This window comes from Lepisosteus oculatus, chromosome 7, assembly GCF_040954835.1.
Source record: "Lepisosteus oculatus isolate fLepOcu1 chromosome 7, fLepOcu1.hap2, whole genome shotgun sequence".
NCBI lineage: Eukaryota > Metazoa > Chordata > Actinopteri > Semionotiformes > Lepisosteidae > Lepisosteus > Lepisosteus oculatus.
Genome location: NC_090702.1, coordinates 28,451,483 through 28,733,792, shown reverse-complemented (window position 1 = coordinate 28,733,792; position 282,310 = coordinate 28,451,483). Strand labels below are relative to the sequence as shown.

The 282,310-nt window shown below is 37.7% G+C and overlaps 3 protein-coding genes, 1 long non-coding RNA gene and 70 other non-coding genes across 76 annotated transcripts; 72 read left to right on the top strand and 2 right to left on the bottom strand.

Moving 5' to 3' along the window:
• Positions 1-43,603: 43,603 nt before the first annotated feature.
• On the bottom strand, positions 43,604-58,283 carry LOC102685053 (amphoterin-induced protein 2). 2 transcript variants are annotated; one of them, XR_001479031.2, is made up of 3 exons: positions 57,789-58,283; positions 54,180-57,173; positions 43,604-43,747 (listed from the first exon to the last, which is right to left on the bottom strand). XR_001479031.2 is itself a non-coding variant. In XM_015352931.2 (2 exons), exon 2 carries the CDS (start codon positions 57,033-57,035, stop codon positions 55,479-55,481), a length of 1,557 nt encoding a protein of 518 aa, XP_015208417.1. In that variant the 5' UTR covers positions 57,036-57,173; positions 57,789-58,283; the 3' UTR covers positions 53,378-55,478. The 2 variants fall into 2 exon arrangements, 1 of the variants encoding a protein (XP_015208417.1); XM_015352931.2 differs by lacking the exon at positions 43,604-43,747 and having other exon boundaries at positions 53,378-57,173.
• Positions 58,284-109,458: 51,175 nt separating this feature from the next.
• On the top strand, positions 109,459-126,680 carry LOC107078056 (uncharacterized). Its single transcript, XR_001479032.2, has 3 exons — positions 109,459-109,544; positions 121,246-121,329; positions 125,991-126,680. It is a non-coding gene; the product is annotated as an uncharacterized lncRNA (long non-coding RNA).
• A 33,747-nt stretch (positions 126,681-160,427) lies between these two features.
• On the top strand, positions 160,428-160,499 carry trnac-gca (transfer RNA cysteine (anticodon GCA)). Its single transcript has one exon. It is a non-coding gene; the product is annotated as a tRNA-Cys (tRNA).
• Positions 160,500-161,508: 1,009 nt separating this feature from the next.
• trnac-gca (transfer RNA cysteine (anticodon GCA)) lies at positions 161,509-161,580 on the top strand. Its single transcript has one exon. It is a non-coding gene; the product is annotated as a tRNA-Cys (tRNA).
• Positions 161,581-162,589: 1,009 nt separating this feature from the next.
• trnac-gca (transfer RNA cysteine (anticodon GCA)) lies at positions 162,590-162,661 on the top strand. Its single transcript has one exon. It is a non-coding gene; the product is annotated as a tRNA-Cys (tRNA).
• Positions 162,662-163,671: 1,010 nt separating this feature from the next.
• trnac-gca (transfer RNA cysteine (anticodon GCA)) lies at positions 163,672-163,743 on the top strand. Its single transcript has one exon. It is a non-coding gene; the product is annotated as a tRNA-Cys (tRNA).
• A 1,010-nt stretch (positions 163,744-164,753) lies between these two features.
• trnac-gca (transfer RNA cysteine (anticodon GCA)) lies at positions 164,754-164,825 on the top strand. The gene has a single exon. It is a non-coding gene; the product is annotated as a tRNA-Cys (tRNA).
• A 998-nt stretch (positions 164,826-165,823) lies between these two features.
• Positions 165,824-165,895, top strand: trnac-gca (transfer RNA cysteine (anticodon GCA)). Its single transcript has one exon. It is a non-coding gene; the product is annotated as a tRNA-Cys (tRNA).
• Positions 165,896-166,893: 998 nt separating this feature from the next.
• trnac-gca (transfer RNA cysteine (anticodon GCA)) lies at positions 166,894-166,965 on the top strand. Its single transcript has one exon. It is a non-coding gene; the product is annotated as a tRNA-Cys (tRNA).
• Positions 166,966-167,963: 998 nt separating this feature from the next.
• Positions 167,964-168,035, top strand: trnac-gca (transfer RNA cysteine (anticodon GCA)). Its single transcript has one exon. It is a non-coding gene; the product is annotated as a tRNA-Cys (tRNA).
• A 998-nt stretch (positions 168,036-169,033) lies between these two features.
• Positions 169,034-169,105, top strand: trnac-gca (transfer RNA cysteine (anticodon GCA)). The gene has a single exon. It is a non-coding gene; the product is annotated as a tRNA-Cys (tRNA).
• Positions 169,106-170,103: 998 nt separating this feature from the next.
• On the top strand, positions 170,104-170,175 carry trnac-gca (transfer RNA cysteine (anticodon GCA)). The gene has a single exon. It is a non-coding gene; the product is annotated as a tRNA-Cys (tRNA).
• Positions 170,176-171,173: 998 nt separating this feature from the next.
• On the top strand, positions 171,174-171,245 carry trnac-gca (transfer RNA cysteine (anticodon GCA)). Its single transcript has one exon. It is a non-coding gene; the product is annotated as a tRNA-Cys (tRNA).
• A 527-nt stretch (positions 171,246-171,772) lies between these two features.
• trnac-gca (transfer RNA cysteine (anticodon GCA)) lies at positions 171,773-171,844 on the top strand. Its single transcript has one exon. It is a non-coding gene; the product is annotated as a tRNA-Cys (tRNA).
• Positions 171,845-172,842: 998 nt separating this feature from the next.
• On the top strand, positions 172,843-172,914 carry trnac-gca (transfer RNA cysteine (anticodon GCA)). The gene has a single exon. It is a non-coding gene; the product is annotated as a tRNA-Cys (tRNA).
• Positions 172,915-173,912: 998 nt separating this feature from the next.
• Positions 173,913-173,984, top strand: trnac-gca (transfer RNA cysteine (anticodon GCA)). Its single transcript has one exon. It is a non-coding gene; the product is annotated as a tRNA-Cys (tRNA).
• A 527-nt stretch (positions 173,985-174,511) lies between these two features.
• trnac-gca (transfer RNA cysteine (anticodon GCA)) lies at positions 174,512-174,583 on the top strand. Its single transcript has one exon. It is a non-coding gene; the product is annotated as a tRNA-Cys (tRNA).
• Positions 174,584-175,593: 1,010 nt separating this feature from the next.
• Positions 175,594-175,665, top strand: trnac-gca (transfer RNA cysteine (anticodon GCA)). Its single transcript has one exon. It is a non-coding gene; the product is annotated as a tRNA-Cys (tRNA).
• A 539-nt stretch (positions 175,666-176,204) lies between these two features.
• trnac-gca (transfer RNA cysteine (anticodon GCA)) lies at positions 176,205-176,276 on the top strand. The gene has a single exon. It is a non-coding gene; the product is annotated as a tRNA-Cys (tRNA).
• Positions 176,277-177,286: 1,010 nt separating this feature from the next.
• On the top strand, positions 177,287-177,358 carry trnac-gca (transfer RNA cysteine (anticodon GCA)). The gene has a single exon. It is a non-coding gene; the product is annotated as a tRNA-Cys (tRNA).
• A 539-nt stretch (positions 177,359-177,897) lies between these two features.
• Positions 177,898-177,969, top strand: trnac-gca (transfer RNA cysteine (anticodon GCA)). Its single transcript has one exon. It is a non-coding gene; the product is annotated as a tRNA-Cys (tRNA).
• Positions 177,970-178,967: 998 nt separating this feature from the next.
• trnac-gca (transfer RNA cysteine (anticodon GCA)) lies at positions 178,968-179,039 on the top strand. The gene has a single exon. It is a non-coding gene; the product is annotated as a tRNA-Cys (tRNA).
• A 1,621-nt stretch (positions 179,040-180,660) lies between these two features.
• Positions 180,661-180,732, top strand: trnac-gca (transfer RNA cysteine (anticodon GCA)). The gene has a single exon. It is a non-coding gene; the product is annotated as a tRNA-Cys (tRNA).
• Positions 180,733-181,730: 998 nt separating this feature from the next.
• trnac-gca (transfer RNA cysteine (anticodon GCA)) lies at positions 181,731-181,802 on the top strand. The gene has a single exon. It is a non-coding gene; the product is annotated as a tRNA-Cys (tRNA).
• A 527-nt stretch (positions 181,803-182,329) lies between these two features.
• Positions 182,330-182,401, top strand: trnac-gca (transfer RNA cysteine (anticodon GCA)). Its single transcript has one exon. It is a non-coding gene; the product is annotated as a tRNA-Cys (tRNA).
• A 1,009-nt stretch (positions 182,402-183,410) lies between these two features.
• On the top strand, positions 183,411-183,482 carry trnac-gca (transfer RNA cysteine (anticodon GCA)). Its single transcript has one exon. It is a non-coding gene; the product is annotated as a tRNA-Cys (tRNA).
• A 998-nt stretch (positions 183,483-184,480) lies between these two features.
• On the top strand, positions 184,481-184,552 carry trnac-gca (transfer RNA cysteine (anticodon GCA)). The gene has a single exon. It is a non-coding gene; the product is annotated as a tRNA-Cys (tRNA).
• A 1,009-nt stretch (positions 184,553-185,561) lies between these two features.
• On the top strand, positions 185,562-185,633 carry trnac-gca (transfer RNA cysteine (anticodon GCA)). Its single transcript has one exon. It is a non-coding gene; the product is annotated as a tRNA-Cys (tRNA).
• A 1,010-nt stretch (positions 185,634-186,643) lies between these two features.
• trnac-gca (transfer RNA cysteine (anticodon GCA)) lies at positions 186,644-186,715 on the top strand. The gene has a single exon. It is a non-coding gene; the product is annotated as a tRNA-Cys (tRNA).
• Positions 186,716-187,724: 1,009 nt separating this feature from the next.
• Positions 187,725-187,796, top strand: trnac-gca (transfer RNA cysteine (anticodon GCA)). Its single transcript has one exon. It is a non-coding gene; the product is annotated as a tRNA-Cys (tRNA).
• A 1,010-nt stretch (positions 187,797-188,806) lies between these two features.
• Positions 188,807-188,878, top strand: trnac-gca (transfer RNA cysteine (anticodon GCA)). The gene has a single exon. It is a non-coding gene; the product is annotated as a tRNA-Cys (tRNA).
• A 1,009-nt stretch (positions 188,879-189,887) lies between these two features.
• On the top strand, positions 189,888-189,959 carry trnac-gca (transfer RNA cysteine (anticodon GCA)). The gene has a single exon. It is a non-coding gene; the product is annotated as a tRNA-Cys (tRNA).
• A 1,010-nt stretch (positions 189,960-190,969) lies between these two features.
• On the top strand, positions 190,970-191,041 carry trnac-gca (transfer RNA cysteine (anticodon GCA)). The gene has a single exon. It is a non-coding gene; the product is annotated as a tRNA-Cys (tRNA).
• A 1,010-nt stretch (positions 191,042-192,051) lies between these two features.
• On the top strand, positions 192,052-192,123 carry trnac-gca (transfer RNA cysteine (anticodon GCA)). The gene has a single exon. It is a non-coding gene; the product is annotated as a tRNA-Cys (tRNA).
• A 1,010-nt stretch (positions 192,124-193,133) lies between these two features.
• Positions 193,134-193,205, top strand: trnac-gca (transfer RNA cysteine (anticodon GCA)). The gene has a single exon. It is a non-coding gene; the product is annotated as a tRNA-Cys (tRNA).
• Positions 193,206-194,215: 1,010 nt separating this feature from the next.
• On the top strand, positions 194,216-194,287 carry trnac-gca (transfer RNA cysteine (anticodon GCA)). Its single transcript has one exon. It is a non-coding gene; the product is annotated as a tRNA-Cys (tRNA).
• Positions 194,288-195,296: 1,009 nt separating this feature from the next.
• trnac-gca (transfer RNA cysteine (anticodon GCA)) lies at positions 195,297-195,368 on the top strand. The gene has a single exon. It is a non-coding gene; the product is annotated as a tRNA-Cys (tRNA).
• A 1,010-nt stretch (positions 195,369-196,378) lies between these two features.
• On the top strand, positions 196,379-196,450 carry trnac-gca (transfer RNA cysteine (anticodon GCA)). Its single transcript has one exon. It is a non-coding gene; the product is annotated as a tRNA-Cys (tRNA).
• Positions 196,451-197,459: 1,009 nt separating this feature from the next.
• Positions 197,460-197,531, top strand: trnac-gca (transfer RNA cysteine (anticodon GCA)). The gene has a single exon. It is a non-coding gene; the product is annotated as a tRNA-Cys (tRNA).
• Positions 197,532-198,541: 1,010 nt separating this feature from the next.
• trnac-gca (transfer RNA cysteine (anticodon GCA)) lies at positions 198,542-198,613 on the top strand. The gene has a single exon. It is a non-coding gene; the product is annotated as a tRNA-Cys (tRNA).
• Positions 198,614-199,623: 1,010 nt separating this feature from the next.
• On the top strand, positions 199,624-199,695 carry trnac-gca (transfer RNA cysteine (anticodon GCA)). The gene has a single exon. It is a non-coding gene; the product is annotated as a tRNA-Cys (tRNA).
• A 1,010-nt stretch (positions 199,696-200,705) lies between these two features.
• trnac-gca (transfer RNA cysteine (anticodon GCA)) lies at positions 200,706-200,777 on the top strand. Its single transcript has one exon. It is a non-coding gene; the product is annotated as a tRNA-Cys (tRNA).
• A 1,009-nt stretch (positions 200,778-201,786) lies between these two features.
• trnac-gca (transfer RNA cysteine (anticodon GCA)) lies at positions 201,787-201,858 on the top strand. Its single transcript has one exon. It is a non-coding gene; the product is annotated as a tRNA-Cys (tRNA).
• A 1,010-nt stretch (positions 201,859-202,868) lies between these two features.
• On the top strand, positions 202,869-202,940 carry trnac-gca (transfer RNA cysteine (anticodon GCA)). Its single transcript has one exon. It is a non-coding gene; the product is annotated as a tRNA-Cys (tRNA).
• Positions 202,941-203,948: 1,008 nt separating this feature from the next.
• Positions 203,949-204,021, top strand: trnac-gca (transfer RNA cysteine (anticodon GCA)). Its single transcript has one exon. It is a non-coding gene; the product is annotated as a tRNA-Cys (tRNA).
• A 1,010-nt stretch (positions 204,022-205,031) lies between these two features.
• trnac-gca (transfer RNA cysteine (anticodon GCA)) lies at positions 205,032-205,103 on the top strand. The gene has a single exon. It is a non-coding gene; the product is annotated as a tRNA-Cys (tRNA).
• A 1,009-nt stretch (positions 205,104-206,112) lies between these two features.
• trnac-gca (transfer RNA cysteine (anticodon GCA)) lies at positions 206,113-206,184 on the top strand. Its single transcript has one exon. It is a non-coding gene; the product is annotated as a tRNA-Cys (tRNA).
• A 1,010-nt stretch (positions 206,185-207,194) lies between these two features.
• On the top strand, positions 207,195-207,266 carry trnac-gca (transfer RNA cysteine (anticodon GCA)). Its single transcript has one exon. It is a non-coding gene; the product is annotated as a tRNA-Cys (tRNA).
• Positions 207,267-208,276: 1,010 nt separating this feature from the next.
• Positions 208,277-208,348, top strand: trnac-gca (transfer RNA cysteine (anticodon GCA)). The gene has a single exon. It is a non-coding gene; the product is annotated as a tRNA-Cys (tRNA).
• A 1,010-nt stretch (positions 208,349-209,358) lies between these two features.
• Positions 209,359-209,430, top strand: trnac-gca (transfer RNA cysteine (anticodon GCA)). Its single transcript has one exon. It is a non-coding gene; the product is annotated as a tRNA-Cys (tRNA).
• Positions 209,431-210,440: 1,010 nt separating this feature from the next.
• trnac-gca (transfer RNA cysteine (anticodon GCA)) lies at positions 210,441-210,512 on the top strand. Its single transcript has one exon. It is a non-coding gene; the product is annotated as a tRNA-Cys (tRNA).
• Positions 210,513-211,522: 1,010 nt separating this feature from the next.
• On the top strand, positions 211,523-211,594 carry trnac-gca (transfer RNA cysteine (anticodon GCA)). The gene has a single exon. It is a non-coding gene; the product is annotated as a tRNA-Cys (tRNA).
• Positions 211,595-212,604: 1,010 nt separating this feature from the next.
• Positions 212,605-212,676, top strand: trnac-gca (transfer RNA cysteine (anticodon GCA)). The gene has a single exon. It is a non-coding gene; the product is annotated as a tRNA-Cys (tRNA).
• A 1,009-nt stretch (positions 212,677-213,685) lies between these two features.
• On the top strand, positions 213,686-213,757 carry trnac-gca (transfer RNA cysteine (anticodon GCA)). The gene has a single exon. It is a non-coding gene; the product is annotated as a tRNA-Cys (tRNA).
• A 1,010-nt stretch (positions 213,758-214,767) lies between these two features.
• Positions 214,768-214,839, top strand: trnac-gca (transfer RNA cysteine (anticodon GCA)). The gene has a single exon. It is a non-coding gene; the product is annotated as a tRNA-Cys (tRNA).
• A 1,009-nt stretch (positions 214,840-215,848) lies between these two features.
• Positions 215,849-215,920, top strand: trnac-gca (transfer RNA cysteine (anticodon GCA)). The gene has a single exon. It is a non-coding gene; the product is annotated as a tRNA-Cys (tRNA).
• A 1,010-nt stretch (positions 215,921-216,930) lies between these two features.
• trnac-gca (transfer RNA cysteine (anticodon GCA)) lies at positions 216,931-217,002 on the top strand. Its single transcript has one exon. It is a non-coding gene; the product is annotated as a tRNA-Cys (tRNA).
• Positions 217,003-218,012: 1,010 nt separating this feature from the next.
• Positions 218,013-218,084, top strand: trnac-gca (transfer RNA cysteine (anticodon GCA)). Its single transcript has one exon. It is a non-coding gene; the product is annotated as a tRNA-Cys (tRNA).
• A 1,009-nt stretch (positions 218,085-219,093) lies between these two features.
• On the top strand, positions 219,094-219,165 carry trnac-gca (transfer RNA cysteine (anticodon GCA)). The gene has a single exon. It is a non-coding gene; the product is annotated as a tRNA-Cys (tRNA).
• A 1,011-nt stretch (positions 219,166-220,176) lies between these two features.
• On the top strand, positions 220,177-220,248 carry trnac-gca (transfer RNA cysteine (anticodon GCA)). Its single transcript has one exon. It is a non-coding gene; the product is annotated as a tRNA-Cys (tRNA).
• Positions 220,249-221,257: 1,009 nt separating this feature from the next.
• trnac-gca (transfer RNA cysteine (anticodon GCA)) lies at positions 221,258-221,329 on the top strand. The gene has a single exon. It is a non-coding gene; the product is annotated as a tRNA-Cys (tRNA).
• A 1,011-nt stretch (positions 221,330-222,340) lies between these two features.
• On the top strand, positions 222,341-222,412 carry trnac-gca (transfer RNA cysteine (anticodon GCA)). The gene has a single exon. It is a non-coding gene; the product is annotated as a tRNA-Cys (tRNA).
• Positions 222,413-223,422: 1,010 nt separating this feature from the next.
• trnac-gca (transfer RNA cysteine (anticodon GCA)) lies at positions 223,423-223,494 on the top strand. Its single transcript has one exon. It is a non-coding gene; the product is annotated as a tRNA-Cys (tRNA).
• Positions 223,495-224,501: 1,007 nt separating this feature from the next.
• On the top strand, positions 224,502-224,573 carry trnac-gca (transfer RNA cysteine (anticodon GCA)). Its single transcript has one exon. It is a non-coding gene; the product is annotated as a tRNA-Cys (tRNA).
• A 1,011-nt stretch (positions 224,574-225,584) lies between these two features.
• Positions 225,585-225,656, top strand: trnac-gca (transfer RNA cysteine (anticodon GCA)). Its single transcript has one exon. It is a non-coding gene; the product is annotated as a tRNA-Cys (tRNA).
• Positions 225,657-226,666: 1,010 nt separating this feature from the next.
• trnac-gca (transfer RNA cysteine (anticodon GCA)) lies at positions 226,667-226,738 on the top strand. Its single transcript has one exon. It is a non-coding gene; the product is annotated as a tRNA-Cys (tRNA).
• A 1,007-nt stretch (positions 226,739-227,745) lies between these two features.
• Positions 227,746-227,817, top strand: trnac-gca (transfer RNA cysteine (anticodon GCA)). The gene has a single exon. It is a non-coding gene; the product is annotated as a tRNA-Cys (tRNA).
• A 1,010-nt stretch (positions 227,818-228,827) lies between these two features.
• On the top strand, positions 228,828-228,899 carry trnac-gca (transfer RNA cysteine (anticodon GCA)). Its single transcript has one exon. It is a non-coding gene; the product is annotated as a tRNA-Cys (tRNA).
• A 1,010-nt stretch (positions 228,900-229,909) lies between these two features.
• On the top strand, positions 229,910-229,981 carry trnac-gca (transfer RNA cysteine (anticodon GCA)). The gene has a single exon. It is a non-coding gene; the product is annotated as a tRNA-Cys (tRNA).
• A 1,010-nt stretch (positions 229,982-230,991) lies between these two features.
• trnac-gca (transfer RNA cysteine (anticodon GCA)) lies at positions 230,992-231,063 on the top strand. The gene has a single exon. It is a non-coding gene; the product is annotated as a tRNA-Cys (tRNA).
• Positions 231,064-232,073: 1,010 nt separating this feature from the next.
• On the top strand, positions 232,074-232,145 carry trnac-gca (transfer RNA cysteine (anticodon GCA)). Its single transcript has one exon. It is a non-coding gene; the product is annotated as a tRNA-Cys (tRNA).
• A 1,011-nt stretch (positions 232,146-233,156) lies between these two features.
• On the top strand, positions 233,157-233,228 carry trnac-gca (transfer RNA cysteine (anticodon GCA)). The gene has a single exon. It is a non-coding gene; the product is annotated as a tRNA-Cys (tRNA).
• A 3,978-nt stretch (positions 233,229-237,206) lies between these two features.
• Positions 237,207-255,313, bottom strand: rpap3 (RNA polymerase II associated protein 3). Of its 2 annotated transcripts, XM_006633662.3 has the most exons (18): positions 255,004-255,313; positions 254,540-254,696; positions 253,572-253,761; positions 252,785-252,931; positions 251,937-252,053; positions 251,056-251,183; positions 250,209-250,330; positions 249,558-249,628; positions 249,337-249,471; positions 248,287-248,414; positions 247,264-247,385; positions 246,586-246,656; positions 246,334-246,450; positions 242,478-242,692; positions 241,463-241,658; positions 241,186-241,283; positions 239,657-239,757; positions 237,207-239,330 (listed from the first exon to the last, which is right to left on the bottom strand). In XM_006633662.3, exons 3-18 carry the CDS (start codon positions 253,725-253,727, stop codon positions 239,245-239,247), a joined length of 2,010 nt encoding a protein of 669 aa, XP_006633725.1. In that variant the 5' UTR covers positions 253,728-253,761; positions 254,540-254,696; positions 255,004-255,313; the 3' UTR covers positions 237,207-239,244. The 2 variants fall into 2 exon arrangements, with proteins under 2 accessions (XP_006633725.1, XP_015208488.1); XM_015353002.2 differs by lacking the exon at positions 246,334-246,450.
• Positions 255,314-255,548: 235 nt separating this feature from the next.
• Positions 255,549-258,304, top strand: atp23 (ATP23 metallopeptidase and ATP synthase assembly factor homolog). The gene is made up of 6 exons (XM_006633661.3): positions 255,549-255,858; positions 256,068-256,113; positions 256,283-256,364; positions 256,455-256,592; positions 256,929-257,012; positions 257,697-258,304. The coding sequence occupies exons 1-6, from the start codon at positions 255,708-255,710 to the stop codon at positions 257,898-257,900; spliced, it is 705 nt and encodes a 234-aa protein (XP_006633724.1). The 5' UTR covers positions 255,549-255,707; the 3' UTR covers positions 257,901-258,304.
• Positions 258,305-282,310: the final 24,006 nt, after the last annotated feature.

Genomic DNA, 282,310 nt, shown 5'->3' with positions numbered 1-282,310 from the left:
CGAAGTAGACAGTTTCACAACACACACGGACTGATTTCTAAACAGAAACGCAAAATAAACAATTTGAGCATATTTCTAATGCTTAAAGATGAAACGGGACACAGCGTTCACCGTAATCGCACAATTATTTAACACAAATTTTAATAGATCCCTTTTTTAATTTTAGCGTACACCTTGGAGTTAACGAGCTCCATTCGCTTGATTTCTGCAGAAAACTGAAAATGAGAATGGTCATACTGTAGCAGAATTATATTTCGTTTTGTTAAAAACATAAAATACCTCTGAACCGTTTCCTTTAACAAACCAAATAAAATAGAGCAGATTTGAATATTTTTGAAAGTGTTATTATAACATTTAAAGAATCATACTTCTAAAAAAATAACCCACAGTCAGGACACCAAATTGCAAAAAAACAATAACAAATGAAAACGAATTTTTCAATGTGAAATTACTACATTTAAAAATATACTAAATTATTTTATCAGTACATACCTTTGAAAGACTGGAATTTGAAACTGTGGAGTTTGAAAGGTTCTGCGTTCTTGAAGTTTTAAAACTTCCAAGTTCCCAAAGACTCCCCAGATCTCAAGTATTATTTTGGTTTTTAAATATCTGCTTTAAAATGGTGTAATGGAGTAGTAATTTTATTCAAAAACCTAAGAAAAGTATTAAAAAAGAGTTTTTGTATAAAAGAACATGGGTAAATAGCAAACCTAGGTAGAAAATACCAGATAAGCATGATAAAATTATAGACTTAAATGAGGAAAAATGCACAAAAATTCCTAAAACAAAAATTCTCTTCCTCTGTCTGAACCACTTTCCCATCCTTTTCTTATGTGCATTTATCCTAGGTAGTTTGATGTTAGATTGAAAATCAGACAATGGCATGCCTGTCATTTTCAGGATGATCGAGAGCTTAATCAACGGGATTGTTAGGTCAGTGCAGCTTGCTTATCTCTTTGCACCTAACTGATCCAGTATGTAAGATGTTTCAGTGTGTTTCCCGAAATATCTTACTAACGTAGAGTTTAAACCATCCATTCGTGAATCCATCCATTTTCTAACCACTTCACCCAATTCAGGATCGCAGAGGAACTGGAGATTAACCCAGTGGCCGGGTAGGCAGGGTACTTCCTGGACGGGTCACCATTCCACTGCAGGAAACACACAGACACAGGACCAATTTTCCCAGAAGCCAAGTAACGTGCCAATACAGTATGTTTTTCAGCTGTGGGAGAAAACCAGAGCACCCAGAGGAAACCCACACAAGCACAAGGAGAACATACAAACTCCAAACAGATGTAATGCAGCAATGGCAAAGCAGCAATGCTAACCACTGCACTGCACCACCGTGCCACCTAAGTTTACACCGTTTTTGATACACTCATATTTTTGATACACACATTTAAATACACTCTTTTTACTAAACAGACTATCATTTTATTTAAAGATATTTCTGCATGCAGCAGCAGTACCAAGTGCACTCTCAAAAAAATTTCAGAAGGTAAGTCTCTGATTTCTACCTTCAAAATATTCCGACTTAATAGCAAATAACTTTTAATGAATAATTTTCTAAACAACTGTCTTTTGATGCTGTAAACTCAGAAGAGAAATGCATTCATCCTTTTAGATCTGTCATCAATCTGACTGTTTATTTTTCACGTTGTGAAAAGCTTTGGAACATTGGAAGAGGTTCAGTTTACATGTCAGTGGAAGATAAGAAAGAGTTTCTAAAGAAAGTACTCTGGACATTAGCAGAACCTTGAGACATCCACAATTCCTTACTAGCACAATGGCATAGCTCGGGTACAAGCTAGAAATCAACAGGTATTTGGATAGAGCCTTTGAGAGGACATACTACTCAAGTGACCCTGTTATATACTGTATAAAATCATTTTTATTTTGTCCTGTCAAGTCAAATCAATTAATTTTATTGAAACATTACAGATCAGATGTTACCGATTAAAGATTACAGATGTTTTTACAAAGGTTATTGCTATGATAATTGCAGCAAAAACAGTTTTCAGTAAGACAGCAATAAATTTTATATGTACATTTGTGCAAAGATACTCAAACCTCAAGCCTTAATTGACCTTTAAGAACGAGACCAAATTGCAAGGTACCTATAACTATAAGATAGTGTTTACTTAAATTCAAAAGCTTTTGTTATCATTTCAAAATACAATTCCTCAGGACTCTGAGGAGTGCTGTGAAATGTTTTCTGTGTAGTGTTTTTTTTTTACCATACATTAGAGGAGCAATCTTATATATACATCCAGAGGAGCAATGATCAGTGTAAGCAACTGTATGTATAATACAATAATTACTTAAAAACAAAAGCTTTTTAAAAAAGGAACTGTATCAAAACCATTACCACAATTGTATATTAAATTAATAAAATCATGTGCATGATGTTACTGTTGTCTAAAATTAAGTTAAAAAATAAAACATAAAACAGATCAGCGATCATTGCAAGAAGGAGGAAGCATGAGAGAGCTTTTACTTTTATTGCAGATACAATACAGACTTTTCTTTCATTTTGTTTCTTCTCTACCTAACTCAACTCAACTTTCTTCTTACATAGACTAACTTGGATGTGACCACCACTAAACTGGTAACAAAAAGGTTTTAAATCATTCTTCGCTGACTGATGAATTACCCTCTTTAAAAAAACGGAAGGAGAACTCCAATTAAAAGTGTTCAAAGATTAAGAAAGATGAAAATAAAGCATTATTTTTTAATTTCAAACAAGAGTCCTATATATTGTACATCCACACAGTTTAAAGACAAACACTATCTCTTCTCCCTGTCCAGTAGCCTGTGCAAAACCTCATCACAAAAACACAAAACTGGTGGCAATAAACTAAACTATTTTAGTCTCTTACCCAGGTATGTCATTTCTTGTCCCTGGAGATGGGAAAGTGTTTAACTTCCCTGTATAATTATCTTGTGATACATTAGATAGCAAGCATGAAATAAAGCTCAAGGCCTAACTCTGATGCAACCAGTTACATACATGTTTAGCAGCCCTCACCTCAGAATACTGCTTGGTAATGGGAACTGCTTTTTTATTTTTATCTCCACCGCTTCAGCCTGGAGACTTGTTTTCTGCAAGGTCAAGATGTAGTGTATTCTTTGAGACCCCTGTCACTCCACCCAACATCACTACATCATACTTTCCCATTTGTGCTGTCCTCCAGGTCCCACAACTGACATAGGTTACCAGAACAGGATTTTGGGACAACACAAGCCCATGTTGTCACTTCAACCACTTTCCTTAAAGGAGTCAGCTAATGACCAGCTATGCCTTTGGCGTGTCTGTGTCTCCAGGTGCTTGTTGAAAAGCCTGTAAGGCCCAAGGTCCAATAATAGAGACTCCCAAGCTACATTTCCACTGCTGCAAGCATACCTGTATTTTGTTCTTGTATTTAATGTGCTCTTAATAAATGTTGTACAGTATGTATGAGAGTCAGCATATTGTTTCATCCAGGTATCAAATAAAGGGGAAGTTAATTACAAAAAAGGTTCTTAATTAGTATGTATTGTATACTAAATGAACCATTAAGGAAGAGTTTGACAAAAGAAAAGGAATTTGGACCAAACAAAACAGATTGTTTTTCTTATACTGTACCTGGGGTTCAAGCTGTAGAGTTAATCTTTAATATGTTCTACATTAGCAAGTGAAATTGATAATCAGATTTCCAGTTAAAACCATGCATGGCTACATAACATTTTTTCACAGATTAATTTTCTTTTATCGGTGAACCTTTACAGTATCTGTGCACTACAATGGCTTGCCCAGTTGAAATTTAGACACAATTCTAAATGTTAGTTTATTATTTATTTTTATACCATAATCTTGCAAAATACGTTCTGCATGTAATGTCTGCCTCCATAATCTATAATTGATTTAATTTTAAGGTTAGATGTTTACTTCATGTCTAGAAAAGAGAAAGATAGTGTGGTAATCTTTCTTTTTTTAGGTGATTTTATCAGAACATTCATGAAGTGTTTGACAAGGAATCTACAGTAGATCCCAAATAGAGCCATAGTGGCATTAGTCCTAAAGCTGCACACATTATGAGGGGATTTGTACTGATCCCTTCATAAAACTTTTCATCTGTCTGACTTGAATTACTTTAGATAGAAATACCTATTTCTGGATATATTGCTATAACTAGTACAACATATTTCTACAACTAAAATATATTTCACATAGGGAAACATGAAAATGATGATTCTCAATTATTCTTGACAGAGTAGTGTTTAATTTAAGATTTGCCATTTTCAAGGGAAAGTTAAATAAAAGAAAACAAAGAAAATGGAAGTAAGCTGGTTTGCTGATGTCAATTAATTCAAATATGTGATCAACAATTCTGACTGCCTTTAATCCAAAGGAACATAGTTGACAATTGGTAATTCAAAATTGTGTTTTTTAACTTTAATTTTAAAGAAAGGGTGCACGAAAAAAAATGTTTCGTTCCTCTAATTGTAATCTTCAAAAAAATCTAAATTACATATCTAATTGTTTACCAAATTAAATAAGATATTGAAGATATAATGTCTTCCACCAATCCAGAAGAACATACAGTACCATTTACTTTATTTGTTCATATACCATAAAAGTCAAATTATATATCATTGACTAATTGTGGCTTTACGTTGGTTAAAAAATACAATTATAACAAGAAGAAAATTGCAGTTAAGTGATGGATTAGTTATCAATAAATGTTTGACTTGATTTGCTCATTAGAAAAACTATGGCACTAACATTTTCAGGGATGGTGGTGTGGATTAAATTTGCATGAATACAAACTCTAAAACCTAAAACTGACAAAGATTAAACCAAATAATTTAAAACTTCATGTGTTAAATTTTACTTCATGTTAAAAGGTTTTAAATGCAGTCATATGCTTCCTACTCATAAAAGTTTTTCTTTTTGTCCATTCAATAATTATTTTAAGTTTCTAAGAACATTTCAAGAAAAGTGCAATAATAAAACTTTTGCTAGCATTTTTTTCCTGAGTATTGGAGAAGTCTAAGTAAATTGATACAGTTTTTTTTAATAACATCTGTATTTTTATAATATCCGAAACACTGATGGGGGACATAGGAGCTGGTGACCTACTTAGCTTATATAAATATAGTGTCAGTAGAAGCCAGAAGAGACAGAACAGTAAGTCATGGTCATTGTAAGGGTCAGTAGGCACAGTTCATTGCTGACGCACTCCACATGTGTTACATAAATGGGTTTGTCTGAATGTACTTATCTTAGCATAACATCCTCAGAATATAGCTGATAGCACAGAAGGTGGCTTGGACATTTTGCTGATTATTTGTTTGTTACATGGATACCATAAGAACATATAAAGTTCAGAATTTAGAGGAGGCCGGGTGGCTTGGTGCAAACGTGAAATTATTAGTATAGCGCCTGTGGACCAAGGATGAACCATGCATTTCATATAAAAATGGCTAATGAACTTAAAATGTTTATACAATTTACATTATTTTTACCGTTTACATTACCTGAAAAGGTATTATAATGTTACATGATTAATTGTTTAATTATTTATGTCCCCTCATTTGTGTTTTTAATAGTCTTGAAAGTCTGAAAATTCAATAGTAGATTATCAGCAGTATTCTCAGAATGTAAGATAGTCTTGTATTAACCTTGACTAATGGGCAGAAAGTTGCATTACAAAATCCTGGGGCTGATAAACTTTCAACACTGACTGTAGGTAGTATTTTAGTTTATGTAATAACAGTGTGTATCCATTTGATCCATTGTGCTATTGTGCTCAGTTAAGTGTTGGTCTTGATTTCTTCTTACAGTAGAGACCCTTTTCAACTTCCTGTCCCCAATCCAAAACGTCCCCAATCAGAGCATTCCCTTTTAGAGCAGATCAAATATCTTGATGGAATCAATGCCTTTCCCTTGACCCCAGCAGCTCCCTGTCATACTAAGAAGGTGTTTAGTTTCACTGGAATGAAAGTGACCCTCAGTCTTGTCCTACAGTCAGCATGGTGTATTCTGAAATGTTGAATATGCAAAAATGGAAGTCGAGAACAGACGATAAAACATCTAAATTAGATTTTCACCAGGGAATTTAAAAGTTTACTTTTAAAAAGGTAATGCAAATGAGTCTCAACTAAAATATAATGTAGAAACAAATGTGTAATTTACAATATCTAATAAGAAAATTAAAAATATTTTCAGTCCTGAATGGGTCTCAAATTCATTTATGCACATGACTGCCAGCTCCTCACTTCCATGTTGACTACGAACCCCAAATCATGTTGATTTCATTACTTATTCTTGGGATTTTGAATACTTCAATCAAATCAAACCCTACCCCCACATCAGTCTCTGCTGTTTAGTTTTAAAGCTACTCAATTATTCTGAGCAGCCTGAGTTTGAAACATGTTTAAATTATTCTTGTCACTTGTATTTGAACTTTTTACAAGGCAGCAATTCTATATATAAACATGGCGATCAAAATTAAAGTGCTCTAAATGAGCTTTTACGAATGGATTTATAATATAGATGTTAATAATGGAATTTAACTGAATTTGAAATAAATTAGTATTATAACTGAAATAATACCTTTATCACTTTGTACCTTGTGTATGTTCTTCTTATATTATACCACATAGTTACTATTTTATTGAATTAGACTGGCAATACACCAGTTTTCTCCCATGGGGAAATTGTGTTCTGCCTTTCAGAGAATACTGCAGTGTAAGCGGTGTCAGCATTGTACATCCATTAAAAAAATTAAAGTACTGTATGAATTATAATATTTTGTCCACAAAAATACAATGTTCTTTTGGGGAATTTCAACATTGAACATTGGATGTTCAGTGCATTTATAAAATAAAAACAACTTTAAAATTTAAGACTGAGAATGGGGAACTGGTTCATGCTGAATAAGACACATATTTGACCATCAAGAAACATAAGTACATTTCTTCTTACTTCTGATATTTTTTCAATATCTTTTCTAAAAACATAATACGTTTCCCAATTGCTTATAAAAACAATCATAATTTTATTTGAAAGCTGTTCATTAGAATGATGGACAATGGAAGAAAATGTAGAAATAAAAAAATGTATTTGATATTTTCATTTGAAAATACATCACACAGATAATCTGACCTTAAACTATGGCCAATGTTTGTATCAATCAACAATTGCACATATACATAGTTTCATTTATCCTATTGCGGATGAATAATATAGCTACATGACTTTTGAACAAAGTCTTTCTTCAAATCATTGTAGGAGACTAGAAAAACATTCCAAGATGGTGTAGACACAATTCATGAGAAGGAATTAATTTGGATTTTTTTTCATATTGTAAATCAAGTTTGAGGTTATACTCAATATGGAACGTAAAGAGTTCATTGTGTGTGTCAAACACTGTTAATGTGATTTCAATTATGACAAACACAATAAACACAAAAAGAAATTCATTATAATATACAATCACTATATCGTGTTTGCTCTGCCATATACTTTAGCTTTAAATACCAGTAAAATATTAAGCATACATAATACTGTATGTATAGTATATACACTATAAATGTACATTTACAGTCTATGTAAATCTAAAGTTTATACTACAACCACTTTGGTTCATGAGACCAGAGCCGCTCCTGGTTTCATAGAGTATGTGACTTCCCCACGATAAGACAATAGACGATGCAAGAAATACCCCCCAGGTCCCCACATATATAGCAGAGTGGACTGGGGTAACTGACATAGAGTACAAGGCACCTCACTCAAGGTCTGAAGTGGGAACAGTCTTAACAGCCAGTTATGAGCCACCTCATATGCATTGTATATAAAATAGTCATTTAGAAAGTCTGAATGAATAGGACCTAGTAATAGGATATTACATATATGAAAATCTAAAGAAAACGAAGAGAAATTACAAAACTCTGTGTATCCAATTATTTATATATATATGTATCCAAGACAGAATAAAATAAATGTGTATATTTAATCATTCTTTAATAGACAGAAATTTACAAGATCCTGTATTGGAATTAAAATGCTTTTTTTTCAGATTCAGTACAATATAGCTGTGCATTTTGTGCTTTTTTTAAAAAAAAGGATGAGTTGTAGTCAGTAGTGACATCTGCTGCTCAATATGAAAACATATGTCGTAGGTTCAACTCCTATGGGGAATACAGACAGTAAAATCTTTTTTGATTGAGAAATATAATGATAAAAATCTCTTTTGGGAAACTTTAATTAAACAACACAGTCAGATCTCTTACTGTTTATTTTATATTGTCAGATGCTGAATGATGATTAAAAATAATCATGTTTATGTTTTAACTGCATGCCATTCAAATTAATAGGATCATCTAATATAAGAAGATGACATAGCAGCATTAGAAGACAAGATCAAAATTGACTGACTCAAAATTTGAAGAAGATGACTATGTTCCTATATTGAATTTTTTTATTTGTGTGGTATCCACCAGTCAAGAGAAAACTTTTGTGGGATTTTGTTGCTGTATTTGGCATAGGAAGAAAGGTTCACTCCTGTCTAACAGCAGCATAAAGAACAGTTTTGTCAAGGATATGGATGTTTAGTTTATAGTATTTTACCTTATTTTACCTTTCTATTACTGAAAATATATCTCAATTAAATTGTGTCAATCACTGAGAAACTCTGGTGGCTGAATTTTTGTTCTGTAGGGAGGGTGGGTACAGATACTCACCCTCATTGCAAAATATGTAGGAATAATATGCTATGTGTTTTGTATTTTGTCCATTGTTGTTTTAAAGAGAGATATTTTTGTTTTGTTTTTTGGTCATGTGCTGTGAAAACACTGATATCAGCTCTGGACCTGGGGTGTTATTTTCGTGGAGTTTTCATGGAGATTATATGTCCTCTCCATGTTCTTTGGCTTTCTTTTAGGTGCTCCAGTTTCCTCCCACAGCTCAAAAGAACACTGGTAGGTTAATTGGCTTTTGGCAAAATTGGCCCAGTATGAATGTGTCTGTGTGTGACCTGAGTTCTGTCCAGTGTGTACCCTGTGTTGTGCTTCTTGCTTTCTGGGATAGGCTCCAGCTCCCGAGCAACCCTGAACTGGAAGGAGTGATTAGATAATTAATGGTTAGATACTGTATATTGTTACAGCTAGATAGGAGTGGACAACATCTAGCTAGGGTCAACACTTCCAGTTCTCAGGAGGTTCAAAGCAAGAAATCAACTAAGGTGCTTTCTGAGTTGTTTTGGGTCTGAGAATCACTGATCAAAGGAATCGTCTGGTTTACCTTAATTACGTTCTTGGTAAATCATAAGGAGTTATCAACAGTCCAGGAACTGAAGAGAAAAAGAGAGGGGAGAAAAAGAGGAAGACAAGCTCAGTACAGGCTCAGTGACCACAGCCTGGCTATAGAAACTAGGCAACACAGACAGACCTGGCTGCCCAGAGAGGACAGGCTGTGCTCCCACTACCAGCGGGCATAAACAGAGACAGAGATCCTACTGCACTGTGACAAATTTTCCAGGATTAGACAAACATTCTTCCCCAAACTAACAAATTGTATCCCAGAATTCCCACACCAGCCAGAATCAGAACATCTCTCAATCCTACTGGGAGAGGGGGGAGGAAACTCCTGTCACAGCCTGACTCTCAATAATGCTCCATAAGTTTGTATGTAAATGTATTATGATGTATCTGTATTGTAAATGTCTATACATATCTGTAGATGTTGTGTTAATTGTATTTGCAACACTGAAATTCATTGGTCATGCCAATAAAGCTTCTTGAATTAATTTGACAGAGAACAGACGGTCAGAAAAACACAAGGAGAGAGAAGAGACAATGCCAGACAGGAGGCTATTGTTCTGGTCATCCTTTAAGACCAGATTTCAAGTTCAGTATTTGAACCATGTTAAGAGAGCTTGCCATTCTCTTGTTTTTATGACACTCTGATTTCCTGTATAGAGAATCCTTAGGTTAAAAATGGCCTCTCCTTGTAAGTGGATGCATTTTTAAAATAGGGAGATATAAGTATAAGTATAAGTGAGGGTCATATTCTGTTTGGTTTAGAAAGCCGGTTTAGCTCTCTTAAGATGTCTTGTTCGTAAAAAAGACAAACTTGTGCGTTGTGTGTTTATGCTGTGTGTCGTTTAGTGTGTGTCATTGTCAATGTTAATAAGTGTTTAACCCAATGAGCAAAATATTACACTTTTTGCCAAAGCTGTCCCAGAGAACAAAGATCTCAAGTGATTATAATTACACAAAACTGATCCAAACATTCTTGTACACGTCTTTACAGTTCAATTCCTGGCAAATCTTGACAATTCCATTCTTGGCATACCTTTACAATTTGGGGGTTATAATTATTTGTTTTAGTTATTGATTATTCCGCCTAGTATTTTTGTTATTCTATAGCTCCATAACCTCCTGGTTGCAACAATATATCAAACACCTCCTATTTAGTTCTCTTGGCATTAGAAGTTGACTTTCCTGAACATAACATTCAGAACAAAATATTTGTTTTATTGCTTTATAATCAATCTTTTAAAAATAAAACATATTCAGAATTTCCTTTGTATTTGTACAGTATAAGAAAAGTATGATATCAAATAATGTTTGTATTCCTTTTAAATTTTAAAGAATCTAGCATGTTTTATAGGATATATAAAAGGCCATTGTTGATAGTCAGGGGTCAGGTGAAATCTTTGTGAAAGTCCTTGAGTAGTTGCTGTTGGATATCTGCCTGGTTTTGACAAAATATTTCCAAGGGAAAGAGAAATAAATCATAAACTGCTTCAGAGTTCATAGTTTGTTCATAATTTTAACTTGCTTCTTGCAATCTCCTGGTAATCGCATTCAAAAGAACCAATCTGTATTATATGAAGTGTGAGCTCACATAGACAGGAATCTAATATTCATTGAAGTACAATGTAGATGGTACTTTAAACACAAGAAAGAAATAAGATTGCACCTCTAGCATAAATCTTCAATTCAATAAATCAGCATGTTTTAACATCACAAACCTCTAGCAAGTTTGCATCGTCTCAATTAAAGGTCTGGAAATTCCAATCTGGCAGTCACTCAGTGACTATATGTCAGAGGAGACATTATTGTATTATTTTGATATAATATAATAATATTATTATATATGGTTATATAATTATATATTATATATATAATTATATTATTTTATAGGCACGGGATATAAAAACAAACACCATTCAAATTGTATCTTTATCCAATGGATTATTATATGACTTTTTATGGACTATTAGCTATAGTAACACACAAAGACAAATAATAAATGAATAAAAAATGTACTCTTTTATTCTGCTGAAATAATATTATTATGCCTGTACCACAAGTTACTTTTTTATGACAGCGATAACACATATCATTAGTAAAATGTTCTGTTTCTCAAAACACATTCTGTGTAGAGAAATCAAAAAAGGGCAGTAAAAAAAGATTTCAGGTGTTATAATAAATGTCAGGTGTTACAATATAATAAGTTATTTTTCACTGCTAATACAATGGCTCTCTGAACTAGCTATTACCTTCGATATGACATGGTCATCTCCATCAAGGTCCCCTTTTCTACCATCCACTTGATGCTGTAATCACTGTAACTACTGCATTATGACCTTATTCTTTTTTGTTCAGTTGACTTCAATAGAAAATGTTTCGCTAAAACAAATTTGTTAGTTTTGAAGTTATCTTTAGTATTTACAGTACAACAGAACAGTAAAATAATGCATTCCACGGCAGTTTACATTCAAAAGGAACAAAACTTCAAGGAGATCAGCCAATTCAGGAGTATTGCATCTCCTTTTCCAAAGGTGGAGAGAGCATCCTCCTGATTACAGAGCAACCCATCTGGAGTCTTGACATATATTATACAGCAGAGATGTCAGACAGAAAGATGGCTACCGAAGATGCGTGAAATCACTTCAATAACAGTCAAAAAGATGGACTAAACGCCAACACTTACATTGGAAACTGCCTAGACCGCCCACAATGTCTCTCAGAGACAGGACTCTTCAAGAAGAACACTTTCCAGCTTCCTATAAAATCCATAACCCTATAGCCCTAGGCTATGAGCAGGAGCAAAGCAAATTGTAATTGTGGCTAATTGTATAACTGAGAGAGTCCAGCGACCAGACAATCAGAGGTGCTAATACTCAGGAACTGGAAGAAGTTAGAGGGCACAGGATGAAGTGTGATGAAGAGACTGCAACACCTGGAGGTGAGTGGCTCAATCCAAACACGTCAAATAGGACTAGGATGGGGACAGGCACTTTGCCTGTGGTCCAAAGCCAACAAGAAGGAATGGAACAAGATGGTGGTCATTGAGGTGACAAAGATAGAAGAGCACAGATGAAGGGTGAAAGCAGTGTCACAAGGACAACAGGGAAGCTGGACTAAGTGGGAGAGTGTGGTAAACAGGAAAATCAGCTGGAGGGACATATGGAAAATGGAGGGATGGTGGAGGCCTGCTGTCTTTGCGGCACCTTCAATACAAGCCTCCAGCAGATATTGACAGGCTGCAAGATGGCTCTCTCACAGGACTGATATAGTTGGTGACACAACCAGGTCCTCAGGATGTTAACAGAAGTGCCAGAGACCAAGGTGAAGGGAAATAGTCTTCCATCAACTGCACAGAAGGTTGTGTTTGTCAGGCAAGGTCAGGAGGTGGGAGAATGCATACGGAGGGTAACATCCAAGATCCTCACACCAGGAGTGGAGTGGAAGATAGAAATGTACATTGGCAGGCAGCAAAACATCGATGAATGGTGGTCCCCTGGCTGAAGACCCTGTAGCTGGTCTCCTGGCACTGTAGGAGGTGCAGCAGGTGAAAGGCATGCATGTTAAAATCCATCTGTATATATGATGTGTCACATTGAGACTGATACCATATTAAGTTTTACTTAGTTGACTTCAACCAAATTAATTTTATTAAAACAAATTAAAATTAAATTTAATTATTAGACTTTAATATTTACAGTACAGATACAAAATAACTCACTCATAATGTAAATTGGGTAAACATATTGAATAAAGTTAACAAAAGATACAAAATGGACAAATTCCTCTAGAAATGCAAAGAAACCCAAAATGAACAGCAAAATCACAACGTAACTTTGCAGTTGTATTCATTCCTGTAGGTAAAGTCTTACTTATGCCTCTTCTTGGGGCAATACCCTGCCATACTTTGCCTCCAAAATACTATGAGGCTGAGGGCAATAACACTGTTCTCAAAGATGTCATTGTGATGTTTCCCTCACATTGATCCAGCACATTGGCAGTGGCTCTGTCCTTTCACTCCCTTGTGCACCATTTCTCACCAACAGCAAATCACTGGGCACCACCTTTATGTCTAATTTAGGACTGATTGCTGATCAATCTAGTAATCTTATCATTATTTACTGTTTTGTGTGGTATAAATTAACACTTTCTTCATGCTGAAAATGTAGCAAATTGTATTCATTTCCTTCCAAAAATGTGATTTTTTTGTATTTATGTTTGAAAACACACATAAATGATTAAATGACAGAGTTTGATGCATTGATTTAAGTCTTTCCAGAATGTAAAAAATGCTTCAAGAAATGCATTCAATCAATTGAAAAAACTATAATTCATTATTTCTCAAGAAAAAAAATAACATTTTAAAATGTCCATTCAGTTCAACCCTCTTGGTTAATTTAAACAAAAATGACATTATTGAAGCTCTTTAATTTGGAGGAACAAAACGATTGGATTGGTTGACTGACAACTGTCTTTGATGGTCAGGCACAGTATACAGCATGTTTGATGTAAACACTTGTCTCATTGCCTCCTTCAGTGAGAGTATCACTGCTCAAGAGGCACAGAAACAAAAAATCAATCTAATGATGGCAAACAGCTCATTTCCTAAACTCCAGGTGCAATGTACAGTATATATGTAATGAACCAGATCTTATAAAAATGTTTTGACAATAAAGAAAACAAAGAAAAATATAAACATGACCATAAACTAGATATAACACAACTTTCTATGTTGTAGCTTCCCCAACTCTCCTTCAGCACAATGTTCTCTATTACTATCCAGCTCCTCTCAGTCCTCTACATTAAAGAACCCTCCTAACATGGTTCTAGATTCTCTCAAACCATTCAGGTGGGTGTGTATGCTAATCAGTATATGCTAATCTAACAGTTATTGTGTATGTTTTATAAAATTGGCCATATTATACTAATGCACTGTAACATTCAGTTATCCCTTGGGCTCTTGGACTGTGCCATTCCCCTCAAACCGTCTCTTCAGCAGTTCCTTCTCCCCCACTGCACCCTAGAAAAGGGGGGCACTAATAGCTCTCTTCCTCTTTACATAGAATATACAACACATTATTACATATACATATTATTGTGGTCACTAAGCCTGTAAGTCTGTTTCTCTTTGCTGTTTCTTATGCTGGTCAAATATTTAGTTAGTGTGCATTGTTCATTTAGGGTCCTGTAACATTCCAGTTCTGTCACAATTGTAAGTCCCTCCTCTTAAGGGTTCTCTGGCTTTTTCTGTTTTAGTTGATTTTGTGCATCTGCCTCCTATCCAGCCCCTCCCTATATAAGCCAGACACTCCTACCATTCTGGGCTCAGCTTTGGAAGATGGACACCCGGAAGCCCGCCTACCTGCGGGTCCAGGAGAGACCCAACGGCATAGGTTTCACCATGGCATCCTTACCATCTGGGTCCGGGGAATAAACCCACTTTTATTCCCCGTCCCTGCATAGGATCCCGCTCTGGTTTTTAAACCTAGTCTTGTCTGTCCTGGATGGATCACCCGGCTCTGGACTCTTACCCTTCAAACTCCTTTGGACTTCTTTGTATGCCTGGACCACCCCCCGAGCACCAGTGCACAATCATCATGCCCCCCTGTTCATCAACCTGCCCAGTTCCTAGTCGTCTCCTCCCCATGTCTGTTTCACTCCCTTCCTGATTCTGCCATCTGCATAGGGTCCTGATCTACACTTCGTGACAAGTTCATGTTGTGTTTGGATGGGTGTATGTCCCAGTGTGTGGGATATTGTTGTTTGATCTGTGCTGTGATTATGTTGACTCTGATTTGGGGTGCTTTAGCAGTACTGTCCTGAGGCTAGCTGGTGTCGGTGTGGCTTGGGGCAGTGAGCATCAGGGCCTGCTGGCTCAGGGGCCTCATCTTTGGGCTCAGCTCTTGAATTAGCAGAGCCTTGTAGTGGTAGGAGTCTGGGTCACTGCTCTTTAGATGTAGCCAATACTTTATTGCTCTTTTCAGTATGTTGATTAGCAGTGGAAATCAGTTTAATTATGCCCTACACATGTTGTTCCAGTCTCTCTCTCTCCCTTTGTTCTCCCTGGTGAATAGCACACTTTTGTAATAAACAAGGCAAAGAGTATTCTGTTAAAAAAAACAGCTGGGAAAAAAAGAAAAATACAGAACCACAAAATCAGAACCATAGCACAATGGACATACAAAAATCAACAACTTTGAATGGAGTATACAGAAGGAAAAAACAAACAGGTATAATTATCAATCTGCCAAGAAAAACAACTGCTGTTGATGATAGAAATAGACTTATCAGAGCTGTCAAGGGAAACTCCAAAACAACTGTCAGTGAAATCACTGACAACTCCCCAAGTGCAAATGGAAAGATATCAAAATCTACAGTTCATGGAAGACTGAGAGAGCAAAACTAGAAAGGCTACACAGCAAGAAGTTGTCAGGAAACCAATTGGTAGAATAGGAGGATCCCGTGAATCCTGCAGAATGCACAAAAGAACAGGCACAATCAAAAAGACTAAATCCAGGGGCTTGGTCAATAGGGAGGCAATGAGTCCGGTAACCAAGGAAATCCAAAAGACAATCCAAAGACAAAATCCAAAAGACATGGTCAAAAGGCAGGAGCAAAGTACCAGGAGATAAATCAAAAGGCTTAGAAACACACACAAGAGACTTCTACAGGAGGCTTCTCATTCTGTCACGAACACTGACTAAGATCTGTGTCAGGTCTTGCAGTGGACCCTATGAGATGCGGTAAGAGCTGGAGAAAACAGGAGGCGTGGTAAAAAGGAACACACAGGGGTTTAATAGTGCACAAAATAATAGTGACAGTCCGTGAGACAGTGAATGGGGGGAGACAAAAAACGGCATCCAAATCCAAACGGGTCCAAAGGCAGGTCAGGGCACAGTCCGAGAGTCCATCAGCGAGTAATCCATCCTGGGACGCAACAAGGTTAAAATCCCCGGAAGGGGAGAAATAAAGAACAGACAAAATATGGAGGTCCACGGGTGACGGGGCAAGATCCTCCAGACCCCGGGCTCAGGAAGTAGGAGGTGTCGGGGATGAGGCCTATGCCCTCAGGAGACGGACGAAGGGTTTCCTGGTGCCAGGCGGGCCTCGCAACATCCTTACCCTAACGATGAGCCCTGGGGACTGGAGGAGCTAGTCTTTAAATAATACATCTAAGAATAATACAGTAATAGGTGTTAAACACAAGAACAATAACAGGAGTAGTGGAGCGCCCTCTAGGGAGGAATCTCAGGCGTGACAGAAGTAAACTTCTCTTCAGAAGAATTTAAAAGCCAAATGAGAATTTTCACAGTAGTACATGTCTTGTCAGGGTAAACTGAAGCTCATATCCCTTGGTTTCCTAGGAAACAAAGCACATTCCCGTGAGGAGCTGCATTCTGCCTGGGGCAACTCAGGCTCTCCCTGGTCAGATTACCTGTCCCCTTTCACCCACTTAACCACACTATTTAAACCCTGTTATCCCACTGGTATGGTGCTCTGTCACTGCGCTTAATAGTACTGAAGTTTTTCTCTGTCTGAATCCACCTGAGGAATTCCAAGTCTGTCCTGATCCTGATCCTCCTGACAATTCCAATCTCCTGCCAAGCACTGGAACAGTTCCTTCCAGTTCTCCACCAGTTCCCCACACATCAGCACAGCCTCTCCGTCTGTTCGTGCTCCAGAGGCTGCATTCACTTTCAGACTAAACACAGTCAAGCTGAGGAGCAATCACACCCACCATATCCCTTTCTCAACCTCCGTCCCGTCTTCACCATCACTGGTCGCATTTAAACTCCACCACTTCAGGTCTCTCCACCAGTCTCCAGAAATCACCAAGCTCTAGCAGCCTGTCAGCATGGCTAGCCACGTCATAACAGTACAAAAGATGTGTTAGGATCGTTTTGGAACAAAATTGTCTGGACAGATAAGACCAACATAAACCTTAATGTAGAAAGGCATACTTAATACTTATTGGGATGAAGTGCACCATCCCAATAAACACCTCCTAAATAGACAATAACTAAATGTTGCTGCAGCACAGGTTTTGCAAAATATCTCATGTAATTATACAAAGAGTTTGGTTAGTGTTGGAATTCAGACTTCATGCACTTATTATCTCGAAAGGATTTGCAACCAAACAGACTTGTACACTAAAATTTAATTGTACATAACACTTATAATAATTTGAAATCACTTGGTTGAACACAAAGTGTGTTTTTGTTCTAATATGATCGAATGTATTCATGGAATTATCCACAAATAAAACATCTATTATACTTATCGTTCAAATTAGTATTATGAGTCCAAATACAAATTGCTTGACTTGAAGTTAGTGTGCAACAATTATTATTATAAAACATATTGCATATTTCACTTAACTCATGCAAGATGGTGGATAAGGTTATTTGTTCTTCTGAACAGGAAATACATTGTGTTTCTTTCAAGCTGGTGGGTAAGAGGATTTTTTAAATGATGTTTGAAAAAATTACAATGCCAGAATCACTATTCTCTTACAGCAGGGCTTATAGCAGGTATGAAGATCACTTTGTACATTCAATTGAAATGTTACTCAAGAATATAAAAGGATGTCTTTCTACCCACTGCCCAAATAACACATTCAGCAAAAAGTTTATTTCTAGTGAAAGAGCATACAAAGAGTGGTACACATAGGCAACAATATTTGAATAGACAGGGGACTGTTAATGACTCCTAAAAGCAGACTGTTAACAATGAGACTGGAATTCAGATTACAGTTTTTGGGGCTACTTGAGTGTCCAGGGGTCGGACTGATACCTAATAGAACATGAATTGTGAACTATTGTGTGACCCTAAACAAATGGTATTTCTTTGATTACAGTTAAAACAGAACAGATGGTCACACCCTGAAAACAACAGCTAATAAATGAACATAATAAATGAAAAGAGCTTTAAATGGACAATGGTCATGTACTCTATTTTTCTATTCTATTCTGTGTTCTTTGCTGTCATTATAATCTCATAAAAAATGTATAATATAATAAAAAACTAGAGTGATTGCATTTTCTCTTTATACTAAGGACTAAGTACACTACTTCCAATGTTGCATTTTCCAATTAAAATATAGTATTTAATGTTTAAAATAAGTTTAAAAGTTTCTGGTTTAACACAGCAGATAAGGTTGTCAGGCAACCAATTACATTATACTCTGTCAGCTAAACACTACACTAGGCAAAATGCACTTTTTATACAGAAATATTTTCTGTCATGCGTACTTTGCATTATACTGTATACCCAATTTGACTCTATTTCAATCAGTTTTAACAATATTCATCACTTCTTTCTGCAAGCCTTGTGCGTGGTTAAGATCTGTTACATAAATATCTGTATTTACTAAAAGGAAATGGGTTCTCTTTTAAAACACAGATGTGAGGTGGAAATTTCCTGTGGAATAATGGTTTTTATTAAACAGGAAACTTTTAAATATGGGACAATGTTTTAGGTAATTAAACAAAAGTTTTTTAAAATAATGTTTTTAGAGCACATTGGCAACATTTTTATTTTGAGAATTTTCCTGCAGTTTCCATCTTTAAAAGCATTATGTTTGAGCATTCAACTTTTTATAAACAATATTCAAATAAAAAATGTTTACATCATTTGTCATTAAAAAATGGAACATCACTGGAAGGAGGTGAATACTTTTGTGAGCAGTCACTATCAGCACTGATGAAATGGGTACCTGCATGCTTACTGCTGCCTTGCTAGTAGAGCACTTTCAGATTATAAAACATATAGTCCTAATTTCCCTTGGAAAAGGTTTGTATCTTGTGTCATTATAAAAAAGTGACTTAATATGCAACCTGATACTGTGTGTACAGTAAGAAATTCCTGTGCTGTTTTTAACAGTCTTTATTTGTTTTTTAGTTACACATAATTATAAACAGTAAAGAAAAAATGTTAGAGGTTAGTGCAAACCTGAAAAGTTAGAGTAAGTATACTTTTCAGCATGGAATGGACAGCTACAGTATTACATATACATGTTGTCCTAAAGTAAAAAAAAAAAGCAAATGAAGCTTAATAGGACAGAACAAATTGTGTGAACTACCATTTGTCTACTTAGCATTATGAGAAAAAAACTCAATGAATTAAAGAATAGTTACAATGCAAATACAATTTAAATTATTAGTAAAAGTATGCTTTTTTGTCTTTTGTGTGCTGGCGGAGTACAGATAAAACATCCTTGAGTAATGAAGATATAGATTAAAATGTAAAAGAATAGATTTTTATATAATTTTATTCACAGCTACAAATGTAACTCACTAGAATAAGGGAAATGTATCTGTTTTACATTGTATTCATGTAATATATTGAGTGTTTGTACTCCATTTTTTAGATAACTTATATGAATTGTATGTTTGAAAGTTGTATTACATGGAAATAATACACATTTTTAAACTCTTTGCTATTTAACCAGCAGCAATGTGGCTTTAAAATGATCAAAACAGGTTAAAGGACACCAAAAGCAAATATTTTTACGAATTTAATAAATCAGACTTGACTATTGTCAGAGATCCCATGACATTTTAATCATTAACTGTTATCAGTAATACCACCAGTTTTCTGCTTTTCTCAGTGGACATTTGGTCCTTTAAAAACTGTCCTTGAAAATCAAACTACTGTATATATTTGCTCTAATTTGTACAACTGGGTTTTGCCTTGAGGCTTTTTCAATACAGAATCCTTATGCACCAAGTAGAATTTCAATATTGATCCTGAAAGTGTTAACAGGAAGAGAGCACAGCAGAAAATCTTAAACAAGCGCACAGTCAACTAATGAGGCATTCAAATGTTTTCATTTTTTGTTACATAATTCTGTAAAAATAGTCTTCTGCAATTCATTTGCTGATTTACTAGACTAACCCGTTGTTTCTGTACTTTAATTGATTTGAAAGTATTCAGAGTTTTTCACAATCTTAACCATTATCATGGATAATTTAACAACCAAAAAGATTATCCATTTAAATGTGCATCCAATTCATTTGAAAATCACAAGACGCATAAAGAATCATTGGTATGTAAATAACAGTGGAAAAAAACATTATTCATCACGTCATACAGTACCTATTAGTGAATGCTACATAAGGAAAAAACTCAATGCACACTTGCAGTCATGTGAGATAAAGCTATTTTAGTAAAACTTTACTATAAATATATAAAGTAGAGAACATGTCTTTTTATGAAGAGACATACAGTATAGTAACAAAGAATAATGCACAGGGATCCTTGCATGTACTGTACACATGGAGGTGCACATTAAGACAGAATTATTTCTCCATGCAACCTGTTCAATGAAAAGTTTTGCAAGTCATGTTCTTACATTACCTGTACAATAAATAATGTCAAAGTTTGCTGGCTTTTGGGCCACTAACCTTCAAAAAACAAAACAGATTTCACTAGCCATGGAATCATAAACATACATAACTATCAGACTTAGGGTGAAGGAACATCCATGTAAGCTTCATGCCATACCACGGGACTAGTCTGTTTTCACAGAATTTAAGACAATGGTTTAAGAAAATGTAAAGACCATGTTGTCAATAGACATGGACTGTTGATGAAGAACAATATCATAAGATTCTGGTAGAAGCAGAGAGCCTCTAACTGAAGCAACATACCATCATTGATGATACTGTCTCCATGCAGTACACTTCTGCAGTACACGACTGTACTCCTACACCACCACACAAAAATGTAAGCCGGAATTGTACTGTCCCCTCGATAGGCCAGTAAAACTGTAACAGGCATAATAATATTTAATATTTATTAATTAACCATATTATTTTTAACCATACTATTTTTGCACTGTTCCAAGAATTACCTTGCACTGTTTTTGTCCTGTTATATTTTCTCTGTTTGCGGTTTTGATTACTTGATTACATGTTATTTATGTTATGTTATTACATGTTACTAGTTATTGCTATTGTGTAACTGTCTATTGTCTTATCTTCTGCCCTATTTATATACTGCACCTGAGTGACTAATGAGAAACACTTTTCATTATACTATGCACCTGTGTAAGTTTAATGACAATAAAATTGAATTGAATTGAATTGAATTCTGTAAAGAATGCTGGTGATCAGTACTTTATGTGACTCAGGGCTCTTTACTTGCAGTCTCTTTTCCTCTCTCTTGAGGACAAAGATACCCGGTTATAATAGCCCATAGGATCAGGTATTTTCCAGCTGCATGAAATCAGAACTGTTTGATGTTCTGAGATGCCATTCATTGTGTTGATTTCATTGGCAGTCTGGAGTGGCAAAGGATATCTTGAATGGGGAGTATGGTGTCTCAGTATCATAACTGGACAGGTACAAATTGGACAGTTATGAAGGAAGAAACCACTTAGTGTTGAATGTTTTGCCACTACTATTCACGTTCCCAAACATCCATCTGTAAATCCCTTAACAGGGTGATTGCAAGAATACTTAACCATCCTGTGTGTTCTACATTTGCTCTTTATTAAGTATAAATATAATTCAGAAAACATGGTTCTTGCAGGAAGCCCTGGAATGAAGTATGACAATGTATGTCAATTTTTGTAAACATTTATAATTACAGATAGAGAACAAACAAAAGGACTGCTAGCAAATAACAAACCTTGTTGGGGGTATCACCCTATAGAAACAGCATTAATTATCTCAATAATATAAATTGACTACAAAAATAAGATCATATTTATCTCTCAAAAATATGGTCAGAAAAGAAAGAAAATATAGGCTTAGTAGTGTGCCTTTTTTATTTTAAGATATTTGAAGATATGCAGATCACAAAGAGTTCTTTTAGCAGTGAGTGTCTGGTTTACATAACAGACCAAAGTAGGACGAAACCTTCATGATGTTTCCTAATTTATTTAGTCTGTAATTAAGTAATTGGACACACAAGGGGCTGCACTGTGATGAGGAGCACTGTGAGACACAGAAAAGCACCTAGTTCTGCTTCTATTCAATAATGAAACTTAAAATGTATAAGAATTTCATTTATAATCTATAATGTTATTGCATTCAAAGAGTATAAACAAAATTCGTATACAGGTGGGTAGCTGCATCAGCATGCATAGTTTACAAAGCAACAAGTAATACAGTAGGCTTATTCCATGCTGAAAAGAGAAGAGAGAAAAACACAACGTTTCGTCTGTGAGGCCTTCTTCAGGTGTGAAGAAGGCTTCCCAAAATCCATGTTTTCTGAATTATATTTATTCTTAACAAAGAACAAATGTAGAACACACAGGATGGTTAAGTATTCTTGCAATCACCCTGTTCTTTACACCTGAAGAAGGCTTCACAGATGAAACTCTGGAGAAATGATTCGAGTACCACATTATTTATCTTTATTTATGTACATATTAATCAGTGCAAATTTTCATGATGCAAATCCATATAGCTATGGAAAATGTGACTGATGACAACTAGATCAATTTATGTCATAATTGGTTTGCTCATCCTTCATATACTGTACAAACAATAGATGTTATTTTAAGATGCAGAAATGTAAGGGTAACTTTTTCCTTATTTGGCCATGTTGTATAAAGCTTTTTAAAATATATTTTACATGTCTATTGATGAGGATATGAGATTGAATATCAGCTGCATCTCCTTTAGCTTGTGTCCCTGAGTACTGCATACTTTTGTTTAGTACAGTATATTGCTTCATTGTTTTAAAACTGTTATAGAACTGAAATTAAATTAGTTTCAAATGGGCTTTCCTTACAAACTATTTAAAACTAAGCACTTAATAGGTTTACAAACAACTTGTGATGCAAACGTTTCATAACAGCGAAGTTACGATGCATTAAACTGTTAGTACACTACCAGGTTATGTGAATTTAGACACAGAGTTTTCTGAAGACATAAAATCACATTTCTTTTAAAGCTAATGAAGAGGGACTATAAACAATTTTCCTCACTCAAAAACATCTACAGCATTCCTTAAATTTCAATGGACATACAGTACATGAACTCATTACTACATTCAGAACATTTCTCAGAAATTAATGGGTAATGATGACCTACTGTACAGCAAATCTTCTGGCTACCTGCCAGGTGTTTACCCAGCTGGGCCATTGTGACCCAAGTTCCCCTTATTTATTTCTTTTAAAAGCCTAATTTCTAAAAAAAAATGCTGTGAATCAGTTATGCAATTGTTGCTGAGAAAACTATGAGATACATATTGCATAAAAACACCATAGACTGTAGTTCCATGAGATCTTTTGTTCTAAAAAAACCCAGTGCACAGTAGAATTCCAATGTAGATACAATTATGTAGTCAAGGCATTGCAGTCACCACTCAACACAGGACACAGGATTACAGCCAGACCTATCTTTGGCAGTCACCCTGTGCCTGTAGAAATGTTACATAAGAACTTGGTACTTTTGTGAACAGAATAAAAAAGAGAATGATCAAATGGTCACTCTTGGCTACTTTTACTTATCAAAAATAATGTTGCACGATAGAAGTAGACCTAACACAAAAATACATTTTGCTATTTAAAAAAAGTAATTGTAACATTATATAGACTAAAATATGTTCTTTTGTATTTGTATTTTCAGTATTTGTAATTTACTTGATTCATTTAAATGGTTATTCTAGAATCTTACAGTCATTTAGATTTTAGAACAGATATATTTTGAAGAGACACAAGAAGAGATTTCCTTCCATAATGAACAGTAGAGAGAAGAAAAACAATATATGAGCTGTGGAAGGCAGAGAGCAGGAATAAATGATATACAGTAATGGGGTTGGTAAGAAGGACAAATGAAAGAGGAAGTGAGAATAGGTATGAGAGGTGAGAAGGGGTGTCCAAAGAAATGAAAATCTGGGAGATAAATGTACTCCAGCCACAAGTTTAGTTTGACTCCTGACACTTGATTCTCTGTGAATGCTTTGCATGGTTCTGTACTTTTTCTGAGTAGGTAGGTAGGCACAAACAGTTGCAAAGGTAACAGTAGAAATACAACTAGATAGAATTTAAGGTAGTGCTTGAGTATAGATTAAGGAGGGAATAGTAGAAGAGTGAAAAATAATAAACATCAACAAAGAAAGGTACCACTTAATTTCCCATAAAAAAGTATGTGATATAACAAGCAATAACTAGCAGGTTATTGCATTAACCTAAGGAGCCAAAATTTGCAAGAACACATTCTCTATGTTCCATGGAAAGTACTATCCCTGGATTAGATCTCACCAGGCCTAAACATAAAGCCAATTGGAGCAAATTACTGAAAGAAACAGGTTGCAATTAAACACTGGGAAGCTGGTATTTGTTGATAAAAGCCTAATGTGGCTATTAAGACTGAATTCTTCCTGTGGGGACTTGGCATATGTATAGAAAATGTATTTGATTTATTTGAAATGAATAATAGGAATTTATTTGAATAAAAAATATTATTGGAACATTGCACTCCCTTGCACCCCTTTACAGCTTCAGAACAGTTGCATAAGCACTGCCCTAAACATCTGGTTGACAAGGGAAGAAAAATATGAACATATATGAAGAGTAAATAAAACAGTGTGCAGCTGGAAGAAACATTCGTTTGTTTATTGTGCTGTGGTGAAAAGAAGGAGAGCGGCTTCCCAGATAAACACCACATTTGGACCTATACTGGAAAGGTTTTTTTGGGCTGTGTTTTATTCTCAGCAAGAGGGTTAAAATTATATCAAAGTGCAAAAGTGAAACCCTGCGTGCACTCTTACAAAAATAGCACACATTTAACTCTTGCACCCTAGAAATACTGGGAAACATAGATGACAGCGAAAGCTGGATCAGTGTTTCTGATCCAATCTAATCTGAACCAGCTTCAGTTCTTGGTTATTATTTTGCAATTTTAGATACTTAGCCAAAAGATTTTTAAAGGTACTGGAAAGCATTAGCAATTGAGGTAGTATGTGATCTCTTAACAATATACTGGGCTTGCTTTCATCTACTCATTAGACATCCATCCAGCTTCTAATCCCTTCTTCCAATTCAGGGTCGAGGGGAAGGGAGGGCCTAACCCAGCAAGTAACGGGCACAAGGCAATATTCACCAGTATATAGGACAAACACTCACACCACAGCCAATTTACCAGAAGCCAATTAACCTACCAGTATGTCTTTGGACCCTGCAAGGAAACCAAAGCATCCTGAAGAAACCCACATGAACACAGGGAGAACGTTGGTTTTTAGGAAACGAATTTCCCGTGTAAAGAATTCCTTGGTTAAAACAGACTCTCTTGATTAGTGGATACATTTTTAGGGAGATGGATTCCCATTCATTTAGTGGCATCTGGGTTTACAGAGATTTACCCACAGGTTGTATTCTATTTAGTTAAGAAGGCAGCTTATCTTATATTTTGGTTTTTATAGGCATTATATGTTTGAAAAAATGATAACATTGGGCGTTTTCTGGGTGGTAACAATGTTAAGATGTCTGTGATGCCTTTTTAGAAAGTTTGTACCAAGTGTTACTTGTGTGTTGTATGTTTATGTTGTGTGTTGTTTAGCGTATATACTGTATTGTCAAGGAACAAGCTCATACCCGAAGAAGGCTCCACGGCTGAAACGTTGTGTTTTCTCTCTTCTCTTTTCAGCATGGAATAAACCTACGCATGCTGATGCAGCTACCCACCTGAGCTACTGCATCGTCACTGTTAATAAATATTTGCTTAACCCAGTGGGCCTGAATTATTACTCTTTTCACCAAAGTTGTGCCAGAGAATGAAGATCTCAGGTGCTTTCCAATTACATTATTCCAACTGCTTGGGAATATTCTTGGAGAATTCTTTACAAGTTGGGTTATAATTATTTAACCCTGCAGACATATCACCCTGCAACTCACAACTGGCAACCCACTGAAGCTAAGCAGGTGTGAGCCTGGTCAGTATCTGGATGGGAGACCTCCTGGAAAAAACTAAGGTTGCTGCTGGAAGAGGTGTTAGTGGGGCCAGCAGGGGGAGCTCACCCTGCGGCCTATGTGGGTCCTAATGCCCCAGTATAACGACGGGGACACTATACTGTAAACAGGCGCCGTCCTTCGGATGAGACGTAAAACCGAGGTCCTGACTCTCTGTGGTCATTAAAAATCCCAGGGCGCTCCTCGAAGAGTAGGGGTGTAACCCCGGCGTCCTGGTCAAATTTCCCATTGGCCCTTACCAATCATGGCCTCCTAATAATCCCCTTCTATGAATTGGCTACATTACTCTGCTCTCCTCCCCACTGATAACTGATGTGTGGTGAGCGTTCTGGCGCACTATGGCTGCCATCGCATTATCCAGGTGAATGCTGCACATTGGTGGTGGTGGTGGAGGGGAGCCCCCATTACCTGTAAAGCGCCTTGAGTGGAGTGTCCAGAAAAGCGCTGTATAAGCAATTATTATTATTATTATAAATGTATGTATTGATTCATCTGCTCATTTTTTCTGGTATTTCCTTTTTTCATAACCCCCTATTTGTGTCGATATTTGATTCAAAACATGAATGTTCAAACTGAAGAGTTTTAAGGCTAACACAATTTGCAGTCATTGTCAGCAAAAAACTAAATATGTTAATTGAATATTTAGACTCAATATTTGGTGGAAGCATCTTTGGCAGGGGTTACAGCTGCTAGTCTTTCTGAGTGAGTTGCTACCAGTTTTGCCCATTTTTCTTGGCATATTTGCTCAACCTCTGTTTGCTTGGGGATTGCTTATGAATAGCAATTATCAAAATTTTCATTAGGTTCTCAATAGAATTCAAATCAGAACTTTCACTGGGCCACTCAAGGACACTCACTGTCTTGTTATTAAGCCACTCAGTGTAGTTTTGGCTTTATACTTTAGTTGGAGCCACCACTGTGTGTGACAGTAGGGACGATTTTGACAGTGTGTTGCAGCAGAAATAACACTTTGCAATACTTCGCATTTAGACCAAAAGGTTCCAGTTTTGGCTGACTGACTGATTCTGTTTAAAATGAGGTATGTGTTAAAATACGCAAGTACTGTATGTATGTTAATATTATGAGAATTATGAAAAATAAATTACTAAGACCTTTTGGAATACTATGTATTGATTTGTGCCACATTTATTAAGAAAAATATTGCTGTGCTGGGAATCTATAGACTTGAATTGGAATAAGATCTCAGAAAAGCAGTCATGTACTGTACATTCCTCTGATTAAAGGAGTGTCTAACTGATATAATAAAAATTATAATCTTGAACAAAGACCACAAAGGGACATGATTCAAATATTTGAAATCTAAAAGCATTGATAAAGTCAGTCTATAACTCTTAGGCATACATTCCTGTACTGTCTTTGTTATGACAAATTCTCTGACCTCCAGTACTGTATGTGATTTCTTCACCTTTAGAATTGTTTAAGTAAAGTAATGATGATTATTATTATTAGGTGGAGATGATAATGTGGAGAATGTGAGAAAGTGATCCCTAAAAATACAGAATGGAGACTGACATCTGCACATTTCTAAATCATAAACTGAGCTTCAGAGTGTAGAAAAGAATATGAACACATAAAGTGTAAAATGAGACAGCTGTTATATCAGTGGTGATGTTTGAAAGTTTGAGGTATAAGCCCCTTCATAATGATGAGTGGAGTACACACAAATTAAATCATGATGTTTTCTATTTTATATTAAACAAAATTCTAAATACATTTTTAGGTATTACAGCATTTGTATATTTATGTTTGTTCCATTATCTGCCGTTTCAATGTGTAGCAGAGTTCATTGGCATAATGCCCAATTACATGTTTGGTACTGTAGATCATTTGCTATTTCCTTCTAATTGTTAAATGTTATGTAAAAGGTTATGTCATTTATTTTTGCTTGGCTATTTTTTGTCTCCTGTTTGAGTGCTCTTCTAAACACTTGCACTTTATTAGGGCTGAGTGGCAAAGGTCACATCCTTTGTTGATGTTCACATGCACATGAAAAGGCTCCTTTCTACCTCCTGCTGGTGTGTTAGGCAACATTGTTTTTATGATTATTCCATAGTGGTTTGTAAAATGTCAGAAGAAACCAACTTTGGAAATAGAAGAAAACAACTTTGGAAAACATTTGGCAAAAAATTGGAAATCATTAAATTAAGAGTAGATCACTTTATTGTAAGTTTATTGTACAATTCCTTGTATTAGGAATCTGTCTTTTTTCACATACCCCAGCTTGCTCTCCACAAGACACACAGACAGGGAGAGAAGCTTGGTGTTCTCTCTTGGGGGGTCAGAGCACAGTGTCAGCCATTTATACGGTGCCCCTGGAGCAGTTGGGGTTAAGGGCCTCGCTCAGGGGCCCAACAGAGTATGATTTCTCTGCCGGCCACAGGATACGAACCAGCAGCCTTGCAGCCACAGAGCCACTGCACCGCACCATATATATAGTATTAACTTATTAGTATGTTCACATTTTGTACAATGTTATGTACAATTAATGCAAATAATGAACAATAAAACATTGAAAAAAACGATAAAACTACACAATTAGAGAATATAAGACATATAAGGAATGAATCTGCAACTTCAACTTTACAATAAAATGAAGTTAAACATTTGCATTTAAATTGAAATTCATTTTAATTTCAATAACATCTGGGCTATTGTTAATATTCTTTTTCAGAGTTAGAAGAAATACAAATGAGCACTGTATTAAGATAGTGCTTTAGGTGATGCTGTTCCTTGAATCATCTTTTATTCTGGAGTCTCTGGTGGGTTTGATTAAAATATTCCTGTAGTAATACCCAGCACTAAGGGTAAGGTGCAGGGTTAAGAGTTATGATTAGAGTGGGTTATGAGGTTAAGATTAGTGTAAATTAAGTGTTTTTAGGATTAGGGTTAGTGTTACTTTAGGGTTATGCTTGTCGGTTAGTTTATTTATTTTATTATATTATTATTGATTTATTTTAAGGTTTAAGGCTAGAGTTAGGGTTATGATCACTGACAGATTGTTGGGGCCTTCTTTAAGGATAGGATTAATTTCAGGGTGAGTGATGTTTTTATGGTTAGGGTTGTTTTAGGACAACAGTGAGAGATAGATTTCTTTTTAAGGCTATGATTGTTTTGGATTAATTTATTAGGGTTATGGTTGTTTTGATGCTAGAAGTTTGTTTTGGGTTAGAGGCAAGATTAGAATTGGGAACAAGTAATAGGTTTATTCCATGCTGAAAAGAGAGGAAAGAAAACACAATATTTTGGCCGTGGAGCCTTATTTGGGTGTCAGATTAGGATTAGTGTTGTTTTTAGTGTTAGGAATACAATTCACCTCTAGAAAGCCCTAAAGTTAAAGTTTTAGAGTTCGGGTCATGGTTAGGTTTATTGTTAGGATTGGAATTGTTTTTAGGGATAGATTTACAAATAAAATGTTTTTAAAGTTTAGATTTAGGGTAGGGATTGGTCAGGGTTTTTTAGTGTTAGATTTATGGTAAGGGATGTTTTATAGTTATTGATAGATTTTTTTAGGGTTACATTTTCAGTTCAAATAGGGTTTATGTTAGTTTGAGGGTTAGGTTAGGGGAATAAAGCCCTTTTTCATATTTTTTCCCCAAAATTCACTTTTCCTCAAAAGTGGAGTATTTGAGACGAGGAAGTTTGCACTCTCCTTCTAATGACTGAGGCTCCCATAAGTGTTTTTTTGCACAGACCTTGTGGAATGGCAGTATCAAGTCTTTTCATCCACTCCTGTCCCTTTTATTTCTGCCCTGTCCAGCTGGGGTAGCTCTCCAGTCCTGTGGCCTCCAGAGCTTCCACACCATGGTGTAGGAAGTGTTCCACTTAGGTGTGTGTTCCTTTCCCAATGGTTATTGATGTTCTATTTGTGCTGTGCCAGTTGAGTGTGGAAGGAGTTAACTGTCTCCATCACATAAGTCACTCCACACCTTCTAAATGGATGCTGTAGACTAAGTTGCTATTCTCTGAGAGTCCTCTTTGTAATAGGAAGATTTATTTGTTTTTGTGGTTTTGGATAGTTGTTTGCTATTTAAATTGTTCTGGATGTATGCTTTCTGTTTCTTACTGTCCTTAGTTTGGACTCTTGAAGGTTTTTGTTCTTTCTGTATTTTCTATTCTCTTTGAGATGTCTGTGTTTTGTAATGTGGCTGTTATGGGCCCACCATTTCCCCACCAGAGAGCACCCCAGTCTCTAGTTGCTGCTCCAGGTGCGCAACAGAGGTGCAGACCAAGCAGGTGTCTGACTGCCTAGTTTACCAATCAAAGTTAGTGCTTTGTGGAAGCGATGTAGGAATCATAGAGTATTGGCTGAGAATGGCTGGCTGTCCAATATGAGCTTATTTGGTAGTCAAAATAGATAGGTTAAAAAGGACTGTTTGAGGAGACTGATGTGAAATAATTAATAAGTAGAAGGAGGTGCAATACTTTGGTGATGTGATCAGCCATACATTTGAAAATGTCAATAAAATGTTGATAAGAGAATATCATCTATGACATGAAGGATGAAGGGAATGAAGGGATCCAGCCAGTGGGTTTCCGATATCATCTGAAAAGCTTTGCATGGTGAGGCAGTTGAAAATGATACACACTGTAAAATAATAATCTTGCCAACATGCACTACGAAGTACCTGAAGTTTAGGGTCAACAAGAATAAATGTATAAATATTTATGGTGATGAATTTCGCTAGTTAATCATTTGTCCTGCTACTTTTATTTGGTATAATGTGATGATTGCAAAGCTTAAAGAAAACTAGGCAAGACTAGGGAGTAGACTTGTTAATTCCAGGTGCAGGGAAGCTATGAATCAGAGAGAGACTGATGATGAGGTCCATTTAACCAGAATACATGTGGGTAACTATACTTAGAGGGGTAACCCTGAAGGGAGCAAAATACATAATGAAAAAAGGGGCAGGGAAAGCGGTCAAGAAGGCTCTTGCAGAACAGAGGGAAGAGAAGCAGGCGAGTGACAGCCTGTCCAAAGGTATGGTGGAAGACCTGGAAACAAGTAGTGCACAATGACAATATTCATGCCAGGGGGTGGCAGCCTGAGCTGAAGGTTGGGGGTAAAGGGCTGGAGCTGGAGCTTTTGAAATGAGGTTGGTGTGCAGACAGTGTGCAGGGAAAGTAGATCTGAACCAAGACCATCGGAGCTGTGTGAAGTACTTTGGGGGAGAACATCAGAGACTGACACTGCACCTGATTGGATACCAAATGTGAGTTGGTATAGCGAGAAATGAACCCATTTTCACCACCACTTGTGTAGCAGCAGATTTGTACACGCTGGGGTTGGCGAGTGATGTTGGATTGACTATGATGAGGGGGAGAAGGAGAGGAGATAGGGGCAGAGAGGAGTAGACTGGCAACAGCACTGAGGGCATGGTTATACTGGAGCAATACATGATGAACATCAAGAGAATCATTTTATCAAGAAGCTTTTTACCAGGTTGCAGATGCTCTATTGTCGGATTCTTTTGCATTTCATTTGTAGAGCCTGTGCATGTGCCCATTCATTGTGTTCTAGATGCCACATATTCCCAGCTCATTTCACAAATGTTCAATGAGACTCTAGTCTTAACTGTCACACTGCTCACATCTGCGAGAAACGTAATGTTGCACATCTGGATGAGTCTGGAGGAAGTACAGCAAGTGACATCCCAGGCCCGATCAATGTAATGACATGCTATAAGGTGGGTGTTAATCATTACAGTTTCTGTAGGTAGACTCTACTGCCAAACTTCCATACTTGGACTTCTTTATCAATTGGTCTGTTATATAAAGCATTTTGCTAATTTTTTACATAACGATTAGTAATATGCTGAACATCTTCACCACAGATGCAATAATCCTCATAAAGTTGCTAAATAAGACTTAACTCTGTAGTCGAGTCTTTCTGAGGTGTCATAATCCAGGCTCTGACTAACAATTATTATTATCTTGATAATCGTAACTATTCTTTTCTATTTTTTTCTTTCTAGATTTTTAACCAGTATTGACATTCAACAGAGTAAAATGCCTGATTTAATGCTTATTCAACTGTCAAGTGTATCAGGTCAGTAAATGATTAATCAAAATTACAACAAAAACTTTTGATTAAAACATGTAATTGTTTTTCTTAAAACATTAATGAATAGATATATTTCTATTAATGCTCAGTACATAGTAAGTATTAAATAAAATTTGAAATAACATACCCCAGATAGTCTGTTTTGCTTTTATTCTTGTACAATCACAGTAAATGTACCTTAATGTACTGTGGATTGCCATTTGATTTTTCCATTTTGTCCTGATCACATCCCTTTAATTACTTGCTTCCAGTTGTACTTACAGTATACAGTAGTCTTATTTATTTTACTTTATTGAAAATGTAAAATAATCAGCACAAAAGCTCAAATAAATGTATACTTCTCAACTTAAAATTACGTGTTAATAAATTCTCATGTTAAAGCAGATTATGTTTTAAAAACATTGAATCAAAGCCTTTGAAGCCTTTCAATTTCAACCTCTAAATGTCTAGATTAGATAAATTTTTTTTAATCTAGGCAGAACCACTAGAATGTCTTCATTTCAAAATAAAATGATTTGTTTAGTATTTTGGTAAGCATTTCAAGACAATTTCTCTCATTTACTTCTTACGACATTTTATGTCTTACTTCTGTATACAACTCTGATTGATTCTATTTTATATTTCTCCAGTTCTCAAATTCACGTTTATTTGTCATTTGTCATTCCTCCTCTTCCACAGTGCAAATAAAGGCAAGACTGACAGGACACTGACATAGACATTGTAGACAAGATACACATAGTGCAAAGCGCAGATAGTGCAAATTACAAAGTAAATACATAATACAATATACACAACATATTGTGTATGTTGTGTATACTGGGGGGATTTAAACCCTGTTTCTGGAATTGGAGTGGGTGCAAGTAGATTCCATGGTGTTTAGGAGCCTGACAGCCTGCAGGAAGAAGCTGTTACAGAATCTGGTGGAGTTAGCCCGTACACTATGATATCTTTTCCCAGATGGTAGGAGGGCAAAGAGTTTATGGGAGGGGTGGGATGGGTCATCTACTATACTGGAGGCCCTCTGTCTATTTATGATTATATATGTTATTTTATGTTTATTATTTTGCCATTTACCAGGCTAAGTAATTGTTTTAAATACAATATTTTTATAGTTATATATAAATGTATAGTTTTTTTTTAAACTGTGGATAACTAGAATTTATTTTGGTTAAAAATTGTTTGTAAATGTATACAAATATGTACTGCAAAGACTTCCTCAGTATTACTTCCAGCTTTCCTTCAAATGTAAAGATTTAGTATTGCAGTTCCTCTTTGTTTCTGTTGGGATCCAGCTTAGTATTAACCTGTTTCAAAGATGGTCCAATCCTTGCACCTGTGCATTCAGTCTATTTCCAGTGTGTTCACATAATCTTGTTTGTTCATAAGCCCATTCAATTCTTTATCTGTTCTCTTGTTATTCTAGGTGTACTGTACATATTTCCATGGTTGTTTGAGTCACGTATCACTTACAGTATAACTATATGTTAATACAGGCACTATAAATTGTTTGAAAGGATTACTTTTAAAACACAAATACATTTTTCCACTATTTAATGTAACCTTAAAATATCTAGAATCCATTTTATTATTACACACATCTTTTTTTTATTTTAGCGTTACTAAATCTAAATTTTGGCCTCTTCTAACTTGACTCTGGCATTGAATTGATGTGTGTAAAATGAATTCCTTTATTAATTAAACTGTCCAAACCAATTTTGGTGAGCATGAAATCAAATGCTTTCTTACATTACATTTATCTAAAGAATGATGGCAGTTTGACCTACTTGTTCAGCTACTTGTAAATGTTAATGTTAATGAAGGTGGGTGGTAGCAGTTTTTCACTAGCTTATACAGTACTCCTTTTTCCCGCTGTACTGTACTTCTTTACAGATTTTTTAATTGTCTTTGTTTACTTTTCCAATCTATATTTTAGGATTTATGTAATTGCTTTGGCCAGGATTTACAAAAAATGTGACAAAATACTGTTTAGCTGAAAGATAGTTTGAGCACACATGCACGTTTGAAGAGTACCCTTACAATATTGTAATTTCTCACTAGGGGGAGCCCCTGAATACCAAATGCATCACTACAGGATGTCCTTTATTCTTAGTCTTGAGTAAAACATTTTGGATTATATATTTTTTGTTGCCTGACTGCTGCTGTTATACAAAAGGACCTTTAAAATTCCAATGTATCGTAGTAATAACAGCATTCAATGAATATTTTATCAGGTTACATAAGAAACCGTGTTTAAATGTACTCTGCTGTACTGTATGTATAAGTATAGTATGTACAGACTACCCTGGCAGAATAAACTAAATGACTTGCATAATAAATATTTAATGTAAATATGATGGAGAAAGTTACTTTGTTTTAGAATATTACCCGATATTTAGTGTTGTAGTATTGAAATAAAAAAAGCTTTGAACTTCTCATGCTATGCTCAATGTTATTTTCTGATGTTCTTGAATTTGAGATAAAATCAGATTGTGAAACAATGATTTTGTAATTTTGCTTTTTCTTTTGTTTGAAAATAATAAGTTACTTGAGGATTCAGATAAAATTTCCATCAAAACTGTCCTAAACCCAGCAAAGTACATTTAGTACAGTATATTTATTTCTTAGCTTGGTTAAAATTGAGCTTCGTCTTCTCTTTAAATGTAGTCATGTGTAAAATACATGTCTGTAATTAGGCCCAACATCTTTTGATCACAGGTCTAATTGTAGGCAAAAATTATATTTAGATCACAACTGAGATACCCTTAAATGGAACTTAACTGCATTCATTTTCAAAAAATGTTTTTATTGAAAGAAGTTCTGCTTGATTACATTTTGCCCATGCAGAAACTGTGCCACCATCATCAGGCGCAATCTCATCTTTAGAATATGATTTTTTTTTCTCAGTGTCCCCTTTTCTGTTTTTGATGCATTTTCTTTTTAATATTTAATGTTAAAAACGTTCAAAAATGTGGCAAAAAATGTCTTTGGCAATATATTGTCAGATTTCTTCTCCATCTTTCTAAATGTAAACTGAGGCTTTATCCTTACACTGGGTTCAGCTAAACATGTCCTTCTTTCATTACTTATTAATTTAACACTCACTGGGGACAAGACATTTTATTCTCAAGTTGCTGACAGCTGGGTAAAGTAGTCTGTGGCCAGAGTACTGTAAGTGATAAAAATACACAAGCCCCAATATATGTCTTTTAGGGTATTTTCCATGATATCCTATTCAACTCATGAAATTACTAGTTATAGAAAAAGTGATTATGCAAAGTACATGAAACTAAATTTATGAAGAAAAACATTACTATAAAATCATATTTAGGGGTGGCATGGTGGCGTAATGGATAGCCTTACTGTCTTACATAACTGGGGCCCTATGATCAATTCCAGACCATGGGGGACTGTCAGTGTGGAGTCTTTATGTTCTTTCTGTGTTTGCTGTGGTTTCCTCCACAGTCCAAAGACATGCTGGTAAATTAATTGGCTTCTGCATTGCGTGTGCCCTGCGATGGACTGGCGGGATCCTGAATAGGATGTATCCTGCCTTGCACTCATTTCTTGCTCGGGAAGGCTCTGGCATTGAAAAAGGAATGATGGATATCATTGTTCAAAATCCTTGAAAACAGATTTGTCCTTGTTCATTTTTTAAACATTTAATTTGGGAGTTAGAAACTAAATGGAAAAGTATAAAAATAAACATTTACGTACAGTATACAGTATATTAGGACCATCAGTCAATTTAAAAGTAATTAGTAAACCCTTGGTTTTGATCAACTAAGCACTAATTTAGTTTATGTTTATACTGTAGGCAACATAATGCTGCACCTTGAAACCTGCTTTCATGTCAGTACTGTGTGACCCTGTCAGATTGTTAATGAAGTTGTTTACTGAAGGTTAGGTGTTTTTTTTCAAACAGTTGTGTAAACATGCTAGTTACATCCTACTTTCATAAGATTTATTTTATATTTCTAACATCTATAACATGAATCACTGGCAGCAAAAATAAAAAAGCAAAAAACTTTCTCCATGTTTAAAAAAATGTAGTATTTGGGACTTAGTAACAGCTTTGCCTCTTTCTTGATTAGGAAATGGGAATGAGGTATAGTGAATGAGGATATTGGACTCTCCTTTGTGTCGTCCTCCTGGTTAAATGTTCAACTGAAGTCTTGTCTGTGTAATGAAAGCGTTCCCTATGCAGACGACACAATCCGGGGATGAGTGAGGAAAACACGGGGAGAAAAGCATGCAGGAGGCGGGAATGAAAAGAGGGGGTGTGTCCATAGTGTGCAGGTGTTCAGGGGGGTGAGTCTGGGACAAACAATCCAAAACAGAGTCAAAAGAGAAATCCAAGACGAGGCAAAAGTCCAAAGCCGGGAGGTCAATCAGAGACGAAGACAAACAGGATTAAAAACCAGAGCGGGATCCGGGATCCGGGGGGAACAAGGGAGGAACAGGACCAGATGCTACCAGTCCCGGACTCACCTGGTACGGGAACCAATGCAGAGCCGGGAACAGAGTGAGTGTCTGGCTTTTATAGGGAGACAGGAACCGGGAGCAGGTGCACAAAATCAATTCCAAAATGAAAATGAAGGACTACAATCGTGACAGTCTGTATGGACAACACAGATCCCATAGTATGTTCACATTTGTGTTAACCCTGGTATCCGGCAGAACCTAACTACAATTTAGCACAACCTGGCCTACTTAGCACAGGCCATATGTACAGAAAACACATGATAGTAATATAATTTTTATGAAGCATATTACATGCCAAGGCAAATCACAGTACCTTACATAAAATAAAATATTTAAAGAATAACAAAGATTCAATATAATACAGTATTGTATTAACATTAGCATAATAGATGGGTGGAATATCACTTAGTTAATTGTCCAGATGAGGTGGTGAATCAGTTAATGAAAGCACTTGTCATAATTACACACCTAGCATATGTACAATACATAAATATGAACTTTATGTAGATAACATTAAATATATTTACAAACTAATGTATTTTTTTTCTTAGAAGATGTTTCCTGCATAGTTCATGCCCATTTTTTTCTTATATTTCAAGAATTGAGTTATGAAATAATGTATTTTGCTTTAGAAACCATCCTGGGTATGCAAGATTTTCTTCAAAAAGGTGCTTTTTGTAGATCACAAAGCAGATATTTGCCAGGAAAAGTACTATAAACAAAATACATTTTCATATCAGTCTTTTGACTTGGGGATCATGCCTTGACACAAAACTAGCACAACAGGCACATCAATCTCTGAAGCACTGAGATTCATAGCAAACAGCTGCTGACCTGAGAAGCAATGCATATTTATCATTAAGGATATCAGATCTGCTATATTAGGCAGCTATTTCAACTATGCTGGCTGTCACAGTGACTTGTTTTTTACAAGAACAAAGGATCATAGAAAGTTTACTCATAGTATCCATTTACCCCATAATACCTTGACCTGAAAACAGCTTTATTCATGAAGAAGTTCCATGTAAATAGACATTTACATTGTACATTTTTTGTAAACTCGCTGCTGGCTTTAGATACTGCTCAGTGACGGTACACACATAGCAACCTAGTGTTTCCTTCGCTGGCAACATACCTGAGGCAGGAAAGCCATTGGCCTGGAATTCCTCCCAGTTTGGAAAGGAGGGGACAGAGGCAGAATGATTTACATGGTGAGCTTGTTGCAGGCACCTTAAAATACGTTTTTATTGAGCAAGTTTTGTTCCTTCCAGGGCAGTCCTGTTGGATGTGTTAACTGAATGTATTTCTATTTTCTGTGCTGTATGTAAGGTGCCTGAACCATCGCTTTGCTTGTCAGGGTTTGGTGGCTCCCTGTGTACAGTGGTTGATGAATGTTCAGTGAGTGATCATGTATACTACATGTTTTAAATATCCAAGGAATGCTTTATGTAGACTCACCTCAGATCAAAAGAAATATATGTTTCCATGCACATTTAACTACCATCATGGTGTGAACTGTATCTGACCTGTATACATTTTTGTAAAATGTTTTTCACCCTTGTAAGCTATCTTAACTCTCTGACCACTTTTGTGCGTCAAGTACCTAGACTTACTCCTTGAGGTAAAGCTGCATTTTGGGATTGTTCCTCCTAGACTTAAAACTAATTTAAACATATTACTTATTTAATACATCCAATTGTGACTGAAAATACACAACTTAAAGTCTTAAGGAAGAGTTGGTGTCATAGGAGCCAGTCCTGACTCCTGTGAAGTGCGTATTAAGGACCCTATGCAGAAGGTATAATCCGGAAGTGACTGGAGAAGGGCTACAGGGAAAACACGGTGAGGAATTGAAGGGATGGCGAACAGGGGGCGGTGCCAACAGTGAATCCAGGTTAAGGGGGGGGCGCAGGCAAATAAGTCCAAAACAGTCCAAGGGGAAAAGCTGGGTGCAGTCCAAAATCCAAAACCGGGTGACTGTCCAAGACGAGAAAAGAGGAAAAACAAAAACAGGATCTGGGACTAGGAAGTTAAAAACGGAATGATGAGGCCAGGCGCTGTGAGCATCTTAGGATGCCTATCGGAAGCCTATGCCTTCAAGCCGTGGACATAGGGCGACCTGATGCTAGGCGGGCCTCCGGGCGTCCGTCTTCCAATGCATAGTCCTGAGCCTCAGGAGGACTGGGTTTAAATAATAAATGGAACAAGGTGGCAGGTGAACGTGATAATGAAACTAAAATACAAAAGGGGCGAAGCGCCCTCTAGAGGAAAGATGACGATCGTGACAGTTGGACTAGACTGTGATATTACGACACATATTGTATTAAGGACACTTTTAGACTAAAAAGATTTAATGGGTTACTTGTTTGGTTTTAGATTTTTTCTGACCTGGAAAACCACATTTAGTTTCATGCATTGATCATTGATATTTAATTCATTCTAGGACTGTGGTTTGCTTGTTAGTCTATCAATGGAAATCAGCTGCTGCTCTTGTGCTGCTCTTGTGCTGTTTTCTCCTTGTCAAATAATGCTCATTTGCTTGGCAAGTTTGTATTTAATAAACTCCAGTTTAAGTAAAAGCATATAAATCTGGTAGAAGGACTTATGGTTACCAATGTTTATATATATTGTAGATTTTACAAGTAGGTTAATATAACCATTGTAGGTTATATTTTTAAAAAGGAGTTAGACATACAAACTAAATAATAATAAGGGAATTTAAAAATGTGTTTTTATGTATCATAAAGCAATAATTACTAGCAAATATATTCCTCTGAGGCTTTATTTGTTTACATTCTGCTTTATGATATAGTATCGAGAGCTACTGTACCTTTCAAACTGCAGATTCCTTTTTTTTTTAAGAGTTTTGTTACACTGGCTGCAGTACAGTAGGTTTCCTGACAGGTTAAACAGTGATGAAATGTTTCAGCCAATGCTGTACATTTCATATCTCGGCACTGTAGGGAGGTGCCCCCTTCCAAAACTAAGATTGCCTGTGCAACAGTGGCGATTCCTGTACCAAGCAAATTGCAGCTCCTGATGCGACACTGATCTTCTCTCACTGCAGGGAGAGGTACTGGAGGTCTGTTAATTGGCTTGGAAGTACACAGCTTGCAGGAAAGCAGGATGTAAAAATAACTGCCAAAATGACAACTGGCTTTTCACCAGTGCACTGAGGTTTATGTAGGACAGAATTTTAATCTCATGGGGAAATGTCATGTTACTGTGTCTGCTGGCTCTAGTCCTCCCTAGTAATTGGGACCTGTCATTACCCCAGGGACCTATGCCAGTTGGTTGTTATAACCACCAAAGAGAACAACAGCGTGGAGAAATGAAAGAGTTCTGTAAAAAAACACAACAATTTGTATTGTATATTGTTTTGGTTTTTAAATCTGCTTGCCTACTAATTGTTTCCCCATACCAAATATTTAGCACTATTTTGTGAAATAGAAATATATTATTTGATAATATCTTTTTGGCATTTAAAACTGTACTGCTAAGAGACTTGGAGAAAGGGTTTTCATGCTTTGAAAAAAAATAGTGGTACAAATTTTATTGTCAGTAAAAACATGAGGTAAAACAAATAAAACTATACTCTTCCAATTTGTAGTTACAAGTCAAAACAAAAACTAAAAATATGTCTTGCAGGTGGTAAATCTGAATAACACATACTGTACAGTAAGTGATTCATGAACAAGAATGTTACCAAATGTCAAGGAGGAAGGTTTCTACTTTATGTGTACCTACTAAAAACCATTTTATACAAATGTATCCTAATAAGGCTTATGTTGCAATAATCTTATGAGAAAGATTCATTATTATTTCAGTTCATTTAAAACAAAAACATCAGTCAATCAGTATTTAATGGCAGATGTGAATCACATAGTTGTAAAAACAATTTATTTTATATCTAATAAAATCATTAGCCTTTTTCTTATCACTATCTGACATATAAGTGACACTTCTGGGTTTTCTGTTATTGTATAGAAGATAAACTTCATTCATCCTATCTTTTGAAATGAAGCATTCACAGGACTCTCTTCACATTGTAATGGAAGAGGTTATTATTGTATCTGCTAATAAGGAGTAAGAGTGAATATATCTGAGCTACAGTAGCATAGGAAAGTGTGTAAAAACATTAGAATGTTTTATTTATTGAAGAGTTAATGCTGATAAGAAGTATACAAATCTTTTTTTCCCATTATCTGTTGCATGTCATTAAGAAGAAGCCAGTTATCATAAGTACATTATGAGTGTTTTTTTCTATATTATGAGTACAGATGGCGTGAGTGTGTGACAGTGAAAACAAAATGCACATTATGCTTTAAGTTTTAAAAATGCTACTACATCAGGACTAGTTTCATTGAAAAAATGCGGGTTTATCTATTGTCAGTTATTATGGCATTTGAGTTGCCTCTTTTTATGGTTTGTCACAAAAAGTTATCCCTTGAAATCCAGCTATGAAGGCTACATTCATACATGCAACTTTAAAAAGTAGTTTTCAATACGTTGTATCCTTAACATGCGTGTTTGAGATTTTCAGTTGTCATATTTAGATTTATGGTTGCCTCCTAATCCACTTTTCAGAATTCATTGTGGCCTTGCTTTCTATTCCTAGCAGGGCTGCCACTGTACTAGGAGCATTAAATTATTCTAAAATGGACATTATAGTAAAATAGCATACTGTATATTCAGCTTTTGGTGGATTGTTTTATAGCCATCCCTCGATTTGTGGAGCTCAATGACCACTTCTTTCCTGTCCCTGAAGAGCTCTCTGATCTTAACCATGATGATTCATGCTACTACTGCTACTGACTTCCTGCCATATATTATCTCTTTTTAGAATTTAAGAAAACCAAAAACATCTGAAAGCCTTTTTATAGTTACAGAGGTTTCCAATCCACTATCTAAATGATGTTTTTTGTAGATTGTTTTTGTGGCCTTTAATTTAAAGAAATGCTTACAGGTGCGAAAAAATGTGACCCTCATCTACTCAGGATTTCAGTTATGGCAAATATCACATTTGCTCTGTGGAATTCAGATTACAGTATTACAATTTAAATCAGACTCATTCTGCTATATGATATTTTGTCTTCCTATGTCATCATTAGTTTGAATAAATCTGGAGGGCACACTATATGCACAAGCGCCACAGTAGATTGTGATACTGGGTTGCAGGTCCTGGTATCAAATCTGGCTCTGTGTGGAGTTTGTACAGTATGCTCTTCCAGTGTCCGTGTGGGTTCTATCTAGGTACTCTGATTTCCTCCCAAAAACATGCTTTCCAGATTAACAAGCATTTCTATGTTTTTCCCTGTGTGTGTGCCCTGCAAGGATGTAGTCCAGATTAGGCTGTGGCCCACCATTGACCCCCTAAGTACAGTATAAAGCAGTTTCTGTAAAAGGATGTATGGATATAAACTAAGAAGCACAAAAATCATATTGGTCTCATCATGCAGTTTATTTTTTCTCAGCATATATGCACACACTCATATAAGGATTGAAATTGTTGAAAACCTTAAAACATTAAAAATGACCAAATATACTGAAATGAAGCAAGCAAGAAAATTCAGAGCTAGGGAAAAATTATTTTAATTCTAAATTCCAACAACCCAGTTTGCTTCTCCTGTGACTTCAGCAATGGGCTACACTTTCAGTAGTCTTCGAATTAAAGAAATATAAATGAAAAACACCTGAAAGTGATGCTTTTGAATGAACCTAGATTATAACATAACTTCTCTAAATTCTTTTCTCTTTCTTCCTTTTATTCAAGAGCTTTGTGCGCCTCAGAATTAGAACTGACATTACCTTCATCAAGTCTCCATAACGATGATGGATTGTTATATTGTCCACAATTCCAAGATCATTAGTGAATTATCTGTTCCCTGTAGGTATCATATTATCTGACAATAAGACTTTCCACTTTCCCAAGAACAGATGCTATTTGGTTTAATAAGAGATTCATGTAAGACTGGTCTGTATCACAGTTAAGTGTATTGTATATATTTCTTCAACTCATTTTAATGTCTCTGTCATCCAGAGTTAATCACCCAGCATGAAGGAAAAAACTCCCAATGTACATGAAACCTTCTGAAGCATTTATGTGAAGTGTTAGCTGCTTGATATTTTTTATGAGTACTTTTCAAGACATTCAAAAATTGTTCAATAATATACATATAATATGCAGCAGAATCAAAAAGACAACCTCAAGACGGAGTGATTACTGAATTAAAAAACAATTACAGTGTAAGTATGAGTAAATTACAACTATTACTGCAGTAAATATATTGAAAATTCAGAGAGGTTTAAAAACACATCGATCAAATCCTAGTTTTAAATGTAAAAAAAAAATCAGTATAAAAACAAAATGTACACACTCCTCCCATGGAGGGTATGGCACTGGCTTAATTTTGAAAGGGACAAACAGCTCTTGCATGGTGCACCATAGTCAGTCAGGATTTTAACCATCCATTTTCAGCAGCCACTTTACCCTTTGGGGGTTGGATAGAATCAGACCTAAACCCACTAGACACAGGGCAGAAGTTGGGACCACACCCTGCTTTTATACTGAACAATATTTTAAATACAGTAACCATGATTTCATCAACATGCATTTAAAGCCTTTGTGAATTTACAATGCTCTCACAGTAGTAGTGAGAACTCCACTTGAATGAATGAAGATTCTATTTTAAGGAGTCATTCCACAATACCTCTGAATTGATTCTGGAGTCATTCCAGGGGGATTCCTCACTACTGCTTCTAGAAGGGCTTTGTTAAAGGGCCTTATTATTCAAAAGCTGATCAAGCAATTCTCTAAGGACAATTTGTTGCTGCTACCTATGATTATGGATAAAATAGGTTTTTGCCTGTTTTGCAGCACAAGTAGATCTGTAGCACAAGTGGGAGGAATCCAATGTTGTGAAAAGTTGTTGCCCACGTCTTTTAAACCCCATCTGTAACAGTAAGATTTAAATGCAATCAGAAAAACAGACTTCAAAAACCAAGCTGAATCAGACGTGCACATCTCATATAGCAAGAAGGACACCACATTTTTATATTTTAACCTCTTTAATGATGCACAAAAAACAATTAGAAGAAAAGCTTAGTGGTTTTGAATGAATATTTATTTTTTATACTGTACTGTATATAAAGGTGCAAACACAAAATCAGTAGGAATTCATGCTAATACGTATTTGCCTCCTCAGGTCTGCCTTTTGTATGTAATGAAAAAAACAATGTTCTTTCTGCTACACAGTGATCTTGTTCAAATTTAGCACAGAAGATACCACTCACTTAATGCTGATCACAGCGGTGGTAATGAACTAAGGGCCTTTTTAAATAGGTCATTTTTACAGTGGTTCAGAGCTTAAATGTTAAAACATCTGCTCTAATTAATCTTCCACAACTCAGTCTTCAGGAGAGGTTAAGGCATAAAATGACTGTGTAGTCTGGTCCAAAGAACCAGTCATTAAATCCAGACATACTGTATGACTGAAGAACTGCTGAAAAAGAGCAAGTTCGGGGACACATGGAATGTTATCCATGTATAACAATATATGCAGTATTAACAGGTACAAAAACTGATCATGCTTATTCAAATGTGACAGATTCAATAAAGATGTTCATTTAACTGGTTTACAGTTCCTAAAATTAGTAAACCTGGAAAGGCAAAGTAGTGGTAAACTTTATTTAGATAATTTGTAAATTTCCAAATGTCCTACTTTTTTCACTAGTATGTTTTTTAGTGTTTTATAATGGATTGTATATACAGTACAGTTGGTTACACATAGAGCAGATTCTCTAATTTTACACTTCTTAACAGATTTCTCACCTAAGAGCTGGTTACTTCAAGACATGCCCTATGATCAGGACCAGTTTATCTACAACAAATACAGCCGATTAGTTTATATAAAACCGGAGCAGAAATAGACAAATAGTTATGTATAATTTACATTATAAATCATTTGCTCCTAGCAACCCCAATTGCTAGATTTACATTATAAATGTAGCAGAGCCAACTACCCAAGCCTTATTCAGGACATGGCTGTGCAAAGATGACCAGGTGTAACCGCACATTGTCTTTAGACCCCTCTCAATCACAGGCACAGTCAAACAGGCTTAGCAACCACACACGGGAATGGTGTGGTGATTGCCCAACATGTGTGCTAAGAGGGTGTCACGCCCTCTGCCACCAGAGGGCGCTCCTTCTCTGTCCTGTCCCTAGTTTCCGGTCTGCTGTCCTTCCTGTCCCTCTCTTTCCCTTGGGCTATATATTTCCGGGTCTTACTCTCTGTCCTCGCTCAGCATTGATGTTCGGATGTCCTGAGACCCGCCTAGCACCAGGGCGCCCCATGTCCGCTCCCTGAGGACATAGGTTTCTATACGGCATTCCTGAACTCTTTGCACTAATGAGCCCGGGCCTTTTTCCCGTCTCGCCGCTACGCATATGGGTCTTTTTCCGCCCTCCTGCTCCCCACGGTTAGTCGCTTTGGACGTCCGTGACAGAGGGCCTTCGATAAGTGTACACATGAAAGTAAATCAGCAAAAGCCCATCAATGCAACTAACACCCATACACACCTCAAAAGCTGGTGCCCAAACACCCACTCTTTTCACATGTGACATTAACTGGTAAGTTTCAGTGTGTTCTCTTCATACAAACTCATTAAGTGCATATGGTAGTCTATACAGAATAAGAGATACTTCCTCTGGAAAATCATTTCTGAATCTTATGCATGAAGAACAAGTGGATCTCTTCACAACATTTCCTGTGTTTTGTCCTTGTGGTATTGTCATATGATTTTTTGCATGTATCATAAACATTTGTGTTTTCATCTTGCGTTGTGATCAATTACACTTTGCCTTGAGGTCAGCCCTTATTTTTTATTAGATCCATGTGCGCTCAGATGCGACTTCTTTGTCGTCTAAACCATACCTTGAGTTAAGAAATGTTACTTGGGTCATTTATACTTTACAGTACATCAGAGCTCTGTGTACTTTTACATACTTTGAGCCATTATTATTGTTGTGTATTGGAAGAAGTTAGCCTGTTATGTCAGGGAATAAGGGAATACTGTGGATTCATAGCCATGTGGGATACTTTAGTATTGCCCAAAGGGGAATTAGGGGATTTAAGCCCTTATGTTTGGTCCATTTGGAGGATTTAGAATCTTTATCTTAAGAGAGGCGATACTTTGGTACAGTGACTTTGTAATCCCCTTGGCAGATCTGAGCTCAAGGTTAAGCCTAAGGAGCCTTTTCTTGCCCGGTCAGAATTAAAATTGTTTGTTTTCATTCTTTTCCTTGAAAAAAAGATTTAAGCCTGTACTTAAGTGTTTTTTTTTATTAAAGCTTATAGTTCGCAGTGTATTTCTGTATTCAATTTATGATTTGGTGGTATTTTTGTAGCTTTTATTGTATACCATCTGTCAGAGTGGCGAACACTGTTAGTGTACAATGAAAGGATGCTATCTTAAGATTTTTGCATCCTCTCCTGCTCTGTTTTATTGTAGGAAAATCTGCCTCGTGTGGGCCATCTTTGCTGGCAGCAGTCCCTCAACATCACCATTTCTGTGCAATGTCAACAACTTCATAAAATGAAGGACCGATTATATTACATGAGACACACAGGTAAACTCTGTAAAAGTCAAATTAAATATTATACAGTTGCATGGTAATGTTACAGTTATTATACAAATTAATATACAGTTGCATGGTAATGTGATGAAAATGGTTCTTTCACAAGGTATGATTTTCAAAAGTTAAATCAAAATATGCTCACATTTGAACACATATTTAAGATAAGTGTTTGAAATCCATTCATTACTTTCTTGGTTTATTTAATCCCTAAAAAATAACAAATTTTGTACCAACCACGGTACTGTACATTTTGTCACTGGGTAACAATATAACTTGAGTCATATAAGTGCCCATTACTATGATCAAATAACAAAAAGCAAACACACATGTAATGCAAATTACTTCAAAATCTGGAATTGTAATATTTGTTTTCTAACTTTGGCAATATAATAGTTTTTCTTATTTTTTAAAATGACATTTCAAAACACCTCAACATTTTTGTACTTCCAAGCTTCATTAAGATTAAAACAACACCTTATAGTTTGTAAGAAATATGTAGAAATATTTGTAATGCTAGATCAGAAAAAAGTATGCCTGGATATGAAATTATATTCCATTTACTGTACAATGAATTAACTGACTGGACATTTGATGAGATTTTGAAATTTGAATATTCTAGTAAATGCATTCCAATATAATAACTGCATTCCAGAAATGCTTTATTTTTTCTTTCACAAATCATTTAAGAATATATTTTAAACATCTGTATATGCTAACAACACAATACACATGTGGAGAGCAAGTTTTTCTATACAGCTTTTCCCCAACCTTCTACTTCTTGAAGCTGAAAAGTAAATATGTATCAGTCCATCTTAAAGAAGGAGAACAAAAAAGATAAATATGTACTTTAATGTTAATTACGGTTTTTCCCCCAAATTATACATTTTACAGTTTAATTCAGCAAAACAGTGCTTATAACAAAAAAGCCAAGAGCATGATCTACGAATATGATTCAAACCTCACATTACTGAACAAAATGAAATGTCACTGTAAGTGACAAATTCACAAGACCTGTTTCTTTTTTTCACGCAGATCAGTTCAAACTTAATTTACTGTGAAATTACATAATTCCTTATTTAAATGTACTGCAGGGTTTAATAGATTATTAAATGACCTTATAATGGTATTATAAATATACCTGTATTTATATCTAAAAAACAACAAATTGGGTGATTAATGGAATAAAATAACACCATTGGAAAGGATTGGGCTATATGTAAAGATGTAGAAAGCATAAATAACATAAAACAGTTTGCTTTTTAATGATGAATGTATGTATAATAATCATATAATCTGTGCTGTACACATTGTGAAACTTTTTACAGTATTTTATTTTTTCTGAACCTCTTTGCACTGAAGTTAAACTACTTCATTTAAAAAACCAAACACATCCATAATTTTTGGAATACCCTAAAATGTGTTGGCTGTATGGCAATTGAAGTATTATTATGACTATTTTAATTGCATTCTTTGTTTTGTAGGACTTCCATTACTGTAAGGGCAATTTGAAGGTACTGTCCATAAGTAGTATTAATATTTAGATTTTGAACTGGCTTTTCACTAATGGTGAATGATGATGTTTATTTAAAATTTACATTAAAGTACTGTATATAGAATTCAGCAATATAATTTTGCCGATTACTTGTCAATAATAATGTCTTCACTAAATTAATTTGCTGTACTCTTTCTCCTTCTCCTCTCAGTGGTTAAGTATCTGTTGTGTATTGCATTATATGTGCTGTTATACAGTGCAATAATAAATGAAGTTGTATGGCCTAAAAATAATTAAAGGGAGCAAATATCATACTCACAAAGCATAGTAGTTATGAAGAATGTCCATAATAATCTGAGAGTTTTTCTTCATTTAACATCAAAGAAGACCAGGCATGAGTGCTTTAGTCAGAAGAAAGCAATTATGAGGTTATTAAACAGAGCTTGCAGATAAGAATGATGACATGTTAAACCCATATGCTGTAAAAGCCTTGATCTTCTCTATTTATGATTTATGTTGGATTTATGATTTTCTCCTTGTTGAGTTCAGCTGGTCTGTCATTTTATTTTGATTGAACTGCATATCTGCACTGTTGTGGGTGCTTGGGATTTGTGTGCAAGGGTCAAAGAAGGTCTGAAATTTAAACCAAATTTTTGGAAAGTACTACAAGAAAAACATGTTTATCAATTTGAACAACTTTCTAAAGATATTATAAGAACATTAGAAAGATTACAAAAAATGAAAGATGGCTACTTGTCACATCTGGACCATTTGGTAGTCAGTGGCAGTGGTTTTCATCCAGCCATTTCTTTAAAGAACCCAGGATATCAGTTCAACAACATGACAGGAAAGCTCCATGAAGAAGAGGTGAAGATGTGCTTCCTGTTATTGGTTTTAAAGTAGTTCTACATAGTTTCCACTGGTTTGTGTCTTACTCATCACTCACTTTGAAGAATCTGCTGGTCTGAGATTGTCAATACCTTTGTGGATTTTGAATACTTGTAACAGGTACCCTCATTCATAATCATCTCTATTCAAGACTAAAGTTCCTTCAGGTTGTCAATGTAAGATATTACTTTAAGCCCCAAAATGTATCTGGTTTCTCTTCTTTTGACTGATTTAAATTGATTTAAAATTAAGTTTAGCACTTTCTGACTGTTTATGTATTTTCTTTGCTTTTTTAATTGCTTCCCCAGATTGTCTGGATGATGTAAACAATATATCAACATAAACATCCAAGTAGCCTCTGATAACTCAACATTTTCCATTTTGTATTTATTTATTTTTTTACTACTGTACCTGTATGCAAAAATCCTGTATTTGTCCTCATTAAATAAATCACCTTGCCAGTTGTTTGCCCAGTCTTGAAATTTGGCTAAATCTTTTATTAACTTAATTTACTGCTTCTACTTTGTTTGCTAATCCTTCTACTAATCTGCTTAACTAGTTTATTAACTATACTGTAATCTAAAGAATTGATATTTAAGAAGGTACAGATCCCTTTACTACTCCATTGATTACATCACTTCAATTACATGTACCCTTTGTTTTCTATTTAATAACCTATTCATCTGTCCCTACTCTTGTTTCCCAGAATATTTCTGCAGACAACAGGTTTAATAATTAAGAAGAGATTATTCTTTTCAGACCCACAGCCATAATGGTCCCTATAAAAGCTATTAAACTGACAACCGGGTAATTATTTATTAGTTTAATGATTCTTGATTAGGTTTGACTGTTGTGTCTCTTGTCAAATTTGTTTCAATTATGTTAACAACTATGTCAAGACATGGCTTTGTTCAAGAAACATCTGGATGTGATCCTCAGATAAATATAGATAGATACTTTATTGATCCCGTGAGGGAAATTGCAGTGCAACAGCAGCAAAGTAGATACAAGCTAAAGAACTATTTGTAACCTTATGTTCTTATAAAGAACAGAAGGGAGAATCTAATTTAAGGCAAGTTCCCAAATGTCTGCTTTTGAAATTAGAACCCTTCAGAGACAGGAAAGAAAAAAAACATATGTTTGGATTAACTCGTAAACTGTGAACCGGACATCTACTTTCAAATTCTAAATTGTGTGATGATTGTTTTTTTTGTTGTTGAGAAGATGCAAGAATCAACTTACCAAAACACAATCAGTTTGGTATTTTCTGTTTTAAAGTATTAAATCATTCAAAATAGGGTCAAAGTTGTTATTTATGTATCTGTGCCTTTGTTTCAGCTTGGTAAACACCAAGAGTTAAGGGGCAGCTAGTGCTTTACATATAGCAGACCAAAGTTGTCTTATCTGTTATAATTAAGAATACTAGGATGTGGGAACCAGTTTTTTTTTGGTTCAGCTTAGGTTAACTTGAATGGATCAGTAATTTTTATGAAGGGAAAATAAATCTGTCAAAATTGCATGAAGCTGGGGACTTTGCTAAAAGAAACCATATTTTAAAATATTTTGGTTTTGCCCTAAAGCTAGTGTTACATTTTTTATTAAAGTGAACAAAGTGTAACAGTGAAAAACCTGGCATGCATAAAAGTTCAAAAGAAAGATCTGGGGTTCAGCTTGACTTGACCACTACATATATAAGGCTAGCAAGAATAAAAAATGTAGAGCAGAGTACCCACTTTAAAATACAACTCTCTAAAACAGCATAATAATAATAATAATAATAATAATAATAATAATAATAATAATAATTCCTTACACATAGATAGCACTTTTCTGGACACTCCACTCAAAGCGCTTTACAGGCAATGGGGACTCCCCACCACCACGTGTGAAGCACCCACTCAGATGATGCGACAGCAGCCATAATGCACACAGTACGCTCACCACACATCAACTGTCAGTGGGCAGGAGAACAGAGTCATGAAGCCAATTCATAGATGGGGATTATTAGGAGGCCCTGATTGGTAAAGGCCAATGGTAAATATGGCCAGGACACCAGGGTAACACTCTTACTCTTTTTAAGAAGCACCCTGGGATTTTTAATGGCCACAGAGAGTCAGGATCTCGGTTATAATTCTCATCGAAAGAATGGCACCTTTTTACAGCATAGTGTCCCCATCACTATACTGGAGCATTAGGACTCACAAAGACAGCAGGGTGAATGCCCCCTACAGGCCCCTCTAATAACTCTTCCAGCAGCAACCTAAGTTTTCCCTTGGAGTCTTCCATCCAGGTAATGACCAGGCTCACATCTTAGCTTCAGTGGGTTGCCAGTTGTGAGTTGCAGGATAATATGGCTGCATTTCTCAACTTTAGTGCCCCTGTATAGTGGTGTGTCTTCAGACATTAGCAGACTTTGGGAAAAGTCAGATATTAGAAAAGTAAAAAATGAATAAATTAAATATTGGTTATATTATTTATTGTAGAGTTACCAAAGTATCATGTTGCATGTTAGGCATATACACACAAGACACAGGCCACACTTTGGGAACTGCACATGATAGGAGTGTTTCAACTTTGACGAACATAAAGACAGAGGTCATATAAATAATAGCTCTGTGCGTCACTGTCATCAGTTCCTGCACATTGAAGCAAGTTCATAGTAACTGTAGCGAAAATACAAAATGAAAACATTTTGTGCAAAAAAACAGGATTGGATTGCATTCATCTATTAATGCATTCATTGAAGCAGAGTAGTTTCGGCTTGATCTAAGTTTTGGTATTAAATAAGCTTGCATTAAATCCATAAAAAATGTGAATACAATACCTTAATGCTATCTGTAAAATTCAGTCGGTCAATAATAATAGCACGATAGTGTCAGTGGGTGACAATGACAAATAGACATGAAGACATTCTTCCTTGGAGATGAGTGATATAGCCCCTGGGGATAAATCACGAAGTGGCTCTTGGTCTGACCAATGTCTCTTAAAAAACATGTTATTATACTATTAAACATATATTAAACTTTATTATTGTTGTTATTATTATCCCTCCAATTACTTAGTGCTTTTTATCCAAAAAGATCCCAAGATTTAGTATATATATTTCATCTACCACAGAAGTGCAGTCATTCAGCGCCAGAAGCTCCATTATCCATTATGCAGTTAGAGACATGAGAAATTCTTGAGAATTAATTAACCAAATGCATTGAGGAGAGACTTTAAGGAAAACCAGACTGTACAGGGCCAGAGTGGAACTCATACAGGACACAGGGGTGAACACCACAATTCGCAATTCTGTTGGAAAGTGTCATAGGATCTTTAATGAGTAGTCAGGACCTGGGTTTAACATCTCATCTGAAGGCTGGCACCTCCTACAGCACAGCAGGAGTTCCCTGTCACCACACTAGGACATTGGTTTTGAAATTCTAGTCCAGAGAGATGCATGACACCTACTAGCCCTCCACCAGTACATACATTAGCAAATAGATTTAATTTTAAGTGTCCCATTTCAGTATTAACCAAGACTACAAGGTCAGGCTACAAGGTGCTATTATGTATATAGTGCATATACAGTAGTTTCCTTTTCTCCACAATAGCAGAATTCTATAATTCTTAGAACTGAAATCATGATCTACAAGAAACGAATGCACCCCGTGCTGTGGTATTCTGTATGATTTCTTCTTTTTGAAATACAACAGCAAGTAGAGGGGAAAAAACACAATGTCATTAAGACAACGATTTTGTAGAAACATTTTCATTCATCGCTTAATTCATCGATTATCGCTAAAATGTTTTCAAAATGACTGGAACAATAAAGCTACTGCACTTGCCTTTTAAACACCCAGCTTCATAATATGTACATTGTCATTTTGCTTTCTTCAGACATTGCAAAATAAAGATTTTCTGATCATTTTTGTATTTGCATATTTTTACAAAAATGTTTAATTAACTACAGCAGGGAGTACATGCTTCATTTATTAACTAGATTTGGTCGTTTTATTTAGAACATGATTAATAGCTGTAGATTATTTTCTTTTTCCCATTACTTAGTTTCACTTACTAAAAGGTTGCACCTTGTTCCTTTTTTGCCACTGCAATTACTAATTGCTATGCAAATTATTGAAAAAAATCTCAAAGACTGGTTATGTTGCATTTTTTCAGAAACAAACTTAAACCTATTAATTGTATCTGTCTGTGAAGAAACATTTGCACAATGACTGCACTGTTGATATAATTTCTAAATTCTTAATAGTAATTAAACTGGATGTAAGATGAGTTGGGATAAATACCTTTGACGTGAGTAACAACCTAGGGTTTCTGGTAAACATGACAAACACCACAATATAAACATTAACAGATTATTTCTAAAAATACATTTGTAAGACGATGTCACACTATTTCAACAATTACAAAGGAAATATTAAACAGTTTACTGAGAAACTTAAGATTGAAGAAAGACATTTGTAATTGTATCAATTTGCTTTCCATTCAAATATATTATTTCCAAATTTTGTATCTTAAAGATATACTCTTCGAATATTTGTTTTGAAAAATCCATAACAGAAGTTCATTGAATTCTTTATTTTCATTTTGTACATTTATATTTTTGTAGTTTTGAGCCCTGAAAGATGATAATTGTTGTAACTTAAATGGCTCCCTTGCTTAATTTCAAAATCTTTACAGTAGTTTGTAAGAGTAAACGCTTGTGAGCTTTCTGAATACCTGCTTACTAACCCATCTGTAGTTGAGAATAAACTTTAATTTAATTTTAACAGGAATATATACTTTTATTCACACAGGGAAAAAACAATTTCAAGGTGCCCAAGCCACATGATTTGCACTTCACATTTAGCTAGGGGATAAAACAACTCATGTTAGCAAGGGCACTAGATTATAATCCCCTCTCACAGGTTACTGTTGCACAATGTTTTTAATCACAAATTTGTCACAGATTGCATTTATAACAATGACAGTTTCCGTGGTTGCAGACTTCAACCATCTTAATATTTCACTTTCAAATAATCTAATCTTCAAAGGTTTGACATTGAATTAGATTTTGACAATTAAATAAACAAGTATAAACAAGCCTCAAACACGACCTAATTTTAGCTGTTTGGCAGTTACGCTGCACATGAAGTCGCAGTGATATTAGCTGGTTATGTCAAAGTGAAGCTAAAGGCCACGTTACCTGGTAGTTTAGCTTACTTGAACAAATGTACACCAGATGGAATGCATGGCATGAGCTTTCTTACAAGAAGGCTAGGAAAAATACTTTATAGGTCAATGTTAGTTGAACAGTTGGTTCTGGAGTCTTGCACACATAAATCATCAAAATAATCATACGGTGTAAACAAATACTTATTTTTACCTTTTGTAAATCTTTCTTTCTAGGAGTGATCTTTTTTTTTCCTTCAAACATTCTAGGAAACCTGTTCACAAATTAAAAAGAATGTGATACATCTATTACATTTAGTCAGTAGTGACAGCCATTTGAAACATGTAAACATAGTCAACAGTAAGATTAATTTTTTGAAGAACTATGGCTCAATTATATCTGACAACTCAATGTCTTCCATAAAGTAGAGACACACAAAAAATAAAGAAATCAAAACACTTTCACAGAGCACATTCCAGTGTTTTACATCTGATAGATGTTAGCGTTTTAGTAAAATAAGATAAAACTTTAGGAAACAAGTGCAATTCTTCGGTACTAAATGCTCCTATGATAAAATGTGCTAATATCTTTTTAATTTGTCATTTCAACTTAACTGTAAAGCATATTAGCAAGACACCATTACTAGTGTACAAGTTTATTTAATCTCATCTTCTTCAATCACAATACAACATCTGTTTAAATATAACTGTTGTTTTCCAAACACAGTAGCTGTATTAAAACAGAACTTCAACTACCATTTACTATTTTTATGCCTATTTACATCTGTGGCATATTTCTTTATTTAAACAAAACCTTAAATTACCACAGAATATTGATAAGGACTCTAGCTTTGTATAATTTATAATTAAGGTTTGACTGCTAATCTGGATAACATATGATCTGTTTACAATAACACAGAAGAACTGTCATGTACATGGAGGTACTGTATATAACCTGGAATTTGTCTGATTTTGTATGAGCAAACAGCAATCTGTAATGTAACATTAACATTACAAGTGATACTGATGTACAAATAATATATGATGTAATATGTGTAGGTAATACAGAGAATGATATGCATTAAGAATGGTGTACGTTATATGCTTTGGTATCTTTATAATTTGAAATGAAGTACAATGTTAATAGATGAAGCATACTTATTACAACTGTCCTACAACTGGGTACACCGTACAAAAAAAAGTTTAGTTTAGGAAATAATGTTTTTAACACGACCTCACATGATTTAATCTTGTTCAAGCATACCCTAACCTCTCTTAATTTTGAAGGTGTATTAAAAAATACAGAGTTAACTCTCAAGATTACTTGTTAAAAAGAGAATACTTGTAGATCATGACAAGTCATGGATTTGTAAAAGGGCTGAATACTATTTACCCATCTTCTCTTGAGTTATATGGATTTTAGTTTATCAATAAATTAAAACATCTTGTTGTTGCCATGAGCAAGGCAGCTAAGGATAATAACTGCAATTATGAGACAGTTAAATCAGGAAAGCTAAGTAATAAATGGTGCATCTGAAAATAATGAGGTAACAGAATCAGAGTCAGACTTTATTTTGCTGTTTTTTAAGATGCTTTCTGTCATGACCTGGTCTGATGCAAGCAGCTTAACTTTTCCATTTTGTCCTTCTTGAAGTTCTGTTCCTGGTTCCAAGAATACTACTCTTTTAGCAGTGCTGGCTTTTCTCTCTGGTTGGGCATCATTGCTGGGAGTAGTGCTAAGAATGGAGGAGCGGGCACTACCTGGATTTGGTTTTCTTGGTGTCTTCTTTGTTTTACACCAGCAGCGACAAGGGGTCAGGTAGAGATAGATAAGAACCAAAATAATACTGGCCACACAGGCTGCAAGCGTGGTGAAGGCAGTGTTAAAGGTTTCATGAGGCCGTGACCTGTCACTTGTAGAGTTGCTAACTTTAACTGTGACTTCTATGCTTTCATTAAGGTTTCTTCTATGATTGAGTACAATACAGATATAAATTCCAGTGTCCTTGATTTGTGCATTGCTGAACTCCAGGCTTCCATTTGGAAAAACTTTCAGGTTTTCGTTGCTGTCCCCTGTCTTCAATAGTTCTTTACGTGGAGTGATCCAAAAGAAATTTGAATGTGCATGTGTGATTTTGCTGTCACAGTGGACCACAAGACTGTTTCCTATACGAACCTCATAAATCACTCCTGAAGAGTAGAAGGAGCCATTAACAGTGCTGCTGGAGCAGTTCATAAAGTCATCTGTCTGGGAAAACAGATTAATGGGAAAATCCAAATGAGGCGGAAGGAAACATTTATAATCACCTTTGAAATCTGTAACAGGATGGAATTGTCTTTTCAACCAGTAGGTTAGCATGGTGTACAATGTGCAGTCACAAGTAAGAGGGTTTTCATGAAGATATATACCACACTGTTGTCTGGCTGGCAGTGAAATTATCTTCTGAACAGGCACTTCTTGAAGGGAGTTGAAAGAGAGATCTAAAAATTCAAGTTGAGAAAGTCTGAGCTTTCCAATAAAAAGTTCTAGAGGAAATTGAGTGAGCAAGTTTTTGCTTAAGTACAACCTCTGCAATTTTTGGAGGCCAGCAAAGGAACCTGAGTTTATCTGGGTAATTTGATTATTAAAGAGCAGTAAAACTTCCATCTCTTTGAGGTCTTGAAAGACTGATGCACTCAATACACTGAGTGTGTTGGAGGACAAATCTAAGTATTTTACATTAGGTGCCTTACGGAAAGTGCCAGGAGAAATGTGCTTTATAGAATTGTGATTTAGAATCAGTGTGCCAAGTTTATCAAGACGACCGGCTGACCAGTCAGTGCTCAGAATAGTAATCCTGTTATAGCTCAAGTCCAGTCTTGATACAAATTCAAAATAATTACCAGGCACAGCAGAGAGATTCTTGTTACTGCAGGTTACAATGTCGCTGGCACAAATACAGGCAGCTGGACAGCTCCCAGTCACACTGCTGGCAATACTTGCATAAAAAACTAGTAACACAGTGACATTTTTGTATGTAAATGTGAAACCTCTGGGTGCAGAGCAAGTCACATGGCAATATGAAAACATTTCGCCTCTTTTCTAGCCGTCTTCTGGCAGTTTAAAACATGCAGTTGATCTTGTGGTTACCAATGATAAAAGTGGACCAAACAGCATGGGTATAACCATTTCACAACCAGTCCTTATTTTGCTTCCTTTGAGTAAGGGCTAGAAAGAAAGAAAACATTACTAGATTAAAAACAACAACAACAACAACAACATTATTTTGTTCACACTTAGGAAAATGCAAAGTCATAGTCATAAATCAACTAGTAATAAATAAATCTAATAAATGCTTTAATGCAAAGTCCTAAATCAGCTAGCTCCCTTAACCCTGGTCTTTTCATCATTATGTTCACATAATGATCACATAAGGATCAGATAAATCTGTTTTAAGGTCCATAAACAATAAAGATATTTGGAAAACATTTAAAAAGGACTACATCTGTGAATTTCAAAAGCTCTTTATCAAAATCAATCTTTATTTAAAAACAACCGCTGGCGAAAAGCTACTGTAGCTTTGACAGTCCTGTATATTCTTTACCAGTGTAGCACATACTCTACGTACACTGATTGCACATTTTTACTTTTTTTTTATTTTAACAGCAACAAGTACCAGGCTATCGAAACGTTTATGTAATAATTCCAACAGCTATTTTTTCATTTCAAAAGAAAAAAACATGATTAGTCAGTACCTTAATGATCTTTTCTATATGTGAATCGTTTCTAATCTGCGTCCCTATCGTAAAGTAAAGAAATACAAAATAATAGAATAAAACATACCCCACTGTTCCAGGAAATAAATGAAAACTTGACATTCCAGAAAGAAACTGCAGAAGTTATTTTTCGGAGTGGAAATGTCGCTAAAAATACAATTTGACGTTTGTGATTATTTATTTAGTAGTCCTTTGCAGATAAACTTTGGTTGCATTTCATCTAATCAAATACGTTCTTCATTTTAAATGTGTCTGACCAGCAGAGGATAGCAGCTTGTAGCCTTGAAGTCAGAAGTGAGAGCTTCCAGTTTTCGAGATAAACCAAAACCTTTACTGTCGGTGACCTCGTTTGAATCCAATAAACAAAAGGGTGGAGTCTGAAATATGGGGTGGAACCTGATGCGATTGCTCTCCCGAGTACCAGTTGATGGTTGGCTTCTGTTAGCTTACGTTTTTGTTTAAAAAATAAGTCAGCCTTACTTCCTATTGCAGACCATACAAGTCCGGAGCAATAAAGACAGAGATCAGATTCGGCTTTGTTCCGGCTGGAGGGTATGGTATTAGACAGGCGTAATGGGTGTGAATATGGGAGGTCTTTGTATAAATAAATAAAGTTGGGACTAATTAACATGCTACGTGTTGCCTCTAGGTCTCGGCAACCAGCCCCGTTGCTAAGATGCTAAGCTGTCACCGGGAGGAAAGTGTTCAATTTCATTGCACATATCACAGTCACTGGAGACAACAAAAGAGAAGCGCATGTTTGTGGAAGATATGCCTAATAGACTCGCGAAACGCGAAGCTAGATGTTAAAAGGTAAAACACCTTAATATAAATGTATTTACGCAATGATTTAACCTAGAATTTGTTTCCCCCACTGTGCTTTACAAATCCAAAGAGACCTAACAATTTAGCATCCAGGTCACTTTAGGAGAGCAAAGCGCTCACACTGATACACATGTTAATACATATAAAACCAATTCCATTTATTCGGTGGAGTCATTATTTTAATCACTTTCATCTGCCTTTCTCTTAAAGATTTTTCTCTTAATGCGTTTCGCTTTTAAGCTTTTTGTTTTTTTTATTTTAGTGATGAAAAACTGCAGGTTAGGTGAAAAAATAAACTGGATAGTATTATTTTAACAAGGCACGAATCAATGTTGAAAACAGATACAAATGTTTTAGTTTAATCGAGATTGCGCTGTATAAACAGTTGATGTTTAAAAACAAATGAGAACGAAAAAAAACTTTTTTTTCAGCTACAAGTTAATGTTTGAGATACAAATGTGCAAGTCTGTTCAGCAGGATAAAATGTAGCATTTGATTTAAGTGCATTTTAGAATGAAAACATTATTTTTCTCAAAGAGCAACGGGTAGCTGGATCAAACCATTCAGTCCTGGATTAAAAATTAGATCCTCCACAAAAGGACTGGATGAGACTAAAGCATAAGAAAGCAAGTAGCAACCAAGTGAGCTCAATTGGCCAGCGTCAGCGTCAAAGAAAAATTCTATTTTCTTCTCAGCTGTGGATTTTATTCATACAGCATTTGCTTACTGCAGATTAACCGTTTTAGAATCTTAATGGTCAGTGACAATTTAGAACAGCCTAAAAAGAAAATAAACACTTTCAATCCAGAATTTTTATTCTGTTGCTGAGAGTTTGCTGGAGCCTAAAATTTATTGAAATGCAGATGGCCTTAATTCTCAAATTTTATAATTTTAGCGCCCCATTTTTAGGGTCTTCTAAATTCACGAGAGGTTAACACCAGCTTTTGGACTAATCCTAAATCAGTTCCTGTGATTTTCCATTGTTGTTTCTGACAGCTTTAATCTAATCCAGTGTTGGTTTGTAGTTTACAGTCAAGCCGGGCCTTTTGAAAAAGATGATTTTTTAAGTTTAGTTATAATTGACTGCACACGATATTACAAAGTCAAACTTAGAAAAGTTTTAAATGTTCAAATGTGCTTATTAAATGTGTGGTTGAACAATGTGGCATTCAAGTTATTTCCCCAAATGACCTAGGATTGGCAGAATGTCACCAACATGAACTTCATTTCCAATGTAACTTTCGTGTATGCAGTACCTGTAATATTCAGTCCTGGTCCAGGGGTGTCACAGCCCTTTAGATTTTATAAGTAAGTTGTAATCCTCAATAAGAAAAGACCCAGTGGTGACACAGATCAGTTAAGTGAACAATTGATTCAAATAAAATTATTAACAGTCTGAGTGGAACGAAAGAGTTGTGACTATGGTTCCTCATGTTGCAGTAAACAGGTTATCCTCATTTTATTGCACAACAACTACCCAAAAGACCTAAGCCAATTAATCAAATTATTGCTCTCGCAATCATCTGGACAGCAGCTACTTGACCATGTAAGAAATACATTTAAATTGCAATTATTAATTGCTTTGGAAGTGAAAGAATGAAGCATTAACTAAATGACATAAAATTGTCAATAATGAGGAAATTGTCAGTGACCCAATTTCTAAAGAAACTATTAAATAGTTTAGAACCCATGGAAAGTGTGCCAGGAACACAACTTGCCTTGTCTATTTTGAGAATGGTTTAAAACATTTTAACACTTTTCTATACAACTTAGGCAATAACATTCGGGTAGTAGTTTTATAATGCATTCTCTTTCAAGGGCTACCCAGGACAAGGGGCACCACTGCAAAGAAAGCAATGGCTTTGAAATTGTGGAAGAAATCCAAGGCAATACTTACCTCTCTGCCAACACAGATGGCCTTTTGCAGCAGCTCTTTTATTGCACACTTTGCCATAGAAAGTTGACTGGATGTAAGGCTCCATTTAGTTACCGACAACATGAGGGTGTTATGTTCACAGTGATTGAGGGAACCTAAAATCTCTGTGAGAGTGTGGGTTGGGAATCTGTTTAATTATTGCATACCAGTCTGAACACCTCTTTATATCCACATTGAACGGAGTCAATTTCCTTCAGAATTCAGACTGGGGATCTGAACGGATGAAGAATGTCATACATGATTAGAGATCCCCTCTCATGTTTTTCTGCCCCATAGCTATGGGAAGGATCTCAATAAATGTTTTAGTTACCACATTCAAGGTCGCAAGTGAAGTTGTGAGATTCAGAGATTTTGTATAGGATTATTTTAGAGACTTTATGGAAAAAGAACAACAAATCTAATAAATTGATTTTAATTTAAAAAAACGTTTGGAACAAAGCTTGAGTCTTATGATCCATTATTTTTTAATCAAAGACCGTTCTATCCCTGGCTGGGTTTGAAACACCAAGCTTTCAGTAACAGCAGACCACACTGACCAATTCTGCCACATAGACATACACACTACAGTTTTATAATCCAAAAAAATGCAGGTTTGAGTCTGTACTATGTCTTTAGCTGACTGTGACCTGAATTCTACAAATTGAATGTCATCTGGGTTAGCTAGGCTTGAGCCACCTATGGTATCCTTAGCAACTTACTAAAATTAGGATTGTTTGGTCATAGGATTGAAAATGAGTTGATTTACAACTGTCAATTCCATATTTGGGGCAGTACGACAACAAAAATAGTTTTCAAACCCACAAATATGTTTGCATAGCTTTACAATGAATTTAGAACTCAGCATTCTGTTCTCTATTTCACAAAAACAATATGTATTGAAATATAATCTGATTAATATGATGTCTCTGGGAGCTAGTCTTAGAGAACAGTATTGATGCGATAATATTTTGTAGTTTTTATAACTACCCCAAGCACAGCTAACATATCTTTTTTTCCCATGGCTTGAACATACCTTCCCTGGCAAATTTTGGTATGGTCTTGTTTTGAAAGCTTAATGCTGACATATTGTATCATGAGTTATTTTGGGTAAATTTTAAAATGAATAACCTGTTTAGTGCTGTGTTAAAAACATGTTTAGTGCATGTTTTAATGTTTATTAACTTTTCAATGATGGGCATAACAACCTCTTGTTTATCTACTGTACAATTACAAAAAGCTTTATTAGAAAAAACTTAAACCTGAGTAGCAGGCAAACAGCTGTCACTTATACAGTCAAAGCTGATCACAATATGAAAATGGGTATGTGATAGACCCTACCAAGGTAGTTTCGAGGGTCAACACACACACACAAAATTATAATTACAAAAGGAAGTCCTGAAACAGGGAAACAAGGAATTCTTGTGTTACATCTACATAAAATAGCTTATTTGTTCCAGGATAGGCTCAAGGTCTCCTGGGACTGTATTAGATAAAGCATTTAGAAAATGAGTGGATGGATAAGTTATTTCTCAAGACAAGGCTAACATTTTATGCTGCTCTCAATCACCTACAGCTGAAGGTAGTTTTGCACTTCAGGGAAATGGGTAGCATGAAATCATTTTTAAAAATATACCTATATGACATTTGACATTTAAGTGCATAATGTAAATGTAGATCAAATAAAAGCTACATGACAGAATATCAGTAGTACTTACTAGTATTACTTGGAGGTATTTTATAGTTAGAGTAAATGAAATACCAGATTTCTAGAGTAAATGAAGAACTAGGTTTAATGTTACACAACAATATTCTCACAATATATTTGTTGTCTTTTTGACGGTTATTCATTAAATGGATATCATTAGTCTCTAATTATTTAAAATTCTAGGAAAAAAAAGTTAGTTTTATCAAGAGTTCTTTTTTATCGTGCCACATGATTGCCTGACAACCAGTTAGTTACTTGTGGAATTGCATTGTTCTTGCATTTTTGTTAATGTCCTGAATATAATACCAGGAGTGTTAAAGTGCAACATTAGATGAAAAATTTCACTACTTTCACATGATATACAATATCTCTCATGAAGAATGACAGAAAACTATACAAACACGCATTAATCCTCCAAATTTATATATGACATACAGTCATATACTATACAGTCCTCAATATAATAATGGGAATTACAATTTCTTACCATTTTACTCTTGTTTAATCAAAACTGGGTTTTTCTAACTGAGAAAAAGAGGGTTTATATTTACAATTTTATGTATTTTGAAACACGATGATGTACTGTATAGTATAAAGTAAAAAAGAATAATTAAGAACTGTGTGTGAAATATAAAGCGAACCTGGAGTTAGCAGAATAAGAGAGGTAAGTAGAACTCACCTGGTTAAATAATTGGAAAACGTAAACTAGTTTGTACTACACAATGGTCAGAAACTTTGTAAGCTTGGTCTTCACAATACAGGTTTGAGGAATCATATGATGCCACAATCAAAAGAGATTTCAGAGGACCTCTGAAAAAGAGTAGTTTATGCCCATTAAACTGGAGACGCCTTTTCTAAAAATCTAGGGCTACACCCACCCAATGTCAGACAGATAATCTACAAATGGGAAAGAAAATAAATTCTTCATCTTTTATTTAGACTTTCCTAATGAACTATTAACGTTTTAGGTCTAGAATATACAAAAATGGACCAAAATGAGGGTTCACAAACTTTGTCTGCACTATACATGATTTCATTTTTTAACAAGTTATTTATTTTTTAATGTTGCTGTGTGTCACAATTTTAGCTGGATAATGGTAGTAACATTAATGACATTACTGTAATGTACTGTTTTGGTCTGACTAGACTTGGTTTGACTCATTTTATTTTATTTTCATTTTCTAATTACATCTTAAATAAAATCTGTTGAGATATATATTTCAGAAATTATTTTTTTCCTACACCTCATAAATGATTCCTTTATTTTTCAACAGCATTTATACTGGACAGATCAGTAAGCGGCAGTGCTAAAATATTACATACAATATTTAGTATCTGTGTTCAACAATATTTTCAGTAATGTCTTTCTGATATGAAATGTTTTTATATGTGTCCAATATACCCTATAATCAGAGATACACATTTGTGGTATATCACTTCCTTTTCCAGCATGACTCCAACAGCGCACAATAGCAATACACTTCAAATGCAATTCAGACTAATTCTATGTGGTTGGAGGTATAAAGCCTTATTATTTCTAGTGGAGTTCACTGAATTGAACAATTTAAGAGCTAAGTGGAAATAATGCATTAAAATACCATTTTGGATAGTGGGTTAATGCTTTTGTATTTGACTGTAGCCTTGGCATATAATTTTACTGAAATATTAGAATTAATGATGCAATTAAATCAAGACTATTATGTTATGTGTATTTCATATGAAAAAATAAAAGATTGTTAAATTTAACACACAGATCTAGGTACAGACCCAGCGCCATGGGGGGTAAAAGGGGGGCGTCGCCCCCTCAACTGATCAGATCAGTCAGATAACTACGCTAACCCCGAATTCACAGCTACTACATCGGACTGTTTGATGTGCAGGAGGGCTATCCATCCAGGAACAGCACATATTACATAGTTTCTACGTTATTGGGTGTTAACATTATTACGGTCTTGTTTGCTCAGGTTCGACCGATTCCTTGCAGTTTTCTATCTTTATACCTACAATTGTTATATAACTAGGACTGTAGTTATAGCCGTTTGTGCTTTTGTTGGTTTTAATCTCATTACCGTCGATGTAGATGCAAAAATGAACACATATGGTATTTTGTCCCTCAGGGCTTAAGCTTGGATTTTTTGCCCTGTCTCCAGACCGCTGTTCCTACGAGCTTTAGTAGGAGGTCTCACAACATGACTGAGCCTACATTAATCCAGTGAGCTCTGAGGAAGTTCAATAGATTATGCTATGAGCTTCAGGACTCTGGCTATTGAGAGAGACCCAGCAGGATGCACTGTAACTAAACACCTTAACCAGATTGGACAAGGAGACATAGTACTTGCTTTGGCTACTGGTGTCCCTAATAAAACTAAGACTGTAGAATGTTAGGAACTCTCTCATCCAGCACAATACAGAATGGGAAACATAGGAGCTGGAGGAGAACCTCAGGGGGATGAAGCACCACATCGCCAAATGGGGCTTCTCAATGGCAAAGGAGTGCTTGAAGGGATTGTGGGCCCTGTACAGGGACAAAGGAGGAAAACCTGTTCCTTTGAGCTCCTGTGGAGGACTAGATGACTGCAGTTTCCGGGCCAGGATAGGAAAAATGCATGAGTGGTAGGGCTTGGGGGGACTCTTTTATTTTGCAAATCCAGCCCTTTTTTCCAGAACTTTTACAAACTTTTGTAATAGAAAAAGATTGCATGGCTTGTTAGAATGTATACTCATTATGAAATGTATATTGTGAAATGAAGTTTATTTTGTTAGAAAAATGTCTGTGTCTCAGTGTCATTTCCTCTGTGTTCTTTAGTCCTGGAATACCTCTGGATGTAACAACACAACCCACAATTCAACGGGACATTCAGTGGATTGACCACAATATCACAAATGTGTCACAGCCCAGTGCATCTCCTCCTCCCTCCTTCTCACCAACTCCAGGTTTCTGCTTCTCATCTGCCAAGTGTACACTAAGATTGTGCTGATGCGATCAGTTAGGACAAAGCTCGAATCCTGCCACATCACTGACTGTATCATTGCCCTATTGACTTCTTATTGCCAGCAGCCATATCACCCTGCAACTCACAACTGGCAACCCACTGAAGCTAAGCAGGTGTGAGCCTGGTTAGTACCTGGATGAGAGACCTCCTGGGAAAAACTAAGGTTGCTGCTGGAATAGGTGTTAGTGGGGTCAGCAGGGGGTGCTCACCCTGCGGTCCATGTGGGTCCTAATGCCCCAGTATAGTGACGGAGACACTATACTGTAAACAGGTGCCGTCCTTCAGATGAGATGTAAAACCGAGGTCCTGACTCTCTGTGGTCATTAAAAATCCCATTGCGTTTCTCGAAAAGAGTAGGGGTGTAACCCCGGCGTCCTGGCCAAATTTCCCATTGGCCCTTACCAATCATGGCCTCCTACTAATCCCCCTCTATCAATTGGCTACATAACTCTGCTCTCCTCCCCACTGATAGCTGATGTGTGGTGAGCATTCTGGCGCATTATGGCTGCTGTCATAATGCAAATTAACAAATTTATCTAGAGAGTGAGAAGATAAATAGTGAAAGAATATTATTCCTCGTTCCACTATATTCCACTTTAAAAGATCATTATAAAAACAACAGTATCAATTTAAATAACAGGAATATACGGAATTAAAAGCACAGGAAAAAGGAGATATTATAAAAGCGAAGAGGTAATTAGAAAGGAATGTGTGGAGTCTAAAATATATAATATAAAGTTCTTTAAATGCTACAGCAGCCAACAAAATTTTTAAGATGTAGTAAAATATATGCAGGACATTGTCTAGGGAAATCTCTAGACAATGAAAATGTCTGATGTATTAAATGGATGATGTGCAGTACAAGATGAGTATTTCACTCAGGTGTTCACTAAGGAAGAACATTCATCTATTAATTTTGTAACCTCTGTATCCAACACAGAGTCACCGGAGTGTCAGAGGCTATCCCAGTACACAGTGAGTGCACTCTGGATGGAACGTCAATCCATCATCACAAGGTACACACGGACATGCACACACTCACACTGGTGCCAATTTTCCCAGAAGCCAATTAAACTAACATGTCTTTAGACAGTAGGAGGAAACCTGAGCACCAGGGGGGGAAACCCACATAAACATGGGAAGAAAAAAACAAACCCTATGTAGATAGTACTCCAGGAATTGAGCCCAGGGCACAAGCTCAGTGAGGTACAATACTAATGTTAACCACTGTGCCACCATGCCATTCGCGAAGAATATAGGATTATCACTAATATTAGGTCAACAAGAATCATGAAATGATTTCTGGACCCCAAAACAGAGTACAGATCACAGTAAAACACTTTTGTCAAAGCTTTATTCACAATAAATCTCTGCTGCTCCAAATAACAATTAAACTATGTATTTGTTACTGATGAATACAAGGACATATGAACTAATACATATTTGATGGTGCAAGTTGGAAAAATATATTTATTTTAGAAAGGAGTGAATTTTTCTGCCTTCTCAAATACTTGCTGTGCCTCCATGTTTATCGGTGAAATATGCAAAGAATGTGCCCTTTGAAAATAATGGGTGCAGTTCTGTTTCAAGCGTTTAAGTGGGCAGTGGATTGCATTGAGAATTACTCCTAGTCTGACAGCCTGTAGACACATTTGTAATCGCAAGTAGGTATTTGAAGAAAATCCATGGCATAAAAAAACATAAAAATAGACAAAAAAGTTTGTTTTGGTAGAGTTACAAGTTTCCCAGTTACATCTAAGGCTTTTTGATTTTTTGTGTCAATGTCAATACTCTATACACACAGTGAGACCTGTCCTTGGGCTTTTTGTGACAACTTCTGATTTCTACTCATTAAAATATCTGGTGCTGAGACAGATACTTCCTGGACAAAAAGTTGTATTGTCTGCATTACACTCCATAAAAGAGTTACAAAGTTGTACAAAAAATATTTTGGAGCAAAGACCCAATCAAGTTCATCAAGAGACATTGATGTCCTTAATGTCAAGTTGAAAAAAAGCTTGAGGAATTTCTGACTTTATTTATACAAGATAGACAGATTTGACATTTTAGGATTTTGCTGTGGCTAAATAAACTACCCAAAAGGATTATACAACTTTGAACATATGGCTCCAGACTTAGCTCAAAGTACATTTCATCAGCTGTCGGACAGCAAAAGAAATAAGTTTCCAAATAATTTTGTCCTTCTCTCTCTTTCTTTGTCACACCCTTTTCAACATGCCTATCAGTAATCAAGGGTAACTTACATGAGCTATATACAATTAGTGTACAAACAAATTGACAGACTTCATACAGTATGTGACATTTGTATTGTATTTGGATTTTAATAATGTTGTAGTCTATTTCCTGTCACAATAACAAGTTAGCTTTTCAAAGGAAAAGTTCCATACATAACTTTCATTACAGTTCCATGCTAATTTATTTATCTCTACAAGTATTTTGCTTTTTATTATTTAAATGTCTCTGGGATGATGTTGTCTAAAGGCACAGATCATGAGAAGGGTGTTTAAGATTTCAAAATCCCTAAATACAGTATCTCTTTGAGCATGGTGAAATCCATTGTTACAAAGCGAAAAACACCCAAACACTGCCTAGATCAGGCTTTCCCTCCAACCTGAAGCAGCAGGGCAAGGGGAAAACTGGATAGGGATGCTACTGTGAGGCCAATGGCAACATGGAAAAAGTAGCAGAGTTCGGTGGCTAAGGTGGGAGAACTTTACAATATCCAAATGTCAATGTTGTCCCAGTCACTCCAAAAAGGGGGATTGTATGGAACTGAAAGTTGTAGATAAAATAATAAGGTGTTTTGCTTGTTTTTGTTGTGCTGTTTTTTGTTTTTTATAAGTAGAATAATCTGCATATTTAGCTCTAAATCATAACATGGCTAAATAAGACAGGTTCACATTATTTTAGAATAAACACACCTTGAAGCCCAGAGAGCTTTCAAAACTACTCAGGTACAGTATAAAGATGTATATTTGCTTGAGACTTAAAACTAGGACAGAAATTCACATTTCAGACAAAAAATGGTCCAAAACTATACTGGAGTGGCTCAGGATTAAGAAAGAGAATGTCCTTGAGTGGCCTAGTTAAAGTCCTGAATCGAATCCTATTTAATATCTGTGAAAAGACACAGATGAAAACTGCTGTCCACCAGCAATCTCCAATCAACTTTGGCAACTTTAAAAGAGTAAGAAAGTTCAGTGGCTGAGTTGGGAGAAAATGTCCACGGGCCAATAATAGCCCAGTCACTCCAGAAAGGAAGCTTGTATGGAATTCATGTTTAAGATAATATTAAAATAAGCAAAAGATTTATTTATTATTTAAGTCTTCTTAGGATTTTTTTGTTTTGTGTGCAAATAGAATAATATGCATATCATGCCCTAAAGTCAGAGCATAATGTACCCACTGTTCTGTATTGGTCTATTTCTTTTTGATTATTTGCAGGGATTTTGCAGGAAAATATGTCTGGTATCATTAAACATTAAACATCACAGTGTTATATAAAAAGCATGCAATTCTGGCATCATACAATTACTCTTTTAAGAATATGTACTGGGAAGAGATACATCTATTCCAAGTTTTTGTATTGGTATGGTTGACTTTCCCTTTCATAAGTATGCAAGCTTTCCTAATAGTATACAGAATCATGGATTCCTGTAATTCATCATAGTTCAGTTCATCCTTGCCCGACATAACCATGATCATTCTAAGAAGGATTTGAATTACTGTACCATGTTCTGACAGACACTCTGGTTTTATTTTAGCCACTCAGTACGTACAGTTACAGATGCGCATTGCTGCCACCAAGGGAAAAAAAACATTACCAGATAGCAGTGATTGCTTCAGTGTATGTGCAACCTGCTACATTGTGCAGTGAAAGCATTCAGAAGCTACCATGATCTTGGCTGGTACTTTTGGTTTAATGATCGTGTCAATGTCCAGCACTGCAGATTTTGTACAGATTTACTTTCGACTGGGGTTTAGTCATAATGAAATCTTGCAATTTTTAGCAAATGTGAACAGAATCATTCTAAGCATTAGGACCAGTTTTGTGGGATTTAGAGATAAAAGCAATGATGGTTCCATTGTGAATAGTTATACGTGCAATCAGTTCCACTGCTTAAAACTGTAAGTCTGCACATAACAATATAGGTATTATATGACAATTGTGCTATCACATGATCACATAAAGTAAAAAATAATTCACTATCTCGTAATTATGAGATATATCCTTATCTGATAATTACAAGATACTTGTAATTATGAGATAAGGGCGAGGATTTTTTCCCTTGGTGGCAGCAATACGCTTCTGTACAAAGTATATACAAAACATAAATTATTAAATATGAAGGAAATTTTACTTTTACAGCATGGTTAGACATTTTTATTAAACATGCTATCTGTGTGGAGAAATATACAACCCGTGAAGCAGACTGAATTGCATTTCTTTGAACTTAATAAATTACAAATTCTTTGAGCGCAGTATGATAGTGGTATCCCACACTTCCTTATCAATTGTACAATTTAGGACCCTATGTTAGATCTGACGGGGGTACCATTACGAGCACAGCCGGCATCAATTAATCCTCATTATTCAATCTCTTCTTCCTTCACTATTTAAACCCTCTGTTCAGTCCTAGTCCTCGCTTGGTATTAATAATCTATCTGTCTCCTGAGCTTGCATTGTCCTCTACCTCTGACCACTGACACGAAGACCCGTCTGGCCTTGCATCTCTTGACAACCCTTTTGTCTCGCCCCTTTTTGGATTTGTTTGCGTTGCTGATCTCTCAACCTGGATTCGACCTTAGCTATTCTAATGAATATAGTCTAGCAGTCAGTAGCAACAGTCAGTCCCAAGTCGTTTAGGAAGCAATTAGGTACTGAAGCATGGAAGTGTGAGGAGTTTCTGAGCCAGTTTTAACCCGACCAAGGGAGGAAGAGGGAGATCAGGAGAGTGAACAAAGAAGTGATAAGGACCCATAACACCCAAGGTTGGCACTCTCACACCTCTCAAACAACACAAGCTTCCTCCTGGTAAAATACTGGGCAAACTCCTTTCTGACAGGGACAGTGGAAAACCCCCTGAGGGGGATTGGCTATTGGGACAAAATAAAAACATCTGAGCTGGAACAGAATGGGCTCCCGATTCCCACAAGACCCTAGCCGGGACAAACTGAGTGGAATGCAGTACAGCTCCTGGGAGAAGTTCTAGTGTAACCCGTATGGAGACTGGGGAAATTGGACTGGGTGGTACCCCTCTTCTTCAAGTGGCTAAATTTGACTGAACCAGACTTTACAGGTACTAAGAAGAAACGTTTTAGTGACCTCTCTTCAAGTACTCTGGATTCATTATGAGCCTTGGAAGGACATTTTGTTGCTGCAAATGCTGTTTTCATTGTGTCTTTGGGTGATAGTGAATGTTAATGTAGTTAGAAAATAAAAAGGGCACTTATACAATGCAAATGCTTGTTGCTGGTCTGTGCGTGCATTGGTGATTCTGAGAGGTAAACAGAACCTGTGGAGATGTAGAGGGGCCCTAGCACCCCGTTTGTATTGCTAGGTGGTGTAGTCATATATGAAGCAGGAAATAATTCTTGTTTGAGGGGTAATCTCACTGTGACACTTACCATATAAAGACCAAAGTAGAGAGACACCAGAGCTTATTGTGTCATATATAAAGTCCACATGAACATGGGCTGAACTCAATGTACATTAGCCAGTGCCTAAGGCTGGAATTAAACCTAGGACACTAGAGCTGTTAGGCTCATTGCCACCACTGCCTTGCTTCTTTGTGGACACCCTTCTTCCCAGATCAAGTAAGCCTCTTTCATTACAACTTTATAAATCATTAAATTTAATTACCAAATGAGTAAAAACAAAAGTTTTAAATTAATTGATGCAAAATATATTCAGTTGTACTACTTACAAAAACTTAATCAGTTAATCAGATTTCAAATCAGAATTGCTAAATTCACAACATATAATAAGCAGAGTATAAGCCACTTCTCAATTTTTTTCATTAATTTATTTGGCTTTCATCCAAGGCTGTGAATTGAGGAACGGTGTGATTAAATCACCTGGCAGTAAGTACAAAGGTGGTCACTGAAGTCATAAAATTACTGGCTAGACAAAAAGTAATACAGGAAAGTGCCATTTACTTGAAGGAAACTAATTAAAAAAAGACAAAACATTAAAAAAAACAATAAACTGCAATTTCTCCAAGGAATTACCTTCTAGCAGTTTGAATTATCAGGCCTGGAATTAAACCAGGGGTGAGTTAGGATCTGTTGCCTGACACAAAACATTGGAACTAACAGAGACAATAGTGTATATCCAGGACAGATAAGATAAAAACAGAGTCTATACTTAGATTAAATTAACAATGCTTATTTACCATAACCAAATTATAAAGAGATAGAAAAAACAGTGTAATGTGGTATTTTGAGTAATGTGGACATGAAGATCACATCCTGATCAGTAATTTTCTGTGGTAACCCTACCCATGAAATCAACTGCATTCAACTCTGGGACACTCCTGTTCACATAATTTAGGTGTCAAAGCAAGGGGGTGAATAGTTATGCATTCAATTATTTTCTGTTTTTTATTTTTAATTCATTTAGTAAAATGTCTGGATTTTTTTTCACTTCGACATTATAGAGGACTTTGTGTTGAGGAGTGGCAAAAATTCTCAGTTAAATACATCATGGTTCCATGCTGTAACACAATAAAATGTGAAAAATGTGAATACTTTTGCAAGGTACTGTACATAGATCACTAAAATAAAATCCTTTTCTGAATTCTTCCTCTCTAAGGGACCAATGGTATTCATTCCAAAATGTGCAATTGGACATCAAACGTGAACAACTATAAGAGGTACTTTATCTGAACCCCTCATGAGGGGGGGTGTACTGACATGACAGCCTGCAATAGGTTGTCATTCTGTGTCCTGGCAACACAGACACAACACAGACACAATGATAAAAGATGTAATCACATCATTTATAAATGTAAAATACTGGAAGTCTATAAAACACCATGTGGTAAATTCTGCACTGCTCTTACAGCCATTTAATACTACTGATTTAATTCAGTGAAAATCAAAACTATTTATTTTCATTGCCATGGATACAACAAATATTACACTAAGAAAATTGTTAGAAGCCACTACTGACTGCTTTACTAAAATCTGAATGCTGCCAATGTCTTCAAATACCTGTAATGGCTTCCCATTAATTTGCACAGGAAAAATCAGCTCATTGCTATTATCCAATACCGAACAGGAAAAACAAATTTACTTTTCCCCAGGAAACAGCTGCCTCGTGTCCCTTTCTACCAGATGGAAAAATACTCATTTATATGAATCTGTTACTATGCTGTTTGAAGGATTTAAGGTTCTGTGACTAATATAATAAGTGGATATCTGTGATTGGGGCAAAAGATGCATGGCACCCTGTACCCCAGCATGAGCTAACCTTGGCAGGCATCCTTGCAGTCAGCAATGATTGAAGTAAATTATCTTGGGTGAAAGTTGATTTTCTCTCTGCTGTGTCTGGAGAAAAATGTCTGCCCAATGACAGACCTCCATGGGAGTAACTGGTTGATGACCACCAATCCACCTCCTTCATCTCAGCAGTCAGGACTGATAGAAGGTGTTCCACAAGTAGATTCTTGATTATGCACAAACCTTGCTTCCTCCTGACCGGAGCTTTTTAAGGCACCTGAATCTTCCACTGGAGGGGTGAAGTTTTGTGTGGGTGATGATGCATTGTTCCACTGTGTCCTAACCCTAGGCCCCCCACTCAATCACAGGTCCACTCAAATCTGTTTTGCAACCCAGGTTATTTCCTAAATAATGAGGGAATTGCAGAGCATCTGAGCCTTTGATCAGGGCCTGAAACGCTGAGGGCAGTGCATGAAACTGCATCAAAACAGTTACTGGCCCATCAATGCAAATAACATCCATGACACTTGGTGCTGTCCACATCCATTTCAGTTTGGGACACCAGTCTTGCAACCTACTCCAGAAAAAATGCCATCCTCGAAAACTTGTTAAATCTAATGGAAATTCATTTGAGACCACATGTTCATGAAGACTTACAAACATCTTCAGCACTTAACAAGTGTTAACACCCTGTGGCCTGATCTTTTAAGAGCTCAGAGGCTAATCAAAGCTTGGCCTGGCCAGTACTGGGATGGAAGACGTCCAAGGAAAACAGGTTACTCCATTAAGTGAACAGTAGGTAGGACTCTTTCTACTGGACCACAATTTCTAAACCAACTTCATTATGGTAACCAAGTATTTTGTGCTGTAGGAGATACTGTTCTACATATCAGACATTAAACTCAGGCCCTCACAACTCATTAAATCCCATCACAACTCATTAACTTTTTGTTTGTAAAATTATGGGCGTTAACCCCAGTATCCTGGCTAAGTTCTACTTAAATCAGCTGGTGAAGCAATTTCATGCTGCTTGATGTAGTGGGGCTGTTGGCACTTAATGACCTCTCATCCAGGTGTTTCCTCTCCTTTGGAATTAAAAGTTCTAAATGAATGGAAATAAGTATTAGTAGTACAGAATTTAAAATGCTAAATACATTGAGTATTAGTAGCATGCTTCTATGTTGTTTCCTGGAATATAATTTGGCATCATGGCAAAAAGAAATCTACCAAATAACATGAAATACTGTATGACCAGAAATAAGTAAATGTACTGTATGTATAACAGTAGGGAAATACTCGATATAAGCTAGTTATTAAAGTTCTGCATTAGCATTGCATTGAAATGTTAAATTTCATTTTACATTAGCAATTTCAGTAATAGAACAATTTATGAAATCTGCTAATGAAAGCAGCACTTGACTTAACAAAAAATAACATTAATGCTGCTTGTTATACACCTAATTTGTTTTGAACCTGATGATTTCTTTGATCCCTAAAGGCAGCTGTCTAATTAAAATAAGCCTTAATGAACACCAAAGAGAACAAGTCTCAGTTGCATTTTTTGACATTTAAGAATTTCAGAATACAATGGAACAAACCACATTTCATAACTCAGAACATTCTGCCTGCACTTATAAATCTTGTACTTTTATATATTCCTTTGAGCTTTACTTACAAATAGTTAGCCGCTTCATCAGATAAGACTGACAATTATTTGGCTCATGTAAAAAAAGTTTTCCAACCATGACATAAAAGGGGGAAATATGAAATTAAATATTTGCAATGTACATGACACTTTCCACAGAATAAGCTCAATTAATATAAGTCAAAACTGCAAGAAAGTCTTAAGTATTTCTGTGGTGTATAATTGCTGTATGTTCAGTATCTAATTTACGTGGCAGCTTTAGATACAGTATATCAATGATTTTACAGTTTCAGATGTACTGTATAACAGATTTCATTTTCAGATTTTGTAGAAAAAGTCTGCTTTTAGGAAAACTATTTTTATGTTCATTTCAGTGAAGCACTGAACAAAAATGGTAAAGTATGAGAAATGCTGTTACAGTGCCCTGAAAAGCGCCAGAGGCAAGAACATGCAAAGTGAAAAATAGTTTCACCACCAGAGAGATAGCATCGTTGAGAGGTTCCAGATCATCTTTTAGGCCATCCAATACCTGTTCCTAATTTGGCCTTTGTAGAATAGGAAGAGGTTAGTGAGAACATAAAATACCCTTTCTCATCTGGTCCTATTATTCACTTCTTGTTGTTGAAGATCATATCTTTTTTTTAAGCTGTTTCATCAGCCAACTTTGAGGACTGATGTTTTTCCCCACCGATTGTGGCTTTATAGGATTGGCTTATCAAATTTAAAAAAAAAATAGCACTTGAGTTTCACAATCACAGATATCAGTGCATCTCATTTTAATATTTGAGAAACCTTAGATGCATTGCAGTACATTTTTTGCAACATCTTCTAAAAACCACAGCTAAATATTCATCAAATGGTATATGGAAAGGCAAAATAAGCTCAGATTTCTTAAAGCTTTTTAAAGCCAGCAATGAGTATATCTGACCCTCAGTGCTATACCACAAGTTCTGTCTATATTACATGACATTCTAATGGATGCTTAGAGGAAAGATCAGTGACTATTGTGTAAGTCATTCAAAATTGGGATTAACAATTCAGAAACAAATGGATGATATAGAAGTAGTGCCATATCAATTTCATGCGATTAATGAAAATGTATTCCTGAAATTAAAAAAGTTTGGGTGTTACAATTCGTGACATTTAAAAATGTACTAAGAAAAAATAAATATAAATATTGGCAACTTTTATATTTTTCTATTGAAAGCATAACTGCAGTCCTGAAAGTGAAATTAAGTTGTTATTGACTCGTTTACTCTGTTAAATCATTAGCTTTAAATCCATTCTTAAACATTTGCTCCTAGCACCCGCTTAAATTATTTTGGAAAGAACTTTATATTTTAAGGGTCAGTTATACAATTAATGAGGAAATAATGAATATACTGTATATAGACAAAAAAAAGTATAGTTACAGAAACATTAGATATATTTAGAATTTATAGGTCATTCATCCCTTTTGATCCTCTGTAATCATTGTTGGTGTCTGCATTTATTATTTGAATGCCATACAGCTTCAGAGACTCCCAGTTTAATCAGAAATGCTAGCAAGTGGGGGAGAATATCTGTTGGCATGTTTGCACAGCTAAAATAATCACATAACAGCTTCAGCTGAGTGAAGACCAGATGGCTTGACAGCCATTAGAACTGGAAGTTTCCTCAGCTGACCAGACAACTCATGTAGCCATCAATGGGGTTAAAACTGGGAGACCCCCAAGAACAAAAGAGGTGAGGTAAGAAGACAGAAAGAGGAGGAGGAAGAAAAAGTGGAAGTGAGAGGGTTTCTAGCATCACAGACCATTATCAGATTTTAATTCCACATTGACAAACTGGGCTCTATAAGAATTCAGAATAAATTTAGTGAAGAAACCTGTATTGTAAATACATTAAAGCTAGTCATAAATCATAATCATAAATCTATTAATTTCTCTGGTCATTTGTAGGTTTGACTTCACACCTCTCTCAACTTCGCACAATCTGAGTGGCCACTCTGCCTCTCCCCTGCTCCCACCTCCTCCACTGTCCCAGCTTTTGTTCTCCGATGCTATATAATCTTTGCTGTTTGCCCTGTCTTTCTCACACCCAAAGAAGGTTCCACAGTCTAAATGTTGCGTTTCCTTTCTTCTCTTTTCAGCATGGAAGAAACCTGTTACTTGTTGCTTTGCAGCCTACACATGCTGACGCAGTTACCCACCTGAACTATTTCTGTATTTTAAATATTCTTTGATATAATTTTCTTTTTAAATGCACTAGGTAAAGTTAGTCACTTTAGTTTATTTGGATGCATTTTGGCATTGGGCATATTGATGTCTCCTTTTAGAATGAAAGCGCAGGCTCACTGTGAAGTATTATCTATTTTATGTGCTTTATCTTATAAAGATTTGTATGTTTCTGAGTACATCAGAGTTCATCAATGTTAGCAATTCATTGTCTATAGGCTGAATGTGGTGTTATGGGATGTGCAGCTCACTCATACTGCAGATATTAGTAAATACTAGTTTCTGTGTTTTGTGTTATAGTTTTAGCAATAAGTACTAGCCTTTTAAGCTTTTGCCTAATTAGATCCCGCCATATTGTCGATAAAAATGAAAGAGGTCTTATTTTCAAGAAGTGAGACAATTCCGATGTCAGAAATGATGAACTCTATTAACTCTTACCATTTGTTACAAGAGTAACGCATTAAGATATTGAAATAGACGTTCTTATGATGGTGTGCTGGAAGGTAAAACATGGCATGCCCTTGTATTTAATCATTTTGACATTTGTTTTTTTACCTTATCTCTGACTAGACATTCCTCTAGAGGCCTATAAGTTGAGATGTCTTTTCTCCTCTATTTTGCTCTTTCAGCAGGCATACTCTTATTCATCTGTGGTTTCATCTTGATGCTGACAAAGTGTTGCTTGTCATTTTTCATATCCTTCAGTTCTGTCACTGTCAGTTAGGAAACCCTGGGAAAACAAACCAACGTACATTTGTACATGATAGGAAATGAGCAAGGGGGTACTCTTCTCCTTGCCATTCCTAAGGGGTTCACCGGTGGCTCAGATTTGAATTTTGTTCACAATTTAAAACTTTGATTTTACATAAAAATAGGTATCTTGTGTTGTTATCTCCATACTGTACATTTAAATATTCTGGAAATCTCATCCACTGCTGTATGAAATGACAGATTCTGCTGTAAACAGAATTTCCTTCACATATTCCTATGTATAATATTAAAATATCCTCAAAGCTGCTGCACTGTTTTCTGGAAAGACAGCTTTAAAGGAGAGCAAATAGGGGTGATTTCCTTCGGAGTTTCCTATATACCGTATATAAAAAAAATATACGGGAAAGTGATTGCACTGCTATCTGGAAGGAAAGCTTATGTTGAGGACAGAGATTTCCCCTACATCATCTTGTGTATAATATTAAAATACTCCGGAAAGTGCCTGCACTGCTGTCTGGAATGACAGCTTCTGCTGAGTACAAACAGCAATGATGCCTTCTATAAATATTTTAAAAGCTTTTGTATTTGTTGTGGATACTGGCCTGCAAGAATAAAGTGAAGTGTAAACTGAAACAAACTTTGCTTTTTTCCAATGTATACAGAGGAGCATGATGTTACTGATCTTTAGTCATATCTAAATGTGCTGGTGTCTTTATTTAATTTTGTACTGTAGATATTTACATAATGTACTGTGAACATAGCAAACCATCAAACTAACAAAGTGTTAATTATATATTATGTTTTAGCAGAAACAATAAGTTTTATTGATCAGATGGTTAAAGTGTACTATTTAGTGAAATGACGTTTATTTTGTTTTTATTTGTGCTTACATAAATGGCAGTTGATACCGGGAATTCTTTATAATTAAAGACTAAAAGTTTAGTATTCAGGATGTTTGAGAAAAGATTCTTAAACAAGACATAATAAAAATTGATTGAGAGAACACAACCTGTTTGCTATTTTAAAACCTAACAAGGTGTTTGAAAAATGAACAAGGTGGTCTCGTATATCAGTGTCTTTGCACTATTTATGTAATTACCAGGACAGACAGTCATTTTCATTTTTTATTTCACTCTACTTTGCTGGTGAAAGCCAAAGCTTTACATAAATGGATTCTGATTGCATTACTACTTTGACCTTGATTGCAGGTTTACGCAGAATAAAAATAGCACTGTGTCATCAAACAGCATTCTGAGACTGGCTTAGGGAGTATGGCAGGCATATTGTTAATGAACACTGAAAGAAGACAGGCACAGAAGCCAGTCCTGGGAGATTCTGTGAATTAATGGGTTTGGCTTTAAATCGACCTTGACAGATAGAGAGCCATCCCTGGAACATTAAATTCAAAGCCCTTCCTTTAAAAAATTAAAAATAAAGAATGCTATGATCAAATCAAATGCATTGCAAACGTCTATGATGAATCACTTCAAAGAGGAAACTGATTTTCTCCTGGAAAGGCACTTCATGTAAAAACAGAAATGAGCTGAAATTCTCACGAGTTGTTAAAGAATGATCATTCCAGCTACTGTAGGGTGATAGCAGTGACATTGAAATGACATGACAAGACCTTTATCCCAAGTTAAAAACTAGTAACACTGGCTGATACAATATGTGCCCTTTGTGAGTCAATATACAGTATGATAGTATGATTCATTGCAGGTTATACTTTACCTAATAGACTACTTACAATTGAAAATAAAAATGGAAAAATGGGGGGATTATTTGTTTTGAGCTTTAAAGAGAAACTGACTATTTCTCCCTTATTTGTATGGAAAAAACTGACAATGTTTCTTTTTAATTTTAGGTGGAAACAAAACTTAAAAAAATGAATTTCTCATTTTTCAGAAAAAAGTACATTATTCAGTCCTTGAATATATAGTAATGAACACAGAATCAAAAGGTTTAGGACAATTTTGTAAAAAGAAAAAGTAGCATGTGATTCCCATTAAAATCTTCAGAAATTAATAATAGCTAAAAACTACAAGCTTACACAACACATTGTACTTAAATATGTTTATATTACAATTTAGAATAAATTATTTTATTTTATATTCTGGGTATACCAGTTACAGATTTAACCATAATTCAGAGAAGCAAGCATCTGAAAAACAAACAAGAGCAAAAATCTAATTCCAGTTGAATTGCAGAATACAGGATATCAAAATGCATATTTATCCTACACAAAAATGATATGTACAGTAAATATAGAAAAAAGAGGCATATTCCTGGTTGTAAAAAACGGCAAGATAACTAATGTTACAATGTCATATTTAAAAAACACTAGAAAACTAAACGTTCAGGCCAGCAGCTCCTAAAATAAAATGTTCAGAGGTACTAAAGTTCAGGCACCAGCCAAATAACTGACAAATACAAAACAGAGAAGTATTTGTTATTGGATAGTCCATACTCACATCAAGGACCCTAAGGCATAGACATGCCAGTTTCAATTTTTATATTCGAAGACCTTGGAATCAAATTAAATAGTAGGACCAAATCAGTGGTTTTCTCATCCTACCTGTACCTTGTAAACTTTAATCCATCAACACAGCACATGGCTGAGAACATGGTGTGCTAAAGGAGGCTTCAGCTCTCTTGGCCACTGGAAATCATGTTACATAGTAAAGGCTTACAGAACAGCTATGATGGATTACATCCAAATGGGCACCAACAGACTTGGGACAAATATCTACAGAGAAACACAAAACAAGAACAACTAGAATGGAAAGGGGGTGAGTTAAAAAATAAACTGTGAAGATACATACTGTACAAGTATAAACAAAAAGAGAACAGAAGGGAAAAACATAGAACCAGGTAATTAAGTACGTATTATGTACCTTATGCCTATAATATTTAGAATGAAGTACAAGAAACAAAGGTTACTGAATTAGCAGCTCATTATGATGTAAATGGAAAAAACTAACCAAATAGGTTAATTGAGAGAGATTTAATATTGTATTGTATGCCATGTACAATATTAGTAGATACAGTACATACCATTCTGAAGACACAGGGAAGATGGAAGAGGTGAAGGAGTAACAATATACATCAAAAAGAGCTTTTGGGCACACAAAGAATAATATAGATGAATCAAGGTAAAAAGGGATATTAGAAAGACAACAGAGACAAAATATCTAGTTTCATAGATAAATCTGGAAACGTTTAGACAAAGAGTAAACATGGCTAATCTATTAAATGAATATTTCACTCAGATGTTTCTACCCAGGAAGAAGTAAACATGCCTCAAGCTTAGGAAAGTCAGCATTCTATATTGAAAAGTATTTACATTAAGGAGGCAGAAGTGTTACAGGCACTAAAAGCAATTAGGATAAACAAATCTCTAGAGCCTGATGGCATAATATCAATTATACTTGAAACAATAGATATTATTCATTGGCATTGCACTTTAAACAGTCAGTCAAGACAGGGGTAATACCCATTGACTGGAGAAAGTAGCAATCATCTATTAAAAAGGCTATTAGACTGAATTAAGTATATACCAATAAATGTTAGTTATATTGCTACTAAGGTTACACAAATCATAAATGGAAATAAATTTGTATGAGATCCCATCTCATTTTCAGGTGTTGTAAAAATTAAGACTGCTAACATATACATTATAGTGTCCTGCCATATTAGAAAGAGGTATATTAGAAAGATACTTTCTTGATCCCATGAGGGAAATTTCAGTGCAACAGAACAGTACACAAAAAAGTCGTATTGCATAATATAAATATAAATGTATTGCACAAGTCCCTGACATATATTACAACAAACAGTTGTAAATGGGAAAAAGAAAAAGAACAGATGTAGCAGTTTACTATTCAGTCCAGAAACAGGTCACTGTCAATGTTGCCTCTGCCCAGACGCAAGGTGGATGCGTTGTACAGTCTTATGGCAGAAGGCAAGAATGACCTCCTGTAGCACTCTGTCGCACCGTGGATGGATCAGTCTATTGCTGAACGTGCTCTTCATTTCTACAAGCATGTCATAGAGGGAATGGGAGACGTTGTCCATGATGGCCTCTAGTTTGGACACCATTCTCCTCTCAGCCACTACCTCCAGGGGGTCCAGGTCAGACCCAGTGACAGAGCTTGCTCTTCTGATCAGCTTGTTCAGCCTGTTAGAATCCACTGCTATAATCCCAGAGCCTCAGCATACCACCGCGTAGAAAATAGCGCTTGCCAGAACCAATGGATAGAACATGTAGCATCTTAATACATACATTGAAGGATCTAAGACTCCAAGAAGTAAAGTCAGCTCTGACCCTTCTTGTAAATGGCCTCGATGTTCTTAGACCAATCGTCGATGTGCACTCCCAGGTACTTGTATGAGTCCACCATCTCCACGCCACTCCCATGGATGTAGACAGGAGTAGGTTTGACCCTTTTCCTCCTGAAATCTACCACCAGTTCCTTCGTCTTTGTTACATTCAATTGCAGGTGGTTCTCCCCACACCATTCCACAAAGCTGCTGACCAGTCTCCTGTACTCCTCCTCCCGCCTACCCTTGATACATCCCACAATTGCAGAGTCATCTGAGAACTTTGCAGGTGGCACAACTTTGAGTTGTATTTAAAGTCTGAAGTATAGAGGGTGAAGAGGAATGGAGAAAGAACTGTCCCCTGAGGAGCCCCTGTTACCTATTACCTGTTCAGACACAGTTCTGAAGTCTCACAGACTGTGGTCTGCCTGTCAGATAGTCAGTGATACTCCATGAATTCACGGAGGCACCAACTTGCATCTCCTCCAGATTCCTCCTTAGAAGTAAGGGCTGGATAGTATTGAAGGCACCGGAGAAGTTGAAAAACAATCCTTACAGTGTTGCCTGTAGGGTGTCCAGTGATGAACTGACCAGGGATCTCAGGTGGGATAAGACCAGCCTCTCCAGTGTCTTCATGAAGTGAGAGGTCAGCGCAACTGGTTTGCAGTCATTAGATTCATATTTCAAATATAGGGGCACCCACCCTGCGGTCTTGTACCAAGTACCAGGACACTTTAGCAAGAAATCTGGTTTCATCTGCTAGGCGGCTTACTCATTGATTACATCTACTTATTTAATACTTTAGTTCCATCCAGACTAGTCAGGAAGCTTAATGACCTGGCCATCAACACCTCTCTATACAGCTGGTGTCACGATCAGGAACCCTCCTCTTAAGGGCGCTCCGACCCTTTTGTATTTTAGTTGATTATGTGTACCTGCCTTCTGTTTTGTGTCTCATTATTTAAGCCTGGTGCTCTCGCTATTCTTGGCTCAGCATTGGAAGATGGATGCCCAGAAGCTCACCTATCAGCAGGTCCAGGAGAGACCCGACGGCATAGGTTTCATCACGACGTCCTGACCGCCTGAGCCCGGGGCTCGGAGCACCTGACCTCGTTACTTTTTTACATTCTTGTTCCTGTTCCAGATCCCGTTCCGGCTTTTAACCCTGGTCTTGTTTTGGATAGATCACCTGGTTTTTGGACTTTGGACTGCACCCCGGATTTCCCGTTTTGGACTTCCCTGGACTAGTTACCTTCACCACGCCCCACAAGCACCTGCTCACCGTCATCACACCCTCGTCTGTCTATCCATCCTATCCTGCTGTACCTTCCCCTGATGTCCTTCTCCACTTACTGTACGTCCGGATTATACCGTCTGCACAGGATCCTGAACTACACTGGACCAGCTCCCGTTACAGCTGGACTATGAATTTTCTGACTGGCAGACCACAGACCCTGTGAGGGTTGATGAAAGCTTTCTTCCACGCAGACCGTGAAGATAGGTGCCCCTCAGGGCTGTGTGCTTAGCCCCCTGCTGCTTTCCTTGCTTACCCACAATTATGTGGCGAGACACAGTTCCAGTTCCATCTAAAAATATGCAGATGACACTACCATCATTGTCTGAATCACCAGTAATGATGAGACGGTCTACACAGATGTGGTCAGGAACCTGGTGGAGTGGTGCCTTGACAATCTCTTCTTCAGCATCAGCAAAACCAAAGAGCTGGTCGTTGACTTTAGAAAGCAAGGTGGAGACAACACCCCTATCCACATCAGTGGGGTGGCTGTAGAGATGGTTAGCAGCTTCAAGTTCCTTGGTACCTTCATAACTAATGATTTAATGTCGTCACAGCATGTAACAGGAGCTACAAAGAAGTCACAACAGCACCCTTACTTGCTCAGACAGTTGTAAAAAGTTGGTCGATTTTCAACTGTCCTCACCACATTTTACAGGAGGAGTATTGATAGTCTGCTCACATGTTGGAATTACAATGTGGTTTGCCAGCAACCCGTTGTTGGTCCAGAAGGTATTAGAGGAGGTGTTCAGGTTAGCCCACTCCATTACTGGAGTACAGTGACCTTCTATTGTGGACATTTTTCAACTCGTTATCTCAGGAAGGCTGGAAGTATCACTAAGGACACCAGTCATCCTGGTTTCTCATTTTTCTCTCCCTTTCCCTCTGATGAGTGTTATAAGAGCATAAAGGCACAAACATCCAGATTCAGAGACAGATTCCCACAAGCTGTCAGGTTACTGTACTCTATCCCTACCACTGGCTCACACTGATGTTATTTCTCTCCCTCTGCTTGTCTGACTAAGTTGCATGTTTATTTTAACTTCTTGTTGTTGCCTCTGCTGTTCTGTTTGTTTTTGATGACTCCTTTAATGTCTTTGTATTGAAGCATACATGCAAATTAGCATTTCATTGCACTGTGCATATGACAAATAAACTGAACTGAACTTTTAACTGAACACATTTAATTTGAGAAATGTGTAATATAAAATGAAAATAAAATGTGTAACAAAATAGCTCAGTATTTTTTCTTATTTTTTATACAGCTTTTTAGCTTGCTCATCTTCATCAAGGGGTGTCAATTAATTTGGAGGTGACTATGTTACAAATTATAGCTGTTTTGTGATGCATATCCATAGCAGGCTTTGTGTGTCCAGGCCCAAACATTTAGAATAAAGAGGCTCTGGTTTTGGATAAACTGTACAGGTGCTGTGATGGCACGAGGCATGCGTCTCTGCAGAACTAGAGTCTTTGTCATAGATGACAAGTCTCAGATCTAATATTTGTCTGGCAGTAAGCACTTCTCATGTCATCTTTCACCATCTTTGTCCAGAAGAGCTCTGTGTAAACTGGCACCACCATGCAGAGTGATTGTCACCAGCATAGGGCTACCTTCATTACTAGTCGCTGTTCACCTGGTCAAGCGCCTACTGTGCATTAGGTTCTTTATATTCTCACTGAACTGTTTGCTTCATCTAGAGCTAAGTTTTATTACAATATAAGTTGTCAAACGTAAAAAATAAAACAAGGATCACAAATCACAAATTGGATGAACACCACAAGTGCCATGCAAACAAATTAAATAGTAAGAATTAAAGCAGAATAATCATAGTGTGGAGATACTGTAGACAGTGATGTACAATAAAAACACTGTAGGTATACATCATTTGTTAACATTAAGTAGAGCAATTAGTCAGTTATATTACCAGTCTGATCATTAAAAACATGAAGGCAACACAGTGTAAACATAACTGAAGGGTGTACAGTAGTTGAGAGCTGAGTCTAGACAGAGCCTTGAGCCTGGAGATGAATGTTTTAGAAATCTTTATTTTTAAGATGATTTAATAAGTTAAATTACTTGCAGTGTCTTTTGCTTCTTCGTGGAGTAGCCACATCACAATATGAAACTTTAGCAGCCTGTGACTGGTTTTTGATTTGCACTGTAACCACATGTACTGTCACAGTTTGTCCTTCATTTACTGTTAATAATGTAACAGGACATCATAAATGTATAATAGTTTTAAAGATTGTGATTTGCCTTGCTTACAAATGCCATACCTCAAGAATCTCTTGCTGAAAAAAATGGAATGGTTTTTAACTTCTTCACTGGATATCACAGAATCCTGAAATATTTATGGATGAACACACCTGAGAACTGAAAATAAATCACCCTCTAGGAAATACATTACAATATATAAAAAACTGCAATATTTTGGCTGCTATAGGAAATCTCCCTGATTTGAGTTCTTCAATGTGATATTAAAGGACACACTTTGAAGTATTAATTCATTTTGATTACATTTAAATATGCACATCACATTTAAAATGACCTACTATAAGGGATAAGGGACTACTATAAGGTACACCTGAAGAAGGCTCCACGGCCGAAATGTTGTTTTCTTTCTTCTTTTTTTCATTATGGAATAAACCTATAACTTTTTCCTTTGCAGCCTATGCATGCTGACACAGCTACCCACCTGAACTACTACTATAAGGGATGTTCATTTTATTTTGGAATGGTACCTTAATTAACAATAAGGTATAAAAAACAAGCTTTCTACAGTTTTTATCCAGTTTTATCTCCTAGTAATATAAATTTATCCTTGTGTTTGTATGTAATTATGAAACTAAGACCACAATAGAGCTTAAAACATTTTGCATTCTTATATTGTGCCTGTACTAAAGTATGCTTTGAAATGTTACTTTTGCTTTCATTAAAGTTTAAGAAAATTATTGATAATGTTAAAATGCAAGGCTAAAACAATGTCATTATGTAATTTGTACATGTCCCTGCAAAGCATTATGCATGTGATTATAATGTTGTGTGCAGCAATTATGAAAGGATTATGAGCTATTACAAAGCAACATTCAAATAAAGCGCTACCCAATTATGTTGTTGAAACGATTGTGTAGTGAGAGGCTTTATAAATGAAATAGGGCTCTTGGTTACAATACTTAAAGACTGCATTTTAATGCCTCTCAGTGTACAGTATGTGAATGTTCATTGTAGTTGTTGGAAATGACTTTTATAAGCTATTTTGAATTCACAGCAGAAATATCTAATGCATATACAGTTTTTATCAATTTTTTTATTTACTCTGAGGTTTGGCTCTTTCACTTCTCATTTGTTAAGCTGTTCAGCACAAACACCAAGTATGCCAACGAAACCAGAGTCATGGGCCTGATCACTGACAACGATGAGACTGCCTATAGGAGATAAAACAACTAGCAGATTGGTGCAGAATCAACAACCTACATCTCAACAACAGCAAAACCAAAAACCTGATCGTTGTCTTCAAGAGACAAAAAAAAGTCCACTTCCCCATCTGCATCAAAGGGACTGCGGTGGGGATAGTGAACAACTTCAATTTCCTAGGTGCTCACATCACTGAGGACCTCACATGGGAACTCACACAGTCTCATCAAAAATAGTGGCTGTCCTTTCGGAGAAGGCTGAGGAAAATATGCCTGCATCCACAGATCCTCACCAGCTTCTACAGATGTACACTGGAGAGCATACTGACCAGCAGCCTCACAGTCTGGTACAGCAACTGTACCACATCCGACCACAAGGGACTGCAGCAGGTGGTCAAAACTGCCCAACACATCACCGGCAATGCCTTACCATCCATTCAGGAAACTTACAACACCAGGTGTCTGAAAAAAGTGACCAAAATTATGACTGACCGCACTCACCTGTCACAACATGTGTGTCCGCCTGCCATCTGGTAGAAGGTTCCAGAGATTCCCGAAACAACAAGACTCCGAAATAGCTTCTTCCCCAGAGCCGTCAAGCTGGTGACCCCCCACCAAACTATGATCTCTCCTCCCTTTTTCCTTTACCACACAATAACTGTACTCCTACACCACTACAAACCCCATAATCATGAAAATTGAATGTAAGCCGAACTTGAACTTAAAACTGTACTTGATTGTACTATTTGATAATCACCGTATTTTGCACTGTTGGCCATATTTGTTCTGTTTGTGTACTTTTGCACAGTTTTTAACAGATATGGGTACTGTTGCACTGGTACCATACTGTTGTTTACATTGTTATTATTGTATTTACTATCTTTTGTCTTGTCTGCTGTTCTATACTGTATATTTACTGCACCTGAGAGACTAATGAGAAACACTAGTTACTTCAGTTATTTTTGTTCTGTTAGGTTTTTAGAATTCATAAGAACAAAAGAAAGGTTACAAATGTGAGGAGGCCATTTGGTCCATCTAGCTTATTTGGTGATTTAAGTTAATTGATCCAAGGATCTCATCCAGATATTTCTTGATAGAAGCCAGTGTATCAGATCCAACATTAAGCTTCTTAAGTTTCCTGTTGTGCTCCCTGGTTCATGTTTCACTGTTCTTTCTGAATAACTGTTGGGTTGAGTTTGTCAAAGCCCATGAGGATTTTGAATACTTACATCAAGTCCCCCTATAGTTTTCTCTGTTCAAGACTAAAAAGGTTCAGTGTTTTCAACCTGTCAGTATAGGACTTTCCCTTCAACACCAGAATGCATCTGGTTGCTCGTCTCTTCACTAATTCCAGAGCAGCCATATCATTTATATAATGTGACCAAAATCATACACAATATTCTAATTGGGACCTTACTATGTTACTATGGCATTGTATAAGTTAAACATAACTTCCACTTTAAATTACATGCTTTTAACTATATCCTAATATGTTGTTCACTTTTTTAATTGCATCTGCACATTCTCTAATTGACAAATTGTTTTAGCATAGTCAAATTTGTCAAATATTTACCTCAAGATCAGTTTTTCGTATTTTGTAATTATACAGTACCTTATATTGTTACTACCTGCATGTAATGCTGTGCATTTGACTACATTAAACAATCTGCCAGGTGTTTACTCCATTGTTCTGAAGCAATTGTCTTAATCTTTTTGAGTTTCATTTTGCAGCTGTAGAGATGCAAGAAGTCAGCGCAGCTCAGAGAAGATTTGAAAAGTGTTTTAATCTTTTATGGAAAATGCCATTTTCAGAGAACAAACAGGCACTCACAAAAGTGCATTTTCTGTTTCGCTTTGAGCCTAGACATTTACAAGAAGGTTGTATATTTTAGAACACCTGTTTCAGTTACCATAAGTGTCATGTTTAGAGAAGGCTTTTGAGCATGTACTTTATTTCGGACCAACATATATTTAGGATTAACATTTAAATTCAAAATACAGATTACCATACATAATACAAATGATATTTCTCACAAAGCTTATCCTCACCTTCCAGTTTCCTGAAATATCATATACATTTCCTGCAAGCAATCCATACAGCAGGTGTCTGTTATCCAAATGTAAACTACACTCTTTACACACACACAACTCTATAGTTTCCATAGCATTTTCTATTCCTTTTATTTTGAATACACTCTTTACACACACACAAAACCAACTCTGCACAGTTTCCATAGCATTTTCTTATCCTTTTATTTTGGGATTATCTACAAACTTTAAAAAAAATATACTGGAATCTAGATCACTGTTATATATTAGCAGGATTGATGGTCCTATAATAGATCAGTGAGGTGCTCCCCTAATTAAATAACCACAACTTGAGTGTTCACCCCTTAGCTATGCTCTGTTTTCTGTTAATCAATCTTCATCCAAACACACATTCCCCTGAATATCTATGGCCTATAATTTGAGAATCAATCTTTTATGAAAAACATTATCAATAGTCATTTGAAAATCTTAATACATCACAAAGTATGCTCCATGTGTCCATTATTTCTGTAAATTCAAAGAACTTTGACAACTCAGTAAAGAAATGTGAAACCTACTTTTTTTTAAATGCATGTTGAGTTCTCCTAAGATCCTATTTTCATTTATACTGTACACTATTCTCTAGTTGAGATCTAATGATTATTGCAATAACCATACAGGTAGTAGAAGTTAGACTACTTGGTCTAGAAAGGAGCAAGTACTGTAATAGGTTTATTCCATGCTGAAAAAAAGAAAGAACACGTTTTAGCCGTGGAGCCTTCTTCAGGTGTGAGAGAGACAGGGCAGTAGGCAAAGGTAAAGTAGCGGGAGAAGGAGTGAGAGGCGGGAGCAGGGGACAGAAAGAGAGGCCAATCAAGAGGTGTGAAGTCAGAATGGGTGCAGAGAGGTGTGAAATAAAACTTCCAATGAATGGAGAAAATTTAAAAGAACAGTAGTATGTCGTTAAGAAAAGGGAGAATGTGTGATCCTAGCTGCAGATATTTTTGGTTTTGGTGGTCTTTCTGATGTATGAGTTCGGAAAACTGTCTTTGAGAACACAGACATAGATTAGAGTGGTCGTGGCCGTCAGAGGTGAAATGAGAAACAATGGGCTTGGAGAGATCTTTAATCTTCACAGCCCTGACGTGTTCTCTGAAGCAGTCTTCAAGTCTCCTTCCTGTTTCTCCAATGTAGATGGCTGGGCATTTACTGGAAGAGATACAGTAAATAAGGTTGCTGGAGGTATAAGATGCTGTCTGGGTGATCCGGAATTGTTCTGAGGGGCCTTGAATGAGTGTGGTGGTGGATGTGTACTTGCAGGTGATACAGCAAGCTCTGTTGCAAGGGAAAGTGCCTGGTGTGGATGGTTGTTCAGGGCGGTCAAGGGAGCTGTGAACAAGGAGGTTACGCAGATTTGGTGATGGCGATATGATATGATAGGGCGATCAGAAAAGAGGGCCCCAATGGAAGATCATCCTGTAGGATGGAAAAGTTGTGGTTAATGGTCCTGGGGATAGGAAGTGTGTTAGGGTGGTAAGGAAGCACCAAAGGAATGCGGTTGTTACGGCGGGAGTTCCTGATTGGGTTGATTGTCCGGGGGGTGATTTCGGCCCGGGCAAGGGCCCTGTCAATCACACTGCTGGGATATCCTCTGTTGATGAAAAAGGAGTACATTTCGAGGGCTTGGTTCTCGAAGTCGATGTCTTTGCTGCATAATCATCGTAGCCTAAGGAACTGTGAAAAAGGAAGAGTTTTTAGTGTGGTTGGGGTGAAATGAGCTGTACAGGAGGTAGCTGTGTGAATCTGTGGGTTTGTAATAAACTGAAGTGGACAGTCGGGGTAGTTGATGGAGAAGTTGTCTTAAAACGGAAGAGTAGTGGAAGATATGTTAACCATATATTTGAGGGACGGGTAGAAGTTGGTGAAATGGTGCAGGAAGAACTCAAGCTGATCGTTGGAGCATATGGCGGCACCGACGCAGTCATCAATATATCGCTTGTAGAGGTGAGGGACATAGCCAGTGTAGGAAGCGAAGAAGCGTTCTTCTACCCAGCCGACAAAAATATTGGCATAGCTAGGTCCCATTCTGGTCAACTCCACTGACCTTTTGGTAAAAAAGATTGAAAGAGAATGCGTTCAGTGTGAGGACCAATTCTGCAAGGCGTACCAGGGTGTGGGTGGGTGGATCAAGCACTGTGCATTTGTCCAGTGTGTGCTTGAGGGCTGTAAGGCCGTCATTATGGGGTGTACAGAGATGTGATGTTAATGGTAAAAATGTAGTGTTCGGTACCCTGTAATTGGAAATCATTAAAAAGTTGGAGCATGTGGTTAGTGTCTTTGATATATGAGGGAAGATCTTTAGCCAGCGGTCTCATGAGGCTGTCGAGAAAGGCTGAGATGTAAGTAGTTGGACAGTTACATGCTGATACGATGGGGTGTCCAGGGGTGTCCGGTTTGTGGATTTGGGGGAGGAGGTAAAATTGAGATACGTGCGGATGTTCCACGATGAGCCGGTTTGCCTCCTGGGGGAGCTCATTACTGTTGATAAGAAGAGAAATGGTGGATACCACTTCCTTTTGGTAGTCAGTGGTAGGGTCCTGTTGAAGAGGGAGGTAGGCAGAAGTGTCAGTTAGTTGTCTAGAGGCTTCAAAGATAAATAGATCCTTAAGCCACACCACAACAGCGCCTCCTTTGTCCGTTGGTTTTATGACGATATCAATTTACTCTAATTGGCCTAGAGTTATTTGGTTCCGTTTTGTCACCCTTTTACCAACAGACACTACATTAAATTTCTTCCATCCATGGGTACTAGTCTTGTCTTGAGAATTGTCATTATCTTATGGAAAACATCTAGTTTCCTTAATCACATCTGGTAGAATACCAATGGTGTCTGATGTAATCCTAAATGCTTCTAATCCCTAGAAATATGCTAGACATGACTTTGTCCTATTACCTGAAGCATTTTTTTTTCCTTAGCAAAATGAGAAAAATACATTTAGTACATCAACTTTTTGCCAGATATTGTCCTGAAAACATTTTAGTTAACCATTTGTGGTTCTTTTGTTGTTGTACTGAAGGGAACCCTTTTATTTATTTTAAAGTAATTTTTAAAGTGCTTTAGCTTTGCTATATTTCCTGGGTAACAGATTGGTTTCATTTGATGGAACCTTTGCATGTGGGCAAAGGTTTCATGTCCTTCTCTTACTATGGTGTGGGCAGTCTGTCTACATCTTGCCCACAGGGAAAATACAGGACTGTATAGGACAGATTTCTCCCAGATATCATACTGAATAATATTTACATACAGAGTGATGTGAAATCTCTTTTGCTCCCCACTAAACATTTGAATAGTAAGCTAAAGTGCCCCCCAAAACCCTTGCACAGTAGTCACATTTTGTGGTTTGCATTTGCAGTTTTGACACTTTTGCAGTTATGACACTTCTAAGCAGCAATTCATATCTGTTATATAGACAACCCATTACAAACATTCAAGAAAAAGTAATTAATATGAAAGAAAAATGGAAAAGTCACAACTGTGTAAGTGTTCAAAGCCTTTGCTTTGGCAAACCTACAGTATATTAATTTAAATATATATAATTATATATAATATTTATATTAATAAGTGCACAAAATTATCTTAGTACCATCTCTGTGTGCATTAATAGCTGTTCAAATTATTCCCAAACATATACACCTATATCCATGAGGTTTCTCAGTCAAGTAGAGAATTTCAAGTAAAGATTTAACTATGAAGACCAAAAAGCTTACAAAAGACTCTGGGATGATGTTATCTAAAGGCACAGATCAGGGTATACAGTATAACATTTAAAAAAAAATCTTAATGTCTTTGAGCAAAAAAAACACCCAGACACTGCCTAGATCAGGCTGTCCCTCCAACCTGAAACAGCAGGGCAAGGGGAAACTGGATATGGATGCTACTGTGAGGCCAGTGGCAACATGGAAAAAGTAACAGTTTGGTGGCTAAAGTGGGAGAAGTTTATGCAAACCTAGTTTTACAATATCCAAGGGTCAATGATATCCCAGTCACTCCAAAAAGGATTGTATGGAACTAAAAGTTGTAGATAAAATAAAGTGTTTTGCTTGTTTTTGTATAAGTAGAATAATCTGCATATTTAGCTCTAAATTATAACATGGCTAAATAAGACAGGTTCACATTATTTTAGAATAAACACACCTTGAAGCCCAGGGAGCTTTCAAAACTACTCAGAGATAAAGTTGTATGAAGGCATAGATCAGGAGAACAGTAAAACTATTTCCATTAGTAGGACCTGGGAAGCCTGTCAAAATCAGAACATAGAAGGATTAAAGTACTACTGTAGCAAATGTTAGAGGAAGGATTTGCTTGAGACTTAAAACTAGGATGGAAATTCACCTTTCAGAAGACAAATGGTCCAAAGTATACTGGAATGGCTCAGGATTAAGAATATGTCCTTGAGTGGCCTAGTTAAAGTCCTGAATCAAATCCTATTAAATATCTGTAAAAAGACTTGAAAACTGCTGTCCACCAGTGATCTCCAATCAACTTCAGAGTTTTAGCAAATCTGCCAAGAATAGCTGCCAAAACTGCACCAAGCCACTGTGAAAGGTTGGTAAATGTTAATGCCATTAACATATCTAGGTTTTTCATTTGATTTTTTTTCTGACATTTACTGTAATTTATTTTACCCTTAGATATTCCATTTCAGCTTTAAGGCTTTAAAAATATGTAGGTATAATTTTATACTTTCAGAACATGGGACATCAGAAGAGTCTTAATTTTGCAAGGCACTGTAAGTGCAGTTCAAACACATTGTCGGTTATTGAAGCAGATATCCAAGATGTTTATTGCACATTTGGTAGCAGAAATAATACATGAGCTCACTTTTTGAAGCTAAAGAGAAGTGTTTGTCTCATTTTAAGCTTCAAGTGGAAAATAAAGTGACATACCTCAGCTATAGTTGATGTTGTCCTCTTAATGCAACAAGAGCAACCATATGAATCGGTCTGAAAGTCAACCATTTTTTGTATTATACAACTTTAGTAAATGGCAGATAACTTACAGTGATTTCACTGAAAATGGTACTGTTAAAAAGGGGTCATATATAAAATAATGCTTTTGAGATATTCAGTACTTTTCTTATTTTCAATGAAAAATAGAAAGTAACACTGACATATATACCTGTCAGCACATTTAACAAAGCGAGTTATCTTTGTTGTTCTGATTAAGCCTCCATTCTTTTAAAACTGAGTGTCAGGATTTCCATACAGTTGACAGCAAAAGAATAATTCCAAAAATAGAGATTACCTTTTCAACATTTACAGGTATTTTGTTCTACCTCTTTTACATACTGTAGTGATCAATTAAACCTGTCAGTGGAATCAATGTCCCAGCTAAAACACAAGATACTGCCTCCAACCTCAACTTGTGGAAATGGCAAAACTCTAAATCTCTTAGTAGACTTTAGTTTCCTCTGCCCTAATCATTTCCAGAAAATTATTTTGTGTTGCATTCCTTTGCTTCGGTGCTTTGTTCTTGTGTCTTTCACAAAGCACAAAACACAACAAAATTAATTTGGTATTATCAGAGGTTTTCTTTTAGAAAAAAAATTTCCTCTAAGATGATTTTCAAACTACATTATGTTTACTTTCTCTATACTAATAATGAGAAGAGTTCCATGTGATGAGTGCAAAATATAAGATACATCCTAATGTATATAATTCTTAGGCAGAGGAGTTATGAACAGGTGAGAATCTGATTAACCTTATTTCAAATGCAGATATCTCATCAAAGCAGCAAGCCGAATTTTGTTGTGAATGGAAAATGGATTGTGAGAAAAACCATTGTAATAAAAGATTACAGCAATCCAGACTGGAAAAGATAGTGTATTATCTTTCCTTATTAATGCACACAATGAATACAGTCATGCAGCGAAAGTCAGCTAATAGAATTCACAGCATGAAACCTATGCTTTCGTAACCAAACTGACCTTCAGCGGTATTACTAAATTAATACCTTTGGGAAGGTTTTAAATGCAATCTGCCATCACAAATTCTAGAGGTGTAGTTGGGTTGTCCAGTCTTGGTACTGTAGTACAAGGCTGATGTGTCTGCTGGTATTCATTGTCCCTCAACCTTTAAAGACCTTAATTAGCTTGTTTTTGGCTTATTTGGATGACTAACAGATTCTTCCAGCTCTTCAAGTGTTGCCATTTTTAAAAGTCTTAGAAATCCAGCAGAACCACCAATCTTCCAGGACCATGATTGGACAGTTCACAGCTAATTTACTCCTTATATAAGGTAAAATGTTTCACCAGAAAGTGAAAAGGGAGCAATTTGATCATTCCATCTATAACATGTTACCTTTTCCATTTATTTAAAAACTGGTATTTTTTTAAATATCATGTTTGCAGGGTGTTACTTTCAGACTCCAAGTGAAGTTCAATGCATATTTTTTTCTTTTACAGAGACTATTGGGCAGTTCATATCAATTTTGTCTGCCACAGCATAGCTCTGCTTCCCCACTGCAATATAGTTGAAAATTGTCTGCTGTCAAGGTTACTGTGCTGCCATTTGAAGTTATTACAGATGCAGAGAAAGGAAACAGTGAATGTCCTGCACTCATCCAGAATTTTCATGCTGTCTGGAAATGTAAAAACACAAAGGACTTCTATTGTAGTCCCTCAAATTTTCTGATATTCAAATTAAAGTATAGGGGGAATTTTGTTTAAAATATTATGATACAGAATTTTAAATATACTGCCCATACAAATTAACAAATATTTTCCAGAAATAACAAGCATTTCAAGTGGCCATATTTTGATTTTTATGATGTGTTTCTTTCTGGTAATATTGATATTTTATTTATACTAGGATTTCATATTACAGTTAGCACATTTTTGTGTCATTTGTTTTGCTTTCTTGTTTTCTCATTTTTGAATGATGTTCAATGTACATTTGAACTGTCAAAAGATATAAAATCCTCGTAGTCCCTACATAAGTAATTGTAAACTGATTTGTTACCTAAAAGCATAATGTTTCAGGTTTCACAGTAACTAGATAGCTAAATATCCAATTCAGTGCTTGTCAACTACCTTGCTTTGGCAGTTGATTTAAAGAGGCATAGAGAGCCTGCTGAGTTTCTGGACTAAGTTTAAGTTCCTAAAAATGTTGGATATTACTTTAAAGCACCTAAAATATCCAACCCAAGTTGGAGCCCTTGCAGGGGTACTAATCAAGCAACTTCTTAATGCAGAAGTTTAGGATTCAATTGGAAAAACAAACCAGCAGGTGTTTGGTTCCCCTGGACCAAGGCTGTGAGGCAATATGGTCTCTAATGTGCAAAAAGTACCAATTATCCACACTGTACCATACATCCAACATACTGAGTGCTATATATTCACTCAAACACTTGCATGGCTTGTTTTAGTTTCATAGGCCTGGCTACACTTTAAATATAGTTATAATGTTATGCAGCCTTTATTTGTTATACATAAGTAGACTAAGGAGACAATGATGTTTCAGTATATTTAGGATGTTAAATAAGGATGGAATGTAACATTTAGAGAATTTCAGTGGCTTTACTCTTGGCATTGTTACTTTAACTCAAGCACTTTCTTGTTTGGCTAGGGAATGTTAAATAATACCAGCAAATAACGATGAAAAGATGGTATAACAGAGGAGCCAAGATCTGGAGTGTCAAAGCTGGGTTAGGCCACCAGAGGGTGGCATAAAGACACACCAGTAACAGGAAATTACCTGTACTTGCACGTGGTTATTAGGGGATTGTCTTAATCTGTATGGAAGCTGGTCCTCCTATATAAGGTCTTGGTTGTCTACTCAGGTTTGGGATAGACCCTCGCTATATTTCGGACAGTGAGAAACTCGGTCTCACGGTGAGACTTTTCGCTTATTAGTGCAAGGTTCAAGGTTCTAGGGTTTGTGTAGAAATAAGAGAGGTATCAAAAGAAGAGAAGCTCCTCGTTAAAGGCTAAAGAGAGGTGGGGGAAGGTTCACAAAGAATAGCAGCCTCGATAATTGCTGTGTAAGCCTGCATGTAAGGTAAAGAAGGTGTTAGAGTGGGTCTGGCCAAACAGAATCGACAGAGTGGCAGACCTTGTCCACTGCTGCTAACTTTACAGCCATGCAAGAGACAGACCAGAGGGATTATATGGGCAGCTCCTCTGCACTACATCACAAAACAAGGGAACCTCTCTGTCACAGAGGGGTTTAGACATTGTACTGTGAAAAACAATGAATGTCCCAAACCTTTAAGTGCTTTGAGAAGCCACCTTTAAAGGTTCTATATAAAATAATGTTTATTATTAAACCTGAAAGCATGAAAGTACAATGAAGGTAATAATTACTAGCAAGTCTGAGTGGGTTATTTCTTTATGCAATAAAGAATTGAGTGAAAATGTTTTATATAATTAATCTATGGTAACTATATCCCGTGATTGCAGAAAATAAAGTAGGTATTTCCAAAGGACAATTGAATGTTATACCTTTCAGAAAAAAATGCATATAGATAAGGAGAAACCAAGAATTTAAACACTACAGTAACCAATATCTGAGGGACTACAGTCATTCATAAAGCTTTAAAGAGGCAACATGGTGGTTTCTTTTAATCAAAATGTCTCTAAGACTGAAGTACAAATTTTTGTAGATGGCATAATCTTCACCAGATTACAGATGAATTGTGATGCAATTTTTTAAAATTGTATAGCTATTATATTAATTATATTTTTAAATGTTATTGATTCAAATTCCTTTAGATAAGTAGTGCTACAATTGCAGACCAAAGAGCTTGATACATAATGTTCCATTGCTAAATTACTGGTGGATAGCTGGGGTATATAAAAGCCTGATAAAATCACAAAATTGCTAATTTGCATAGGTCATGATTAAAAGTAACCAAAGAGTTTAAAACTTCTAATGTTTAGTTAGTATTGTGTTCCTTTATTGCTGAAATATTAACAAAATTGGAACAGCCAACCGGAAATTTATTACATGTATATAATATCAAATGCTATTGAACCCATTATTCATGTTTTGTTTTAATGCTCCTTGGTACATTTTGATGACCTCTCGACTCAAATTTAAAGCTTATTCAAAAGGACAATTTGACAAAAGAGAAATTGGTTAAATAAGCATATGTACAACCAATATTTTATTTCTTACAAAACAGCTTAAACTGTCAATTTCATATTTGAATACAAAACCTAATATTTTCTACATTCTTAAACTATTGAAGACCACAGGGTGTCAAGATGAAAATCACCATTTCCCTGCTTCACTCAATAAGGTCTTACAAGTATTTACATGAGTGCTGTGTAACTGGCCTCAATTCATTGCACTCGGACAAAAACTTTGTAGGTACCAATTTGTGGCTATTAGGAAGAAATTCAGCCTGATTTTGCTGCATTTCAACAGTCCGGGAAAAATTACAATCCCCTGGTCATTGCCAAAATTAGATATTTTTAACTTTACAATACAATACTGTCATTTTTATGGAAGTCTGTGCAGATACAAAACCAGATTAGATTTTTTCCAATAAAAGACAATGGTGGAAGACCAAACACTGAACATGCGTCACATAGGCTTAGCTGTACTTTGATACCCAAAACATACCAGCCATATGTCTAATGCATTACTCTACTCCTGTGCTTGTTTAAGACATTCTTTGTTTTTTAGTTTTAGTATCTGTCAGGTTCATGTTGTAATTGGTTTTACAGAAGGTACTGTACCCATAATCTACTCCCCAAATCCTGGTGATAATGTCCTCACCTCCAGCAGTGACCTTCTCTGAATGTCATGGAAGCTGCCTTGTCATTTCTAGTATTATTTTTGACCTTCTTCATCTTTCATTTCCTGCAATAAGACTGACTCGGTACAGTAATTCATTTTGTTGCCTTTTTTATTGTAGTTTCATGCTTTTATCAAAAAGGTACATTTTTAATCTTTAGTACAATTACCTTATTCTCTAGATCATTTTAAGATCTTTTTGCCCTTGTTATGCTTACTTATTTACCCAGAACTTTGATCTCTTGAAGGTGATTAGTACATAATATCTGTCTTGTCTGTCCATTGCATTCACCTGTGACCAGAAGATTAAATTACAGAATATCAAATTAAAACTCCACATTACACAATTTTGTAAGCTCAGTGGGTTGCAGACAATTTGGTCACTGTATATAAAGATATATACCAAATACTTATGCACTATGCAATTTATTTTAAGTAAATGTGTCTCAATATATATAGTCACTTGAAATCACTGGGATGAATACAGAGTATTTTTACTGATATAATGATACCTGAATTATTTTCTGGATTTATTTTTAACAAGACAATTCATTTATATAACAATCTTGTTCTTTCTTCCTATGGAAGAAAAGGTAAATGCCTCTTTTTTCAGATTAATGAATCTTAAAAACTTTAAGATAACTCTGAACCTATAGAAATACTATTAATCAAATAACATTATTTTCCATAACCTCTGCTCCTTTTCCCCCCGATTGCCTGAAATATAACAGCACTAGGTCTGTAACCAAATTGTTACATCAATAACTAAATGGAAGTGAAATTAGATCTGAAAAACAGAAACTTTATCTTAAAGGGTTGTACAGATATGGAACCCAGCCATGATTGTCAAGTTGATAGCCTTGCTTTATTAAAAAAAACTGCAAGATGAGACCCTCGGATCAGATAGCCAGTAACTACTAAATGGTTTTGAGGGGCTGAATGGCCTACTTTCATGTATTCTTTTGTCACAGTTGCCTCACATACCTTTGGTCATTTTGTTTCCAAGTTTTTATGGAGCTTTACATACTGTAAAAGTTTGAAATAAGGTCATAATTTAACTTTGGCCACTTCTGCTAACCTGTGCATAATTATCATAATTCTAGAGCACCTACATACACATTAGTGCCTCACTCCCCTCAGATTATTGATTTCACTGCAAATCCTTGGCACATCATACATGAAGTGTATGTCCGAGAGTGGGATGGGGGGGTCTGTAAGCCTTTAGGCAACAGAAGTTTTAAAGATAAATACAATTTTAATTAAAGATCTGCCTCTATGTCCATTATCAGTTGATTTCAGTCAGCAAGCATGCATCATTTTGGGGTTTCAGATTTATTGGATACCTGTGTTTGAGGCTGCTGCCAACAACTGTGATCTCAAACATGCAGGAGTATCGGAATATACCTGTAAAGAATCAGTCCTGTAAAGCACAGAAAAAGGCTAAGTGTCTTGAATATGCTGCACGCCAACATATGCAGACATCAATAGTCTATTATGCAATGATGCCAAGGGTGTATTTCATGAGGAAAAGACCATTGCCATGGAAAACTAATTTCTGTTTACAAATGAAAAGACCAATGGGACAGAACCAAAAACTGAAAGAATAAAAGCCTAATTTTCATAGGGATTAATAGATAACCAATCTAATAGGGTGCTCATAAGAACTGATCTTAATTATGATAGTCCTGCAATTCCTAATTGAATCAAATTTCAGAAAATTTGAAAATCAGACTGAATGGTCAGATTTTGGGTTTAAGAATTGAAGAAAATTAAATTACTGCAGAACATACAGGTGGCTCAGTAAGTAGTGTACTTCCTATTGGACCAGAAATTATATGGTTAATGATGAAAGGAAACGTGAGTGTGGAAGTGCCAATTTGTCAATTCAGAATTTCATTTGCCTGTAGACAATATAAAATATTGCATAGAAGTAGAAAATGAATGACTGGTCTTTCCACACAAAATCTGAAAACACTTTAAAAAATAACTCTTGTCTTGAACACAGTACTATTGCATGGAAAGACATTTTGTGATGTTAAATTAAGCTTTCTCCATTTTTATTTCCTCTATACAAATGAAATTAATATATATAGCAAACTAATTCAAAACTTGGATTCTGGAGTGAAAATGCTGTTAATTTAAAGAAACTATACACCAAAAAGAAATAAATGTTCATTGCTTGATGGCTGCTAGATTGTTCTAGGCAGATTGTAACTGGAAGGCATGATTTTGTATATGAAAGTGTTAACAAAGAGACCTTGGTTTAGGCGATTAATACCATGGCAACACAGCAGCAGATTCCATTTTCACGTTATTTCTATGGTGCTATAATGAACTCTAATAACACACTAGAGAAAGCAGAATGTTGTTTGCTTCCTGTAGAGACCTTAACCTTGTATACAGCACAAATCCTGAATTAAATGCTATTATTAAAATCTAAGTGATTCTGTCTGTAGCAGAACATTGGTAAAACTAGTAATTATGTCAAAGCAATATGCAACTCTTTATATGTACCAGTGCAAGAGAAACTAGGCCACACACATAAAATATCTTTGTCCTTGTGATTCAACATTTCTCCACTCAAATTCCAATACGATTTTAAGGCTCCAATTTTGTCTTGGACATTTCACACAAATATTGGTCAATTTGTCCCAAAGTTTCATGACCCTGTACTACAGTATATATGTATATTTACAGTATGTGGCAACCATCATCCTCTAATTCATAAACTAGATCTGCTTAAAAACTGTCATATGAAATTTTGAAGGTATTTCAACTGACTGTGTGGCATACTTTTATAGGTTCTCTGTCCGTTCTCTCCACACAGGCTTTCTGGTCCTCCAGAACCACCAGGGCATCCAAAGACCAGCTCAAGACAAGTAGTTTACATATAGAATTAGTTTTACACTACATGCTACCCTCAGTTACAATAACATATCATGGTATTAAATTATTTTTAAAAAGCACTACGCCATTGCTTCTCCATCATACAAAAACAGTTCAGCAGTAACACTTTCAGGGCCTTAACTTGATGTATGGTTGTTCCTTTAGAAAACTACAGTTCTTGCATGGTTGGTAGGGCTGTCAGAACTGTGGGCACACTGGACTCAGCTGGAAGACAGGACTCTTGTGGAGGTGCTCCTTCTACAGCTCAATGGCTGCTGATGGGTGTGTTTATAGAAACAGGATCAAGAATTTACAAACATATAATGAGTCTGCACAAGGGAATTCGAGGAGTGGAGGGTGTCTTTGAGGTGAAACAAAGCAGCCTGAAGTGATGGGCACACTCAAAGTTCAAAGTGGGGCAGACCACAAGAAATGTGGTCTGTTACTCATGGGAGTACACACATTGCTGCCTTGTTGCACTGGAGACCAGGGTTCAATTCCAGACCCGGGTTGCTTTCTGTGTGGAGTTTGTACATTTTCCCCATGTTTGTGTGGGTTTCCTCCAGGGGAATGTTGGATATGCATAAGGGTTTATAATACCTTATGCCTTATCTGGGATAGACTTTAAGTGACCTCAGGCCTGACCAGGAATAAGCTGCTTTTTGACAATGGACGCATAATAAAATATGCACTAATGCATCAGGCCTACCTATAAACAAATAGATAACAATGATGGCCACAACACAAACAACTTAGACTAAACATACTGTACTATCACCAGGTGTCCCATTATATACCAAACTAGTCTAAATTATCCCCATGTGAATGTGTCTCTCAGTCCTTCACCAATTATTTAATCAAACCTACTGTATATACAAACAGAAGCCTTATTGGCCTAGAGTTGAGGGTCACCTGAAACTGCTATCCTCATTACAGCTGGTCAGCCACAGCTTCCTTTAGATGATTTGCTTTTGCAAAATTCTTCACAAAGGACTAATTTCTTTATGTTTTGGAACATGTATCAGTGGAAAAAATACATATATTTGTTCAGATTATTAAGAACATAAGAGTTTAAGCAAGAGGTGGCCTTCTGGCCTGTCTAACTTCTTTAGCCTTTAGTAGGTATTGCTATTTATCCAAAGCTCTCACACAGCCAGCTGGAGAACAGGACTTTGAGGAGGTGTGAAGTTGAAATATGTGAGGGTAACGGCTTCAACAGTGCGATTGGGTATCTTGTTTCAGACTTTCACAACCACCTGTGAGAAAGTGTATCCTGTTCTCAAACTTAAATTTGCTTGCAGGATCCATTTGTGGCCCCTGGTTTGTGTTTTGTTGTTGAATCTGAATAAGTCTGTGGGAGTATTAACTTTTCCAAATAAAATCTTACTAGTCCATTGCAAAATATCAACATTTCTTGATCAAAACTCTTCTTTTATCTTATCTTGAACATTGTTTGCCTTTTTATTGGCTCCAATCATTGTCTTGAAGAGGAAAATAATTAACAAAGACATATTTATACTTCGTCTATCCAAGCTTAAGGTTTCATATAATATTTTCATAGCTTTTTCATGCTACCTGCTTGCATTACTGCACTTGTCTACATTAAACAATTTCATAAATGTTCAGGGTCATGGAGGAGCTAGAGTCTATCCTGGCAAGCAATAGGAGAAAGGCAGGGTGCCCCATAGATGCGACGTCAGTCCATCACAGGGAAGCCATACAGACACAAACACACTTACACCAGGACCAGTTTTGCCAGAAACCAATTAACCTACCCAAATGAGCACCTGGAGAAAACCCACATGAACATGGGGAGAGGTGCAAATACCACATAGATAACATCTCATGTTCAACATTGAAACTAGGGCCCCAGTGCTACAAGGCATCATTGCTAACCACTGTGGCACCATGCTGCCCACTTTCCCTCCCAATTCTATTTAAATCTATTTTATTGTTAATATGAAGTGTGATGTGCCTTGTAGAATAATCGGTACGTTTCCTTTAGGACAAGCACCTTCCATTTTAGGTTGGTTAAATTGACTGCAGCTTTTGTACAATTTGGAATTTGTACAAATGAAACATTTGACAATGACTGGTTACCTAACATACTGAAAGAGCTTTTGTAAATCTGTGTTCTAAAAATACATTTTAAAACAATATAATATGAAAAAACGCAAAGAAAGCAGCTTTGTGATTCAAGCCATTAATGAAAATGTTATCTCTAAAAAAAACAATGCAGAATTCGTGGCAGTTTTATATTCATCTGTTAGAGAACTGATAATGGAAAAATAAACACCCTGGGGTGTTATCCATTAAAAGATGGCTCTGTCACTGCTGTGTAGCCATCTAATTTACAGCTTTTTTGTTCAGAAAGGACAAAGAATCACACTTCTTCCAACACATCTGCGTTTCATGTATTACATTCAGTTGGTGTACCATTGATGCTGCCTGGACAGGCAGTATACATATCACAAAGAAGCTCAGATAAAAGAAGGAGTCCGATTTGCTATATTTTGACACATTTAAGATGCTTTACACTTCAATATGTCACAGGCTTTCTCTTTCACAATACTATCCCATTACAAGGTGTTTTTAGTGGGTAGCTAGGTATATGTCAATAAGATATACAAATGACAAATGATAACTTTACTTATGAAGTAGATAATTATAAAAATGTTCCGGTGCAAATTTTCCTTTTCTCAAGTTTACATAAGATACCAAAGAGCATTAACAAATATTGTACCTCTACCTGCAAAAAACAAAATGACTTAGACCAAACTCAAGAAAGAATCTTGCTGTTGAATCAGTTCAAAAAATGTGACCCAAATACATTCCTGGGCTCAATAGAATTTCCTACAGTGACAAAATAATCGAACCATTTGTGAACAGAGAAAACAACAATGGGACCTGATTCAAGTTTTTAAAAACCCTCTAAGCAATTGATAGTCAGTCCAGTCTTCTTCCTAATCACATTGAAGTGTGAACCAGAGGACACAAGTGAAACTGTGCACTTAAAACTCAGAAGAAGCAGTTCTTTACAAAAAAGGGCTGTGGGAGTATAAAACAAGTTGACCAGTGATGATGTCAAAACTGATACCCTGGATTTAAAGAAATAACAGGAAAAGAACTTATGATTAATTAGCTCTCAATTAGACAGTGCACTCCAAAAATGTGATACATTTTAGGCTTTTGGCAAACCTAATTCATAATTACAGTTTTAAAATGTAACTTGTTGAAATTTAAGTGTGTGATAATTTGTTTTGATGCCTGCAGTACAACACCACATTCAAATGTCTCACATAAATGGTTATTTTACTAGAAAAGATGAGAAGTCTCAGTAGATGTTTGTTTTCATCCATTCTTTGGTTAATGCAAATCTGATGGAATTGTCATTCTCTTGTTTTTCGCTTAAAGAGCAATAAGGAATATAATAACTTTCAATAGCAATTCATTTCTACCGTCTTTTAGTCGGCTTAGAATAATTTCAAATTCCAATAGCACTTACTACCTGATACAAAGGAAGCAAGGACCAATATACTGTACATATAGATAGATACTTTATTGATCCCGTGAGGGAAATTGCAGTGCAACAGCAGCTTAACACACACAACACAGCCACAGTGTAACAAATTATATAATAATAGTACAATACATACAATACAAGAGTTACTCACAGTCCGGACACACAAGAACAAACTAGAACAGAACAGTACACAGAAAATCATATCACACATATGAATATAAATATAGATGTAACTATAGATATAAATATAAATGTATTGCACAAGTCCCTGGCATATATTGCACAAAAAATGGTTGTAAACGGGAAAAAAAAAAAGAGAACAGATGTAGCAGTAGATGTGTAGATGCGTTTAGTCCAGAAACAGGTCACTGTCGATGTTGCCTCTGCCAAGACGCAAGGTGGATGCGTTGTACAGTCTTATGGCAGAAGGCAAGAATGACCTCCTGTAGCCCTCCCTGTCGCACCGTGGATGAATCAGTCTATTGCTGAACGTGCTCTTCATTCCTGCAAGCCTGTCATAGAGGGGATGGGAGAAGTTGTCCATGATGGCCTCTAGTTTGGACATCATTCTCCTCTCAGCCACTACCTCCAAGGGGTCCAGGTCAGACCCAATGACAGAGCTTGCTCTCCTGATGAGCTTGTTCAGCCTTTTGGAATCCACTGCTCTAATCCCAGAGCCCCAGCACACCACTGTGTAGAAAATGGCACTTGCTACCACCGACTGATAGAACATGTGTAGCATCTTACTACACACATTGAAGGACCTGAGCCTCCTCAAGAAGTAAAGTCGGCTCTGTCCCTTCTTATAGATGGCCTCGATGTTCTTAGACCATTCCAGTCTATCGTCGATGTGCACTCCCAGGTACTTGTACGAGTCCGCCATCTCCACGCCACTCCCATGGATGTAGACAGGAGCAGGTTTGACCCTTTTCCTCCTGAAATATACCACCAGTTCCTTTGTCTTTGTTACATTCAGTTCCAAGTGGTTCACCCCACACCACTCCACAAAGCTGCTGACCAGTCCTCTGTACTCCTCCTGCTCACCCTTGATACATCCCACAATTGCAGAGTCATCTGAGAACTTCTGCAGGTGGCATGACTTTGAGTTGTACTTAAAGTCCGAAGTATAGAGGGTGAAGAGGAATGGAGAAAGAACTGTCCCTTGAGGTGCCCTTGTGTTACTCACTACCTGTTCAGACACACAGTTCTGAAGTCTCACAGACTGTGGTCTGCCTGTCAGGTAGTCAGTGATCCACGGGGTCGTGGAGGCATCGACTTGCATCTCCTCCAGCTTCCTCCTTAGAAGTAAGGGCTGGATGGTATTGAAGGCACTGGAGAAGTTGAAAAACATGATCCTTACAGTGTTGCCAGCCCTGTCCAGGTGTGAGTAGGCCCTTTGCAGCATGTAGATGATCGCATCCTCCACACCAACACTGGGCTGGTAGGCAAACTGTAGGGTGTCCAGTGATGAGCTGACCAGGGGTCTCAGGTGGGATAAGACCAGCCTCTCCAGTGTCTTCATGATGTGAGAAGTCAGTGCAACTGGTTTGTAGTCGTTGAGGACAGAGGGGCGCCCTTTCTTTGGTACCGGGACCAGGCATGATGTCTTCCAGAGCACCGGGACTCTCTCCAAGCACAGGCTCAGGTTGAACAGTCGCTGGAGTACTCCGCTCAGCTGATCAGCACAGGCCCTCAGAACTCTGGGACAGATGTTATCTGGTCCTGTAGCCTTACCCTCGTGCAGCCTCTTCAGCTCCTTCTTCACCTGGTCAGCTGTGATGGTCAGCCTGGCCTGGGGGATGGTGCTCATAGTGCTTTCAGTGCTGCAGGTGTTAATGGCGGAGGTGTTGGAGAGTGGCAGCTGTGGGGGATGGGTGGGTGAGTAGCTGTCCGGGATTGTAGCTGTGGCTGGCCATGTTTGTGGCGGGATGGAGCAGGTGTTGGGCAGTCACAGCTGTGAAGGGTTAGGGAGCGTGTGGCTGTGGGGGGATGGGTGTTGCACCACAGAGGACCCATAATCAAACCTGTTAAAGAACTGGTTCAACTCGTTGGCCATCTCCAGGTTCCCTTCTGTTGCACCCCCAGCCTGTTTGAAGCCAGTGATCTCTCTCATGCTGCTCCATACATCTCTCACCCTATTCCTTTGCAGCTTGCCCTCTACCTTCCTCCTGTAGGCATCCTTGCTCTCTCTTAACTTCTGCTTTAGCTCCCTCTGTACACGCTTGACCTCTTCCTTATCTCCCCTCCTAAAGGCTCTCTTCTTGTCATTCAGAAGAGCCTTCAGGTCGCTGGTGATCCAGGGTTTGTTATTGGAAAAGCAGTGTACATCTTTGGTGGGGATGGTGTTGTCTACGCAGAAGTTAATATAGTCAGTGACACAGTCCACCATGCTGTCTATGTCGTCCCCATGTGGTTCGCACAGAACATTCCAGTCGGTGGCCTCCAAAGCACCACGTAGATCCTCCATAGCCTCCTGAGACCATCTCCTCACAGTCCTCATGGTCACAGGTTGGCGCTGGACAATAGGCTTGTATAGTGGCGTAAGCAAGACAAGGTTGTGATCTGATCTGCCAAGGGGGGGAAGGGCTGTGGAACTATATGCATCCTTAGCATTGGCATATAATAAGTCCAGTGTTTTGTTTGCTCTGGTCGGGCACTTAAACTGGTGGAAAGTAGGCAGAGTGGTGGAAATAGATAAGTGGTTATATCCTGCATGACATGCCTTCCGGACAAATTGTGCCTATTCTCAATAATTCAGAAAAGGAGCAATGACGCTTTGTGATAAGCGGAAGTGACAGTTAAATGACTACTACACTGTTTCACCACCGCTCTTAAGATAACTGCAATTAATATGGATTGACATGGAATACACAGAAAAATATAAATTGCTCTTCCCTAGGAAAAAAAGGCTCTAGTAAAACTACCTAACTCAAATCTGACCAGAACTTCAAAAATCAGCTTATTTTTGCTTGTGATGTCATGCAACTGTCATCTTGCTGCACAATATTTAAACACGAGTGTGGACACATTTAAAATGTATATCACTTTAACAGAGGGTTATCATACAAAAAGAAACTTCAATACTTCAATAGAATTGACAATGGAATTTCATTATATGTACACTATTTTTTTCTAGATCAACTGAGCTGGAAATTGTTATAATTGAGTAGATTTCGACACTGTTGCCAGTTCCAGAGCTCCAAGGGAACAAAAACCAACATACTGCACATGGCAAAACTTAATTAACCTCAGAGCCCTTTTTAAAACTTATAGCTTCATGACATACAGTACTTGACACACATTTGGAACAAGTCAATGCTGGACTTCTTATTGAAGTACAAGTTATATTACTGTAAAACAAGCAAGCCCTAAAGAAAAACAGACAAAACATTAAGTCAATTAATGATTAAGACAATTTTGCTGTTGTCAACTATAGATTCCCACAGTTTTACTGAAACATACTACATTAATCAAAAAGCACAGAAAATTGCAACCCCATTTAGATTTAGTTTGTACCTTTTTCTATATTTTTTCAACTCCCTTTGAAGTTTCTACTTGTTAATTTGCTCATGAAATCACCGATTTGTCTGGCAGATAACTCATTTTTAAAATATGGCCTCCTGTTTTTCTATTTGCTATACAATCTCCTCGGCAGGTAAGTCATACTATATTTCCCCAAGACATGTATGGTAAATACACAGATTGCAGCTAAAATGTTTAATATTTAGGTAGCTCCTAGTGTCACACCCAGTGCTATTCCGAATCCTCCGCACAGTCTCGCCCCAATCAAGCACCAGCTGGAGTCAATCCCCACAAACCAGACCCAATCAGGACAGCGCACTGGTTACCGCACCCTCCACATCCGGACATATTTAAACCCTCTCCCATTCTCATCTCATTGCTCAGTTTTAGTAACTCCTCGCTTCACCTCTCATTACTAGTAGCCTTGAATTCAGAACCCATCCTCGACTTCATTTCTTGTCTAGTGATTTGGCTTTGGTAGTACTGATAATACAGTTCACATCTTTTCTAACCTGTGTCCAGAACTCTCTAATGGGTTCATTATACTGCATCAGCACTGCATGCCGTTACACCTTGGTTTTAAAAGTAGGGCCGATTTCAAGATATTATACATATACATTATATATACACACTATATATATATACTTTTGTGATATTTGAGTACACAATCTGACATGATTTTGGAAATAAAATTGTAATTTGAGAAATGTGAAATTTTGAATAATTATTGAAGTAAAGTTCATTCCACATGATGGAAAACTACAATGTATTGTAGCTCATTAACTATTTATTGTATATAGCCTTTTTGCTTATCTATATCAACAGTGCAATAATTTTGAAGGTCACTGTATTATATATATATAATATATATATATAAGAGGAGGGAGGTAATGTGACAGAGGAGCATGTCACGAGGTACAGGTCACACAGGAAATATACTATTCATACACCTTCTGTTGAGCAGTTGCTAGATAAGTTCCTGAGGGTGCACAGTTAGGGCTTGACTAGTAACTGCTTTTATTTAATTTCATATACATTCACCTACATAAAACATACTTAAACACAAGTATGAGTGAGTATTGTGGCGTGAATGGAGAGCGCTCTCAAAATGGATGATACTCACTGTTTGTTTGGTGTTGGTACTTCCAGGGTGGATCAACCTATGGTGGCCTCAGAAGGCCAAACCCATCCTCATTTCTCAAGGTTTATTTATGGGGATGGGAAAAACCACATGCATGTGAAGAGAGGGAAATGTTATTGTTTGTATTGTTTATTTTCTGTATTGTTTATTTGAACCAGGATCAAAAGAACTATGTTATTAAGATATGTGATGTTCTTTGGTTAGAAAGGAATTAATTATGAATGTATAATTTGTTAAATTATTATGAACTGGAGAAATGGTTTGTTCTAGAGGGGGAGGGGGTTGTTTTTGGTCAGTTAGGTATTGTGACTTAAATCAGAGAGAAAGTAATAAGAAAAGGTGGATTTGTCTTTATTTGAAGACTTATTTTTGTTCCTTTTTGGGGTTTTGTTTTTCTGGTGTGGGGGGACTGGGAGTGCTGTAAGTAAACTGCACTTATTTTACTTGATTGCTTTGTGGCAGAGACATTCTTTTATAAAATTGAACTACTTTGGCCTTCCTCAGGTCATTGTGTGACAATAGTCTTATACTGTACCAGTGATAAATGACTTCAGTGATAATGGCAATAAGTGTTTGTCACAGATATTTCACAAATTCATGATAAGCTCTGTGACATTTCTGTGCATGTATCCTCACTTGGCTTTAAAGAATCTCACATTTTTTCACAAAAATCATTTATTTAAATATGCCTTGTCTACCATACTGTATGCAATTAACAGTTAACAACTTAAGTATTTGAGGTAATGAATGATAAATTTGTCTACCAGAAATGTTAAATTACAGGTACTTTAAAGAAATATTTCAGTCACAGTTTCAGGCAGTGTAAATTGTTTTGCTACTTCCCCTAAGGGATTTGGCATCAAAGTGTTATCTTTTTATGTGCACTTTCTTGTTTCTTCTGCCTAGATTGGTGTTAGCCATGTTAATTAACAACTGCAGCAAAAATAAATTCTGAAAAGATGTCAATGTAAGATGCAAATATTTACACAGGAAGTAAATTGGCATCATGTAGTGTCTTTTTACTCATAAGCAGAGGGTTATTGTGCTATTAAAAGACATACTAGACTCACTGCATGTAACGTGCAACATGTTAAATTAAAACACACTGCACTCTTTATTCTGTAGTACCTCCCCCAGCTACATGTATACATTTTAACCCTTACCACATCCCATTATTTTTATGGTGAACATGAGTTCAACATGAGCAAAGCCTCATACACATTTTGTTATCCTGCTCTTTTTTTCACTGAATGTTTTGCTTTTTTAAATTGTATCAATTTTTTAGATAACAGCTTATTTTATATTAAATTCTGGATTGAATGGTCCTTTAGCTTTATGGTTGTGTTAAAAGGAGCAAATCATATAAATGATAAGGGAACATCCAAACTAACCTGTATTAAAAACAGTAAAACTGTAAGTATAGTACTGAATGCTTGTTTTATGCTAGTTAAGGCTTTGAATAGTTTTATGATGCTCAAATCAAACAAATATGTGAACAATTATTTTTGTCTAAAATGTCTAGATTTTGCTAAGCCAACCAAACATCCAGATGTAACCGTGATCTCACAATAAACCAAACCTATACTGTAGACTAGCTAAATATTTAGCAATCAATGGAAGTAAGCTTATTAAATCTTAACATTTTGTTGTTGCTGGCCAAAGAAAGACAGAAACAGACTTTGATGCTGCATCACTGTGTCCAGTATCCTAGATTTGTTTCAGGGCTGGAGAGCCCCTCTGCGTGGCAAGCATATGTTCTCCCTGTGTTTAAATTGGTTTTCACCTAGTGTTCCAGTTTCCTTCCACCTCTGATTGACGTACAGGTTTATGTGATATGTGCATTCTATCCATATAAGGAAGCCTAGCATTAAATGGGGAAGAGCAAATTGAAGGGTTGTTGAGACTTGGACAGTCAGTTTACTAATATGAATTGAATTCCACTCTACTGCACAACACAATAGAATTTTGTAATTTGTATACAAGAGATTACTTAGTTAAGTTAGTGACTTATACTGTGATGACTGATTAATATATAAAATAAAGTGTAAATTGCTTGCTTTCCATTAACTAAGTGTAACTAAGGCCGTACCTTAAGCACTACCTAGAAATAATTGTATAAATGTATTATAACTATAGTCTTTGTTTTTGGCTTAATATTTGAGCTTTTTTAACATTAAAAAATAATTTAAACTACAAGTTTAAATGAATGTTATTTGTAAATCCTGTTTTGAAGTTACAGATGTTCAGTGTCATTCTATGAAACTTTTTTTTTTTAAAATGTATGGTTTAATTCAGTCATACATTTTACTGTGGGGGGGGGAAATGGAAGGTGAAAAAACTCAGCTTGTCACACGGATACATAATGGGAAAATACATTTATTTTATTATAGTGTTTTCAAAACAAAACATTGATTTTATTAACAAAGCTGTTGCAATTATTAGAATTTCAAATTAAAATATTAATTTGGAATGTTCTTGTGCTCATAAAAAAACTTATTTATGGATTCACTTTTCAGAATAACACCATATTATTGACCGTGCTTTAAGGTTTAATAAATACACTGGAGGATGTTCCACGAAGACGAGACCTTCCTGTAGAGCTGTTTAACTCTCCCATCATTGCAGATAAGTGCTTATTAGCTCAGCAAAGGTCCACCCTTGTAAAGCTGGGCTAGAGCAGCTGTTTTGTCATTTACTTTTATCTTGGTTCATATCTTTGTGTACAAATTATGATAATGACAGAATATAAATTGTAGAAACAATCCTGCTAAATAAAATATACAACTAAACAGCAATATGAAAATGCCAGATGATTACAGCTTTGCTATACCTGACAAAAGTTTTGGTCAATGTCAATGGCTTAATGATATGTTTTATATTATAACACTACAGTTTTTGTTTTATTGAATAGATTATCTACTTCTGATGTGTAGAATGGATTCTCAGCTTCTTTTAAATGTTTTTCTTATTAAAATGTTTTTTCGTTTCACTTACTCAGATTTTGTTTAATTGGAGTGGAGTGATTGATGGCAACTGTTAGAGATTCAAATTCACAAACCAATGTGTAAATGTAGTAGAAAATATAGTAAAAGTACAAGCCCCATGCCTGCTACCATCTAAAAATAAAACACAAAATCACAATCTTTCAGTTTGAAATTTAATTGCTCTGATTCTTTAATTAGGAGATTATCTAACAGATGTTGCTATTTTAAGTATAGTATTTACACAAGTACAGGTATATCCAAAATATGGTATGTAGATGCTTTCCTGAACAAAAATATAAGCAAAAGGAGAACCAAGTAAAAACAGAATTCTGTAATCGGGTTGCTGTAACGAAGCCCTTGTTTTACATTATTTAATCAAATGTTGATGGCCTCTTGTTGAATAATTTTTTTAAATGATCTCTTTGTGGACCACTTTTTTTGCTTTAATTAACTTAATGGATAAATCTCATCAAGGCAAATTTATCTTTGAACTTTGATATGTGATTTAAAAGTATCTGTTGAAAAACACAGTAAGAATGTTTTCTTTCCCTGTAGGTCTCTGTCAGAGGTGTAGATGAGAAATTTTCTAATGGCCAAGATAAAAGGTAGCAAAAAAGATAACACACAAGATAGATGAATGGGCTGAGATTAAGGCCTCACAGGGCTGCCAACATTTTGTTCAAACATCCAGAGAACATTTTATTTTCTCTCATTAAGGGATGTGCTAATGGACCACTCCACTCAAAGCGCTTTACAGGTAATGGGGACTCCCCTCCACCACCACCAATGTGCAGCATCCACCTGGATTATCTGCTGTATAGAGATATGGCAGAAAAAAACACAATTTTATATTTTTCACTGAACCGTTAGGCATTTGGTTTTAAATTATCACTTAGTCTTGATAGATTAATAAGATTTATAAGCATCCTTTAACTTCATGGATGTGTAGAGAAGAACAAAGTATAACAATGATTAGGAAACTACACCTTAACAAAGCTGTATTAATAATAATAATAATGAAGTTGTTTGTAAAGCAGTGAATACTAGTGGAGACTCTGGAAAAATACTTGATGCTTAGAACTTAGTGTATTGTAATCTAAAAGGTATCAGCCCAGGGTCAATATTGGATGATTGGTATCCAATTCACATATTGGTAAGTATCAGTCTGTGATGTTTATCTTCATCTACATTTTGTCCCTAATTTCCATATAAACCTTTGCTATGAGTGTATGTTGATTGCATGACTTAGGGATGGTATTACGTGATGACTGGCAAGTATAGGGTTATGCTGGGTTTTGTCATCTTTTGTCATCGTCTATTGTTTTCTCTGTGTCCTTGACAACTGTGTTAATTGATAGGTGTCTAAGAAAACAATGTGAAGATTGCTGTCATTGTTCTAATCATATTTTGAAGTCTAGGTCCACACCCAGCACATCAGCAATGACTAAGGGAATAAATGAGCACCTGTGACAACTTCTACCATTGGAATAATTAAATAAGTAGGTGTGAGCTCCTCAATATTAAAAGCAGCCATGAAGAAAACAAACAAGAGGATATCTTGTATAACCTTTGTAGCCCAGGAAATTAGCACATTTTCTTGTTAGTTTTATTTTCATTCCATGAGACAAGTTACTTTGGCGTGAGTAACTTCAGTTGAGTAGCTAGCTCTGTAAAGTGCTCTTGGTTTCGTGCAAATCTTGTTTTCATATTTGAGGTGATTTTTTTTGTAGTTTTGTTTGGATGTGTTAACTCACCAGTGGGTGTTTTGTGTTGTAAATCATATGAGCTGTGAACAATCTTAGGCAGCCTTGTAAGGTACAGTATATTGTTATTAGTAAAGCAATACTAGTGTGACTATTGGAAATGAACCTTGCGAGTTTCAATTCTGTGTCTTTTTTTCTTTGACAATAGTTGCTCACTGAATTAAAGAAACTGGTAGTTTGAGAATTTCCAGACCAAAAATCAAGAACTACTAGTCTATAATACTAGGTGTCATTGTCAGATTACATTTGTCTCGTTTTTTATCCTTTAAAGCTACAGTATAGTGTAACCAGTACAGTAACTTCTGATAGTGAAAAAATGTCTCTTGCCTAACAGTGTACATAAAGTGCTTTGTTAAAATTCACAACATAACTGTAATTATGTCCCATTTTGTTGAGTTACCAATCAAGATTATGTACTGTATTTTTTTCAAAATGGGTGTTTCTAATCAAATGTTCAGTGCTCAAACTTTTGTTTTCACCATCTTGCCACCAGAGGGCACCCCAACCTCTAGTGCCTACTCCATCTGTGCAGCAGAGGTGCAGACCAAGCAGATGTCAGTAGCCAATCCCTGTGTGCCTAGATCCCTAGCTTGCCACACCCCCCCCCTCCTCAAGCCTTTTTAAACCCTGCTCATTGTTCAAGCTGTGCTTATTATTTTTTACACTATTCAGAACTCTAGATCTTGCCCTTTGTGAATTTGTCCCTTGTTACTGTATTTTTCTTGCTCCTGATCAGTTCAGATCAGAGGACAAATAGTTACCTATTTGTCCTCTTTCTTGTCTTTGTTCCTGTCTTTTGGGGGCTTGCTGTTTCCTGGGTTGGCTTCCCTCAGTTTGTTGTTCTCAGCTCCTGGTCTTTTGTCTTCTTATCTGGATTCCTTACCTGGTTTTGGACTTTGGCCTGTTTCTTGTCTTCAACTTTTGGAAGATGTTCTGGATTTATCCTTCTGGTTCTGGTCTTACACTAGCCTCTAGATGTTGGCTTTGGATATCCCTCATTTACTGTTTTGGAGTTTTGTCACCTTGGAATCTGCATAGGGTCCATTTCTTGACTACTAAGCATTGGACCAACCTTACACTTCAAGTGTGAAAGATAACTTTAACAAAGTATTCGCCACCTGTGCTATGGCAGAACTAAATGACTTTGAGAAGTTACACAATATGTCAGTGCTTTCAATTATGGTGCTCAAAATGGATACATCTGTCCTTGTAAGGTCCCTCAGTCAAAATCTCAAAGACACTGAATATCCCTTGTCAGTGCAGTGAAGTACAGTAGATTTAAGGAATGCAAAGTGTATCATACCATTAATTAAGATACAATCTATATCAGTCTGTCATATCAGACTGAGTAGTTGAGGTGATTATGACCTACATACTATTTTTCATAGTGAATACTTAAGGTAAGAAAGGAAAACAAAAGACTTTGAAGAGATTCAAATTAAACCGTTATTTGTGACCTTGGGTAACACATTGTGAAGATCTCTTTTAGGAGTGGCTTTATGGTTTGGTTCTCAGTACCTACATTTCTTCAAGAGCATTTGGATTTGTTGCATGATAATTCATATGGTTTCTCGGCAAAGTGACCTCCTTAGCAGTTCCACTTTGGTAGTAGGTCATCACAGTGTAAGATGTTCATTAGCAGGCAGTGCAATATGTCTTCGTGATTCAGTCTGGCAGCCTGACTGACATTTAGCTGATGTAATGAAACTCTGACTAAAGGGCTGGAGATTCCTTACTTTCTACAATTGCTTTAGCATGGGAAAGCAAAATGCAGATGTGATTTCCACTGATGATTACCTGTATTGCCATTCTCTAGTCCGTGTAAAGGATGTTTCATGACAAGAACACATTTTGAAAGAGCAGTTACTGTATTTTGTCTTTAAGGAATCCACATATCTGGCCTTGCATAAATTATACCAGTCACCATTCTGTGTTTTGGAATTAATACCTAGAACAAGAGACGTAGACGTTGATCTGCATTGTGTTAGATAAGTGTAAACAACTGTCAAAGATAAGTTTATAAATTTGTTTAAAATTCTTCGTCATATTCCTCAGTCAGGGCAAAGGCGACATTCCTCCTTAATCACTGTCATTTTGTGCCCACAGCATTGTTCCCAAATTCTTCTAATATTCCTGTATACATAGTGTGTTCCTCTACTGTATAAGACTGTGCAAGTAGTATTTACAAATTACAAATGTATTTATAAATCAATTTCTTTTTCATGTTTTATATGATTTCCGAAGTTAATGTCATAATCAAAAAATGAGAACTATATTTACAAAACATTTCAATAAGAATTTGTTTTTCTCTTTTTAATTATTTGAAATCTGATCTTACTAGGGTAAATATTAATTCAGGTATTGCACTAAAGTGCTCTGTACATTACATGAATGTAAGCCAATATTAAGCACAAATAGAAAAGAAACAAACACAGCTACTGTATATCTGGCAGCTTGCTCTAGTTGAGTATACTGTACAGAACAAGATAGTGTTCATATTTATACAATGCACATGAAGTTTGAAATAACATTAAATTTATGGATTTCCTTTCTTTTCTTGCTGTTTTTGCTTCCATCACAGTCACATCCTGATAAAAGTGAACAATCATTTTCAGTGCCTTAGACAAGTATTTAGACCCTTGTACAGATTTCACATTTTCTTGTTTTAAAACTAATACATTTGATTTATATAGTATATTTCATTACAGTGAAAAGATTTGATTGGATCATTACAGTTGATCCAGTGATGTTCACTTGCCATTTTTGAGCATGATTAGATCCTACCAATGGATTTGGTAATAACCTGAGACTGACTGTAAATGCACCTCCAAACTGGATCTTTTCAAATAAGTCAAACATTTTTGATAATATACAAAATTTAATTATAACTCGGAATTTACGTTCTCTTAGAAATGAGTATCATCCAAGACCAACTGCAGTTATTTTCCACACACCCACCGTAATTTAATAATAAACACAGACAGCAAGTCTTGAACTTGATGAGCTCATCTTCGCAGTTGCCTGGCCTTAATTTGATTTAAAAAGGTTATGGCTTTAACTTGCAAGGGGATGAGAAACAAAACTGCAATCGGAAAGTGTTGAATGGGTAGAAACAGATGGTGATGCACTTCTAATGGTGTGTGACTAGATTATAAGCAGCTGTGATTACAAGACATTCAGTCACTAAATGCTAACAACATATCCTGCATTGTACTTTTGCTTGAGATTATGATTGGATATTCATAGAAAAAGGACATTTATACTAATTCTTACATTTTAAGTTGTATTTCAGAAATAACATGGAAGTATCCCCTGTATTATAACTGCCATAACATTTTTTAAAAACTGTTTACTAATATATTGTATTTTATGTGAATTGTTTTAAATGCTTGACTTTATGTATTATTTGGAAAACTGTCAATGAAGCCAATATATTTGTAAAATTTCTAAATTTATAAACAGAAAAGAGTTTTATGCTGTAGATTTTAATATGGCAAAAGTCTGGTAATAAATACTTTTTATATAAAACAATCTTAAAGTAAACATTTTATAATTACAATAATTAATAAAAACTGGAAGTGAAGCTGCACAACAAATGAAATTTCAATTTAAACTGTCCTGAAGGCTTTGCAGGAGAAAACATGGCAGGAAATCAGTGTGTTGTGAAATTATTACATGTCTTTAATTCTTTATATATTTAAAGTAAAATTTAAACATTTCAATTAACAGTGTCACTTAAATCCTAGTTTTGAAAATGCATCAATGGATGTTAGATTTTCCTTGCCCTTGATGCCACTATTACATTTATTTGTTAAAAGTGACATTTCATCCACAGCAACAATATACTGTAGTGATAAAGTAACAGGTTTTTATATAAAAGCACTGTTGAGAATATAAAACATTTTGCAAATTTATTTTCTATTAATGTTGTCTATATTGCTTGCTGGTGCCTATTTTGTAAATATATAAGATAGTGAAGAACTTATAATTACTAGATTCTTTCAGTTTCATCTTATGCATGAGGATCCAGTGACATTTTCTTAATTTTCAACATTCAAAAGGTCAGTATTAAGAGAGGTGGATATACACCGCTGATCTGCAAGAATAAAGACTTTTTTTTTCAGATTGGTTTTCTAAGGTGCAGCTTGGCAATGACAGGATGATCCTCTGTTTTGGTTTAGTTTTAACATCTCATTACATTTTTCTGTAATTTCTTACCTCCACATCTGTTGATTCAATTCTGAATGGTACTTTAGGTTTTCAATATAATGCTCATTGCACACCTGAAGAAGGCTCCACGGCCGAAACGTTGTGTTCTCTTTCTTCTTTTTTTCAGCATGGAATAAACCTATTACTTGTTCCTAATGCTCATAGATATGTAAATTCCAGATACGAAAGGAATTATACAAAAGGGAAAGAGCTGCAGTGTTCTGTCATTTGCATCCTATGTTTGTAAGATAATTTTAAATATCTCTCCAATATTTCAACATGTAGAAATTGGAATTATTGTGTCAAACAGAACAAGAACTAATGAAGGTGACTTTATATGCTGTATAATGTGAGTTTTATAGGCTATAAAACCCCTCCCTTTCTTTTCTGGAACAATTCCAGACATAAATGTAGTCAAACAAAAGTGATTATGAAGTTTGTAACAACAGTCTTCAAATGAGAGATAATTGCATACTAGATTAAAATTTAAAGTTAATTTGGATTTAAATTTATTTTAAACTAAAACTTAAACATTTTAAAGACTGATGCATATATCCATGTTCATGATTCCTACAGAGTGCTTTTGTGTCTGTAGCTACATTATCTACTAAATGGGGAAAAGTCTGTGAGGGTTTCCAGTCTTGTTGCATTGTACCAGGTACCGTAACTTGCTCTGCAAACACTATGGTCTAAAAGTGCACAGTATCTCACCACCAGAAGGTGGCAAAACTGATGTGGGAGTAAAATGAATATCTACACAAACATTTTAGACAAAGTTTGTAAGTCCTCTGTTAGCAAACTGTTTTGTAAATGTGTCGTTCAAAACTTTTCAATGAAAAACAGATTATTTTCACTTGGCGTCACTCCTATTTAATAATATTGGGCTAAATGAGGTACAAAAAGTATACCTACATTTTATACATAAATACACTGAAAATCATAAACATAAATCAATTACTGTATATCTGAAGTTATTTCAAAGTTATCAGTAAAATGACAGGTTCTCTGCCTTTTTATTTAACAGACATGGTAGTCAGTTCTCTTGATTCATATCCTGATTAATTTGTCATCAACATAGTTGGTCAATAAGGACCGACTGAAAGTCACAATCTAGAAGTACATAGCCATCTCTGGAAACAATAGAAGCTATACATGTGTATATGTACACTAGTGACTCATTCTTTGATTAGGTTACAGATGCTTTGTGGGACCCATTCCTCTTGCAGAATCCAGACATACTGTACATGTGCCTGTTCTAGTCTTTGAGGCCTAGATGCCACACATCATCCCAGCTCCAACAAATTCATCATATCACTAGGCTGTGGTGAATGACATCCACATGACATATACTGTATGTCACATTTTCATCTTTTAAGAAGGCCATGATTACATGAGGACACTTGTGTAGTTACACAAACTACATCAGGGGACACACAACAATGAGTGTATAGTTATGTATGTCTGCACCATATTCACTGACAACCAGGACAGTATACACAAAACCTTCATTACTAAGCAGGACTTAGATCTTTGTTTGTTGAGACTCCAACATGATGATGGAATGACATTGACATTGAAGAGGCTAAATCATCTCATTTACTCTCTTACTCTCAAGAGTCAACTCTTAAGCAACAGGAAAAGTCACTCCAGTGTTTTATGACCAGTCATGAATGATGAATTAATCAGATTGACACCAAATACATTTAATATACTTTATTTTATTAACATAGGTCTTAATAGAATGATAAGCAAATTTTGATACTCAGTGTATTTAATTTTTCTGCAGTGAGTGAGCATTAATACAGTATATGTATAAATTTGTTTTGGCTGCTACAGAAAAAGGGAAAACTAAGATCAACAGAAGCTCTCTGCACACATTCTCTTTGATGTAAAAATCATGATTTTCTCTCTCTCTATTGAGAATTCAGACAGTGATGGCTTGTGTTGTGAATTCTTGCCAAAGGTACATTCTGTGCCTCTGAGCATCACTGCTTCGAAGAACAAATGTTTTGTACCTTGCCCAAACTTTCCTTTCAGCTAAAGCACATAGAAAATCATATAGCACAATCTCACAACTACAATTTTGTTAATAATCAATGTGCCTACTAACTATAAATGTTCTTAGAGTATTAAGAGCATTACGTTTTTAGTTGAAAAATACTGAAAGGAAAATGATTGTTGTGAAAAAGCACTGCTTTTTCTAAATTTCTGAAAAGAAGTGAATTCTATAACCATTTAACATTAATTTAATATAGAGCAGCTGAGTTCATATATTTAACAGCAAGACAAGGACAATTTTCTTTTTTGTTGAGTATTTGCTGTTGGTTCTTTTCCTATCAAGTTTGTTGTTTTAAGTCATCATACACAGTGTTGGTCATAAAATGTTCTTGACAGCAAAATTAAAATGAACTGTAGCGCAACTGTTTGTGTACTATTAAGCACATAAGAATCCAAATGCAGTTTTACACATGTATCATTTGACCAAAAATAGATATAAAATATATATGTAAATGTCTAACTAGTGAGGAAAATTAAGTGACACTAATAACAGTAAGAAAAATATTGCTGCCTTGAAATGTCCTTTTTCATTGAAATGTAATATTTAAAAAATTAAACCTAAAACAAATTGTTTTAAATGTAAGAAATTAAGAAGAAACTATTTAGCCATACTGTAATTGGATTAATCCTCTTTACTTTGAGAACACTTGGCCATGGTGATAATTTATATGGAATATTTGCACAGCTGGTTCAACAGGGTGTTTCAGTGGGGATTTGAATGCAATTAACCTTTTGCCTTCTTCAAATTGGTTACTTAAGCTTAATAAATTGTCAGTAATATATTATAGTCTTTTAAGTAAAACATACTTCATTTCTAGCTAAACAGTTAGCTGATAGACCTCCAACTGAGAGCAGGATCAGTGATTGAAAAATTTGTCATTATGGTTTTCACTGAAACTGAATTTACGGTGTGTAAACAGTGCATTCATTTGTTGAGTTTTCAAAAGATTACAAATAATTTAATACATTATCTAAAAGGAACTTCTCAGATTTAAAGTATGGAAGTTACTTGAATGTACAAGTTGACAGGCTCAGATTTAATCAAAACTTCAACCTAATGGTGTATTGAAATTTGCAAACATTGAACTTGATATTTTTGTTTGCTAGGCGAATCTCCTTTTTGCCCAATGAAAACCCACAATCAAGTACTGGGAATCATGAACTGAAGAAACATGCAATGAAAAGATTAAGGTGAGATACACTGCTATACAAATATCTAAGATCCATTCAAGAATTACAAATACATGTTATGAGCATCTACAGTACAATTTATAATTTAATCTTAAAGGTATTTTCTGCTGTTATAAGAAATTAGACTGTTATGTTATTAATGTCTTTGGTGATTTAGGGTGACAAAAAAAAAGACTGTCAATTAGCTATCTTTAGGTTACATTAATAAGAAACGTCATAAACTTGATCAAAACAAACCAGAGTAAACTAATGAGCCACCAGTATAAAGAGCTGTAGGAACTAGTCTACAATACAGTAGGGCTTGAAACATTCGCAAGGGTTCGGTCCACTCCTATGCTATCACATAATGTACTATGGTTTATTGTACATATGGTTAAAAGACATACTGTAAATTAACCTCCTTTGTATGATAATTAAAGTACTAATGGCTTTATGCCGATTAAAATAACATTGATCAACTAAAATTAACAATCCCATAGTATCAGCTAACAGGAAGCTCCCAACACAGATTGTGGTACGTTTGCTACAATACAGAAACAAGTGCATGTTGAGATGCGGATCCTGGGTAGAGAGTCTCACTCACTAGCTAGATTTCTCGCAATCTCACAATCCTAGTCTCTTGCACAGCTAATTTGAAAGGAGATTTAGCAACCTTCAACTCGATTTCATCCTGCATTGTTCTTCCATACAAGACCCTGTCCAGCCAGAACAAATAGCGAATTTGCAGATGTTAAATTTGCAGATGCTGACAATCTACTGTAATTGGAAAGTCTTGGACAAAGCATGACACTACTGCATAACAGATTATAACAAATACATGGAAAAAGAATTTCAATGCTTTTGAAGGAAAAGGATGGAAGTACAGTATTTTCCATTAGCTTACATTGTGTACTGTATCAAAATAAGTTTGTATCAGGGGTTTTACTGACTAGAACTTTCTTTTTAAAATGGTGGATTTGCACATATTTGTGTAAGACTTCTGCATAATAGTGTACCTGTAAATAACTTTGTCATATGGGGATGAATATTCATCTATAACTACTGTATGAGTATGGCATACTATAATGAGCAGGCCTTTGGAATAGCAGGTAATCGGTTCAAGGCCCTGCTGTAGACATTGCCATCTTCAGGAAAGAAGGTACTGTACCCCGTTTGTTCCAGGCCACCCAGCTTTATAAATGGGGACCAGCCTTGCAGTAGGATAATGCTTGTGATGGACCAGTGTCCCATCATAGGGAAGAATCATGTCCTATCTAATCCTCTGAATGTTACGGAAACCAAGATGTGATGCTGTGGCTCTAGCATGGACATTAGTGTATTGACTTATAGTTACTGTATTTGGAATTAAATTGGACCCTCATAAACATTTTCTGTTCTACAAATCTAATTACAGCTCCAAAAGAAATTAGAAACCCTAATTTTTCACAAGCAAATAATTTATTTGTAAACATAAAAGGAACAGATGGCCCTTACTAAAGTCTCTTAATCATCAAGATCTGAATTTTCCTTGCCATTTCTAGGCTATCGGTGCCAGTGCAGGACTGTTGCCAGTAGATGTAATGCTGCATTATCCCATTTATCTATAATTTACAGGAGACATGTTTTTGTTTTTAACTGGAGGCTATACATAGTGTGTACAGTATAATAAACCTAACAATTTACAAATACTATGGCAGATGTTGATGAAGCCGCCCCCCCCAAAAAATGAAAAGCTACCGAGTTAGAAAGTTGATGTTATGAAACATTTACTAGAGTACACTTTAAATATCTTGAGTATTATCAGCATTGAGATGTTTCACTTAATGTTTGTTCACAACATTATTTTACTTTAGTCAAATAATTCTTTAAGTGCAATAATCACTTCAAGCACTGTAAATGACAATTCGGTTAATTATTTTGTGGGAGGGCTTGGTCAAAAAGAAATGAATAGAAAAGGATTCTGTGATTATTTTTTGAAAAAATATTTAATTTTCACGAGCAGTAATGCACATTTATATGACACTTATACAGTATATTGTGAACTGTATATATAAATGCAATGAAAGATTCAAAAGCAGAGTGATGTTCCAGTGGGGAAAAAACTCCTGCTTTATCTGGAAAAACACATGGCACTATCATACAGTATGAATGGAGTTAACACTTTCTGGTGACTCTTTTGGTGCAATACTAGTCAAAAATGCATGATTATGTACTATGTGGATAAGATTAGGAATAATGAAATACATCATATTCCTGCCATGCAATCTACAGGAATCAATTTATATAACAAATCTATATAAAAGGATTTCAGCATTGCATTTAGTTGGGGAAAATGGTACATTGGCATTATTACAAAAATAAGTAAGCAAACAGGCCTTGAATCAGATTAAATTGAAATTTCATGCCTATCTTTTCTGGTCTGTCATACATTATGCCCATTTCCACAGCACAAACATTCTAAAGATACAGCAGTGACCTTTCAGATTGAACAGTTGCCCATAATAATCACCTGCCACCCGTCATTCTGTTGTCAGAATCTTTTATTTCATGTTTTTATGGGGAACTTGAGCTGTTCAGTTCTTGATCACAAAGGAAAGGAGGTGGTATTTGTATATTCAAATTCTCTTAATGTGCACAGACAAGGCTATGCCAAAAATAAGATCAATAACATTTGAGCAAAATTTTTTGATTTACCATGCCTATTTTTCTATCACATTAAACACTTAGTAGAAATTAATTTTTATGTTTTTAAACTGTTCCGTTTTAAAAGAAGCTAAATTAAGTGCATGTTATTCTAAACATTTGACATTTAAGTAAAAGTACAGATTTATGTATGGGATAATCAAATTGATCTGAACATTACACACAGTTATACATTTTAATTATTATGAGTACGATATACCAAAATTATAGAAGTGTGTTAAATGCAGTTTTGAGGGCCTTCACTTCAAAATCAAAACAAAGGAATATGGATTTCCCTTATTCAAAGACATGAAGAAGAAAGCCGCTGTAGACAGATTGTGATGGAAAGTGTTAGTCACAATGTCTGTCAAGGGGGGGAAGCAATTTCTAGCACCACACAAGGCACAAGGAGCTCAAAATGTCCACCCCACTTTTGATGCAGAAAGAGGGGGGTGGGAGTGCACAGGGAAAGGAAAACAAGTCAATGCTGAAATCCTTTTATTAACAAAGAAATTACACTTCAAAGCAAGTTACATTTTTAAATAGATTTTTGTTGATAGTTCTGGTTTTCTTGGTAGTATCTCTTTAACCACTGGTTTGTACCTATTTAACATTATTAAATATTAAAATACCATTTTAATTAGGTTTAAACTAAAAGTGTTAAATGACAACCAGGTATGTTTCACTTCCAAAATCTGGAACATTTCCGTAGTAGTAATCTGGTAATTCCTCTGAATGAATTTGGTTAATAAATATAAATAAAAATAGTGTCACTGCAACAGATACTGTTCTGGAAGTTACTGGAATAAAACTAACAGGCTACTTAATGATACATTGTTTGCTAGACATAAGAGGCAGAGATTTTTAGTAACTTCCATTTCTTTTCTACTAAAATAAAAACATTTTTTCCACTAAATAATGAAATTACAAAAACAGTGCTGTACTGTAATATTACTGTGTATGTTATAAATATCAATCATTTAAAATGTTTATAATATATTTTCCAAATCATATTGGCTAAAAACAATTGTGGTCAGAGGTTAAGTGTTAAGTTTTATGCTTATTGTTTCTGACCACAAATAAATTAGATAAGAGTATGGTATAGTCTTCTTAAGCAGCCCTCTAAATCAGTAATTAATTAAACAGGTCTTATTCAACATTCCTAAACATTTTTTTGTTTATTGCAGCCAAAGATTAATAGCAGCAGTGAAGATTTAATGAGAATATATCCTTTTTAATATGGATCATCATATGTTTGAAGACCCATTTCTAGATTTAAGCATTTTCTAAAATTTCCCTAGAATACACACATTATATGGTTGAACATTACAGATCAGATAATATTTTCACATAGTGATATGTTTAGCAACAATATTCTTGTTATTTAATTGGTCTTAAATGACAGTTTTTCCTCATCTAAATTTCAGATGTTCTGATATTTGCCATCTTGGCAAATTATAAGATGTTATGGTCCCACATAGGACTTGTTCTAGTTCATTGTGATTTGCAAAAAAAAATAAAGCTTGGGAGGAGAAAGTTTTATGCTTCTCGTCACCCAAACCTAGAAATACATGGAATCAAAGAAAATACATTTTCTGACACATTTTCATTCAAGGTTCTAATACAGAAGAGAAAAGAACATCATAAGTAGCCATTTGTATGCAAGAAAATTAACTATATATTGTTTCAAAATCCTTTAAGATAAGCTGCTGAAATGCAACCTTTTCAATCATATTGAGCATAATTTATTATGTTCAGGTATATCCTGTCTACATTTAACCTTGATATTTGTTGCAGAAAATAATTTAAATGTTCCATATCTTGATTAGGTCTGCTAGACTGTCTTTTCTGGGGTCTAGAACAACTTCCACTACTGATGGAAAATTTCATTCAGAAAATGGTCAATTAAAAGGCTGCCAGAAAAGACCAGTCTTGCAAGAAATTGCTTTTGTTACTGTGCCATCATCAAATCTTAATCTTGCCACTTTTAATTGTTTCAGAAAAGGAGTCTAAGTGACCATATGAAGAGTGCAGGTTGTGAAGATGGAGAAATGGATGAAAAGAGTGTGAAACTGGATAGGAGTGAAAGGATCGTGCCGTGCCGACTGAACACTTGCCCTTGACTGACACATAAGTACACTAGCAAAGAGTGACTAATCGGGAGTACTGTATATGGCAAACAGAGGGTAGAGGAATAAAAGTGGGAGTGAAACAGGGGGGCAGAGTACAAGGATGTGCTTGACGGTGTTCTTGTGATATAATGGCTAGCGGAAAACAACTGTTAGAATATATAGACTTTTGTAAAATGTATAGCTTTTGTGAAGCAAAAAAATGCACATAAGGAGCTGTTTCGGCTTTTGAACTTAAAGAATTCTTCATGTGATGGTGGACTCTGTCCTCTCACTCTTCCACCCTCCAGGGTGAATAAAGCTGGTTCTGTTGAATTATCTCTCTCAGGTCAATGATTTCTCCTATGGCTTCTAACAGTATGGGATTGATGATGGAGTTCTTGGGAGTGTTCTGAGCCAGCAGGAGAAATAGGGTTTGTTTTCCTTCATGCTGGTGGAAGAAGAAGGAAGCCATGGAGAGTTACACAGTAAGAACAAGCACTGCATAAAAATATTATTTATTATTATTATTTTATTTTATGATATCGAATATATTATTGAGTTAGTTATAGGTAAGAAGTGGGTGATATTAGGTTGTGACCTCCTCCCAAACTTTATTTTAAATGGATGGCTGAATTTAAGTAAAACGGTGAGTCATTACAATCATACTCCACCTTTCATGTTTTAAGACCTAAAAAACAAGGTGGCCTGGGTTTTGTGTTTCAGGCATTTCAAGTGCACTAGCTTTGTACCAAATGTCAGTGTAATTTTAGTAACAAGTTACAGTGCACAAAGTACTCAAATAGATCACATTCTTCACTTTCTTGTCCTGCCAAACCAAGATGTGGCCTCTATGGAAAAATCATTTTTTGAGTTATGCCTTACTTGCTATCATATCATTAGCAATTTCGAAAACAAGGTTTATCTCTGAATTTTTTACAGTGAAGTGAAAATCCCATAGTTTTGCAGAACATTTCTTGCTTTTGCAACAAGTAGTCCTTACTGTGTAATAACCTGTTTCTGAAAGTTTCATGTTTTCAAGCCATTCTTTTTATTTTCTTTTTAACAGAATATATTTTTGCCATTCAGGAGAATACAACATTAGATGTATTGCTTCACTAATGCAATTGTACCTCCCTGAACTATATGTCAAGGCTTCTAGTACGCTGGGCAAACGTCCCGAGATCGAATTCTTCCGCGACAGGGGTACCTTTAAAGCGGAGACGACGGCACCGAAAATTTTTGGCGCGCCCTCTCTTTAAAGCCCTGGCCAAATACGAAGACAGTACGTACAGTTATAATTCAAACGGAATTAAAAACTACACATCCCAGTTACCATGGTGGTGCTTGTGATCATTGCGTTTAACCAACGAAACAGGGCGAAAAATCAGTCACATGACTTTGGGGCAGAGTTTCGAAAGCTTAACCTATCAGCAACAAAGCGAAATTTACACGATAGGCTACCTCAAACTGTCAGTTACACGACTGTGTATGTCGCTTAAGCCACTCCTATTTGGCATTTTAGTTATGGAGGCGAGAAGACGCCCCCCCCCCTCTCTGGGTGTCTGATTTGCCGCCATGTTTAACCGTCCGTGTCCGAATCGCAGTAGCTACGCGTATGAAATAAAGTTCATCCCAGCTACAAAACATATATATTTTTGTGGTAAGATGGCGCAAAACATCAGTATTTACTGCTATTAATTACTGTACGATTTATAGTTGAAATCTGAGCCTAGATATAAAGTTAGATATAAAGTTAAAATCTCGACAAAGCAATGTAGGAAATACAGAGAAAAGAAATCCTTTCTGACATCTAAAATCAGTTTCGATCAAGGTCTCTAAAACGAACAAGAAAAAGAGGATTTTCGGAGGGCAATTACGCTGTGTTTATATAGGATAAGTGATCTATGAGCAATCTAATTTCTTGATCGTTTAAAACAGTGAAATGTCAGCTGCAAAAGATCGAGAAACAGCACTCTCTCTGCCTGTCATAGACGTTCAGGAGAGGCTGAATAAAGTCATGTCAAGAACAATAATTCGGTGATCAATAATAACAGTTGTAGGACAAGAAACAAAAGATAATGAAAACTTCTTTAGGCTAAAACTCAAGTTCATTCTACAAATTAAGGCAAATGAAAATTCAGGATGTTAAAGTGCTAGAGGTGTAAAAAATACAAAAATGCACATGAGTAAAAAGTTTTAGAAATGGAGCGCGTGTTCCTTTGAAATAAGCAAACAGAAAAAAAGCCATGACTAAAGTGCAGAAGAGGGATGCAGGAACACTTGCTTAGATATACAAAACAAATCACAAAAAGGTGTATGTTACAAAAGAACATGCAAACATGTTCATCATGTACATCAATTTCCCTTCACGATCAATAAAGTCTTATTTATAAACATGAAACAGAGTGAGGAATCAGAAAATTAGCATGCATAAAAAACAGCAATTCTGTCAATAAGCCCTAAATGAATTAATAGCAACCATGGTTTCATGGAGGGCTTCTCAGATAGTTGGGCATTCAGGTAGATTGCCAGGTGAAAGGATTTGTAAACATACTTTGTTAAAGCAAGTCAGTTTTTTCTGCAACACATAAAAGACATTTTTCCAAGAAAGTTTAGCCTTTGTCACTAATGAAACCACTAAATAAAGACATAAATATAGAAATCTTAAGATTTTGTTATTCAATGTTGGTAGCAGGATGAACTGTGCTAAGTGTATATTTTGTCGCAGCTTTGCTGCAAGATGTTAACAGTGAAAAAAGGTATTTAGAAATGAGTTATTTCAAGAAGAAAATGTTCAGAATGATTGCAAATCTAGCAGGATAGAGAAAGCACAGAAAACAGGCAGTTAGATTGATCAGATTAGTATGAAAAGTTATTTAGCAAAGGGAATGAGAAGAGTGACAAACTAGTATGCTTTAGATCTTTTTATCTGAACCAGGGAAAACTGATCATGTTTCTCTATAACAATAATAAAAAACTTTATTTTATATATCACCTTTAAAAGTGGCATCTCAAAGCAATACAGTAGATATAAAAACAGATATAAGAAAGACAAGCAGTTAGAGGTGCTACCAAAATTAGAAAATGAAGCAGATACAGACACTAAGTCTTCTGAAAAGAAAGGTTCTGAGGTTAGATTTAAATGCACTCAGGGTACGTGACTGATATCACTGGGAATACAAATTGAGAGCTCTGGGGTGCAGCTAGAGAAGACCCTGTCACCCACAGAATGTAGATGTTCTTGAGGACAGCTAGAAGACCAGAGTCAGACGGACAAAGGTGGGGAGTAGACAGATAATAAGCCATATACTGTAGGTACTGAATGAGGATGAGGATTTTGAAGTTGACTCGAAACCTGATAGGTAACCAATGCAAGGACTTGAAAACAGGTGTAATGCATCCCTGATAGGATTCTCGCTGTCATATTCTGAACATATTGAAGATTGCTCAGGGTGGATTTAATTTCCCCAGTGAACAGGATGTGCATTTATTAATTCTAGAAAAAAAAGCCTTTCTTGATTTCTCTAGTTCTTAGTTTCTCTAGTTCCCTTTAAAATAAACTATTATTCCACAATGCAGAGTATTATATGGACAGTATTTACACATGATATTGTGATTTAAAGAAATGAACACAAGCAGCTTTTCGAGATTTAAGTGTTGGCTGAGTTATTGCAGGATAAAAAACTAGAGATGTTGGTAAGAAGATAATTTTGGGATAGCTGAGGAATACACTGATAACAAGAACACTTCCTAATGGGGTTAGGCATACTTTTGATGAAGATGATGAAGTTAACAGACTGTATGTTTACATAGATACTGAAATGAGGATTGTATTTTAGATTTTGTGTAGTTGCTAGCATTGAACTGTGTGTTGGATGCACATGAATTGAAGGAATGGGCAAACATTGCTGATGCGGATCCACAGAGCCAGCATATTAAGATGTTTATAATTAGAGGCAATTTGTTTAAATAACTAGGTATGGATACTGATGTGCAAGAGAGGTGGAAAGGCTGTTTACTTAAGCCAGCACTATAAAATATTTTATTCTCAGTGAGATGCTGCCATTTCATAGTGGGTTTCTAACACTGTGTATAGTTCAATCCACACAGTGCCTTTACTTCCATCCATTTCTAATCTCTTTATCCAGTACAGAGGATTTGGAGCCTATCCCAGTAAGCAACGGACACAAGGCAGAATACACCCTGGACATAGCGCCAGTCCATCACAGGACAGACAGACACAAACACACACACACCAGGGCCAGTTTTCCCATAAACCAATTAACTTACCAGTATGTTTTGGAGTGCGAGAGGGAGTCATATCACACATATGGAGAAAAACCATGTAACCCAGAGAGAACATGCAAACCCCACACACACAGGATGGCAGGAATTGAATCTAGGACCCCAGTGCTGCAAGATAGCAATGCTAACCACTTTGCCACCATTATAAATGGATGGAAATCTTAGTTATCTTTCTAGTTCACAGGTTTGCATGCATAATTTAATTTTGAAAGGCGCTGAGACATCAGGTACTACTGTTGTATTTATGAAAAAGAAACAAAACAAAAAGCATACTAACAACTGTGCCATCCTGCTCTTTAGTTAATACAATTTATTATTTATAAACAGTTAACATTGTTAGCAAAATATTTCGAATTATATTTAGTCAGATTTAATGTATATTTGAACAATGAAAATATATTTTTACAAGATGCGGGGGAAAGTGCAACAACTTATTACAGTGCTAAATTTAATATTGATTGCTAATATTTTATGCTAACACCTAACTCTCTTAATTAGGTGTAATTAAAACAGTGAACTAAGTGTAACATACCATTCAGAAATACAATCGAGAATAGTTTTGTGGTGTTTGTATGGATGAAACGTTTCTAAAATGTATAACGTAACAAATTTAAAGACGATTAAATTCTGTAATCTTTCCACTTGTAATGTCATTAGACAGAACAAGAAGTTTCTGCTATGTCTAAGGATGGTATCAAAAAGTAGTCTAGGTGGTGAGAAAGCTGTGCTTAATGATAATTAAGTGACTTAAAAGTAAAAAGAGATGGTTCATATTGCTTGATTAATTTTAAAAACTAAGTTATAAATGCAGACGCGATCGCTGCCATAAGCGCTCCAGGCAGTAGAACGTTCGTTCTGTACTGCTGAGCTCCGCGCCTCCTCCCTCTCTCGGTGCCGCGCCCCTCTCTGGCGGAGCGCAGTGGGCGGTACGCTATTTTCAGAGCCTCTGATTGGGAAAAAAAGACCTGCTGATCAGTTTCACACACCAGGAAGAGAAAAGAATGGGATTTTTTCTCTTCGAAACGTGTGTTGTCTTTATGAAATTCGTGTATTTTAAACGTTTAATTAAGAAGTAAAAACCTTACAGCGTACACAGAGATTCTGAGCTGATCACGAGGAAGAAAAATCACCCATTTTTCGCGCATAAAAAGTGGTTTTTAACTCTCGTAACCCATTTTTATAGGTTTTAAAGTCGTGCAATGTCTAAGTTAAGCAGGAACACATCATTATATCTCATTTTTTAGTTCTTTTTAAAAAATTTTAAAAATCGTTTGCCCAGCCTACTTCTAGTAATGTACTATGCCCTTGGGTGCCAGTGGAAAGGAAAATATAAAACATCTATCCCTTCAAAGCACTGTTATTAGTTTATTTCAAAGTGCAGTGGAGCAGGTAAATGTTGATAGCATACAGTTCCATGTATATAATTTATTTTCTTTCAATGTGCTATAAGACATTTAAAAATGATTTGCATTAATTTATTAATTCAGAATACATTATCAATGTTGTTGTAGAATAATAATGTTTAAAAAAGTAAGTGTAAGTATGTTTTTGGAGGTAGATGAGCATTTTTTTAATTTTTTTTTAAACTTGCTCACTTATTAAATCCATGCCCGGGTATTTTGGATAAGATTGTGAAGATTCTGATGAAATTTTAATAAGAAACTGAAGTGCAGATTGTAACATACCAATAAAATCATTATCTCTTTAACTGGGTTTGACTTTAATTTGCAGTTTTGTAAAGTATTCAAAGTGATCAAGATGGTTTTTCACATTTGGTAGATTCATTGTTCAAAAACTGAGTGAAATGATTCTTAATAGTGAAATAGTGGAACTAAAGTCATGTTTTATTTTTAATGCCTACTAGTGTGCATCTGTTTGACTTTGTGTCACTATATACTGTATATACAGTATATGTGACTTTAACTTAATATGTGAAACAACATGTAATGATGAATCCTGAGATTCCTGTAGTATAGTCAATGGGGGGGGGAAAGCAAACAAATACTTCTACCTATAATGTATAGTGGTACTGCATCAAACATACCCTAAGCTGTAAAGGGGTTTTCCAGAAATAAAATAAATTTCAAAATACGTGAAGCTAGATGACCCAAACAGAAACTAACATAAATCATAGTAACTCTATTTCCAAATGCTGCTGCACAATATTAGACTAAATGCTTTGTTGAGATTTGTTCAACGTTAACAGTAGGGTTCAGCATGATTTATATCAGACATTCAGTTGTACAGCTGTAACCAGCCACATTGCTAAAACACTAAAACATTTATGTTTCATATATATTTTTAGAAAGCATTGAATGTCAAGTGAATATTGCATCAGCATTCCATTACCATTATATCTTTGTGTGACAACATTGTAAAACATGAACAAATGCGCCAGAGTCATATTTGTATTGCCCCATTATTTCTGTTCCAAGCTGCACTTTTTTTACAAGCAATATAAGTGCTTACATTATATGTGTTTACTTATGTAATGTTGTTACAAAATATTTTGATTAACAGGTTAGCTTTTGCATATTATAATATATTATGACTAAAACCAAGACTGTTCTATTCCTAAATAGTATGGTGCCCTCTCTATCTGCCATTTAGTCCTACTCAGACACCACACAGTCAAGCAAGGGATTACAATGAACAGAAACTGCAATATTCAGTTATAAGTATTAGTATGAACTTTTAAAGCATTATTAATCTCCTACAGCTTTGCAAATGCAGTACTAAGTAACAGGACTATCCAATGTACATTTGATGAGCTTCATTATGGAAATTTGAAATATTCATGAGAGTTTTAATGAATAAAAATATTAATTTTCCCTGGAGCCAAAATAGCCAGCACCCTCTATTTCATTATACACATTTGAAAAATTTGCTTCATTATTGGTGACTGCAAGGCATAGGCCTAACAATCAAATTGAAACATAGCTTGGTAAAAGAAATTGTCAAATAGTCCGATCAACATTTTCTGTTGTAAAATGTTTCAGTATTTCAGCCTTTTATCAACAAATACAAAGCTCTCAGTGCAAATACATTTAGAAAAACAACTGATAATGCTCATTTACAATATGGCATGTATGAAGCATCAGGCACTGCTGCTGAAGCATATTATACCATTCATTCTCTTATTAAAAAAGGTTATTATCAAAGTGTAGCAGTATATAACTATAGAACGCATTCCATCCATCTATTGTCTAATCGCTTTGTCCAATATGGGACCATGGGAGATCTGGAGCCTGTCTCAGCAAGAAATGCAAGGCAGGATACACCTTGGACACGACGCCAGTTCATCACAGGGCACTCAGAGACATGCACACACTCGCATCAGGGCCAATTTCCTCTGAAGTCAATTAACCTACCAATATGTCTTTGGACTGTGGGAGGAAAACGAAGCACCTGGCGAAAACTCATGTGAAATAGGGGAAGCATAAAAAGTTCACACAGATAGCACTCAAAATATAGAATTGAACCCAGGGCCTGAGTGCTATGAGATGGCAGACCTAACCCTTACATCACCATTTGATGCACATTCATTATGTTTTTTTTTTTTTAGATGGCACAATTTCCAAGAATTTACAATATGAATCTTACTGAATCTTAGTAATTGTTGGTGTGCAAATAAGTCAGAAATTAAAGATAAGTTATTGTATTTTACAATACTTAGATTTGAGGAATCACTATTATGGTACAGAAGGTCTTCAATTACATACGGTTTAAGTACCAGAACTGGAAGGTGAAGATCACCAAGGTGGAATTCTGTGCATAGATCACAAGTAGAAATGAATATCCACAAATTTTGTACTATAGCACTTTAATTGGCCAATAAAAGAAAAATAAAGAATAAATCAAGTATTAGCATTAGTATTAGTATCAGCTTATAGTAAAGTACAGTTTTTGCTCCCTTCAGTACTTTTCATGTCCTGACATTTTTTCTCACTCTCTTGTTAGGTGCAAAATATTCTGTCTAAAATCAAATCAGCAGAAGAATGGGATGTGTAAATAAGTTTGGTTTCTGCTACACAATGCAAGGCATTCCATTCATATACATATAATCTAATTGAGAGAAGGAGAAAAAGATTTTTGATTAAATATAAATCCCACTTGACTTTTTGAGATAGTTTTTTAGCAGGAGGAAATTAAATTTCTGACACTTGTACACAATAAGCCTTAAATAAAGCAGTTCTACAACAAACATTTTAATGTGTAAGATTTGTGAAATGACTAAATTACACTTCAATCTATAGATACAAAACATTATTAAGCTATAAATGTAGGAAAAAATTCATCTAGGCTTCAAATACAGTAGGTGAGGAATGCATTTACAAAGTGGCCTTTGTTTTTGTAGTTAAATTTATAGCATCAATACAGGTTGTAATAGTTTGGGTTTTGTTTATTAATAATAAGAAATTATATTTTATACAGCGTCTTTAACGGTGGCTTCTCAAAGCGCTTTAAAGAATGACAACAATAAAAAAACACAAATATATGCACAATGAAAATGCACAGTTGAAGGGAATTCTGAATACAGTAGGAGGAGAGGGGTAAAGAACAGAACCAGTTAAGTAAAGGCTCTTGAGTCTAGAGGTTTTGAGTCTAGATTTTGAAGGAGTTTAGAGAATGAGAATCTCTGAGATCCTTGGGGATAGAGTTCCAGATCTTTCGGGAATAACAGGAGAAGGCCCTGTCACTCATAGAGTGTAGATAGGCTGGGAGACAGACAGGAGACCAGAATCAGAAGAGTGAAGGTCAGGAGTAGGACGATAGGAACTCAGACAGATACTGAGTTGCCAAGCCATGCAGAGCACTAAACCTGGTCAGGATTCTGGCTGCTGAATTTTGGACACACTGGAGTTTGTTCAATAGGGATTTAGAAAATCCAGTGAGTAGAGCTTTCGTTACATTAGTCAATTTGAGAGAAGACAAATGTTTATCAACTTTTCAGCCACAGTTAGTGACAACATTGGATGTAGTCTAGTGATATTTCTGAGGTGAAAGAAATATGTTGCAAATGTGGGTCAAATGTCAAGCCCGAATCAAATATCACCCCCAAGTTTTTAAATTTATATTGAAGTTCAAGTACAGTGCCATCCACAGAAAGGGTTACAGCATTGCCTTTACAAAATTGATGGGGGGTTCCAATAAGCATGACTTCAGTCTTGTCACAGTTTAGATAAAGGAAATTTTGAGTCATCCATGTTTTCATGTCAGAGATGCAATTAGAGAGAGTAGAGACAGTCACATCAATGTCATATTTGGTATGGATGTAGATTTGAGTATCATCAGCAGAAATGTGATAGTTGAGGCCTTAAGATTTTTAAAGCTGACCATGTGTAAACATGTAAATGCTGAAAAGTATAGTAAAAGTTAAGTTTAGTGTTTATTCATTCTGGAAATGCTCCATACCCAATTGTGAAACTTACAGTATTCAGATTAGTTATTAGTTACATTTTTTATTTTGAATCGAAAAGCTTTGTTTTTTATGCTTTCAGTAATGTAATCTATACAGGCAGAATGATTTAAATTGCCTGCTGTCTACTGATCACAAAAATCAACACACATGGCACGAAGTCCTTGAACTGGAATTTTTAATTATTATCAATTGTCAGTATCAGTGTTTTCTAACTAAACACGTATATTTCTGAAAACAGTTATGAGCTGCAAATAATGCAACATGAATGTGTAAAACTAAAAATTAAATAATATATCAGAGACAAAACATTATGCAACAGTGAGATGTGTGCAGCAATTCCTTTTAATGCTGAAGTGTAATTTGTTTTGTAATTGCAAAGATGACTATAATCAATCATTTACTTGAACTTGAACTTTATTGCCATATGTAACCGGTACTGGTACAATGGAATTCTTACTTACAGAAAGTCTCTCGATTGTAAAACAAGTGTAAAAAACAAGACAAAGTGCAAACAGTGCATCAAGACAATGTACAAACAAACAATAGACAATGTGCAAGTAAACATGTAGACAGTTTGAATGTAAACAATACAGACGTGTAAACAATGACTGGAGATGTGCAATAGATAAGAAATCATAAAGAGGTAGATGGTGATGGTGTAGGTGTGGTCCGAGGGGGATGGCTAAATGTGTTCGCCAGTCTCACTGCTTGTGGATAGAAGCTATTGAAGAATCTAGTGGTAAGTGTCTGTATGCTCTTATATCTCTTGCCTGAGGGCAGTGGGGTGAAGACCTCATGCCCCGGGTGGTGACTGTCCTCTGTGATGGCCAGAATTCTACCGCGGCAGTGGTCCTCATAGAGCTGTTTAATCTCGGTGAGACTGCAGCCGATGATCTTCTGAGCCATATTGACCTTTATTGACATTTATGTTACATGCATTACATTTATTTAATGAAATTACACTTCTGTGAACGAATTATAAAATTATTATGTGAATTAAAACTGTTCACTGTGAAATGTGCATAAGCATTTTTTGAAAATGTTATTAAAAAATAAGAAAACTAATATTTTAGTTACCTCTCAGGATATTTAGCTTTGCTTCAGAATAGTAAAGAATTTATTACATACTCACTAAATGAAGATGAGCTTTATGATTTAAGAGATAAGTGACAATAAAGCACAAAGTATACAACAAGGTCTTCTAACCACAATGGGACACAAAATGGACAGAATCCCAGATCCAAGATGGATCCCAGATCCAAATCCCTTTACACAACCCTCTTACCTCCCCCCCAGGGAAGCGTGACAGCACATACAGTAGCTATCTTCTACGTGGTTCCTGTAGATGTGAGACAAATTCTTTCTTTTCTGATAGTTTCTGTGAGGAATTATAATAGTAGTAATTGTAGAAAACAGGACATGGGTCTCAAACACGTGGCCCACACAACTAACTTTTTTGTTCTATAGATTCATTTTCTGTTTCAATAATCACCATGGAAATATTGTAGCTCCCTTGCTGGGTGACAAAGCGTAGGCTAACCTGGCTACTACTGCACCATGGTGCAGGCTGGGAACTGTAGCCAGGAGATGGTCTGAGGGTCCGCAGAGTGACCACTAGGTCATCCTGCCTATGTAAATAATGACTATAAAGCCTAATGTAAATAGTACATTTTTGTACTGGTCCCTGTCTTGTAACCACTCTAAACCTGCATATGTGTCCTATTCACAGTCGTTGTGAGTGTGTTAACCAGTGTAGTTGATGTGTACTGTACATCTCTATTGCCTGATTGCCGGCTGATGAAGTGCTGTCAAAGTAGACAGACAGAAAGAAAGGTTTCTGAGGTTAGTCTCTGCGTCTGCTCTGCCAATCATAGTAATGTTTGGCAATACAGTATGTACATATGCAAACAGTTTTTCTAATCAATGAAGATTGACAAATCAGTTTTAAGGTCAAGTCTCTCCAATGAACATTTGCGAGCAACATTGCAATTGGGTCCTTCACATGATATCAGGCCTAATGCTGATGTTCTGTTCTCTGCAAAACGCAGTAAACGAAGCAACCAGAATGAAGAACATCGGAAATAACCTCACATGATGTTGAGTACATTGAGTAAAGTTAACCAACGTGTTTAAAATAAAAAAAAAAGTTTCAATTAAATTTTAAATATTTTATACATTTTTTTTATTTTTTATACCCTTGTATTTGGGAAAGAAGAGTGATTTATTCTCCAAAATTAGTGAACCAGTGAATATTCCTATACCTGATGTAAAATAAAAGAATGTCCCACCATGAACTTAAAGCATGATGTTCAGGAGAACAAATTAGTTGATTGGCATGTGAAATCATTTATTTATCTTTTATTAGGTACAGATGCAGCCATTCAAAACAAGCGGGGTATGCTGCAGTATAACCCGGTGGGCGTGTCGCAGTATACCGCATCATACCGTATGCAAATTAGATTATGTTAATAGTATCCGGAATCACCTTGTAAAACCGCCAGGTGGAGCTAATAAAGGTTAACCTCTCCTGTACAGCATTTGAGCTGTCACCAGAAAACGTTGGTTTCGAATCCCAATCACTGCTGAGGGACAATCTTTATTCAATTAAAAATTTAAGTTGTATACTCTTAAGACTTTTAAATTTAAACAGTGTATTACAGCATGTTAATCATTAAACATTAAAAAGGCGGTATATTTTATAAAAGCAAGATTGTTCTGTTGGACAAAAGTACACAACACAATAGTATTAATAATGAATGACCTTGGACAAGCTGTAAGCTCAAAGTATTACCCTGGTCCACATTCTTTGTAACCGTCTTTGTAAACGAAAATAGTTTATTTTTTTATTGACAAAAAGTAACACCACAGCATTTAGTTGATTGATCACGCATTTGTTTCCAATCATACAAAGTAATTCTTGAGAATCTCTGATTCACCATGCCTTTAACATGCTCATAAACGATATTAATTTAGGAACATAAACATATTACTGTATGTAAACTGTCCTGTATATTGCTGTTCTTAGTAGTTTAAAGAAAAAATACACACCAGCATTCCATTTCTCCCTAAACATTTTAAGCATCAAAGTCTTACATGTTGTTATTTGGGAAACGTTTTTACGTGCTTCTTCTGACCATATTAGGATTATATACTTTGTGAAAACTGATAGTCTTTTAACCTTTTCTGTGAATTCGCTTGTTATCTAACAAATGCATACTTTTAGAATTTGATTAACAGGGAATAAAATATGGAATTGCGTATCTAAACAAATGAATAATGATATAATTATATTCATGTACTGTCTGGCGGAATAAACTGAAGAGGTTAGTTAATGCGACACGGAATTATTAAGAATTATCACCTCTTTTTACACTTGAGAACAAATGAGAACATTCCACTCAGTGGGCGGTGCATTGCTATCTCAATCACCGGCTAATTCGTTTTATGCCACTGGACGACAGGAGAATGTGACTGTACTGTATCTGTACAGAATGTGTGTTTCAATCAATACAGTAATTGATTAAAATCGCAATTGCGTGTTTAATTAAATGCCTTTTTTGATTCACAATCTGAAAATGAAAACCACGGTAAAGTCACCTTGAATTTAAAAAAACGATTTTGGCACACCCGTAGCATTTTCACGAAACCTCCTAGAGTTGTGAGAACACTTGCTTTGTGTATAAAGTACATTTTGAATGTTTTCACAGCCTTCACTTTGTCGTTTTTATGCCATTTTTTTGACCACGCACGAATATTCCTGTGTCCGTATCTTCGCAAGGGAATCAGTGTGAATTTTAATACTGATTAAATGACCGCGGGCACTTTCCACCCCCTCTACATTCTCAGAGTAGAACAGACTAACCTTCTAATGAAAGACGGTCCACCCCCCACGGACAGGAAAAGTGCCCACAGGTACTTAAACTTAATATGGTCAGTAACAGTAAACAGTAACAAGGTCAGAAGGAGCACGTACAAACGTTTAAAAAATAACCACATGTAAGACTCTGATGCTTAAAATGTTTAGGGAGAAAGTGGAATACTGGTGTGTATTTTTTCTTTAAACTACTGTAGTGTGCTCTCTGAAGGCAGCAGTTCTGTAGGGTTTGGGCATTTACTGGGACAATTATTAATTGTAGCAGTAAATCACAAAATTGATTCTTTTGATGGCTTTAGAATCCAACCATGCGATATAACTCAAACAACACACACACACAGGTACTAATACACAAGGATACATTTATTAATACATAGAATATGCATGTAAACCTAACAGATCTTATCGAGAGGGTTATCAGAATACAAAAGGTATATATTCAGTCAGTTACGAAGAGTTACATATATCAAGAGGACATACGTTCAGTATATCATTCATTTATACCGTTTCGTAAATGAACTTGGTTATAACTTACATTATACATTGTATACATTGTATACATTGGATACTCAAAACAAGTACATAACTCTTAGGAATTAAATTGATATCAACTGGTTGGGATAACAATTGAATTCTCGAGCTGTAATGCATTGAAGTTGAATACTCATCCAATCTCTGGGGATTCAGATCTCTTTCAGGCTCTCTGGCTCCGTGCCAGGCTGTGCTGTGCAGCTTGCGACGGTGCACTGCAGATGCTCACTGACCGGCTAGTTAGTGTTGGCTTTAACTAGCAAAGTTTGTGCACAGGAGAAAAGATGACTGTGAGTCCCAGCAAGTCAGGAAGAGGACAGGTTCGTTCCTGATGAAGAGCTAGTTCTGAATAGTGATTCAGCTGTACACAGTTCTGACCTGTTCACGAGGCTTGCTGCTGATGCTAACCTCGGGTGGATCCTCTGGTTACTCTCTGGCAACCTCCGCTCTCGACTCTTAGAACAAAGGAAAGTTCTGGCACTCGGACACACTGGCCGTTCCGTGGTTGTCCGGGCTGAGTCTCAGGATGGTCAGGAGGCGCGCTGCGAGAATGTCCTGCCCTTGGGAGCCTTCTGCTCCTGGGCCGTCCTGCCCTGGAATTCTCCTTTGAATTCCCTTTAGAAAAGTCCACAATAGTCTCTCAGGCCCTCTGTGTTGCCTGTTTTTACCTGGAGGAACTTCAGCTCGTTGATTGGCTGAAAGTTCCATGGGCATCAGAGTCCCACGTGGGTTACTCGGCCCTACCAGTCTCTGATTGGTTGATCAAGGTGAGATATGAGTCACTTACTCCTGACACTTAGGAATGCAGTCCAGATGTCCATCTGGCACTCCCTAGACAGATAGGCGCCAATGGATGACCATTGATCATGATAGCCAGGCTTAGCTAAGTGCATCCCCATTTGGGAGTTGTCCCTTATCAAAAGAAAACATCTTTAAATCAGCCTGCATGAATAGTTTCTCTGTGGCTGCACCTGAACAGAGAGATGAGGCCTCATTTGGGAAAGCACAGCAACACTTAATTCTGTCTTATTAATAAGCATTGCCGCTACACTACCAATACCAGCCATATACAGTCTGTAACGTAGGGATTTCTATATGTCTTTATTTAGTGGTTACATTAGTGACAAAGGCTAAACTTTTAGCTTCAGTAACGCATACATATCTCCCCTTTTTATAAAACGACATGATCGAATTTAAGTCATTTTAATAACAATGAATAGTCACCTATGCGTTACAAATTAACAATAGTAATAATAATGAACTTTATTGTATATGGCGCCTTTAAAGGTGGCTCCTCAAAGCGTTTTACAGGTTAAAAACAATAACAACAATACTGTTAGGCTGGGCAAACGATTTTTTTTTTAAGAAATACAAAATTAGATATAATGATGTGTTCCGGCTTAGACATTAACGAAGAGCATAACACGTGTACTGTATACACTGCAAGTACAACCCCCCTCTCTGCGGGAGTGCTGGCTGTGACGAATTAAACCGGTTTCACAGGTATTTTCAAAGTAGAAGGGGGCGAGATTTCCAGCAAAAGACACCTCCCCCCCTCAAAAACCCAGTACGTACAGTACTTACTAGTTAAGAAAGCTAGGCTCCTCAATTAAATCGCTTTAACATATTGTAGTGTTTGCAGGTTCTTTTCAGAACTAAAGAACAGTGGAGACATGATTAACCAAGCACTAGCTTTATTTAACGATCACACAAAAACCAAACACAGGATCTACACACACATGAGGAGACTGACGGAACACGTACACATATTTAGGGTGGTAATTACCTAACAACACACTATACTTTTACAGGACTACACAGGGCACTAGAATTACTAGGACATTATTTACATAGGTAGAGTCAGCCGCTGGTCATCGTGCTGACCCTCAGACTCTCCCCGGCTACCACTCCCAGCATGCCCAGCGGTACTACGAGCGCCAAGGGGCGCTTCCTCCTCACCACCAGGCGAGGGTCTTACAATATTATTGCATTGGTGTAACAGTCCGGGCGTGGCTAGCTTCTAATGTCAACTGGACTAAGGCGAAAGGGACCACTCTTTCATTGGAAGACAATGAACATATTCTAGCCCTAAATGAATTAATAGCAAACATGGTTTACATAAAATACATTTTTCCAAGAAAGTTTAGCCTTTGTCACTAATGAAACCACTAAATAAAGAGATAAATATGGAAATCTTAAGATTTTAAAAATACATGACTTTGCTAAAATTTATTAAAAAATAAAAACCATTACAAACGCCAGCGGACAGCAAGAACAGGGGAGGGATGTTGGTTTTGCATAAGGGGCGGGCCTATGGAAATGAGGTCTATTTGAAAATGTGGAGTTACATGTTCTGGCTGTTTGTGAATTATCGTTGTTGGGTATGGAGTGTTGAGGTATTGATTTTGTGTAATGCTTTATGTTGAAAATTGAGGTGGATTTTGTTTATAATAAAGAGGATAAACTGGGATGGGAGGAGGGTTTGGTTTTGCATAAGGGGCGGGATTATGATAATTGGAGGAATTTGAGAGAGTTTAATGGTTTGATATATTTGATTTTGTATTGTGGTTGTTATCTATATTTTTGGTTGGTATTATGTTTATATGGTTGTTTTTGTTGGTTGGTCGTTATTATGGTTATTAATAATACGATCTATAGTTGAAATCTGAGCCTAAATAAAAAAAAGCATTTTCAGAGAGCAATTACGCTGTGTTTATGTAGAATAAGTGATTAGGTTTATGAGCAATCTAATTACTTATTCGTTTAAAATGCTATATAAAATAAAGTTTATTATTAATTTGCTGGACAGAGTGGTGAACATTATTATGCATAAGACAAAGATAACGATCCTGATCAGTTTAGAAATCTGTGTACGCTGTAAGGTTTTTACTTCTTAAACTTTTAAAATACACGTTTCGAATAGAAAGAAATCCTCTTCCTGGTACAGTATGTATAGCAAACCAGCACGTCTTTTTTCTCCAATCAAAGGGGTGTCAGATGGTGTCAGCCAATCACCATTCTGAAGCCCTACCATAATCTCTGGTATGGGGAGACCCCAGAATTCTGTCCCATAGTTTAGATAGATGATAGATACTTTTATTGATCCTGTGAGGGAAATAAAGTAAATCATTTTAATTTTAGGAAATTATTAAACGCTCGTTTAAAAGCAAAGGAGATTGGAGGGGACATGATGAGGTCATTCACATCAAGCAAGATAAATGGGAAACTAGAGGGAGCATCACTGATATTGTTTAAATAGCTTAGGAGCTGCAACAATTGAGTATCAATTAGTAATAGCCATTTGTGAAATTATTTTGTTTCCAGTTTGACCCCAAAAGAATGCAGTGACAAAGAGTAGGTTTAATTTTAAAGGGCTGGATTAAAATAATTGATGATTTGTGAAGGATTGTGTTGGGAAAACTTAAAATATAAGAAAACTAATGTTCATAAAAGAGTGAGCATTCTTCACCAAACCTCTCAGGATACTCCAAGGAAATGGTAGGGTGTCTACTGACGGAGCCAAAGGTAGGATGCCAGAAAGACCCAAGGTGGAGGAGGACTCAGCAACAGCAGGGACCAGGGGGAGGAACCCAGTGCCAAAAGCATCAAAGGTGTTGGACCATGTTAGATGCCAAGGAAAGCAAAAAATAACAACAAAAAAGACATGTCTGCAGGATGCCAAGGTACCAAAGAAACTGGGCCATGCTGATGCTGGGGATAGTGGCAGTCTGTAGGACACCTCCTGACTGAGCCAGATGTAAGATGCTGGACAGACCCATGGCCCGAGGAGATGGTGTCTTGAGTAGCAGGTGCCAAAAGGGAAGACACTGGAGCTGAAGGCACCAAACACTTTGAGAATGGGCCATGTTGGATGCAAAGAGCAGAGATTAAATTAATGAAAAGGAGAATGGGGAAAATGTGGATTCAGGAACAGCAAAAGATGCAGAAAAATATCGGGTAAAAAAGAGATCTGGAGTGGTAGCAAGGGCAACTCAGGGATCCTTTTGATAAAATGGACACTGGGTGATGTTGACATGGGTGGTAGTTTATATGTTATAGCAGGTAAAGAGAAAGAAAAGGTATTATTCTTCATTTTGAAGGGAATGCCATGATTTGTAGAAAATCCACTGCAGTAGCTAGTATACAGGCTTTAATGGGAATAATGGGAGATGCAGGGGGAACAATGTAGAAGAAGCAGAATTTGTGAACTCAGAGATTCTTGTCGAAGTCCTGAAATTATTCGTTGGAATAGTTGGGAGTTTTTTCCTTTCTATCTTAGGTTGTTTTCTTTGTTCAGTTTGAGATGTTACACGTGAAATGCATAGAAGCTCTATTATCCTTTTGTGTTTTTGGTTTAATTGGTTTATTTTTGTTTATTTTAATATGGTTTAGTTTAAATATGCCTGAGACAAAATTATATAAAATGTCTATTTGACCTTTCTTTCTGTCTTTGTAATTTGGAGGATGGTCCACATGTTGCAAATGGGGGGGTTACGAAACTGGTGAAAATCAGGAAATGACAGAGCAGTTTAGTCAATAAGTGAAATGGCTGGTATAATTAGAGGCACATGAATTCTTTATTCTCTGGCACAGCTTTGTTGAGAGGAGTTATCCAGGCACACTTTCTTAAAACAAATTTATTATAATGACAAAACATACAAACTACACTACACACAACATACAACACACAAGTTTTTGTACACAGACAAGGCGTTTCAGAGGACTAACATTCTGGTCACCCAGATAACCCCAGACTGCACGAAACTCTTAATTTGCCTACAGAAGCCACACAAGAGATGAGCTGCCTTCTACCTAAATACCTAAATAAACTGTAACCTGCAGTTAAATATCTCTCTCTGCACCCTGGATGCCACAAAATAAATAGGAGCCTATTTCCCTATCCATAAAATGCGCCCTAATCAGGAAAGACATTTTTAACTGTGGTACCAGAAAACCCCAAATCCTCGCGCTCTCTAACAAGGTTTTAAATACTTAGCTTCAGTCAGGTTTGATTTGGGATGATCAAGAAGTAGGAACTCTTGCCTGGCTCATATTTCAAGTCCCAACTCTTCTGGACTCCTCTGTCTTCTCCCTGCTCTCCTTGCTTTTTCCTCCTACTTCTCTCTCTCTGCTTCTCCTCCTGCCTCTCTCTCCTTTTTTTCTTGTCTTGTGCTCCTAAAGTGAACTTATACTGCTTCTTTCTGCCCTGCTCCTTTGCAAACATTAATCCTCACCTTGCCTAGCCATACTAAAATAAACTTTACTATTGTTTCGGCTCAAGGGACCACCACACCTCAGCAAACATCCTCCCTGCTTTGAAGTTAGAAGTGTTTACTTTTCCCAGTGTCACAAACTTTATCTAAAAACTTACACTTGTAAGTCACCTAAAGCTGTAACTCACATATTGACAAATAATGCTTGAGGCAAAATGCAAGATAAGTGGAATAGTTTTCTCTTTCCTTCTATGATGTTTGGAGCATTTTTCAGTTGTAGACAAATAATGGGTGAGATAAAATGCAAGACAATCTGAATATTTTTTTCCTTGTATCTTTTTGTGTTACTTGGAGCATGATCTACAGTACGTGTTAGCAAACTATGCACAAAAAGAAATTAGAAAAAGAGGTGTTTGCTTGATATACTGTATATATTAAATGCTTGCAATGACTATGAGAATATTTAAGAAAAACTAGGTGAAATTACCTTGTTTGCTTTTATCTCTCTAAAACTACAGTTAACAATTTCTTATTGGCTTTGTAATTGTAATGTAATTTAGATTTTCATGTTAATCTTGGTGGTAACTCCATATTTTCTGAGACACTCATCTACTTGTAGAAATGTCTACTTTATTATTATTGAGAAAACAACAAACAAAATCTACACAAAATGGGAGCTCATATAATAAGAGCTATTTAAACTAGTTCTGGAAAAGAAAGAAATCAGTTTAACACCATTAAGATTTTATTATCTAGGGTTATTTTCTGGAAATTAATGTATATTAAGGATGTCTGAGCCTTCACGCATTTGTAAATTAATTGTGATCTTAAAACTTGCTTTTGTGTGACGGAATTTGGTTTAGGTTTCTTGAGGTTTTTAGAAGCAGTTTACAAAAGAAAATTGAAAAAAAGATGCTGGAAATGCAGAAGAAAGCTATTTATACCACACCTACCACAATCTTGTCTGTCTAGAGATATGATCTGAGATACATCTGAATAGAAAAAAAGTACTTTTAAAGTTCCCAATGAGACCAATGTGGTTTTCAAAAAATCATTCCCTACAGTTGGAATTAACAAGACGGTGAAAAACAGAAGAATGTGTAGATTCCTTGACTCAATTTTTGTGTGGAGAATGCATTTTAAGTATAATTGCCATGTTATCACAGTGTGTGGAAGTATATACATTTTCAGTGCTTGTTTATATGTGCTGTATACAGTATAAGATTGTAGGCTTTATTTTAAAGTTGAAAGATTCGTAGATCTTTTAGTGCATTACAATAATAAAGCATATTTTAAACAGGAGTTGATCTATGTTGTACATTACATCAAGTGTGAAGGGAGTTTTGGCTACCAACAGACGTCACACTTCCATTGGTAGCCACTGATTTCACTGATACATCTGATGGGCCAAATGCTTTTTCATGTGTTTGTTGCCAAATAAATAACTACATAGTCACTGTCTTGCAATAGCAAGTATTCTTTTTTTTTGCTCTTTTCAGTTGTATTGTATGTCATGTCTCAGTGAATGGTGAATATTTTAGAATACTTTGTGTAAAAAATATAAAACCACAGCCTAAGAAAGGTTGCAAAACAGAGGAGTCTGTTTGATTGATCCAACTCATTTGGTTCTGAGTCCCCTAAGTGAACCAAAGATCTGAGTTTTGAAAAAACAGAGTATCAGCTTTGACAAGATGGTTGAGTAGCATCATCCAGACTTCAGCAGACCTTTGTGTGTATGTCAAGCAAAAATAATAATTGCTAACACCATATATGTACTTATGACCCTTTTCTGCATGTCTCGTACAATAAATTCTTGATACAGGATGTAGCTGTTATTTCTAGTATTGTGTGCTTATGTAATGTACATACATACTTTTTCTGTGGGGATTGAGTCTTGAGTACTCCAAAAAGCTTAGGGACAGGTTAGTGCATTGAAAGACATACATTTTTATAGGATAGCATGATATTTATGTCTTCAATTCCACCTAAAATAGCTTGAGATATATCATGTAACTAGGGTTCCAGTATGGGAGCCTGTCACCGAAACTCCTGCATCTGATAACGCCCCTCCATTATCTTCTAGTTGTCCCCCTTTTTTAGGGATTTTTATTTCTGGGTGGGCTTGGATAAGAACATAAAAAGAGCTCTAAACATTGAAGATGCTATTTTGCCTTACAAGTGCATTAGGAAATAATAACTAATTAATCCAAGGATCTCCTCCAGCTATTCTTGAAAAAAGACAGTGTACCAGCTTCAGCATCGCAGCTTGTCTGATACTCCCACAACCCTTTTGATAAAGTGCCTCCCCCATAGTTTTATGAGCACATCCATGTAGTTTAAACATGTCCCCTGATTCACAGCTAGACTGTAAATTGAACAGATAGAGGCATTTCCGTAATTTTCATTCAACTAACATCTCCATAATAAAAAATAACATGCTTCCTTGTGCAACAGTTCTTTGGGTTTCCACCCTTGCTACTCCTGCCCTACCAGTTCATCCCTCATTTTCTGGGCACGAATCTGGGTCTCTGGCATTATACAACAGGGAACTTGCCAGCTGAGCTAAAGGTGACCTCCCCTGGCCCGGCAGCTGAGATCCCTGTTTTACGCGGGGGCATATTCGTTACACCTGCTTCATTTTTTGTAGTTCTATGATTCATCCTTAGATTGCATGCAATGAGTTTAAAAATTCATATTCCAAGGGAAAAAATCTGTATTAAATTTTCCACTCTATGATGTAAAAGCTCTGCAGGATTATCTTCTTGTATTTGCTTTTTTATTACAGACTTCAAATAAGCCCTTGGCAACAGTTACATTTGGAAAAGGTACTTGGATGTTGCAGATTAAGCCGTTTCTTGCAACAATATTTGGACTAATACAAGTTCTACCCCCCGAAAGTCTAATGGTCTAATTCAAAGGATCCACTTAAATTTACTGAGAGTATTTGACTCCTTGCAGACAGTATCTTAAGATAGTAGACCCCTGTTTTCTTTTCAGATTGGGGTTTGCTGTACATGTGACTGTGACGGTTCCCCGCGGGTTTGTGTCCCCACCACTCCATCCCGTACCACCTGGGCGCAAACCCAGGTTCCCAGTGTGACGCAACAGGGAACCAGCCGAAAGAGCTAAGGGAGACCTCCCTCATCCCAGGCGGCTGAGGTCCCTGCTACGTGCAGGGAGGGCAATGATGTCACTGGGCCCAAACTAGCTCCTGTCACGCCCTCTGCAGCCAGAGGGCGCTCCTTCTCTGTCCTGTCCCTAGTTTCCGGTCTGCTGTCCTTCCTGTCCCTCTCTTTCCCTTGGGCTATATATTTCCGGGTCTTGCACTCTGTCCTCGCTCAGCAATGACGTTTGCATGTCCTGAGACCCGCCTAGCATCAGGGCGCCCCACGTCCGCTCCCTGAGGGCATAGGTTTCTATACGGCATTCCTGAACTCTTTGCACTAATGAGCCCGGGCCTTTTTCCCGTCTCGCCGCTACGCATATGGGTCTTTTTGCGCTCTCCTGCTCCTCACGGTTAGTCCCTTTGGACGTCCGTGACAACTCCGCTACATAGGCACATTTGTACATGTTATGGAAATAGGTAAAGTTTTTCTTTATCATTTTAAAGTTTTTAAATTCTTGTGAAAAGTGACTACTTATTACATTTTCTACTATTCAGTTTAAAGGGTCATCTAAATTTAGTTTAATACTAGAAAACAGTATGATTTATACAGTACCTTCTGCAAATGCTTTACACAATTTACCAGAAATTATTGATTATACATTAACAGTAAATCAATTATTTTTAAAACTCCACTCAATATTTAATGTGTCTAATGATAATTTATCAATTAAAGTGAAAAACTTCATAATTGCTGTTTTGTCCTAATAGGAATATCATTAATTTTGTCACGATCATTATTTCTTGCACTGCTTATTCTTTATCACCTCAATCATATTTTAATATATTATATCATGTGTTTTATAAAACAACCACATTTTTAAAACACATTTCCATTTTTGTTCAGATCAGTTCTGCAAACATACCTGAGAAATGCTGTTGGGAAAACTCCAAAATTGCATTTTTGTTATGCATCACCCTGTGAATACAAATTCTATTCTAGAAACTGTTTACTTTTTTAATTTGTTCCAAAACCATGAAATTTATTTAAAAAGGTCATTCCTGTATTTTTTAAATATTAATCCTGTTTGTGATAAGCTATCATTCTGCTTTCAAGGAATGTATTTTTAATTTCCTGTTTTATCCTGCCTTTACTCCATTCAGTCCTGTTCTCAGCAAAGCCCTGTGATTCCATTAAACTGAAGTGCATAATGGGAGATGCAGCAGTATGACAGTCTCTCAGTTGGCAGGATAAGGATATTAAAGAGCCATTCATGCCTGTTTTATGAATGTAGTTATATGGAGTGACATACACAAGAAAGGACCATCTAATATATTCAGTGAAAATGTAGTGGACACCTCTAAATGTTATTAAAATCCCAAATTAATTTTTCCAAACACCAACCACTTGGTTAAAATATAGAATCAAAACAAATGTAATAGTTTCTACTGTACCTTGACATAGTAAGTTACTTCTGTAAAACCATTACTACTTGTAGGTACATGCAGATTTCCCTCTCAGTAAAAAATCTTCAACCAAACTTTAAGCTTTGATACTATTTCAGTAGTTTGGCTAGATCCTCATAAATGTGATAGAGAGACGAAGTGATGTTTAGCATAACTCATACAGCTACAGAACAGCAGAACAACCATTAGAATGAAGCTGACCAAGCAACCCCTCACTTTTACAAGGAATAAGCTACAGTAGGTAGCAGCTACAAGGGTGGAGACGTGGGGACAGGAGAGACGTAAGAGTCATATGCACATCGGGACCCTTGATAGAGATGGATAGAATATTGGACTGATGCTTTTGACTAATTGGAGCAGTGTGTTAGTCAGCAAGAGGTATATACTGTACAGTTTCTTTAACTGCTCATGTAGACTGAAACCTCTGAGGGAGATGTGGATAGGGAAGTTCAGAAGGTGATACATACTGTATGCTGTATATGCTGCATATATGAAGCAGAGTTTCTTAGCCTGCCCACAGATGCAATTGAAATTATATTATTCAGAAGAGAAATCCACACAAAAAATTGATTATCCATTAAACTAAAAATATCAGGTGAGTGATGCAGAAAAGTGTTATTGACAAATGGAAACATTTAATTTCTTAGAGGACAGAATGTGAGAAGAAACATACAGTAAGTGTGAGATTGCCCTACTGTAAAGGATAGAGTTTTTTTCAAGAAGATAACCTTTGAAATCCTTCATGCTAAACCTAAGTTAATTAAAGCAACTAAAGGCGCAGTGTGGTGGCTCTGCACCTGTGGCTGACAGGTTGCTGGTTCATATACTGTGGCTGACAGAGCAATCCTGCTCCTTTGGGTCTGTGAGCAAGGCCCTTATTCCCAATGGTGCCAGGGGTGCAGTATAAATGGTTAATCCTGTGCTCTGACCCCAAGTTTCTCTCTGTGTCTGTGTATCATGGAAAGCAAGTTGAGGAATGTAAAAAGACAAATTCCTAATACAAGAAATTGTATATGGCCAATATAGTAATCTTATCTTTTTTTAGGTTTAGCAATTCATCCCTCTCCAGTTGCTTGACATTGTTCCCATGCAATTAGTTTTTGACAATGTGGACATGCTGCAGTTGTCTTACTACATTTTAAACTGTAACCTGGGAATAATGGCTGGTGTAGCGGAGCTAGTGTGGTGACGTCAGCGCCCTCACTGCACGTAGCAGGGTCCTCAGCTGCCTGGGCTGGGGGAGGTTTACTTTAGCTCACGCGGTTGTTGCCCTGTTGTGTTACACCAGAGACCCGGGTTAGTGACCCAGGTGTGGGGGACGAAACGGGTGGCGGGGGGCACGACCTCGCGCGGGACCGCGACGATAACACTGGCATCTGTCTGATTGTAAGTAACACTTATTGTAGGTACTGTATCCTTCATGAAAATTAAGTCCAGTTGCGTATTTGTCAGGTATATTGCTTCCCTCTAAAATTAACTGATTTAGTAGCATCTTGCATAAATGACAGTAATACTTTGTTTTGTGACTAAATTCTGTGTATATAAGTCAAACAGAAAGTAAACAATTTTTTAACACATTGTAGGGTTAAGGTCTTTTATTGTTGCACTGATATGCTGGCATAAAACTAATGAAACAGTTGATTAATACTTCTTTCCGTACACTTAGGAAAGCAGTTTTATCCTATAGTTTAACAACTATAACATACTCACAGGAACAGAAAACAATTCACAAGCATCAGTTACACAGACTCCTCTTGAATCCCAGCAACCTATTTTCATCACATAGTGCAGACATTATTCAGACTCCAGATTGAGTCTGTCACCTGATAGCAAAGGAAAAAAGCCGAAGCTATATCAACTTTTTGATTACATAACATGTTCTAAACCCTGTTCAAATGATGCCAATTCCATCACCCACTCCATTTTGTGTGACAGTAAAAGACTTCAGCACAGACTCACTGGTAGAAGAAACAGCATTTAGAGACCTCATCCAGTTTGAAATGCCTAGCAGAAAGTACTTCAACCGCTTATAGAGAACAGGACTCTGAAGCTACTGAGGGATATAAAGAGGGAGTTATCCAGCATTACTGAGATTACAGACATCTGCATAAATAGTGCAATAGCCAAGTACCTGTCTCTGTTTGCCAAATTTGTCACTGCAGTGTAGGTACAGATGCAGCCATTCAAAATGCGTGGGCGATACCGCATTATTTTGCGGTACGCTGTACGCAGTCTACCGCAAGCTACCGGTAAATACCGCGAGTTACCGTAAATTCTCCTATAATACGACAAGCAAAATAATAGTATCCGGAATTTCCGCAAGGTGGAGCTAATAAAGCTCAACCTCTCATGTTTGAGCTGTGGCCATCAAAGTCTTTAACGAAGATATTACTAATAGTATTAATAATGAATAACCTTGGACAAGCTGTAAGTGTAAACTCAAAGTATTGCCCTGGTCAACATTCTTTTTTTCATTGACCGTCTTTGTAAAAGTAACACCACAGCATTTCGCAATCACGCATTTGTTTCCAATCATGCAAAGTACAGTAATTTTTGAGAATCGATTCACCATGCCTTTCACATGCTGATAAAAGAGATTGATTTAGGAACATAAACATATTACCGTATGAAAACTGTACTGTATACAGTATGTATATGTATATTTAATGTCTTAACTGTGCCCGTTTAAGTATTGAATATTCATATCTAATTTTACCACTGAAGGGAAATCTTAGTAGCTGAGCATAAAAAGAATAGGAGCATACTGCAACGCGTGTGAAGGCCATAAACGATATTAATTTTGGAACATAAACATACAGTATATGGCTGGTCTCGGTACTGTAGCAGCAAGGCTTAATAATAAGGCAGAATTAAGTGTTTCTGAGCTTTCCCAAATTAGGCCTCATTTCTCTGTTCATCTCTGTGGTGCAGCCACAGAGAAACCATTCATGCAAGGTGATTTAAGGTCCAAGGACAGCTCCCAAAGGGGGATGCACTTAGCTAAGCCTGGCTATCATGATCAATGGTCACCCATTGGCGCCTATCTGTCTAGGGAGTGCCAGTTGGACATCTGGACTGCATTACTAAGTGTCAGGAGTAAGTGACTCATATCTCACCTTGATCAACCAATCAGGGACTGGTAGGGCCGAGTAACCCACGTGGGACTCTGATGCCCATGGAACTTTCAGCCAATCAATGAGCTGAAGTTCCTCCAGGTAAAAACAGGCAACACAGAGATTCAGATTCAGATTCAGAACAAGATTCAACAGGAGAATTCCAGGGCAGGACGGCCCAGGAGCAGAAGGCTCCCAAGGGCAGGACATTCTCGCAGCGCGCCTCCTGACCATCCTGAGACTCAGCCCGGACAACCACGGAACGGCCAGTGTGTCCGAGTGCCAGAACTTTCCTTTGTTCTAAGAGTCTAGAGTGGAGGTTGCCAGAGAGTAACCAGCAGCAGGCCTCGTGAACAGGTCGGAACTGTGGACAGCTGAATCACTATTCAGAACTAGCTCTTCATCAGGAACGAACCGGTCCTCTTCCTGACTTGCTGGGACCCACAGTCATCTTTTCTCCTGTGCACAAACTTTGCCAACTAGCCGGACAGTGAGCATCAGCAGCGCACCGTCGCAAGCCGCACAGCACAGCCTGGCACGGATTGGACAGCAACAGCCTGCAACTGTTTCTTTGTGCCCGCAGGAGATCTGAATCCCCAGAGATTGGATGAGTATTCAACTTCAATGCATTACAGCTCGAGAATTCAATTGTTATCCCAACCAGTTGATATCAATTTAATTCCTAAGAGTTATGTACTTGTTTGAGTATCTAATGTAGAAGTTGTAACCAAGTTCACTTTACGAAACGGTCTAAATGAATGATATACTGAACGTATGTCCTCTTGATATGTATAACTCTTTGTAGCTGACCGAATATACCTTTTGTATTCTGATAACCCTCTCGATAAGATCTGTTAGGTTTATATGCATATTCTATGTATTAATAAATGTATCCTCGTGTATTAGTACCTGTGTGTGTGCGTTGTTTGAGTTATATCGCATGGTTGGATTCTAAAGCCACCAAAAGAATCAACTTTGTGATTTACTGCTACAATTAATAATTGTCTCAGTAAATGCCCAAACCCTACAGAACTGGTGCCTTCAGAGAGCCACTATGATTACATATTTGGCGTCCCTGAACCGGTTTTCTCTACAGTACTTTAAAGAAAACATACACGAAACATGGTTTCATTATGACCAGAATCAGTCTTGAGATATTTTTAACTTGATTTACAGTATTTGAGAGGTATGTCTTAACACCGATACTACAGTGCTTAAGTACTGCTCACGTATATGTTTCTAGGTTTATATTATGCATTTCATACGGTCAAATTACTTTTGAGCAACTAATAAGAAGCGCAAAACGGTATGCGTTTTAGTTTCGTTTTGTGCTGGGACCCGTGGATTGATTAGAGATATCAAGTACTTACAAGTCATTTTTTAAATGTTGTAGTTCGTCTTGAAAAAATGTTACGAGTACATCATCTACAGTATCAACAATTACACAGGTTCTATTATTTTCTAGATTTCACGTTGTGAATATATGATTTGGGCAAACAGAGCCGCAAAGAAGTACATTATGGGTTGTTGGTTTTTTTTGCAGTTTTATCTAGAACAAGCAATGCTTAAACCTTTGTCTGATTCTTGTGAAACTATCCACACGACAGTTACAGTACCTAGGAGTTGACTTCAGTGATGTCACTGATGGGATGTTTCTAAAAATCCATCCTCTGTAAAACGTCTTCTCTAGTTGTCCTGCATATGTATTCGCTAATGAAACTGTGTGTTCTGAGCCTGGATCTCTACATTTCTGTATGAACCAGCTTAGAGGGCTAAAGACAGCTTGTGTTTAAATTGAGTGTAAGGCAATTTATGCTTCTAAAGTCATGGTCAGCATTTATTATTGTACTGTGCTGTAAACTTGTTCTGTGCCTAGTCACATTATTTTATAGCGTTTTTATAGCGTTATCAAATCCGGTGGCGCTGTGTGTTAGTTTCCTGACTCCCATGTCACATGGTCTGTGATTGAAACCTGTGAAACCGGTTTAATTCGTCACAGCCAGCACTCCGGCAGAGAGGGGGTTGTACTTGTAAAGTAGAAGCAGGCGAGATTTCCAGCGAAAGACACCTCCCCCTTCTTCAGGTGTGAGGGTCTTCTGCTCAGAATGAAACGCTAAAATGTAATGTAGGCTCTGAATGGGTTCAATTATGATTTGGGCTTGATTAAGGTCGCTGCCTTTCATCTAAAACCCTACTTGAATCCTTCTAAACTAAAAATCAGTGTTAGTGAGTTCTAAATAAAGAGGTATCCAGGTTACAGTGAAACGGGCGGACAGTCTGGGGAGATCGCCCGTTTTCCATGTAAATAGTTCCGTGGTTCCGCACCCCTTGGTGTTTCTCTCGCTCTCTCTCGGGTCACCTGATCATTAGCTCGAAAGATTTCAGTGCTTTGTGTATATTCTAATGGTAGTGGGGGCAGGGTGTTTGGGAACAGGTTTGGTTGAAATTGCATTGGAGATCTATGTTCTTCACACCTGAAACATTTTCTCTGAAAGCATTTTCTTCACAGTTTAACGGATCTTGTTACAGCATGTTACAGTTTACTATTATTAACCATATTAATTTTAAGTGCTTAATGTAAAATCTTGTAAAAATATATTTTCATTGTTCAAATATACATTAAGTCTGACTATCATATAATAAGTTAAATACAAAACTAAAGAAAAAATAGGGTTAAATATAATTCAAAATATTTTGCTAACAATGTTAACTGTTTATGAATAATAAAATGTATTAACTAAGGAGTAGGATGGCACAGTTGTTAGTATGTTTTTTGTTTTGTTTCTTTTTCATAAATACAACAGTAGTACCTGATGTCTCAGTGGCTTTCAAAATTAAATTATGCATGCAAACCTGTGAACTAGAAAGATCACTAAGCTATCCATCCATTTATAATGGTGGCGAAGTGGTTAGCATTGCTATCTTGCAGCACTGGGGTCCTAGGTTCAATTCCTGCCATCCTGTGTGTGTGGGGTTTACATGTTCTCTCTGGGTTACATGGTTTTTCTCCATATATGTAATATGACTCCCTCTCGCACTCCAAAACATACTGGTAAGTTAATTGGTTTATGGGAAAACTGGCCCTGGTGTGTGTGTTTGTGTCTGTCCTGTGATGGACTGGTGCTATGTCCAGGGTGTATTCTGTCTTGTGTCCGTTGCTTACTGGGATAGGCTCCAAATCCTCTGTACTGGATAAAGAGATTAGAAATGGAAGTAAAGGCACTGTGTGGATGGAACTATACACAGTGTTAGAAACCCACTATGAAATGGCATCATCTCACTGAGAATAAAATATTTTATAGTGCTGGCTTAAGGAAACAGCCTTTCCACCTCTCTTGCACATCAGTATCCATACCTAGTTATTTAAACAAATTGCCTCTAATTATAAACATCTTAATATGCTGGCTCTGTGGATCCGCATCAGCTATGTTTGCCCATTCCTTCAATTCATGTGCATCCAACACACAGTTCAATGCCAGCAACTACACATAATCTAAAATACAATCCTTATTTCAGTATCTATGTAAACATATAGTCTGTTAACTTCATCATCTTCATCAAAAGTATGCCTAACCCCATTAGGAAGTGTTCTTGTTATAAGTGTATTCCTCAGCTTTCCCCAAATAATCTTCTTCTTGCCAACATCTCTAGTCTTTTATCCTGCAATAACTCCAACACTTAAATCTCCAAAAGCTGCTTTTGTTAATTTCTTTAAATCACAAATATCATGTGTAAATACTGGCCATGTAATACTCTGCATTGTGGAATAATAGTTTATTTTAAAGGGAACTAGAGAAACTAAGAACTAGAGAAGTCAAGAAAGGCTTTTTTTCTAGAATTAATAAATGCACATCCTGTTCACTGGGGAAATTAAATCCACACTGAGCAATCTTCAATATGTTCAGAATATGACAGCAAGAATTCTATCAGGGATGCATTACACCTGTTTTCAAATCCTTGCACTGGTTACCTATCAGATTTCGAGTCAACTTCAAAATCCTTATCCTCCTTATATACTGTCCTACAACTGTAATTATTAATCACCGAATTTTTGTACTTGACATGACTTCATTCAGCCTTTCCTGAACGTCTATGACAGGCAGAGAGAGTGCTGTTTCTGGTGCGATCTTTTGCAGCTGACATTTCACTGTTTTAAAGAACAAGAAATTAGATTCCTCATAAATCACTTATTCTATATAAACACAGCGTTATTGCCCTCCGAAAATCCTCTTTTTCTTGTTTGTTTTAGAGACCTTGATCGAAACTGATTTTAGATGTCAGAAAGGATTTATTTTCTCTGTATTTCCTACATTGCTTTGTCGAGATTTCTGATATCTAGGCTCAGATTTCAACTATAAATCGTACAGTAATTAATAGCAGTAAATACTGATGTTTTGCGCCCTCTTACCACAAAAATATATGTTTTGTAGTTGGGATTAACTTTATTTCGTACGCGTAGCTACTCCAATTCAGACACCGAACAGTTAAAGATGGCGGCAAATCAGACACCCAGAGAGGGAGGGGGGGGGGGGCGTCTTCTCGCCTCCATAACTAAAAGGCCAAATAGGAGTGGCTTAAGCGACATACACAGTCATGTAACTGACAGTTTGAGGTAGCCTATCGTGTACATTTCGCTTTGTTGCTGATAGGTTAAGCTTTCGAAACTCTGCCCCAAAGTCATGTGACTGATTTTTCACCCTGTTTCGTTGGTTAAACGCAATGATCACAAGCACCACCATGGTAACTGGGATGTGTAGTTTTTAATTCCGTTTGAATTATAACTGTACGTACTGTCTTCATATTTGGCCAGGGCTTTAAAGAGAAGGTGCGCCAAAAAATGTCGGTGCCGTCGTCTCCGCTTTAAAGGTACCCCCGTGCTGGAAGAATTTGACCTCAGAACGTTTGCCCAGCGTAGTTATAGTGGACATAAAAACAAGAGTTCGCTGGCATTATATCCTAGAAGACACAGACCGGCGCCAGACCGGTAAATGCTTGATGAACTAGGGATTGGACAGTTTCCAAGTGCTTGTACAATCGATGGAAATGTTCAAATAAATGTGCAAAAAAAATAAACAAAATAATCATTTATTTCTTTATAAATAAATAAAGACACTACAAGAACTGCAATTACAATCTGGTCTTAACAACAATGATGTATCACTAACAATTTGGGAATGCACTGTAGCGTATTGTACCAACATCCATTATGCGATGTTAAACTTTCAAATATAAACGTCACAGATTGTGTTTTCTATCTAAGCCAGATGTCCTCTATATACAAAATAATAGTTTAGTTTCCAGAACTGACTGTTTAATATTTGCAGACTGTTCTATACAATTATTTCTAATGTATTTTTCTACTTTTACTGCTTAGCTGGAATTGATTTGTTCTACACGTAATGGCCAAGGATATACAGTATTACAGTAGCTTAATATGAATGAAACCACTTGCAAAGATAAATCACTCCATTTATTAAAATAAAGTAAGGTTGTCAACAAGAGAGTATATCTAATGTTCAAACAGTCATTCCTCATAAAATAATTTGTCCTGTCAATTATAAAAGTAATATTACTTCAGGTGAAGTTTAAAGTGAGTACTTAATCATAGAAACAATTCCAGTTTGTACCACTTAATCTGATAAAGGTCCATGTTTTATGTTTTATTATTACATTATACTTCAATTATGTAACATGGAGTTACGGTGTATTTTCATAGCCTGAAAGCAATAACATCAGATGATTCATAATCAAATTTTAAACACTCTGAAATATGAAGAAGAATGAAAATATAGCTATTGATAACTGAAACACAGGCCACTATATACATAAATGCACTTTATATGTACTGCATATAGGGACCTTATCGGTTTGGGAATCTCGGGATTTGACTGCAGCAGTCATGTTTTTCCTTTTCTATTCCTGAGAGATTAAGAAGTACTTTAGAAATCAATAGTGTTATCCCATTTACATGAAAAGAACATATGTCTGAAAAATACTGAAGAAAATGTTGTTTGAATAACTTATGAATAACTGAAAATGCCTAAATGGTATTTTAATGCTATTAACAATAATAATGGTATTTACTAATCAATAAGTAAAGTAAACTATCATAACTCCCAACTTGTATATGATTTTACCAAGAATATATCCAAGCCTTTGGAATAATTAGAGCAACCTCAGTCCTTTGTTTCCTGGCACAGCTTTGATAAAAGTAATAATTCAGACAAATTAAAAGAATAATGTTTATCAAGAGATCAAGAGGTCTCTGGTTCAAATCCGGGTGCCCCCTTTCCGATACCCAGTGTTGCTTTTACAAGATCAATTTGCAACCCAGATGTGTTCTCACGTGTATAACAGTTGATATGTCCTAACATGGTCCTTAGGCCTGTAAAATGCGCTCCAAGCTGTTTAAAAGTTGCATTGTGGTTCTTCCACCTACAATGTCAAGGAACTGAAATGGTAGTTGCGGAGACTTTTTAATTTCATTTCAGCATTCAGTTAATTCTTCTACATGTACAGAGATTTTACTAGAATACGACCAGATTTTGTTGGACCGCTTTCACAGGGCTTTGATTGAATGCATGAGCAAATTAAAGGAGCATTTGAGATTTAAACACAAAATGATTCTTTCTTAACGTTCCCCCAATTATAAAAATAGTAGCTCTTTGGGAATCTTCGTATATGATAGCAAAATGAAGAGAGTCTGGTCGCACTGAAGATCTGAAATGCGTCTGAAACAACAAATGAAACCCAAAGCACCCGTGCAACTCGACAAAGATTAACGTGAAGATGGCAGTCCAGGCCGTCGTCCCATGACCTCTCTTGAGGTTGTGTTTGTCGTTCAGTGGTCCTGTTTTTCTTTCCTATCAAGATACATAGTCTGTCCTGAATTGTTGTACCGCCATTTTGAGTCTGGATACAGAACCGTGCCTTCCCTTGGCTTATAAAGGAGGTAGCCAGTCAATCAAGGTAAGCTGGGGGTGGAGCCAATGGTATTTAAACCAGACTCTATTGGAGGACAGGGAATCTCGTCTCTGTCTGCGAGGGGGAGGTTTTTATCATATTCTCGGATTATCTTTCTTAGATGTGTTTTTTCCTTCTTTTTTCTATGGCCTTATGGCCATCCCTGACTCACTTGCAAGGTGGTTGGTTTCACACTTAGCCGTCCTTCTGGGACATGCTCTAATATCATCCTAAAAAGCAACTCCCCCCAAATGTTATCCTTCTTAGTATTGCTTGCCTTGAGCCTGATTGGAAAGAAACCAATCAGAGCACTTAGACAGCAAGGTGTTTCCATGGGGGGTATAGCTCAGTGGTAGAGCATTTGACTGCAGATCAAGAGGTCTCCGGTTCAAATCCGGGTGCCCCCTTTCCGATCCCAAGTGTTGCTTTTACGAGATCAATTTGCAACCCAGATGTGTTCTCGCGTGTATAACAGTTGATATGTCCTAACATGGTCCTTAGGCCTGTAAAATGCGCTCCAAGCTGTTTAAAAGTTGCATTGTGGTTCTTCCACCTACAATGTCAAGGAACTGAAATGGTAGTTGCGGAGACTTTTTAATTTCATTTCAGCATTCAGTTGATTCTTCTACATGTACAGAGATTTTACTAGAATACGACCAGATTTTGTTGGACCGCTTTCACAGGGCTTTGATTGAATGCATGAGCAAATTAAAGGAGCATTTGAGATTTAAACACAAAATGATTCTTTCTTAACGTTCCCCCAATTATAAAAATAGTAGCTCTTTGGGAATCTTCGTATATGATAGCAAAATGAAGAGAGTCTGGTCGCACTGAAGATCTGAAATGCGTCTGAAACAACAAATGAAACCCAAAGCACCCGTGCAACTCGACAAAGATTAACGTGAAGATGGCAGTCCAGGCCGTCGTCCCATGACCTCTCTTGAGGTTGTGTTTGTCGTTCAGTGGTCCTGTTTTTCTTTCCTATCAAGATACATAGTCTGTCCTGAATTGTTGTACCGCCATTTTGAGTCTGGATACAGAACCGTGCCTTCCCTTGGCTTATAAAGGAGGTAGCCAGTCAATCAAGGTAAGCTGGGGGTGGAGCCAATGGTATTTAAACCAGACTCTATTGGAGGACAGGGAATCTCGTCTCTGTCTGCGAGGGGGAGGTTTTTATCATATTCTCGGATTTTCTTTCTTAGATGTGTTTTTTCCTTCTTTTTTCTATGGCCTTATGGCCATCCCTGACTCACTTGCAAGGTGGTTGGTTTCACACTTAGCCGTCCTTCTGGGACATGCTCTAATATCATCATGAAAAGCAACTCCCCCCAAATGTTATACTTCTTAGTATTGCTTGCCTTGAGCCTGATTGGAAAGAAACCAATCAGAGCACTTAGACAGCAAGGTGTTTCCATTGGGGGTATAGCTCAGTGGTAGAGCATTTGACTGCAGATCAAGAGGTCTCCGGTTCAAATCCGGGTGCCCCCTTTCCGATCCCCAGTGTTGCTTTTACGAGATCAATTTGCAACCCAGATGTGTTCTCGCGTGTATAACAGTTGATATGTCCTAACATGGTCCTTAGGCCTGTAAAATGCGCTCCAAGCTATTTAAAAGTTGCATTGTGGTTCTTCCACTTACAATGTCAAGGAACTGAATTGGTAGTTGCGGAGACTTTTTAATTTCATTTCAGCATTCAGTTGATTCTTCTACATGTACAGAGATTGTACTAGAATACGACCAGTTTTTTGTTGGACCGCTTTCACAGGGTTTTGATTGAATGCATGAGCAAATTAAAGGAGCATTTGAGATTTAAACACAAAATGATTCTTTCTTAACGTTCCCCCAATTATAAAAATAGTAGCTCTTTGGGAATCTTCGTATATGATAGCAAAATTAAGAGAGTCTGGTCGCACTGAAGATCTGAAATGCGTCTGAAACAACAAATGAAACCCAAAGCACCTGTGCAACTCGACAAAGATTAACGTGAAGATGGCAGTCCAGGCCGTCGTCCCATGACCTCTCTTGAGGTTGTGTTTGTCGTTCAGTGGTCCTGTTTTTCTTTCCTATCAAGATACATAGTCTGTCCTGAATTGTTGTACCGCCATTTTGAGTCTGGATACAGAACCGTGCCTTCCCTTGGCTTATAAAGGAGGTAGCCAGTCAATCAAGGCAAGCTGGGGGTGGAGCCAAGGGTATTTAAACCAGACTCTATTGGAGGACAGGGAATCTCGTCTCTGTCTGCGAGGGGGAGGTTTTTATCATATTCTCGGATTTTCTTTCTTAGATGTGTTTTTCGTTCTTTTTTCTATGGCCTTATGGCCATCCCTGACTAACTTACAAGGTGGTTGGTTTCACACTTAGCCGTCCTTCTGGGACATGCTCTAATATCATCATGAAAAGCAACTCCCCCCAAATGTTATCCTTCTTAGTATTCCTTGCCTTAAGCCTGATTGGAAAGAAACCAATCAGAGCACTTAGACAGCAAGGTGTTTCCATGGGGGGTATAGCTCAGTGGTAGAGCATTTGACTGCAGATCAAGAGGTCTCCGGTTCAAATCCGGGTGCCCCCTTTCCGATCCCCACTGTTGCTTTTACGAGATCAATTTGCAACCCAGATGTGTTCTCGCGTGTATAACAGTTGATATGTCCTAACATGGTCCTTAGGCCTGTAAAATGCGCTCCAAGCTGTTTAAAAGTTGCATTGTGGTTCTTCCACCTACAATGTCAAGGAACTGAAATGGTAGTTGCGGAGACTTTTTAATTTCATTTCAGCATTCAGTTGATTCTTCTACATGTACAGAGATTGTACTAGAATACGACCAGTTTTTTGTTGGACCGCTTTCACAGGGTTTTGATTGAATGCATGAGCAAATTAAAGGAGCATTTGAGATTTAAACACAAAATGATTCTTTCTTAACGTTCCCCCAATTATAAAAATAGTAGCTCTTTGGGAATCTTCGTATATGATAGCAAAATTAAGAGAGTCTGGTCGCACTGAAGATCTGAAATGCGTCTGAAACAACAAATGAAACCCAAAGCACCCGTGCAACTCGACAAAGATTAACGTGAAGATGGCAGTCCAGGCCGTCGTCCCATGACCTCTCTTGAGGTTGTGTTTGTCGTTCAGTGGTCCTGTTTTTCTTTCCTATCAAGATACATAGTCTGTCCTGAATTGTTGTACCGCCATTTTGAGTCTGGATACAGAACCGTGCCTTCCCTTGGCTTATAAAGGAGGTAGCCAGTCAATCAAGGCAAGCTGGGGGTGGAGCCAAGGGTATTTAAACCAGACTCTATTGGAGGACAGGGAATCTCGTCTCTGTCTGCGAGGGGGAGGTTTTTATCATATTCTCGGATTTTCTTTCTTAGATGTGTTTTTTCCTTCTTTTTTCTATGGCCTTATGGCCATCCCTGACTCACTTACAAGGTGGTTGGTTTCACACTTAGCCGTCCTTCTGGGACATGCTCTAATATCATCATGAAAAGCAACTCCCCCCAAATGTTATCCTTCTTAGTATTGCTTGCCTTAAGCCTGATTGGAAAGAAACCAATCAGATCACTTAGACAGCAAGGTGTTTCCATGGGGGGTATAGCTCAGTGGTAGAGCATTTGACTGCAGATCAAGAGGTCTCCGGTTCAAATCCGGGTGCCCCCTATCCGATCCCCACTGTTGCTTTTACGAGATCAATTTGCAACCCAGATGTGTTCTCGCGTGTATAACAGTTGATATGTCCTAACATGGTCCTTAGGCCTGTAAAATGCGCTCCAAGCTGTTTAAAAGTTGCATTGTGGTTCTTCCACCTACAATGTCAAGGAACTGAAATGGTAGTTGCGGAGACTTTTTAATTTCATTTCAGCATTCAGTTGATTCTTCTACATGTACAGAGATTGTACTAGAATACGACCAGTTTTTTGTTGGACCGCTTTCACAGGGTTTTGATTGAATGCATGAGCAAATTAAAGGAGCATTTGAGATTTAAACACAAAATGATTCTTTCTTAACGTTCCCCCAATTATAAAAATAGTAGCTCTTTGGGAATCTTCGTATATGATAGCAAAATGAAGAGAGTCTGGTCGCACTGAAGATCTGAAATGCGTCTGAAACAACAAATGAAACCCAAAGCACCCGTGCAACTCGACAAAGATTAACGTGAAGATGGCAGTCCAGGCCGTCGTCCCATGACCTCTCTTGAGGTTGTGTTTGTCATTCAGTGGTCCTGTTTTTCTTTCCTATCAAGATACATAGTCTGTCCTGAATTGTTGTACTGCCATTTTGAGTCTGGATACAGAACCGTGCCTTCCCTTGTCTTATAAAGGAGGTAGCCAGTCAATCAAGGCAAGCTGGGGACGGAGCCAAGGGTATTTAAACCAGACTCTATTGGAGGACAGGGAATCTCGTCTCTGTCTGCGAGGGGGAGGTTTTTATCATATTCTCGGATTTTCTTTCTTAGATGTGTTTTTTCCTTCTTTTTTCTATGGCCTTATGGCCATCCCTGACTCACTTGCAAGGTGGTTGGTTTCACACTTAGCCGTCCTTCTGGGACATGCTCTAATATCATCATGAAAAGCAACTCCCCCCAAATGTTATCCTTCTTAGTATTGCTTGCCTTGAGCCTGATTGGAAAGAAACCAATCAGAGCACTTAGACAGCAAGGTGTTTCCATGGGGGGTATAGCTCAGTGGGAGAGCATTTGACTGCAGATCAAGAGGTCGCCGGTTCAAATCCGGGTGCCCCCTTTCCGATACCCAGTGTTGCTTTTACGAGATCAATTTGCAACCCAGATGTGTTCTCACGTGTATAACAGTTGATATGTCCTAACATGGTCCTTAGGCCTGTAAAATGCGCTCCAAGCTGTTTAAAAGTTGCATTGTGGTTCTTCCACCTACAATGTCAAGGAACTGAAATGGTAGTTGCGGAGACTTTTTAATTTCATTTCAGCATTCAGTTGATTCTTCTACATGTACAGAGATTTTACTAGAATACGACCAGTTTTTTGTTGGACCGCTTTCACAGGGTTTTGATTGAATGCATGAGCAAATTAAAGGAGCATTTGAGATTTAAACACAAAATGATTCTTTCTTAACGTTCCCCCAATTATAAAAATAGTAGCTCTTTGGGAATCTTCGTATATGATAGCAAAATGAAGAGAGTCTGGTCGCACTGAAGATCTGAAATGCGTCTGAAACAACAAATGAAACCCAAAGCACCCGTGCAACTCGACAAAGATTAACGTGAAGATGGCAGTCCAGGCCGTCGTCCCATGACCTCTCTTGAGGTTGTGTTTGTCGTTCAGTGGTCCTGTTTTTCTTTCCTATCAAGATACATAGTCTGTCCTGAATTGTTGTACCGCCATTTTGAGTCTGGATACAGAACCGTGCCTTCCCTTGGCTTATAAAGGAGGTAGCCAGTCAATCAAGGCAAGCTGGGGGTGGAGCCAAGGGTATTTAAACCAGACTCTATTGGAGGACAGGGAATCTCGTCTCTGTCTGCGAGGGGGAGGTTTTTATCATATTCTTGGATTTTCTTTCTTAGATGTGTTTTTTCCTTCTTTTTTCTATGGCCTTATGGCCATCCCTGACTCACTTGCAAGGTGGTTGGTTTCACACTTAGCCGTCCTTCTAATATCATCATGAAAAGCAACTCCCCCCAAATGTTATCCTTCTTAGTATTGCTTGCCTTGAGCCTGATTGGAAAGAAACCAATCAGAGCACTTAGACAGCAAGGTGTTTCCATGGGGGGTATAGCTCAGTGGTAGAGCATTTGACTGCAGATCAAGAGGTCTCCGGTTCAAATCCGGGTGCCCCCTTTCTGATCCCCAGTGTTGCTTTTACGAGATCAATTTGCAACCCAGATGTGTTCTCGTGTGTATAACAGTTGATATGTCCTAACATGGTCCTTAGGCCTGTAAAATGCGCTCCAAGCTGTTTAAAGGTTGCATTGTGGTTCTTCCACCTACAATGTCAAGGAACTGAAATGGTAGTTGCGGAGACTTTTTAATTTCATTTCAGCATTCAGTTGATTCTTCTACATGTACAGAGATTGTACTAGAATACGACCAGTTTTTTGTTGGACCGCTTTCACAGGGTTTTGATTGAATGCATGAGCAAATTAAAGGAGCATTTGAGATTTAAACACAAAATGATTCTTTCTTAACGTTCCCCCAATTATAAAAATAGTAGCTCTTTGGGAATCTTCGTATATGATAGCAAAATGAAGAGAGTCTGGTCGCACTGAAGATCTGAAATGCGTCTGAAACAACAAATGAAACCCAAAGCACCCGTGCAACTCGACAAAGATTAACGTGAAGATGGCAGTCCAGGCCGTCGTCCCATGACCTCTGTTGAGGTTGTGTTTGTCGTTCAGTGGTCCTGTTTTTCTTTCCTATCAAGATACATAGTCTGTCCTGAATTGTTGTATCGCCATTTTGAGTCTGGATACAGAACCGTGCCTTCCCTTGGCTTATAAAGGAGGTAGCCAGTCAATCAAGGCAAGCTGGGGGTGGAGCCAAGGGTATTTAAACCAGACTCTATTGGAGGACAGGGAATCTCGTCTCTGTCTGCGAGGGGGAGGTTTTTATCATATTCTCGGATTTTCTTTCTTAGATGTGTTTTTTCCTTCTTTTTTCTATGGCCTTATGGCCATCCCTGACTCACTTGCAAGGTGGTTGGTTTCACACTTAGCCGTCCTTCTAATATCATCATGAAAAGCAACTCCCCCCAAATGTTATCCTTCTTAGTATTGCTTGCCTTGAGCCTGATTGGAAAGAAACCAATCAGAGCACTTAGACAGCAAGGTGTTTCCATGGGGGGTATAGCTCAGTGGTAGAGCATTTGACTGCAGATCAAGAGGTCTCCGGTTCAAATCCGGGTGCCCCCTTTCCGATCCCCAGTGTTGCTTTTACGAGATCAATTTGCAACCCAGATGTGTTCTCGCGTGTATAACAGTTGATATGTCCTAACATGGTCCTTAGGCCTGTAAAATGCGCTCCAAGCTGTTTAAAAGTTGCATTGTGGTTCTTCCACCTACAATGTCAAGGAACTGAAATGGTAGTTGCGGAGACTTTTTAATTTCATTTCAGCATTCAGTTGATTCTTCTACATGTACAGAGATTGTACTAGAATACGACCAGTTTTTTGTTGGACCGCTTTCACAGGGTTTTGATTGAATGCATGAGCAAATTAAAGGAGCATTTGAGATTTAAACACAAAATGATTCTTTCTTAACGTTCCCCCAATTATAAAAATAGTAGCTCTTTGGGAATCTTCGTATATGATAGCAAAATGAAGAGAGTCTGGTCGCACTGAAGATCTGAAATGCGTCTGAAACAACAAATGAAACCCAAAGCACCCGTGCAACTCGACAAAGATTAACGTGAAGATGGCAGTCCAGGCCGTCGTCCCATGACCTCTCTTGAGGTTGTGTTTGTCGTTCAGTGGTCCTGTTTTTCTTTCCTATCAAGATACATAGTCTGTCCTGAATTGTTGTACCGCCATTTTGAGTCTGGATACAGAACCGTGCCTTCCCTTGGCTTATAAAGGAGGTAGCCAGTCAATCAAGGCAAGCTGGGGGTGGAGCCAAGGGTATGTAAACCAGACTCTATTGGAGGACAGGGAATCTCGTCTCTGTCTGCGAGGGGGAGGTTTTTATCATATTCTCGGATTTTCTTTCTTAGATGTGTTTTTTCCTTCTTTTTTCTATGGCCTTATGGCCATCCCTGACTCACTTGCAAGGTGGCGGGTTTCACACTTAGCCGTCCTTCTAATATCATCATGAAAAGCAACTCCCCCCAAATGTTATCCTTCTTAGTATTGCTTGCCTTGAGCCTGATTGGAAAGAAACCAATCAGAGCACTTAGACAGCAAGGTGTTTCCATGGGGGGTATAGCTCAGTGGTAGAGCATTTGACTGCAGATCAAGAGGTCTCCGGTTCAAATCCGGGTGCCCCCTTTCCGATCCCCAGTGCTGCTTTTACGAGATCAATTTGCAACCCAGATGTGTTCTCGCGTGTATAACAGTTGATATGTCCTAACATGGTCCTTAGGCCTGTAAAATGCGCTCCAAGCTGTTTAAAAGTTGCATTGTGGTTCTTCCACCTACAATGTCAAGGAACTGAAATGGTAGTTGCGGAGACTTTTTAATTTCATTTCAGCATTCAGTTGATTCTTCTACATGTACAGAGATTTTACTAGAATACGACCAGTTTTTTGTTGGACCGCTTTCACAGGGTTTTGATTGAATGCATGAGCAAATTAAAGGAGCATTTGAGATTTAAACACAAAATGATTCTTTCTTAACGTTCCCCCAATTATAAAAATAGTAGCTCTTTGGGAATCTTCTTATATGATAGCAAAATTTAGAGAGTCTGGTCGCACTGAAGATCTGAAATGCGTCTGAAACAACAAATGAAACCCAAAGCACCCGTGCAAATCGACAAAGATTAACGTGAAGATGGCAGTCCAGGCCGTCGTCCCATGACCTCTCTTGAGGTTGTGTTTGTCGTTCAGTGGTCCTGTTTTTCTTCCCTATCAAGATACATAGTCTGTCCTGAATTGTTGTACCGCCATTTTGAGTCTGGATACAGAACCGTGCCTTCCCTTGGCTTATAAAGGAGGTAGCCAGTCAATCAAGGCAAGCTGGGGGTGGAGCCAAGGGTATTTAAACCAGACTCTATTGGAGGACAGGGAATCTCGTCTCTGTCTGCGAGGGGGAGGTTTTTATCATATTCTCGGATTTTCTTTCTTAGATGTGTTTTTTCCTTCTTTTTTCTATGGCCTTATGGCCATCCCTGACTCACTTGCAAGGTGGTTGGTTTCACACTTAGCCGTCCTTCTAATATCATCATGAAAAGCAACTCCCCCCAAATGTTATCCTTCTTAGTATTGCTTGCCTTGAGCCTGATTGGAAAGAAACCAATCAGAGCACTTAGACAGCAAGGTGTTTCCATTGGGGGTATAGCTCAGTGGTAGAGCATTTGACTGCAGCTCAAGAGGTCTCCGGTTCAAATCCGGGTGCCCCCTTTCCGATCCCCAGTGTTGCTTTTACGAGATCAATTTGCAACCCAGATGTGTTCTCGCGTGTATAACAGTTGATATGTCCTAACATGGTCCTTAGGCCTGTAAAATGCACTCCAAGCTGTTTAAAAGTTGCATTGTGGTTCTTCCACCTACAATGTCAAGGAACTGAAATGGTAGTTGCGGAGACTTTTTAATTTCATTTCAGCATTCAGTTGATTCTTCTACATGTACAGAGATTTTACTAGAATACGACCAGTTTTTTGTTGGACCCCTTTCACAGGGTTTTGATTGAATGCATGAGCAAATTAAAGGAGCATTTGAGATTTAAACACAAAATGATTCTTTCTTAACGTTCCCCCAATTATAAAAATAGTAGCTCTTTGGGAATCTTCGTATATGATAGCAAAATGAAGAGAGTCTGGTCGCACTGAAGATCTGAAATGCGTCTGAAACAACAAATGAAACCCAAAGCACCCGTGCAACTCGACAAAGATTAACGTGAAGATGGCAGTCCAGGCCGTCGTCCCATGACCTCTCTTGAGGTTGTGTTTGTCGTTCAGTGGTCCTCTTTTTCTTTCCTATCAAGATACATAGTCTGTCCTGAATTGTTGTACCGCCATTTTGAGTCTGGATACAGAACCGTGCCTTCCTTTGGCTTATAAAGGAGGTAGCCAGTCAATCAAGGCAAGCTGGGGGTGGAGCCAAGGGTATTTAAACCAGACTCTATTGGAGGACAGGGAATCTCGTCTCTGTCTGCGAGGGGGAGGTTTTTATCATATTCTCGGATTTTCTTTCTTAGATGTGTTTTTTCCTTCTTTTTTCTATGGCCTCATGGCCATCCCTGACTCACTTGCAAGGTGGTTGGTTTCACACTTAGCCGTCCTTCTAATATCATCATGAAAAGCAACTCCCCCCAAATGTTATCCTTCTTAGTATTGCTTGCCTTGAGCCTGATTGGAAAGAAACCAATCAGAGCACTTAGACAGCAAGGTGTTTCCATGGGGGGTATAGCTCAGTGGTAGAGCATTTGACTGCAGGTCAAGAGGTCCCCGGTTCAAATCCAGGTGCCCCCTTTCCGATCCCCAGTGTTGCTTTTACGAGATCAATTTGCAACCCAGATGTGTTCTCGCGTGTATAACAGTTGATATGTCCTAACATGGTCCTTAGGCCTGTATAATGCGCTCCAAGCTGTTTAAAAGTTGCATTGTGGTTCTTCCACCTACAATGTCAAGGAACTGAAATGGTAGTTGCGGAGACTTTTTAATTTCATTTCAGCATTCAGTTGATTCTTCTACATGTACAGAGATGTTACTAGAATACGACCAGTTTTTTGTTGGACCGCTTTCACAGGGTTTTGATTGAATGCATGAGCAAATTAAAGGAGCATTTGAGATTTAAACACAAAATGATTCTTTCTTAACGTTCCCCCAATTATAAAAATAGTAGCTCTTTGGGAATCTTCGTATATGATAGCAAAATGAAGAGAGTCTGGTCGCACTGAAGATCTGAAATGCGTCTGAAACAACAAATGAAACCCAAAGCACCCGTGCAACTCGACAAAGATTAACGTGAAGATGGCAGTCCAGGCCGTCGTCCCATGACCTCTTTTGAGGTTGTGTTTGTCGTTCAGTGGTCCTGTTTTTCTTTCCTATCAAGATACATAGTCTGTCCTGAATTGTTTTACCGCCATTTTGAGTCTGAATACGGAACCGTGCCTTCCTTTGGCTTATAAAGGAGGTAGCCAGTCAATCAAGGCATGCTGGGGGTGGAGCCAAGGGTATTTAAACCAGACTCTATTGGAGGACAGGGAATCTTGTCTCTGTCTGCGAGGGGGAGGTTTTTATCATATTCTCGGATTTTCTTTCTTAGATGTGTTTTTTCCTTCTTTTTTCTATGGCCTTATGGCCATCCCTGACTCACTTGCAAGGTGGTTGGTTTCACACTTAGCCGTCCTTCTAATATCATCATGAAAAGCAACTCCCCCCAAATGTTATCCTTCTTAGTATTGCTTGCCTTGAGCCTGATTGGAAAGAAACCAATCAGAGCACTTAGACAGCAAGGTGTTTCCATGGGGGGTATGGCTCAGTGGTAGAGCAGTTGACTGCAGATCAAGAGGTCTCCGGTTCAAATCCGGGTGCCCCTTTTCCGATCCCCAGTGTTGCTTTTACGAGATCAATTTGCAACCCAGATGTGTTCTCGCGTGTATAACAGTTGATATGTCCTAACATGGTCCTTAGGCCTGTAAAATGCGCTCCAAGCTGTTTAAAAGTTGCATTGTGGTTCTTCCACCTACAATGTCAAGGAACTGAAATGGTAGTTGCGGAGACTTTTTAATTTCATTTCAGCATTCAGTTGATTCTTCTACATGTACAGAGATTTTACTAGAATACGACCAGTTTTTTGTTGGACCGCTTTCACAGGGTTTTGAATGAATGCATGAGCAAATTAAAGGAGCATTTGAGATTTAAACACAAAATGATTCTTTCTTAACGTTCCCCCAATTATAAAAATAGTAGCACTTGCAAGGTTGTTGGTTTCACACTTAGCCGTCTTTCTAATATCATCATGAAAAGCAACTCCCCCCAAATGTTATCCTTCTTAGTATTGCTTGCCTTGAGCCTGATTGGAAAGAAACCAATCAGAGCACTTAGACAGCAATGTGTTTCCACGGGGGGTATAGCTCAGTGGTAGAGCATTTGACTGCAGATCAAGAGGTCTCCGGTTCAAATCCGGGTGCCCCCTTTCCGATCCGCAGTGTTGCTTTTACAAGATCAATTTGCAACCCAGATGTGTTCTCGCGTGTATAACAGTTGATATGTCCTAACATGGTCCTTAGGCCTGTAAAATGCGCTCCAAGCTGTTTAAAAGTTGCATTGTGGTTCTTCCACCTACAATGTCAAGGAACTGAAATGGTAGTTGCGGAGACTTTTTAATTTCATTTCAGCATTCAGTTGATTCTTCTACATGTACAGAGATTTTACTAGAATACGACCAGTTTTTTGTTGGACCCCTTTCACAGGGTTTTGATTGAATGCATGAGCAAATTAAAGGAGCATTTGAGATTTAAACACAAAATGATTCTTTCTTAACGTTCCCCCAATTATAAAAATAGTAGCTCTTTGGGAATCTTCGTATATGATAGCAAAATTAAGAGAGTCTGGTCGCACTGAAGATCTGAAATGCGTCTGAAACAACAAATGAAACCCAAAGCACCCGTGCAACTCGACAAAGATTAACGTGAAGATGGCAGTCCAGGCCGTCGTCCCATGACCTCTCTTGAGGTTGTGTTTGTCGTTCAGTGGTCCTCTTTTTCTTTCCTATCAAGATACATAGTCTGTCCTGAATTGTTGTACCGCCATTTTGAGTCTGGATACAGAACCGTGCCTTCCTTTGGCTTATAAAGGAGGTAGCCAGTCAATCAAGGCAAGCTGGGGGTGGAGCCAAGGGTATTTAAACCAGACTCTATTGGAGGACAGGGAATCTCGTCTCTGTCTGCGAGGGGGAGGTTTTTATCATATTCTCGGATTTTCTTTCTTAGATGTGTTTTTTCCTTCTTTTTTCTATGGCCTCATGGCCATCCCTGACTCACTTGCAAGGTGGTTGGTTTCACACTTAGCCGTCCTTCTAATATCATCATGAAAAGCAACTCCCCCCAAATGTTATCCTTCTTAGTATTGCTTGCCTTGAGCCTGATTGGAAAGAAACCAATCAGAGCACTTAGACAGCAAGGTGTTTCCATGGGGGGTATAGCTCAGTGGTAGAGCATTTGACTGCAGGTCAAGAGGTCCCCGGTTCAAATCCAGGTGCCCCCTTTCCGATCCCCAGTGTTGCTTTTACGAGATCAATTTGCAACCCAGATGTGTTCTCGCGTGTATAACAGTTGATATGTCCTAACATGGTCCTTAGGCCTGTATAATGCGCTCCAAGCTGTTTAAAAGTTGCATTGTGGTTCTTCCACCTACAATGTCAAGGAACTGAAATGGTAGTTGCGGAGACTTTTTAATTTCATTTCAGCATTCAGTTGATTCTTCTACATGTACAGAGATGTTACTAGAATACGACCAGTTTTTTGTTGGACCGCTTTCACAGGGTTTTGATTGAATGCATGAGCAAATTAAAGGAGCATTTGAGATTTAAACACAAAATGATTCTTTCTTAACGTTCCCCCAATTATAAAAATAGTAGCTCTTTGGGAATCTTCGTATATGATAGCAAAATGAAGAGAGTCTGGTCGCACTGAAGATCTGAAATGCGTCTGAAACAACAAATGAAACCCAAAGCACCCGTGCAACTCGACAAAGATTAACGTGAAGATGGCAGTCCAGGCCGTCGTCCCATGACCTCTTTTGAGGTTGTGTTTGTCGTTCAGTGGTCCTGTTTTTCTTTCCTATCAAGATACATAGTCTGTCCTGAATTGTTTTACCGCCATTTTGAGTCTGAATACGGAACCGTGCCTTCCTTTGGCTTATAAAGGAGGTAGCCAGTCAATCAAGGCATGCTGGGGGTGGAGCCAAGGGTATTTAAACCAGACTCTATTGGAGGACAGGGAATCTTGTCTCTGTCTGCGAGGGGGAGGTTTTTATCATATTCTCGGATTTTCTTTCTTAGATGTGTTTTTTCCTTCTTTTTTCTATGGCCTTATGGCCATCCCTGACTCACTTGCAAGGTGGTTGGTTTCACACTTAGCCGTCCTTCTAATATCATCATGAAAAGCAACTCCCCCCAAATGTTATCCTTCTTAGTATTGCTTGCCTTGAGCCTGATTGGAAAGAAACCAATCAGAGCACTTAGACAGCAAGGTGTTTCCATGGGGGGTATGGCTCAGTGGTAGAGCAGTTGACTGCAGATCAAGAGGTCTCCGGTTCAAATCCGGGTGCCCCTTTTCCGATCCCCAGTGTTGCTTTTACGAGATCAATTTGCAACCCAGATGTGTTCTCGCGTGTATAACAGTTGATATGTCCTAACATGGTCCTTAGGCCTGTAAAATGCGCTCCAAGCTGTTTAAAAGTTGCATTGTGGTTCTTCCACCTACAATGTCAAGGAACTGAAATGGTAGTTGCGGAGACTTTTTAATTTCATTTCAGCATTCAGTTGATTCTTCTACATGTACAGAGATTTTACTAGAATACGACCAGTTTTTTGTTGGACCGCTTTCACAGGGTTTTGAATGAATGCATGAGCAAATTAAAGGAGCATTTGAGATTTAAACACAAAATGATTCTTTCTTAACGTTCCCCCAATTATAAAAATAGTAGCACTTGCAAGGTTGTTGGTTTCACACTTAGCCGTCTTTCTAATATCATCATGAAAAGCAACTCCCCCCAAATGTTATCCTTCTTAGTATTGCTTGCCTTGAGCCTGATTGGAAAGAAACCAATCAGAGCACTTAGACAGCAATGTGTTTCCACGGGGGGTATAGCTCAGTGGTAGAGCATTTGACTGCAGATCAAGAGGTCTCCGGTTCAAATCCGGGTGCCCCCTTTCCGATCCGCAGTGTTGCTTTTACAAGATCAATTTGCAACCCAGATGTGTTCTCGCGTGTATAACAGTTGATATGTCCTAACATGGTCCTTAGGCCTGTAAAATGCGCTCCAAGCTGTTTAAAAGTTGCATTGTGGTTCTTCCACCTACAATGTCAAGGAACTGAAATGGTAGTTGCGGAGACTTTTTAATTTCATTTCAGCATTCAGTTGATTCTTCTACATGTACAGAGATTTTACTAGAATACGACCAGTTTTTTGTTGGACCCCTTTCACAGGGTTTTGATTGAATGCATGAGCAAATTAAAGGAGCATTTGAGATTTAAACACAAAATGATTCTTTCTTAACGTTCCCCCAATTATAAAAATAGTAGCTCTTTGGGAATCTTCGTATATGATAGCAAAATTAAGAGAGTCTGGTCGCACTGAAGATCTGAAATGCGTCTGAAACAACAAATGAAACCCAAAGCACCCGTGCAACTCGACAAAGATTAACGTGAAGATGGCAGTCCAGGCCGTCGTCCCATGACCTCTCTTGAGGTTGTGTTTGTCGTTCAGTGGTCCTCTTTTTCTTTCCTATCAAGATACATAGTCTGTCCTGAATTTTTGTACCGCCATTTTGAGTCTGGATTCAGAACCGTGCCTTCCTTTGGCTTATAAAGGAGGTAGCCAGTCAATCAAGGCAAGCTGGGGGTGGAGCCAAGGGTATTTAAACCAGACTCTATTGGAGGACAGGGAATCTCGTCTCTGTCTGCGAGGGGGAGGTTTTTATCATATTCTCGGATTTTCTTTCTTAGATGTGTTTTTTCCTTCTTTTTTCTATGGCCTTATGGCCATCCCTGACTCACTTGCAAGGTGGTTGGTTTCACACTTAGCCGTCCTTCTGGGACATGCTCTAATATCATCATGAAAAGCAACTCCCCCCAAATGTTATCCTTCTTAGTATAGCTTGCCTTGAGCCTGATTGGAAAGAAACCAATCAGAGCACCTAGACAGCAAGGTGGTTCCATGGGGGGTATAGCTCAGTGGTAGAGCATTTGACTGCAGATCAAGAGGTCTCCGGTTCAAATCTGGGTGCCCCCTTTCCGATCCCCAGTGTTGCTTTTACGAGATCAATTTGCAACCCAGATGTGTTCTCGCGTGTATAACAGTTGATATGTCCTAACATGGTCCATAGGCCTGTAAAATGCGCTCCAAGCTGTTTAAAAGTTGCATTGTGGTTCTTCCACCTACAATGTCAAGGAACTGAAATGGTAGTTGCGGAGACCTTTTAATTTCATTTCAGCATTCAGTTGATTCTTCTACATGTACAGAGATTGTACTAGAATACGACCAGTTTTTTGTTGGACCGCTTTCACAGGGTTTTGATTGAATGCATGAGCAAATTAAAGGAGCATTTGAGATTTAAACACAAAATGATTCTTTCTTAACGTTCCCCCAATTATAAAAATAGTAGCACTTGCAAGGTGGTTGGTTTCACACTTAGCCGTCCTTCTGGGACATGCTCTAATATCATCATGAAAAGCAACTCCCCCCAAATGTTATCCTTCTTAGTATTGCTTGCCTTGAGCCTGATTGGAAAGAAACCAATCAGAGCACATAGACAGCAAGGTGTTTCCATGGGGGGTATAGCTCAGTGGTAGAGCATTTGACTGCAGATCAAGAGGTCTCCGGTTTAAATCCGGGTGCCCCCTTTCCGATCCCCAGTGTTGCTTTTACGAGATCAATTTGCAACCCAGATGTGTTCTCGCGTGTATAACAGTTGATATGTCCTAACATGGTCCTTAGGCCTGTAAAATGCGCTCCAAGCTGTTTAAAAGTTGCATTGAGGTTCTTCCACCTACAATGTCAAAGAACTGAAATGGTAGTTGCGGAGACTTTTTAATTTCATTTCAGCATTCAGTTGATTCTTCTACATGTACAGAGATTTTACTAGAATACGACCAGTTTTTTGTTGGACCGCTTTCACAGGGTTTTGATTGAATGCATGAGCAAATTAAAGGAGCATTTGAGATTTAAACACAAAATTATTCTTTCTTAACGTTCCGCCAATTATAAAAATAGTAGCTCTTTGGGAATCTTCGTATATGATAGCAAAATGAAGAGAGTCTGGTCGCACTGAAGATCTGAAATGCGTCTGAAACAACAAATGAAACCCAAAGCACCCGTGCAACTCGACAAAGATTAACGTGAAGATGGCAGTCCAGGCCGTCGTCCCATGACCTCTCTTGAGGTTGTGTTTGTCGTTCAGTGGTCCTGTTTTTCTTTCCTATCAAGATACATAGTCTGTCCTGAATTGTTGTACCGCCATTTTGAGTCTGGATACAGAACCGTGCCTTCCCTTGGCTTATAAAGGAGGTAGCCAGTCAATCAAGGCAAGCTGGGGGTGGAGCCAAGGGTATTTAAACCAGACTCTATTGGAGGACAGGGAATCTCGTCTCTGTCTGCGAGGGGGAGGTTTTTATCATATTCTCGGATTTTCTTTCTTAGATGTGATTTTTCCTTCTTTTTTCTATGGCCTTATGGCCATCCCTGACTCACTTGCAAGGTGGTTGGTTTCACACTTAGCCGTCCTTCTGGGACATGCTCTAATATCATCATGAAAAGCAACTCCCCCCAAATGTTATCCTTCTTAGTATTGCTTGCCTTGAGCCTGATTGGAAAGAAACCAATCAGAGCACTTAGACAGCAAGGTGTTTCCATGGGGGGTATAGCTCAGTGGTAGAGCATTTGACTGCAGATCAAGAGGTCTCCGGTTCAAATCCGGGTGCCCCCTTTCCAATCCCCAGTGTTGCTTTTACGAGATCAATTTGCAACCCAGATGTGTTCTCGCGTGTATAACAGTTGATATGTCCTAACATGGTCCTTAGGCCTGTAAAATGCGCTCCAAGCTGTTTAAAAGTTGCATTGTGGTTCTTCCACCTACAATGTCAAGGAACTGAAATGGTAGTTGCGGAGACCTTTTAATTTCATTTCAGCATTCAGTTGATTCTTCTACATGTACAGAGATTGTACTAGAATACGACCAGTTTTTTGTTGGACCGCTTTCACAGGGTTTTGATTGAATGCATGAGCAAATTAAAGGAGCATTTGAGATTTAAACACAAAATGATTCTTTCTTAACGTTCCCCCAATTATAAAAATAGTAGCACTTGCAAGGTGGTTGGTTTCACACTTAGCCGTCCTTCTGGGACATGCTCTAATATCATCATGAAAAGCAACTCCCCCCAAATGTTATCCTTCTTAGTATTGCTTGCCTTGAGCCTGATTGGAAAGAAACCAATCAGAGCACTTAGACAGCAAGGTGTTTCCATGGGGGGTATAGCTCAGTGGTAGAGCATTTGACTGCAGATCAAGAGGTCTCCGGTTTAAATCCGGGTGCCCCCTTTCCGATCCCCAGTGTTGCTTTTACGAGATCAATTTGCAACCCAGATGTGTTCTCGCGTGTATAACAGTTGATATGTCCTAACATGGTCCTTAGGCCTGTAAAATGCGCTCCAAGCTGTTTAAAAGTTGCATTGAGGTTCTTCCACCTACAATGTCAAAGAACTGAAATGGTAGTTGCGGAGACTTTTTAATTTCATTTCAGCATTCAGTTGATTCTTCTACATGTACAGAGATTTTACTAGAATACGACCAGTTTTTTGTTGGACCGCTTTCACAGGGTTTTGATTGAATGCATGAGCAAATTAAAGGAGCATTTGAGATTTAAACACAAAATTATTCTTTCTTAACGTTCCGCCAATTATAAAAATAGTAGCTCTTTGGGAATCTTCGTATATGATAGCAAAATGAAGAGAGTCTGGTCGCACTGAAGATCTGAAATGCGTCTGAAACAACAAATGAAACCCAAAGCACCCGTGCAACTCGACAAAGATTAACGTGAAGATGGCAGTCCAGGCGGTCGTCCCATGACCTCTCTTGAGGTTGTGTTTGTCGTTCAGTGGTCCTTTTTTTCTTTCCTATCAAGATACATAGTCTGTCCTGAATTGTTGTACCGCCATTTTGAGTCTGGATTCAGAACCGTGCCTTCCTTTGGCTTATAAAGGAGGTAGCCAGTCAATCAAGGCAAGCTGGGGGTGGAGCCAAGGGTATTTAAACCAGACTCTATTGGAGGACAGGGAATCTCGTCTCTGTCTGCGAGGGGGAGGTTTTTATCATATTCTCGGATTTTCTTTCTTAGATGTGTTTTTTCCTTCTTTTTTCTATGGCCTTATGGCCATCCCTGACTCACTTGCAAGGTGGTTGGTTTCACACTTAGCCGTCCTTCTAATATCATCATGAAAAGCAACTCCCCCCAAATGTTATCCTTCTTAGTATTGCTTGCCTTGAGCCTGATTGGAAAGAAACCAATCAGAGCACCTAGACAGCAAGGTGTTTCCATGGGGGGTATAGCTCAGTGGTAGAGCATTTGACTGCAGATCAAGAGGTCTCCGGTTCAAATCCGGGTGCCCCCTTTCAGATCCCCAGTGTTGCTTTTACGAGATCAATTTGCAACCCAGATGTGTTCTCGCGTGTATAACAGTTGATATGTCCTAACATGGTCCATAGGCCTGTAAAATGCGCTCCAAGCTGTTTAAAAGTTGCATTGTGGTTCTTCCACCTACAATGTCAAGGAACTGAAATGGTAGTTGCGGAGACCTTTTAATTTCATTTCAGCATTCAGTTGATTCTTCTACATGTACAGAGATTGTACTAGAATACGACCAGTTTTTTGTTGGACCGCTTTCACAGGGTTTTGATTGAATGCATGAGCAAATTAAAGGAGCATTTGAGATTTAAACACAAAATGATTCTTTCTTAACGTTCCCCCAATTATAAAAATAGTAGCACTTGCAAGGTGGTTGGTTTCACACTTAGCCGTCCTTCTGGGACATGCTCTAATATCATCATGAAAAGCAACTCCCCCCAAATGTTATCCTTCTTAGTATTGCTTGCCTTGAGCCTGATTGGAAAGAAACCAATCAGAGCACTTAGACAGCAAGGTGTTTCCATGGTGGGTATAGCTGAGTGGTAGAGCATTTGACTGCAGATCAAGAGGTCTCCGGTTTAAATCCGGGTGCCCCCTTTCCGATCCCCAGTGTTGCTTTTACGAGATCAATTTGCAACCCAGATGTGTTCTCGCGTGTATAACAGTTGATATGTCCTAACATGGTCCTTAGGCCTGTAAAATGCGCTCCAAGCTGTTTAAAAGTTGCATTGAGGTTCTTCCACCTACAATGTCAAAGAACTGAAATGGTAGTTGCGGAGACTTTTTAATTTCATTTCAGCATTCAGTTGATTCTTCTACATGTACAGAGATTTTACTAGAATACGACCAGTTTTTTGTTGGACCGCTTTCACAGGGTTTTGATTGAATGCATGAGCAAATTAAAGGAGCATTTGAGATTTAAACACAAAATTATTCTTTCTTAACGTTCCGCCAATTATAAAAATAGTAGCTCTTTGGGAATCTTCGTATATGATAGCAAAATGAAGAGAGTCTGGTCGCACTGAAGATCTGAAATGCGTCTGAAACAACAAATGAAACCCAAAGCACCCGTGCAACTCGACAAAGATTAACGTGAAGATGGCAGTCCAGGCCGTCGTCCCATGACCTCTCTTGAGGTTGTGTTTGTCGTTCAGTGGTCCTGTTTTTCTTTCCTATCAAGATACATAGTCTGTCCTGAATTGTTGTACCGCCATTTTGAGTCTGGATACAGAACCGTGCCTTCCCTTGGCTTATAAAGGAGGTAGCCAGTCAATCAAGGCAAGCTGGGGGTGGAGCCAAGGGTATTTAAACCAGACTCTATTGGAGGACAGGGAATCTCGTCTCTGTCTGCGAGGGGGAGGTTTTTATCATATTCTCGGATTTTCTTTCTTAGATGTGATTTTTCCTTCTTTTTTCTATGGCCTTATGGCCATCCCTGACTCACTTGCAAGGTGGTTGGTTTCACACTTAGCCGTCCTTCTGGGACATGCTCTAATATCATCATGAAAAGCAACTCCCCCCAAATGTTATCCTTCTTAGTATTGCTTGCCTTGAGCCTGATTGGAAAGAAACCAATCAGAGCACTTAGACAGCAAGGTGTTTCCATGGGGGGTATAGCTCAGTGGTAGAGCATTTGACTGCAGGTCAAGAGGTCCCCGGTTCAAATCCAGGTGCCCCCTTTCCGATCCCCAGTGTTGCTTTTACGAGATCAATTTGCAACCCAGATGTGTTCTCGCGTGTATAACAGTTGATATGTCCTAACATGGTCCTTAGGCCTGTAAAATGCGCTCCAAGCTGTTTAAAAGTTGCATTGTGGTTCTTCCACCTACAATGTCAAGGAACTGAAATGGTAGTTGCAGAGACTTCTTAATTTCATTTCAGTATTCAGTTGATTCTTCTACATGTACAGAGATTTTACAAGAATACGACCAGTTTTTTGTTGGACCGCTTTCACAGGGTTTTGATTGAATGCATGAGCAAATTAAAGGAGCATTTGAGATTTAAACACAAAATGATTCTTTCTTAACGTTCCCCCAATTATAAAAATAGTAGCTCTTTGGGAATCTTCGTATATGATAGCAAAATGAAGAGAGTCTGGTCGCACTGAAGATCTGAAATGCGTCTGAAACAACAAATGAAACCCAAAGCACCCGTGCAACTCGACAAAGATTAACGTGAAGATGGCAGTCCAGGCCGTCGTCCCATGACCTCTTTTGAGGTTGTGTTTGTCGTTCAGTGGTCCTGTTTTTCTTTCCTATCAAGATACATAGTCTGTCCTGAATTGTTTTACCGCCATTTTGAGTCTGAATACGGAACCGTGCCTTCCTTTGGCTTATAAAGGAGGTAGCCAGTCAATCAAGGCATGCTGGGGGTGGAGCCAAGGGTATTTAAACCAGACTCTATTGGAGGACAGGGAATCTTGTCTCTGTCTGCGAGGGGGAGGTTTTTATCATATTCTCGGATTTTCTTTCTTAGTTGTGTTTTTTCCTTCTTTTTTCTATGGCCTTATGGCCATCCCTGACTCACTTGCAAGGTGGTTGGTTTCACACTTAGCCGTCCTTCTAATATCATCATGAAAAGCAACTCCCCCCAAATGTTATCCTTCTTAGTATTGCTTGCCTTGAGCCTGATTGGAAAGAAACCAATCAGAGCACTTAGACAGCAAGGTGTTTCCATGGGGGGTATGGCTCAGTGGTAGAGCAGTTGACTGCAGATCAAGAGGTCTCCGGTTCAAATCCGGGTGCCCCTTTTCCGATCCCCAGTGTTGCTTTTACGAGATCAATTTGCAACCCAGATGTGTTCTCGCGTGTATAACAGTTGATATGTCCTAACATGGTCCTTAGGCCTGTAAAATGCGCTCCAAGCTGTTTAAAAGTTGCATTGTGGTTCTTCCACCTACAATGTCAAGGAACTGAAATGGTAGTTGCGGAGACTTTTTAATTTCATTTCAGCATTCAGTTGATTCTTCTACATGTACAGAGATTTTACTAGAATACGACCAGTTTTTTGTTGGACCGCTTTCACAGGGTTTTGAATGAATGCATGAGCAAATTAAAGGAGCATTTGAGATTTAAACACAAAATGATTCTTTCTTAACGTTCCCCCAATTATAAAAATAGTAGCACTTGCAAGGTGGTTGGTTTCACACTTAGCCGTCCTTCTAATATCATCATGAAAAGCAACTCCCCCCAAATGTTATCCTTCTTAGTATTGCTTGCCTTGAGCCTGATTGGAAAGAAACCAATCAGAGCACTTAGACAGCAAGGTGTTTCCATTGGGGGTATAGCTCAGTGGTAGAGCATTTGACTGCAGATCAAGAGGTCTCCGGTTCAAATCCGGGTGCCCCCTTTCCGATCCCCAGTGTTGCTTTTACGAGATCAATTTGCAACCCAGATGTGTTCTCGAGTGTATAACAGTTGATATGTCCTAACATGGTCCTTAGGCCTGTAAAATGCGCTCCAAGCTGTTTAAAAGTTGCATTGTGGTTCTTCCACCTACAATGTCAAGGAACTGAAATGGTAGTTGCGGAGACTTTTTAATTTCATTTCAGCATTCAGTTGATTCTTCTACATGTACAGAGATTTTACTAGAATACGACCAGTTTTTTGTTGGACCGCTTTCACAGGGTTTTGATTGAATGCATGAGCAAATTAAAGGAGCATTTGAGATTTAAACACAAAATGATTCTTTCTTAACGTTCCCCCAATTATAAAAATAGTAGCTCTTTGGGAATCTTCGTATATGATAGCAAAATGAAGAGAGTCTGGTCGCACTGAAGATCTGAAATGCGTCTGAAACAACAAATGAAACCCAAAGCACCCGTGCAACTCGACAAAGATTAACGTGAAGATGGCAGTCCAGGCCGTCGTCCCATGACCTCTCTTAGGTTGTGTTTGTCGTTCAGTGGTCCTGTTTTTCTTTCCTATCAAGATACATAGTCTGTCCTGATTTGTTGTACCGCCATTTTGAGTCTGGATACAGAACCGTGCCTTCCCTTGGCTTATAAAGGAGGTAGCCAGTCAATCAAGGCAAGCTGGGGGTGGAGCCAAGGGTATTTAAACCAGACTCTATTGGAGGACAGGGAATCTCGTCTCTGTCTGCGAGGGGGAGGTTTTTATCATATTCTCGGATTTTCTTTCTTAGATGTGTTTTTTCCTTCTTTTTTCTATGGCCTTATGGCCATCCCTGACTCACTTGCAAGGTGGTTGGTTTCACACTTAGCCGTCCTTCTGGGACATGCTCTAATATCATCATGAAAAGCAACTCCCCCCAAATGTTATCCTTCTTAGTATTGCTTGCCTTGAGCCTGATTGGAAAGAAACCAATCAGAGCACTTAGACAGCAAGGTGTATCCATTGGGGGTATAGCTCAGTGGTAGAGCATTTGACTGCAGATCAAGAGGTCTCCGGTTCAAATCTGGGTGCCCCCTTTCCGATCCCCAGTGTTGCTTTTACGAGATCAATTTGCAACCCAGATGTGTTCTCGCGTGTATAACAGTTGATATGTCCTAACATGGTCCTTAGGCCTGTAAAATGCGCTCCAAGCTGTTTAAAAGTTGCATTGTGGTTCTTCCACCTACAATTTCAAGGAACTGAAATGGTAGTTGCGGAGACTTTTTAATTTCATTTCAGCATTCAGTTGATTCTTCTACATGTACAGAGATTGTACTAGAATACGACCAGTTTTTTGTTGGACCGCTTTCACAGGGTTTTGATTGAATGCATGAGCAAATTAAAGGAGCATTTGAGATTTAAACACAAAATGATTCTTTCTTAACGTTCCCCCAATTATAAAAATAGTAGCTCTTTGGGAATCTTCGTATATGATAGCAAAATGAAGAGAGTCTGGTCGCACTGAAGATCTGAAATGCGTCTGAAACAACAAATGAAACCCAAAGCACCTGTGCAACTCGACAAAGATTAACGTGAAGATGGCAGTCCAGGCCGTCGTCCCATGACCTCTCTTGAGGTTGTGTTTGTCGTTCAGTGGTCCTGTTTTTCTTTCCTATCAAGATACATAGTCTGTCTTGAATTGTTGTACCGCCATTTTGAGTCTGGATACGGAACCGTGCCTTCCTTTGGCTTATAAAGGAGGTAGCCAGTCAAAGAAGGCAAGCTGGGGGTGGAGCCAAGGGTATTTAAACCAGACTCTATTGGAGGACAGGGAATCTCGTCTCTGTCTGCGAGGGGGAGGTTTTTATCATATTCTCGGATTTTCTTTCTTAGATGTGTTTTTTCCTTCTTTTTTCTATGGCCTTATGGCCATCCTTGACTCACTTGCAAGGTGGTTGGTTTCACACTTAGCCGTCCTTCTAATATCATCATGAAAAGCAACTCCCCCCAAATGTTATCCTTCTTAGTATTGCTTGCCTTGAGCCTGATTGGAAAGAAACCAATCAGAGCACTTAGACAGCAAGGTGTTTCCATTGGGGGTATAGCTCAGTGGTAGAGCATTTGACTGCAGATCAAGAGGTCTCCGGTTCAAATCCGGGTGCCCCCTTTCCGATCCCCAGTGTTGCTTTTACGAGATCAATTTGCAACCCAGATGTGTTCTCGAGTGTATAACAGTTGATATGTCCTAACATGGTCCTTAGGCCTGTAAAATGCGCTCCAAGCTGTTTAAAAGTTGCATTGTGGTTCTTCCACCTACAATGTCAAGGAACTGAAATGGTAGTTGCGGAGACTTTTTAATTTCATTTCAGCATTCAGTTGATTCTTCTACATGTACAGAGATTTTACTAGAATACGACCAGTTTTTTGTTGGACCGCTTTCACAGGGTTTTGATTGAATGCATGAGCAAATTAAAGGAGCATTTGAGATTTAAACACTAAATGATTCTTTCTTAACGTTCCCCCAATTATAAAAATAGTAGCTCTTTGGGAATCTTCGTATATGATAGCAAAATGAAGAGAGTCTGGTCGCACTGAAGATCTGAAATGCGTCTGAAACAACAAATGAAACCCAAAGCACCCGTGCAACTCGAAAAAGATTAACGTGAAGATGGCAGTCCAGGCCGTCGTCCCATGACCTCTCTTAGGTTGTGTTTGTCGTTCAGTGGTCCTGTTTTTCTTTCCTATCAAGATACATAGTCTGTCCTGAATTGTTGTACCGCCATTTTGAGTCTGGATACAGAACCGTGCCTTCCCTTGGCTTATAAAGGAGGTAGCCAGTCAATCAAGGCAAGCTGGGGGTGGAGCCAAGGGTATTTAAACCAGACTCTATTGGAGGACAGGGAATCTCGTCTCTGTCTGCGAGGGGGAGGTTTTTATCATATTCCTGGATTTTCTTTCTTAGATGTGTTTTTTCCTTCTTTTTTCTATGGCCTTATGGCCATCCCTGACTCACTTGCAAGGTGGTTGGTTTCACACTTAGCCGTCCTTCTGGGACATGCTCTAATATCATCATGAAAAGCAACTCCCCCCAAATGTTATCCTTCTTAGTATTGCTTGCCTTGAGCCTGATTGGAAAGAAACCAATCAGAGCACTTAGACAGCAAGGTGTATCCATTGGGGTTATAGCTCAGTGGTAGAGCATTTGACTGCAGATCAAGAGGTCTCCGGTTCAAATCCAGGTGCCCCCTTTCTGATCCCCAGTGTTGCTTTTACGAGATCAATTTGCAACCCAGATGTGTTCTCGCGTGTATAACAGTTGATATGTCCTAACATGGTCCTTAGGCCTGTAAAATGCGCTCCAAGCTGTTTAAAAGTTGCATTGTGGTTCTTCCACCTACAATGTCAAGGAACTGAAATGGTAGTTGCGGAGACTTTTTAATTTCATTTCAGCATTCAGTTGATTCTTCTACATGTAGAGAGATTGTACTAGAATACGACCAGTTTTTTGTTGGACCGCTTTCACAGGGTTTTGATTGAATGCATGAGCAAATTAAAGGAGCATTTGAGATTTAAACACAAAATGATTCTTTCTTAACGTTCCCCCAATTATAAAAATAGTAGCTCTTTGGGAATCTTCGTATATGATAGCAAAATGAAGAGAGTCTGGTCGCACTGAAGATCTGAAATGCGTCTGAAACAACAAATGAAACCCAAAGCACCCGTGCAACTCGACAAAGATTAACGTGAAGATGGCAGTCCAGGCCGTCGTCCCATGACCTCTCTTGAGGTTGTGTTTGTCGTTCAGTGGTCCTGTTTTTCTTTTCTATCAAGATACATAGTCTGTCCTGAATTGTTGTACCGCCATTTTGAGTCTGGATACAGAACCGTGCCTTCCCTTGGCTTATAAAGGAGGTAGCCAGTCAATCAAGGCAAGCTGGAGGTGGAGCCAAGGGTATTTAAACCAGACTCTATTGGAGGACAGGGAATCTCGTCTCTGTCTGCGAGGGGGAGGTTTTTATCATATTCTCGGATTTTCTTTCTTAGATGTGTTTTTTCCTACTTTTTTCTATGGCCTTATGGCCATCCCTGACTCACTTGCAAGGTGGTTGGTTTCACACTTAGCCGTCCTTCTGGGACATGCTCTAATATCATCATGAAAAGCAACTCCCCCCAAATGTTATCCTTCTTAGTATTGCTTGCCTTGAGCCTGATTGGAAAGAAACCAATCAGAGCACTTAGACAGCAAGGTGTTTCCATTGGGGGTATAGCTCAGTGGTAGAGCATTTGACTGCAGATCAAGAGGTCTCCGGTTCAAATCCGGGTGCCCCCTTTCCGATCCCCAGTGTTGCTTTTACGAGATCAATTTGCAACCCAGATGTGTTCTCGAGTGTATAACAGTTGATATGTCCTAACATGGTCCTTAGGCCTGTAAAATGCGCTCCAAGCTGTTTAAAAGTTGCATTGTGGTTCTTCCACCTACAATGTCAAGGAACTGAAATGGTAGTTGCGGAGACTTTTTAATTTCATTTCAGCATTCAGTTGATTCTTCTACATGTACAGAGATTTTACTAGAATACGACCAGTTTTTTGTTGGACCGCTTTCACAGGGTTTTGATTGAATGCATGAGCAAATTAAAGGAGCATTTGAGATTTAAACACTAAATGATTCTTTCTTAACGTTCCCCCAATTATAAAAATAGTAGCTCTTTGGGAATCTTCGTATATGATAGCAAAATGAAGAGAGTCTGGTCGCACTGAAGATCTGAAATGCGTCTGAAACAACAAATGAAACCCAAAGCACCCGTGCAACTCGACAAAGATTAACGTGAAGATGGCAGTCCAGGCCGTCGTCCCATGACCTCTCTTAGGTTGTGTTTGTCGTTCAGTGGTCCTGTTTTTCTTTCCTATCAAGATACATAGTCTGTCCTGAATTGTTGTACCGCCATTTTGAGTCTGGATACAGAACCGTGCCTTCCCTTGGCTTATAAAGGAGGTAGCCAGTCAATCAAGGCAAGCTGGGGGTGGAGCCAAGGGTATTTAAACCAGACTCTATTGGAGGACAGGGAATCTCGTCTCTGTCTGCGAGGGGGAGGTTTTTATCATATTCTCGGATTTTCTTTCTTAGATGTGTTTTTTCCTTCTTTTTTCTATGGCCTTATGGCCATCCCTGACTCACTTGCAAGGTGGTTGGTTTCACACTTAGCCGTCCTTCTGGGACATGCTCTAATATCATCATGAAAAGCAACTCCCCCCAAATGTTATCCTTCTTAGTATTGCTTGCCTTGAGCCTGATTGGAAAGAAACCAATCAGAGCACTTAGACAGCAAGGTGTATCCATTGGGGGTATAGCTCAGTGGTAGAGCATTTGACTGCAGATCAAGAGGTCTCCGGTTCAAATCCGGGTGCCCCCTTTCTGATCCCCAGTGTTGCTTTTACGAGATCAATTTGCAACCCAGATGTGTTCTCGCGTGTATAACAGTTGATATGTCCTAACATGGTCCTTAGGCCTGTAAAATGCGCTCCAAGCTGTTTAAAAGTTGCATTGTGGTTCTTCCACCTACAATGTCAAGGAACTGAAATGGTAGTTGCGGAGACTTTTTAATTTCATTTCAGCATTCAGTTGATTCTTCTACATGTAGAGAGATTGTACTAGAATACGACCAGTTTTTTGTTGGACCGCTTTCACAGGGTTTTGATTGAATGCATGAGCAAATTAAAGGAGCATTTGAGATTTAAACACAAAATGATTCTTTCTTAACGTTCCCTCAATTATAAAAATAGTAGCTCTTTGGGAATCTTCGTATATGATAGCAAAATGAAGAGAGTCTGGTCGCACTGAAGATCTGAAATGCGTCTGAAACAACAAATGAAACCCAAAGCACCCGTGCAACTCGACAAAGATTAACGTGAAGATGGCAGTCCAGGCCGTCGTCCCATGACCTCTCTTGAGGTTGTGTTTGTCGTTCAGTGGTCCTGTTTTTCTTTTCTATCAAGATACATAGTCTGTCCTGAATTGTTGTACCGCCATTTTGAGTCTGGATACAGAACCGTGCCTTCCCTTGGCTTATAAAGGAGGTAGCCAGTCAATCAAGGCAAGCTGGAGGTGGAGCCAAGGGTATTTAAACCAGACTCTATTGGAGGACAGGGAATCTCGTCTCTGTCTGCGAGGGGGAGGTTTTTATCATATTCTCGGATTTTCTTTCTTAGATGTGTTTTTTCCTTCTTTTTTCTATGGCCTTATGGCCATCCCTGACTCACTTGCAAGGTGGTTGGTTTCACACTTAGCCGTCCTTCTGGGACATGCTCTAATATCATCATGAAAAGCAACTCCCCCCAAATGTTATCCTTCTTAGTATTGCTTGCCTTGAGCCTGATTGGAAAGAAACTAATCAGAGCACTTAGACAGCAAGGTGTTTCCATGGGGGGTATAGCTCAGTGGTAGAGCATTTGACTGCAGATCAAGAGGTCTCCGGTTCAAATCCGGGTGCCCCCTTTCCGATCCCCAGTGTTGCTTTTACGAGATCAATTTGCAACCCAGATGTGTTCTCGCGTGTATAACAGTTGATATGTCCTAACATGGTCCTTAGGCCTGTAAAATGCGCTCCGAGCTGTTTAAAAGTTGCATTGTGGTTCTTCCACCTACAATGTCAAGGAACTGAAATGGTAGTTGCGGAGACTTTTTAATTTCATTTCAGCATTCAGTTGATTCTTCTACATGTACAGAGATTGTACTAGAATACGACCAGTTTTTTGTTGGACCGCTTTCACAGGGTTTTGATTGAATGCATGAGCAAATTAAAGGAGCATTTGAGATTTAAACACAAAATGATTCTTTCTTAACGTTCCCCCAATTATAAAAATAGTAGCTCTTTGGGAATCTTCGTATATGATAGCAAAATGAAGAGAGTCTGGTCGCACTGAAGATCTGAAATGCGTCTGAAACAACAAATGAAACCCAAAGCACCCGTGCAACTCGACAAAGATTAACGTGAAGATGGCAGTCCAGGCCGTCGTCCCATGACCTCTCTTGAGGTTGTGTTTGTCGTTCAGTGGTCCTGTTTTTCTTTCCTATCAAGATACATAGTCTGTCCTGAATTGTTGTACCGCCATTTTGAGTCTGGATACAGAACCGTGCCTTCCCTTGGCTTATAAAGGAGGTAGCCAGTCAATCAAGGCAAGCTGGAGGTGGAGCCAAGGGTATTTAAACCAGACTCTTTTGGAGGACAGGGAATCTCGTCTCTGTCTGCGAGGGGGAGGTTTTTATCATATTCTTGGATTTTCTTTCTTAGATGTGTTTTTTCCTTCTTTTTTCTATGGCCTTAGGCCATCCCTGACTCACTTGCAAGGTGGTTGGTTTCACACTTAGCCGTCCTTCTGGGACATGCTCTAATATCATCATGAAAAGCAACTCCCCCCAAATGTTATCCTTCTTAGTATTGCTTGCCTTGAGCCTGATTGGAAAGAAACCAATCAGAGCACTTAGACAGCAAGGTGTTTCCATGGGGGGTATAGCTCAGTGGTAGAGCATTTGACTGCAGATCAAGAGGTCTCCGGTTCAAATCCGGGTGCCCCCTTTCCGATCCCCAGTGTTGCTTTTACGAGATCAATTTGCAACCCAGATGTGTTCTCGCGTGTATAACAGTTGATATGTCCTAACATGGTCCTTAGGCCTGTAAAATGCGCTCCAAGCTGTTTAAAAGTTGTATTGTGGTTCTTCCACCTACAATGTCAAGGAACTGAAATGGTAGTTGCGGAGACTTTTTAATTTCATTTCAGCATTCAGTTGATTCTTCTACATGTACAGAGATTGTACTAGAATACGACCAGTTTTTTGTTGGACCGCTTTCACAGGGTTTTGATTGAATGCATGAGCAAATTAAAGGAGCATTTGAGATTTAAACACAAAATGATTCTTTCTTAAAGTTCCCCCAATTATAAAAATAGTAGCTCTTTGGGAATCTTCGTATATGATAGCAAAATGAAGAGAGTCTGGTCGCACTGAAGATCTGAAATGCGTCTGAAACAACAAATGAAACCCAAAGCACCCGTGCAACTCGACAAAGATTAACGTGAAGATGGCAGTCCAGGCCGTCGTCCCATGACCTCTCTTGAGGTTGTGTTTGTCGTTCAGTGGTCCTGTTTTTCTTTCCTATCAAGATACATAGTCTGTCCTGAATTGTTGTACCGCCATTTTGAGTCTGGATACAGAACCGTGCCTTCCCTTGGCTTATAAAGGAGGTAGCCAGTCAATCAAGGCAAGCTGGGGGTGGAGCCAAGGGTATTTAAACCAGACTCTATTGGAGGACAGGGAATCTCGTCTCTGTCTGCGAGGGGGAGGTTTTTATCATATTCTCGGATTTTCTTTCTTAGATGTGTTTTTTCCTTCTTTTTTCTATGGCCTTATGGCCATCCCTGACTCACTTGCAAGGTGGTTGGTTTCACACTTAGCCGTCCTTCTGGGACATGCTCTAATATCATCATGAAAAGCAACTCCCCCCAAATGTTATCCTTCTTAGTATTGCTTGCCTTGAGCCTGATTGGAAAGAAACCAATCAGAGCACTTAGACAGCAAGGTGTTTCCATGGGGGGTATAGCTCAGTGGTAGAGCATTTGACTGCAGATCAAGAGGTCTCCGGTTCAAATCCGGGTGCCCCCTTTCCGATCCCCAGTGTTGCTTTTACGAGATCAATTTGCAACCCAGATGTGTTCTCGCGTGTATAACAGTTGATATGTCCTAACATGGTCCTTAGGCCTGTAAAATGCGCTCCAAGCTGTTTAAAAGTTGCATTGTGGTTCTTCCACCTACAATGTCAAGGAACTGAAATGGTAGTTGCGGAGACTTTTTAATTTCATTTCAGCATTCAGTTGATTCTTCTACATGTACAGAGATTGTACTAGAATACGACCAGTTTTTTGTTGGACCGCTTTCACAGGGTTTTGATTGAATGCATGAGCAAATTAAAGGAGCATTTGAGATTTAAACACAAAATGATTCTTTCTTAACGTTCCCCCAATTATAAAAATAGTAGCTCTTTGGGAATCTTCGTATATGATAGCAAAATGAAGAGAGTCTGGTCGCACTGAAGATCTGAAATGCGTCTGAAACAACAAATGAAACCCAAAGCACCTGTGCAACTCGACAAAGATTAACGTGAAGATGGCAGTCCAGGCCGTCGTCCCATGACCTCTCTTGAGGTTGTGTTTGTCGTTCAGTGGTCCTGTTTTTCTTTCCTATCAAGATACATAGTCTGTCCTGAATTGTTGTACCGCCATTTTGAGTCTGGATACAGAACCGTGCCTTCCCTTGGCTTATAAAGGAGGTAGCCAGTCAATCAAGGCAAGCTGGGGGTGGAGCCAAGGGTATTTAAACCAGACTCTATTGGAGGACAGGGAATCTCGTCTCTGTCTGCGAGGGGGAGGTTTTTATCATATTCTCAGATTTTCTTTCTTAGATGTGTTTTTTCCTACTTTTTTCTATGGCCTTATGGCCATCCCTGACTCACTTGCAAGGTGGTTGGTTTCACACTTAGCCGTCCTTCTGGGACATGCTCTAATATCATCATGAAAAGCAACTCCCCCCAAATGTTATCCTTCTTAGTATTGCTTGCCTTGAGCCTGATTGGAAAGAAACCAATCAGAGCACTTAGACAGCAAGGTGTTTCCATGGGGGGTATAGCTCAGTGGTAGAGCATTTGACTGCAGCTCAAGAGGTCTCCGGTTCAAATCCGGGTGCCCCCTTTCCGATCCCCAGTGTTGCTTTTACGAGATCAATTTGCAACCCAGATGTGTTCTCGCGTGTATAACAGTTGATATGTCCTAACATGGTCCTTAGGCCTGTAAAATGCGCTCCAAGCTGTTTAAAAGTTGCATTGTGGTTCTTCCACCTACAATGTCAAGGAACTGAAATGGTAGTTGCGGAGACTTTTTAATTTCATTTCAGCATTCAGTTGATTCTTCTACATGTACAGAGATTGTACTAGAATACGACCAGTTTTTTGTTGGACCGCTTTCACAGGGTTTTGATTGAATGCATGAGCAAATTAAAGGAGCATTTGAGATTTAAACACAAAATGATTCTTTCTTAAAGTTCCCCCAATTATAAAAATAGTAGCTCTTTGGGAATCTTCGTATATGATAGCAAAATGAAGAGAGTCTGGTCGCACTGAAGATCTGAAATGCGTCTGAAACAACAAATGAAACCCAAAGCACCCGTGCAACTCGACAAAGATTAACGTGAAGATGGCAGTCCAGGCCGTCGTCCCATGACCTCTCTTGAGGTTGTGTTTGTCGTTCAGTGGTCCTGTTTTTCTTTCCTATCAAGATACATAGTCTGTCCTGAATTGTTGTACCGCCATTTTGAGTCTGGATACAGAACCGTGCCTTCCCTTGGCTTATAAAGGAGGTAGCCAGTCAATCAAGGCAAGCTGAGGGTGGAGCCAAGGGTATTTAAACCAGACTCTATTGGAGGACAGGGAATCTCGTCTCTGTCTGCGAGGGGGAGGTTTTTATCATATTCTCGGATTTTCTTTCTTAGATGTGTTTTTTCCTTCTTTTTTCTATGGCCTTATGGCCATCCCTGACTCACTTGCAAGGTGGTTGGTTTCACACTTAGCCGTCCTTCTGGGACATGCTCTAATATCATCATGAAAAGCAACTCCCCCCAAATGTTATCCTTCTTAGTATTGCTTGCCTTGAGCCTGATTGGAAAGAAACCAATCAGAGCACTTAGACAGCAAGGTGTTTCCATGGGGGGTATAGCTCAGTGGTAGAGCATTTGACTGCAGATCAAGAGGTCTCTGGTTCAAATCCGGGTGCCCCCTTTCCGATCCCCAGTGTTGCTTTTACGAGATCAATTTGCAACCCAGATGTGTTCTCGCGTGTATAACAGTTGATATGTCCTAACATGGTCCTTAGGCCTGTAAAATGCGCTCCAAGCTGTTTAAAAGTTGCATTGTGGTTCTTCCACCTACAATGTCAAGGAACTGAAATGGTAGTTGCGGAGACTTTTTAATTTCATTTCAGCATTCAGTTGATTCTTCTACATGTACAGAGATTTTACTAGAATACGACCAGTTTTTTGTTGGACCGCTTTCACAGGGTTTTGATTGAATGCATGAGTAAATTAAAGGAGCATTTGAGATTTAAACACAAAATGATTCTTTCTTAAAGTTCCCCCAATTATAAAAATAGTAGCTCTTTGGGAATCTTCGTATATGATAGCAAAATGAAGAGAGTCTGGTCGCACTGAAGATCTGAAATGCGTCTGAAACAACAAATGAAACCCAAAGCACCCGTGCAACTCGACAAAGATTAACGTGAAGATGGCAGTCCAGGCCGTCGTCCCATGACCTCTCTTGAGGTTGTGTTTGTCGTTCAGTGGTCCTGTTTTTCTTTCCTATCAAGATACATAGTCTGTCCTGAATTGTTGTACCGCCATTTTGAGTCTGGATACAGAACCGTGCCTTCCCTTGGCTTATAAAGGAGGTAGCCAGTCAATCAAGGCAAGCTGGGGGTGGAGCCAAGGGTATTTAAACCAGACTCTATTGGAGGACAGGGAATCTCGTCTCTGTCTGCGAGGGGGAGGTTTTTATCATATTCTTGGATTTTCTTTCTTAGATGTGTTTTTTCCTTCTTTTTTCTATGGCCTTATGGCCATCCCTGACTCACTTGCAAGGTGGTTGGTTTCACACTTAGCCGTCCTTCTGGGACATGCTCTAATATCATCATGAAAAGCAACTCCCCCCAAATGTTATCCTTCTTAGTATTGCTTGCCTTGAGCCTGATTGGAAAGAAACCAATCAGAGCACTTAGACAGCAAGGTGTTTCCATGGGGGGTATAGCTCAGTGGTAGAGCATTTGACTGCAGATCAAGAGGTCTCCGGTTCAAATCCGGGTGCCCCCTTTCTGATCCCCAGTGTTGCTTTTACGAGATCAATTTGCAACCCAGATGTGTTCTCGCGTGTATAACAGTTGATATGTCCTAACATGGTCCTTAGGCCTGTAAAATGCGCTCCAAGCTGTTTAAAAGTTGCATTGTGGTTCTTCCACCTACAATGTCAAGGAACTGAAATGGTAGTTGCGGAGACTTTTTAATTTCATTTCAGCATTCAGTTGATTCTTCTACATGTACAGAGATTGTACTAGAATACGACCAGTTTTTTGTTGGACCGCTTTCACAGGGTTTTGATTGAATGCATGAGCAAATTAAAGGAGCATTTGAGATTTAAACACAAAATGATTCTTTCTTAACGTTCCCCCAATTATAAAAATAGTAGCTCTTTGGGAATCTTCGTATATGATAGCAAAATGAAGAGAGTCTGGTCGCACTGAAGATCTGAAATGCGTCTGAAACAACAAATGAAACCCAAAGCACCCGTGCAACTCGACAAAGATTAACGTGAAGATGGCAGTCCAGGCCGTCGTCCCATGACCTCTCTTGAGGTTGTGTTTGTCGTTCAGTGGTCCTGTTTTTCTTTCCTATCAAGATACATAGTCTGTCCTGAATTGTTGTACCGCCATTTTGAGTCTGGATACAGAACCGTGCCTTCCCTTGGCTTATAAAGGAGGTAGCCAGTCAATCAAGGCAAGCTGGAGGTGGAGCCAAGGGTATTTAAACCAGACTCTATTGGAGGACAGGGAATCTCGTCTCTGTCTGCGAGGGGGAGGTTTTTATCATTTTCTCGGATTTTCTTTCTTAGATGTGTTTTCTCCTTCTTTTTTCTATGGCCTTAGGCCATCCCTGACTCACTTGCAAGGTGGTTGGTTTCACACTTAGCCGTCCTTCTGGGACATGCTCTAATATCATCATGAAAAGCAACTCCCCCCAAATGTTATCCTTCTTAGTATTGCTTGCCTTGAGCCTGATTGGAAAGAAACCAATCAGAGCACTTAGACAGCAAGGTGTTTCCATGGGGGGTATAGCTCAGTGGTAGAGCATTTGACTGCAGATCAAGAGGTCTCTGGTTCAAATCCGGGTGCCCCCTTTCCGATCCCCAGTGTTGCTTTTACGAGATCAATTTGCAACCCAGATGTGTTCTCGCGTGTATAACAGTTGATATGTCCTAACATGGTCCTTAGGCCTGTAAAATGCGCTCCAAGCTGTTTAAAAGTTGCATTGTGGTTCTTCCACCTACAATGTCAAGGAACTGAAATGGTAGTTGCGGAGACTTTTTAATTTCATTTCAGCATTCAGTTGATTCTTCTACATGTACAGAGATTTTACTAGAATACGACCAGTTTTTTGTTGGACCGCTTTCACAGGGTTTTGATTGAATGCATGAGTAAATTAAAGGAGCATTTGAGATTTAAACACAAAATGATTCTTTCTTAAAGTTCCCCCAATTATAAAAATAGTAGCTCTTTGGGAATCTTCGTATATGATAGCAAAATGAAGAGAGTCTGGTCGCACTGAAGATCTGAAATGCGTCTGAAACAACAAATGAAACCCAAAGCACCCGTGCAACTCGACAAAGATTAACGTGAAGATGGCAGTCCAGGCCGTCGTCCCATGACCTCTCTTGAGGTTGTGTTTGTCGTTCAGTGGTCCTGTTTTTCTTTCCTATCAAGATACATAGTCTGTCCTGAATTGTTGTACCGCCATTTTGAGTCTGGATACAGAACCGTGCCTTCCCTTGGCTTATAAAGGAGGTAGCCAGTCAATCAAGGCAAGCTGGGGGTGGAGCCAAGGGTATTTAAACCAGACTCTATTGGAGGACAGGGAATCTCGTCTCTGTCTGCGAGGGGGAGGTTTTTATCATATTCTTGGATTTTCTTTCTTAGATGTGTTTTTTCCTTCTTTTTTCTATGGCCTTATGGCCATCCCTGACTCACTTGCAAGGTGGTTGGTTTCACACTTAGCCGTCCTTCTGGGACATGCTCTAATATCATCATGAAAAGCAACTCCCCCCAAATGTTATCCTTCTTAGTATTGCTTGCCTTGAGCCTGATTGGAAAGAAACCAATCAGAGCACTTAGACAGCAAGGTGTTTCCATGGGGGGTATAGCTCAGTGGTAGAGCATTTGACTGCAGATCAACAGGTCTCCGGTTCAAATCCGGGTGCCCCCTTTCTGATCCCCAGTGTTGCTTTTACGAGATCAATTTGCAACCCAGATGTGTTCTCGCGTGTATAACAGTTGATATGTCCTAACATGGTCCTTAGGCCTGTAAAATGCGCTCCAAGCTGTTTAAAAGTTGCATTGTGGTTCTTCCACCTACAATGTCAAGGAACTGAAATGGTAGTTGCGGAGACTTTTTAATTTCATTTCAGCATTCAGTTGATTCTTCTACATGTACAGAGATTGTACTAGAATACGACCAGTTTTTTGTTGGACCGCTTTCACAGGGTTTTGATTGAATGCATGAGCAAATTAAAGGAGCATTTGAGATTTAAACACAAAATGATTCTTTCTTAACGTTCCCCCAAGTATAAAAATAGTAGCTCTTTGGGAATCTTCGTATATGATAGCAAAATGAAGAGAGTCTGGTCGCACTGAAGATCTGAAATGCGTCTGAAACAACAAATGAAACCCAAAGCACCTGTGCAACTCGACAAAGATTAACGTGAAGATGGCAGTCCAGGCCGTCGTCCCATGACCTCTCTTGAGGTTGTGTTTGTCGTTCAGTGGTCCTGTTTTTCTTTCCTATCAAGATACATAGTCTGTCCTGAATTGTTGTACCGCCATTTTGAGTCTGGATACAGAACCGTGCCTTCCCTTGGCTTATAAAGGAGGTAGCCAGTCAATCAAGGCAAGCTGGAGGTGGAGCCAAGGGTATTTAAACCAGACTCTATTGGAGGACAGGGAATCTCGTCTCTGTCTGCGAGGGGGAGGTTTTTATCATTTTCTCGGATTTTCTTTCTTAGATGTGTTTTTTCCTTCTTTTTTCTATGGCCTTAGGCCATCCCTGACTCACTTGCAAGGTGGTTGGTTTCACACTTAGCCGTCCTTCTGGGACATGCTCTAATATCATCATGAAAAGCAACTCCCCCCAAATGTTATCCTTCTTAGTATTGCTTGCCTTGAGCCTGATTGGAAAGAAACCAATCAGAGCACTTAGACAGCAAGGTGTTTCCATGGGGGGTATAGCTCAGTGGTAGAGCATTTGACTGCAGATCAAGAGGTCTCCGGTTCAAATCCGGGTGCCCCCTTTCCGATCCCCAGTGTTGCTTTTACGAGATCAATTTGCAACCCAGATGTGTTCTCGCGTGTATAACAGTTGATATGTCCTAACATGGTCCTTAGGCCTGTAAAATGCGCTCCAAGCTGTTTAAAAGTTGCATTGTGGTTCTTCCACCTACAATGTCAAGGAACTGAAATGGTAGTTGCGGAGACTTTTTAATTTCATTTCAGCATTCAGTTGATTCTTCTACATGTACAGAGATTTTACTAGAATACGACCAGTTTTTTGTTGGACCGCTTTCACAGGGTTTTGATTGAATGCATGAGTAAATTAAAGGAGCATTTGAGATTTAAACACAAAATGATTCTTTCTTAAAGTTCCCCCAATTATAAAAATAGTAGCTCTTTGGGAATCTTCGTATATGATAGCAAAATGAAGAGAGTCTGGTCGCACTGAAGATCTGAAATGCGTCTGAAACAACAAATGAAACCCAAAGCACCCGTGCAACTCGACAAAGATTAACGTGAAGATGGCAGTCCAGGCCGTCGTCCCATGACCTCTCTTGAGGTTGTGTTTGTCGTTCAGTGGTCCTGTTTTTCTTTCCTATCAAGATACATAGTCTGTCCTGAATTGTTGTACCGCCATTTTGAGTCTGGATACAGAACCGTGCCTTCCCTTGGCTTATAAAGGAGGTAGCCAGTCAATCAAGGCAAGCTGGGGGTGGAGCCAAGGGTATTTAAACCAGACTCTATTGGAGGACAGGGAATCTCGTCTCTGTCTGCGAGGGGGAGGTTTTTATCATATTCTTGGATTTTCTTTCTTAGATGTGTTTTTTCCTTCTTTTTTCTATGGCCTTATGGCCATCCCTGACTCACTTGCAAGGTGGTTGGTTTCACACTTAGCCGTCCTTCTGGGACATGCTCTAATATCATCATGAAAAGCAACTCCCCCCAAATGTTATCCTTCTTAGTATTGCTTGCCTTGAGCCTGATTGGAAAGAAACCAATCAGAGCACTTAGACAGCAAGGTGTTTCCATGGGGGGTATAGCTCAGTGGTAGAGCATTTGACTGCAGATCAAGAGGTCTCCGGTTCAAATCCGGGTGCCCCCTTTCCGATCCCCAGTGTTGCTTTTACGAGATCAATTTGCAACCCAGATGTGTTCTCGCGTGTATAACAGTTGATATGTCCTAACATGGTCCTTAGGCCTGTAAAATGCGCTCCAAGCTGTTTAAAAGTTGCATTGTGGTTCTTCCACCTACAATGTCAAGGAACTGAAATGGTAGTTGCGGAGACTTTTTAATTTCATTTCAGCATTCAGTTGATTCTTCTACATGTACAGAGATTTTACTAGAATACGACCAGTTTTTTGTTGGACCGCTTTCACAGGGTTTTGATTGAATGCATGAGTAAATTAAAGGAGCATTTGAGATTTAAACACAAAATGATTCTTTCTTAAAGTTCCCCCAATTATAAAAATAGTAGCTCTTTGGGAATCTTCGTATATGATAGCAAAATGAAGAGAGTCTGGTCGCACTGAAGATCTGAAATGCGTCTGAAACAACAAATGAAACCCAAAGCACCCGTGCAACTCGACAAAGATTAACGTGAAGATGGCAGTCCAGGCCGTCGTCCCATGACCTCTCTTGAGGTTGTGTTTGTCGTTCAGTGGTCCTGTTTTTCTTTCCTATCAAGATACATAGTCTGTCCTGAATTGTTGTACCGCCATTTTGAGTCTGGATACAGAACCGTGCCTTCCCTTGGCTTATAAAGGAGGTAGCCAGTCAATCAAGGCAAGCTGGAGGTGGAGCCAAGGGTATTTAAACCAGACTCTTTTGGAGGACAGGGAATCTCGTCTCTGTCTGCGAGGGGGAGGTTTTTATCATATTCTTGGATTTTCTTTCTTAGATGTGTTTTTTCCTTCTTTTTTCTATGGCCTTATGGCCATCCCTGACTCACTTGCAAGGTGGTTGGTTTCACACTTAGCCGTCCTTCTGGGACATGCTCTAATATCATCATGAAAAGCAACTCCCCCCAAATGTTATCCTTCTTAGTATTGCTTGCCTTGAGCCTGATTGGAAAGAAACCAATCAGAGCACTTAGACAGCAAGGTGTTTCCATGGGGGGTATAGCTCAGTGGTAGAGCATTTGACTGCAGATCAAGAGGTCTCCGGTTCAAATCCGGGTGCCCCCTTTCCGATCCCCAGTGTTGCTTTTACGAGATCAATTTGCAACCCAGATGTGTTCTCGCGTGTATAACAGTTGATATGTCCTAACATGGTCCTTAGGCCTGTAAAATGCGCTCCAAGCTGTTTAAAAGTTGCATTGTGGTTCTTCCACCTACAATGTCAAGGAACTGAAATGGTAGTTGCGGAGACTTTTTAATTTCATTTCAGCATTCAGTTGATTCTTCTACATGTACAGAGATTTTACTAGAATACGACCAGTTTTTTGTTGGACCGCTTTCACAGGGTTTTGATTGAATGCATGAGTAAATTAAAGGAGCATTTGAGATTTAAACACAAAATGATTCTTTCTTAAAGTTCCCCCAATTATAAAAATAGTAGCTCTTTGGGAATCTTCGTATATGATAGCAAAATGAAGAGAGTCTGGTCGCACTGAAGATCTGAAATGCGTCTGAAACAACAAATGAAACCCAAAGCACCCGTGCAACTCGACAAAGATTAACGTGAAGATGGCAGTCCAGGCCGTCGTCCCATGACCTCTCTTGAGGTTGTGTTTGTCGTTCAGTGGTCCTGTTTTTCTTTCCTATCAAGATACATAGTCTGTCCTGAATTGTTGTACCGCCATTTTGAGTCTGGATACAGAACCGTGCCTTCCCTTGGCTTATAAAGGAGGTAGCCAGTCAATCAAGGCAAGCTGGGGGTGGAGCCAAGGGTATTTAAACCAGACTCTATTGGAGGACAGGGAATCTCGTCTCTGTCTGCGAGGGGGAGGTTTTTATCATATTCTTGGATTTTCTTTCTTAGATGTGTTTTTTCCTTCTTTTTTCTATGGCCTTATGGCCATCCCTGACTCACTTGCAAGGTGGTTGGTTTCACACTTAGCCGTCCTTCTGGGACATGCTCTAATATCATCATGAAAAGCAACTCCCCCCAAATGTTATCCTTCTTAGTATTGCTTGCCTTGAGCCTGATTGGAAAGAAACCAATCAGAGCACTTAGACAGCAAGGTGTTTCCATGGGGGGTATAGCTCAGTGGTAGAGCATTTGACTGCAGATCAAGAGGTCTCCGGTTCAAATCCGGGTGCCCCCTTTCTGATCCCCAGTGTTGCTTTTACGAGATCAATTTGCAACCCAGATGTGTTCTCGCGTGTATAACAGTTGATATGTCCTAACATGGTCCTTAGGCCTGTAAAATGCGCTCCAAGCTGTTTAAAAGTTGCATTGTGGTTCTTCCACCTACAATGTCAAGGAACTGAAATGGTAGTTGCGGAGACTTTTTAATTTCATTTCAGCATTCAGTTGATTCTTCTACATGTACAGAGATTGTACTAGAATACGACCAGTTTTTTGTTGGACCGCTTTCACAGGGTTTTGATTGAATGCATGAGCAAATTAAAGGAGCATTTGAGATTTAAACACAAAATGATTCTTTCTTAACGTTCCCCCAATTATAAAAATAGTAGCTCTTTGGGAATCTTCGTATATGATAGCAAAATGAAGAGAGTCTGGTCGCACTGAAGATCTGAAATGCGTCTGAAACAACAAATGAAACCCAAAGCACCTGTGCAACTCGACAAAGATTAACGTGAAGATGGCAGTCCAGGCCGTCGTCCCATGACCTCTCTTGAGGTTGTGTTTGTCGTTCAGTGGTCCTGTTTTTCTTTCCTATCAAGATACATAGTCTGTCCTGAATTGTTGTACCGCCATTTTGAGTCTGGATACAGAACCGTGCCTTCCCTTGGCTTATAAAGGAGGTAGCCAGTCAATCAAGGCAAGCTGGAGGTGGAGCCAAGGGTATTTAAACCAGACTCTATTGGAGGACAGGGAATCTCGTCTCTGTCTGCGAGGGGGAGGTTTTTATCATTTTCTCGGATTTTCTTTCTTAGATGTGTTTTTTCCTTCTTTTTTCTATGGCCTTAGGCCATCCCTGACTCACTTGCAAGGTGGTTGGTTTCACACTTAGCCGTCCTTCTGGGACATGCTCTAATATCATCATGAAAAGCAACTCCCCCCAAATGTTATCCTTCTTAGTATTGCTTGCCTTGAGCCTGATTGGAAAGAAACCAATCAGAGCACTTAGACAGCAAGGTGTTTCCATGGGGGGTATAGCTCAGTGGTAGAGCATTTGACTGCAGATCAAGAGGTCTCCGGTTCAAATCCGGGTGCCCCCTTTCCGATCCCCAGTGTTGCTTTTACGAGATCAATTTGCAACCCAGATGTGTTCTCGCGTGTATAACAGTTGATATGTCCTAACATGGTCCTTAGGCCTGTAAAATGCGCTCCAAGCTGTTTAAAAGTTGCATTGTGGTTCTTCCACCTACAATGTCAAGGAACTGAAATGGTAGTTGCGGAGACTTTTTAATTTCATTTCAGCATTCAGTTGATTCTTCTACATGTACAGAGATTTTACTAGAATACGACCAGTTTTTTGTTGGACCGCTTTCACAGGGTTTTGATTGAATGCATGAGCAAATTAAAGGAGCATTTGAGATTTAAACACAAAATGATTCTTTCTTAAAGTTCCCCCAATTATAAAAATAGTAGCTCTTTGGGAATCTTCGTATATGATAGCAAAATGAAGAGAGTCTGGTCGCACTGAAGATCTGAAATGCGTCTGAAACAACAAATGAAACCCAAAGCACCCGTGCAACTCGACAAAGATTAACGTGAAGATGGCAGTCCAGGCCGTCGTCCCATGACCTCTCTTGAGGTTGTGTTTGTCGTTCAGTGGTCCTGTTTTTCTTTCCTATCAAGATACATAGTCTGTCCTGAATTGTTGTACCGCCATTTTGAGTCTGGATACAGAACCGTGCCTTCCCTTGGCTTATAAAGGAGGTAGCCAGTCAATCAAGGCAAGCTGGGGGTGGAGCCAAGGGTATTTAAACCAGACTCTATTGGAGGACAGGGAATCTCGTCTCTGTCTGCGAGGGGGAGGTTTTTATCATATTCTCGGATTTTCTTTCTTAGATGTGTTTTTTTCTTCTTTTTTCTATGGCCTTATGGCCATCCCTGACTCACTTGCAAGGTGGTTGGTTTCACACTTAGCCGTCCTTCTGGGACATGCTCTAATATCATCATGAAAAGCAACTCCCCCCAAATGTTATCCTTCTTAGTATTGCTTGCCTTGAGCCTGATTGGAAAGAAACCAATCAGAGCACTTAGACAGCAAGGTGTTTCCATGGGGGGTATAGCTCAGTGGTAGAGCATTTGACTGCAGATCAAGAGGTCTCCGGTTCAAATCCGGGTGCCCCCTTTCCGATCCCCAGTGTTGCTTTTACGAGATCAATTTGCAACCCAGATGTGTTCTCGCGTGTATAACAGTTGATATGTCCTAACATGGTCCTTAGGCCTGTAAAATGCGCTCCAAGCTGTTTAAAAGTTGCATTGTGGTTCTTCCACCTACAATGTCAAGGAACTGAAATGGTAGTTGCGGAGACTTTTTAATTTCATTTCAGCATTCAGTTGATTCTTCTACATGTACAGAGATTGTACTAGAATACGACCAGTTTTTTGTTGGACCGCTTTCACAGGGTTTTGATTGAATGCATGAGCAAATTAAAGGAGCATTTGAGATTTAAACACAAAATGATTCTTTCTTAAAGTTCCCCCAATTATAAAAATAGTAGCTCTTTGGGAATCTTCGTATATGATAGCAAAATGAAGAGAGTCTGGTCGCACTGAAGATCTGAAATGCGTCTGAAACAACAAATGAAACCCAAAGCACCTGTGCAACTCGACAAAGATTAACGTGAAGATGGCAGTCCAGGCCGTCGTCCCATGACCTCTCTTGAGGTTGTGTTTGTCGTTCAGTGGTCCTGTTTTTCTTTCCTATCAAGATACATAGTCTGTCCTGAATTGTTGTACCGCCATTTTGAGTCTGGATACAGAACCGTGCCTTCCCTTGGCTTATAAAGGAGGTAGCCAGTCAATCAAGGCAAGCTGGAGGTGGAGCCAAGGGTATTTAAACCAGACTCTATTGGAGGACAGGGAATCTCGTCTCTGTCTGCGAGGGGGAGGTTTTTATCATTTTCTCGGATTTTCTTTCTTAGATGTGTTTTTTCCTTCTTTTTTCTATGGCCTTAGGCCATCCCTGACTCACTTGCAAGGTGGTTGGTTTCACACTTAGCCGTCCTTCTGGGACATGCTCTAATATCATCATGAAAAGCAACTCCCCCCAAATGTTATCCTTCTTAGTATTGCTTGCCTTGAGCCTGATTGGAAAGAAACCAATCAGAGCACTTAGACAGCAAGGTGTTTCCATGGGGGCTATAGCTCAGTGGTAGAGCATTTGACTGCAGATCAAGAGGTCTCTGGTTCAAATCCGGGTGCCCCCTTTCCGATCCCCAGTGTTGCTTTTACGAGATCAATTTGCAACCCAGATGTGTTCTCGCGTGTATAACAGTTGATATGTCCTAACATGGTCCTTAGGCCTGTAAAATGCGCTCCAAGCTGTTTAAAAGTTGCATTGTGGTTCTTCCACCTACAATGTCAAGGAACTGAAATGGTAGTTGCGGAGACTTTTTAATTTCATTTCAGCATTCAGTTGATTCTTCTACATGTACAGAGATTTTACTAGAATACGACCAGTTTTTTGTTGGACCGCTTTCACAGGGTTTTGATTGAATGCATGAGTAAATTAAAGGAGCATTTGAGATTTAAACACAAAATGATTCTTTCTTAAAGTTCCCCCAATTATAAAAATAGTAGCTCTTTGGGAATCTTCGTATATGATAGCAAAATGAAGAGAGTCTGGTCGCACTGAAGATCTGAAATGCGTCTGAAACAACAAATGAAACCCAAAGCACCCGTGCAACTCGACAAAGATTAACGTGAAGATGGCAGTCCAGGCCGTCGTCCCATGACCTCTCTTGAGGTTGTGTTTGTCGTTCAGTGGTCCTGTTTTTCTTTCCTATCAAGATACATAGTCTGTCCTGAGTTGTTGTACCGCCATTTTGAGTCTGGATACAGAACCGTGCCTTCCCTTGGCTTATAAAGGAGGTAGCCAGTCAATCAAGGCAAGCTGGGGGTGGAGCCAAGGGTATTTAAACCAGACTCTATTGGAGGACAGGGAATCTCGTCTCTGTCTGCGAGGGGGAGGTTTTTATCAAATTCTTGGATTTTCTTTCTTAGATGTGTTTTTTCCTTCTTTTTTCTATGGCCTTATGGCCATCCCTGACTCACTTGCAAGGTGGTTGGTTTCACACTTAGCCGTCCTTCTGGGACATGCTCTAATATCATCATGAAAAGCAACTCCCCCCAAATGTTATCCTTCTTAGTATTGCTTGCCTTGAGCCTGATTGGAAAGAAACCAATCAGAGCACTTAGACAGCAAGGTGTTTCCATGGGGGGTATAGCTCAGTGGTAGAGCATTTGACTGCAGATCAAGAGGTCTCCGGTTCAAATCCGGGTGCCCCCTTTCTGATCCCCAGTGTTGCTTTTACGAGATCAATTTGCAACCCAGATGTGTTCTCGCGTGTATAACAGTTGATATGTCCTAACATGGTCCTTAGGCCTGTAAAATGCGCTCCAAGCTGTTTAAAAGTTGCATTGTGGTTCTTCCACCTACAATGTCAAGGAACTGAAATGGTAGTTGCGGAGACTTTTTAATTTCATTTCAGCATTCAGTTGATTCTTCTACATGTACAGAGATTGTACTAGAATACGACCAGTTTTTTGTTGGACCGCTTTCACAGGGTTTTGATTGAATGCATGAGCAAATTAAAGGAGCATTTGAGATTTAAACACAAAATGATTCTTTCTTAACGTTCCCCCAATTATAAAAATAGTAGCTCTTTGGGAATCTTCGTATATGATAGCAAAATGAAGAGAGTCTGGTCGCACTGAAGATCTGAAATGCGTCTGAAACAACAAATGAAACCCAAAGCACCTGTGCAACTCGACAAAGATTAACGTGAAGATGGCAGTCCAGGCCGTCGTCCCATGACCTCTCTTGAGGTTGTGTTTGTCGTTCAGTGGTCCTGTTTTTCTTTCCTATCAAGATACATAGTCTGTCCTGAATTGTTGTACCGCCATTTTGAGTCTGGATACAGAACCGTGCCTTCCCTTGGCTTATAAAGGAGGTAGCCAGTCAATCAAGGCAAGCTGGAGGTGGAGCCAAGGGTATTTAAACCAGACTCTATTGGAGGACAGGGAATCTCGTCTCTGTCTGCGAGGGGGAGGTTTTTATCATTTTCTCGGATTTTCTTTCTTAGATGTGTTTTTTCCTTCTTTTTTCTATGGCCTTAGGCCATCCCTGACTCACTTGCAAGGTGGTTGGTTTCACACTTAGCCGTCCTTCTGGGACATGCTCTAATATCATCATGAAAAGCAACTCCCCCCAAATGTTATCCTTCTTAGTATTGCTTGCCTTGAGCCTGATTGGAAAGAAACCAATCAGAGCACTTAGACAGCAAGGTGTTTCCATGGGGGGTATAGCTCAGTGGTAGAGCATTTGACTGCAGATCAAGAGGTCTCCGGTTCAAATCCGGGTGCCCCCTTTCCGATCCCCAGTGTTGCTTTTACGAGATCAATTTGCAACCCAGATGTGTTCTCGCGTGTATAACAGTTGATATGTCCTAACATGGTCCTTAGGCCTGTAAAATGCGCTCCAAGCTGTTTAAAAGTTGCATTGTGGTTCTTCCACCTACAATGTCAAGGAACTGAAATGGTAGTTGCGGAGACTTTTTAATTTCATTTCAGCATTCAGTTGATTCTTCTACATGTACAGAGATTTTACTAGAATACGACCAGTTTTTTGTTGGACCGCTTTCACAGGGTTTTGATTGAATGCATGAGCAAATTAAAGGAGCATTTGAGATTTAAACACAAAATGATTCTTTCTTAAAGTTCCCCCAATTATAAAAATAGTAGCTCTTTGGGAATCTTCGTATATGATAGCAAAATGAAGAGAGTCTGGTCGCACTGAAGATCTGAAATGCGTCTGAAACAACAAATGAAACCCAAAGCACCCGTGCAACTCGACAAAGATTAACGTGAAGATGGCAGTCCAGGCCGTCGTCCCATGACCTCTCTTGAGGTTGTGTTTGTCGTTCAGTGGTCCTGTTTTTCTTTCCTATCAAGATACATAGTCTGTCCTGAATTGTTGTACCGCCATTTTGAGTCTGGATACAGAACCGTGCCTTCCCTTGGCTTATAAAGGAGGTAGCCAGTCAATCAAGGCAAGCTGGGGGTGGAGCCAAGGGTATTTAAACCAGACTCTATTGGAGGACAGGGAATCTCGTCTCTGTCTGCGAGGGGGAGGTTTTTATCATATTCTCGGATTTTCTTTCTTAGATGTGTTTTTTTCTTCTTTTTTCTATGGCCTTATGGCCATCCCTGACTCACTTGCAAGGTGGTTGGTTTCACACTTAGCCGTCCTTCTGGGACATGCTCTAATATCATCATGAAAAGCAACTCCCCCCAAATGTTATCCTTCTTAGTATTGCTTGCCTTGAGCCTGATTGGAAAGAAACCAATCAGAGCACTTAGACAGCAAGGTGTTTCCATGGGGGGTATAGCTCAGTGGTAGAGCATTTGACTGCAGATCAAGAGGTCTCCGGTTCAAATCCGGGTGCCCCCTTTCCGATCCCCAGTGTTGCTTTTACGAGATCAATTTGCAACCCAGATGTGTTCTCGCGTGTATAACAGTTGATATGTCCTAACATGGTCCTTAGGCCTGTAAAATGCGCTCCAAGCTGTTTAAAAGTTGCATTGTGGTTCTTCCACCTACAATGTCAAGGAACTGAAATGGTAGTTGCGGAGACTTTTTAATTTCATTTCAGCATTCAGTTGATTCTTCTACATGTACAGAGATTGTACTAGAATACGACCAGTTTTTTGTTGGACCGCTTTCACAGGGTTTTGATTGAATGCATGAGCAAATTAAAGGAGCATTTGAGATTTAAACACAAAATGATTCTTTCTTAAAGTTCCCCCAATTATAAAAATAGTAGCTCTTTGGGAATCTTCGTATATGATAGCAAAATGAAGAGAGTCTGGTCGCACTGAAGATCTGAAATGCGTCTGAAACAACAAATGAAACCCAAAGCACCCGTGCAACTCGACAAAGATTAACGTGAAGATGGCAGTCCAGGCCGTCGTCCCATGACCTCTCTTGAGGTTGTGTTTGTCGTTCAGTGGTCCTGTTTTTCTTTCCTATCAAGATACATAGTCTGTCCTGAATTGTTGTACCGCCATTTTGAGTCTGGATACAGAACCGTGCCTTCCCTTGGCTTATAAAGGAGGTAGCCAGTCAATCAAGGCAAGCTGGGGGTGGAGCCAAGGGTATTTAAACCAGACTCTATTGGAGGACAGGGAATCTCGTCTCTGTCTGCGAGGGGGAGGTTTTTATCATATTCTTGGATTTTCTTTCTTAGATGTGTTTTTTCCTTCTTTTTTCTATGGCCTTATGGCCATCCCTGACTCACTTGCAAGGTGGTTGGTTTCACACTTAGCCGTCCTTCTGGGACATGCTCTAATATCATCATGAAAAGCAACTCCCCCCAAATGTTATCCTTCTTAGTATTGCTTGCCTTGAGCCTGATTGGAAAGAAACCAATCAGAGCACTTAGACAGCAAGGTGTTTCCATGGGGGGTATAGCTCAGTGGTAGAGCATTTGACTGCAGATCAAGAGGTCTCCGGTTCAAATCCGGGTGCCCCCTTTCTGATCCCCAGTGTTGCTTTTACGAGATCAATTTGCAACCCAGATGTGTTCTCGCGTGTATAACAGTTGATATGTCCTAACATGGTCCTTAGGCCTGTAAAATGCGCTCCAAGCTGTTTAAAAGTTGCATTGTGGTTCTTCCACCTACAATGTCAAGGAACTGAAATGGTAGTTGCGGAGACTTTTTAATTTCATTTCAGCATTCAGTTGATTCTTCTACATGTACAGAGATTGTACTAGAATACGACCAGTTTTTTGTTGGACCGCTTTCACAGGGTTTTGATTGAATGCATGAGCAAATTAAAGGAGCATTTGAGATTTAAACACAAAATGATTCTTTCTTAACGTTCCCCCAATTATAAAAATAGTAGCTCTTTGGGAATCTTCGTATATGATAGCAAAATGAAGAGAGTCTGGTCGCACTGAAGATCTGAAATGCGTCTGAAACAACAAATGAAACCCAAAGCACCCGTGCAACTCGACAAAGATTAACGTGAAGATGGCAGTCCAGGCCGTCGACCCATGACCTCTCTTGAGGTTGTGTTTGTCGTTCAGTGGTCCTGTTTTTCTTTCCTATCAAGATACATAGTCTGTCCTGAATTGTTGTACCGCCATTTTGAGTCTGGATACAGAACCGTGCCTTCCCTTGGCTTATAAAGGAGGTAGCCAGTCAATCAAGGCAAGCTGGGGGTGGAGCCAAGGGTATTTAAACCAGACTCTATTGGAGGACAGGGAATCTCGTCTCTGTCTGCGAGGGGGAGGTTTTTATCATATTCTCGGATTTTCTTTCTTAGATGTGTTTTTTTCTTCTTTTTTCTATGGCCTTATGGCCATCCCTGACTCACTTGCAAGGTGGTTGGTTTCACACTTAGCCGTCCTTCTGGGACATGCTCTAATATCATCATGAAAAGCAACTCCCCCCAAATGTTATCCTTCTTAGTATTGCTTGCCTTGAGCCTGATTGGAAAGAAACCAATCAGAGCACTTAGACAGCAAGGTGTTTCCATGGGGGGTATAGCTCAGTGGTAGAGCATTTGACTGCAGATCAAGAGGTCTCCGGTTCAAATCCGGGTGCCCCCTTTCCGATCCCCAGTGTTGCTTTTACGAGATCAATTTGCAACCCAGATGTGTTCTCGCGTGTATAACAGTTGATATGTCCTAACATGGTCCTTAGGCCTGTAAAATGCGCTCCAAGCTGTTTAAAAGTTGCATTGTGGTTCTTCCACCTACAATGTCAAGGAACTGAAATGGTAGTTGCGGAGACTTTTTAATTTCATTTCAGCATTCAGTTGATTCTTCTACATGTACAGAGATTTTACTAGAATACGACCAGTTTTTTGTTGGACCGCTTTCACAGGGTTTTGATTGAATGCATGAGCAAATTAAAGGAGCATTTGAGATTTAAACACAAAATGATTCTTTCTTAAAGTTCCCCCAATTATAAAAATAGTAGCTCTTTGGGAATCTTCGTATATGATAGCAAAATGAAGAGAGTCTGGTCGCACTGAAGATCTGAAATGCGTCTGAAACAACAAATGAAACCCAAAGCACCCGTGCAACTCGACAAAGATTAACGTGAAGATGGCAGTCCAGGCCGTCGTCCCATGACCTCTCTTGAGGTTGTGTTTGTCGTTCAGTGGTCCTGTTTTTCTTTCCTATCAAGATACATAGTCTGTCCTGAATTGTTGTACCGCCATTTTGAGTCTGGATACAGAACCGTGCCTTCCCTTGGCTTATAAAGGAGGTAGCCAGTCAATCAAGGCAAGCTGGGGGTGGAGCCAAGGGTATTTAAACCAGACTCTATTGGAGGACAGGGAATCTCGTCTCTGTCTGCGAGGGGGAGGTTTTTATCATATTCTCGGATTTTCTTTCTTAGATGTGTTTTTTTCTTCTTTTTTCTATGGCCTTATGGCCATCCCTGACTCACTTGCAAGGTGGTTGGTTTCACACTTAGCCGTCCTTCTGGGACATGCTCTAATATCATCATGAAAAGCAACTCCCCCCAAATGTTATCCTTCTTAGTATTGCTTGCCTTGAGCCTGATTGGAAAGAAACCAATCAGAGCACTTAGACAGCAAGGTGTTTCCATGGGGGGTATAGCTCAGTGGTAGAGCATTTGACTGCAGATCAAGAGGTCTCCGGTTCAAATCCGGGTGCCCCCTTTCCGATCCCCAGTGTTGCTTTTACGAGATCAATTTGCAACCCAGATGTGTTCTCGCGTGTATAACAGTTGATATGTCCTAACATGGTCCTGAGGCCTGTAAAATGCGCTCCAAGCTGTTTAAAAGTTGCATTGTGGTTCTTCCACCTACAATGTCAAGGAACTGAAATGGTAGTTGCGGAGACTTTTTAATTTCATTTCAGCATTCAGTTGATTCTTCTACATGTACAGAGATTGTACTAGAATACGACCAGTTTTTTGTTGGACCGCTTTCACAGGGTTTTGATTGAATGCATGAGCAAATTAAAGGAGCATTTGAGATTTAAACACAAAATGATTCTTTCTTAAAGTTCCCCCAATTATAAAAATAGTAGCTCTTTGGGAATCTTCGTATATGATAGCAAAATGAAGAGAGTCTGGTCGCACTGAAGATCTGAAATGCGTCTGAAACAACAAATGAAACCCAAAGCACCCGTGCAACTCGACAAAGATTAACGTGAAGATGGCAGTCCAGGCCGTCGTCCCATGACCTCTCTTGAGGTTGTGTTTGTCGTTCAGTGGTCCTGTTTTTCTTTCCTATCAAGATACATAGTCTGTCCTGAATTGTTGTACCGCCATTTTGAGTCTGGATACAGAACCGTGCCTTCCCTTGGCTTATAAAGGAGGTAGCCAGTCAATCAAGGCAAGCTGGGGGTGGAGCCAAGGGTATTTAAACCAGACTCTATTGGAGGACAGGGAATCTCGTCTCTGTCTGCGAGGGGGAGGTTTTTATCATATTCTTGGATTTTCTTTCTTAGATGTGTTTTTTCCTTCTTTTTTCTATGGCCTTATGGCCATCCCTGACTCACTTGCAAGGTGGTTGGTTTCACACTTAGCCGTCCTTCTGGGACATGCTCTAATATCATCATGAAAAGCAACTCCCCCCAAATGTTATCCTTCTTAGTATTGCTTGCCTTGAGCCTGATTGGAAAGAAACCAATCAGAGCACTTAGACAGCAAGGTGTTTCCATGGGGGGTATAGCTCAGTGGTAGAGCATTTGACTGCAGATCAAGAGGTCTCCGGTTCAAATCCGGGTGCCCCCTTTCTGATCCCCAGTGTTGCTTTTACGAGATCAATTTGCAACCCAGATGTGTTCTCGCGTGTATAACAGTTGATATGTCCTAACATGGTCCTTAGGCCTGTAAAATGCGCTCCAAGCTGTTTAAAAGTTGCATTGTGGTTCTTCCACCTACAATGTCAAGGAACTGAAATGGTAGTTGCGGAGACTTTTTAATTTCATTTCAGCATTCAGTTGATTCTTCTACATGTACAGAGATTGTACTAGAATACGACCAGTTTTTTGTTGGACCGCTTTCACAGGGTTTTGATTGAATGCATGAGCAAATTAAAGGAGCATTTGAGATTTAAACACAAAATGATTCTTTCTTAACGTTCCCCCAATTATAAAAATAGTAGCTCTTTGGGAATCTTCGTATATGATAGCAAAATGAAGAGAGTCTGGTCGCACTGAAGATCTGAAATGCGTCTGAAACAACAAATGAAACCCAAAGCACCCGTGCAACTCGACAAAGATTAACGTGAAGATGGCAGTCCAGGCCGTCGTCCCATGACCTCTCTTAAGGTTGTGTTTGTCGTTCAGTGGTCCTGTTTTTCTTTCCTATCAAGATACATAGTCTGTCCTGAATTGTTGTACCGCCATTTTGAGTCTGGATACAGAACCGTGCCTTCCCTTGGCTTATAAAGGAGGTAGCCAGTCAATCAAGGCAAGCTGGGGGTGGAGCCAAGGGTATTTAAACCAGACTCTATTGGAGGACAGGGAATCTCGTCTCTGTCTGCGAGGGGGAGGTTTTTATCATATTCTCGGATTTTCTTTCTTAGATGTGTTTTTTCCTACTTTTTTCTATGGCCTTATGGCCATCCCTGACTCACTTGCAAGGTGGCTGGTTTCACACTTAGCCGTCCTTCTGGGACATGCTCTAATATCATCATGAAAAGCAACTCCCCCCAAATGTTATCCTTCTTAGTATTGCTTGCCTTGAGCCTGATTGGAAAGAAACCAATCAGAGCACTTAGACAGCAAGGTGTTTCCATGGGGGGTATAGCTCAGTGGTAGAGCATTTGACTGCAGATCAAGAGGTCTCCGGTTCAAATCCGGGTGCCCCCTTTCCGATCCCCAGTGTTGCTTTTACGAGATCAATTTGCAACCCAGATGTGTTCTCGCGTGTATAACAGTTGATATGTCCTAACATGGTCCTTAGGCCTGTAAAATGCGCTCCAAGCTGTTTAAAAGTTGCATTGTGGTTCTTCCACCTACAATGTCAAGGAACTGAAATGGTAGTTGCGGAGACTTTTTAATTTCATTTCAGCATTCAGTTGATTCTTCTACATGTACAGAGATTGTACTAGAATACGACCAGTTTTTTGTTGGACCGCTTTCACAGGGTTTTGATTGAATGCATGAGCAAATTAAAGGAGCATTTGAGATTTAAACACAAAATGATTCTTTCTTAACGTTCCCCCAAGTATAAAAATAGTAGCTCTTTGGGAATCTTCGTATATGATAGCAAAATGAAGAGAGTCTGGTCGCACTGAAGATCTGAAATGCGTCTGAAACAACAAATGAAACCCAAAGCACCTGTGCAACTCGACAAAGATTAACGTGAAGATGGCAGTCCAGGCCGTCGTCCCATGACCTCTCTTGAGGTTGTGTTTGTCGTTCAGTGGTCCTGTTTTTCTTTCCTATCAAGATACATAGTCTGTCCTGAATTGTTGTACCGCCATTTTGAGTCTGGATACAGAACCGTGCCTTCCCTTGGCTTATAAAGGAGGTAGCCAGTCAATCAAGGCAAGCTGGAGGTGGAGCCAAGGGTATTTAAACCAGACTCTATTGGAGGACAGGGAATCTCGTCTCTGTCTGCGAGGGGGAGGTTTTTATCATATTCTTGGATTTTCTTTCTTAGATGTGTTTTTTCCTTCTTTTTTCTATGGCCTTAGGCCATCCCTGACTCACTTGCAAGGTGGTTGGTTTCACACTTAGCCGTCCTTCTGGGACATGCTCTAATATCATCATGAAAAGCAACTCCCCCCAAATGTTATCCTTCTTAGTATTGCTTGCCTTGAGCCTGATTGGAAAGAAACCAATCAGAGCACTTAGACAGTAAAGTGTTTCCATGGGGGGTATAGCTCAGTAGTAGAGCATTTGACTGCAGATCAAGAGGTCTCCGGTTCAAATCCGGGTGCCCCCTTTCCGATCCCCAGTGTTGCTTTTACGAGATCAATTTGCAACCCAGATGTGTTCTCGCGTGTATAACAGTTGATATGTCCTAACATGGTCCTTAGGCCTGTAAAATGCGCTCCAAGCTTTTTAAAAGTTGCATTGTGGTTCTTCCACCTACAATGTCAAGGAACTGAAATGGTAGTTGCGGAGACTTTTTAATTTCATTTCAGCATTCAGTTGATTCTTCTACATGTACAGAGATTGTACTAGAATACGACCAGTTTTTTGTTGGACCGCTTTCACAGGGTTTTGATTGAATGCATGAGCAAATTAAAGGAGCATTTGAGATTTAAACACAAAATGATTCTTTCTTAACGTTCCCCCAATTATAAAAATAGTAGCTCTTTGGGAATCTTCGTATATGATAGCAAAATGAAGAGAGTCTGGTCGCACTGAAGATCTGAAATGCGTCTGAAACAACAAATGAAACCCAAAGCACCTGTGCAACTCGACAAAGATTAACGTGAAGATGGCAGTCCAGGCCGTCGTCCCATGACCTCTCTTGAGGTTGTGTTTGTCGTTCAGTGGTCCTGTTTTTCTTTCCTATCAAGATACATAGTCTGTCCTGAATTGTTGTACCGCCATTTTGAGTCTGGATACAGAACTGTGCCTTCCCTTGGCTTATAAAGGAGGTAGCCAGTCAATCAAGGCAAGCTGGGGGTGGAGCCAAGGGTATTTAAACCAGACTCTATTGGAGGACAGGGAATCTCGTCTCTGTCTGCGAGGGGGAGGTTTTTATCATATTCTCGGATTTTCTTTCTTAGATGTGTTTTTTCCTACTTTTTTCTATGGCCTTATGGCCATCCCTGACTCACTTGCAAGGTGGCTGGTTTCACACTTAGCCGTCCTTCTGGGACATGCTCTAATATCATCATGAAAAGCAACTCCCCCCAAATGTTATCCTTCTTAGTATTGCTTGCCTTGAGCCTGATTGGAAAGAAACCAATCAGAGCACTTAGACAGCAAGGTATTTCCATTGGGGGTATAGCTCAGTGGTAGAGCATTTGACTGCAGATCAAGAGGTCTCCGGTTCAAATCCGGGTGCCCCCTTTCCGATCCCCAGTGTTGCTTTTACGAGATCAATTTGCAACCCAGATGTGTTCTCGCGTGTATAACAGTTGATATGTCCTAACATGGTCCTTAGGCCTGTAAAATGCGCTCCAAGCTGTTTAAAAGTTGCATTGTGGTTCTTCCACCTACAATGTCAAGGAACTGAAATGGTAGTTGCGGAGACTTTTTAATTTCATTTCAGCATTCAGTTGATTCTTCTACATGTACAGAGATTGTACTAGAATACGACCAGTTTTTTGTTGGACCGCTTTCACAGGGTTTTGATTGAATGCATGAGCAAATTAAAGGAGCATTTGAGATTTAAACACAAAATGATTCTTTCTTAACGTTCCCCCAAGTATAAAAATAGTAGCTCTTTGGGAATCTTCGTATATGATAGCAAAATGAAGAGAGTCTGGTCGCACTGAAGATCTGAAATGCGTCTGAAACAACAAATGAAACCCAAAGCACCTGTGCAACTCGACAAAGATTAACGTGAAGATGGCAGTCCAGGCCGTCGTCCCATGACCTCTCTTGAGGTTGTGTTTGTCGTTCAGTGGTCCTGTTTTTCTTTCCTATCAAGATACATAGTCTGTCCTGAATTGTTGTACCGCCATTTTGAGTCTGGATACAGAACCGTGCCTTCCCTTGGCTTATAAAGGAGGTAGCCAGTCAATCAAGGCAAGCTGGAGGTGGAGCCAAGGGTATTTAAACCAGACTCTATTGGAGGACAGGGAATCTCGTCTCTGTCTGCGAGGGGGAGGTTTTTATCATATTCTTGGATTTTCTTTCTTAGATGTGTTTTTTCCTTCTTTTTTCTATGGCCTTAGGCCATCCCTGACTCACTTGCAAGGTGGTTGGTTTCACACTTAGCCGTCCTTCTGGGACATGCTCTAATATCATCATGAAAAGCAACTCCCCCCAAATGTTATCCTTCTTAGTATTGCTTGCCTTGAGCCTGATTGGAAAGAAACCAATCAGAGCACTTAGACAGTAAAGTGTTTCCATGGGGGGTATAGCTCAGTAGTAGAGCATTTGACTGCAGATCAAGAGGTCTCCGGTTCAAATCCGGGTGCCCCCTTTCCGATCCCCAGTGTTGCTTTTACGAGATCAATTTGCAACCCAGATGTGTTCTCGCGTGTATAACAGTTGATATGTCCTAACATGGTCCTTAGGCCTGTAAAATGCGCTCCAAGCTGTTTAAAAGTTGCATTGTGGTTCTTCCACCTACAATGTCAAGGAACTGAAATGGTAGTTGCGGAGACTTTTTAATTTCATTTCAGCATTCAGTTGATTCTTCTACATGTACAGAGATTGTACTAGAATACGACCAGTTTTTTGTTGGACCGCTTTCACAGGGTTTTGATTGAATGCATGAGCAAATTAAAGGAGCATTTGAGATTTAAACACAAAATGATTCTTTCTTAACGTTCCCCCAATTATAAAAATAGTAGCTCTTTGGGAATCTTCGTATATGATAGCAAAATGAAGAGAGTCTGGTCGCACTGAAGATCTGAAATGCGTCTGAAACAACAAATGAAACCCAAAGCACCTGTGCAACTCGACAAAGATTAACGTGAAGATGGCAGTCCAGGCCGTCGTCCCATGACCTCTCTTGAGGTTGTGTTTGTCGTTCAGTGGTCCTGTTTTTCTTTCCTATCAAGATACATAGTCTGTCCTGAATTGTTGTACCGCCATTTTGAGTCTGGATACAGAACTGTGCCTTCCCTTGGCTTATAAAGGAGGTAGCCAGTCAATCAAGGCAAGCTGGGGGTGGAGCCAAGGGTATTTAAACCAGACTCTATTGGAGGACAGGGAATCTCGTCTCTGTCTGCGAGGGGGAGGTTTTTATCATATTCTCGGATTTTCTTTCTTAGATGTGTTTTTTCCTACTTTTTTCTATGGCCTTATGGCCATCCCTGACTCACTTGCAAGGTGGCTGGTTTCACACTTAGCCGTCCTTCTGGGACATGCTCTAATATCATCATGAAAAGCAACTCCCCCCAAATGTTATCCTTCTTAGTATTGCTTGCCTTGAGCCTGATTGGAAAGAAACCAATCAGAGCACTTAGACAGCAAGGTATTTCCATTGGGGGTATAGCTCAGTGGTAGAGCATTTGACTGCAGATCAAGAGGTCTCCGGTTCAAATCCGGGTGCCCCCTTTCCGATCCCCAGTGTTGCTTTTACGAGATCAATTTGCAACCCAGATGTGTTCTCGCGTGTATAACAGTTGATATGTCCTAACATGGTCCTTAGGCCTGTAAAATGCGCTCCAAGCTGTTTAAAAGTTGCATTGTGGTTCTTCCACCTACAATGTCAAGGAACTGAAATGGTAGTTGCGGAGACTTTTTAATTTCATTTCAGCATTCAGTTGATTCTTCTACATGTACAGAGATTGTACTAGAATACGACCAGTTTTTTGTTGGACCGCTTTCACAGGGTTTTGATTGAATGCATGAGCAAATTAAAGGAGCATTTGAGATTTAAACACAAAATGATTCTTTCTTAACGTTCCCCCAAGTATAAAAATAGTAGCTCTTTGGGAATCTTCGTATATGATAGCAAAATGAAGAGAGTCTGGTCGCACTGAAGATCTGAAATGCGTCTGAAACAACAAATGAAACCCAAAGCACCTGTGCAACTCGACAAAGATTAACGTGAAGATGGCAGTCCAGGCCGTCGTCCCATGACCTCTCTTGAGGTTGTGTTTGTCGTTCAGTGGTCCTGTTTTTCTTTCCTATCAAGATACATAGTCTGTCCTGAATTGTTGTACCGCCATTTTGAGTCTGGATACAGAACTGTGCCTTCCCTTGGCTTATAAAGGAGGTAGCCAGTCAATCAAGGCAAGCTGGGGGTGGAGCCAAGGGTATTTAAACCAGACTCTATTGGAGGACAGGGAATCTCGTCTCTGTCTGCGAGGGGGAGGTTTTTATCATATTCTCGGATTTTCTTTCTTAGATGTGTTTTTTCCTACTTTTTTCTATGGCCTTATGGCCATCCCTGACTCACTTGCAAGGTGGCTGGTTTCACACTTAGCCGTCCTTCTGGGACATGCTCTAATATCATCATGAAAAGCAACTCCCCCCAAATGTTATCCTTCTTAGTATTGCTTGCCTTGAGCCTGATTGGAAAGAAACCAATCAGAGCACTTAGACAGCAAGGTGTTTCCATGGGGGGTATAGCTCAGTGGTAGAGCATTTGACTGCAGATCAAGAGGTCTCCGGTTCAAATCCGGGTGCCCCCTTTCCGATCCCCAGTGTTGCTTTTACGAGATCAATTTGCAACCCAGATGTGTTCTCGCGTGTATAACAGTTGATATGTCCTAACATGGTCCTTAGGCCTGTAAAATGCGCTCCAAGCTGTTTAAAAGTTGCATTGTGGTTCTTCCACCTACAATGTCAAGGAACTGAAATGGTAGTTGCGGAGACTTTTTAATTTCATTTCAGCATTCAGTTGATTCTTCTACATGTACAGAGATTGTACTAGAATACGACCAGTTTTTTGTTGGACCGCTTTCACAGGGTTTTGATTGAATGCATGAGCAAATTAAAGGAGCATTTGAGATTTAAACACAAAATGATTCTTTCTTAACGTTCCCCCAAGTATAAAAATAGTAGCTCTTTGGGAATCTTCGTATATGATAGCAAAATGAAGAGAGTCTGGTCGCACTGAAGATCTGAAATGCGTCTGAAACAACAAATGAAACCCAAAGCACCTGTGCAACTCGACAAAGATTAACGTGAAGATGGCAGTCCAGGCCGTCGTCCCATGACCTCTCTTGAGGTTGTGTTTGTCGTTCAGTGGTCCTGTTTTTCTTTCCTATCAAGATACATAGTCTGTCCTGAATTGTTGTACCGCCATTTTGAGTCTGGATACAGAACCGTGCCTTCCCTTGGCTTATAAAGGAGGTAGCCAGTCAATCAAGGCAAGCTGGGGGTGGAGCCAAGGGTATTTAAACCAGACTCTATTGGAGGACAGGGAATCTCGTCTCTGTCTGCGAGGGGGAGGTTTTTATCATATTCTTGGATTTTCTTTCTTAGATGTGTTTTTTCCTTCTTTTTTCTATGGCCTTAGGCCATCCCTGACTCACTTGCAAGGTGGTTGGTTTCACACTTAGCCGTCCTTCTGGGACATGCTCTAATATCATCATGAAAAGCAACTCCCCCCAAATGTTATCCTTCTTAGTATTGCTTGCCTTGAGCCTGATTGGAAAGAAACCAATCAGAGCACTTAGACAGCAGGGTGTTTCCGTGGGGGGTATAGCTCAGTGGTAGAGCATTTGACTGCAGATCAAGAGGTCTCCGGTTCAAATCCGGGTGCCCCCTTTCCGATCCCCAGTGTTGCTTTTACGAGATCAATTTGCAACCCAGATGTGTTCTCGCGTGTATAACAGTTGATATGTCCTAACTTGGTCCTTAGGCCTGTAAAATGCGCTCCAAGCTGTTTAAAAGTTGCATTGTGGTTCTTCCACCTACAATGTCAAGGAACTGAAATGGTAGTTGCGGAGACTTTTTAATTTCATTTCAGCATTCAGTTGATTCTTCTACATGTACAGAGATTTTACTAGAATACGACCAGTTTTTTGTTGGACCGCTTTCACAGGGTTTTGATTGAATGCATGAGCAAATTAAAGGAGCATTTGAGATTTAAACACAAAATGATTCTTTCTTAAAGTTCCCCCAATTATAAAAATAGTAGCTCTTTGGGAATCTTCGTATATGATAGCAAAATGAAGAGAGTCTGGTCGCACTGAAGATCTGAAATGCGTCTGAAACAACAAATGAAACCCAAAGCACCCGTGCAACTCGACAAAGATTAACGTGAAGATGGCAGTCCAGGCCGTCGTCCCATGACCTCTCTTAAGGTTGTGTTTGTCGTTCAGTGGTCCTGTTTTTCTTTCCTATCAAGATACATTGTCTGTCCTGAATTGTTGTACCGCCATTTTGAGTCTGGATACAGAACCGTGCCTTCCCTTGGCTTATAAAGGAGGTAGCCAGTCAATCAAGGCAAGCTGGGGGTGGAGCCAAGGGTATTTAAACCAGACTCTATTGGAGGACAGGGAATCTCGTCTCTGTCTGCGAGGGGGAGGTTTTTTATCATATTCTCGGATTTTCTTTCTTAGATGTGTTTTTTCCTTCTTTTTTCTATGGCCTTATGGCCATCCCTGACTCACTTGCAAGGTGGTTGGTTTCACACTTAGCCGTCCTTCTGGGACATGCTCTAATATCATCATGAAAAGCAACTCCCCCCAAATGTTATCCTTCTTAGTATTGCTTGCCTTGAGCCTGATTGGAAAGAAACCAATCAGAGCACTTAGACAGCAAAGTGTTTCCATGGGGGGTATAGCTCAGTGGTAGAGCATTTGACTGCAGATCAAGAGGTCTCCGGTTCAAATCCGGGTGCCCCCTTTCCGATCCCCAGTGTTGCTTTTACGAGATCAATTTGCAACCCAGATGTGTTCTCGCGTGTATAACAGTTGATATGTCCTAACATGGTCCTTAGGCCTGTAAAATGCGCTCCAAGCTGTTTAAAAGTTGCATTGTGGTTCTTCCACCTACAATGTCAAGGAACTGAAATGGTAGTTGCGGAGACTTTTTAATTTCATTTCAGCATTCAGTTGATTCTTCTACATGTACAGAGATTGTACTAGAATACGACCAGTTTTTTGTTGGACCGCTTTCACAGGGTTTTGATTGAATGCATGAGCAAATTAAAGGAGCATTTGAGATTTAAACACAAAATGATTCTTTCTTAACGTTCCCCCAAGTATAAAAATAGTAGCTCTTTGGGAATCTTCGTATATGATAGCAAAATGAAGAGAGTCTGGTCGCACTGAAGATCTGAAATGCGTCTGAAACAACAAATGAAACCCAAAGCACCTGTGCAACTCGACAAAGATTAACGTGAAGATGGCAGTCCAGGCCGTCGTCCCATGACCTCTCTTGAGGTTGTGTTTGTCGTTCAGTGGTCCTGTTTTTCTTTCCTATCAAGATACATAGTCTGTCCTGAATTGTTGTACCGCCATTTTGAGTCTGGATACAGAACCGTGCCTTCCCTTGGCTTATAAAGGAGGTAGCCAGTCAATCAAGGCAAGCTGGGGGTGGAGCCAAGGGTATTTAAACCAGACTCTATTGGAGGACAGGGAATCTCGTCTCTGTCTGCGAGGGGGAGGTTTTTATCATATTCTTGGATTTTCTTTCTTAGATGTGTTTTTTCCTTCTTTTTTCTATGGCCTTAGGCCATCCCTGACTCACTTGCAAGGTGGTTGGTTTCACACTTAGCCGTCCTTCTGGGACATGCTCTAATATCATCATGAAAAGCAACTCCCCCCAAATGTTATCCTTCTTAGTATTGCTTGCCTTGAGCCTGATTGGAAAGAAACCAATCAGAGCACTTAGACAGCAGGGTGTTTCCGTGGGGGGTATAGCTCAGTGGTAGAGCATTTGACTGCAGATCAAGAGGTCTCCGGTTCAAATCCGGGTGCCCCCTTTCCGATCCCCAGTGTTGCTTTTACGAGATCAATTTGCAACCCAGATGTGTTCTCGCGTGTATAACAGTTGATATGTCCTAACTTGGTCCTTAGGCCTGTAAAATGCGCTCCAAGCTGTTTAAAAGTTGCATTGTGGTTCTTCCACCTACAATGTCAAGGAACTGAAATGGTAGTTGCGGAGACTTTTTAATTTCATTTCAGCATTCAGTTGATTCTTCTACATGTACAGAGATTTTACTAGAATACGACCAGTTTTTTGTTGGACCGCTTTCACAGGGTTTTGATTGAATGCATGAGCAAATTAAAGGAGCATTTGAGATTTAAACACAAAATGATTCTTTCTTAAAGTTCCCCCAATTATAAAAATAGTAGCTCTTTGGGAATCTTCGTATATGATAGCAAAATGAAGAGAGTCTGGTCGCACTGAAGATCTGAAATGCGTCTGAAACAACAAATGAAACCCAAAGCACCCGTGCAACTCGACAAAGATTAACGTGAAGATGGCAGTCCAGGCCGTCGTCCCATGACCTCTCTTAAGGTTGTGTTTGTCGTTCAGTGGTCCTGTTTTTCTTTCCTATCAAGATACATTGTCTGTCCTGAATTGTTGTACCGCCATTTTGAGTCTGGATACAGAACCGTGCCTTCCCTTGGCTTATAAAGGAGGTAGCCAGTCAATCAAGGCAAGCTGGGGGTGGAGCCAAGGGTATTTAAACCAGACTCTATTGGAGGACAGGGAATCTCGTCTCTGTCTGCGAGGGGGAGGTTTTTTATCATATTCTCGGATTTTCTTTCTTAGATGTGTTTTTTCCTTCTTTTTTCTATGGCCTTATGGCCATCCCTGACTCACTTGCAAGGTGGTTGGTTTCACACTTAGCCGTCCTTCTGGGACATGCTCTAATATCATCATGAAAAGCAACTCCCCCCAAATGTTATCCTTCTTAGTATTGCTTGCCTTGAGCCTGATTGGAAAGAAACCAATCAGAGCACTTAGACAGCAAAGTGTTTCCATGGGGGGTATAGCTCAGTGGTAGAGCATTTGACTGCAGATCAAGAGGTCTCCGGTTCAAATCCGGGTGCCCCCTTTCCGATCCCCAGTGTTGCTTTTACGAGATCAATTTGCAACCCAGATGTGTTCTCGCGTGTATAACAGTTGATATGTCCTAACATGGTCCTTAGGCCTGTAAAATGCGCTCCAAGCTGTTTAAAAGTTGCATTGTGGTTCTTCCACCTACAATGTCAAGGAACTGAAATGGTAGTTGCGGAGACTTTTTAATTTCATTTCAGCATTCAGTTGATTCTTCTACATGTACAGAGATTGTACTAGAATACGACCAGTTTTTTGTTGGACCGCTTTCACAGGGTTTTGATTGAATGCATGAGCAAATTAAAGGAGCATTTGAGATTTAAACACAAAATGATTCTTTCTTAACGTTCCCCCAATTATAAAAATAGTAGCTCTTTGGGAATCTTCGTATATGATAGCAAAATGAAGAGAGTCTGGTCGCACTGAAGATCTGAAATGCGTCTGAAACAACAAATGAAACCCAAAGCACCTGTGCAACTCGACAAAGATTAACGTGAAGATGGCAGTCCAGGCCGTCGTCCCATGACCTCTCTTGAGGTTGTGTTTGTCGTTCAGTGGTCCTGTTTTTCTTTCCTATCAAGATACATAGTCTGTCCTGAATTGTTGTACCGCCATTTTGAGTCTGGATACAGAACTGTGCCTTCCCTTGGCTTATAAAGGAGGTAGCCAGTCAATCAAGGCAAGCTGGGGGTGGAGCCAAGGGTATTTAAACCAGACTCTATTGGAGGACAGGGAATCTCGTCTCTGTCTGCGAGGGGGAGGTTTTTATCATATTCTCGGATTTTCTTTCTTAGATGTGTTTTTTCCTACTTTTTTCTATGGCCTTATGGCCATCCCTGACTCACTTGCAAGGTGGCTGGTTTCACACTTAGCCGTCCTTCTGGGACATGCTCTAATATCATCATGAAAAGCAACTCCCCCCAAATGTTATCCTTCTTAGTATTGCTTGCCTTGAGCCTGATTGGAAAGAAACCAATCAGAGCACTTAGACAGCAAGGTGTTTCCATGGGGGGTATAGCTCAGTGGTAGAGCATTTGACTGCAGATCAAGAGGTCTCCGGTTCAAATCCGGGTGCCCCCTTTCCGATCCCCAGTGTTGCTTTTACGAGATCAATTTGCAACCCAGATGTGTTCTCGCGTGTATAACAGTTGATATGTCCTAACATGGTCCTTAGGCCTGTAAAATGCGCTCCAAGCTGTTTAAAAGTTGCATTGTGGTTCTTCCACCTACAATGTCAAGGAACTGAAATGGTAGTTGCGGAGACTTTTTAATTTCATTTCAGCATTCAGTTGATTCTTCTACATGTACAGAGATTGTACTAGAATACGACCAGTTTTTTGTTGGACCGCTTTCACAGGGTTTTGATTGAATGCATGAGCAAATTAAAGGAGCATTTGAGATTTAAACACAAAATGATTCTTTCTTAACGTTCCCCCAAGTATAAAAATAGTAGCTCTTTGGGAATCTTCGTATATGATAGCAAAATGAAGAGAGTCTGGTCGCACTGAAGATCTGAAATGCGTCTGAAACAACAAATGAAACCCAAAGCACCTGTGCAACTCGACAAAGATTAACGTGAAGATGGCAGTCCAGGCCGTCGTCCCATGACCTCTCTTGAGGTTGTGTTTGTCGTTCAGTGGTCCTGTTTTTCTTTCCTATCAAGATACATAGTCTGTCCTGAATTGTTGTACCGCCATTTTGAGTCTGGATACAGAACCGTAACTTCCCTTGGCTTATAAAGGAGGTAGCCAGTCAATCAAGGCAAGCTGGGGGTGAAGCCAAGGGTATTTAAACCAGACTCTATTAGAGGACAGGGAATCTCGTCTCTGTCTGCGAGGGGGAGGTTTTTATCATATTCTTGGATTTTCTTTCTTAGATGTGTTTTTTCCTTCTTTTTTCTATGGCCTTAGGCCATCCCTGACTCACTTGCAAGGTGGTTGGTTTCACACTTAGCCGTCCTTCTGGGACATGCTCTAATATCATCATGAAAAGCAACTCCCCCCAAATGTTATCCTTCTTAGTATTGCTTGCCTTGAGCCTGATTGGAAAGAAACCAATCAGAGCACAGACAGCAAGGTGTTTCCATGGGGGGTATAGCTCAGTGGTAGAGCATTTGACTGCAGATCAAGAGGTCTCCGGTTCAAATCCGGGTGCCCCCTTTCCGATCCCCAGTGTTGCTTTTACGAGATCAATTTGCAACCCAGATGTGTTCTCGCGTGTATAACAGTTGATATGTCCTAACTTGGTCCTTAGGCCTGTAAAATGCGCTCCAAGCTGTTTAAAAGTTGCATTGTGGTTCTTCCACCTACAATGTCAAGGAACTGAAATGGTAGTTGCGGAGACTTTTTAATTTCATTTCAGCATTCAGTTGATTCTTCTACATGTACAGAGATTTTACTAGAATACGACCAGTTTTTTGTTGGACCGCTTTCACAGGGTTTTGATTGAATGCATGAGCAAATTAAAGGAGCATTTGAGATTTAAACACAAAATGATTCTTTCTTAAAGTTCCCCCAATTATAAAAATAGTAGCTCTTTGGGAATCTTCGTATATGATAGCAAAATGAAGAGAGTCTGGTCGCACTGAAGATCTGAAATGCGTCTGAAACAACAAATGAAACCCAAAGCACCCGTGCAACTCGACAAAGATTAACGTGAAGATGGCAGTCCAGGCCGTCGTCCCATGACCTCTCTTAAGGTTGTGTTTGTCGTTCAGTGGTCCTGTTTTTCTTTCCTATCAAGATACATTGTCTGTCCTGAATTGTTGTACCGCCATTTTGAGTCTGGATACAGAACCGTGCCTTCCCTTGGCTTATAAAGGAGGTAGCCAGTCAATCAAGGCAAGCTGGGGGTGGAGCCAAGGGTATTTAAACCAGACTCTATTGGAGGACAGGGAATCTCGTCTCTGTCTGCGAGGGGGAGGTTTTTTATCATATTCTCGGATTTTCTTTCTTAGATGTGTTTTTTCCTTCTTTTTTCTATGGCCTTATGGCCATCCCTGACTCACTTGCAAGGTGGTTGGTTTCACACTTAGCCGTCCTTCTGGGACATGCTCTAATATCATCATGAAAAGCAACTCCCCCCAAATGTTATCCTTCTTAGTATTGCTTGCCTTGAGCCTGATTGGAAAGAAACCAATCAGAGCACTTAGACAGCAAAGTGTTTCCATGGGGGGTATAGCTCAGTGGTAGAGCATTTGACTGCAGATCAAGAGGTCTCCGGTTCAAATCCGGGTGCCCCCTTTCCGATCCCCAGTGTTGCTTTTACGAGATCAATTTGCAACCCAGATGTGTTCTCGCGTGTATAACAGTTGATATGTCCTAACATGGTCCTTAGGCCTGTAAAATGCGCTCCAAGCTGTTTAAAAGTTGCATTGTGGTTCTTCCACCTACAATGTCAAGGAACTGAAATGGTAGTTGCGGAGACTTTTTAATTTCATTTCAGCATTCAGTTGATTCTTCTACATGTACAGAGATTGTACTAGAATACGACCAGTTTTTTGTTGGACCGCTTTCACAGGGTTTTGATTGAATGCATGAGCAAATTAAAGGAGCATTTGAGATTTAAACACAAAATGATTCTTTCTTAACGTTCCCCCAATTATAAAAATAGTAGCTCTTTGGGAATCTTCGTATATGATAGCAAAATGAAGAGAGTCTGGTCGCACTGAAGATCTGAAATGCGTCTGAAACAACAAATGAAACCCAAAGCACCTGTGCAACTCGACAAAGATTAACGTGAAGATGGCAGTCCAGGCCGTCGTCCCATGACCTCTCTTGAGGTTGTGTTTGTCGTTCAGTGGTCCTGTTTTTCTTTCCTATCAAGATACATAGTCTGTCCTGAATTGTTGTACCGCCATTTTGAGTCTGGATACAGAACTGTGCCTTCCCTTGGCTTATAAAGGAGGTAGCCAGTCAATCAAGGCAAGCTGGGGGTGGAGCCAAGGGTATTTAAACCAGACTCTATTGGAGGACAGGGAATCTCGTCTCTGTCTGCGAGGGGGAGGTTTTTATCATATTCTCGGATTTTCTTTCTTAGATGTGTTTTTTCCTACTTTTTTCTATGGCCTTATGGCCATCCCTGACTCACTTGCAAGGTGGCTGGTTTCACACTTAGCCGTCCTTCTGGGACATGCTCTAATATCATCATGAAAAGCAACTCCCCCCAAATGTTATCCTTCTTAGTATTGCTTGCCTTGAGCCTGATTGGAAAGAAACCAATCAGAGCACTTAGACAGCAAGGTGTTTCCATGGGGGGTATAGCTCAGTGGTAGAGCATTTGACTGCAGATCAAGAGGTCTCCGGTTCAAATCCGGGTGCCCCCTTTCCGATCCCCAGTGTTGCTTTTACGAGATCAATTTGCAACCCAGATGTGTTCTCGCGTGTATAACAGTTGATATGTCCTAACATGGTCCTTAGGCCTGTAAAATGCGCTCCAAGCTGTTTAAAAGTTGCATTGTGGTTCTTCCACCTACAATGTCAAGGAACTGAAATGGTAGTTGCGGAGACTTTTTAATTTCATTTCAGCATTCAGTTGATTCTTCTACATGTACAGAGATTGTACTAGAATACGACCAGTTTTTTGTTGGACCGCTTTCACAGGGTTTTGATTGAATGCATGAGCAAATTAAAGGAGCATTTGAGATTTAAACACAAAATGATTCTTTCTTAACGTTCCCCCAAGTATAAAAATAGTAGCTCTTTGGGAATCTTCGTATATGATAGCAAAATGAAGAGAGTCTGGTCGCACTGAAGATCTGAAATGCGTCTGAAACAACAAATGAAACCCAAAGCACCTGTGCAACTCGACAAAGATTAACGTGAAGATGGCAGTCCAGGCCGTCGTCCCATGACCTCTCTTGAGGTTGTGTTTGTCGTTCAGTGGTCCTGTTTTTCTTTCCTATCAAGATACATAGTCTGTCCTGAATTGTTGTACCGCCATTATGAGTCTGGATACAGAACCGTAACTTCCCTTGGCTTATAAAGGAGGTAGCCAGTCAATCAAGGCAAGCTGGGGGTGAAGCCAAGGGTATTTAAACCAGACTCTATTAGAGGACAGGGAATCTCGTCTCTGTCTGCGAGGGGGAGGTTTTTATCATATTCTTGGATTTTCTTTCTTAGATGTGTTTTTTCCTTCTTTTTTCTATGGCCTTAGGCCATCCCTGACTCACTTGCAAGGTGGTTGGTTTCACACTTAGCCGTCCTTCTGGGACATGCTCTAATATCATCATGAAAAGCAACTCCCCCCAAATGTTATCCTTCTTAGTATTGCTTGCCTTGAGCCTGATTGGAAAGAAACCAATCAGAGCACAGACAGCAAGGTGTTTCCATGGGGGGTATAGCTCAGTGGTAGAGCATTTGACTGCAGATCAAGAGGTCTCCGGTTCAAATCCGGGTGCCCCCTTTCCGATCCCCGGTGTTGCTTTTACGGGATCAATTTGCAACCCAGATGTGTTCTCGCGTGTATAACAGTTGATATGTCCTAACATGGTCCTTAGGCCTGTAAAATGCGCTCCAAGCTGTTTAAAAGTTGCATTGTGGTTCTTCCACCTACAATGTCAAGGAACTGAAATGGTAGTTGCGGAGACTTTTTAATTTCATTTCAGCATTCAGTTGATTCTTCTACATGTACAGAGATTGTACTAGAATACGACCAGTTTTTTGTTGGACCGCTTTCACAGGGTTTTGATTGAATGCATGAGCAAATTAAAGGAGCATTTGAGATTTAAACACAAAATGATTCTTTCTTAACGTTCCCCCAATTATAAAAATAGTAGCTCTTTGGGAATCTTCGTATATGATAGCAAAATGAAGAGAGTCTGGTCGCACTGAAGATCAGAAATGCGTCTGAAACAACAAATGAAACCCAAAGCACCTGTGCAACTCGACAAAGATTAACGTGAAGATGGCAGTCCAGGCCGTCGTCCCATGACCTCTCTTGAGGTTGTGTTTGTCGTTCAGTGGTCCTGTTTTTCTTTCCTATCAAGATACATAGTCTGTCCTGAATTGTTGTACCGCCATTTTGAGTCTGGATACAGAACCGTGCCTTCCCTTGGCTTATAAAGGAGGTAGCCAGTCAATCAAGGCAAGCTGGGGGTGGAGCCAAGGGTATTTAAACCAGACTCTATTGGAGGACAGGGAATCTCGTCTCTGTCTGCGAGGGGGAGGTTTTTATCATATTCTCGGATTTTCTTTCTTAGATGTGTTTTTTCCTATTTTTTTCTATGGCCTTATGGCCATCCCTGACTCACTTGCAAGGTGGCTGGTTTCACACTTAGCCGTCCTTCTGGGACATGCTCTAATATCATCATGAAAAGCAACTCCCCCCAAATGTTATCCTTCTTAGTATTGCTTGCCTTGAGCCTGATTGGAAAGAAACCAATCAGAGCACTTAGACAGCAAGGTGTTTCCATGGGGGGTATAGCTCAGTGGTAGAGCATTTGACTGCAGATCAAGAGGTCTCCGGTTCAAATCCGGGTGCCCCCTTTCCGATCCCCAGTGTTGCTTTTACGAGATCAATTTGCAACCCAGATGTGTTCTCGCGTGTATAACAGTTGATATGTCCTAACATGGTCCTTAGGCCTGTAAAATGCGCTCCAAGCTGTTTAAAAGTTGCATTGTGGTTCTTCCACCTACAATGTCAAGGAACTGAAATGGTAGTTGTGGAGACTTTTTAATTTCATTTCAGCATTCAGTTGATTCTTCTACATGTACAGAGATTGTACTAGAATACGACCAGTTTTTTGTTGGACCGCTTTCACAGGGTTTTGATTGAATGCATGAGCAAATTAAAGGAGCATTTGAGATTTAAACACAAAATGATTCTTTCTTAACGTTCCCCCAATTATAAAAATAGTAGCGCTTTGGGAATCTTCGTATATGATAGCAAAATGAAGAGAGTCTGGTCGCACTGAAGATCTGAAATGCGTCTGAAACAACAAATGAAACCCAAAGCACCCGTGCAACTCGACAAAGATTAACGTGAAGATGGCAGTCCAGGCCGTCATCCCATGACCTCTCTTGAGGTTGTGTTTGTCGTTCAGTGGTCCTGTTTTTCTTTCCTATCAAGATACATAGTCTGTCCTGAATTGTTGTACCGCCATTTTGAGTCTGGATACAGAACCGTGCCTTCCCTTGGCTTATAAAGGAGGTAGCCAGTCAATCAAGGCAAGCTGGGGGTGGAGCCAAGGGTATTTAAACCAGACTCTATTGGAGGACAGGGAATCTCGTCTCTGTCTGCGAGGGGGAGGTTTTTATCATATTCTCGGATTTTCTTTCTTAGATGTGTTTTTTCCTTCTTTTTTCTATGGCCTTATGGCCATCCCTGACTCACTTGCAAGGTGGTTGGTTTCACACTTAGCCGTCCTTCTGGGACATGCTCTAATATCATCATGAAAAGCAACTCCCCCCAAATGTTATCCTTCTTAGTATTGCTTGCCTTGAGCCTGATTGGAAAGAAACCAATCAGAGCACTTAGACAGCAAGGTGTTTCCATGGGGGGTATAGCTCAGTGGTAGAGCATTTGACTGCAGATCAAGAGGTCTCCGGTTCAAATCCGGGTGCCCCCTTTCCGATCCCCAGTGTTGCTTTTACGAGATCAATTTGCAACCCAGATGTGTTCTCGCGTGTATAACAGTTGATATGTCCTAACATGGTCCTTAGGCCTGTAAAATGCGCTCCAAGCTGTTTAAAAGTTGCATTGTGGTTCTTCCACCTACAATGTCAAGGAACTGAAATGGTAGTTGCGGAGACTTTTTAATTTCATTTCAGCATTCAGTTGATTCTTCTACATGTACAGAGATTGTACTAGAATACGACCAGTTTTTTGTTGGACCGCTTTCACAGGGTTTTGATTGAATGCATGAGCAAATTAAAGGAGCATTTGAGATTTAAACACAAAATGATTCTTTCTTAACGTTCCCCCAATTATAAAAATAGTAGCTCTTTGGGAATCTTCGTATATGATAGCAAAATGAAGAGAGTCTGGTCGCACTGAAGATCTGAAATGCGTCTGAAACAACAAATGAAACCCAAAGCACCTGTGCAACTCGACAAAGATTAACGTGAAGATGGCAGTCCAGGCCGTCGTCCCATGACCTCTCTTGAGGTTGTGTTTGTCGTTCAGTGGTCCTGTTTTTCTTTCCTATCAAGATACATAGTCTGTCCTGAATTGTTGTACCGCCATTTTGAGTCTGGATACAGAACCGTGCCTTCCCTTGGCTTATAAAGGAGGTAGCCAGTCAATCAAGGCAAGCTGGGGGTGGAGCCAAGGGTATTTAAACCAGACTCTATTGGAGGACAGGGAATCTCGTCTCTGTCTGCGAGGGGGAGGTTTTTATCATATTCTCGGATTTTCTTTCTTAGATGTGTTTTTTCCTACTTTTTTCTATGGCCTTATGGCCATCCCTGACTCACTTGCAAGGTGGCTGGTTTCACACTTAGCCGTCCTTCTGGGACATGCTCTAATATCATCATGAAAAGCAACTCCCCCCAAATGTTATCCTTCTTAGTATTGCTTGCCTTGAGCCTGATTGGAAAGAAACCAATCAGAGCACTTAGACAGCAAGGTGTTTCCATGGGGGGTATAGCTCAGTGGTAGAGCATTTGACTGCAGCTCAAGAGGTCTCCGGTTCAAATCCGGGTGCCCCCTTTCCGATCCCCAGTGTTGCTTTTACGAGATCAATTTGCAACCCAGATGTGTTCTTGCGTGTATAACAGTTGATATGTCCTAACATGGTCCTTAGGCCTGTAAAATGCGCTCCAAGCTGTTTAAAAGTTGCATTGTGGTTCTTCCACCTACAATGTCAAGGAACTGAAATGGTAGTTGCGGAGACTTTTTAATTTCATTTCAGCATTCAGTTGATTCTTCTACATGTACAGAGATTGTACTAGAATACGACCAGTTTTTTGTTGGACCGCTTTCACAGGGTTTTGATTGAATGCATGAGCAAATTAAAGGAGCATTTGAGATTTAAACACAAAATGATTCTTTCTTAACGTTCCCCCAATTATAAAAATAGTAGCTCTTTGGGAATCTTCGTATATGATAGCAAAATTAAGAGAGTCTGGTCGCACTGAAGATCAGAAATGCGTCTGAAACAACAAATGAAACCCAAAGCACCTGTGCAACTCGACAAAGATTAACGTGAAGATGGCAGTCCAGGCCGTCGTCCCATGACCTCTCTTGAGGATGTGTTTGTCGTTCAGTGGTCCTGTTTTTCTTTCCTATCAAGATACATAGTCTGTCCTGAATTGTTGTACCGCCATTTTGAGTCTGGATACAGAACCGTGCCTTCCCTTGGCTTATAAAGGAGGTAGCCAGTCAATCAAGGCAAGCTGGGGGTGGAGCCAAATGTATTTAAACCAGACTCTATTGGAGGACAGGGAATCTCGTCTCTGTCTGCGAGGGGGAGGTTTTTATCATATTCTCGGATTTTCTTTCTTAGATGTGTTTTTTCCTTCTTTTTTCTATGGCCTTATGGCCATCCCTGACTCACTTGCAAGGTGGTTGGTTTCACACTTAGCCGTCCTTCTGGGACATGCTCTAATATCATCATGAAAAGCAACTCCCCCCAAATGTTATCCTTCTTAGTATTGCTTGCCTTGAGCCTGATTGGAAAGAAACCAATCAGAGCACTTAGACAGCCCGGTATTTCCATGGGGGGTATAGCTCAGTGGTAGAGCATTTGACTGCAGATCAAGAGGTCTCCGGTTCAAATCCGGGTGCCCCCTTTCCGATCCCCAGTGTTGCTTTTACGAGATCAATTTGCAACCCAGATGTGTTCTCGCGTGTTTAACAGTTGATATGTCCTAACATGGTCCTTAGGCCTGTAAAATGCGCTCCAAGCTGTTTAAAAGTTGCATTGTGGTTCTTCCACCTACAATGTCAAGGAACTGAAATGGTAGTTGCGGAGACTTTTTAATTTCATTTCAGCATTCAGTTGATTCTTCTACATGTACAGAGATTGTACTAGAATACGACCAGTTTTTTGTTGGACCGCTTTCACAGGGTTTTGATTGAATGCATGAGCAAATTAAAGGAGCATTTGAGATTTAAACACAAAATGATTCTTTCTTAACGTTCCCCCAATTATAAAAATAGTAGCTCTTTGGGAATCTTCGTATATGATAGCAAAATGAAGAGAGTCTGGTCGCACTGAAGATCTGAAATGCGTCTGAAACAACAAATGAAACCCAAAGCACCCGTGCAACTCGACAAAGATTAACGTGAAGATGGCAGTCCAGGCCGTCGTCCCATGACCTCTCTTGAGGTTGTGTTTGTCGTTCAGTGGTCCTGTTTTTCTTTCCTATCAAGATACATAGTCTGTCCTGAATTGTTGTACCGCCATTTTGAGTCTGGATACAGAACCGTGCCTTCCCTTGGCTTATAAAGGAGGTAGCCAGTCAATCAAGGCAAGCTGGGGGTGGAGCCAAGGGTATTTAAACCAGACTCTATTAGAGGACAGGGAATCTCGTCTCTGTCTGCGAGGGGGAGGTTTTTTATCATATTCTCGGATTTTCTTTCTTAGATGTGTTTTTTCCTTCTTTTTTCTATGGCCTTATGGCCATCCCTGACTCACTTGCAAGGTGGTTGGTTTCACACTTAGCCGTCCTTCTGGGACATGCTCTAATATCATCATGAAAAGCAACTCCCCCCAAATGTTATCCTTCTTAGTATTGCTTGCCTTGAGCCTGATTGGAAAGAAACCAATCAGAGCACTTAGACAGCCCGGTATTTCCATGGGGGGTATAGCTCAGTGGTAGAGCATTTGACTGCAGATCAAGAGGTCTCCGGTTCAAATCCGGGTGCCCCCTTTCCGATCCCCAGTGTTGCTTTTACGAGATCAATTTGCAACCCAGATGCGTTCTCGCGTGTTTAACAGTTGATATGTCCTAACATGGTCCTTAGGCCTGTAAAATGCGCTCCAAGCTGTTTAAAAGTTGCATTGTGGTTCTTCCACCTACAATGTCAAGGAACTGAAATGGTAGTTGCGGAGACTTTTTAATTTCATTTCAGCATTCAGTTGATTCTTCTACATTTACAGAGATTTTACTAGAATCCGACCAATTTCTTGTTGGACCGCTTTCACAGGGTTTTGATTGAATGCATGAGCAAATTAAAGGAGCATTTGAGTTTTAAACACAAAATGAATCTTTTTTAACGTTCCCCCAATTATAGAAATAGTAGCTCTTTGGGAATCTACCGTATATGATAGCAAAATTAAGAGAGTCTGGTCGCACTGAAGATCTGAATTGCGTCTGAAACAACAAATGAAACCCAAAGCACCCGTGCAACTCGACAAAGATTATCGTGATGATGTCAGTTCATGCCTTTGTCCCATGACCTCTCTTGAGGCTACATTTGTTGTTCGGATTATTTGAAAGATAATAATCAGACCACTTAGAGTGGATGGTGTTTTCATGGAGGGCTGAGCTCAGTTGTAGAGCATTTAACTGTAGATGAAACAGACAGATATTTATCTAATAGGAAACACCTTTCACCACCTTTCAGGTTTATGGTGTGCTTCAAGAGCCGTCAGTCTTGCTCATTATTTTGGTATTGAATATTGCTTAGCTCATTCCATTGAACCGATTAGGTTCTATATTCTTCTCCCGAGCTACAGTAGTAAAATGCAAATTCTCCTGGACAATACTTAAAAGATTACATTTTCTTTTGACTTGACATCTAATTGACTTTTGACTAATATTTGCAGTGCCTAGAGCATTACAATAATAGTGCTTCCAAAGGACTGAAGTTAATCATGGCCAGTGTTGAAAAATTCCTTATTTTAAAACATTATATATGAAAAAGTTTTGTAATATTCTTGCAATCAAACAACATTAAATCATGCTTGTCCCATAAGAAATCAGACAAGTACTTTAAGCCAGTGGTTCTCAAACTTTTTGGACCAAGTACCACCCCTAATCCAACCAAAGCATCCAAGTACCACCTACAGGTCATCATCTCATAGGAACTCCAGCAATTCTCAGTGACCAACATGAGCGCATGTGCACACACTCTCACACATACATACAATAAATATTATAATAATAAACTTTGTTTGATATATTAAAATGTAGCTTCTCAAAGTGTTTTACAGAAAAAAAACAAGAATAAATAAAAATAAAAAAGCACCATTTCAGTGAGACGGGTGAGCCTGTTTAGTCGAGCAAAGCAGATGTGAATTAATTTTTCGAGCCTTGATACAATTCACAACAGTCTTAACAGATTTTAAATCGTCAGGCATTTTCTTGACGGCAAAGGTCTTGCGGTGGATGCTGCAATTAAACCATTAACTTCTGGAGCAACCTCTCTAATTCGTGCAACTACACCGCTGTGTCGGCTTGTCATTGCTCTAGCACCGTCTGTACAAACTCTGACACATTTTATCCAGTCGATGCCATTCTCTTCGATACATTCAGAAGCTGAAATATGTGCTTTCCTGTAGTTCCTGTTGGTAGCGGCTTACAGAACAGAAAGTCTTCATGGGACATGCCCTCAAACTCGTATCTAACGTAAACGAGCAAATTGGCCAAATCGACTACAGACTCATCTAATTGCAGTGAAAAACATCTGCTCATCTTAACGCGCTCTGTCAGCGTACTTTTGATATAATCCTTCATTTCAATAATTCTATGAATAATTGTGTCTTTCAGGGGGGGCAGCAGGTCGAGCTGTTCAGCAGCTTTTTGTCCACACATAATATTGTGGGCTTACCCGCTTTAGCAATCCGAAAGCTTGCATTTTTCCACATTTCCGCTTTTATTTCAGTGTTTATTTTAAGTATTTATTTCATGCGCATGGGAGAGATACACAGAGACGCTTGGTGTATTTTTCTCAAATTAACTTAGAACAGTTCTTAAATATTTTTCTGTTATTTTTCACGCTTTCCTGTGCTCACAAGATTACCAGCGTTCGTACCACGCATTTCTATGCATTCCTGTGTTTACAACGTTGGCATTGTTCCAAAATCACGCACATTCTCCTTTCTCCCTATTTGCTGGAGATACAGTAGCTTTTTTTAAATACAATTGGTCACTGTCACTTGCGTACGTAGCACGCATTCCTATAGAGTGGTATAGAATTACAGAGTATCTCTTGTGTCCACTGAAGTATTAGCGCGCACTGTATCGTAGTACGTAGGCTGCGTATTCGACACGTTTAAAAATACAAAATATGAAAACCCGTCCCGATTTTTTCAGCGCACACAAAACAATTCCAGGGTTATTTGGCGTACCACCTGGCGGCACGCCACGTACCACTGCAGGTACGCGTACCACAGTTTGAGAACCACTGCTTTAAGCTATTCCAAAACTAATGTAGCCTGGTGAACACACCACCATTCACTCTGAATCTTTCTTTCTTCAAAACAAATCTAAAAATTAAAAAACAGTATAAACTATCACAATCCATTATCTCTTTACAGTCCAAGATCTCTCTCTAAGCAAAATAAAGAAACCTACCATTTAATTTCTTCACAACATTGTGAATTGTAAACTTAAACATTATTAGTATTTTGAAACAATGTAATATCAAATAATTATTAATGTATTTATTAGGTACTCATGAATTGAGTACCATGCTATTGGTGTCATTACATGTAAAATCTCTCAGATTTACTGATTACTGAGCTTTTGTCCAGATGAAGATCCATACCACCAGAGGAGACACATTCAGCAAATAATGAAGAAAGCAGAGTAGTGTGAAGTATGACTTCCTTCAAATCCACAACTGACTAAAAAGTATGAGGAGAGATGCTCAGGAGGCAAGATATTTATTTGTTGGAGAGTCAAGAATAGGCAAGATTACAGTTTGATCACTTTGCAACTACTATTTAAAAACTCCATTAGTAATTTAATTATAAAACATGATGAGCTGTCTCCCAGATGTATACATAATTTCATCAAAATAATATTTAAATGTATTTTCTAATGGGCACACTTACATGACATAGGTAAATTAATTATAGTAGTTAACATTTGTATTCAATAGGATTGTTCAAAAGGGGTCTACAGTGAAAAGCAGAGAATAGTAGTAGTGTCTTCCGCCACTGGAAGAAAGACAAACTATGTATGCAACACATGCTCTGCACCAGATGACTGTCCTATGGTATTCAAGCCCGGAGACACATGTACCTACCTGTTCACCATTCTCTGATTTGTACATACCACATATCTCTGTAGCTCATCTCACAAATAATCAGTAGGAATCACATTTGGTGAGTAGGGCATTCATGGCATAATTGTCACTCATCTTTTAAGGAAGCCAAAATTTCGTAAACACTTTAAGGACGTGCATTGTTCTGTTGGAATGATGTAATCAGGATTAACTTGCATTAAGGGTAACAAGTGAGATCCCAAGACTTGATTAATCTAATGAAATTAAGTCAGGTTGTCATCAATCACTAGAACTGAAGTTCTGTAGGGACTTGACATTTCTACCCAGGCCACTGGACCTCACCATTAGTCTTAGTGAGATGTCATAAAACATGCTATTCCAGATTGTGGTTTATCATTGACAATGTTTGGCTATAATGTAATGCCCTGTTAAATCTGATTGAGACAGTGCACCAATTTAGTCTAGTTTCCAAAATACAGATGGCATTAAAGCATATTTATCTTGCTGAAAGGGTTTTTTTTATATTTTTTTTCTGGATTTTCACCAGCCTTGATGTTCAATAGGTTAAATCAACTCTATTACTAAACTCTCCGTTTTAGTGTTTATGCAACTTTTAAAGTCACTGTTGTGTATTACAGTCAGTCATGATTAAAACAATGCCAAAAATATGTAACTAATATCCAAAATTCATCCATTTATTAACATATTTATCCAGAAGCATGACTTCACAGCAATTAATTTCTTTTGATTACATAAGAGTCTATGAATTAAGTGAAATATTTAGTCATCAAATGTGCTTCTCGGGTGGTAGAGGGTGTTTTATTTTTCAATGTCATTCCCCTACACATCCACACACTACTCAGCTACTACTTCACGTGGCTATGGAGACTCCTGTAATATAATCAAAAGTGTTGGGTCCCCAAGCCATTCCTGTATAACTGTATAGATCTTTACCAGGTTCACTAATGATGCAATATATTTTTCTAGGCTTTTGTTTTCTAAATCTGCTTTTCAGAAATAAAGTTTGTCCTGAGTGTGTGACCAAACCTGTGTACTTAAGACTTAAATTTACATATTTATAAAGTTTCTAGTTCAAGGCTTTGTTCTTCCCTGCAATACTGAAACTCTAAGCTGGCCTCACTGCATCAACAGCCTGTCATCTCATACTTATACTTTGAATAATGACCTATAAGACTTAATGGATTGGGGCTCTCCAGATCAAGGTTGGAAACCCTGTTGTAAAATATTTTTAGTTCAAGTTTGTTTTCATCATTGTTATGCAATATAACTGCATTAACTTTTTTCATCTCACTCTACATTGATATTTTTTTATTAAGTCACCTTGAATAAAAGATCATCAGTTAACATTTTTTGTGATATGGTGTCTCAAAACATCTGTACACCAGGAAAAAATCTTTGGAAGAATCACTCGAATGACTGTATACACCTCATAAAGAAATATAATGTTTTATGACCATGTTATTTCCTATTTCTAATTCTTATTCATCACCAGCTTTACAAATATTTATTGAACACACTGCATAATTAATCATTTACAGGGAAATTACCACGTGTCTTAATCTATTAAAGCTTAACTCCATTAAATCACTCTGAAGTCCAACAATTTCAAAATATGCCATTTAGAAATAATAAATTGTGACTATAATTTGCTATGGTGAATTTAATTTTAAATTGCTAATTTTTAAACACCATCTGGTTATTTTTGCATAAGGTTGCATAAGGCTCCGTTCAAGAAAACATTTAACTACCAACTTAAAAGTAAATGTGCTAAATATGAAATTATAGGATTCTCACTGAACACATTAATGTTTTTATTGCTGTCAATACAAAAAGCCTGCTCTGAAGAACCAGTAAAACCAAAAAGGACTAGATAACATCTACCCAACACTTTTTTTTATCTTGAATCACATGTTCAACTGACCATATGAGCTTTAAAAGCCCCCAAAAAGTTACAGCTATAGCTACAGCAATGCTACATGTACTTAATTCTACTGTGGGTCTCTGCTGCATCTGGTCAGCTAAATCCTGAAGTAGTAAAATAGCAAACTGCAGGTCAAACTGTATTAACTAAAATATGCTGCAGGTATTCTTTTGCATTGACATTTTTAACCAGAAGTGAGTGTTGCCATAGTCAATACTGTTTAATTAAGAGAGTGATTATGAAACACTAAATAGTTGCTAAAGATTAGAGATCAACTCAAACCTTCGACCTATCAAACACTGCAATTTACATATCATATATGTGATTACAGAACAACTATCAAACAATGGCAAATTCCAAACCTCATACTTGACTGTAGCTTTTTGTTTGCCAGGAGCTCCTTGCTTTAACTCAATAAAAACTTGCCAACATGTATGGGGCTTTTACTTGCATTTGTCATGTGGATTTAATTTATTTAATCCAGACCTCTAACTGGGTATGTACAACAAACATCACAGCGTTGTAAATCCATAGAACAATAATCAGTTGAACACATAAGGGTAGACAGAATAGTAATCAAAATATTTAGACTTGGCAACTTCACATAAAAGACATATCTTTTGTATTTTGTTACATTATCTGAAAAAGTTATGTGCAAATATTTTCAGTTGCTAGGGCTCTTCTCAACAGCATGAGAGGTCAATTCTTGACCACAATTTTTTTTTAAATAAATGTTCATTTTGTTGATAACAGGCTTGTATTAACAAACATCAAAGACTGTATCTCTTCTTTAGGCATCTGACTGCTTCATTATCCAAGCCACCGTGAAGAATAGAGGTGAACAAATCTTGTACAACTGAAAAAAAAAAGAAAAAAAAACTTCAACGTTTTGCCACAGCTTGTGTCTCTTCCTCTTGGAATGACCATTTAGTTAATAAAAAAAGATAAATCTGTGTTTTTTTTCTATAAAGCTGAGTTAAAGCATGCTTTATTGGTCACAGGAAAACAGGACTTATAGAGGATAAGAATGGTTGAAGCAAATAAACAGGCACAGAGATCAACATATGGTAAACAGCACTGAAGACTGGTAATCACAATACAAGACAAAAAAGGCTTCTGTTTTGAGATGAACACACAACATTTTACTTTACTGGAAGTTGGGTTGCAAAGAAAATTGATTACCTTTCCTTTCTGCTGCTGACATAAACATGACTGCCATGTCAAATCGTCTCACTTCTGCCAGGTTCTTTAGAATCTCAAAAACAAGGATTGGATCTTCATACCTAAAATACATGAACATAAGTTCAATGTATTTGAGCTTTTACGTGTGAATAACTACAATTATTATTTACTAATATAACCTTTACACTGGGCTGCAAAGAACAGTGTTAAAATATTTAGCTGAATATTGGCTACACATATTAGGTATGGTAGAGCATTCCATTGTGTGTTATTTTATTGGGTTCTCATTATCTATTTTTATGACTTAGATGAAGATCTGATCACATTTTAGGTCAAAGTTATGCAGAAATTCAGAAAATTCTAAAGGGTTCACCAACTTTCTAGCACCACTGTATAATACTGCTATAAACTCTAATATTATTAAAAGCACAACTGGGCATCAATAGAGTGACTGTCAACACCATTTGATATTTGTAATGAATTAAGAAAAAAGCTTCAGAGTTAATTTTATTTGACATTACAGAGTATTTTGTGTTGAACAGTGGTAAGAATTCCCGAATAAACCTATTATGATTCTATGATGTAAGAAAATAAAATGTCAAAAATGCCAAAGGAGGTGAATACTTTTAAAAAATATGTGTGGTACAGAAAGAGTTGTGCAAACTGAAATTTATTCAGGACCAATTTGATATGCTTGATTGCATTAGCATCATTACAAAACAGTTAAATGATGCCAAGGAAGACTGATAAAGTGATTGCTAGGGACTGCTAACAAATTTGGAATAATATAATGCAACTTCTTTCAGTAACATTTTGAATTTGTGTGTCTCTTTCATAAAGAGATGAATGTTAATTAACTAAAGAATAAACACAGCTAGTTTTACCAAGACAGACCAAACTGGACAAAAGTCTGATTACAATATGTAAGGGTTTCTGTATAAAAAAGATTTCTAGGCATAAATAGGCAGATCTCTATTATGTATTTTCACACTATCAATATTTAAGCTAATGGAAACAATAATTCCACAGTGTTAAAGCAAACATAACCTTGTGCGATTACAGCTGTGAATGACCCAGAAAAGCATACCTAACACTGCTTGGATTCCAGCTACAGTACTTTGAAATATTTTTTGTATGAAAGAAATACACTGTGGCAGCTGAGTTTTTTTCACCCTCAATCATATCACCGTAAATTAGGCAGTAATGCCCCTCTGAGTATCTCCTGGAGTTTAGAGATTGGTTGAAAATTCCTGTTTGAGAATAATCTATGTTGGCAAGAATCTTTGAAAAATCTTTAGTGAAATCACTTCGTCTCAATAATAAGCTTCACATGGATTATTCATGGACATTTTGACAGCAATTTTGTTTACATATGCAGATGCAGGTTAATTCAAAATCACAGATGTGTATCAATAAATCTATTATGTATACATAACAGTAACCATCCAACTTTTGCGTTCAATATTTTATGGTGAGATACATTATCAGCTAATCAAATGTAACTTATATTTTCTGAAACATTGACTTACTTTATGTAAAATGTTTGGAAAACCTTCAGAATCTGGTTCAGAATGTCAGGTTCCAAAGACATCTCAAAAATTTTCGGATACATGTTTGGCTCTATTTGCTGGAAAAAAAAGTCACTTGTTTCACAATGCAAAATTGCTTCATATTTGACTTAAATCTTGAAAGCTCACACTCTAATGATTTCATATAATCTGATAAAATCAACAATGCAAAGCAAAAAAATTCAAGGGACAAAATTCTTTTAAATACATTTTAGCAGTCTAGAGAAAATGAGAGTACCTTCAAGTACTTGTAGATCACATCTGGGTGATTTTTCAGCTTCCTCAAGTCTGCTTCAAGTTGAAAGCAATTTGCAGGAACAGGAGGAATGGATAAACACTCTGGTAAGGAAAATGGTAATCCCTTCTGATCTGTTACGTTTTCCACATCAGCACATTTCTCAGCTACCTTCTTCACATCATTTGTGATGGGACTTCTGCAAAATAAATAATAGAAAAAGACATGGTCTGAAAGTTACTGATTTAAATCTTTAATCACAATAATTTCTTATACATGTTTCTTTGTGTTTATTTTTGTTAAATCTTTACCTTCTCATTCTTCACAAAAAAATCACTTAAAATATCACCAGACAACTCTAACACAATTTGAAAATAACCCAAGATAAAAAAATGGTTAGAAACAAAGCCATTACAGCCTGACTTCCTTGTTTGGTTACAAGCGGTTTATCTGAAGTTCTCATCTAGCAATTTCATAAAGCATTAAAGGGAATCAGCTTCAACAATAAGTCTATGTACTTTTATAGAAATACTTTAATCCATTTAATTAACTTAGCACATTATTGATTTTTCTCTGGAGAAACTGAGCTACAAACATCTTTCTGTTGGGTCATTGTAACATTAGCACATAGATCAGTAGATTTCTGCAGTTTGTGGTTTAAGAACTAAATTTACTACAGAAAATTGAGCAAAAGAATTAAATGAAAAGGCTCAGGAAAAAAAAATGGTGGGAATGCTGTACCACTGCAGGATCAGAGTTTGACAAGTCACATTGTTTTTTAAAATATTAATAATGATTTTCTGTTCTCTGAAGATCACCTCCATTTTCTCAACATAACTACATGCATTAATTTAACTGTTTCCTTAAGAGCTATATAATTCATCTTTTATTTCAAGCATGTATTCGATACCTTTCTGAACAAATGCATCTTTTCTCTTATTATGTTATTTTGCTTAGGTCAGTGTTGAACCAGTCCAGTTCAGGACATGAACATCAAACAAGAAAATTAGTTACTTACTTGTCAGTGGAATGTGCAGGAGAATCAGAGATCTCCTCTATTTTAAGCATTTTAGGACTAGGAGCACATTCCATTGGTACAGCTTGGCTTTCACTCACTACTGTTCTAGACGAGGATACTGTTTCACATGCTGCTGAGATAGTTGTCCTTTCTGTCCTCTTTGAAATGGAAATCTCACCACCAACTTCTTCAATAACCATTCGTCTTAGGGGTTTCTGAACAGTGAAATATATCAAGTTGAAAGAAAGCTCAAAATCTGCTTTATAATCAACACATATTGTGGTATTACTAGAAATAATAGAGCAGATGGATGAGAAAAGCAAAACAGTTGTCATTACTTTGTTCCAGTAATTTAAAGAACTATAGATTTAGAGACAGAGGGAGGCCTGGAGTGCTGTGGGTGGTATAGTCCAATCCTAATTGCACAGTGCCTCTATTGTAGCTGACTTTAGAGGTCTTTTGGGTAGAAACTTGGGAGAGGATACCACCAAGGACAGGATACAGTAGGAAAGATTGATTCATTTATTGTTCTGTAGAGTTTTTAAACAATTTCACCTAATATTTTCAACAAGACCCAAAAATAATCTGGAGGAATCCTGACAAAAAATAAAATAATATGTTATAATGTTGCATTTAATTACACAGAAAACTCATCTTAATATGCCAATATGTAAATCTCAAACCATTAAATTGCAGCAATTTAATCTTATTGACCACAGTTTACAGTATATAAGGTGTTATAAACTCTAAGCTATAATAAGTTCACGACATTTGCAGAGACAAAAAGAGGTATTAAGGGTTAAGGGGAGGGTTATTTTATTTTCACTAAGAGCAAAACAACTGTTATTTTAAGAAGCTAAGAAAAAAAGTTAACCAGAACAACTACTATGTATGCATGGATTAATTATTTTTATTATACACCAGAAAGCTTTAAAGAAGGTTTTAATGCCACCAACACTAAGACCATTTAGATATGTCTAAAAAAGTGTTATATGACTTTAAACAACTTAATCAACATTAAAAGCAAACCAAAGAAAAAATGTCTGCAGCCAAAACGCTGATTATTTGCCTCATTTTATAGAGCCAAATACTTAATCAAATCAGTTTCTTTAGATTTTTTTCAAAGAGCCATCTTCAAGCACTTCACTGATAAAAAAAATATTTACATCAATATTTCAAAGGGTACTTCTAAAATGCTCTTCTAATTAAAAGAACAACTCAATTAGCCAGGGAAGGTCTGATTTTTCTCTTCTTTCTTTTTTAACACCTATAACATCATTGATTTTTGTTTCCTAGGCTTGCTATTTCAAATGAAGACACATTAACATTTAGTACTCAGTTATAATTCTCATTTTAAGCAAATAATTTGTCCTAAATACGTGAAAATGACTACATACAGTACATGAAGAGAGTAACTCAAAACACAAAGTGAAAATGCATGCCAAATTGTTTCAGTACTTTTGGCTCCAATGTGGCATTTAATTTAACTTCTAATATCTACAGAAGATCAAATACACCACTAGAGAAATAAAGAAAATGCAAAAAAAGAGATTACCCAGCAAAAGTGATGGAGAAAAATTGAAAGCTACCTGTGGAATAATATGAATGTGAGGAACATGAGCACTACTCCTTAGGCCTTAGGATCTACTAACTATAGTGGGTGTTAGTGTTAAACACAGTCAAGGTTCTTACAGTACTGAATCCTGGAACTTACAAATTCAGTTTTGAAATTATTACAGAAATCCTTTTTTGTTTTAGGTTCTCTGCTATGGCACTGCTATATCACTTTATTTTCAATGACAAGTGGTATCAGGTTTGCCTCGAGTTCAAAATGATTCTCTATTTCTTATTTCTTATTTCACTTATCAAGTACATGATAAGTACTGATACCATTCTCTTTTTCTTGCAGAATGAGGGAAAAGGTGTGTAAAACAGAAATGCACAATCCACTTTTCCAATATGATTTATATATAGGTATTTTCCAGCCAAATGAAATGTTTATTTTGCACTTTAAAACAACAATGCTTTGCCTGCAGATGAGAGTTTATTAATTTGAGTGTGGTTTTAAAATAATGTGACCATTTAGTGTACGAGGTGTTTATAGGAACACTGCACACACAAACAGTCACTCAATATTAAGACAATTATATTTTTATTTATGTGCTCACTAACTGCAAGTGTGTATTAATTAAATATTAAATAGTTTAAATAGGTTCTCTTAAGGTTAATTTCGGCAAGTCAATTTTAAATACATTAAGTCATTATTGGTATTATTTCCAGACAGCTTTATCAAGTCTAGTATTAAATGTTCTGCTCTCTTTAACTACATATATTAGAAGCCCATTTCAATTGATTCCAAGTTGTGAATAACAAACATAATATAGTCTATAATTGTGGGTTTCATTTATATATGATAATTTCTCAAGACACCAGTTGTCAGAGATAGGTGTTGTTTTGATTAAACATTTCCTTCACCAAGTAATATTTAACTGGAAGATGAATAATTTAAATTGCAGATGCTACAATTTCATTTGGTTTGTATTCAAATGGAAATAGGGATTTCAGAAAAATATACCAACATATTAATATCTTAATGACTAGTGATTCTGAAGTACTGTACAAAACTGCAAACTTTTGTATTATTATGCAGATAACATTCAAATCACTTTCCTTCTTTCCTTTTCTTTCTTCCAAATTCTACAGCAACACAGCACAAGGACACCTTTACCATCATTTACCACTGGAGAATTTTATATGCCTTATAATCATAAATACATTTAAAAAAACAAGATCCATCACTCACAAAAAATAGGAACATGTAAATGGAAACTATGTACATGGTTTGCAAACTCTGTGTGAAGGTATGATGGCTTACCAGTATGTGATTAGTTACATGTTCATGCTCAGATGTATGATTTTGTCTTCTATAATATCTTTTTGTTTACCAACTAAAACAGAACTACACTGTCATTTTTTCATGCATTCCCATCCCTTTCCTTAGCCTAATCTGTATTATTTAACCTACTTTCAAGATGATGATGCCCATAAGCAACGGCAAAAGAGAAATGCTTGGCCTCATTCATGACTTGTGAGGTTTAATAATGCACAATTCAGCAGAGAACTGAAGATTAATATTTGAAAGGTATGCACAGAGGTGGCTGTGAAAAGGTGGCTACTCTTTTTCTACATGACTATCAAGATATTTTTAGTCACTAGGACAAAGACTTCAGATTCTTGGATCTAAGGATTGGGAAGGTCACAAAAAGATCCACAATATTATTTAACGGAAGAGCATATGCATTATGTAAAATGAAGACATATTTGATCTATTTTTCTGTATTTTATCTAATATATAAAGATATTTATTGTTTTTAAAAATATATGTTTGGTAAACTCTGGCATGCAGCAGTGTGAGGTACTGTCTAGGAGCCTGAGCAGATAATTAAGAATTTGTGGGTTCAAAGCCCAAGATGAACATTGCCGTTGTACTCTTGAGCAATGCACTTCACGCTGCTTCAGTAAAATACTCAGCTGTACAAATAGGTACAAATTTAGGTACTCTGGATTAAAGCATTAGCCAAATGAATTAATCATTTATGAATTTAAATACTGGAATGCATATCTGATGTTTCCATTTGCCTTTGAGATTAAAACGGTAATGTACCAATTAAAAGAAACAAAAGGAAGGTCATGTTTTCCCAATTTTAGTCTTCAAAATAATGATCAATGAATGTTTTGTTTACATTTTAGAGCTTTAGCTGTATCAGCTAGTAAATAATATATCTTTGGGGAATTCTATCGTGTGTTTTATTGGGAAACAATAGATCTTATTTGCTGATGCTAGAAAAGTACTTACTTTTGAACGCAGATGAGGTGGCTTATTTATTGGCTGTACAATTCTTCGCTGACAATCACCTTGTATGTTCTGTTCTGCAGGCTGATGTTCTGATATCAAACCTTTCGCAACCATCTCCTTTAACAGAAAACATTATATTTCCTTCTGTTCAATGTTTTACTTTTTTCCCCAAATCTAATGGTTCTTGACACAGACAGGTCAAATTCAGATTTACCACATTAGGTTCAATAAAAAGTATACATACATATGTACCTTTTTCATTTTCTCGAGTTCACTCATTGCTTGCTTATTCCCTGGTTCCAGATTCAAAACTGTCTCAAAATCTGTTAAATAAAATAACATTTGTATTGAACCCGTTGTTATTCAATACTAAGCCCAGAAAATACTTCCACAGATTTCATCCAGTATGCAAAATGTATTGATATACTACAATTTCCTATATCAATAAATAAATACAAGTGCCTATTAATGAGCCTTTGTGAATACAAAACTTCGCCCAACAACGACCTTTAACACCTTAATAGATAGTATTACATTATTTTGATCATCTGGAAAACACATAGCATTTATTAGAATACGTCAACAGAATATAGGCCAGGAAAGATTACATGTACAATTAAAATACTGCAACTACAAGACGAGGGTTTGTTCAATTGGTCAGTTCAGAAGTACAGTAAAAGCAGTATTATTCAGAGAACAGTCTGAGTCACAAAACCACAAAAAGCTTGAGAAGTCCAAACTGAAAAGTCTGGGTATTTACAGCTGGCAACTGGATTGTGGCTGCAGAGTTGTAAGAAGACTATGTTGTGATGCCGGGATAGCACTGACTACATTATATTTATACCTTTAGTACTTATTTGAAGGATCTTAAATTTTACAAACTCTATGTGATTATTAAAAAAACAACAAAAAGCACAACACTCCTTCTACCTTGTTTGGCTTCTTTCAGCTTTCCCAGTGCTAATCTTGCACTCCCCCTCCTGGCAAAAGCCTTGGTGTAAGTCGCATCCAGAGCAATGGCAGTGCTGCAATCATCCTCTGCCTCTTTATACCTGTTTGATACAAAAGTTATGAAACCGACTGAAATACTTTGATATACAGGATCTCTGGAGTGAAGTAAGGAACACAGGCATAATCCAGACAAGGCTGGTTTAAATCCAGACTATTTCTTTAGTTGAGACCTGGATGCCCAATGTGCTGCCTGAGTTGGGTGAACTCAAATCAGCAGCAGTTACCACTGTGACTTTCCAGAGGACTGTAGCCTTGCAGTATCATCAGTAGGAGCTGCATCACTCAGTAGATGTAGTCGATGTAGACCAAACTCCTCAGAATCTCTCCCAGCCCCAGTATGGCAAGCAGGGGCTTGCACAGCTACTCATAACGTCATCTTGCAGCCCAAAGCTTACAACCATGTTTATTCCCACCCATATCTCAAGGCAATTTCAGAAACAAGGAAATAATGAGAAGCTGTCAAAGCTACTGTAGAGGACAAATAACAGGAAAACGACTCATCATATTAGGAAAAAGCTGTTTCTCCTTATGTTCTGAAGCAATGATGGATATGCTCCCGACTAAAGTTAAAATGAAAACAATGTTCCATTTAAGGTACTAAAACACATACAATACAACACCTACAACACCTTAGCCCAGTACTCTCAGTTTTTAAAAGTGTTCTATATGGAACAATTTAAGAAGTCCACAGTGCATGTTTTCTGATATTTATTAAGTCATACATCTCCTACATGTTCTAGAGCAAACTGTACAAAAACTTAAAAAGAAATACAGAAGATTCCATACTTCTGAAATTGTAAAACAAAATGGCAGAAATGCATACATGCTGCACGTATAACCTGTTTTGTAATGTTAAATTACATTGTGAATTCAATGAAAACATGAAAAGGCAAGTATTGATAACAATATTAAACTGTGTTTCCAAGGAATAGAGGAACTTACTTTTCCAGTTTCAAATATGCCATGGCCCTGTTTGCTGGCAGAAGAGCATTGGTGCCATCTGCTGACATTCCTCTGGTGTAGCACTCAACAGCTGCTTCATACTTCCCTTCCTTGAAATAACCATTACCCTGAAGCACAGTTAAATTATGAAAAATCTAGATTAATCTAGACGAGCAACAAAATGCAACAATGAAACATACAGATGCTGCCTTTGTTGTGTTTGATTGGTTCATAAAAGGCTAATTACAGAATCTACTAAAACCTGAGATGTTTGCTGAATCTAAAAAGTACAAGGATCAAAATTAAAAGATGAAAAGTGATATTATGAAAAATTTCCATCTATGAATTGGCTTCATCACTCTGCTCTCCTCCCCACTGATAGCTGATGTGTGGTGAGCGTTCTGGCGCACTATGGCTGCCGTCGCATCATCCAGGTGGATGCTGCACATTGGTGATGGTGGAGGGGAGTCTCCATTACCTGCAAAGCACTTTGAGTGGAGTGCAGAAATTAATTAATAAACTTCATATGTCTGCGGTTCACTCATTCCTTTAGAAGGCAAAGCCAATGCTTACTGCTAACTAATGGTACTAAAGAATCACTTTCATCCCATACTGCAGCTTTTCTTTTCTGTGGGAGGGGCATCTTCTAGAAGAAAAATGCTCCCACCCTAGTTTTTCACCCAATGGTTTCAAGAACATGACAATGCTGTTATCATCCTTTTGAATCCATTGGGTAATATCATAAAGATGTTAGAGCCAGCATTTTCCACCTCCATCAACCAGCAGGAAATGGAGTTGACTGACTTTGAGAAGGAATGGTGCTGCACTCTAAACCTTAAGAAAAACATTTCGAAGAATTCGAGACATACAAGAGAACCTAAACAATATATTATTTAATTCCTCCTTAAACGATTGTGGAAAAACCTACAGCAACCACGATTTCTGGCATACACAAACTACAGCTAAATAAAGCCTTTAATCTAAATGTCCTTTTTAACCAAATTTGACAAAGATCCCTAGAATAAATGCATTTCAGATAATAATACATACAAGATCTTTTTGCACCACAGCCTGCTGTTTTGATTGCTCTTCTTCAATCCGTTTCTGCTCACTCTCATCTACCTGTGGTGCTTCGTTTGCTAATGTTTCTTTTTTGTTGGGTTTTACTTCTTGGGACCCCAAAGCCTACAAATAAAAGTAAAAAGGGTTTTAGTATTCATGATTTTTACATCAGAGCCATAATGAACAGCAAAGGTAATAAAGGTAAACACCTCCTTTATTTTCTTCAGCTCATTTTGTGCTTCAAGGTTATCAGGATCCAGCTTTAGGACCATCTCATAATCTTGAATTAGAAAAATTGAAGAAAGATTAAAATTATATGCCATACAAATCTTTAAAAAAACAATTTGATATTAAATAGACTTATGGCATGTTTAATGATATTAGCAGAAAACGTTAACCTTTGGTCAATTCCAAATAAATGGATACAATGGAAGTCACTAATCAAATAATTTCAATAGATTTGGCACTTTACTTTTCTAAGAACTTACTGAGTTTTAGCAAGTTCAACATTTAGATCCAAGATAAATCATTCTTGCCATTGTCCTTCAGCCAAGAAAAGAAGCAGGATTTTTTTTACTGTAAATCTGAGTGAACAGACTTCCAAATGAGCAAATTTAACTGGACTGCTAAGATAAAGTTACAAACCTAAGAGTTTAAGAGTCTTACACACCAACCGACCCAACTTCTTAGATGAATTCAGAAACATATATTACAAATTACCTATAAAACACTTCAGAGCTGGTTTAGAAGTATTACAGCTAATCATTTAATTAAATAATTAGGTTACATCACAAAATTAAAACAGATTCCACCTCCATGCACTTACACTGTGAATGTTATATGCGAGTATGAAAACTCACCTTGTTGAGCACCTTCAAACTTCTTGAGTGCAAACCGACATGCCCCCCTTCTGGCATAAGCCTTAATATAGTTTCTGTCCAGAGCAAGCGCTAAGTTACAATCAGATTCTGCTACAGCATACCTAACAAAAAGAGAAAAATTAAAGGGCTCAAAGTGCAACTTCTGGTGTAACAACTGAAATACACAACTGCCTGGATTGTTAGGAAATGGTTTCCAGATATACGGATTGCACAGAATAATTATCAGAATAACCCAAACTTCAAACATCAACATTCTCTTTAGGGTGGATTCGAACTTAGAATCCCACATATGAACAGGTAAATGTTCATTTCATGCTGAAAGGTTATGAAAAGTAAAGCAATGTTTTGGCTGTGGAGCCTTCTTCAGGTGTGAGGAAGAGAGGCAAAGTAGCACATAAATAAGACACAGAAGAAAAGATGGAGTAGATAGAAGGGGCAGGGAGCGGGGGAAAGGATAAAGCAGGTGAGAATGGGCTTTGCAGCCTAGGCATGCTGATGCAGCTACCTGCTCATATCCCACAGACGATAGTTTTGCACCATTGGCTCCTCAGCCAAACACAGAAACCAAATGTTTAAACCTGCAGTTCCTCTCGTATTGCGCAGAATTACTATTGCAACAACACACCACCAGTAGGGTAAAACTAACCTGTGTCTAAACCCAGCTCACATTTCCTATTAGAGGGTGAACAATCTGCTGAATTCTGCTTCACAATGATAGGAAGAGCCATCTAACTAATTAATGACTCCTACATTAATTTTGCAAGATGAAATACTTTGATCAAATAATGTTTCTCTTTCAATATTGCAGAGAAAAGGGCATACTTACTTTTTTAGTCTGAAGAAACTGGTAGCACGATTTGTGGGCAAAACTGGATTATATGGATCAGCACACATACCTCTTGTATAGCACTCTATTGCCTCATCATACTTTCCTTCTTTAAAGAATTTATTTCCCTGCAAGTATATTAAAAAGCCCCCTAAATAATATAAACAAACTTTAGAGGAACATTGTAAGGTATACTTGATTTCCAGTTAGTTTTCTACACTAAAAATCTTAATCATTTTTGAAATGCAGAAATGTTTTCTGCCAATATCACGGATTACTGTAGCATGCACCTCTCAATACATAATAGAAAACACAATAAATGATGTATTAATAAGTAGCTACAAATCACAAGCTTCACACTGCCAACATTTTATATTAAAGAACTTTACATTAAAACACATTTAACTTATATTTAAAATACATAGAACTAGCACAAAGAGACCCAACCCATTTTTAGAATCAATATGCCTTCATCACAAATACCATAGATCCTTAATTCAGGTGTCATTATTGAGGACAATGAATTAACAAGCTGGTTATGTAAAACAATAACTGTTGAAGAGTTAGAAACACATAAAATATAAATCAAATGATAATGAAAAATGTGTTAATACCATTTCTACTTTTATCTAGTACAATTTCACTTGTTGCTCATTAAAACTAAATATGTAATAGGACAATCTGTGTTAGGCAATATTTTGGGGTGTTTTGTTTCCACCCAGCAGCAGATTTAACTATAAAATGTTTAAGGATTGTTTATGCAAGTCAGAGAACACCTGTAGCTAAATACATATCATTCATATAGAATTTATATATACACTTGAATTAATACTGGTTACTAAAAAGATTATGGCATTATAAATAAAGAGACTAAAACTCACTTTTTCCTTCTCAGAAAGAGCTTGATCCTTGTCAATATGAATCCCATCTTCATCAGAATCAGATTCATGAGATTCAGATGGACTTTCTTCTTTGTCTACTGATTCCATTAGCTTATCCTAAAATTTATGTATGAAATTATTTCTTTAGGAAGTTAAAATCAGAAACTAACGACAAACGATTGACGGGAAAATAATGCTGCATATTGTCATGGTTCATTATATTACCACATATTAAAAAAATATATACATTTTTTAATGCTACAAACATTTAAAACTAAATCACTGTGAATTAGCTCCATTGCTGGAAAATGTTTTTCTTAAGGTTTTATGCAAGATTAATTCAGAAATAAGTAATGTCAATAAAAGCCATTTATGACATTTCTAATTTTATGAATGTATTTTTAAGAAATACAAGACAATTAATGATATTTTATGTTTGTTCAACAAATGCTGAATAATTTTTTAATTTATCAAAACTACTACTAGATGGAACAAAGATTAATCTAACTCAGCAACTTCACCACAACAGGTAAATAAACATGTTATAGTTTTTATATCACCTAATACAAATAAAGGAAAGTATGGAGTTCACTACTGTATTTTTCAGTGCCAAGGAGAGAAAAAGATATACAGGTGTTCACTGTCAAATGTGAATGCCGTGAATCAAAAACTTAGATTTTTTTTACAGATTTCTTCAGTTTTCTCAAGCACATCTTGTTCAATAAGAACATCAATCAAATTGATCTTTGAGTAAAACAGCATGTTTTGATATTCAGAAAATCATATAAAAATATAAAAAAATAGATGACACACGCTGAGAAAACAATGTTAGAATGAGATGAACTTACCACATCCAATTTTTCCCATGCCACATAATCGCAGGATTTTATTCTGGATGCTTTCTTCTTTTCATTCTTTGCATTCTTGGCAGCCACTTTGCTATTTTCTCTTTTCTTCTTTCTATATTCAGTATTTCTAATGGGTGGCAAATTTTCCTGAATCAGATGTAAGAGTTTAGATTTTCTAATATAACTCAACATCTCAAAAACAGCACAATCAGCAGGTTCTTGTTTCTACTGTTTCTTTCTGCTTGTACTCTCATTGTGGAAACATGAGGACTGCATCATCTCCAACCAACTTCTGGGACCTTATTCTCATAAGTTTGGGCACAGTATTTTACTGGCATTTCTAATGTTTATGGTTCTTTTGATGTATTCTGTACCTTGCTTGATAATTATTCTGTGAGACACTGGTGTATTAACTGACTGGTTTAATTCTACATTATATAAGCTATGTTTCTACTGTTAATATTTTAGAACATATTATTTAAATGGAATACATAACATTCCTGGATAAAGGGGATGGCTAAATATAGCACATACACTGTACACTATTTGTGAATGTATACAATACTTTATATTTCAACTCTAAACATCACAATGTCTCATAAGCTTTAAAATTTTATTTTGCAAGTGAAAAATAATTTAAAATGATTGGATGAAAAATTAATATGAAACCTGATAAATGCTCACATTATAAAGAAATGTGTTCCTGAGGGATTAAAGTCACCAAACAAGTATGTCTGGATGGCTGCCTTTTATCTGCATTTTCTTCATTCTCATATGACAAACTTACTTGTGTAATTTCAACACCGCTCTCTCTCCTCAGTTCCTCATCTTTCTTCTTTATGTCCATTTCCCAGCTCTCCAGCTCTTTCATGAAATCCTGCAGATCCTCTGCATTTTGTCGCATTTGAAGCTGCAGTTCTATGGCTTTATTTTGTGCAGACATGCTAGTCCAACTGATTTGATGCAAGATTAAAACACTGTAAAATTACAAAACACAAAATTAAGGAGGCACCAAAACATTTTCTTCTAAAATAAATTTAAGGAATATGTCGCAAACACAATTGAAGCCTTTCCTGTATTTTAAAAAATGTCTCTTGAAAATGAAAAAGAAGCATGTTCTAGCATGTTGTCTTGTGTTTATAGCACAAACTATTCTATTCAGAATTCATAAGTTCATCTTATTAGGAATCACAACCACCTTGTCTTCCCTCCTGTCAAACTCAGCCCAGAACACTGCACATTAGGTTAAAGATCGGGCAACTAGGACACTCAGCACATTCATTTCAACCTATTTTACCCTTTTCTGCTTGAGATTATTTAGGGTCAATCAGACTCTCATGTAAAACACGAGAACTGAAAACCAAGAGAAGTAACACCTGCCCTAACATGCAGACTTTCTTAATTACAACAATACAGTAATTTAAATCGACCTAAAATGTGTATGATAACTTATAAATGTATCCTACTTGTTTGCACAAAACAAAAATATTCACTGCACAAAAGGTTGTAAAAAAACATGCCTTAGCTTTTAAAAGAGCTTAAAAGTCAATCTGGTTAGGCTCTGTGGTTATATACAAATGTCATAATATGACCGTGTCATATTATATCAGCAACAGCTCTAATGAAAACTTTATACATCATAAATCAGTTGGTCTGTTTGTGGATATGTGGATGAGAAATGCATTTTAGTTCACTAGATAGCATAGCTAATAAATTGCCTCTACAATCGACGATTAATTCAAATAAATATCGTACCTGTAGCGGGTATTATCCGTATATGTCTATATAGCGTAGGAGAACAATCGGCCGCAGACGAATAAGCAAATCGTTAAGTTCCTCGGTTATTTTTACAGCACCTGGTTAACGATCGCGTGCGGCGCCATAACAGCAAATCCCAGCAACCTCTGCGCTTCTTCGGAAACAGGAAAAAAAAGCTTAGTTGGCTTGGAAACCATAGCCTGTCTACCAGATAGAAATTAAAGATACAGCACAATGTGCCACGGAAGTAACCAGTTTGTGATATTTTTATTTAAAAAAAATATTTAAATACAAAAAGGGAAATACAACAAACAGGGGTATATACATACAAATATACAGATGTCTCAACATGACACATCAACGTAGGAAGTGAATGAAACGGGGAGAAAAGCAAAAAAAAGCAAAAACAAAGTTTTTTAAAAAGTTAAAAATGTAGTGATCCTCACACGACTCGTTCATACCTGGCGGTGGCGGTACTGCAGATCTTGTTAGCCGTCTGAAATACAATTAAATAAATGTCGGACACAATTAAGTTTACTAGTCAAAGCATGAGCACTGCTGCCACAAACTCACTTTGATTTGTACAACGTGTTATACAGTAGCAATCTACATGGATCTTTGCTTCTTGGAATGCGATCTGTGCTTAAATAATGAAATGTTGTGTCTAGGCAAAACATTGTCTTGGCTTTATACTTAAAAGATTTTAAATAAATAAAAGTACAAAATATTTCTTCAATGTATTATTAAATACATTGTACATATTTCTGTCTTTGTAGTTGGTATACAATAAAAAGTATTGGCCGTTCGCTATACACCACGTCTAGTGGCAGTGAAGAGAAGAAGAAATTACAGAAAATCAAACACGCCTGAGGCGTAGAATGACAGCGTAATTTTCTGCTTTCTTCCACTGTAACTTAGTTCCAGAGCAAAATGGCGCCTAGCAAAATACCTTAACACAATTTGAATTTAAAACAATGTTTGGTAGCCGTTCAATAACATACTGTATCGCCATTAGTCAAATTTAGAGTGACCCTTTACCTTTTACCTTTGACATTACACGCCATATGTAAAACACAGAATGACCTACTGCTGGTGAAACGTTAAGAAAAGGTTGGATAAAGTGTTATTGAAATAATTTCGAAGTGAACGCCTAATTTTTTGTGACATGGACCAAAACAATAAGAATGAAGAAGATTATGGTTATCAGCTGTTTCCGGAAAGAAATACTCAGACATTTAAAAAAGGATCATTCGCGAAAAACCTCTTTACTTACAATCACAAGTGTCAGGTCATGCTGAAATTCACATTGGACACAAGTATGTTTGGTTATACTCTTAGTTATTTTTTATATTTTTCATGTCTAATAAACAATAATTACATTAATTTAAATGTATAAATCTAAGTGACACCGGTAATTGTTAAAGCATTAAAAAACGAAAAGGAGTATAGTTGTTAATAAATAATATTTTTGTTGCTTTTTCGCTTTGTTAATTTTGTGTGTAAACTAAACGTTTGTTTCCCCCAGGTCCATATGCAAAACTGCTTCTTAGTGCAATGAAACGTTCGGGATGGTATGTATTTTTTTACGAACAGCTATTTTATACAAAATGTAATATACATTTTTTGCAGATAATTTACACATAATTAGTAGAAAAGGTTGCTTTTTTGTTGATATTCTAGGAAGTCGCTTTAATTATTATGATGATAATGATGACATCGTGTTTTAATGCATTATTTCAGCACTGTAAACAAAGATAGGCATTTCTCCTGCGAGGACTGTGACGGAACTGTTAGCGGTGGTTTTGATGCTACAACTTCACAAGTAAGATGAAGATGGTTGTTGTTGTTGTTATTATTATTAAAAATAATGCCACACTTTCAGCAAGTCACTGACCCTTTTTTCTTGTTTCAGATTGTTTTATGTCAGAATAACATTCATCAACAATCCCACATGAACAGGGTTGTCACCCACGAACTCATTCATGCGTTTGATCATTGCAGAGCTCACGTTGATTGGTTTAATAATTTCAAGCATCTGGCTTGTTCAGAGGTAAGACTAGATCTATTATTGTTGCGTTAACTCTGAACAAGTTGTATAAAGATGTCTGTTGCTTCTTTTAAAGTTGTGAAATTATGTGAATTTGTTCTGATTTTATTGTGAAACCTTTATTCAAACCTTAATAGATGAATATCTAATAGCAGATTTTATGGAAATCTCAAGTACAATTCTGAATATATAGAAATGCAAAGGATTATGCTATAAATGTTGCACACTTCGGCAGTTGAGCATGTGGATTTCCCCTGTGGTTATAAAGATCCTTTTTTTAAAATTTTCTGTATGATTTACAAATGTAGTCTAACCACTTAAATATTTTGTTTTTTATAGATTCGGGCAGCTAACCTTAGTGGCGACTGTTCTTTTAGTAACGAAATTGTTAGACTCAACTTGGGCATTAAACAACATCATCAGGTAACTTACCGAATTAACATTGTCTGTTTTATTTCTACTGGAGAAACATGTTTAGTTTTTTGAGAAAAGGAGTAAATGGGAGTGAATGTTTAAACTGAAAAATGCAGGAGACTGTTAGCGTTCATTTACCTGCTGCGTTTTAGTGCTTTTTTAGTTTATGCAGTCTAACATTAAATCGCACTTTCTCTTACGTAATTTCAGTATTTGGAGCCGAATAAAACATTTCCCCTGTGGTTTTAGGAAATTTAAACACCTTCCGTACTGAGAATCTTAAAAGAATGCTTTTAACCGATTCTTACCAATTGCACCTTTTATTTTTTTATCTTTAAAAAAATATTCTTTACTTAAGATAGTACTTGTATAAGACCGATCCCAGCAGTGATGATATCTCACTCCACTTACAAGCATTTAGTTATATTTCTGTAATCGGAGTGCTGGAATAAAAAAAAAACACCTAAACCTCCTTGAGAACCTGGTCCATACTTTGTCTTTTGGTTGCTAACTTTGTGGTTAAATCCAAACATACTTCTTCATATGTATTTGTATGTTTTATTATTTTTTTTAATGAACGGAAGAGGATTTTTGCAGTTAAATGCATAAAATTACAGGTTTGCATTCAAAGAAGAACTTGTCAATGAAGAGGAGATTTTGTAAAGAATGTAATGAACTATTTCTGACCCTCAGAAATGTGTTCGAGATCGAGCTCTTCGCTCTATCTTAGCTGTCCGGAAAGTGAGCCGTGAAGATGCAGAGAAAACCGTGGATGAAGTGTTTGATAGCTGTTTTAATGACCATGCGCCCTTTGGAAGAATCCCACACAGCCGAAGAGATGCAGAACATGCCTACAGGGATTTTCAAAACCGAGATCGCTATTATGCTAATCTTTAAAAATTAAAATAAAATCTTTATTTCACTTTATTTGTTGTATTACAGATACAAAACTTTATTGCAAGTGGTGCTGTGTCTAAGACCTGGGTTGTGATTCAACTAGGCCTCGACAGTCTTTGTATCCATGCTTTTGTACTTATAAGTATGGGCATACATATATGTTTAAAATGTATAAAATGTACTCGGTAATTCATACCGAGCCACACAATTAGTTGAGAGTTGCACCCGAAGTCTGTCTGGGTTCAATAATAGTGGTTTGTTTAATATAACAAATTACACCTGTCTCTGTACATGTCATTTGGTAATTTATAGTAAGATTTGTTTCCTGGAATTTGTTATTTTGGAGAATTTAATCAGATCTGTACATTTATTGGAAATGACATTAATAAAAAAGGTTTTAATAATTTGCTCTTCAATTCTGATTTTTATAAATCAGGTCAGATGTTGTTGTAGAAGAGGGAGTTGGTTAAGGTTCATATACCAGATTCTAATAGCTGATCATAAACCTAAACCACCAAAACACCCCCCACGTATCAGGAAATATTGAGCAAAGTCACGTGGTTTCCTTTAGTTTCTGTGTAACTTGGTGATGGATATGTTGATAGATCTATAACATACTGTACACACATGAGAGGAGAGGAGGCAACTTGAGCTTGATCAGGTTCTATTTACAGCCCCAGAGTCAGTTCTGGTTGTACTGGGACCAGACCCTCCACAATGAATTCCTTTCATCCCCCTTTAAAGATACCATTTAGAATAGCTAATCATCCCTAAACCACATGTCTCTGGAACATGGCTGGATACTGGAGTGTCTGTCAAAAATAGATGTGAATACATGGAGACCATAGAAGCAAACGGGTGCTCCAGAATGGAATGCAGGATCTTGGAGCCATGAGGCTGATGCTAACCAACATGCTGCCTGATAATTTAAATCACATTTATATCAAAATTCAACTACATATCTCTTATGTTTCTATACAAAGTACTACAACAACTAATATTTACAAACTGTTGTGATTCTGGTTCCAATAGTCTGTGTAGGATGTTATATCACTGGTGCCTGTCTTACAATGAGCCCAAAAACTTGTTGTTCTTAATTGAACTCAAGAATGTACTGCATGAAATGAATTATTTTAAAGCATTTCCTTCAAGGTTATCAAGAAGATGAGTAACACTTTTTGCTAAATATAGACACCAAGTGACATGTTTTTAACAGACATTTGGGAAGAGGTTCAAATCTTGCAAACTTTCGCTCTCCTACGCAAAAAAATCTCACCTCATGAGCACCCCTTTGCTCTTCCTTCTTGTACCCCTCCCCATTTCACCGCGTCATCACCCTTGCAGCAGCTCTCTGGCTCATTCGTTGTGAACAGAGGAAGGTCGTGTCAGCCTCGTCTTCACTGGCTGGCTGCCATCCCCTCAAGTCAGGCAAGTTCACCAAATAACTGCCTAAAACGTTTCAGCCTTATGTTGCATTAATCATTATTTGGATGAACTTCCGAAATAAATACTAGAACAATGGATACATAGTGTAAAACAATATGTTGGGAAACAGTGTATTGAGTCTTCGTATATGTCAAATGGGTTGTTCCTGATATGAAACTCTTTATACTATAATAATTTACTAATAATATTTGGCTTCATCTTAACTTTTCTTTATAATGTTTTCTTGAGCTATATTTTGAAATGCTCCGTCACTACAACTGAGGGTGTTAATTGTATTTTTCAATTACAATGGACACATTGTAAACTCTGAAATTAGAGGCCTGATTTTCTTTTAAGTATCTTATTACACTATTTGAAATTTAACCTGAATTAAGAACAAGAGTTGTCAGGATTATTTTACAGTATGTATTATTAGGATGCATGCTGAAAACACATTCAGATTGTTGCAGTGCTTATCAGAATGCAGCGAAGGAGACATCACATTCGGAATTAATGAATATGGTCTGTTTTTTATGTTAATTTAAAATAGCCATAGTACCTCACATTTCTTTCCATTTATCAGTGCATTTTATTTGCAATGGGTACTGTATATAAACGGTCTATTAATGACTTTAAAGAAAAACCCTGTTTTAATCCCGAAATGGAAATGGTCATGATTCACAAAATTAAATTTCAGTAGTATTGTGAATAATTTTTAGCTGCTGTGTTCCATGGCACATCACACCAAAACACAATGCAGGAGTCCAAGTTTAGCAACCACATCTTAGATTGTCTTACAGTAAAAATCTTAAAATAAAAAAGTTTTGGCATTCCTTAACCAATACAGCTGATACATTACCAAAGGAAGCGGTGGTGATTTAGGCACCTAAATGTTAGAAAATATGGTTTATTATTTTTTTCTGTTCAATGAGGATAAGATTTCATAATAATCAAAATAATTCCACTTTTATATTTGGGCTATTGTGTTTAATTCCGTTGATTCTGGAAAATTATGACTGTTCTGTGATCTTTTTCAAAATGCTTGCTTTTAAGAGTTTGGAGATGAGAATGTGAATTAAATATTATGTGCTGACATACTGTAGAAACTGCAGGTGACATAGCCTGATGAATGTCAACACTGGTGAAAATCAAAACAGGAAATCACAAAGGAACCTATATGCCTTGCTTGTTCATGATAGCATTGACTTTATGGCATCCGTTTACCGTATGTTAGAAGCCAGTCTAATTTTTCTCAGCTAGAGTGAACAGTGGAACCAAGCCCTCTTTACCAGTGAGTTACTGTAAGATTTCACCCAGATGGACATCTGGGAGTGTGGCACAGATGTGCAATGCAATAATTTTTGTGTACAATGGAGCAAGGATTATGTGTGATGTTGTTGGCAGGAGTGTCTAGTCACTTCAGAACTCCACTTGTAGTGAACGATGGCAACCTGACTGCACTGCACTACATTGCTCAAGTCTGAGGACCTCACTTTCTGAGGGCTGATTCTGAGCAGCATTCCCTTCTGCTGCTCATGTTCAATGTTTTTCTTGCAAGATGTTGCAAGAATGTGGCAGCTATGGTGGAGATGCCCTGTTCACTAGACTTGAGTCCCAATGTACATTTGTAGGATGATCTGGGATGAATTCTGATAACTGGGTTTCAGAAATCAGACGAAAGAGAAATTGCTTTATGAAAGGAATGACATAGAATCTCACAAGACATGATTTGCATCATTATGCAAACCATGTGTCACAGATACAGTTTGTATCAGACTGTTAGGCTGTGCCTTTCACAGGAAAGTACTATTGATGAAAAATGCTAAAAAGCATATCGAATTTACTACGTCTTTTCAATTAAATTCCAGTTCTCCAGTTCTTCAATTCTTTATCTTTTTCCTGGTTATACATTTGTAAATTTGTTGCAGGTATTTGTTGCACAAGAATTATCCTGCAGCTACGATCACACCTTTCCCCTTCTCTCAACAACAGACTAATTTTCTTCTAAATTCTCTATTCATTGTAGGTTTCATTTCACACCTCTCTTCATCTATTCTGACTTCACACTACCTGATTGGCCACTATGTCTGTCCCCTGCTCCCACCTCCTGCTCCTCCTCTCTCCCAGTTTTTCTTCTCATATACTACATTACCTTTGCTTACTGCCCTGTCTTTCTTATACCTGAAGAAGGCTCCACAGCCGAAAAGTTGTTTTCTTTATTTTCAGCGTGGGATAAACCTATTAGTTGTTCCTATATTACTGATATACTGTGCTTCCCCATTGTGTTGCTTCCATGTTATACATTTTAGGGATTATTTGTAATCTGTTACTGTAATCTGTGTAATCTGCCATTTGTTATTTTTGGATTATGATTGGATAACAGATTATGATTGATCATAGCATTCTCAGTGCTGGAATTGACTTTTCACGTGTAATTTGATATTCTCAATGTACAAAAGATGTAAAATAAACCAAAAAATAAAAGGAGGGGAAATAATGTAATTTACACTATTACAGATTAAAATTAATGTGCTATTAATGTCTTTTGTGTTGATTTAGTTAGGGTAATAAACCGCTACATCTGTTCAATTCTTTTCACTTAAATATTGTTTATAATTATGGTTTGGTGACTAAACTAACTGATCTATGTGTCCTCTGCAAATTAATCTCATTCAATCACTAGGGTAAAAATGAACAAAAATTGTTATTGAAGTAGATTTTAAATGCAAATGTCATTTTTCGTGGGGAGATAAACAATATGATATTAAGGGTGATATTGTGATACAGTATTTATGCCTTCCTAAGATTATATACCATTAGTTTTCAATAGTAAAACCGATGGCTTTTATCCATTACTTAACAGCAGAGGGAGCTGCCACACCACCTATTTATTTTTCACAGATTTATGCGCAGTATATTCAGAACACTTAGGTGCTCAAATCCCCGTTGCTCTATCTGTATTTTGAAAATAGAACCCATGGTTTTTGAGTCACAACAGTTATTGTTTTCATTCAACTTATATGATAAGCAATCTGAGCAAATCACCACATTTCTCAAAATGCATTTTCTTTTTTCGTATTTATTAATCTAGAAATTACTTTCTGATGTAAACTAAACCAAAAAGTGTAACAGATGGCCAAGTGAAAATGCCAGTAGTTCTAGTTTCCACTTCAGAAGAAATGGTAAGTAAATTGGATGCCATTTCTATGATTGAGTATATAGGCTATTTTGTACCTGTATTGAAAAGCACAGTGTCAACACATTTAAGAGACAGAGAGTTTGTAAGTACTGTGCTATGTGAGCTACAGTTATATTTGTGTTCTGTTAGCATGATCCTTTTGTGAGTGAGCACTATCTTTTGTGACTGTTTCATGATGGGCTGCTGATTTTGTATTTTTATGGTAAAAAAAAGCTTTGATGTAGAAGATATTTATGTTTTCCTTTGTGTTTATGTTTATTCTTTTTTCCCCATATGTCACAGTTTTGAGGAGATATGAACATTTTTTTGGAATTGACTCAATATTTTGTATATGAATATACAGTGTATACTGTAGATGACACATTTAGTAGAGCAATACAATGCCTTGCAAAAGTATTTGTCACATTGTACCATTTTTACACTGCTTTAAAACCTGCAGGCATGACTCATGACAAAAAAACAGAAGTAAATAATTCATATGAAAGAGAATTAGAAAAATAACAATTGCCTAAGTATTTAAACCTTTTGCTATGGCTATTACCTTACTGAGCCACACAATTAGGGGGGGTTGAACCAAGCTCTCTATAACTTAAATAATAGTGGTTGATATGACTTTAGAAAAATACACCTGTCTGTTGTATGGACACAGAGTCAGGTAGTGAATTTCAAACAATAATTTGCTGTGAAGACCAAGGAGATTTCAAATAATCTCCGGAATAATGTTGTATAAAGGTACAGATAAAGAGATAAAGAGAACGGTATTAGTTATTCTACACATTTTCTAAAATTTGCACTTTAATCCTTAGAATGACACCAATGGCCATTCTTTCATAAGCAAAGGACTGCAGAAAGACATGTTTTTTTAAATCATTCTTAATGTCTGTGTCATTTTTTGTATGAATGAAAACATACTGAATATGGTGTAATGCTCCATAGTTTTAACAATAAAGCTTCTTTCATGTGCGACTCACATGGGTCACTGATTTTGGTATACATAGTAGGCACTGTGCTTTGCTTACCTTATGCTCTTTGATGGTGCTTTATCTGGCACAATGAAACAAATCTAAAACAATGCTCTAGAGTTTACATACTGTTGTATTGTATAAATATTTAATGATAAAGTATCTTTCAGCTGAACAAATCAATGTTCAGATGCTGGTTGTCATTGAATATAACATAAATAAGGTGAAAGGCATTATAAATAAACTGAATAATACTGAGCAGAATGGAATTTTGTTTTTTTAGAGGTTGATCATCATGCACACTACTGGCACATAATTTGTTCACAGATACATACATCCCAAACACATCCTTTTCACTTGTCTTTAAAAAAAATGCATGCAAAACACATAGAACAAGCAGCACACCTATAGCAGAATGATGAGTCAATATGATGTTATTGCAGTATTTTAAGCCCTTTTCTAGTGGAAAATGTATGTTTTTTTTACAAAACACCATCAAAAAGGTGAAAGGTTTTTTCCTTATCTCATTCTGATTCTTTTGTAAATTCACAAAACTAAAAATATTGGAGCATGCAGTAATTATTAATACAGTAGATACAGTATGTAGCTCCATTTACTTATTTTTATTTAGCATGTCCTTAAATGTTTCACATGGTACTGTTCATATTACTGTGGATGTGCTGATCTAAATCTGTTTCTTCAGTGCTTTCTATATTATCCTGAATGTTGGTGGTTTCATAAAATATTTCATACTCTCTGATCTTGTAATGTCACATAGTGCAATACCTATGCTAGATGATTTAATTGTGGTGAGTAGTCCTTCTATCACTTGCCAAATTGTTATTATACATTACACACTGGGAAATCAAACATAGCATGACAGTATTTTTTAAAACTCTTGTATTTTTATAATGTGCATTAAATTTATTTAATGTTATGTAGAGAAAACACAGTAACTTACAACCATTGGGCATGAACAACAGTGATGCATAAGAAAACATATTGGATCTTAAAATAAATTAGGCTTTATTTATTATTTATTAAACAGATCAAACAATTACAGCCATTCAATACTTATTAAACTAGTATGCATTTTTCCCTTTTCTCTTGTTTAAAATAAGTTTGGTTACTATGGTTCATAAGTTAGTTATTAACTTATAGTTTTTTAATGTTTTTGTCACAATTAACTGTTAAGGTATTCTATTTGTAACAGTAACTGTAATAAGGCTGTTTCTCTGCCTATTGATTTAAAGAAGGTGTCAAATGCATGTATTTCTGAATAGTCTGACAAAATAATAAGTTCATCCCTTGTTGGATAAATTCTTTTTAGCATGCATGTATTTAATGGAGACTTTAATGGAAAATGTCAGGTTGTGATTTAAATTACTGTGATAGATTCTAAAGATTAAAAGTAGATCATCTTTCTTTTGAAGGAGCAGCTACACCAATATTTTAAAAACCTGTTTGTGTTTAGAGAGAATTATTTTTCTGAAATTCCCACTTGTCATACCACACCTGCCACAGTGCTACATAAAGTAAACTATATTTTAATTTTTTGTGTATTACTTTCTTTTTCTTGATGCTGTCTCTGCAGGGAGAAAATAAAACGTCTGTTTCTGGATTCTCTGTGATGGATCTCTCCTGAATTTTACCTAGGAGTGTAGCAGTTGAAAATACCTTTTCTTTCAAGGATGGTCCCTCTGACTCTTGAGTGTCCTGCAGGTGTGTTGACATACACATATCTGTCTGTCTGGCTCTGTGTGGGTAACAACTATTTGCAGTTGGAAGCACAGCTGGGGTCTACTGATAGTGGATGGATGGACTTTGAAAGCCTTAGCACTAGACTCAACATTTGCAACAATCTTGCAACCAACATTAGCAGTACCTCTCTATCTCACTGAGCAGTGGTTTTGTCATGGCTTGATTAGAACACTTGAACTACAGAATGTCCCTCTTATACGTACACAAATCACCTTTATAGACTCAGTTCCAAAAGCACACTTTTCTTACCCTATTCTACTGTATATCTTGCCCCAGTGTTTGTAAGTTAAGCCTCAGGAAATATGTTCAAAATCAATTTAACAGAACAAAAAGATATCACCTAGTACTGACAATTTTATGTATAGTTAAATAACATACAGAATAAGCTGCACCACACAATGAATGAGATTACTTTTTACTAAAACAGCCATGACTAGTAACCACAAAATTGGAATTCCAAATGAAAAAGGAATGAACTTTAGGAATTTTTTTTTTTTTTTAAATTCTAATGAGGAGTTTTTCCTGATAGAGGAAATTATTTATTTTGTGATCCATAAGTCATAGATTTCTATATAATACAATAACAATTTTATTACATTTCTTTTCCTTAGGAGTCGAGCTAGATAAACATTGCTTACTTAATGTGTACAGCTCAAAAGTGTTAAAAAGGTACTATTTTACATGCAATGTTCAATTCATTTTTTAAAAAGAAAATACTTTAGACTGATTTTCATAGTCACAGTGATGGTTTGTACAAATGGCATATTAAACAAAATCTAAGCACATTAATTTAAAGACTGGAGAGCAATATGGGATTAAACAGTTCTATTTTTGTGTAGCCTAGAGAATAATGAATTATAATTCAGGAGGACAGAGCCGGTTGGAGATATACATATAAAAAATTAACATATTCTTGGATGAGTTATACCAAGAAAATATATATTTATTTATTTTATTTATGTTTTGGTATTGGGACACTCAGCTGGATGCCCATACAAGGGATAACTCAAGATATCTCCAAAGGTAAACTCACATTACTGCTATGTTGCACCAATTTCATTTAATTCAGGGTCACAGGGGAACAGCAGCCTATCCTGACATGCAACATACACAAGGCAGGATACACCCTGGATGGGACGGTTATCTCAATAATATGAAATAATAAAATTAAAACAGAAATAATTACCATTCTCCAATTTCGTTCATACCCATTTATCATCTTCAAACTTTTTAAAAGACATAAATGAACATATGTGAACTTGCAATGTGGCAGACTGCATAGGTAACAGCTGTAAATTCTGAAATAATTTTGATGAAAGACACCAAATGGCTGTAGGTCAGTTTTTATTTTTGGTTTGTAGTATAGTGTGTAGTCGAGATAAGAGGTTCCATCATTATTCATAAATTCATCCATTTTCTAACTGCTTCTTCCTGTTCAGGTTCAGGGGGGAGCTGGAGCCAGGGTGAGAATATATAGTACAAACACCATACAGATCTGGACTTTCCAGGTTTGGAACTGAACCTAGCACCCCAGCGCTGCACCACTGTGTCTTTCATATACAGTATACTGTGTAGTATAATAGAGTAGTTATAGTTCATTTAAATTGTTATTAATAAGGACTTTTTATGAGCAGATGTAAGTTCAATAAGTAACCTAATTAAAACCCATATTAAGACTGAGAGAGGGACTTTATATGTGATTATACTATTTAGTGAAAAAATCAAAGTGTTAAATACCAAACATCCATAATTAGAAGTAAAAATATGCAAGTAGTCCTTGGTACACTGATTGAAAGAAGAAAATTAATTCGACCCAATACATCAGGTTAGACTTAGGATTAGTGTTATTGTTAAATGATTTAGTAGAAGAATGGCTAGAATTTCTAAGAGGAAATATTCAGAAGTTCACTGGAGTGTTTAGAATGATTGCTTAAAGTTTCATTTTGAAGTCTGTGTCAGAAACTCAGTTTACTGAGGCACGCGTGAATTTTCTAGAACTTCACTCCTATTATGAAAGCTGTCATTGTGGAAGTCAAGTCTCTCGAAAAACACAGTATCGTACCAGCTTGTGTTGCTTTCAAGCCAAATGCAATCAACTGTGGCAGATATAGAATCATGGCAGTACCCGTAACTTTGCAAAAATAATAAAAAATGAGCACGACCAAAGCTATCTTTATGAAAACTTTGCACCAAGATAATTGCATGAGGAAAATTGTACCCTGTTGTCCATTTTGAGCTGTCTGCTGATTCCTGACTAAGAACCATGATTCTGAAAAATGGCTGTACTTACCCAAATTCAGCCCATTATATTGTCATTTGATGTAAATCTTTCATAGCCCAGGAAGGTATTAAAATCCCTTCAAAGTTTTTTTTTTATATATACTTATAATGTCACTCTTTTAGTGGACATAGACATTTGTGTTTTTTAAGGGTCTGCTTTTTCAGTACTGATGTACTAGTGCATATTATTTAAAAATGCAATATTAAAATGCAATTCAGAAATCTCCTATTCACTTGACATTAAAAATATGTGTACTATTTATCCTCCCTGCTGTGACACCTTTGATCTGTGAACTGACAAAGGTATATTGAAAAGGAAACGTCCTCTTTTCAAGCCACCTCTGAAATATTCATCAGTGCTCAGTATTTTATTTTCATTGAACAATGACTGTTGAATGTTTGATTCAAAGATCTTCTTTGCACATCATAAATTGCTAAGTGACACACATAAGCATTTTAAAAAAATTAGGATAGCAAAAATGATATTAAAAATAAACCAGTTCATGTCAATCATAGCTGTTTGCCCTCACTGACACAGGAGATGAGGTTTCTGATCTGATGCTGGGCTCCTAGTAGTGATGCCCTTTAAGATGCAAAATAGCTCTGGGACTCCACTTGCCCCACAGTTACTATCAAAGTATGATGATAACAAAGCTACATCACACATTCTTTCCAATTGTGTCAACCCCAAGTCACTTCTAATGAATAGGAAAAAAGTTGTGGGTTTAAGCACTGAAATTTATTTCAAAATGCATTCAACCTATGACCTGTATACTAACTGCAAAGGAGATATTTTTTTCCCATTTATTTGCGTGAATGCCGTAACTGTCGCGGGAGAATACAAATCAGCCCTATCTATATTTTTACAGTATTGTTTAGCTGCTGTTTTTAGTGTTTTACTGCATTTTTTAAGCAACAGTTTTATAATTGTATTTTATATCTTCCGCTAACAGGAACTACAATTTGAGAAAAATAGTAATACAAATGAAATAAATATACTAAACAATTAGTATGACAATGAAGTTTGAAATTAATGCATTTCTGATAAGTACTTTTTATTTTTAAATACAAATGAAAATATTTGAATGAATCCTGTATCTGCCTTCTATTCTAAACTAATGCATATTTCCATGAGTCACAGATGCTAATGAGTTTGCCTGCATGCTTTTCCCCTGACACTGGGAGATTTCTTTGTTTTTTTGCACCTCCAGCCTTTTCAGTTCTCCGATTAATAATGGATCAATATTTGGATTACATCATGAATAGGTTGTACTTCTGATCTTTTGCTACATACAGTACACGAGTCTTCATTTTTAGTAGTGAAATCTCTATAAATATGGACATATGTTCTATTTTTAAAATATTTTTTAAAATCTGCCACATGCCTTCAATAAAGCCTACTTAAGCCCTGTTACTAAGACTTGTTTATCATTTATTCCCCATATTTTTTAAGGAAGTGATTTATTATATTACATTTACAATACTAGTGTCACAATTGTAGTCCCTCCCCCTAAAGCGCGCTCCGGCATTGGTTCTTGTACCAGGCGAATCCGGGACCTGTAGTGCCCAGTCCCGGTCCCCCCGACCCTCTACCGGATCCCGTTCCAGTTTTTAATCCTGTTTGTCTTCATCTTGCATGGACTGCCAGGCTCTGGACATTTGCCTCATCTTGGATTTCCGTTTGGACTCCCTTTTGGACTGTTTGCCTTGGATTCACCCCCCAGAACACCTGCGCACCTTTGACACACCCCCCGTTTTCATTCCGAACTCCCGCATACTTTTCCCCCCGTGTTTTCCTCACTCTTCCCCAGATTGTGTCGTCTGCGATGGGTCCTGAAAGAACGCTTTCATTACAACTAGTACACATGCCAGATATTAGGGTTAGGGGAAGAAATTTTTGAAAGTCTCAACTACAGTATGTCCTTCTGAATAGATTTCTTAATACACGATGAATGACATTCTTCTTGAGTACCCCCAAGAAGGTACCCTGTTTGGTCCTACAGTCTAAATCTTAGTCCTTTTCAACTTCAATAGGAGCAGTTAGCTATTATATTATACTGAATACTTTCTTTAAAATAAGTACATTATCAATTTTAAGAATGATAGCTTGAACACATTGACAATGTTCTATAGCTTTATTTTATGCAGTCTGAATGTTTCATGCTACAAAATAAAATAAAAATCTATCTATATCAGGCCATAGTAAGACGTTAATGCTACCACTATTCTCTGCTGAAAAATACATTTTATAATTACTAAACTAATCCCTATTATTGTAGTATTTTGCCTCTGTTTTTTAAAACTTGATGTATTTATATAAATGTTGAGGCACACAGTATTTAGAATGTCGAGTTAATTGGGAGAGTGTTAAGTAAGCAAATAATTTTAATTGGAGACTAAAATCAATGTGTTCAGAAAACTTTCTAATTGGAATTCTTTTCCAGCCTTAAATTAAAATTCATCGTTAAGTCATAAACAGGTTTTCCATTCTGCTACCCATTAGAATACACCAGTAACACACTGAACAAAGGATTTGTTTATCTTTAGAAGCTCTCACTGTCTGATATGTTAGGTCAGCCCATAACAAAAGGTAATTTATACATAACGAGCCGAACAGATATAACTTTGTGATATGTTTCCCTATTGTGTATTGCAGCCTATCAGAGATTAAAGGAATTCTAATTCAAAAAGAACTCTTGGCAGATTGTTAGTATTCATTGCTAAATTCAATAACTTTGCCATGAGTAATTAATGTTTGTTGGCAATAGTATAGTTTACTAATCATATGCAAATATTAATTGAATGATTAGCATAACAACTAAGTCTCATTTACCTATGGACAATATCCAGTAGGAACACAAAGCATATTTTCTGTCTTCTGCTCATTAGTGTTTCATTCACTTCTATCTGAAACCTTCAGTAACCTTGCATAACTTTGTCACAAAACAAGCTATGCATTTTGTAATTAAATTAATATTTGCTCTTTCTGATTGAACCCTTAAGGAAAAACTCTGGGACAGCATCTTGGAAGGCACCAAGTGTTTTGTGTTGAAGAATAAATGAAACAAGTGAAAACACTGTGTTGATGGATTCTCAGCATTGAAAGTGAAACAGATGGCATTCAGTAGAGTAGCAGTAGCTACCCCAAGAGTACAGGCAGACAAAGAAGAACAAAAGCTGCTACAGACTTACTTATACTTGGCCTGAAAAGACACTGTAAGCTTATGAAAATGCATATCTATGTGTGCCGAAGCTAACACACTGTTTTAATTCTTACTTGATTTAATAAAAAGGATAGTTAGAGTAAAACGTGATACTGTATATTTTCTTTTTGTATGAGAAGCTGAAACAGTATATTAATTTTAATGTATGTCCTGCATGACAACTTCCTTTTAAGGACATTTCTGATTCAAAGTGTAAAGGAAATCTGTATATATGTTTATATACAGTAAGTTATAATGGAAAAAAATATATAATATCATATTAATAATATATATTATTAGTATTTACAATAGGCCTTTCTGCATGTGCAGCATAAACAGCTGCAGACAAAAGACTCTTGGCAATTAAACACAAAGAGTGATAGCTATAATTTCCAGTTGTGCTACTGAAATACATAAAATAAACTACTGTACAGTGTCTTTTTCATAATATCATATCAAATTTAACAGAACATACCTAGACATTGAACAACAGTATGAAGTAGTGTTTGAGGTCATGCACTCATAACCCAAATGTTGCAGGTTCAAATGTGAGTGGGGCATCGCAGTTTTAGCCTTGAACAAAGTGTTTCACTAAAACTGCTTCAGTACAATCCCAACCCACATACTGTAAATAGGTAAGTGAAATTGGATAAAGCATTATATTTTTCCTTTAATGCCTGCTTAATTTGCTGTTTTCATTATAAAATTAAATATCTAATCAATTCATTTCAAAACAATCACCACAAATTAAAGAAATCAGTTTTGTTAAGGTTTTTCTAATTTTCCACTGCCAAAGTGCATTTGTGATGTGAATATGTGCTCAAATGGTGACTTCTTTAAGACAAATTATATTACAAAGAAATTATATTCCAATAATTCAAGCTCAAAGAATGTATAAAATGTAAAATATGTGGTGTAACCCTTTATATGATATGACACTTGGAGCTTTGTTATTATATAGGTTTTCTGGACCAAAGTGATTAATTAGGCATTTTGTCATGAGAGGTCAGTCAAAACATTGTCTGTCTATGGTGGACTATAATAATGAGTTCCTCGGAGGCAGTAGGTGTGAGATCTTGGCCTTTTTTATTTAAAAAAACACAGTATGTAGGTGCAGCACAGAACTGAAAGAACAACATGCTTGTTAAGAAAAGTATCTTCATCTTTGAGCTGTTTTAAGAAAGGTTTTTCAATTTAATTAAATATAAACTTCTCTTACAGTCATCTTTTAGTTTTGATCTAAGGATCAAACTACTAAACATACTGTATAGCAGGGATACAACTGGAGTAACAAGGGGAGCCTGCGGCTCATTCAAAAACATTGGTTAGCTGGTTATTGTTTGATCTTTTGGTAATTTGTTCTTGCTTCTGGGACTTGACACCTGGAGGTCTGCATCCTGACAGTTCTGAAACAAACCATATTGTTTTGCCAAGCTACCTCTTGTTATCAACCGGACACACCTGCCCCTGACTGAGATTATAGTAAATCCCAAGTAGTGGTACTGGCCATCTGAAAAATACATGAAAAAGGTTAAAGGTGCTTAGAAAAACAAAGCTTCAGTCATAAAACTCGGAAAAAGGAAGGATTTAGACAAAGACTGCAGTGGCGGGACCAAGGAGAGGACTCAAACACCAGAGATTGAGACCAGAGAAAGAAAAAAACAGCATAATTTTTCTCGCCCATCGAACCCAAAACTGGACTCTGAGACAAACAGGTTTGCTAGAATGTGTGCCCTTTGGAGAGAGTTCTGTGGCAGGGGCTCTTGATGTTGGGTCAACAGGGTGTCGTAAGCACTAGAGAATACAAAAGGCACTTAAGCAATACTGTCTTTTATGGTCTGTTTGTGTACTGGTTAGCCGGGTGATGAAGGAACCTGTGTGGCAAGGGAACAAGGGTTATAGCACCTTTAATAATTGCTATGTGGTATAGTCAGCACAAAGTAAAAGTAGTTTCTTAATTTTTTTAAGGGTCACCTGTCTGAGACATTTGCATAACAAATCAAATTTTTACATTTCTGTTGTAGTGGCAAGGCATATTACTTCACTTAGAATTAAGTATTATAAAGATAACTATTAATCTGTATTTGTGTAAAAGCAGCTGCAAAAGTAATGCAGCTAAGAAGAGGCCCTATTTGAAAAGGTTTCTAGAGTTGTCTACAGACCAGTTCATCATAAAACTCTCTTTAACGATATGCAGCACAGACAGGCACCATTGAGTCTAGCTACAGTAGTTTATTTCTCCTCAACACAATTAGTCAGTAGACAATGTTCACCATCCAAAGGAATATCCACCAATTACAGTACCAGGAGTACAACCGATAATGCCCTAAAACAATGACAGGCTGTAATGTCACACCTTAAAAGCTAGCACCCAACTAATTTTTCAATGGTTAACTCACTGCTTCTGTCCTCTCTCCAACTGAACTAGCCTTCAGACTTTTCCATCCATGTGGCTGCAAGCAGTCTGAGTTAGGACTTAAATTTTTCTTTAAGCAGCCAGGCTGAGAGAGTGAGTCAGTAAAATACAGAATTCTGAGCAAGATATTCTTTTTGAAAGAAATCCTGTGTTAACAAACCCACTTTTTTTAGCCTGATAAATGACATAAGACAGTTTGACTCTTTTTATTTGACATCCTGAATATCTAAGCACAGTAGAAAGCTATAGCCAGACTAAATCTGGTCTCCCACCGACCCACTTGCAGTCAGACCCAAACAAGATGACTGTGCATAGACTTTTAAAGACTGAAGTTCAGCCAGATGCTGACTTCCTCGCACAGCTCTCCTAAGCATAGCTAGGCAAAAGCTCTCTCTTTTCTCTCCTCCTAGGACACTCTCTGCACAGATCAATTAACTGAAGATGTCTGACCATGGACCAACCCAGCACCGCCTTTCCAGTGAGAAGTTTAACTCATCGAGGATGTTTGGACAATGAATCTTTTGAGTATAAAATTTTCTTATTCACATTATAAGTCTTGAGAGCTGAGCCATTACTCCAGACACATGTTTGATTGTTCAGTTCACAATAGTACATTCAAATTTACTATACTTGTCTCTGAAAATATAATGTATTTTTACTCTTCTCCTTTCAATCCTTGAGTGAATTATCATCAATTTGTATCACACAGCAAATAATTTAATCGTCTATTGTATTTTAACAATTTCAAAACAATTTCCGAAATCGAAATTTCTGGTGTAATACCAAATTACTATGTTTGATTGATTCCTGAACTTTTGAAATTTACTGTTCCAATTTATATTTGTTACAGTAAATTAAAACCCTCACACAGTTGTGGGCTATTACATAAACAGTTTTTTGCTTTAATTTTGCATGAAACTACTGATCTGTGAATCTTGGGTTCTTTTTTAATCTTGCACATAGTTTTGTATTGCATATACACTGTAACTCTTATATCACTCACTACTATCTATAAGTACTGTCTTGTGTATATGATAATGCAATATGAGGCCATTGCAGTGTGTGGTTTGCAGGATAATCAGCTTTTTTAGATGGAGGCATTCAGAGAGAGTTCATCTGTGATTGCTGGTTGAACACCTTGAATCCCCGATCGCTGTGCTTTAGACCCAGAATGCTGACATCCTCTGCGGTGCAGATTTATCAAAGCTGCAGGAACTAATTGACATATCCTACATAGAGGAGCAGGAGGTTTCAGGTCAATGAGGGAGAGATAACAGGGTGACCAGAAGCAATAGAAGAATCTGCAGGGTTAACCACGTCTAACTCTTTCCAGGCCTTACTGAACATGGAGCTGGACGCTGATAGCCTAGAAGAAAATGGAAGGACTGATGGAACCCATGACACCCAGGAGCCTGCTACCCTTATTAAAATGAAGGCAGTGATGGTGGCCTTGTTCACAATGTGTGCAAGTGATAGAGAGGCTTCCATCAAGTACATTACATTGCATTTAAGGCATGTGCATTTTCAATATCTCAAAAAATGTCATAATTATATCAGTAAAAATATGCATTTTCAAGCTCACTTATGTTATATTAAAATAAAAATATTGTTAGCAATGGGATAACTATAAGTGATCTGAAGACTCATAGAGAAAAATATAATTTCCCACCCAATATAAAAGAACAAAAAAACACAGGTAGAAAAGTGTGCGTAAATAAAAATCAGTAATATATACTGTACATACAGTATATATATACATTCTTTGTGGCTTAAGTGTGTATGATATGCTTAATCATGGCTCCATGCTGAGTGTTAATTCTGAAAATATTCTGTAAACAAACTAATAATAATATTGTGTATCATTGAAATACGATATGATATAACAGACAGCTCCTTTATTGTATAAAATCCTTCTTACAGTGACTCCTAATTTTTAATAATAATGTATTTTTTTATATTGCATAATAGAGATTAGGGTTCGCTAAGTGGAAAGAAGGTTAACAGACTGGGAGGTTGTATATTTGAATCCCTGTTGCAGACACACCTGCATGTGCTGTGCTTCAATTCTACCATTGAAATTATTCAATTTGTCTTGGAGCTCCTGATCATCATTAATAGCTACTTCCTTGCCTTTATAGTCTGTAATCTGCTGCAGGCCCTGCCACACCATCTTGCTGTATTTGTTCTTTGCTGAACCTGAAGTGCTGTGTGGATTAATTGCACATTTGATATATCATTTTTTGGTCCTTTTCTGCGAATCAATTAAAATGGAAGAATATTACTTATCATCTACACAGAAGATTGTTTTTTGGAGAAAGAAAACGTTCACTCACTTTCCACTTGATGGCAGTGAAAGACTAAAATTTCTAAATCAGTTTTTAGTATAATGCAGTACTTTTTGGATTTTAGGATGATGGATTCAGTATAAAGCTGAAGCTCACTGTATAAGTAAGTAGCCCGACCACTGTGCACCTCAGGATAATTCTCATGATACATGGAGGTAACACAATAGAAATAGCAGTTTAGAGATCCAATTTATCTCGCTGTGAATAGAATTGCTTCTACCACAGACAGCAATTAGTTTTGTTCCACAATGTGTCTGTAGAAGTCTGACTTTGAAAAACTGTTGACAGAAAAACTAGACAATTTCAGGATCAGTTTTAACATAATTTGATATAAAAGTTAATTGGAAGAGTTTTTCAAAACAAAATCAAAAACAGTTAATTCTAAGTCTGCATCAAAGGGAATCAGATATTCGTGCTGCATAATATGAATCATGGAATTGGAATTCAATGTTCACCACATCTGCTGAACACCTATAATTAGTTCATCAGTGTTTCATGACTTTATTTATAAATAAGTCACCGCTCATAATATATTAGGCTAATTTAATTGGAAGCAGATGGTGCTGGCAGCAAAACTGATTAGTGACTTTATCACAATGAATTTTAATTGTATCACTCTGAAAGGTAGGATCTTTAAATTTACTTTGAGGACAACCAAGAATTAGTGTACCCTAGAAAGTAAACACAGAGTTTCAATTTAATTGTTTGCCACAGTACAAAACACTTTCAACAGTACTTTAAGAGATGAAAAGAGTTTCATGCATACAGTACATAAATTAAATGAAATTAAGCTCCTCATCTGAAACATTGTATTTTCCTTGTCTTTTCACTTTTCAATCTAGACTTGACACCTGCATGTGCTGTGCTTCAATTCTACCATTGAAATTATTCAATTTGTCTTGGAGCTCCTGATCATCATTAATAGCTACTTCCTTGCCTTTATAGTCTGTAATCTGCTGCAGGCCCTGCCACACCATCTTGCTGTATTTGTTCTTTGCTGAACCAGGGTTTGTTGTTGTTATAAACAGCCACTCTCCTAAAGGGAATACATACAGCTTCACAGAAGATGATCTCTGAAGTTACAGTATCAGCCAGCTCAACAAGATTACAGCAAGAGTCCTTGAAGACATTCCAGTCTGTGATGTCAAAATAGTCTCTTAGCAGGCATTCTGATTATGGTGACCATGATTGCACCTTTCTGATGCTAGGTTTGACTGTTTTAAACCTCTGTCTATATCTGGGGACAAAGAGGATTAAATTATGTTCTGAGTGTCTGATGGGCACATGTGTGATGGCATGGTAGAGATCCAGGATAGAGGTGTAGAACTGATCTAAAGATTTCTCCCCCCTTGATAGCAATTTTAATGTGTTGTTTATATCCAGGAAGAACTCTCCAAAGATTGTCAATTAAAAACACCCAAAATGAGAATTGTCGAATCTGGGTATATATTTTCCATCTCTGTAATCTGTCTGGCAAAGAGCTGAGCATCTGTTGCAGATGGCGCATGAGGTGGAATGTACATATCCACCAAGATAAGAGAAGCAAACTCTAGGTAGAATGGTCTGCAATCAATACTTGAAGTTTCAAGATCTTGTTTACACTATTGAAATATCTGTTTAATGTCCATACATCCTCGATTATTCGTGAAAAATCAGGTCCCTTTGCCTTTGATCTTTAATGATTGACCTTTATGACCTGCTTGGTGTAGGGAAAACACCCGCTGCTCCACCACTGTGTCAGATGTGCCCTCATTGAGCCAGGTTTCACTAAAACACATCATGTCTCTGAAATCACATTGCAACTATATGAGTAGGGCCACCTCTTCTCTCTTGTTTGCTAATGATTGGACAAGGAAGAGTAAAGGTAAAAACAGTTCCAGTTACCACGATGCTAAAACATTGATCCATACGTTTAGCCAATTCAATCTTCCCTACGTGAACACACATTAAGCATAATCCACTCAAAACAGCAAAAGAAACAAGCAGACAGAGCAACACCGTTTCGCCATAGAACAGCAACATCTTGAAAATCTTGGTGGTCCTCAGGTGGTCCCAGAGTGGCATGGATGAGCCCAGTCCCATGTGTTTATCTTAAATGGTGCTTTAAAATTTCCTGATACATAACTTTTTATGAAAAAAGTCCCCAAAACATATTATGCTTATTGGAATCTATAAAGTGCCCCATATACTGTATTGTGGAAGTGACTACATATGTGAGTCCCACAAGGGACTGGTGTTCCATGCCAAGTCCAAGTCCCTCCATGGTGGGTTCACTACAACCTTCTAAGGATAAAGTGTTTATTAAGAATGGATTGATATAACATGTTGTCTTAATCAATATTTGTTCAAATTATTTGTTATTTTAACTATGTTACTTGTCATTTCCACTTGATCATCAGAATGGGCAAATATTTAATTTCCATTTCAAACTCTATGAATGAACAAATTCCTTTGTAAGATTCACATATAAAAGATATTTGAAGGAGGGAAGCATGTCTACTAAAAAGAACTTGAATTGCGTAATACAAATACCGTGCTCGCTACTCCAAGTTGCAGCTGTAGCTTGCACATTTGAAATCCCCACTTTATTGTAAATTCTTTTTAATCCTCATTTTGTTTTCTATATCATTAACCAGTCAGGATTATGAAATGGGAAACCCATTTTATTTAAATTCAAGTCAGTAATTTATCATCCAGGGTCAAGGTTAATAGAGAAGAGCTGATGTGACACTTATTTTAATTACCTTCAAGGGGGCTTTTGAAGCCACAAGTGTTACACATTAGTTTCTTAAAAATATGTGAAAATGAATGTTAGACATTGAACTGGACCTGAAATCTTTTTCTGGTGCTGAGAAACCTACTAAACTGAAAAAGATCCCCATGCTTTTGGACACTGATGGCTATTCTGCATTTGATTTTAAATGCTGAAATTGTTGCAGAACCCATTTAAAATATGAAAATGTTATGTTTCCTTCAGTATTTTACTTTTTTCTTGGGTAAATGTAGTATCGCAGAAACACATACTGTACTTTTCTTTTTCAAAATCTGTGCAATTGCACCTGTGCTGTTTATAGGCATATTTTTAATGTGCCTAACCCTGAGCCTAATTATCACTTCACCTTGAGTGTGATGACTCTTTGTTGCTTTGATTTTTACATTCATTACCAGCTTGAAAGTGATGCTAGCCATTCCATTTAGTCCAAAATGTCCTTATTAGATACAAAAGAGTGTATTTATATATCCCATCACATTTCTTATATAGATTACATTATAGTGCTTTGAAATTGCATTATATTAATAAAATATCATAATCCCACTGAAGATAAAACTGTTTTCAAAATTTAGACTGGAGTCTTGATCTCTTAAAACTGTGCTGGTAAATGCCTTCAGTAAAGGTTTTTATGAAATGATACACAATTAATCCTCCAAATTACAATAACACTGCAAGAACAAAGAAAATAACATTTTTGAATGTGTGTGTAAAAGATTTGACTGTCCTAGGTAAAAAAATATCTACACAGATTAAAGTACATCTGGCTGTTTTTGTACAATGATTAATCTGTTCTTAAACAGCTTCGTGGATTTTGATTTTCTAGTATCTAATTTATTAAGACTATAGAGCTTAGTTAGCATTTAATCATGGGCTTTTATACCCAGAGGAAGTTTTCAATTGACCTAATACCTATTTTACTGCTGTTGAGGCAATGCACATTTTTATAACAGCATTATACATCTCCATCATCATTTCCCATAGCATAAATATTAATGCTGCTATGTTATTCTATTGACCTAATTGACTTTATTATAATGTCCCAATGTCATTTGGAATCACTTTGAGAATCTCCATGTGGGCATGTTTTGTAAGGCGAAACCATTATTTCAGCAGAAAACATGTTATATCCCCTCCAGTGACACTATAAATATATATGTACTTTGTATTTTTTTAATGAAATGCTTACAGTATGTAGGGGTGCACGAAGTAATAGCATGGTTCATTGCAGTTTTGAAGTACAATTGGGTGGCCATCTGGAGAGAAGTACTGCGTAAACTCAATGTCACTTTTGCTCTAAAAAAATAGTCAGATTCAAAGATTTTATGATCCAAGCACAGCCGTGGCCAACATCACAGTCATATGATGATGGTGATATCTGGTGCTCCTTGAGCAGCTTGTGTCTGAAGACATGAACATTCTGGAGTGGGTGGTGTTTATGTTGTTAGACAGTCAATCTATCAGAATCTTTAAACTTTTTCAGAGAACATGTTAGGGCTGTGAAGATTAAAGATTTCTCCAAGCTCATTGTTTCTCATTTCACCTCTGACTGCCATGATCACACTCATCTCTCCGTCTGTCTTCTCAAAGATGGTTTTCCTAACTCCTACATCAGAAAGACTATCTAAACTAAAATTATCTTGTAGCTACGATCACACCTTTGCCATTCTCTCAATGACAGACTATTTTTCTTCTAAATTCTCCCTATTCATTGTAGGTTTCATTTCACACCACTCTTCACATTTCCTGACTTCACACTTCCTGATTGGCCACTTTGTCTGTCCCCTGGTCCTGCTCTTGCTCCTCCTCTCTCCCAGCCTTTGTTCTCCCGCTACATTACCTTTGCTTACTGCCCTGTCTTTCTCACACTTGAAGAAGGATCCACAGCCGAAACATTGTGCTTTCTTTCTTCTGTTTTCAGCATGGAATAAACCTATTGTTCCTTTGCAGCCTATGCATGCTAACGCAGCTACCCACATGAACTATATAAATATATATATATGTACTTGGTCCTCATCTTATTCTGTTTAGTGCAGTCACATTAAATGAGTAGGGAAATAATAAAAATATGCAAAAAACGAATTGTCTGTAGCCCAGAATGTAGTGTTTGTATCTCACCAATTTGGATACATTAATGTAACTTTTATGTTTCTTCTAAGTCATGCAGAGCTCCATTTAAGATGAGGTAGTGCTCCAGCAAGGGTCTCTCCAAACCACAGATATAAGTAAGTATACACTCACATTTCAGAGCAATCAAATATGCGAAATGACAGGTGGTCTTTCAACAGAGAAATTCTGGACTTTTTATGTCATCAAGCAAGTAAAGCAAAGTGAGTGAATGCTTAAGGAAATCTCTTGTGAGGCAATTTTCTCTGACCTTTGCTTGTCTCTAGTATGAAAATTCTTTGACCTGATCCATCTAAAATTCTTTCAAATCTCTAAGCTTTGTCATGGCTGTGTGCACAAGCCCTATAGCACACCGAATTTGCATAGATCCCAACAGAATGGTTCCCAAAACTACTCTGATGTGAAAAGTAAAGCCTAAGGAATGGACTGCTATTGCCAGAGACACTGCTCAAAAACTCTGATTTTTAAGCCTCTCTGTTAGATTTGCTTATGTATTTTAAGACAACCCTGAAAATGTTTTTTTTTTATCTCAACATTTAAGCATTTGGTGCTATTTGAGATATATGATGGGCAAAAACATCTATAAAAAACTAATGATCCCCAAATTATGAGGATATGTGTATCCTTTATACACATATATACTTTACAGTAATATTAAGATGTTTATGCTGAAAATATTAATATTATACATCTGAAAAAGTATGTTTGTTTGACCACTCTAGTGGTAATGTAATCATACATTATATTATAATAGTGTGTTTTGTGGAGGAGTATGCTAGAAAATATTTCTAAGGTAATTAAGTTCTTAGATGTTATCATAACATTTCTTTTATGATCAATTCTAAACTATAAAATGATATTTTTTCTGAAGATTATGAGGTTTAGTGATAAATGTTATTTTCCCAAAAGCTTTCTGAGGAGTTTAAAATATTCTCCAATTACTGCTTCTTATTTTTCTAATACATTGTATCTTGCAAAACAATTAGTGTATTATAGACCCCAGCTATGCATACTCAAATGTTTGTATGAGACAAAACCCCTACAATAGTTAGAAAATAAAAAAATAACAGCATTATGTGAATAATTATTTGTTCATGCAAATACAAATATTGCTATGCATTATACAGAGTGAAATACAAGGTAATCAATATAAATAATATTTTTTTATAAACTAAGAATGCAATAAAATGCATTGCATTTCATATTCAATAATAAAGAACTCAGAAAGTCATTATGGAATAAACAAAACAACATTTTAAAAAAATCCTGTAACAGCCAAAATGTAGTGTGCTGGCAAAACACTAGTTAGAATTCTGTGTACTGTACATATTACCATCATTCTGCCATGTAAATGGCAGCAGAGATGGCTTATAGACTGTCAGATATCAGTGGCAGGGTGACTGTTAAAACAGGAAAGAAACACTGCTGAAACTCAATCATTGCAAAGTGCCTCATCCATTTTCTTCATCATTATTCGCATAGCATAATTACATTATGTATGGTAGTTCTCTGAAAAATAAAGATTACTCCTTATTACTCTGAAACCTTCTCCCTTTTACTCTGAATATTAATTGATATACAAATTCGTTTTTAAGCAGTAAATGCCATCAGGAGACCAAGGAGCACTGAGCAGGTTTGGTATTCTAATGTTTCAGAACCAGACATGCATGAAGCCATGAGTCTCACCAAGCAGGCAGCCATCAGTCTGAAACCATGGTCCTATGCAGCTTCATATTTAGATCAAAAGGTGAAATAACTCCTAGCTTCCTTAGTAAACATCAATTTCTTGTAAATGCCATGTTGTCTTGAAATGCTACAACAGAATGGTGGTGAATAAATTGATTACATACAGTAGGTTGACTGATATCAAACACTAGCAATTGAAAATCAGCATTAATCTTCCTCAAAATGTTTGCAGATGT

Coding starts and splice junctions, on each gene's coding strand:
- LOC102685053 (XM_015352931.2), bottom strand. CDS start 57,035: ATGTTTTCATATTGCCATGTGACTTGCTCTGCACCCAGAGGTTTCACA.
- rpap3 (XM_006633662.3), bottom strand. CDS start 253,727: ATGTCTGCACAAAATAAAGCCATAGAACTGCAGCTTCAAATGCGACAA. Junction 252,054..252,784: donor CATGGGAAAAATTGGATGTG/GTAAGTTCATCT, acceptor CATAAATTTTAG/GATAAGCTAATGGAATCAGT. Junction 251,184..251,936: donor CTCTTTCTGAGAAGGAAAAA/GTGAGTTTTAGT, acceptor ATATACTTGCAG/GGAAATAAATTCTTTAAAGA.
- atp23 (XM_006633661.3), top strand. CDS start 255,708: ATGGACCAAAACAATAAGAATGAAGAAGATTATGGTTATCAGCTGTTT. Junction 255,859..256,067: donor GAAATTCACATTGGACACAA/GTATGTTTGGTT, acceptor TGTTTCCCCCAG/GTCCATATGCAAAACTGCTT. Junction 257,013..257,696: donor GCATTAAACAACATCATCAG/GTAACTTACCGA, acceptor TCTGACCCTCAG/AAATGTGTTCGAGATCGAGC.